At 42.4% G+C, this 280,404-nt stretch overlaps 4 protein-coding genes and 1 long non-coding RNA gene across 9 annotated transcripts; 2 read left to right on the top strand and 3 right to left on the bottom strand.

Annotated features, from left to right (window-relative positions):
• Positions 1–79,745: 79,745 nt before the first annotated feature.
• Positions 79,746–86,870, bottom strand: LOC100018303 (cytochrome c oxidase assembly factor 7). Its single transcript, XM_056815122.1, has 3 exons — positions 86,677–86,870; positions 83,459–83,599; positions 79,746–81,277 (listed from the first exon to the last, which is right to left on the bottom strand). Exons 1-3 carry the CDS (start codon positions 86,780–86,782, stop codon positions 80,829–80,831), a joined length of 696 nt encoding a protein of 231 aa, XP_056671100.1. The 5' UTR covers positions 86,783–86,870; the 3' UTR covers positions 79,746–80,828.
• Positions 86,871–145,385: 58,515 nt separating this feature from the next.
• On the bottom strand, positions 145,386–146,693 carry LOC130457051 (uncharacterized). The gene is made up of 2 exons (XR_008916036.1): positions 146,556–146,693; positions 145,386–146,057 (listed from the first exon to the last, which is right to left on the bottom strand). It is a non-coding gene; the product is annotated as an uncharacterized LOC130457051 (long non-coding RNA).
• On the top strand, positions 146,453–204,771 carry LOC100018195 (protein zyg-11 homolog B). Of its 2 annotated transcripts, XM_007480165.3 has the most exons (14): positions 146,453–146,896; positions 167,836–168,001; positions 172,555–173,309; positions 186,422–186,562; positions 187,032–187,208; positions 190,015–190,079; positions 190,937–191,036; positions 192,157–192,207; positions 193,762–193,923; positions 194,069–194,116; positions 196,493–196,690; positions 196,817–196,869; positions 198,156–198,253; positions 199,912–204,771. In XM_007480165.3, exons 1-14 carry the CDS (start codon positions 146,894–146,896, stop codon positions 200,100–200,102), a joined length of 2,208 nt encoding a protein of 735 aa, XP_007480227.1. In that variant the 5' UTR covers positions 146,453–146,893; the 3' UTR covers positions 200,103–204,771. The 2 variants fall into 2 exon arrangements, with proteins under 2 accessions (XP_007480227.1, XP_016285254.1); XM_016429768.2 differs by lacking the exon at positions 198,156–198,253 and having other exon boundaries at positions 146,683–146,896.
• A 15,192-nt stretch (positions 204,772–219,963) lies between these two features.
• ZYG11A (zyg-11 family member A, cell cycle regulator) lies at positions 219,964–251,775 on the top strand. 2 transcript variants are annotated; one of them, XM_001371362.4, is made up of 14 exons: positions 219,964–220,358; positions 222,932–223,097; positions 229,053–229,807; positions 231,477–231,617; positions 235,439–235,615; positions 236,968–237,032; positions 237,292–237,391; positions 237,483–237,536; positions 238,865–239,026; positions 239,110–239,157; positions 243,880–244,077; positions 244,169–244,230; positions 244,665–244,762; positions 247,763–251,775. In XM_001371362.4, exons 1-14 carry the CDS (start codon positions 220,269–220,271, stop codon positions 247,942–247,944), a joined length of 2,298 nt encoding a protein of 765 aa, XP_001371399.2. In that variant the 5' UTR covers positions 219,964–220,268; the 3' UTR covers positions 247,945–251,775. The 2 variants fall into 2 exon arrangements, with proteins under 2 accessions (XP_001371399.2, XP_056671096.1); XM_056815118.1 differs by lacking the exon at positions 219,964–220,358 and adding an exon at positions 220,806–220,825.
• ECHDC2 (enoyl-CoA hydratase domain containing 2) lies at positions 249,192–275,930 on the bottom strand. 3 transcript variants are annotated; one of them, XM_056815119.1, is made up of 10 exons: positions 275,617–275,922; positions 263,738–263,805; positions 262,077–262,164; positions 261,025–261,111; positions 260,319–260,411; positions 258,351–258,407; positions 257,862–258,049; positions 257,073–257,123; positions 255,619–255,666; positions 249,192–255,082 (listed from the first exon to the last, which is right to left on the bottom strand). In XM_056815119.1, the coding sequence occupies exons 1-10, from the start codon at positions 275,747–275,749 to the stop codon at positions 255,005–255,007; spliced, it is 891 nt and encodes a 296-aa protein (XP_056671097.1). In that variant the 5' UTR covers positions 275,750–275,922; the 3' UTR covers positions 249,192–255,004. The 3 variants fall into 3 exon arrangements, with proteins under 3 accessions (XP_056671097.1, XP_056671099.1, XP_056671098.1); XM_056815121.1 differs by lacking the exon at positions 275,617–275,922 and adding an exon at positions 274,919–275,184; XM_056815120.1 differs by lacking the exons at positions 249,192–255,082; positions 255,619–255,666 and adding an exon at positions 255,964–256,900 and having other exon boundaries at positions 275,617–275,930.
• Between the last annotated feature and the right edge of the window lie 4,474 nt (positions 275,931–280,404).

The following is a 280,404-nucleotide window of genomic DNA, read 5'->3' as shown; positions in this document are numbered from 1 at the left end:
TCTCCTGGCTTCCATGAGTGACCTTGTCAAGACATCATGGCCTGATGACTCCCAGCATTGCCCTACATAAGAGACTTTCCTGCCCAATCCCAAGGCAAAATTATACTGCCCCATGCCACAGAGTTGTGATCAATGAGTTGTAAAGGACCTCATCAGTCCCCATTTAGTCCTAACCCATACCCAAAAAAGAATTCCTCCAATAACACCTCCCCCAGCAAGTGGTTTCCTAGTCACCCCCACTCCCACCCTGGCCCTGGCTAATAATCAATAATAATAACAACAATACTGATACCATTATAGTATGTTATGACTTACAGAGATCTTTGCTTCCATTTGAACCTTATATCAACCTGGTGAGATGGGTACTCCAGAACAATATTATCCCCATTTTTCAGATATGGAGACTAAGGATCAGAGAAGTTAAATAATAATTTGCCCAAAGGCACACAGTTTCAGGGGCAAGATCTATACCTAGATCTTCCTAACTCTGAATCTAGCACTCCAGACACAAGTCACATTGCCTAGAGCCCTGTCCACCAGGCACCAGTCCCAGGAGCCCCACAGAATCCCAAATCCTTAGAACCTTGAATTCTTAGAGTCACAGGGTTCAGTTCAGAGCCTTAGAAAGTATCAACCCAAAGCATCCTTCCCATTTTACAGATAAGGGAACTGAAACCCAGAGAGGGAAAGTCATTTTACCAAATTGCACAGGGAGTTAGTGGTGGAGCCAGTACTAACACATATGTCACTCATGCCTTCCCCTTGGAAATTGTCTTCCACTTATTCTGTCTGCAATGTATGTGCCTAAGCCAGGTATGCATGTTTCCATGGGTTGTCTAAATATAGATGGGTGGATCACAGGAGATGATAAATAGATATCTGTGTTCTCTGGCCTACCCTTCTCCCAAGGGGACTATGGTTTTCCAACTTGAGAAGAACAGAAGAAGAGACACAGCTGGACCTGTCTCCCAGAGGAATATGAGGACATCCTCAGATCCTTGTACTAATCCTCCTATGGCATGCTCTCCAGGCCTCTCACCACCCTAGTTCCAACACCTTCCTCTGAACACTCTCTAGGTTATCAGTGTTCTTCCTGAACTTTTGGATTCAGTCTACCAGATTTGACGTGACCAAAGCTGAAGACAGCAGAACCACCAACGGCTTCCTTCATCCTGGACATAAAGCTTCATTTAATGTAGCTTTGGGGGTTCTAATGCCCCATGATAGTTTGATCATATCTGTAGCCCACAAAAATGCAGAGATCTTCTTCATGGAAATTGTGTGACTGAAAAAGAGACACCTGCTAGACATTGGGACATTGTCTTTTTGGACCCTAATATACACATTTACCATTATTCAATTTCATCTTATTTCATCCTTTATTTTTAAATTTTTATTTAATTAATTAATTTAGAATATTTTTCCATGGTTATAAGATTCATGTTCTTTCCCTGCCACTCCTAAGCCCCCTCCCAAAGCCGACATGCAATTCCTCTGGGTTTTACATGTGTCATTGATCAAGCCCCATTTCCATACCATTAATATTTTCACCAAGATGATCATTTAGAGTCTATATCCCCAATCATATTCCCATCCAGCCTTGTGATTGAGCAGTTTTTTTCTTCCGTATTTCTACTCCCACAGTTCTTCCTCTGAATATGGATAGAGTTCTTTTTCATAAGTCCATCAAAATTGTCCTGGATTTGCTGCTAGTAGAGAAGTCCATTACAATTGATTGTGCCACAGTGTATCCGTCTCTGTGTACAATGTTCTCCTGGTTCTGTTCCTTTCGCTGTGCATCACTTCCTGGAGGTTGTTCCAGTCTCCATGGAATTCCTCCACTTTATTATTCCTTTTAGCACAATAATATTCCATCATCATACACCACAATTTGTTCAGCCATTCCCCAATTGAAGGGCATCCCCTCATTTTCCAATTTTTGGCCACCACAAAGAGCGCAGCTATAAATATTCTTGTACAAGTCTTTTTCCTTATGATCTCTTTGGGGTACAAACCCAGCAGTGCTATGGCTAGATCAAAAGGAAGACAGTCTGTTAGTGTCCTTTGGACATAGTTCCAAATTGCCATCCAGAATGGCTGGATCAATTCGCAACTCCACCAGCAATGTATCAATGTCCCAATTTTGCCACATCCCCTCCAACTATGTCATCCTTTAAGTGCCTTTTGATTCTCTCATTCATTCCTTACAAATTGCTTCTCTCACACAGCAACCTTATAAGACAGGTAGTGTTCCCATCATTCAGATAGACAGTATGATACAATGAGTGGGACACTGGCTATAGAGTCTCAGAACCAGGATCCCAGACTGCCCAAGACACATCCAGGCAGCATAACTGCTGAGATGGGAGTCATCAACTCTATTCTTCCCAATGAGATGGTGGACTGCCATATTTACCTCATATCTGAACCCTCCAAACCTGACACTGTCATCTGACCTAATGATACAAAGCAACGACCACTGGGCCTTGCCATTCTCCCCCTAGTTGTGCCCTTAGAACTTCCTGATCTTTCCATTTTCCCTAGAGCTGAATTTCCTTTTATGTTATCTCTCCAATTAGAGTGGGCACCTTCAGAGCAGGAATTGTCTCATTTTTTCCATTTGTACCCCTAGGGCTTAGCACAGCATTTGGCACATAGCCTGCATTAAAAAAAAAAAAATTAGGGGGCAGCTGGGTAGCTCAGTGGATTGAGAGCCAGTCCTAGAGATGGGAGGTCCTAGGTTCAAATCTGGCCTCAAACACTTCCCAGCTGTGTGACCCTGGGCAAGTCACTTGACCCCCATTGCCTAGCCCTTACCTCTCTTCTGCCTTGGAGCCAATACACAGTATTGACTCCAAGATGGAAGGTAAGGGTTTAAAAAAAATTTTTTTTTTTAACATCCTACCTTCTGTCTTAGAATCAATACCAAGTATTGGCTTCAAGGCAGAAGAGCTAAGCAATTGGGATCAAATGACTTGCCCAGGGTCACATAGCTAGGAAGTGTCTGAGGTCATATTTGAACCCAGGACTTCCTGTCTCCAGGCCTGGTGCTCTGTCCACTGAGCCACCTAGCTGTTCTATAGTAACCATTTCATAATATGAATAATAAAAGTCATCCATTCTTATTAGCCATGTGATCTTGAGCAAGTCACAACTTCCCTGGGATTAATTTGTGAAATGGAAGGGCGAGACAAGATGACTTTAAGGTCTTTCTAACTCTATGTCTATCATTCTAGAAAGAAACTAAAACTGATTACTACTTTTCCAAGTAAATCACAGCTATGAAAAGCAGAACTAGAATTCAAACCCAGGTCTTCTCTTCAGTGCTCTTCGCCCTACATAGAATGCCAACCTGAGAATTGGGGAGACCTGAATTCAAATCTGGCTTCAGATACTTACTAGATGGACAAATCACTTCACCTCTGTCTGCCTCGGTTTCCTCATCCATCAAATGGGGATGTTAAGAGGAATTACCTCTCAAAGTTGTGAGGCTTAAACAAGATAATATTCATAAAATGTTTCACAAACCTTTTCATGGTGTAAAATACTCTGTGATTGTTGCTGTTATGGATACTTCTACCAGGTTACTCTTTTTCACAGACTCTTCCTCCCTTTTACATCTCTTGAGGACAGCAATTGAACTTTTTTTTTCCTAAGGAAAAGGACAAAAATAGGAAGCAGTTGCTCTCCCCCGTCCTCCCTCCAGGTCTAGTCCAGTGGGGCCCCAGTTGAAAGGAACTTGTCTCATTCTCCAGTTCAATTCCATTCCATTCATGCCCCCAGAGTAAAATATTCTTCCCTCCTAGTATCCCAAAGGGTGCCAAGGAGTCACCTCTGCTCACCCATTCTCACGGACAACCCTGAGCGATCATTATTTCTGGCTGAATCTCACCAGCCCTCAGCAATCTGGTGAATGTCCCAACTGAGCCCAGGGCTCCCTGGCTGGAGACTGCTCCAAGTTCCCTGGCAGAAAACCATGAAATTTTAGAACTGTGGATTCTCGGAAATCAAAGTAAGACTTCACAGGATTTCACAGTTATGGCATCTTAAAGGTTAAAAGAGCTTGAGGGATCATCTAGTCTACAATAATTTACAAATTGGAAACTAAAGCCTGGTACAGTGGACAGATCATGGACTTTGGATATGGAAGTCCTGGGTTCAAATCCAATCTCTGATATCTATTGTCTATGTTACCTTGGACAAGCTGTAGGATCACAGATTTAGAGTTGGGAGTGACTTTAGAGATCATCTAATTCAAACTGTTCGTTTTACAAAAGAAGAAACAACAGCCCAGAGAGGAGAACAAACTTGTCCAAAGTCACATAGATAGGAAGTGACAGTAGGGTTTTGAACCCAGGGCTTCCAAATCCCAAGTCCTTGGTCTGTCCATTGTACCAGGATACCCTAGACCTCAGTGTCCTCACCTGTACAGTGAAAGAATTTGACTTGTTGACCTCCAAGGTCTCTTTTTTCTTTAAAATCTATGAACCCCCCTTCCCTGTACTGCACTACAGAAATCCCATCCTACCAGGCAATCATCCAAGACTTTCCTGTCTTCTCTGGTATTGAGAGTCTCTACAGACAGACCATCCCACTGTCTGATGGCTCGGTAATTAGTCATCATTTCTTCTTCACAGCAAGTGAACATTTGCCTCCCAGTAACTTCTCCTATTAGTCAGAGAATCCCACACCTTCAATTTACTCTGTGCATGACTTTAAACAAGTCCCTTCAACTCTCTGAGCCTCAGTTTCCTCATCTGTAAAATAAGATGACTAGATGATTTCTAGGCTTTCTGCCTAGGTTTCTGTGATCCTATGACATTGGACAAGTCATTTAATCTTCTCTGGGCCTTGGTTCACCTAGATGATTTCCTCTCCTATGATCCCAGCTTGACTCTCTAGAGCTAGAGATTCCAAGTCTTACAGAAGCTGATAGGCAGCAGTCAGGTTCCCCCTAGAATGAGGTAGGGCTCATGGCAGCATCTCTGGCCATTAGTCCTGACAGTCTCTGTCAGAGGAAGCAGACCCTAGCCCTCCTAAGGGAAAAACAGTGCTTTCTCTGTCCCTCGTGTCCAGAATTGATTGGCTCGATGGTTAGAGTAGAATGCTGATGCTGCCTTCCAAAATCAGCCTGGGAGAGCAGGCTTTACCACAGTTCCACAATCGGAATCCACCACCTCTCTGATAAGAGCGGTGTTTTATCTTTGGAACAAAGCTTGGTTATTTCAATTACTCAACATTTAAATATATATATTTTTAAACCCTTACCTTCTGCCTTAGAAGTAAGGGTTAGGCAATGGAAGTTAAGTGATGTGCCCAGGGTCACCCAGCTAGGAAGTATCCAAGGCCAGATTTGAACCCAGGACCTCCTGTCTCTAGGCCTGGCTCTCAATCCACTGAGCCACCTAGCTGCTCATCCCTCCCCCCCATTCCAAAAGCATTTAACTTAAAGAATTTAACTTAGAATCACAGAATTTAAGAGAAAAGAGCAGAGAATGACCAAAATCAGATTAAATTAGGAAATATTTAATTGTTTAAAATACAATAAAATATAGATAATGTTAATATGTAGTTTTCAAAGTCAATATCCAACTCACAAAGGTCCTTATATGGTTTAGTGGTCCCCACCACTATTCATTCTATATCCAACCTGACCTGAAAGGAAATCTTTACCATAACATACCTGACAAGTGACCATCCAGCCTCAGCTTTAAGCCTTCCAGTAAAGGGACCCCACAGATGTATTTCCCAATGACAGTCAGACTGCTGACTTTTTCAAAAGGTATTTTGTGTGCTTTACACGATTGCTCGTGTAAAATCTCTATCAGTCTGTTTACTGTCTCAGGGAGTGGGGAGAGCAGGGATGGAGGGAAGAAGGGTCAGAAGAATGAAAAGTATTTGGAATTTAAAACAAAAAAAAGAATGTTCAAATAATTTTTACATGTAATGGGGGGAAATATTACTTTTAAAGAAGTTATTTTTAAAAAGGGGCAGCTAGATAGCAGAGCAGAGAGAATGCTAGGGCATTGAGTTGGGAGGACCTGGGTTCAAATTTGGTCTTAGACACTCATCGCTGTATGATCCTGAGCAAGTCACTTAACCTCAATTGCCTACCCCTTATTACTCTTCTTTTTTTCCTTTTTTCTTTTTTTTTTTGGTTCATATTTTGGTAGAATATTTTCCCATGGTAACATGATTCATGTTCTTTCCCTCCCCTCCTCCTACCCCGATCCTGTAGCCAACAAGCAGTTCCACTGGATTTTACATGTGTCATTGGTCAAGACCTATTTCCCTATTATTGATATTTGCACTAGGGTGATCCCTTAGAGTCAACATCCCCAATCATATCCCCATCAACCCATGTGATCAAGCAGTTGTTTTTCTTCTATGTTTCCGCTCCCACAGTTCTTTCTCTGGATGTGCATAGTGTTCTTACTCGTAAGTCCCTCAGAATTGTCCTGGATCATTGCATCACTTCTAGTTCTTACTACTCTTCTATTTTTGGAATCAATTCTAAGACAGAAGGAAACTTTTTTTTAAGATATTTTTTGAGAAGGTATATCAGGAACAATAGTTACCCTAAAATAGTACATTAGTGTGGTAGAAATACCCTCTCCCCTTGCATACTCAAGGTCCCTGGGAAGATTGGACTCAGATTTTGAAAAGGAATTAAGTTGCACAATGCAAATGTGACAAGGGTCTGTAAACCTTAAAATTTCACAGACATATGAATGTTAAAAATTTTACTCCACATTGAGGAATCCCCCAATTCCCTACTTGAAATAATTCCCTACCAGATAGTGAGAACTCTACTTGAATGTGAAAACTCCTTGCTATGGGAGGATCTCTATCCCAGCCCTACTTGGGACTGCTTTAGGGGAGAAAACTCCTTGCTATGGGAGGACCTCTATTCCACCCTTACTTAAGAATGCTTTAGGGCAGAAAACTCCTTGCTAAACAATGAAAGTACTTGAAAACCATACTTATAAAGGAAAGGAGTTCTTTGAGCCATACCTATTTTTGGAATTGATACAATGGGATGCTAAGTGCCTATAAAGGTGGGGCAACTTGTAAACTACTTAGACCTAAAAGGTGAAAACTTACTCAGAGGTTTTCTTTTAATGAAATTAGTGGACACAGCAGCATTTTTTTTCTGACTTACTAAAGAGATTAATCTACTCAGCTGTGAATTCAAAATGGGCTGTCTTTTGGAAAACATCTACAGTGATTGGTAGATGGAAGAACTTAGGGGAGGTGACATAGGAGATTTTGCCCTTAAAAATAACAGCTCAGAGAAGAGCTGAAAGTCATTCTGAAACATTCAGATTGAGGAGGTCATTCTGAAACATTCAGAATGAGGAAGGACTGATTCTGAAACATTCAGATGGAGGAGGGAGCTGGTGAAAGCAGCTGAGATGATGCTGGCCTGGTGTCACTAGAATCCTTGCTTAGGCAGACCTTGTGGTGAGTGTTAAAAGACTGACTGACTGATCTCTCTCTCTCTCTTAAGACTCAGGTCTAGGCCATGTTGGCTTAAGGCCCTTCATACTTATTTCCTTTTTCTCTCTTTTCTTTAATTCCACATTTGTATTAATTAAATCTCTATAAAACCCAGTTGACTTGGGTATTTGAATAATTGGGAATATTTTCCTGGCAACCACCTTATATTTGATTTAAAAACCAAGACACTGTAGTGAAACATATTTTCTGTGGTCACAATTTACTCACCCTCTCTTATATCTATCACAATTTATATCTTCCACCATTTTAATCACTACAGTTTAAGACCTTCACCATTTTAAATCTCACAGGTCACAGCTCTTGCCTAATAGAAGTCCTTTCTCCTTTCATAAATTGCTCATTGAAGTTACCCTTAGGTGTAGCTCACTGCTGGGCTCCAAGGGCAAATGCCCTTATAGAATGCAGACATTTCTCTTAACTTTGCAGGGTCATGCTCCCTGATGCTGCTTCTCCAGGATCTAGTCTGTCCTTGGTCTCTATTGCTCCTTACACAGCCACTGCTGCTGTGGTGGTCACTGTTACCAGGACCTTCAGATCCTGATTTTTTGAAGTCAATTCCCTCTCTGGACCCTGGTGCCTAAGATGAGGAATTAACAAACACAGTAGAGAGAAGCCATGTGCTTACAACTTTATCCTTAGCCCTTCCCCTTCATCTCCCGTCACCTTCCAGACAGGAGGGAAAACAGAGGTGTAGGTTCTCCTTTTCCCAAAGATACTTTCTAGGTACTCTCATTATGACTCTCTGCTTTCACTTGGATGAGTTGTCTCTTACTGGTCCAGTCTCTCTGATAACATGCTCAATATGATGGGCGGTTATGGGAGAAGAGAAAAGGAAGAACTCTCTTCTCTCACCAAAAGTGCCTCTCTCAGCCCCTGAATTTAGAGCTTTTCACCACTGATTATTCAATGCTCAACTTTTTGTACATATCCCAAGAGATGGAATTGATTTCTTTTTTTTAATAATTTTTATTTGATCATTTCCAAGCATTATTCATTGGAGACAAAGATCATTTTCTTCTCCCCCCCCCCATAGCCGATGCGTGATTCCACTGGGTTTCACATGTGTTCTTGATTCAAATCCATTTCCATGTTGTTGGTATCTGCATTAGAGTGTTCATTTAGAGTCTCCCCTCAGTCATATCCCCTCAACCCCTGTAGTCAAGCAGTTGCTTTTCATCGGTGTTTTTACTCCCGCGCTTGTAGATAGTGTTTTTTAGATCCCTGCAAGTTGTTCTGGGACATTGAATTGACCCTAATGGAGAAGTCCATTACATTTGATTGTACCACCATGTATCAGTCTATGTGTACAATGTTCTCCTGGTTCTGCTCTTTTCACTGTGCATCACTTCCTGGAGGTCATTCCAGTCTCCATGGGATTCCTCCACTTTATTATTCCTTTTAGCACAATAATATTCCATCATCATACACCACAATTTGTTCAGCCATTCCCCAATTGAAGGGCATCCCCTCATTTTCCAATTTTTGGCCACCACAAAGAGCGCAGCTATGAATATTCTTGTACAAGTCTTTTTCCTTATTATCTCTTTGGGGTACAAACCCAGCAGTGCTATAGCTGGATCAAAGGGCAGACAGTCTTTTAGCGCCCTTTGGGCATAGTTCCAAATTGCCCTCCAGAATGGTTGGATCAATTCACAACTGATGGAATTGATTTCTTAACCAATAACAAGATGTTTCCCATGTGGGTCGTCTGTCTTTCATCCAGTAGCACCAAGTCTAATGGCCCTTTCAAACTGGTTAAAGACTTGTCCAAATAGCATGCTGAAATTATGGAAAAATTCCTTAATACTTAGATTACAGGTCAATCAATTCAGTTAAGGCATTTCCCCTCTGTGATTACATTAATTGGAATGGAGGTTACAATCCAAACTTTACTTTGCTTTTACGTGTGCCTCCTAGCTCAGAGATTCTCTGTTCCAATATTCCATCTTCCAAAGTCATTTACGATGACAATATTTTGTGTTTAAGGCCTTTCCATCTGTTCTAAGGTTCATCTGAGCTCTGACATTCCATATTCTAAGCTCCCTCCCAGCTCTGTCATCACACTACCCTCTCATGAACTGTCTATGAATATAATTTTCTGTTGTTTTTCTCAGATCTGTGATCTCACTGGTATAGGGAGCTCACATTGTGAAAACCACTTCTACCAATGCAAATGAATAAATGGTCCCTAACTAGTATTAGTTGCCTATGGTCCCCAAAAGGTAAGTGACTTCCAGGATTACTTCCCCAATTCCCATTAATAGGGCAGGTTGTGTCCTCTAAGAGCAGATGCTCTTTTTCCCTTTAGGATTCTTGGAATAATCCTGAGGAGCTGGAGTTTTCTAATCCTGTTACTAATAAGCCCCCATCTGATGCACTTCCTAATAATTATCAGTCAATAGCTTCAACTAACTTTTAGGGAAGGATCTTTACTGAAATGGCAAACAATTGCCAGACAATCTCCCAAAAGTCTCCTGCAAACATTCACTGGGATGGACCATGGGGAGAGTGGGTACAAACTTAATGTACAAGTGATAATGAGGGACATGGAGAGAGAACATACATGAAAAGGGTATAAATCCTAGATCTTGCTTCCTGGAAATGCTTTCCTTTTTTCATGGAGTTCTCACAATATTCCTCTTACATGTAGCTGTCTGTTGAATCCCTAGGCTGTAGAAGAGTCCTGAAGCTATTTTTACTCTGGCTAATTTGTTCTCAGTGTATCTTTTTGTTTCTAATATAGATGCTGCCACCAGCCATCACTACACCTAGGAGACTGCTACTGTATCCAGTTGCCAGTTTCTAATGGCAAGGCAAGACAGAGCTAGAAGAATATATTAAGTGCTAACTGTGTAACAGTGATACAAATATAAGCAAAAAAGGAAGACAATCTTAGGATGGCTCTCCTGAACTCACACAGTTTTCTTGATGGAGCAAAGAGAAAGTAACAAAGATTCTTTTCCTCCTCCACACAACTCCCTCCAGAAGCTTAGTGGTTTAGATGTTTCTTTTCTAATGTTATTCGCTTGAGCTTCCAATCCAGTGTGGTCTCTCTAGAGTTAATAAATACCACTAACTCCTTGTTAGTTCTGACAAACAGGTATTTACTCTGAATATATAGCAAGAACAGAAATATTAATATTTCCCCCCTGGGAATACCTGGGAGCAGGGATTACCATCCCCAGGGATATCCCCTTTCTGGGAAGAATAGGCTCTAAGTCTGTATAACAATGATCCCACTATGTTCATGTCAGATGCTGCTTAGCTTATGGTTCTGTCCTTATCTCAGCTCTCAAAGGGCTTAAGTCCCAAAGGTCACTGCTTGATCTTCAAGGCAGCAGTGCTGTACTGTCAGTTTTAAAACTCAGCTGGGCCTTCACTCCCAGACCTCTTCCCTTATTCCCTTTCACTGAAAAGAAAATAACCCAAGAGCAGTTACAGAATGTCTGCACATCCTCCAAAATCCATGGAGGATTGCGTCAGCTGAGTGCTTTATGCGTGTTCACAAGGACTGGGCTTATTAGCCTGGCCCCTGTTATATACATAGGAGGGAAATGGAGCCCAGAGAGTAATTTGCCCAGAGTCACACAGCTAATAAGTGGCAAAGTCAAGGTTCAAACCTGTCTTGTTATACCCCATTCAATACGCTTTTTTTTTTTTTGCTCCACACTATCCTGATAGACAGTAACAATAACAAATAAAATCAGGAATAAAATCATATGTAAAACCCTAAATTCCTAATTATCTATAGCTTTTCAAGAAAAAATATAAAAATGCACTCTAGAAAAATAACAACCGGTGGATGCAAGGGATGGAACCTGGACTTGGAATCAGGAAGATTTGAGTTCAAATCTGACCACAGACACTTACTAGCTGCATGACCCTGGCAAGTCACTCAGCTGTTCTCAGGCTCAGTGCCTTCATCTTTCCAATGGAGATAATAATAGTGCCTACCTTCCAGGGTATTCATAAGGATAAAATTAGAGAATATTTGCAAAGTACTTTGCAAACCTTAGAGTGCTATATAAATGCTACCTATTATTATTATTTTGTTCTGTTCTCATTGCACCTTTCCCCCTTTAATGCACTTTTTAGATTATGTCTTTATTATTATGTTTTTTAGCTTGTTATCACAGGTGTTAACATCTAGACTCTCCAGGCTATATAGACCATGGAGCCCTGCGAATGCAGAAGAATGCAAATTGTTGACAATTCATAGGATCACACACACACACACACACACACACACACACACAGAGGTGTGGGAAGGGTTCTGTCACCTCTCTCTCAGGATGACTTTCAAACATGAGGCAACAAAAGAAATCATCAACATGATTGGAAAAGGGCTGGTCACAAAGCGGGAGTGAGAGATGACAACTGGCCATACAAACTGGACCAATGATGATGGAGACTCCTACAAGAGGAATTATACTATAAATATCCATTGATAAGAAACTGATTGATGACAAAAGCCTCCTTTGAACTCAGTAGTAAACATTTACTAAGTGCCTACTGTGTGCCAGGCACTTTAAAAAACTGAGTAGCAACTTCTGTGTGTCATTTTCAAGTCCTTTAGCACTTGCCTCCAAGCTACCTTTCCAAGCTTATTACAGAGCTCTGTCCTTCACTCACTCTAGGTTCAGTCATATTGGCCTTCTCACCATCCTTCTCACACAACATTCCATCTCCTGCCTCTTTATCTTTGCCCAAGCTGTACTTTTTTTTTTTATTTAAAACCCTCACCTTCCAACTTGGAATCAATACTGTGTATTGGCTCCAAGGCAGAAGAATGGTAAGGGCTAGGCAATGGGGGTCAAGTGACTTGCCCAGGGTCACATAGCTGGGAAGGGTCTGAGGCCAGATTTGAACCCAGGACCTCCCATCTCTAGGCCTGGCTCTCAAGCCACTGAGCTACCCCCACACAAGCTGTACTTTATAACTAGAATGCACCATTTTCTTAGAGCTGCCTCATAGAGCCCCTACATTCCTTCAGGACTCAGTTCTAGAGTCACTTTTAATCTGATATCACAGCTTCTAGTGCCTTTCTTACCCTCTCCTCTCAATTGTTCCATATTCATTTTTTTTGGATCCTCATGGCTGTCTGCCTGGTAGACTGTAACCACCCTGAGGGCAGACTGTTTCACCTTTGCCTTTACATCAGCAGCACATTGCACAGTACCTGACACAGAATAAACATTAATTAGATACTTGGTACTTGTGTATGCTACACTGTGGCCATTCTCCAAATAGTCTTTCCAGGGTTTTCACACTTCTTGTCTCATTGATTCCTCTGGAGGTGAGGAGCAGAGACAGGACAAAAAATTGAAATCTATTATAGGAGCCACCATAGATCTAGAACTGAAACAGACGTCAGAGGTCATCTAGCCCAAAGCTCTTGTTTTATAGAAGACAAAACAGAGGCCAAGGAGGCTAGATGACACAAAGCCACACAGAGAGTATTTGAACGGACAGGAAAAGATTCATTGTTGATGTGAGCGTTATAATACACTTGCACTGAGAGTGACAATTCAACTAAATTCACCAAGCCTCTATTATTGGGTTACTATGTGCCAGGCCTTTAGGATACAAATACAGAAAGGAAAAATGTCCGTGCCCTTGAGCAGCTTGTCTACTGAGTCTACTGAAGGAAAACAACATGCATTGGTATGTCAGTGTAAAGTATACATGAAATGAATGAGGGCCCAGGCCTTTGAGTACATGCATTATGCCCAGGCTGATTCCATTGCAAGTCGAAGCTTGGTTGGCCTGTTTTTGAACTTGCAAAATGTATGCTGGTGGGGTGCTGGTAAAAGTTTAACAACCAGCTCTTTGAGAGGAAAGAACACACTTTTAAATTTAATTGATATTGTTTCCATTTTCTTTTTTTCCAATTTTATCTTATTTTGAAATTTCCAAATTCTTTCCCCTCCCTTACCCATTGAGAAGGCAAGAAAACCAAAGCTCCTTTCATTTATGTATAATCAGGCAAAACAAATTCTCACTTTAGCCGTGTCCAAAAATAGAAAGAAAGAAAAGGAAATGGACTTCAGTCTGCATCAGTTCTCTGTCTGGAGAGGCAGCATGTTTCATCCTGAGGCCTTTGGAATTGTGGTTGATTCCTGTGTTGGTCACAATTGCTCGGTTGTTAATATTAATCTCCTTCACGTTCTTAAGTTTGACAATCTAATGGACTTCTCCATTAGTGGCAATGCAGTGATCCAAATAACTTGGAGGAATCTACAAGAAAAACCACTATCCACCTTCAGAGGAAAAACTGTGGGAGCGGAAACACAGAAGAAAAACAACTGCTTGAATACATGGGTCGAGGGAATATGGCTGAGGATGTAGACCCTAAATGAACGTCCTAATGCAAAAATCAACAACATGGAAATAGGTTCTGATCAAGGATACATGTAATACCCACTAGAATTGTGTGTTGGCTGTGGGAAGGGTGGGGGAAGGGGAAGGAGGGAAATAATATGATTTTGTAACCAAGGAATAATGTTCTAAATTGACTAAATAAATTAACTTAAATTAAAATAAAATAAAAAGTCTGACAATCAACAAACACATAAATCAAGCTCTTATTTGTGGTGTTTGCTGATTTCGGAGGTATAAATTTTCTGTATTCCAGACAGATTTTTTTTTTTAAGAGAAAAGGATCTACTTGTACAAAAATATTTCTAGCAACTTTTTGTGGTGGCAAAGAATTGGAAATTGAGAGGATGTTCATCCATTGGGAGAGGGCTAAACAGGTTATATACTATTGTGCTGCCAAAAATGACAAGCAGGATGATTTTGGAAAAATCTAGAAAGATTTTCATTAACTAATACAAAGTGGAGGGGGCAGAACCAGAAGAACATTGTACAATATTTTTCAACGAACAACTATGAATAGCCTAGTTATTCTCAGCACTGCAGTGATCCAAGACAATCCCAGAGACTCGTGATGAAAAATGCCATCTGCCCTCTGAGGAAAAGCTGCTGGAATCTGAATGCATACATACTAGATTTCTCTTTCTTTGTTTGAGATCTCTTCCACAAAAAGACACATATAGAAAAGTGTTTTACGTGATTACACCTGTCAAATCTTTATCATTACCTACTGACTCAGGGAGGGGAGAAGAGTAGGAGAAAATGAAGGAGGGAAGATGAGAAGGAGGGAGAGAATTTGAAATTCAAAATAAGAATGTAAAAACATTGTTTTTACATGTAATTGGGGTATAATAAATGTATTTTTTAAAAGAATCTTTTTTTGGACATGTGGGGTTTTTTTTTTCCCCCTCTGAAAAACATTCTTAGAATACAAGATCTTAGAGTCCGAGGAGATTGGGAGATAGAAGGTTACCTAATAAAATACTTATTTTACAAATAAGGAAACTGAGTGACCTGTTCAAAATCACAGGCAATAAGAAGTTGAGCCTAGATTCAAAACCAGGTCCTTAGGTGAGAGATGGAGGGTTATTTTCACTTTACTTCAACCCTGGGACCCTGCTGGATCCTCTGGCTCCCTCCCCAGACCCTGTGTGACCTGGTCTAATACTGATACTCAAGCCAGGAGAGTGACAAGACACTGGTATCTTTCTGGTGGAGCTTGGCCTTCTGGTGACTCCAGAGTCAGGACACCTAAGCAGGAGGCCTCGCTCTGAACACTGACTAGCATTGTGACCTAGAGACTCAGTTTCCTCCACTGAAAAATAGAGGAGAAAAAGAAATAACAATAGGAAAAAGAATACTTGGACTCTGCCTCCCATTGCTGGGCAGCAGATTAAGCAAAGTAAAGGATATAAAAGCCCTTTGTAATCATAACATTCTGAAGAAACAGGAAGGATATTCGCTGTGGGTGAAGAAACCACAACAGTCCAACATATCCTGTTCCTGGGAGCCCAGGATGCCCATCTCTTGTGCCTCAGGAGGCCCATTATCCATATTTATCTCCCGTTTTCCTCCATTATGCCCAATTTAGCTGCTACATTTTGCCATAAGTAATTTAGAAGAGCCAAAAACATGACCCCTGCCCCCACTGCCAATCTTGGCAGCTTTTCCATGCCAACAGCAGCAGCCTGGTCTGAGCAAAGAGAGGTATAATTCAAGAGTGAGGAATTTATCAAGGAATCGGTGTTCAGGTTCTATGAAAAGGCCCAAACTATAGGCACAGAGTCTAGGGCTGAATCAAGGGACCTGGGTCTGTCCCTTAGGTGCTGTGAGACATTGAGCAAATCTGTATCCTTGTAGAGAATGTAGATAATTAATCATCATTGATCTACAAGCAGACCAGTAAATAACAGTGGCCGAAAAGTGCTTCACCTTCATTTTTGCATGTGAGCCAAAATCATTTTGCTTGTCATTTCTCATGACATAATAGTATTCCATAATAATCATATACCACAACTTGTTCAGCCATTCCCCAATTGATGGACAACCCTTCACTGTTCAATTCTTTTGTTACCACAAAAAGAGCTTCAATAATTTTTTTTTTACAAATTGATCCTTTTCCCTTTAAAAAAAAATCTCCTTGGGATACAGACCTAGTCATGGTACTAATTGCAGTTTTTCTGGGGTGATCTTTGTGCAAATACACACAAAAGCACTGTACCTTGAAATAACCAGATGTCCCTCAAAATGGAGTTTCTTGTTGCCTTTGGGTGTGCAATAAAACCAACTCCGTCAACTCCTTTATTTCTGTCTCCAAGGGATATCTGGGAGCCATCCTTCCATTGAGCTACAATTTATTTCTTCTGGCTTTAGTTATAGCAAGAATGTCAAGACGGATTTGACTCAATACTTCTAGTACTTATCACTTGATCGTTGGACAAGAACTGATGAAGTGAGCAGAGTCAGGACAGCATTGCCCAAAGTAATAGCAATATTTGTACAACGATCAACTGTAAATGATTTAGCTGTTCTCAAGCAATCCAACGATATGAGACAATTCCAAAGGACTCATGATGGAAAATGCTATTCTTCTCCAGGAAAAGAACTGCTGGAGTTTGACTACAGCTTGCAGCATGCTTTTTTTTTTTAACTTTATTTTTCTAGATTTTTTTTCTTTTGGGGGGTCTGTGTTCTCTTTTGCACTGTGGCTAATATGGAAATATGTTTTTCCTGATTGTATATGTATAATCTATACCAAGGTGCTTGCCTTCCCAAGAAGTGAGGATTGAAGGAAAAGAATTTGGAACTCAAAAATGACAAATGAATGTTAAATTACATGTAATTGAGGAAATTTTTAAATAAAAACATTCTTAAAAAAAAAAAAGGAAGAAGTCACCCCCAAGTGGCCAGTCTACTATTGCTGATCTCTTCCAGTAGAAGAGGAATCATCAGGAAATAGAGAAAGGCAATTCTATCAACTCTACCCAATTGATCCCTTCACCTGAACTGTCTTAACACCCTGCTCTCTCCACTCTAAGAACAAACCCTAGCCATGTAGAATCCCACCTGAACTCAGTGGATAATGATTAACAAACTCCCACCCGATTATGCCCTCTCTTTCCCAGAAACTCTGAGCCCCAGGATATCATTATTCAAATCCCATTCTGCATCCTCTTCCCAATTCTCATCCCCATTCCCTTCAGCCCAACCCCCAGTCCAATATCCCACTAACACCCATCCCTTCTGCTATGCCTTCTAGAATGCCTGTTCTCTAAGTTAAAAACTAGATTTTTATCTTAACCCTTTTCCTTTCTCATTCCTTTTACCTCCTATCTCTCTCTGAGATCTGGATCCCTCTTGACAATCCAGCATCCTTAACTGATCTCCCTTTCCATCCCTGACGGCACTTTTACTCACTCCTCTCAACTCACTGGTTGAGATGGGAGACTTGGAATACTCTATCTTCAGCACTGCCACTTCCCAGATCTCCCTTTACCTCCCTCACTCATATTGTGTCCTCCTTAATGGTTTGCTCAATCTATATCTACCACTCAATCAAGATTCTAGTAGCTGTTGTTTATGGACATCCAAGACATTTTCTTTCTTTCCTCAATGAGTTCAGTGTGTGTCCCACGCCTCTCTCCTTCCCAACTCCTGCCCTTATCCTAGGAGACTTCAACATTGTATTTAATACTCCCTCAAACATCCTCCCAGTTCCTCATGTGGCCTGCTCCTCGTCCCCATCTCAGATGATCATATCCTTGATCTTGCTGCCATTTTACCTCTCCCTCTGCCATCCAATCCCAAATCCTGTTCTTTATTCTCACAGTGACTTTCAGTCTCTTGTCTCCTTAGTGCTTCTCCAGGCCATCACTCCCAGGTTTGACCATACTCTGCTACCTTCCCATTTTGACTACTTAATGAACCAATTCAACTCTCCATTGTCCTCTTCTCTTGAATCCCTGGCCTCCTCATCTTATCACCAATTTTGCTCTGATAAACCTCAGTTTTGGATTATTCCCACCAGCCTTTGCTCCCTGCTCTTGTGTCACTAAATGAAGCTGGAGACAATGACAAAACCACACCTACTGGATCAACTACAGATTTATATGATCTCCAACTGGACCCTCACTTCAGAAGGCAATCCTTCTATACTTCTCTAGCTAATTTGATAGCCTACTCACCACAGCAATTCTTTCAAACCTTTTTGTTCCTCCTCAAATGTCTAATACCTTCCCCTCCTCCACAACTCAGCTAAAAATTTTGCCTCATATTTCATGGAGAAATAAAATAAAAGCCATTTTCCAGATTTTCCTCTTCCCCTCAATTTAAACTATTCAAATGTCTTCTATCATATTTCTTTCTTCACCATCTCACATAAAGAGGTGGCCTTTATCTCTGCCAAGTTACACACCTCTACCTGAAGAAGTGATGCCATTTGATCTCATCTCCTCCAGGAAATTGGGCTCTCCTTCATTCCTGCTCTCTCAAATATCTTCAGCCTCTCCTCTCCTTGTCTCTTGGCTTCTTTCCTACCACTTACAAGTGTGTCCATGCTTATCTCATCCATCAAACAATAAACAACTCTCATTTGATGGTCCATAGCTGCTAGCTATCATCTCATATTTCTTCTCCTATGTGGGGCTAAACTTGTAGAGAAGGCCATTTAACAGCAATATTGTGCAATGTTAGCTGTAAATGACTACCTATTTTCAGCAACACAGTGATACAAGACAGTTTCAAAGGAATTATGATGAAAAATGCTATCTACCTCCAGGTGTAAGATTTAAAATGGTTGAGGTCTTAAACTATTGTGAGTTAAAATGGTGGAAGATATAAATTGTGATAGATATAAGAGAGGGTGAGTAAATTTGACCGCAGAAAATATGTTTCTCTACAGTGTCTTGTTTTAAATCAAATATAAGGTGGTCGCCAGGGAATATATTCCCAATTATTAATATGCCCAAGTCAACTGGGTTTTATAGAGATTTTAATTAATACAAATGTGGAATTAAAGAAAAGAGAGAAAGAGAGAAAAAGGAAATAAGTATGACGGGCCTTAAGCCAACATGGCCTAGACCTGAGTCTTAAGAGAGAGAGAGAGATCAGTCAGTCAGTCTTTTAACACTCACCACAAGGTCTGCCTAAGCAAGGATTCTAGTGACACCAGGCCAGCATCATCTCAGCTGCTTTCACCAGCTCCCTCCTCCATCTGAATGTTTCAGAATCAGTCCTTCCTCAATCTGAATGTTTCAGAATGACCTCCTCAATCTGAATGTTTCAGAATGACTCCAGCTCTTCTCTGAGCTGTTATTTTTAAGGGCAAAATCTCCTATGTCACCTCCCCTAAGTTCTTCCATCTACCAATCACTGTAGATGTTTTCCAAAAGACAGCCCATTTTGAATTCACAGCTGAGTAGATTAATCTCTTTAGTAAGTCAGAAAAAAAATGCTGCTGTGTCCACTAATTTCATTAAGAGAAAACCTCTGAGTAAGTTTTCACCTTTGGGGTCTAAGTAGTTTACAAGTTGCCCCACCTTTATAGGCACTTAGCATCCCATTGTATCAATTCCAAAAATAGGCATGGCTCAAAGAACTCCTTTCCTTTATAAGTATGGTTTTCAAGTACTTTCATTGTTTAGCAAGGAGTTTTCTGCCCTAAAGCATTCTTAAGTAAGGCTGGAATAGAGGTCCTCCCACAGCAAGGAGTTTTCTTACCTAAAGCAGTCCCAAGCAGGGCTGGGATAGAGATCCTCCCATAGCAAGGAGTTTTCACATTCAAGTAGAGTTCTCACTATCTGGTAGAGAATTATTTCAAGTAGGGAATTGGAGGATTCCTCAATGTAGAGTATAATTTTTAACATTCATAAGTCTGTGAAATTTTAAGGTTTACACAGGGAAAGAACTGATGGAGTCTGAATGCAGATTTTCTTGATTCTCAAATCTATTTATCCCCAAGCAGTCTTACATCTCCAACCACCTATTAGATATCTCAAACTGGATGTCCTATAAAATATAATACACTCAGCATATCCCAAACCAAACTCATTATTTCCCCCCCCAAACCACCTCTTCTTCCTGACTTCCCTATTTCTCTCCAGTATACCACCATCTTTGCAACAGTAGGCCAGCCACTTCGTGATGATTTTTAAAAATAATTTTTAAATTTTATTTTCTTCTTGATTACAAGGAAAAATAATTTTAACAATTATTTTTATAATTTTGAATTCCAAATTCTCTCACTCCCTCCAGTTTCTTTCTTATCACTCACTTCTTAATTCTCTGGAATCTGATTTCTAACTTCATCATTCAATGGAAACTTTTCTCTACAAAACTAATCTCTTAACTGCCAAATGTAATGGTCTCTTCTCAATCTTCATCCTTCCTGACTTCTCTGTAGCCTTTGACACTAGAAATCACCTTCTCATTAATACTCTTTTCTAGGTTTTGGTGAGACTGCCCTCTCCTTAGTTCTCCTATTACCTATCTGATCACTCTTTCTTAGTCCTAACTTTACTGAATCTTCATCTGGGTCAAGCTGGCTAATTATGAACATCTCATGGGACTCTGTCCTGGACTCTCTTTTCTCCTGGTTTTTTTTTTAATTTGGTGATTTCATTGGCTCCTATGATTTCAATAATCCTCTCAATATTGATGATTTTTAAAACTACTTATCCAGCCCCAAGCAATCTTACATCTCCAACCACCTGTATTAGTGAAAATCTGTTACCCTAAAAAAAGAACTACATTTCCCAGGAGCCCACTGACTTCCTGTCTTTATATATTTCCTGTAGACAGAGGATATTAGTGAGTGGGTGGTCCTCTTGGGCCTCTTTGGCATGATGACCTCAAGCTTGGTGGGGTGGTATTTTAAATGGGTTGATCAGCCATGGGCACGTGGTCTTTATTTTGTATCTTCTTTATTCCTTGATTTCTAATAAATTAATAAATCCATTAAAATATAAATATTTTATTTATTGACATTAATTTTAATTTTTACACACCTATTAACTATCTCAAAGTGAATTCCCTATAAATATATTAAACTCAATATGTCCCTACCAAACTCATTATTTCTGCCCCTCAAAACTATCTCCTCTTCTCAATTTCCCAATTGCTAACTAGAATACTACCATGTTTCCAGATACCTAGGCTTGCAAACAAGGAGTCATCGTTGAGCTCTCACTCCCCAAATCCAGTCTGTTGCCAAGCTTGTTGATTTTACATTCATAATCTCTCTCATGTACTTCTCTCCTCTGATAGTACCACCACCCTGGTACAGGCCCTCTCCACCTCATGCCTGGACTATTACAATAGCGTACTGGTTATTCCCCTTGCCATAAACATCACCAACTCCAGCCCATACTCCCCTCCACATCAGCCAAAGTAATCTTCCTCAAGTACAGGTCTAACCATGTCATCCGTACTACAGAAAGCCTTTTCCAGTCCCCCTTAATTCTAGTACCTTCCCTCCACTGATTATCTCCAATTTATCCTGTATATAGCTCATTTGTACAGAATTCTTCAGAGGTCATCTCCACAGTTAGACAATTAGTACCTTTAGAGCAGGAATCCTCTTTTATCTTTTTACCTTTCTTTGCCTGGCACAGAGTGATGTTGTTTAATCATTTTTCAGTTGTATCTGACTCTTCATGACTCCATTTGAAGTTTTCTTGGCAAAGACACTGCAGTGGTTTGTCATTTCCTTCTCCAGCTCATTTTAGGAATTTTAGGTATATTTATAAGGTGTAAGAGTAATAATCTCTCTTTCCTCTTTTCTATCTTTCTATCTATACTACTTTCTATAATCAAACAAAGTTTCTATTAAATGGCTCTCCTCACTTTGTCAAATTCCTTAATTTAACCCTTACACTATGTACCAGGTACTGTGCAAAGGGCTAGGGATACCCAAAAAGAAGAAGTAGTAGTCTCCATCCTCAAGGAGCTCACATTCTAACAGGGGGAGCCAACATGCAGACAACTATGTACAAACCAGAAACACACAGGGTAAATTGTAGATTACCTCAGGCAGATGGCATGAAGATAGAGTGTACTAGGAAGGCTTATTGTAGAAAGTGGAACTTTAATTGAAACTTAAAGGAATCCAGGAAAGTCAAGAGGCAGAGAAGAAGAAAGAAAGAGTTCCAGGAAGAAGGACAGTCAGGCTGAACAAATTGTGGTGTCTGTTTGTGAAGGAATTCTATTGTACTGAAAGGAATAATGAACTGGAGGAATTTCATGTGAACTGGAACAACCTCCAGGAAATGATGAAGAGTGAAAGGAGCGGAACCAGGAGAACTTTATACACAGAGACGATACATTGTAGCTTAAGCAAATGTAACTGAATTTTCTAAAGGCAGCAAAGCAATGGCCCAGGACAATCCTGAGAGACTTATGAGAAAGAATGTATCCACATTTAGAAAAAGAACTGTGGGAGCAGAAACACAGGAGAAAAACATATGATCAATCACATAGTTCAATGGGGATATGATTGGGGTTTTGATGTGAGAAGATCTCTCTACTGCAAATATGAATAACATGGAAATAGATTTTGAACAATGATACATGTATAACCTAGTGGAATTGCTTGTCAGCTCTGGGAGGGGGTGGGTGGGAAGAGGAATGGGAAAAATCATGAATCATGTAACTATGGAAAATATTCTAAATTTAAAAAAAATTTTAAAGGACAGTCAGTGAAACACTGAGGAAAAAATATGTCTTATTCAAGGAAGAGCAAAGAAGATACTCCTGACCCATTGCCAGTAGGTCAAGGTCTGGCACTTCCCTTAGTGCCTATGCCTTGACCATCATCCCCCTCCAATCAAACTCCACTGGTTCTTCAAGACCTGGTCAAGGCCTCAGATACTTTCTAGCTGTGTGACCCTAGGCAAGTCACTTAATAGTGATTGTGTGAATTTAAAAATCTCCATCTTGGTATAGCACCCAAAAATTGTGCACACCCACACTAGACGGGCATGTGCTAGTCAATGACAAATCAGAAATAACTAACTGCCCACCTGGGCTGTCCTAAGCCAAGCTAGAGCCAACCATTGGCACTTGTGAGACACAGGAAGTGAGGTAGAGAACAGCCTCTGGAATTCTCTCACTTCCTGTGGAGAGAGCGAGAGGCCAGTTGGTGTTAGGAGCTTGGACAGGGAGGACGCCCGCAGACAGCTTTCCTTCAGATCACTCACGTGAGTTAAGGACTGATTCTTTCCACCTTGGCCCTTTGGGCCTAAAACTCCCTCTGCCTTGGTCAGAGGTTGAGTAGCCCCTTTCCCTTTTCTCTTCTCTCCTTCTCTCCCTCTCCTTTTCCTACTCCCATTGTGATTAAACCTCCATAAACTCCATTCTGACTTGAGTGTTTCATTTTAGGAATTTCATAAGTAAATTCCTTGGCGGCCATTGTTCAATATTACAACAATCTTAAAAAGGTGAAATTTCCTCCATTACAATTGCCTAGCCCTTACCATTCTTCTGTCTTTTAGAACTGACACTAAGCCAGAAAGAAAGCCAGAAGGAAAGGAAATTTATTAGAAAAATAACCAGACCAAGTCTCACCTCTTCTGTGAAGCTTGCCTTGATCCTCTAAGCACTCATAAAACACTTATTTGGCACTTTGCACATATTGCTAAGAGAATCACATAATCTCATATTTGGAAGGAACCTCAAAAGTCATCAAGACCAACTCATATCTGAACAAACATCCTCACTGTAACATGCAACAAGGGGTTATTCAGCCTTGACTTGGTGTCCTCCAATGAGAACTATCATCCCTCAAGGCAGCCCCCTCCACCCTGAGGCAGCTCTAATTGCTAGTAGGCCTCTTTGTCATTTCTATCCACAGCTCTGGTTCTTCCTTCTGGGCCAAAGAGAACAAGTCCTTCCACAACTCAATCCTTCAAAGTCTTGAAGTAGTTCTCTATATCCCCTCTGAGCCTTCTCATCTCCAGGCCATATATTACCACTTCCTTCAGGAAGTCCTGATTTGGCATGAACTGAAGACCTTTCACTATCCTAATTGTGCTCTTTAGGATGCCCTCTAACTTATTAGTGTCCAATCTGGTCTTTAAAAAGTCTGTGAGCTTGTGATATAGTCTACCAATGCAGAATGACACCATCCCTGTAACTAGTTTTAGAGAGATGCCTCAGACACTAATAATATTAATATATATGTGTATGTTAAGGTTTGCTAATTGCTTCACAAATATGTATATGTACATATTTTTGTATAAAATCTCATTTTATCCATATAATAAGCATGGGGACTTTTTATAGATGAAAAAACTGAGGTAGGCAGAAGTTAAGGTGACTTGCCAAAAGTCACACAGCTAATGAGATTCTGAAGTACGTTTTGAATTCAGCTTCTCCTGATTCCAGGTCCAGACTCTCTATCCACTGTGCCCTTTACTTGCTCTACAATGCTTCTTATTATCATTAACCAAGTCCCCCAAGCCTGGATCATTTTGAGTATTACTGAATTTTGTTAAATTTAAACTAATATCTAATAACTCCAAGTATTATATTTTATAAAGTTTATTAATAGTCACTTGAAGTAGAAAGAAAATAAACTAAAAGAAATAAAAGTTCAAATCGAATTATCTAACAAAAAGTAAACCCATGTGTATATATCCTCCTACCTGGCATAAAGCCCAGCTTCATCAGGGGGGGAAAAAGAGAGTGAGGGAGTGAAGCTATGCAAAACTTATATCCTCCCTATGTTAGCACGTAATGTGAGAAGGAACATGGAATGCTGGGAGTTTCTGGGGAGAAAAAGGACTAGATTTTGAAGCAGAAGGGAAATATCATTCCCTGGTCTGATTTTTACCTTCATTTACAGGAATAGGGGAGCCAAAATGGCAGCCAAACTGAGGTACTTTGTCTGAATCTGGCACAGGGAAATCCTGCATCTGATGTTGTCAAACAACTACTTTCTCCAACCTAAAAACAAGTCCTCTGTCTTGATGTAGATTCTCATCAATCCCACTGAGATTAGTTGGTTTCCTTGACCTTGTGCGTCTTGGCACTGTATAATGGCTCTTTGTGATCCCTTCTTCTGAAATCAGAAACAATTATTAGTCAAAGTCCCATAATATTTAACAATCAATGGCAGGTTTCCACAGTCTAAAGCTTTTAGGTATGCATTAATATTAGGACTAATGGATATTATAAAGTTATATTAGTGCAAAATAAAAAAAAATAATTAATACTGGTTGTTTGTACTACAAGTACAAAAATAAGAGAGGAAAGAAAATTCAAGTATCATATTGTACATAAAAGGAAAAGCAACAATAAAATTTTTTAAAAATCAAAAATTCATAGTACACATTCCATGAGACACTGTGTTAGCCAAGCAGAGGTACAATACAAAAGTTTCTCACTCAAAAATGAGATTTATTTCCTTCTTAACTTGGCCATGTCCACAGGGTGAGTGTATATGATTTTTTTTAAACCCTTTACCTTCTGTCTTGGAGTCAATATTGTGTATTTGCTCCAAGGCAGAAGAATGGTAAGGGCTAGGCAATGGGGGTTAAGTGACTTGCCCAGGGTCACACAGCTGGAAAGTGTCTGAGGCCATATTTGAACCTAGGACCTCCTGTCTCTAGGCCTGACTCTCAGTCCACTGAGTCACCCCGCTGCCCCCTGTATATAATTTTTTACCAGGTAACAGCTTTATAAAAAAACTAGTATAGCAGCTAATGCCCATTCTAAGTACCAAAATCCCCAAAACCATAAGAGCTCATAAAATTCTTCAAAGGTTACAGATACAGGTTGTAACCAATTTGGTGGAGTACATTCATTATCTATGTGACAACTAAAGGCAAAAAGGCACAAAAAGGCTGTATAGGCAATATGTGACCTTGATGGATCTGGTGACAAATCCTGTATCCCTAAGGACTTATGGCCAAGCCATGAAAGGGTTTGCCCAACTTGACTATGGGCTTTTACAATGGTATTATCTCCAGTCCAGGTATAGGACAATACAAATAAAGATAGTAGGATGGTGCAAATAAAAACAGTATAACAGAACATATAGCTAATAGCCAAAACACAGTAACTTAAAGTGACATCGTGTAACAGAATATATTAGATTAGATCAATATGTGAACTTAAAAACAAAATTAAATTTTAAAACAAACAATTGGCAAATACAATATATGTGACAGGATACAAGCACTGAATTCAGGATCCCTTTTGTCAAATTCTTATAGCTGCATTACAGAGACTTCTTCACTCTTTGGAGGAGAACAAACTGAAACAGTTAACATCAATAAAACAATGGAGTCTGAAAAGGCTTAAAAATTCACTGCCAAACTCATTGAAATTCCATCCCCTCTCCAGTATCATCATCCATCTAGATTCCTTTGGCCACACTTCTGGGGTTCTCCATACCCATACTGGGCATAGTGTGGACAAACCCTATATTGGATATGTTGCAGAGACTGGGCAGACCAAAATGGCAAAGGGGTGTAGGGAGATGAGTCTCCCCTCTCAATCTCGAGATTACTCAAGCTAACACTAAGGACAAGTGCACCCAGGAACAACAGCAAGAAAAGACATTCTAAAACTTTGGTAATGCACTGTTCTTTCATAGAGTAGGCCATACTTGCAATTCTACTTATTAAATTGGTTGCAAATCTACTTCCTGTCTGTAGGTGGCACTATCCTAGTACGTACTAGCTAGGAGTAAAAGCCTCACAAGGAATGTTTGGGATAAGAGTTCCATCCCTTCTCCCCAGGGGTAAAGCCAGTGACCCACGTGACATCTCAGTCCTCACTCCCACAGCCAGGAGCATGGAAGTTCCCCTGGGTTAGTTTAAAATCTGTTTGGGAGCTTAATGGGGATGGGAGTAACTTGGGGTAGGCAATGTGGAAGTGGCCCAGGATCTCTTGCTCGCCACGTGTCCACACTGTTCTGTTAGGTTTCTGCTAGTCTAAAAAGCCATTTCAGCTCCAAGCTACCACATGCTTGAGACCCATGGGAAGGGTAGCTGGGCCAGCAAGGGGTCAACTATTTAGCTTCTCACTTTCCACACAGGGGGAATCTTCAGTGCTCAGGCACCTGCAGATAGGTGCAGGCAGATGCAGTGGGAAGCAAAACAGACAGGAGGGGAAAGGCAAAAAAGCTGTGGCAGGAGAATCATGGTTTTAATCTATTCACTTATAGAGAAGTAAGGGTTCTAAACTCCAGACTTTTGGTTGCAACAATGATAAATTTAATTTAATATCTAATAACTCCAAGTATTATATTTATAAAGTTTATTAATAATCACTTGAAGTAGAAAGAAAATAAACTAAAAGAATAGAAGTTCAAACCTAATTATCAAACAAAAAGTAAACCCATGTGTGTAGATTCTCCTGCCTGGCATAAAGCCCACTTTCCCAGCTTGATCAGGGGTTTTAAAAAAGTGAGTGAGGGGGCGGAGCTATGTAAAACTTATATCCTCCCTATATTAGCATGTAACATGAGAAGGAACATGGAATTCTGGGAGGGTTTCTGAGGAGCAGATCCTAATTACAAGGTTTGTAGAGGGAGACATGACTCCTGATTGGTGAAGAGAAAGCAGAACACAGCAGATGTACTGCATTTTTGCCAGGTACTCTGGAGGAAAAGACACATGGTTCCAGAATCTTGTCAGGAGAAAGGTATAGCGAAATTCACCTAAGTTCATTCACTCCTACATTTTTGTTTTGGTGTATTCTAAGCTGTATAAATCCTTTGAGTTCCATTTTCTATTCGCTTAGATAAATGGATTTACTTTCTGCTATTTAGGATGGTCTTTTGTGTACCTATCTTTTGATGGAAGAGCTAAGTTTAAGACCACCCTCCCCCTAGTGAATGACCAAGGAAAAGGCTTTCCTTTTGGACTGTATTTCTACACCTAGACTACCTATATTTGAGGAGGTAAATAGATCTAGATGTAATGAGGACTGTCCCCTACATAGAGCATGGGAGTGTCATTGAGTGGCTTAAAGGGAGGCAGAACAGACATCTCTAACCACTTCTCTTCCATCTCTAAAACCCTTTTCTAGGAGAGGCTTTATTTCCTGCCTAGAGGGGAAGCAAGTGATTGGAGTCAGAAGTTAGCCACTCTGCTCCCTTCAGAGAGAGGGAGGATTGAGACAGAATTATATCTATCTTCTCCCTTAAGTATTATTAGTCTAGAACAGCATTGGAGAACCTTTTCTAGATCATGTGCCCAAACTGCAACTTCAAGCTGCCTGTGAGGCCCCTGCATTATCCAAGACAGTGGAGAGAGGAAGTACATGCATTGGTTGGCTGGACAGAGGGGCAGGGCATGCAAAAAATGTTCTCAGGAGCCCCTCCCCCATGCCACCTATGTCTTTGCCAACACAAGTCTAGAGGATGTGGTTTTAGGCTCAAGCTAAACTTTTTTCTTCAAACTAAACTTCTGATTGATGTTCATTATTGGAGAAAGAAAGACTCCAAGCTTTACATATAAGACAACTTCCTTCCCACCCAATACCAGTTTCAAAATGAACACATGTAGCAATTAGCAAAGAAACCTACTTACCTAAGGTGGTAGTAAAACAGAAATCTGAGAAGATGTACATTGGAAAATACATATGAAACAATACAAAATAAAAGAGTCCTCCCTTTGGACCATGTTCAACCATGAGTAAAAATCTTGAATTTCACCCATGGAAAAGTCCTCCAAAAGCTCTAGACAAAGTCAAGCTGGGAAGAGGGACATGACAGAGACTCATGTTGGAATCTTCATCTCTTTCCAAACTGGGAGCCAGAAGTACCTGAAGCAACTGAAAAGCTCCCAAAAAACTTGGAGAAACTTGAAGAAAGTCCAGAGTGCCTAAAGAGAATAGAGCTAAAGGATCTGAAACTGTGCTCATCCTTTGATCCAGCAATGCCACTACTTAGATCCCAAAGAGATTTTTTTAAAAAGGCAAAAGATGTTCTATGTACAAAAAATACATATAGTGGCTCCTTTTTGTGGTAAAAAAGAATTGGAAATGGAGGGAATGTCCATCAATTGGGGAATGGCTGAGTAATTTGTGGTATACGGTTGTAATGGAATAGTATTGTACCATAAGAAATAATGAGTAGGATGATTTCAGAAAAGAAAGACTTACGTGAACTGATGCAAAACGAAGTGAGCAGAACCAGGAGAACATTATACAGAGTAACAGCAATACTGTATGACAAACAACTATGTATGACTTAACTATTCTCAGCAATACAAAGGTCCAAGACAATTCTGAAGGAATTATAATGAAAAATGCTCTATATTCCCAGAGAAAGAACTGACAGTAGGAATGCAGATTGAAGCAGACTTTTACTGACTTTCTTTTTCTTGGGTTCATTTGGGGAGGGGCAGGTCTATGTTCTTTTATATAACATGACTTATATGGAAATATGTTTTGCATGACAGCATAAGCTATATTGAACTGCTTGCTTTCTCAATGAGGTAGGGAGGAAAGGGAGAGAATTTGGAATTTAAAAAAATGTTTTAAACAAATGTTAAAAATTGTTTTTACATGTAATTGGGGGAAATAAAATGTGTTGGGTTTTTTTTAATGAAAAGGCTGGACTCTATCTCACTATCTGTCTCTCTGTGTCATTCTTTATCTCTGTTTTTCTTTATGCAGGCACAGGGCATTGATTTTTATTTTGGTAGCAGAGTGGAGAATATACTGAAGTGAAGAGAGACTTGAAACCAGGAAACCAATAAGTAGGCTTTTGTGATGATCTAGGCTACAAGTTATGGGTGCCAGAACCAAGTTGATGGCTATATGAGTAGAGAGAAGGGGTCAGATAGTAGAGAGGTTGTGAAGGTAGAAATGGCAAGGTTTGGCAAATAACTATATATGTTGGGTGAGGAAGAATCCAGAATAAAGCACTAGTGATACCTTCAACAGAAATAGGCAGATTTGGAAGTGGGAAGAATTTGGGGCAGTGATGGCAAGCCTTTTAGAGACTGAATGCTGTGTCCTGCCCTCGGAACCCCAGACTGTGTGTAGTGTCCCCATACACACACATTGAGCTGCTGGTCAGAGGGGCATGGAGACATGGGGGAGAAGGGGAAGGTAGAGACTCTGCCCAAGTCCCTTTGCCTTTTGTATTAAAAAAAATTAAGATTTTCAGTATTAAGAGTGGAAAATAGTGGAGAACTCCCTTTTCAAAGCAGAGTTCAGGGAAGACAGCTGATGTTTAGGGTTGGCTCAGAAAGAGGAGAGGGGGTTTGAAGATTTCCCCCCTTCTGCCTTCCCTCCTTAACTAAAGCTGCTCTCCCCAATTTGCTCTTGTCCCTCTTGTCCCCCCTCCACTACTCCCTTTGATCTGTTCACTCCCAGTCAGCTTGGGGAACAGATAACTTTTCATGTCAACTCAATCAGGTAATACAAAAGGAATAATGGGCAGGGAAGAAATGGGAAAAGGAAAGTGGGGAAAGGGGGTCCCTGTCTCTCTCTAAACCCTTTTCCTTCCCTCATTAAATTTGGGGGGGAACTGAGGCCTTGGCAGCCTGAGCCCCCTGAGAGAAAGTCAGGTTGACTCACCCTGAGCAACAGGAGCTGAGGTAAAGTCTGCTCAGGTTTCTCTTCAGAAAGTCACTTTAATTGGGAAGTGTTGGGGGAAAGATTTCCAGTCACCAGCAGGAAAAGAGGGTAACCCTCAGGAGAAAGTCTTTTCCCAACTTCCTTTGACTAAGAGACCAACTGCTCTCTCCCAGCCAGAGTCTTCTCCTCCTCTGAGATTCCAAACTCCTCAGACCCCTCCCCCACCGATGTAATCAATTTCACACCCTCTTCAGCCTGGCAATTTTCTTTAGTGCCAGCCTCTGTCACAAATCCTCCATTTCCTGTTGTTTGAGTGGTGCCACCCTTGCCCACACAGTTACTTACCTTCTATGTCTATACTAATCTATCTATGTTACTTATTGTTCCCATCTAACCTCCCCCCTCCCAAAATAATAAATCTTATCCTAATCTGTCTATTTGCTAATTTAGTTCCTATCTTATTCTAAGACTGAGTTGTGGGAAGAGGGTTAGGATTAATGAACTCTAGCAGATGACAGCACACATGAAAGGCCATCTTTGGCACACATGCCAGGTTTGCCATCACAGATTTAGGCGAAGGTAATGAGTTGGACATTTGTTGAGTCAAGATGTTTCTGAGATGTCTAGCTTGAAGTGCCCATTAGATAATTAGTGGTCCAGGACTTGTAATAAAGGATTATTTCAGTGATAACTGATAACTAAAGATCAGACCTGCCAATCTCCTCCCTTCCTCCCTTTACCCTCCATGGTTTTTCTCCCTCCTTGTCCCTCCTCCCTTTTTCCCTGCCCTTCAGTTGATTCTTCTATTGGTCTCTCTAAATCAACTCAGGGTGAGTTTTATGATGTCTCAAATAAAATACTATTTCTCTTCTTTAATATTAAGTAAGGGGTTTATTGGGAAAGAAGGGAAAGATGAGGAAATAGAGGAAAGAGGGTTTGGGGTTTCCCTAACTCTAGAATAATTTCTAGGTTGGAGGATGGTGGAATATAGTTCAGATTGGGAAATTCATTAACAGGTCTGGATATTCAGTCACTGTAGCACAGCAGAGAAATCAGAGAGAGCTAGACTTTGTCCTTCTTTCTTTCTGTCCCCAAGCCAAGAGACCCCTTCTCCTTTCTGTCTCAAAGGCAAAGAGACCAAAAATTTCAGTTTGACTCCTTCTTAACTGCCTTTTCCAATCCTCATTCCAAATAGAATGTTCTCCTTGATTGACAGTTCTGGAGTATTTGCTTTTCCAGCCTTATTGCAGGCTTTTCAAATTCTCTCCTCCACAGACTGAAGCTCTGGGTGAGAAAATGGCACTGGATACATAAGTCTGGGAGCTATGGGCTCAAATTTGACAGACAAATCCACTGGAGTTAATACAGCTATTTAGTTTAGAGGGATAAGAGAAGGAGACAGAATCCTGGGAAAGACCTACAATTAGAGGGTGGGATGTGGATGAAATGCTGGCAAAGGCACCTGAGAAGGAGTGATCAGACTTGTAGTAGGGGAACCAGGTGATAACAACGAAAGAAAGAAAGAAAGAAAGAAAGAAAGAAAGAAAGAAAGAAAGAAAGAAAGAAAGAAAGAAAGAAAGAAAGAAAGAAAGAAAGAAAGAAAGAAAGAAAGAAAGAAAGAAAGAAAGAAAGAAAGAAAGAAAGAAAGAAAGAAAGAAAGAAAGAAAGAAAGAAAGAAAGAAAGAAAGAAAGAAAGAAAGAAAGAAAGAAAGGAAGAAAGGAAGGAAGAAAGAAAGAAAGAAAGAAAGAAAGAAAGAAAGAAAGAAAGAAAGAAAGAGAAAGGATTCAGGTAGAGAAGATGGTCAACAACGCCAAATGTAACAAACAGGCTAACAAGGAATCGATCTGACCAAAGACATCCAACTTAGCCATTAAAGATAATTTCTTCCTTCCTACCTGAGTGCTATGGGCCAGTACTTCCATGGCCTCTATTTCCTTATCCATAAACAAGATAGTTAAACTAAACAGCCTTTAAGCTATTTGAAACTGAGGCCATAATCATTCTCAGAGTCAGTTCAGCCCCCCAGGTCTTAGGCTGCATATCCCAGTGGGAGCGATGAGATGGAGAATGATTTCAATAGACAGTGCTTCAGGGGAGTGGGAGGGCCCACTTAATCCACTACTGGGCTTCCCTTCCCTCTTTCCCTTCCCCCAGATCTACCAGGAAAATATCTCCCTGCTCTCAGAGCCAATTATCCCCTCTAGTTGGAATTGATTGAAATGGGCTTAAATTGGCTGGTAATTGGAAGAGCCCAGTAGAGTGTCTGAGGGCAATCAGACTGTTACCCATCAAACAGGAGGAACCCCAGTGCTCAACAGCCTGTGCTCATTAGCACAATAACTCGAGGTCTAGGACCTACAGAAAAACATGCACTCACCCCATGCCCATCATCAAGGGAGGCAGAAGCTGGGCAAGGTCTCTGTTCCTGATAAATGGCATCCTTCCAGCTCAGGAGACACTTCCTCCATGAATGTCCTCCCCAGAATGAAAAAGATCTCCCCTTCCTTTTAATTTCCTACTTAGGGGAACCTAGTTGGTGTTTTCCTGTTAGCACCTACCTCCCAGGGTTGTTATAAGGATAAGATAAGATAACAATATAAAGCACTTTGTAAACCTTAACATGCCATAGAAATGCTGACATTGTTATTATTAGATCAAATGGGATAATATTTGTAAAGCACTTAGCACAGTGCCTGGTATGCAGTTGGGCAAGAATAGAGAAGTCATTACATTTTAGAACGGCTCATTCCTTTACTGGACAAGTATTTTTAGGAAACTTCTTATATTGAATCGAAATCTGTTTCCCTCTAATTCTCACCCATTTTGATCCATATTTTACCTTCTGCAGACAAGCAGAAAAGATTTTTTAAAAATACTTTATTACATGGTAATTCTTAAAATATTAGAAAACAGCTATCCTTTTCCTCTGATCCTCGTGGTTTCTGGTACCTTCCCAGTTTGGGTCAGTCTCCTCTTGACAAACGTGGAGGAGTCAGATAAATACTAGGACCACAAGGAGTCCCTTTCTTGGCTTTAAATGACTCAGTGGATGTGCCAAAGGATAGGACCCATTCTACCTCTTCTCCTCTCTTCCTTTTCTGGCTATAAATCATGAGAGTACTGTTTTGAGCTACAGCTCTTGAGCTGGGGAAAGGAAGGGGCTAGCTCATTTTTCCAACCTAGGCTCAGAACAGCCTGGAGTTCCTGGCAACTAAACAACGTTAGCAAACCATATCTTACTCTTTCTTGTGTTTGTTATAGTCTATCTTTAGGAAAATGATACCCTATACCAGAATGGACATTGGACATGTCCAGGATTGTAGGTAGCCTTATGAGTTCAAAGGATCCAGAGTTCCTAGATCCACTAACAAGCTGTAGCAGCCATCTGGACTGGTGTCAAAGAAGGCTTCTGGATTGTATGGGATGACTATTAATAAGAGGATCAGCCAAAGCCTGGGTATTTCACCAGCACATATGTAGCAGTAATTGTTCAGATAGTACCTGGCCAAAATTGACATTAAAATGGCCTAATTAGAAGTCCTGCAAAGTATATTTGGAAGAAATATGTTAGCTTCCTAGAAGATTATAATAATAGATGAAATTAGTTTTCCTGATGTCTCCAGTGTGCACTTTGTGAATAATAGTGTGAAGATAGAATTAACTCTTTCCTTGTCTATTTTTAACTAATCAAATCAAGAACTTAAAGTACCCCTACTTACCATTAAGAATGAGAGTTCACAAATCACTTACTTGTAACTGACAACTCCAAAGGTCACTGCCCACCCCCCTTGGGCAGTGCTAAGCAAATTGAAAGACTGCCACTGGTTTCTGTGAAGAAGGGGGGATGACAGGGAGTGATAGGGAGTGGCAGGAAGTGACAGGAAGTGACTTGGAAAAAAAGAGGATAAAAGAGGAAACCAGCATGGTCTAGACTCATTTCTTTCCTGGCTTCTGGAGAGATTCGTTCCAGAGATTCATTCTCTTTCTGATGTTTGGAGAGATTGGTTCCAAAGATTCCTTTCCTGGCTTGAAGGAGATTTTTCCCCTGGATCCTATGTTGGCTTGCTAGGTGAGTGACTGAGATTCCTGCCTTGGCTTTGGAAGAGGCTGCATTGGTAGAACCCTAGCTGAAGACATCACTGGGACTTCTGGCTGAGTATTACTGGGAAATCCCTTGGAGACAGAGTCTTGGGGAAACCCTGCTGGGGCTGAGCCTGGCTTCTCAGGAAAAGGGATGGTAGGCTTATTAAAATCTGTCTCTTTATCTACATTTTTCCAATTTCACTCTTTCCACCTCTTTGTAAATAAAGTTGCTAAAAGTCATTTTGAATTAAGCTATAATATTTTAAAATCAGCAACCACAATATTTCTTTAGAATTCTCATATTTAGTATAAAACCTAAATTTAAACTCTTACAATAGGAAAGGCAACAAGAATTTATGCTCAGCTTTTCTTATGTGTATAGGAATAAATTACCTGTCCCATACCTAACTTTTACTCAGAGTACCTTTATATTCTCTATTTTGGGGAGGATGTGCACCCTAATAAAAGCAAAAGTAAACTCATCCACAGGGTGCCAGAGTGGGGAATTTAACAAGCCAATGAATAGGAGACAAGGAAAACCTTTCTCATAGGAGGCCAAGCTCCCCAGGACAGAATCTGATCAAAAATGCAGACCTGAGTCAAGAGAAACAATCACTGAGCTAGCACTTATTAAGCATTAGTACTATGTGGCAGACACTATGTTAAATGCCTTGCCCTTATTGCTCTTCTGCTTAGAACTAATACACAGTATTGATTCCAAGATGGAAGGTAAGAGTTTAAAAAAAATAATTTGATGTTGTTGTTTCCATCATGTCCAACTCTTCATGACCCATTTGACTTCATGAAACATCAAGAAACAATACAACAAAATCAAAATAATGGGGGGAAAAAAACAGAAGAAAACATTAAATATCTCGTTGAAAAAACAACTGACCTGGAAAATAGATCCAGGAGAGATAATTTAAGAATTATTGGACTACCTGAAAGCCATGATCAAAAAAAAAAAAATCCTGGACATCATAATATAAGAAATGTAGGCAAATAGGGTGAAATGATTTGCCTAGGGTAACAAGCTAGTAAGTATCTGAGGCCAAACAACTTATGAAAAGAGATCCTCCTGATTCCTAGCCCAGTGATCTATTTACTTTGCCACCAAGCTACCCCTAGAGAATATTCTTCAAAAATTTCATTAAGATATATAAGATTTTTGTATTGGTTGTCTTTAAAATTTTAGTTGGGCCACTGTTTTCATACACATGCATCCCACTCAGAAGATGAGCTACTGCCAAAATAGCTGGATTGTGATGGCTGTAACCTACTGAACTCCAGGACACTCCTTTCTTTCCTCAGTAAGTTCTGAACTAGGTTTGGTCAGTCAATAAATATTTATTAAACATGTATATTATGTGCCAAGCTCTGAGGGGAAAAAAAAAAGACAGAACCAATACCTGCTCTTAAAAAGTTCACAGTTGGGGGCAGCTGGGTGGCTCATTGGATTGAGAGCCAGGCCTAGAGATGGGAGGTCCTAGGTTCATATCTGGCCTCAGATATTTCCTAGCTGTGTGACCCTGGGCAACCCACTCTTCTGTCTTAGAACCAATTGATTCCAAGATGGAAGGTAAGAGTTTAAAAAAAAGTTCTCAGTCCACATGTAAAAATCTGTACTAACAAGTTATATTTAGGATAAATGTAAACTAATCAACAGAGGAAATGCAGGAGAATTAAGAGGATGAAGAAAAGGTGTTTATATATATTTGTATACATGCATATTTATATATATTTTATATGGTTTATATACATACATTTATATATGTTTATATGGTATGCATATATATTTTATATACATTTCTATATAATACACATATATATTTCATATATACAAATATAACTATATAGACATATAAGGTATATGTGTATACATATATATATACACACATATCTGTGTGTGTTTGTGTTTACTTTGTTTATTTCACCCTACCTCAGTTACACAGAGGTGGCATAGTCTTGATACAGTCATCACCAACTAATAAGATGCTACCATGTTCATGAACCCTGAAATTCTTTTTCTCTATCTGATTATAACCTGTTGTCATGGTACCTCTCACTCAGTCTTACAATGCTGAATCCTGTTAATATACTGGGGGAGGGAGAGAAGAAAAAGGAAAATTAGAAAAAATCAATCTCACATAATGGGGGTACACACGAAGACCATCTAAACTTACCAAAGTAGGAAAGAATACACACAGAAAGAGATCTGGGTACAGAAATACATCTTCCTTAAAGGGAAACAAGGAGAAAGGAAGAAGGAGGAATTAGGAGAATAGATGGAGGGAGAAATTCGGTCTAAGCAACTCTAAGATGCACAAAAATATTTATAGCTATTCTTGAGATGGCAAAGAATAGGAATCTGCCCATAAATTAGGAAATGATTCAATAAGTTACATAAATATAATGGACTTTGCTGTAATGGAATTTGCTGTAAGAAATTATGAATTCAGATAGTTTCAGAAAGACCTGGGAAGACTTATATGAAGTGCCACAGAGGGAAGTGATCAGAACCAGAACAATTTCTTTGAAAGACTGAGGAATTCTGATCAGTATCATCACCAACTACAACTCCAGAGGACTAATAATAAAAGATGTAACTCACTTCCTGCTAGAGAGATAAAAGTCTTTGAGTACAAAATGGGACAGACATTTTTTGGACATAACCCACATGGAAATTTGCTTTGCTTGACTACATATGTTTGTAATAAGGAGTTTCTGGCTCTTTTGTTCCCATCTCAGGGAAGTTTGGGAGGGAAGCCAGATTCTTGCTAATTTAAACATATATATTAAATATATATATTATACATATACATACATATATGTACATGTGTGTGTATATATATATATATGTTTGTTTTTTTTTTAGGAAAAAGTACATTCTAGAATTTTGCCAGGAATCCAACTTCATTCCCTTATTTTTTTAATTTGGACAATATTCACCTTTCTCTGATTCCAGTACTTCTCCCATCCTGTATGAACTTTCAGATATCCATTACAGTGGCCCAGCAATTAGAGTAGCCAAGGCTTTCCATTTCCTTTGAATTTAATTCATTTGGATGTAGTGAGAAGGAAAATTTTACCTAGGCAGTCATCAATTCTGAATCATAGGGATTCCAAAAGAGGAGAATGAGTTTGCTAATTTTAGTACCATTTGACTAGCTTTTTTGCCCTCAAGGGTCCTATGTTGATGGAAGGTAACATCGGTTTGTTCCTGCTCATTCTCCAAAGTAAAAAGGACATTGGTTTTGGCAACTGAGTCAGAAAATAGCTGGTGAGTCAGTAAATACCTAGTGACGCAGTAAATGCCTGGTAACTGAGGAGACAAATGCTCTCAAAAAAATTAAATGGTGATAACAGAAAAAGAAAAAAGAAGAAAGAAGTCTTTGCAAAGGAAAACCTCAAACAAAAAACAGAGAGAACAAAAATATGAGAAGGAAAAAAAAAGAGTGGGGCACAATTACCCTAAACAATTTGGGATAAAATGAAGGATTGGAAAGCAAGACTCTAACAGCAACAACTATACTCCTATAAGAGGAAATCGATATAATTCCAGAACTTCCCCAAAGGTTAGAATCCTATTGCAAAGCTCTGGACTTGCACTCCTAAAATGAGGCTGATTACATTTCTTCCCACCTTAAGATTCCTCCCTGGGGCAATGGGGCTCTTCTCTAATGCCACCATCTTACATCTGCATTCCATTGTGTTCTCCCCAGCTTCAATGACCAGTTATGGTTAATATTTCCCTTATGTGGGAAGTTCATCAATTGGGGGATGACTGAATAAACTGTGGTAGCTGATGGTGATGAAATACTATTGTGCTATAAGGAATGATGAACAGTCTGATTTCAGAAAGAGCTGGAAAGACCTGCATGAACTGATGCAGAGTGAAATGAGCAGAACCAGGAGAGCATCAGACACCGTAACTGCAACGTTGTGGAATGATCAACTGTGATAGACGTCACTATTATTGGTGATACAACGATCCAGGACAATTCTGAGAGACTTATGACAAAGAATCCCATCCACATCCAGAGAAAGAACTGTTGAAGTAGGAATATAGATCAAAGCATGCAATTTTTCGCTTTAGTTTACTTGGATTTTTGGTTTTATATGATTATTCTCTTACAAAAATGATCAATATGGGAATATGTTTTGCATGATAATAATATATGTATAACCCAGATTGAATTGCTTGCCAGATCCAGAAGTGGATGGGGGGGGGGGGGGGATGGGAGGGAGACAATTTGAATCATATAACTTCAGAAAACTTATGTGGAAATTTGTTATTACATATAATTGGTAAAAATAAAATATCTTTATAATTTAAAAAATGTATTTCCCTTATGTAATCAATACTCTCCAGTGATTACCAATCTAGTTTCATTTAACTGATTAATATAAATTAGTTTTTACAAAGGGTTTGCTGAGAAGAAAGAGCCAGGACAGAAGTCGATACCATTCCCTCAAGCCAGGGGCACACTGCCTTAGGTCACCTCAGTCCCTGGGGAGACTAGTTGCTACAAAGCCCAGCAAGTTCCCTTCAGAATGCAGCATAGTTATTCCAAAAGGCAACTGAGTCCAATTCAGTACCATACTGGATCCTACAGATCACTTCTCAGGGACTCACTGGTAGCAAACTCTGGCATAGACTACCTGCATCTATTGAGATCTTACAAAGTCTTGGCTATTCCATCTCCAATACTCCCTGACCTAAGGCAAGGTAGAATAAATGTAGCAGGAACAGAAGTTTTGGGCTTTGTGTCAAGCTGAGTGGGAAAAGGTGGCTGCTAATTCTTTTTTTCTCTCTCTCTTCTTCTTCTTCTTCTTTCTTCTTCTTCTTCCTTCTTCTTCTTCCTTCTTCTTCTTCTTCTTCTTCCTTCTTCTTCTTCCTTCTTCTTCCTTCTTCTTCTTCCTTCTTCTTCCTTCTTCTTCTTCTTCTTCTTCTTCTTCTTCTTCTTCTTCTTCTTCTTCTTCTTCTTCTTCTTCTTCTTCTTCTTCTTCTTCTTCTTCTTCTTCTTCTTCTTCTTCTTCTTCTTCTTCTTCTTCTTCTTCTTCTTCTTCTTCTTCTTCTTCTTCTTCTTCTTCTTCTTCTTCTTCTTCTTCTTCTTCTTCTTCTTCTTCTTCTTCTTCTTCTCCTCACTGTCTCTCTCTGTCTCTGCCTCTCTCTGACTCTCTGTCTCTTTTTCTCCCCCCCCCCCCCCCAGAGACTTAAAGAAGTCCTTGTCTCCTCACTTGCATACAGTCAGGAGAAAAAGGGCAAGTTGCTTTCAAAGGGAGGAGATAAAGAGAATACACCCATTTATATAGTACCTACTATACACCAGGCACTCTTCTAACAACTTTTACAAATATTCTCTCATTTGATCCTCACAACAATCCTGTTAGGTAGGTGCCCTTATGATCCCTATTTTGCAGTTGAAGAAATTGAGGCAGACAGAAATATAGTGACTTGCCCAAGGTTGCGCAGCTAAAAAAGTGTCTGAAACAGGATTTGAATTTAGGTCTTCCTGACTCCAGGTACAGGGCTCTAGCCACCTTGTTACCTTGCTCCTAAATGTCTTTCATCTGCCTCTCAATTTTGGTTCAGCAGCCAACCAAAAAAGATCTTTTCTTCGTCACACTGTAAGCAGACCAGAAATGTAATACTTATACGTCCTCTGAATTTGGGGGTCAGCCCTTTTCATTCTTCATGCCCCCAACCACATTTACCCAGTCTCCAAGTGGGCATGCTGTGGCAGAAAGCTATGCATACTTAAAGGATAAGACTTCCATTCATCATTCCCTCAGTCCAGTCACAAGAGATATAAAGGAGTATCAGGGATAGATAAGATTGAAATCAAGATAAATAAGGGAAGAATAAAAAACAAAGGGGAGAATAGACAATGTAGAAAAGGTGGCATGAAGTGTTAATGAAGCAACTGAAATTCTGAGAATCAAAGTAACTCAGGCAGAACAAAAAAAGTGTCATTGCAGGAACAAACAGAACAAAATTAGAAATGGCAAAAATGGAAGATTTCAGATCTCTACAAACCAAAGTACAGATGAAGGAGAGGCTGGCGTTTGTTGGTGAGGCAATCTGAGAAAAATACTGAGAAACAAAGAGTTGGAATACCATATTCCAGGAAATCAGACAAGAAAAATTGCCTAACGGTATTAGAAACAGTGTTGTTCAGCTGTGTCCCACCCCGTTGGGGATTTTTTTTGGCAAAGCTACTGGAGCGGTTTGCTATTCCTTTGCCAGCTCATTTTATAGATAAGGAAACTGAGGCCAACAGAGTTAAATAACTTGCCCAGGGCCATACAGCTAGCCAGATTTGAACTTGGATCTGCCTGACTCTAAGCCTAGTGCTCTCTCCAGTGTGTGACCTCGCTGTCCATTAGAAACAGAAGGCAATTGGATAGAATCCTAAAAGTAATGATAAAGAGGAGCCCTAAGTTGAATTTGGCCACGTTTCTGTCAAAGAATGAATCTTGCAAGCAGCCAAGAGGAAGCAATATAAATATTAACAACACCATCAGCTTCCACAAAACTGTTCTCAAGATGTGATAAGATTAGGAAATGACAAAGATGACCGGAATTGGTAAATGATGGAGAGGCTGTGGGAAGACAGAGAGCAATGTGCTGTTGGTAAAGCTGTGAATCGTTGCAACCATTCTAGAAAATAATTTGGAATTATACTAGAAAGAAAGCTAAACTGAAAGTACCCCCTTGACCCAGCAATGGTTACATACCTCAAGGAGAGAAAGAAAGATCCCGTAGAAACAAAGACATTTATTGTGGCACTTTTTGTAGCAACAAAAAATTAGAAACGCAGAGTGCTCATTGGGTACCTAATGTAATGGTTTTATTGTACTCTTAGAAACAACAAAAAATGAAACATTCTTGGGAAGAAATGTAAGAACTGATGCTAAGGAAATAACCAAGAAAAATTTTTTATATGATGACCACAATGAAAGCCCTATTAAAAGACATCAGGATATCAATGCAGTGGCCAGTCTTGACCTCAGAGGACAGACAGTGAACGCTACAGCGCCCCCTCTTGGCAGGGTGTGGAAAAGGTGTGAAATGAGCATCTGTTATCAGATTGGACCAATGGGCCTTTGACATTCAAAATGAGGAAGCCAAGAAACTGAACTAGGCAATCTAGGCCTGAATGCAAGTAATAGACCAAAAGAATGACTCAGTGTTTACCTGCTCTGAGGAGAGAAGAGGCCACTGGAGCTCTTCCACGTCTCAGACTGCAGACAAAAGCATTGAAAATGCAAAGAGATATTTTCAGGGGAAAAAGGAAGCAGGAGAGAGAAAGGGGCCTGAAATCAAGTCATTTTTCTTAAAATGGAGCACCTGAGGTGAAGCTTAATCAAACAAAGGGATGAGGAAAAGAGCCAGTAATTCTTAAATCCCACTCTTTATCTGAGTTGTTTTTGAGTTGCATCAGACTCTTTGTGACCCCTTTTAGAGTTTTTTCAGCAAAGATGCTCAAGTGGTTTGCTATTTCCTTCCAACTCATTTTATTTTATTTTATTTTTTTAACCCTTACCTTCCATCGTGGAGTCAATACTGTGTATTGGCTCCAAGGCAGAAGAGCGGTAAGGGCTAGGCAATGGGGGTTAAATAACTTCCAACTCATTTTAAAGATGAACAAACTGAAGTAAACTGAGTTAAGTGACTTACTTAAGGTCACATGACTTGTAAATGTCTGAGGATGAATTTGAACTCAGGTCTCCCTGACTCCTACCACTGGGCCACCTAGTTCAGTAGGGAAAAATAAATTCTATCAACCTTAAGTTCCACCTTTAGTGTGGATAGGAGAAGAAGGAAGATGGGTGATCAAGATGGCTGTTACAAAGTAGGATAAACTTTATTTAACACTTCAGCTCGGTGACCATGGATAAATCACTTCATCTTTCTGAGGTGCAGTTTCCTCATCTATTAAATGGGGACAATAATAAATGTAGTACTTAATTTGCTGGATTGTTGTGTGGTTCAAATGAGGTCATATGCAAGGTGTCCCCAAAATCGTTCATGGCTTAAAACTAAACAAAGACATAAAGGACGCCCCATATATATAAAGCACTTTTAAAATTGTAAAGTCCTAAATAAGTGCCAGTCTTTGTTCTCCTTCTTATCATCCGTCTTTTCAGGTTTTTCTTTATTAAGGTTCAGGTGCTCTGAGACTATCCCCCCAACCCTGACTCTCTCTGGCAGGTTAAGTCCTCAGAGGGCAGCTGCTACTCCTCCCCTCATTTTCTAGGTTGGTGGATCCTGAGTGGTAGATCCTGTAATATTATGCATTTGTATTATATAGTTATTCATGTCGTTTGCATATTCGCTTCCACATTGGGCTTGTGAGTTTCTTGGAAGCAGGGACTCTTTTCTGCCTTTCTCTGTAGCCAGTGCTTAGCACATTACCTGACACATAGTAAGTATTTCATAAGTATTGATTGCTGGGGGCAGCTGGGTGGCTCAGTGGATTGAGAGCCAGGCCTAGAGAAAGGAGGTCCTGGGTTCAAATCTGACCTGACATTTCCTAACTGTGTGTCCTTGGGCAAGTCACTTAATCCCCATTGCCTGCTAGCCCCTACCACTCCTCTGCCTTGGAACCAATACACAGTATTGATTCTAAGGTGGAAGCAAAGGGTTTCAAATAAATGAATGAATGAATGAATGAATGAATGAATGAATGAATGAATGAATGAATGAATGAATATTGATTGCCTTGACTGGGGGTGGGGGTGGGGATGGTTCTAGTAATATAGCTTACAAACCCCTACCAGTAGATTTCTCTCAATGATTATCACTTAATATCAATTAGCCAGCCAGCCAGTTTTTAGAAATAAGTATTTACTAAATGCTATATTAAAGGGGGCAGCTGGGTGACTCAGTGGATTGAGAGTCAGGTCTAGAGATGGGAGGTCCTGGGTTCAAATGTGGCCTCAGACACTTCCCAGCTGTGTGACCCTGGGCAAGTCACTTCACCCCCATTGACTAGTCCTTACCACTCTTCTGCCTTGGAGCCAATACACAGCATTGAAGAACTGCCTTTCCTCAGTGTGTCTAGGTTATCCTTGGCTCCTACAGCAAACACTGTCACCAGCTGCTGCTGGCCCAAGGAGGTTTGGCAAGGAAAAGGTGCCAATCAATATGAAGTTCAAACCTTCCAGACTTCCAGGTTCACAACTGTGGTCATCTTCTGCGCAAGGATTGGGATGGGAAAAGAACACGAAGGCTCTTGTCCTCCTCCCTCCAAGGGATTCATTCATCAGGATTTGACTGGAACTGCTCTCTCCTCTAAGCTGACAGACACTCAAATGCTTGGGTCCCAAACTAGCTTGCTCTTTTATGGAAGACCCAAAGGAAGTGGCTCAGATATGTCAACCAGTACCAATATACTCCCTGTCCAGCATCACTTCATGTTACCTCAGCCTTCATACCTTCCAAATTGATCAGTTAGATTGCTCAAAGTCTAGTGCCTCAGGTTAATTGATCAATTGCTTAATAGGCACATTACCAACTGATTAAGGTAGTTACTATAAGTGGAGTATGATTCTTGATTGATTGATTGATTCAATTTATTCCTACACTTATATTTCTATTTTCCATTTCCATTTTTTTAACCCTCACCTTCTGCCTTAGAATTAACACCCTGTAGTGGTTCTAAGGCAGAAGAGTGGTAAGGACTAGGCAATGGAGGTTAAGTGACTTGCCCAGGGTCACACAGCTAGGAAGTGTCTGAGGCCAGATTTGAACCCAGGACCTCCTGTCTCTAGGCCTTGCTCTCAGTCCACTGAGTCACCCAGTTGCCCCACCACCCCCCATTTCCATTTTATGTTACAATGAATATTGTCCAAAATAATAAAAGGGGCTGCTTCTTTATCTACCATTTCTTATCTTTCTACTCAACAGAAGCTGTTGTACCTACCAACCAGAACTCTCACTCTGTAGCCATCTTGTGATCATTGGTGTAAGCCACCCCCACGCTACTCAGCCCCAAACAGAATCATTTTGCTTCTTCTTCCTTACTATTTTTCTACCCTGCAACCATATATGTATCCCCCTCCCTCCACTTTCCATTTCCTGCTTTAGAAATCAAACCAGTACTCCATTGCTTCTAGAAAGGAGTATGTGAATTAACAACCCACCATCCTTGTGACTTCCCAAAGCATAACTCCCATACCTACCGTCACTGTTCTCTCTCCCATTAGAATATAAATTCCTTGAGGGTAAGGAATGTCTTATTCTCAATACTTAATGCAGCACCTAAGATAAATAATTTTTCATTCATTCACATAAGGTCATCTCGTCTAGACTTCCCTGAAAGTATCTTCAGAACAATTCCAGGAAGCAATCAACATGATATCTATCGATGGCATAAATCTCCTCCTGCTCCTATATGGTTTTCATTTCTTTCACTAGGATTTATTTATCTATATTTCTAAATATATGTATACTTATCTAAGTGTCTAAATTTATATATCTATATTTCAATTTTTTTTCATTCCATTTGGTTTGCATATTATAAATATTTAGTATGGTGAAATCTTTTTAAACGTTGTTCCTACAGTTCCAAAAGACTCATGTTGAAAAGGCTTTCCACCTCAGGGAAAGAACTGATGGAGTTTGAAGGCAGTTAGAAGATTACTTTTTTAAACTTTTAAAATTTTTATTGTTTGTCTGTTTTGGTCTGTGTTTTCCTTCCCAATGCAACCAAGATGGAAATATGTTTTACATGACTACACATGTATAGCCTATATCAAATTGCTCACCTTCTCAATGAAGGAGGAAGAGAAGGAGAAAGGAAGAGAATTTGGAACTCAATTTTTTTAAAATGAGTATTAAAACAATTTTACATGTACTTGGAAAAAATATTTGAAAAAATGATTTTTCTATGCTGATGTTATGTCCAGGCAATTACTGATGACAATTCTGTTCATAATAATGCTCTAGTCCTGGGACATTTTATTCACTGAATTGTCAAAGATATTTAGGGGAGGAAGATATTTATAGTACAGAAATTGTCATCTGTCAAGTTTATCAAAGATAAGAGCTGCTGGTATATAATTCTAGCCACTTGTGCCTTTCCAATCGATGCTAAATTTTTGTAGCCTGCCATAATTTACTACATAGTTTTCACCAGTTCATTGTATAATCTACAAATTGGCACTGATCAATAAGTCTGGGTTCTTGGTGCCAATGTCTGATACAGATTTGTTATGTAACTGCCCTCCTCTCCCATTTCTATCAAGAAATCTGCATGACTTTGCCATTTATTTGACACCTCTTTGCTGGTGTAGTATTGTGTAAAATTTTTAAATTTAACCTCTAATAATAAAAATATTATAGTTTAGGAGGTTTATTAAATGATCATTAGAAATCAAGGTATAACAAGGATACAAAATAAAAACCACATGCCCATGGCTGGTTAGCCATTTTAAAAATCCCCACTTACCACCATCACTGCTGATTGCTGAGTCATCCCCCAAAAAAAGATTGTGGGAGGCCTTACCACCAGTTAAATACCAATAATGTGATCCCACCAACATGGAGACCGAAGAAGAGATTATGGGGAATTTAGGGAAATACTAAGGACTTCTGGGAAATGAAGTCAAAGGTTCAAAATCTCCATTTATACAATTGGTTGAGTTTATTATGGATGTCATCCATGGACCATTGTTTGGATGATTTTTCTCTTTGTATTTCATAAGCTTGACTGTGAAAAATACTACTTTCAGCTATGTTCAGCAAATCAGGAGCTATACACCTGTGGTCAGCCCTTACTACTGGTTTAGAAAGTGAGATCTCTTTGTTCCTGCAGAATTTCCGCACATTTTTAACCCATTTTCCTGTGCCCTGAGATCTATAAACTCTCTACTTACTTTTTCTCTTAAACTCTTACCTTCTCTTTTAGAATCAATACTAATATTGGTTCTAAAGCAGATGATCAGTGAGATCTGGGCAATTGGAGTTGTGGCTTCTTGCACAGGATCACGTAGCTAGGAAGAATCTGAGGTCAGATCTGAATTCAGGATTTCCAGTCTTCAGACCTAGTTTTTTCCACTGAGCCATCTAGCTGCCCCACCTTTCCTTATTTTTTGAAGAGGAAATTTTGATCTTGCTATAGTGCCTTCTGCCAATAGCTCCTTTTCCAACACTTTCTCACATGAAGCAGCAGCCTTACTCCCTATCAAGGCAAACTTGGTCAAGAGATTCCATTCCATCCTGTCTCCTCTGGCATCCCCACTCTATCACTTTTTTCCTACCTCTCCCCCTCTACTGGCTCATTCCTTTCTGCCTACAAACATGCCCTTGTCTCTCCTTTCCTGAAAAAAAACCCTCATTTGATCCATCTCTGCTAACTATCGTCCTATCCCTTTTCTGCTCTGTTGCTAAAATTCCTTGAAAAGACCTTCTGCTGTGTCCAAAGGGCTATAAAACTGTGTATGCCCTTTGATCCAGTAATACCACTACTGTAGTAAAAAAAAAAGGAGGGAGGGTGGGAAGGACCTACATGTATAAAAATATTTATAGTTGCTCTTTTCAAAGTGGCAAAGAATTGGAAATTGAGGGGACATCCATCCACTGAGGAATGGTTGAACAGATTGTGGTACATGCTGGTGGTGGAATATTATTGTGCTGTAAGAAATGATAAGCAGAATGATTTCAGAAAAATCTTGAAAGATCTGCAGGCTGATGCAGAGTGAAATAAGCAGAACTGGGAGTACACTGTACACAGTAACAGCAATATTAGACGATAATTATCTGTGAAAACTTAAAGCCTGGCTGCTCTCAACAATGCAATGATCTGAGATAATCCTTAAAGACTTATGACAGGGAAGGCTCTCCACCTCCAGAGAGAACTGTTAGAGTCATGTTTCACATCATTGTATTTTATGGTTGTATTTGGGGGTTTTGGTTATGTATAACCTTACTTACAACGACCAGTATAGAAGTGTGTTTTGCATGACAATAAATTTTTTTTAAATTTTTTTTTTAACCCTTCCCTTCCGTCTTGGAGTCAATACTGTGTATTGGCTCCAAGGCAGAAGAGTGGTAAGGGCTAGGCAATGGGGGTCAAGTGACTTGCCCAGGGTCACACAGCTGGGAAGTGTCTGAGGCCAGATTTGAACTTAGGACCTCCCGTCTCTAGGCCTGGCTCTCAATCCACTGAGCCACCCAGCTGCCCCCCTTTTTTTTAATTTTAAAGGAAGAAAGAAAAGACTTTTTATAATAGGTGCCTCCAGTCTGTTCTCACTTTCTTCTCCCTCCTTTATAATCCAGCTTCCAACCTCATCATTCCACCCAAACTGCTCTCTCCAAATTTACCAGTGATCTCGTAATTGCCAAATCCAATGGCCTTTTCTAGATCTTCATTCTCCTAGCCCCCTCTACAACTTTTTCCTCTGTTGATTATATGCTCTCTTCTATCTATATCTTTAAAACACCGTTATCTCCTGGCCCTCCTCTTATCTCTCTGACCACTCCTTCTCAGTCTTTGCTAGATCCTCATTCAAGACACATGCTCTAACCATAGGTGTCCCACAGAGCTCTTTCCTGGGTGTCTTCTCTTCTCCCTCTAGACTACTTCACTTGGTGATCTCATCACCTCTCATGGATTACATTACAATCTCTATGCTGATGATTCTCAAATCTACCAATCTCCTACCCCAGCCTGTCTGCTGACCTCTAATCTGACATCTCCAACTATGTATAAACAAATTATAAACAGAATAATAGGAAACAATTAAGGCACTAAAATTAAGAGATTAGAAAACGCTTCCTTTAGAACACAGGATTTTAGGTGGGACTTCATGGAAGCTAGGAAAGGCAGTAAGCAGAAATGAGGGAGGAGAGCATTTCCAGGATAGAGGATGGCCAGAATCCCTGGAGTCTAGAGATGGGATGTCTTGTTCTTGGAACCACAAGGGAGTCAGTATCACTGGATCCAAGAGTTTGGGATGAGGAGGAAGGTGTAAGAAGACTGGAAACAGGAGTGGTAAATTGGGGTAGAAGGGTAGAGTAGGTTGTGAAGGGATTAATTAGTAGGGTATGTGTGATATACTTGGACCTGCAATCGAGGAAAATCACTTTAGTGGTTGAATGAAGAATGGATTGGAAGGGGGAGAGGGGAGAGGCAGGCAGATCCCACCCCAGTAGCTACTGCAATGGTCCAAGTGTGAGGGTTAGGATGGGGAGGCAGTGTCAGAGGTGAGTAGGGGGTATATTCTCAAGATGTTGTAGAGGTGAAATCAATAGGTCTTGGCAACAAATTGAATATGAGGGGTGAGAGGATGATCAAGAATCCAGTTATCTCTTATTTCCTATATATCCTGTATGTAGCTAGTCTGTACACATTCCTTTGCTCATTATCTCCCGTAATAGATTCTCAGTGTTTCAAGGGCAATGACTGTCATTTGCCTCTTTTTTTATCCTCATTGCTTAGAATAGTACCTAGCACATATCAGGCACTTGAAAGTATTTATGATCTGCCTGACTGATTGTAGGATCTTTGTTGGTCCACCATTCAGTCTTGTCCAACTCTTCGTGACCTCATGGAGTCTTTCTCTCCTCCAGCTCTCAGTCTGCCAAGTTCACGTTCATTGGTTAGGGGCTCCTCTTCCAATGTTGTCTCTTTTATCACTTTAATACTGTCCATGGGGTTTTCTTGGCAAAGAGACTAGAGTGCTTTGCCATTTCCTTTTCCAGAGGATCACCTTTTGGAAGGACTCTCTACTATGCTCGGTTTGTATTAAGTAACCCTACATGGCCCAGCTCATAGCTTCACTGAGCTACGAAAGCCCCTCCACCATGACAAGGCAGTGACCCAAGCAAGGGACCGTAGGGTCGGGTTTCCCTAACATCATAAAGATTTTTGTCTCAACACCTTCTAAATAAGCTGTTGTCCCTCTACTGTGCCTATAATATATATCAAGACTGGTATTGCATAGCTAGCTGCTAACTGTTCTAATTGCATTCTTCCCATTGTGGTTTGGCTTCTGGAAGTCGGTCAGTCTCTCGACATCGACAGCTTTAGCTTCCTCCTTAAATGCTTCATGCTAACTTCCTGCTCAATGTGTCTTGCCTGGAGAAAACCATAGTTATCCATTCAATTTGCTTTTTCCAGCTAAAAACTTTCTGTCTCTTCTTTGGTTTACATGAAGAATTTCACACCTGTGGACCAACAATGACTTTGATATTATTGGAGAAGTTTCCATGAGATAAGACATAGTTATTTTATTTTTCTGGATGGGCTTCCCCCCTTAATTGATTTTTTTTCAGTTACATGTAAAAAAACTTTTGGAGGGACTTCCAGGCTAAGATGGCCACAGAGTAGAAGCAAGGGTCTCCTTCCCCTCACCACCGACCAATATAAAGCGCCTCAAAAGGACAAAAATCAAAATCACATGAGCAAAGGGGCTCTACCATAGGATGTCATACAGGGTTTGGGTATTTCCATGCTATAACGGGGTAAAATTACTCCTACCAAAGCACAAGCTGATCACTCCTCCCCCATTCCACCTATGGTGCCAGAGTCAGAGTGAGCAGAGTGAGCACAGGGCAATCTCTAGGTTCCTGGGGGAGCGAGCTGAGGACACCACACACTTACCCCTGAAAGCAGCAAGACTCTGGACCCCAGGAGGCTGAGGAATGTGGAGCTTGGGCCCAGAGATAGGGCAGAGACCAGGAAGACCAAAAACAGAGAAAGAAAACTACAGACCAATCTCCTTAATGAACATAGATGCAAAAATATTAAATACGATACTAGCAAAAAGACTCCAACAAGTGATCATGAGGGTTATTCACTATGATCAGATGTGATCTATACCAGGAATGTGTAAGATTAAATTTAATATTCAATAACTCCAAGTATTATATTTTATAAGATTTATTAATAACTACTTGAAGTAGAGGAAATAGAAAGAACCTGAGTAAAGAGAAGTTTTCCCAACCATGATAGCAGGAAAAGCGAGAAAGGAGGCGGGGTTTCAGAAACTTTATCTCCAAAATGTAAGGACATAATGTGAAGATGAAAGTGGAATTCTGCAAGGATGGTTCAATATTAGGAAAACCATCCACATAATTGACCGTATCAACAAGAAAACTGAAAAAAAACCCACATGATTATCTCAATAGATGCAGAAAAAGCCTTTGACAAAATACAACCCTCATTCCTAATGAAAACACTAGAAAGCAAAGGAATAGAAGGGCTTTTCCTAAAAATAATAAACAGTATATATCTAAAACCATAGCAAACATCATCTGCAATGGGGACAAACTAGAAGCTTTTCCAATAAGAACAGGAGTGAAACAAGGATGCCCATTATCACCTCTATTATTTAACATTGTACTAGAAACACTAGCAGTAGCAACTAGAGAAGAAAAAGAAATTGAAGGTATTAAAGTAGGCAATAAGGAGATGAAACTATCACTCTTGTCAGATGATATGATGGTCTACTTAAAGAATCCTAGAGAATCAACTAAAAAGCTAGTGGAAATAATCAAGAACTTTAGCGAAGTCGCAGAATACAAAATAAACCCACATAAGTCATCAGCATTTCTATATATTTCCAATACATCGGTAGCAAAGTTAGGAAGAGAAATTTCATTTAAAATCACTCTAGATAATATAAAATATTTAGGAATCTATTTGCCTAGACAAACACAGGAATTATAAAACACTTTCCACACAATTAAAACTAAATCTAAAAAATTGGGGAAAAGATCAATTACTCATGGGTAGGATGAGCTAACATAATAAAAATGACCGTCCTACCCAAATTAATTTACTTATTCAGTACCATACCTATCAAACTACCAAGAAACTTTTTTACTGAATTAGAAAAAATTATAACAAAGTTCATGTGGAAGAAAAAAGATCAAGAATATCAAGGGAACTAATGAAAAAATGTGAAGGAAGGAGGCCTTGCAGTCCCAGATCTCAAACTATACTATAAAACAGTGATCATCAAAACAATTTGATACTGGCTAAGAGACAGAAGGGAGGACCAGTGGAATAGACTTGGGGTAGGTGACCTCAGCAAGACAGTCCATGATAAACCCAAAGATCCCAGCTTTTGGGACAAAACCCACTATTTGACAAAAACTGTTGGGAAAATTGGAAAACAGTATGGGAGAGATTAGGTTTAGATCAACATCTCACACCCTACACCATGATAAACTCAGAATGGGTGAATGACTTAAATATAAAGAAAGAAACTATAAGTAAATTAGGTGAACATAGAATAATTTACCTGTCAGATCTATGGGAAAGGAAAGATTTTAAGACCAAGCAAGAGATAGAGAATATTACAAAATGTAAAATGAATAATTTTGATTACATTAAATTAAAAAGGTTTTGTACAAACAAAACCAGCACAACCAAAATTAGAAGGGAAGCAACAAATTGGGGAAAAAATCTTTATAACTGTAAAAATTAAATTATATCTCTAATAATAAAAATATAATATTTATGAGGTTTATTAAGGATCAATAGAAATCAAGGAATAAAGAGGATACAAAATAAAAAACACATGCCCATGGCTAATTAGCCCATTTAAAATCCCTGCTCTTAGTTACTATCATACTTGTTGCATCATCATGCAAGAAGAGAGGACTTGGGAGGTGTTACTGCCAGTTAAATACCAATAACATGATCTCGAAAATGTGGAGACACAGGAGAGATTATAGGGAATTCTTGGAAATACCAAGGACTTCTGGGGAATGAAGTCTAGGGTTCAAAATCTCCATTTATACCTAACAAAAATCTCTGACAGAGGTCTAATCACTCATATTTATAAAGAGCTAAATCAATTGTACAAAAAAGCAAGCCATTTCCCAATTGATAAATGGGCAAGGGACATGAATAGGCAATTTTCAGTTAAAGAAATAAAAACTATTAATAAGCACATGAAAAAGTGCTCTAAATCTCTTATAATCAGAGAAATGCAAATCAAAACAACTCTGAGGTATCACCTCACACCTAGCAGATTGGCTAACATGACAGCAAAGGAAAGTAATGAAGGTTGGAGGGGATGTGGCAAAATTGGGACATTAATGCATTGCTGTGGAGTTGTGAATTAATCCAACCATTCTGAAAAGCACTTTGGAACTATGCTGTAAAAATAGACTCGAATCCAGGACTTCAATCCCCAGAAGCCCTTGCTCCACTTCCCCAAAATGCTTTGTAATCTCACTGAGTTCTCACGTGGGCTGCGATCGAGAAGGTATTTAACCTGATTGGAAAGGCCCTTTTGCTCTCTTTTCTTCCCCGTTTTCTGCTTACAAGCAGACGTGGCTCTTTTCATAATGTAGGTGAGGTTGTATCTAGGCCTCTCTCTCTGGCCTAGTCACGTGCTTTCTTATCCTGTATTTTCTTTAATCCTTAATCTTTAATAAACCTCATAAAAATATAATACTCCTTGCAGAGAAAAACTAATTTCTATCTTGCCTCAGTCTCTCCCCTAAATTTTAATCTTTACAATGCCCAGAGGGCTTTAAAAAGACTGTCTACCCTTTGATCCAAAGCACTGCTGGGTTTGTACCCCAAAGAGATAATAAGGGAAAAGACTTGTACAAAAATATTTATAGCTACACCCTTTGTGGTGACCAAAAACTGGAAAATGAGGGGATGCCCTTCAATAGGGGAATGGCTGAACAAATTGTGGCATATGTTGGTGATGGAATACTATTGTGCTCAAAGGAATAATAAAGTGGAGGAATTCCATGGGAACTGGAACAACCTCCAGGAAGTGATGCAGAGTGAAAGGAGTAGAACCAGGAGAACATTGTACACAGAGACTGATACATTGTGGCACAATTGAATGTAATGGATTTCTCTATTAGTAGCAATGCAATGATCCAGGACATTTCTGAGGGACTTATGAGAAAGAACTGTGGGAGCAGAAACACAGAAGAAAAGCAGCTGCTTGATCACATGGTTTGGTGGGGATAGGATTGGGGATATAGACTCTAAAAGATCACCCTAGTGCAAATATTAAGAATATGAAAATAGGTCTGGATCAATGACACATGTAAAACCCAGGGGAATTGCGCATCATCTATGGGAGGGGGGTGGGAAGAGGGAAAGGAAAGAACATAAATCATGTAGCCATGGGAAAATATTCTTAATTAATTAATTACACCTTAAAAAAATTAAAACTTAAAAGAGAAAAAGAAAAGGAAAAATTTTTGGCAATTGTTTTTTGACATTTTAAAATTTAGATTTTTTTGCCTCCGTACCTGAGGCAGTGAAGAGTATGATATAGGTTGCAGCTGTACTTGCAAAGACAGCTATTTAATGAGTTGATATTCAGTAGAGTTTCATAATTTGATGTGTCATTTATGTACATCAAGCGATTGATATGATGCTTTGGTATCCCTCATTAACTAGAAAAGGATACTCAGTTCTATCAGAAATGAAAGATAATAGATTTAAGGGTAGGAAGATCCATGGCAGTTTTAAACCACCTCTCTGGAAGATACTCTGTTTTATATCAATTGTTTTTGATATTTATGATGTTGGTGACATATTGTAAATAGGGAACAGGTTCCCACATGAAAATCACATATCCTGGTGTTCTTACCATACTTGGATCTATACTTTCATTTCACGACTATGTCATGAGTGCAGAACTGAGTTTAAGACTTTTCAGTAATCAATAAAAGCAGTGTAAATGTTATAGTGCTTACTAGTGCCTTGTTCAATAATCACCAAATTAATAATGATTGGCTTTTTATGACTTTGAAACTTTTTAACATGACCTTTTTTTTGCTTTTCAGTCAACATATTATGTGATATTATTTTAAAAAACAGATTCCTGCTTTTTAAAATTATATTTCTGGAGAAAGAAATCAGAGTCACATATAAACATAATGTGAGTGAAAAATCCCTTACTCCCTTATTTGAGTATTATATTTTAATGTTAGCAGTTTTGAGTTAATCATAATTGTAATTCTAGGATAGTTAAATAATGTTAGCATAAGTAATGATTTTAGAAGGTCTTTTGTGATTATTTTAGTATACATATTAAGGGTTAGGGTTAAGTAAATAACTGCTTTAGCATAAATAATCTTTGTTAGCATAGGCCTCAGTTTGGGGCCTTAGCCTTCAAAATTGCTATATCATGCACCCTCAGCAATAATTATGGTTTTGAACTTGTGATCCAGTATATGACACTAGGCTTGGCCTATGTTCAAAGACTGGTACCACCCAACACCACCCACTCTTATCATTTACGTCACTAGTCCAGGCTCCCCTGCTCCCCCCTTGTCTATCAAGTGATTTTCAAACCATCATCAAGAGACTTCTTCTACCAATGAGAAGTATGTCCTACTCTATTTTTAACATGGTTTTGGATTATTTTTAATTTGGTATGTAAGTTATGATATTCTTTGGGGGGATATAGGAAGGTCCCTAACAGTGCTCTGGGTCTTTTGGTCTTGACCAGAAGTCTGGCTTTATTGTGAGACCAGCCCTCTTGCAATAAACCTATTTCTTTTTGGCTTGGAGACTCAGTTTCTCTAATTTGCATTCCTGTGCTTAGAAATTATGCAACAGTGTGGAAAATGCTTTAAATCACTAATAATTTGAGAAATGCAAATCAAAACAATTCTGAGATATCATCTCATACCTTTCAGAATGGCTAAAATGATGTGGGAAAATGGGGATGCTAATATACTGTTGGAACTGCAAACTGATCCAACCATATTGGAGAACAATTTGGAATTATGCCCAAAGAGTGATAAAACTGTGTATACCCTTAGATCCAGCAATAGGGAAAAAAGGAAAAGAACCTATATGTTCCAAAATATTTATAGGAGTTCTCTTTGTGATAGTAAAGAACTGGAAATCAAGGAGATATCCTTCAATTGGGGAATGGCTAAACAAGCTATAATAGATTGTGATGGAATACTACTATGCCATAAGAAATAATGAACAGGTTTACTTTTTTTTTTAAACTTGGAAAGGCCTACATAAAATCATGAAGAAAAATTGAGTAGAACAAAGAAAACATTATATACAGCTACAGAATTAATTTTGAAGAATAACTTAGGAATGTCCACCTCCAGAGAAAAATTGATAAATAGAAATGCTAAGGACATAATTTATATGTGAATTTGTTGTTGTTGTTGTTGGGTGATGCTTTCTATGTTGCAGGGAAGGGAGGGAGGGAATAAGATACCTAGGAATTTTAATCTAAAAATAAAAACAAACTATTTTTTAATGAACCTTTAAAAATAAATAAAATTACCTTGCTTCGGAATGGTTATTCTATTAATTGGATTCATTCCATCAAACTCAAAAAGGGCTCTTCAAAATTCCATTCTAAGAGTAGCAGTGTGAAAAATACAGTGAAGTGATCTGGGTTGTTCAACCATTCCTGTTTGCCCCTCACTTTTCTACCAACTCGTTACCCAGGCAGGTTTTTCTGGTGCAGATGTTCCTGCTTTACTGTAGGAAGTAGTATTGAAGGATCTGTAATTCTCTCTATCCTTTTATTAGCTCTGAGCCCCCAGTCAGAGATAACATTTCTGAAAAACACTCTCACTATCAGATCTATCTCTGTCTCTTTTCTAGGAATATTTCCCCTCCTTTCTCCCAACTATATTTCCAATAAGTACAATATAGAGTAATAATTGCTACTGGTTACAATAATTTAGAAAGACAAAGAAAGCATTCAAAATAACAACAAAAAGGCAAACTTCTTCCTCATCTCCATGCTCAAAGTAAAAGGCTTTAGGATCCCATGAAGGATCTGAAATTGGGGTGGGAGGGCAGGGAGGAGATAAATATAGGATTACTGCTTTGAGATTTGTACCCTGGAGGGAGTTGGGTGGAAGAGTGTGGTTTCAGCATCTCTCCAGATACACCTCTTGTCCAGTTGGCCCAAACAACCTTGTTCCTAGAATCCTGATCCCTTTATTTTGGACATTTGCCTCTGCTTATGATTTCACTCTGCAACAAATGACATCTTAAATATTTCCTTTCACCTCATCCTACTTCTCTTTGTCCCATCAAGAGCTGGATTCCCCTTTGACTCAGTGAACATAATTTTAAAGGTCACCCTTGAGGTGTGTCTTGTCACTCTTCATCTTATACCTATTATTTTCTTTCTGATCCATTCAAAGAACTAATTTGTATGCCATAAAAAAGATCACCTGGTGGTACCATATTTTACAGTTATTTTAACACTTCACTGTCTACCCTTTTTGAGGGATTAGATTTTGACTTTTTTTTTAAACCCTTACCTTCCATCTTGGAGTCAATACTGTGTATTGGTTCCAAGGCAGAAGAGCAGTAAGGGCTAGGCAATGGGAGCTAAGTGACTTGCCCAGAGACACACAGCTGGGAAGTGTCTGAGGCCAGATTTGAACCTAGGACCTCCCTTCTCTAGGCCTGGCTCTCAATCCACTGAGCTACATAGCTGCTCCCTAGATGTTGACTTTTAAAAGATCACTACTTTACATAATTATGCCCATCTCCTTTTCAGAGCCATTCAAGACATGGTATAAAAGTGTTCTTTTAAAACTTTAAAGGTCTTTTCCTGCTTTGATTGTGGGCTCCTGAGCAAAGTATCATGATTTTGAGCCAATTATCAACTAAGACATTCTAAGGAGCAACTAGATGGCTCAATGGATAGAGTAGTGGGTGTAGAGTCCAAAAGGTCTGAGTTCCAATCCAACCCCAGATACTAGCTGTGTAGCCCTGAGCAAATCACTTAACCCCATTTGCCTCAGTTTCCTCATCTGTCAAATTAGCTAGAGAAGGAAATGGCAAACCACTCCAGGATCTTTGCCAAGAAATTCCCAAATGGGATCACAACTGAAAAATGACTAAGCAACATGACATTCTAAACAGTTTTATAGAATCAGAGAACATCAGAGCTGGAAAGGACCCAGAATATCAGAAAAGAAACAGAAATGAAGTAGATGCCTGTCACTTGGGGAATAACTAAACAAATTGTGGTACATGAATGCAATGGAACATTTCTGTTCTATAAGAAATTATGTATGTGATGAATTCAGGAAGCATGGAGTGATCCACAGGAACTGATAAAGAGTGGAAGAGTGAAGTAAAGTGAAGAGTGAAGAGAGAAGAGCCAAAGAAACAATATAGCCAGTATTTTTGTTGTTGTTCAGTCATTTCAGTTGTGTCCAACTCTTTGTGACCCCTTTTGGGCTTTTCTTGGCAAAGATACTGCAGTGGTTTGCCATTTCCTTCTCCAACTTATTTAACAGATGAAGAAATTAGGGCAGAGTTAAATGACTTGCCCAGGGTCACACAGTCAGTCGGATAGCTAGGTCTCACAACTAGTCTAGACTTTAATTCAGGAATATGAGTCTTCCTGACTCCAGGCCTGGTGGTCAATGCATTGTGCCAACTAGCTGCTCTTTAGAATGTCTTAGTTACAGATAATTAGCTTGAAATCATGATACTTTGCTCAGGAACCCATAGTCAAAATATCTATGACAATGTAAATGGAAGGAACAATGGCACACCCCAAAATCAAAAGCAAATATAATAAAATTACAAAGATATGAGAAGACCATCCAAACCCACTCCTTTGTGAAAGGGGAAGGTTCAAAATTGTGATCTATTGGGGAGATTTTGGGATTTTTTAAAATTAATTTATTTTATCAATTTAGAACATTATTCCTTGGTTACAAGAATCACATTATTTCCCTCCCTCCCCTCTCCCCACCATTCCAGCAGCCGACGCATAATTTCACTGAGTATTACATGTGTCCTTGATCAGAACCCATTTCCATGTGGTTGGTGTTTGCATTAGGATGTTCATTTAGAGTCCACATCCCCAACCATATCCCCTTGACCCATGCATTCAAGCAGTTGTTTTTCTTCTGTGTTTCTACTCCCACAGTTTTTCCTCTGAATGTGGATAGTGTTCTTTCTCATAGATCCCTCTGAGTTATTCAGGATCACTGCATTGCCACTAATGGAGAAGTCCATTACATTTGATTGTACCACAATGTATCAGTCTCTGTGTACAATGTTGTCCTGGTTCTGCTCCTTTCACTCTGCATCAATTCCTGGAGGTCGTTCCAGTTTACATGGAATTCCTCCAGTTCATTATTCCTTTGAGCATAATAGTATTCCATCATCAACATATACCATAATTTGTTCAGCCATTCCCCAACTGGAGGGCATCCCCTCATTTTCCAATTTTTTGCCACCACAAAGAGAGCAGCTATGAATATTTTTGTACATGTCTTTTTCCTTATTATCTCTTTGGGGTACAAACCCAGCAGAGCTATGGCTGGATCAAAGGGCAGATAATCTTTTACCGCCCTTTGGGCATAGTTACAAATTGCCCTCCAGAATGGTTGGATCAATTCACAACTCCACCAGCAATGCATTAATGTCCCGACTTTGCCACATCCCCTCCAGCATTCATTACTTTCCTTTGCTGTCATGTTAGCCAATCCGCTGGGTGTGAAGTGATACCTCAGAGTTGTTTTGATTTGCTTCTCTGATTATTAGAGATTTAGAACACTTTTTCATGTGCTTATTAATAGTTTTGATTTCTTTAACTGAAAATTGCCTATTCATGTCCCTTGTCCATTTATCAACTGGAGAATGGCTTGATTTTTTTCTACAATTGGTTTAGCTCTTTATAAATTTGAGTAATTAGACTTTTGTCAGAGGTTTTTGTTATGAAGATTGTTTCCCAATTTGTTGCTTCACTTCTAATTTTGGTTGCATTGGTTTTGTTTGTACAAAACCTTTTTAATTTGATGTAATCAAAATTATTGATTTTACATTTTGTGATTTTTTTCCCTAGCTCTTGCTTGGTTTTAAAGTTTTTCCTTTCCCAAATATCTGACATGTATACTATTCTGTGTTCACCTAATTTGCTTATAGTTTCCTTCTTTATATTCAAGTCATTCACCCATTCTGAGTTTATCTAGGTGTAGGGTGTGAGATGTTGATCCAAAACTAATCTCTCCCATATTGTCTTCCAATTTTCCCAGCAGTTGCTTGTTTTTTTCAAATAGTGGGTTTTGGTCCCAAAAGCTGGGATCTTTGGGCTTGTCATAGGCTGTCTTGCTGAGGTCACTTTCCCCAAGTCTATTCCACTGATCCTCCTTTCTGTCTCTTAGCCAGTACCAAATTATTTTGATGACTGGCCACTGCTTTATAGTATAGTTTGAGATCTGGGACTGCAAGGCCTCCTTCCTTTGCATTTCCACCCTCCCTCCCCACCCCCCCGATTTCCCTGGATATCCTTGATCTTTTGTTCTTCCAAATAAACTTTGTTATGGTTTTTTCTAATTCAGTAAAAAAAAGTTTTTTGGTAGTTCAATGGGTATGACACTAAATAGGTAAATTAATTTGGATAGGATTGTCATTTTTCTTATGTTAGTTCGTCCTACCCATGAGCAGTTAATGTTTTTCCAATTTCTCAGATCTAGTTTTAGTTGTGTGGAGAGTGTTTTGTAGTTGTGTTCATATAGCTCCTGTGTTTGTCTCAGCAGATAGATTCCTAAGTATTTTATATTGTCTAGGATGATTCCAAATGGAATTTCTCTTTCTAATTCTTGCTGCTGAGATGTGTTGGAGATATATAGAAATGCTGATGACTTTTGTGGGTTTATTTTGTATCCTGAAACTTTGCTAAAGTTCTTGATTATTTTGACTAATTTTTTGGTTGATTCTCTGGGATTCTTTAAGTAGACCATCATATCATCTGCAAAGAATAATAGCTTGGTCTCCTCATTGCCTATTTTAATACCTTCAATTTCGTTTTCTTCTCTCATTGCTACAGCTAGTGTTTCTAGTACAATGTTAAATAATAGAGGTGATAATGGGCATCCTTGTTTCACTCCTGATCTTATTGGAAAAGCTTCTAGTTTGTCCCCATTGCAGATGATGTTTGCTATGGTTTTAGATATATACTGTTTATTATTTTTAGGAAAAGCCCTTCTATTCCTTTGCTTTCTAGTGTTTTCATTAGGAATGAGTGTTGTATTTTGTCAAAGGCTTTTTCTGCATCTATTGAGATAGTCATGTGGGTTTTTTTTTTCAGTTTTCTTGTTGATATGGTCAATTATGTGGATGGTTTTCCTAATATTGAACCATCCTTGCATTCCTGGTATGAATCCTACCTGGTCATAGTGAATAACCCTCATGGTCACTTACTGGATTCTTTTTGCTAGTATCCTATTTAAGATTTTTGCATCTATATTCATTAAGTAGATTGGGCTATAGTTTTCTTTCTCTATTTTTGACCTGCCTAGCTTTGGAATCAGTACCATATTTGTGTCGTAAAAGGAATTTGGTAGAACTCCTTCTTTGATTATTCTGTCAAACAGTTTGTACAATATTGGGATTAGTTGTTCTTTGAATGTTTGATAGAATTCATTTGTGAATCCATCTGGACCTGGGGGTTTTTTCTTAGAGAGTTCTTTGATGGCTTGTTCAATTTCTTTTTCTGATATGGGGTTGTTTAGGTAGTCTATTTCTTCCTCTGTTAGTCTAGACAATTTATATTTTTGTAAATATTCATCCATATCACCTAGATTGCCATATTTATTGCCATATAATTGGGCATAATAATTTTTAATGATTGTCTTAATTTCCTCTTCATTAGAGGTGAGGTCTCCCTTTTCATCTTGGATACTGTCAATTTGGTTTTCTTCTTTCCTTTTTTTAATTAGATTGACCAGTACTTTGTCTATTTTACTTGTCTTTTCAAAGTATCAGCTTCTAGATTTATTTATTAAATCAATAGTTCTTTGACTTTCAATTTTATTAATTTCTCCTTTGATTTTTAGAATCTCTAATTAAGTCTTCATCTAAGGATTTTTAATTTGTTCACTTTCTAGTTTTTTAATTTGCATGCCCAATTCAGTCTGCCCTCTCTAATTTGTTAATATATGAACTCAAGGACATGAATTTCCCCCTGAGTACTTCTTTGGCTGCATCCCATAGATTTTGAAATGATGTCTCATCATTGTCATTTTCTTCTATGAAGTTAGTGTTTCTATGATTTGTTCTTTAACTAACCGATTTTGGAGAATCGTATTATTTAATTTCCAATTAATTTTTGATTTGTCTCTCTATGTGCCCTTACTAATTATTATTTTCTTTGCATTGTGATCTGAGAAGGTTGCATTTATTATTTCTGCTCTTTTGCACTTGTTTGCAATGTTTTTATACCCTAATACATGGTCAATCTTTGTGAATATAACATGTGCTGTTGAAAAGAAGGTATATTCCTTTTTGTCCCTATTTATTTTCCTCCACATATCTACTAACTCTAATTTTTCTAAGATTTCATTAACTTCTCTTACCTCTTTCTTATTTACTTATTGGTTTGATTTATCTAGTTCGGATAGAGGAAGGTTCAGGTCTCCCACTAGTATAGTTTTTCTATCTACTTCATCCTTGAGCTCCACTAGTTTCTCCTTTAGAAATCTGGATGCTATGCTATTTGGTGCAAATATGTTGAGTACTGATATTTCCTCATTGTCTATACTGCCTTTTATCAGGGTGTAATTACCTTCCCTATCTCTTTTGACTAGATCTAGTTCTACTTTGACTTTGTCAGATATCATGATTTCAACGCCTGCCTTCTTTTTATCAGATGATCCCCAATAAATTTGGCTCCATCCCCTTACTTTTATCTTCCTCATGTGTGTTTCTTATAGACAGCATATGGTAGGGTTTTGGATTCTAATACACTCTGCTATTTGCTTGTGTTTTATGGGTGAGTTCATTCCATTCACATTCAGAGTTATGATTACCAGCTGTGTATTTCCCAGCATTTTGATTTCTACTCCTAGTCCTGCCTTTTCTTCTTTCACTATTTCCTTCTACACCAATGTTTTGTTTTTAATCAGTCCCCCTAATTCCCAACCTTATTTTACTTCCCTTTCTACCCCCCTCCCTTCTTATTCCCCTCCTTATTTTCTTTACAGTCTTTTTATAAACTATCCCCCTCTCTCCCTTGTACTGCTTCCCCCCCACCAGTATGTTTGTTACCCTTCTACTTTGTTAGATTTAAAATAGTTTTGAGTGTTAAATGGTTGTAGATAAGAGAGTGGGAGCCATAAACTGTGATAATTAAAATGTTTGGGAGCAAGAGAAATATATAACAATTATGACCGCTGAAATATGTTTTCTACTGTGTCTTGGTTTTATATAAATATAAGATGGTCGCCAGGGAATATATTCCCAATTTTATGAATATGCTCAAGCCGACTGGGTTTTATAGAGAAATTTAATTTGTAATACACTGATTAATCAATAGAAAAAGAGAGAAAGTAAGAAAGGAATAAGAATGAAAGGTCTCAAGCCAATAAGGCCTAGACCTCAGTCCTAAGAGATAAATCAGTCAGTTGGTTTTATCACTCACCCAAGATCTCTCTAGGTAAGGCTTCTCATGCCAACCTCAGGCTCCACCTTCAAGAGAGCCTCCTTTCAAGAAATGTTTCCAGAGAATTCTCCTCCTGACTCCTCCTGAGTTCTCCTTCCACACAGTCTCCTTCAAGACCTCTCCAGGAGCTCTCCCTCCAGGACCTCTCCTCACAGACCTCCTCCAGAGCATCCTCTAGTCCTCAGACCCCGCTATCTTTAAGCAAACAATCTAAGTTCCCTCCCCTCAGTTCTCACATCTACCAATCACTGTCGATGTCTCCCCTGTGCCAATGGTGGCTCTAGCTTAACCCAGGACCGCCCAGAGGTCTGTCTCCTTTGCACATGTCTGTTGAAGGTCATATTCTCAAATAATTAAATCTTGATCTTTGATGCAGCCCTTCCTAAATCCTGTTACTCTGAGTAGGGTGGAGATTGTAGTTTCCAAGACCTGGTTCTGTCATTCCAAGTATCTCTATTGCATCAATTCTAAAATCAATCATGACTCAAAGAACTTCCTGTTCTATGCTTAAGCATAGGTCAAAGCCCTTTCCATTGTTTAGCAAAAGGTTTCTGTCCTAAAGTAGTCTTAAGTAGGGAGGAGAAAGATCCTCCCATGCCAAGGAGTTTCACATTCCAATAGAGTTCTTACTATTAGTAGGAAATTTTCTCAAGTATGAAATTTCCCAATGGTGAAATTTCCAACATTCATAAGTCTAAGAAATTTTAAGGTTTACAACTTCCCTATAGGGTGCAAATCAATTCTCTGCCCCAATGAATTTGATTGTTCTTCCCTCTTTGAGTCAATTTCAATGCATATAAGAGTTGAGTATTTCTTATCTCCAACTCTTTACCCTTCCAGTGTATTGATGTTCTCCCCCCTCCCACCATGAGCTTCTTTGTGACATATAAATTTACCCCCTTTTGTTTCTTTTCCCATTTCTTTTAGTATTAACCTCTTTTTTTAGCTCTAGTTGTATATATATATATATATATATATATATGTATACACATATATGTGTATTTATGCATACATATATCTGTATTCATATTTATGTCTTGGCATTTCATTCCACATAGTTTGTCATTGTTCCCTCTAAGTGTAATTCTTCTAGCTGCCCAGGTGATAATAACAATTTTTAAGAGTTATCAATGACCTCTTTTGTTATAGGAATACATATTATTTTAAATTATTGGGTCTCTTAAAAAAAGGTGGGGTTTCTTGGTCTTGTTTTTCTTTTTTCTCTCTTTCTTATTACCTTTTGATGATTCTCTTGAGTTCTGTGCTTGGGCATCAAATTTTCTGTTCGGGTCTGGTCTTTTCTTTACAAATGCTTGGAATTCTACTATTTTCTTAAATGACCATACTTTCCCCTGTAAGAATATAGTCAGTTTTGCTGGGTAATTGATTCTTGGTTGTAGACCTAGTTCTCTTGCTTTCTGGAATATGCCTTTTGGTCCTTCAGTGTAGATGCAGCCAGATCCTGTATTATCCTCACTGTGGTTCCATGGTATCTGAATGATTTCTTCTTAGCAGTTTATAATATTTTTTCCTTGGTCTGATAGTTCTTGAATTTGGCTATAACATTCTTGGGTGTTGTCATTTGGGGATTAAGTACAGGAGGTGATCTGTGGATTCTCTCAATCTCCACTTTTCCCTCTTGTTCTAGAATATTGGGGGCAGTTTTCTCAGATAATTTCCTGTAGCATGATGTCCAGGCTTTTTCGTTTGTCTTCTGGTAGACCAATGATTCTTAAGTTGTCTCTCCTGGAACAATTTTCTAAATCTTCTGTTTTGTGAATGAGGTCCTTCATATTTTCCTCAATTTTTTCATTCTTTTGATTTTGTTTTATAGTATCCTGCTGCTTTGTGAAGTTGCTTGTTTCTAATTGTTGTATTCTGGTTTGTAAAGACTGGATTTCATCCCTGGGTTTTTGGTCATCCTTCTCCTTCTGGTCTGATTTTCTTTGGAGGTCATCTTTCATCTTCTTTGCCTCATCTTTCATCTCCTTTGTCTCATTTTCAACCTGGTTGATTTTGGCTTTCAAGACACTATTTTCTTGTTTTAGTTCAAGGGCCTCTGTTTCCAAATGACTTATCTTAGTTTTTAAGTTCTTTTCCCAGTTGCCTTCAGCCTCTCTTAATTGTGTTCTGAATTGTATTTTGAGTTCTTCCATTGCCTGTATCCAATTCACTGGGGTTTCTGGTTTTTTGCTTGAAGTTCCCTCATCCTTCTCTGTTCTGTTTGCTCTTTGTTCATTGCCTGTATAGAAGCTGTTGATTATAATTTCTTTTTTCTTTTTCTGTTGTTTGTTCATATTTACCCCTTCTTTACTCTCTGCTGTTGTCTGAGCTCTTGCTCCTCTCGTTTTTTTTTTTTTGTGGTTTGGTGTTTTTCTTTCTGCCTTCACTCTTGGAGCTTTGTTAGTAAATCTCTCAGTGCAGTTTGTGGGGGAGGGGTGTTGGAGCTAGAGCTTCCCTACCCTCTAAAGGCTTTGATGGAATTAAGTCCAGCTGGGTTGCTGAATGTGCCCTGAGGCCAAAACCTGGGGGGGGGGAATATGGAGTATCTCCACTGCTACAACTACGCCTCCCTCCCTGCACTCTGCGTTTCTTTTCTAACTGCTTCCCCACTGCCTGCATCCGAGCCTGGCACAACTTTGCCCGCAAGGTACTCCCTCCATACCAACACTTTTGCCTGTCCAGAGGTTCCAGCTGCCTCTGGAGGCTTAGCACTCTAGGTGGGGGGAGGGGTCCCAGGACCTTCCTTCTTCCTTCCCCTTAAACCGGAGTGTTCTCGAATACCGGCTTTTGGGGTGTACCTTTTAAGATGAATCTAGCAGGGGGGGGTTCCTTTGCTCTTTCTTGTTGTTAGGTTTGATTTTCAGTCCCCTAGGAGCATTTAGTTTGTAATAAGTAAGGAAAGGTTTTCAGAGGTCTGAACTTTTGCGGCCTCTATGCCACCATCTTAACTCCGCCCCCTTCCTGGATTTTTTTAATGTATTAAGCAGTCGTGTTGACTTTTTTTCTCTTTTAAAAAATACTACTCTCAGACACTTCCCAGCTGTGTGACCCTGGGCAAGTCACTTGACCCCCATTGCCTAGCCCTTACCACTCTTCTGCCTTGGAGCCAATACACAGTATTGACTCCAAAATGGAAGGTGAGGGTTTAAAAAAATAATAATAATACTTGTTAGATGGTATAGTTGACTGGAAGGAGGTGGAAGGACACTGGGATTAACCAGGATAATGTTAACAGAAGACATCAATAAAAATGTATTTTATGAAAACAGAATGTCAGAGACACAAAACTTTTTAATGGGGGTGGGGATGGGGGTTTCTGTCACTGTGTTGGGAGCAAAAAGAATCAAAGATGGGATAAAACATTGCTTGGAGTAACTGGGACTATGATACCAGAAGACAAAGTAAGATCCCTCCAAACTCTGAAATTCTATATTCTAAGGTCCCTCTCAGGGCTAATATGTTGTTCTCCTCTGCCTAGCTCTTCCTGACATCCTTAGTCTTCGTACAACAGCTACCAGGCCTGGGGAGAAGAACATCTTCCCTCCCTGCCTTAGCTCCCTGGACTTATTCCCAAAGTTTCCTTTCAGCCCTTTCCAAACTCTTACTCCCTCATTCAATGGCCTTGGCTGACAAGCTGGAAACAAAAATAGAACTTCATTAAGTTACTGTCCAGATTCCTGTGCTCTTCTCTCACTGTCACCTCCAACACTTGGCTATCCCAGACACAGTCACCATGGCCTTCTTTCTTTCCCAAATGTCGAACTCGAGGAAGACTATCTGACTTCCTCTGCTTGGTCCCCTTGGGACAAATTTAGGACCAGTATGTAGAAGTTGAGGATGGACAAATTTCACCTGGATATTTGAAAAAATGGTGGGGGGTTCCCAGACTTAAACTGGTCCAAGAGAGGAATGGGTCACTGTGGAAGATAATGACAACTCCCATTTATATAAAGATCTAAGGTTTGCAGAGTTCTAACCTCCTATGGCTCCTGTGAGTTTAGGAGGGTAAACATTATTTTCTCCATTTAACAGATGAGAAAACGGAGTCAGTGGATTAGGGGACTGGCACTGTATTCCCCTCAATCAGTTTCCCATGGAAGTCAGAAGAGGTTGGATGAATGCTTGTCAGGATTCATAATGACATCATAAACCCAAATCTTCCCAACTTGAGGGAAGGTTGCACTAGACAAATTCGGAGGCTTCATCCAACATTGGGATGCTGGAATTTTGTGATTCATTTCCCTCCTCGTCCGTCTCCAAGAACTGGCATGAAAATCAGAGCCCATCTGGGTGATTTCAATTGCCCTGGTTAAGGAGTCCAAACCTCAACTCCTCCATCTGCAGATTGCTGGCTCAAATCTATCTTGCTTGGGGGTTGAAGCATTGGATCCCTTCTCTTTATAGTGTGCTCAGGACAGTGAATTCTTTTTTATTTTATTGATTATGAAAATTATTCCATGGTTACAAGATTCATGTTTTTTCCCTTCTCTCTTCCCACCCCCCTCCCATAGCTAATGAACAATTCCACTGGGTTTTACACGTGTCATTGTTCAAGACCTATTTCCACATTATTAATATTTGCACTAGGGTGATCTTTTAGAGTCTACTTCCCCAGTCATATCCCCATCGACCCATGTGATCAAGCAGTTGTTTTTCTTCTGTGTTTCCGCTCCCACAGTTCTTTCTCTGGATGTGGATAGTGTTCTTTCTCATAAGTCCATCAGGACAGTGATTTCTTGACAGACTCAGATGTAAAGGACAATATTTTGACAATAACTGACTATGTGACCCTGGACAAGTCACCTCCCCACTGGGCTCAACTTTAGGGGCCCTCTTGTTTGAAGAGGTAATCCTTCCATCACAATAGACTGCAATCCACCCACATCTCCTCATCTTGTGCTTTTATGAATTTCATATATCTCTTTATATATATGCATGGATGTATTGCTTCCACTATTAGAATGTAGACTCCTTAAGGGCAGGCACTATTTTTGCTTTTAGGCCCAATGCCTTGATTGATGATCGATTGCTTTTGATTTGTCAATATCTTCTCATAAACTCTCCATAAAGGATCTGCCCAACTAAGCAGAGGCTTTCTTTGAGGTCTTGTAACACTATCTTCTATGCAGTACAACCCTCAGGCTGCCCATTTATATTACATTTGCTAGGTAGATATAAGAGTTTATGTGACTTTCTAAGACCATGATCTGCATTTAATGGAGGAAGTTTCCACACCAGGAGTCCTTCATCCCAATAATATCACAAGGAACAAAATAATTTAACCTGTTATCTGCATCCTATTGAATTAGGGGCCCAGATCATTGCCAGTCTTTGAGCTGGATCCAAAGGTCTTGATGGTTTGCCTAACACAATGGAATGCCACTACAATACATCACAGTTTGGATCACAGATATGCTTCATCCATGTATCTCTTTGTGTGGAACTGTTACGTCCAACTCTTGAGTTTGATATGGTCAGCATGAATGTAAATGCAACAGAGTCATCCCCATCACCCACTGGCCATCGAGGATCCTGGAGAACACCTGGGTGGGCACATACACACAAATGGGCTTGTTCTCTGCTTCCCCAAATACTGATCATCAGAAGGTCACTGAACGAAGTGGGCTCTGCTGTTCATTCATCGAGGGATTATATACAATCTAAATGTGTGCCTTAGAGTGGGGAGGGCGCCTCATTGGAAGACAGCCTGGACAGCTACAGTTTGCTGGACCAATTTAGCACAGCCATCAAGGAACTCCTTGCATGTGGTGGCTCTCAAGGAATATGAGCAATTCGACAGATCTCTCTCCATCCCTCCATCTGATCCAAAGAACAGTTATTATTAGGAAATGGGAGAGTACACTATATCCTGGTATGGTCCTAAGGGAAAGGATACAACACAGTGGGAGAGAAAGTGCAGAAGTGGTGCATGAACTAGGAGCCAGACTCTGATCCCATTTTTGGTCACTAACTCTTTGTGACCTTGGGCAACTCACTCCCCACCCCACCCCCCAAAATTAGGTAGCTAAGTGGCTCAGTGGATAGAATGTAGACCTAGAGTCAGGAAGACTTGAGTTCAAATACAGCCTCAGATACTTACTAGCTATGTGACCCTGGGCAAGTCACTTAACCCCAATTGCCTAGCCCTTACCACTCCTCTGCCTTGGAACCAATACTAGTATATACTAAGTATATACTAAGTAATACTAAGACAGAAGGTAAGGGAAGGAAGGAAGGAAGGAAGGAAGGAAGGAAGGAAGGAAGGAAGGAAGGAAGGAAGGAAGGAAGGAAGGAAGGAAGGAAGGAAGGAAGGAAGGAAGGAAGGAAGGAAGGAAGGAAGGAAGGAAGGAAGGAAGGAAGGAAGGAAGGAAAGGAGGAAGGGAGGAAGGGAGGAAGGAAGGAAGAAAGGAAGGAAGGAAGGAAGGGAGGAAGGAAGGAAGGAAGGAAGGAAGGAAGGAAGGAAGGAAGGAAGGAAGGAAGGAAGGAAGGAAGGAAGGAAGGAAGGAAGGAAGGAAGGAAGGAAGGGAGGGAGGGAGGAAGGAAGGAAGAAATGACAAATGACAGTAGGGGTCTATCAAGTCCAACTCCCTAAGTTGTGCCACACTGACCCTTTTCAAATCCTACTTCTGACAGGAGCTATGAGCAAATCATTTAGCACCCTAAAACCTCAGTTTCTTTGTCTAGAAAATAGGTTATTGTGAGGCCCTAAAGTGAAATGTTATTAGTACGTGGCTTTGTCAGCCCTAAAGCAAGGGGCCATCTATAACCAACATCACCCTTTCAAGGACAGCCTCAAAGTCAAATTCCAGGATTGCTCTTGGGGCCCTGCAACCCCCAGTGGAAACTGATCTGAGGCAGTTAAAAGGCAGGGCAGAGTCAGATGCTATTATGGGAGCTGATCAAACTCAGCAAGGTTTCCAATTTCTGAAGGAAATATTCATCCAGGCAACTTACCCCAACTCCTCCCTTATGGGCAGCATCAGGTTAACCTCTGGCTTTCTGCCCTGAGCTTGGGGTAGCTCAGAAGTCTTGCTGCGGCCCAGCCCAATGGCCACTCTAGGCTGCCAGAAGGCTTGTTTTCAGGGTCAGCTGTTTGTCCAGAATCAACAAGCAACCTTCCTAGGATGCTGTCCCCATGTCAGCTGCCAGGAGAAAATTAGGGAAATTCTTTAACCAGCACCACAGTATCTCTCATCTCAATCTACTCTCCCCATTACCACCCATCCTAGGGTAACATGTGTGCTTTAGCTCCACTTTCTAAGGGTCAAAAGGGCTACATCATTCCTTGGGGTTCTAGGGTACCCTGAGGTCAGCACCTCATCTCTTCTCTAATGCCATGGCTGGAGGCCTCCACTGGCTGTGTTGCCCCATTTATCCTGGGCCAGTTCCTTAATCACGTCACATTAATTAAAAGCAATATTTGCATCAAAGATAAAGCAATAACAAAAGCAAACATATTTCCTTCAATATCTCTGGACCAGCCTCTTTTCTATACCAATTCAACATCTGGAGGAATAGATTCAAAACTTAGCTCAGTTCCTATGTAGTATTGGTCCTATTGAGTTTAGTCAGTCAATCGATGATGATTAAGAGCCTGCTAAGTGCCAGTTGTAATAGGAATGCCAAAGTCTCAATTAATTGATAAGCCTTCTTTAAGGGTCCACTCCAAGTCAGGCATTATCTGAATGCTGAGAGTGTGAAGACAAAAACTACTGCCCCCAAGAGTTTACATTCTATTGAGGGAGACAATATGTACATTTATAAATGGATATGGAAAATATTATTCTCCAGTTCATAGTCACTGTCATGTTCTATAAAGTTAGCTTAGCTTTCTTGAATTTGGTGGCTACAAAGTACTTTCCAAGCACAGATTATAAATATTATTCATACGGGCTATTTGTGCCTGACTGGTGGTAGAGCCTTCCCTAGTTCATATTAGTCTGATTAGCCACAATCAGAAACATTGCACATTGACCCCAACATAGAGATGTCATTTTGAACCTCTTCAACAACAACCATAAATATGGTTATTCTCATTTTATAAATGAGAAAATCTTTTGGCACTGAGACCCAAGAAGTCTTAAGTGTCTTGCCAATGATCACTACATATGAAAATGAAAACACCACAGAAAAGCCCCAATATTCAGGATAAATGTCATGATCAATACTGAATCCAAGAGAGGATGTCTGGGAGGCTCAATGGATAGAGAGCCAGGCCTGGGGATGGGAGGTCCTGGGTTCAAATCTGGCCTTAGATACTTCCTAGTTGTGTGTCCCTGGGCAAGTCATTTAACCCCCATTGCCTAGCCCTTATTGTTCTTTTGCCTTAGTACCAATACTTCATATTGATTCTCAGATGGAAGTTAAGGGTTTAAAAAAATATATTGATTCTAGGAGTCAGATGACAATGAATGTTCAATGTGGCAGGCATAGATAGATACTGTTGCTCTCTTGCTGTATTGGTGATTTTCCTTGACTGTTATTTCTCTGTTATGAAGGAGGATGGGTAATTGGGAGTGGGACATTTGACGGGAAATAATTGTAATGGAAAAAACACAGATATCAAAAAAAATGTTTCAAAAGAACAGAGGTAACTGTTTTCCTTCATTATAAGAGGGCTAGGGGAGTGTGGAGAGTTTCCAGAAATGACTATGATGTAAAGACAAAAGGCATCAATAAAAGGCACTTTTCTATTTTAAGAAAGGAGGGGAAAAAGAACAGAAGGTTCTAAGAGTCTGTCATTAACTCATCCATAATCATCCATGTAACCTGTGGGTCCTTTAAACATGGGATCTCTGTCCACTGAGGGGCAACACAGAAAACAGACCACCAGATGCCTGCTGTGTATCATGACAAACTTCTCTGAGAACCTTAGTTTCCTTATCTGCAAAATGGAGATGATAACACTGGCACTGCTCACCTCACAGGGTTATTGTAAAGAAAATGTTTTTGCAAATTCTAAAGTGCTATATAAATGTCACTTATCAGTCTTATGACCACATACAACCTCCAGGCAGCATGAAGGAGTGAGTGGGGAGAGAGGGAGCTACTGTCAGTCAGGAAACACTGAGTTCAAGTTTCACCTCTGCCACATACTGGCTAAGTGAACCTGGGTACATCATTTAACCTCTTTGTGCCCTAGAAAATTCTCAAAATTCTCTAGAAAAGTTTCAGAGAAGGTGCTGACCTCAATACATAACAGGAGTTTCTTCCCCAGTTCGCTATAGCAATGCAAACATAGGTTCAATCTCCTTCCCTATCCCCTATGATCTCCATAAAGAACCCCACCATGACTGGATTCTTGCTGGTTATGCCAGCTATGGACGAGATCTTGTAGGTTCTACTTTGCTTCAGAAATTTCAAGTTCAGCCCCAACAACATACTGAGCCTTCCTTCCAAGGACTGGGGAGGTTCATCACCAGTAAGCTCATCCCCAGCCCCTTGGACATGAGTTCTTTGGTTATGGTGCACTTAGTGTCCCATGACCAAAGAAAAATACAAAATGGCCCTAGGCCACGTGTGCCCCAGGATCCTAACTTCCACCTTTTCTTTTTCTTTTTCTTTTTTTAATCCTTACCTTCTGTCTTAGAATCAATACTAAGTATCAATTCCAAGGCAGAAGAGTGGTTAAGGCTAGGCAAATGGGGTTGTTACTTGCCCAGGGTCACTCAACTAGGAAGTATCTGAGGCCAGTTCCACTTTTTGCTTCTTTTTTTTTTTTTAAACCCTTACCTTCCGTCTTGGAGTCAATACTGTGTATTGGCTCCAAGGCAGAAGAGTGGTAAGGGCTAGGCAATGGGGATCAAGTGACTTGCCCAGGGTCACACAGCCAGGAAGTGTCTGAGGCCAGATTTGAACCTAGGACCTCCCGTCTCTAGGGCTAGCTCTCAATTCACTGAGCTACCCAGCTGCCCCCCTCCACTTTTTGCTTCTACAGTGATGGTGGCAATGGGAGCAGAAATTGCAAGGAACCACAGTTTTTAGATCACCCATAAACACTAATTTAGCAAGTGCTAAGCTTAAGCTACAAATACAAGAGATACAGTCTCTGTCCTCAGGTCTAAAAGGAAAGAGACAGCGTATAAGGGAGTGGTAGCCAGATAAGAGAGTTTTGATTTGCAAAGTCATAGGCAGCCAATTGGACAGTCTACAAATACATCCTTGCCAGAAGCCATGATAGTATTATTTTGACTATTGTTAGAGAACAGGGGTTTTGAGAGATGGGAAAGTCTACACATTCCAGGAAAACTGGGGAGAGAGGGGGAAGAACAAGTTCAGCTGGAGAGCAGGAAATCCAAAGTTGAATGGCCAAGCATTTACAGGTAAATCACTGAGTCAGTCAGTGAACATTAAGTACTTCCTAAGTGCCAGGCACGGTGCTAAGTGCTAAATAGGTCACCAGTTCTCTGTGAAAAAGCAAAGAAAGGGGTTGGCCAGTGGAGTTTGTGGAGTTGGTTTTATCATGAGTACAAGGGCATCAAATAACATCACTTCATGGGACATCTAGTCTTCAAATGGCAACGCTTATGATAAGGTTTTGCCCAAAGAAGTGGACTTGAACCCCATAAAACCAATCTCACAGCTTATGGTCAACAGCTTTTTCAGAGGATGAGAAGACAAAGTCCATGAGGATCTTCTAAATTAAATCAGTCTGTTCTTTAATACCTTTCAATGCAAAAATAGGCATGGAGATGATGGAGAGAGACTATCAAATGAGATAACATGTACAGCAATTGCAAACCATAAAATACTAAATTATGCTAGTTATTTTCATTTTGGAACACAGCTCAGGAGTAATGAACAAGAGAAGCAAAAGGTTTATAGACTTCCACAGAAGCCTCACAAATCTATACTGTACTACTTTTTCAGAGGAGAATTAGGAGGCACTTCTGGGACCGTAAATCTAATAGTCTATAGAACATCCATTGTGGAAATTCCCTCCAGTCATGCAGCTCAACAATTCATCTCTTATTTTTAATCTTGGAGCATTTTCTTGGACACCAAGAGGTTAAATAACTTGCCTGTGGTCACACAAAGAGATATACTTGCTGGCCAAAGCTATTTGCCAGCATCAAGGAAGATGTCCAGAGAGAAATGTAAATGGAGGAGTTCCCTATAAGGCAGTGAGGACCTATGGTTACTTGTTTGTGAATTGCAGTGTATCAATTGCATCAAGTTCCAAAATACTATAGAACTTCCTGGATGACATTCAAAATCATTCAAAAGAATTAAGTCTAACTATCCACACAAGAAAAACCAAATGGAAGAAAAATGTCTATTGTCCAGACTACAACATGCAGTTGGATGGACAAACCATAGAGCTGGTTTACCAGGACACACACCTAAGACAGACATTGTGCAGAGTCAGACACCTGACCCAGAGAACTGAAAAGGAGGAAGAGTGTAGATTGGATTGCCTTGGGTAGATTATTCAGACTTTCTGATGAAACATGCTACCTCTCCAAGTCCAGAAAGTGAACTGTTTGGAGAAGGCACCATGAAGATGCCTCCACAGACCACAAGTTGCACCAGAAGATTCAGAGTGAACTTTAGGATGTGGTGATTTGAACGGTGTGGGGTTTGAATGCATTTGTTTTGTATGTAGACTCTTATGCCAAAGGGGACTGCCTCCTAAGTGGCTTTTTGTCAATGCACCTAGCAATCATTGGTTTTGTTCTCTTTTCCTTTTATCCCCAAATTATTGTAATTTAAAAGTTGGTTATGTTTACCAGATCCATTGGAGAGACCAGTCTTCCACAGATTTCGGTGAGGAATGTATAATTGAAAATCTGTTACCCTAAAAAAGAACTACTTTTCCCTGGAGCCCACTGACTTCCTGTCATTACATACTTCCTGTAGACAGAGGATATTAGCAAGTGGGTGGTCCTCTTGGACCTCTTTCTTGGGCTTGCAGCCAGCATGGTGGCAGTGGTAAACTAAGAGTGGGGATTTTGAAATGACTAATCAGCCATGGGCACATGGTCTTTATTTTGTATTCTCTTTATTCCTTGATTTCTAATGATCATTAATAAATCTCCTAAAATATAATCTTTTATTATTGAGATTTAGTTTTAATTTTTATACATTTAAAGGGCAACAGAAAGGTGACAGTGGGTCTAGGAAGACCAAAACACATTACCAACAAGTAACTATGCTGGAAGAGCAGCATAAATGATAGTATTGGAGAAATGTTGTTTAGTCATGTCTGACTCTTCATGGCCCCATTTGGGGTTTTCCTAGCAAAGACACCAGAGTGGTTTGCCATTTCCTTCTCCAACTCATTTTACAGAAAAGAAAACTGAGACAGAGTTAAATGACTTGCCCAAAGACACATAATTAGTATGTGTCTGAGGACAGTAAAAGTTAAATTTAATCCCAATAATAAAAATAATATATTTTATGAGATTTATTAAAGATCATTAGAAATAAAGGAATAAAAGGGATACAAAATAAAAACCATGTGCCCATGGCTAATTAGCCTATTCAAAACTCCATGCTTACCACCACCATGCTCAAGACAGGAAGTAAAGAGGCCGGGACCTTCCATGATATTGCCCAATATCGCCTGTCTACAGGAAGTCCATAACAGGAAGTCAGTGGGCTCCCAGGAAATGTAGTTCTTTTTTAGGGTAACAGATTTTCAATTATACAGGTCAGAATGAACTCAGGAAAGCAAGCCTTTCTGACTCCAGGCCCAGCCTCTATCCATTGCACCACTGAGCTGATATTAGAGAAATATGTGAGTGGAAAAAGATGGTAATTTGGAGGCAACATCAACATATAATTGATGGACAGCCCATGCACTCCATTAGTATCCTTGCAAGGCCAAGAGAGCTAGAAGAAGTCTCTGGTACTTTGGTTGTACTCTCTACAGTAGACCTAAAGGAGGACGTGAATCAGTGTCTCACAGCATGGGCAGACATGAATGAACATCTTCATTGTCAGAAGGAGCTGCCTACATTAGTGAAATCAAAGATCCATCCAAGAAACATCCAAATGTTATGGAAATATTATTAGAAGAATTGGAGTATGTCAGGATCAATATTGTCAATAGAAAGACATCGAAATATGGAATGAAATTACAGTTCAGTGAAAGGGTGACTCTTGGAGAGGCAAATTAGAAAGCTGACAGATTTGCTTTCATGTGTTCTAAGCCAGTAAGAAATATATTATGGGACGCTTGACTGTCTCGTCTTGTTGGGGGGTTTTTTAACCCTTACTTTCTGTCTTAGAATTGATATTAAGTATTGGTTCTAAGTCAGAAAGGCAAGGACTAGGCAAACAAGTCTAAATGACTTGCCCAGGATCACATAGCTAAAAGTGTCTGAGGCCATAGTTTGAACCCAAGTCCTCTTGACACCAGGCCTGGCTTTCTATCCACTGAACCACTTAGCTGCTCCTCTCATCTTGCTCTTAATGGGCAAAAAGACCAAATAGAACAATGGTTTGTGCTCCAGCATTTGTGGCAGAGGATGAAAAGGCAGAAGAATTTTAAGAACTTACCAAGATATTCCAATTTAAGTCACATGAACCTAGACAGATCATGGCTTCGGGGTGAAGGAAGACACAAAGGACATGTTAGTTTTAAGGAATTAATAAGGGAAAGGCTTATGCTGATGAGATCCTTGTTGAAGAGGTTACTGGACTTCCACGTAGAGATCAGAACTTTGTTGGGGGGCAAGCTGAATTTCTTCAGATAGGAGCTCTAGGGTGGTAGGCTAGGAAGTATTTTCTACTTCCCTCACACATTTCCCTCCTTGTACTTTATTTATATTAAATTAAATTATTAAGAGCTACTAACAACATTTTGACTTGAAGAAGTTAATTTTCTATGGGGTGACCACAATTCTTTTTTTTAAACATTATTTTTGTCAAACCAAATTTTTAACTATTCCATTTGGCAACCCATTTTACTTATTACAACAGTCAGAAGGTACTGAAGAGGACAATACAAAGAAATTTACTTTTATCTTCTAGACCAGAAACAATCAATAATTCAATTGGGAAGCGTTTCAGTCAGATGTCTGGGGATAGTGCTTCCTGTTTGCCCCCCACCAAATAGCCTTGTGTTTATTTAATATATATGTGCATATATATTATATGCATATATTTGTAATTGTTGATTTTTTAAATGTATTTATTAACAATTTATTCACGTGTCCCTGAATGACAGAAAGTATCGTCCATATTCATACAAACGAAGTCTTTCCTATTTCCACCTTTCAGTTCCCCCTCTGGAGGTAATATGCATGATTTGTTCTTCCAGGATCCGTCCCGTATGATGTTCTCTTGGTTCTCCTCTTGTCACTGTTCATTACCATGTAGTTCTTCCCAAGCTTTGTTTTTTATTATTAGCCTGCTCAGCACTTCTTATGGCTCAGTGGTATTCCATCACGATCATATGCTACAACCTGTTCAGCCATTCCCCAATTAATGGACATCTCCTTGATTTCCACCCCACAAAGATTGCTGCTATAGATATCTTGGAACATATGGCTTTTTTTCTTTTTGCTCTTTGAGAAACAGACGCTGGGTCTAAAGGCATACACAGCTTCATAATTCTGGGTGCAATTCCAAATTGCTCACCAAAATTGTTGATCAGATCACAGCTCCTTTGACAGTGTATTTTTGTCACTGTTTATTAGAATTGATGTTGCTCTCTCCCTGTAGAATATAAGCCCCATCGATGGCTTTTTACACTCCAATAGATACATGACCTCATCGATTTGAGTGTTCCCTCTAGGGATGTGGATGTCTTGCCTATCTGCTGAAACTGTTTGCCCCAGTGTGCAAGACTTCTTCAGGTTCTCTAGATAGAAATAGAGCCCATGGTCCGATTGTCCACCCTTTCTCCCTCACTCTTGTGGAGCGACTGGCCTCCTTTTTATCCAAACATCCATTTTTATGATAAGGTAAGTATCAGAAACTGTCTAGGCAGCAAGGAACAGCAAGAACTCAAATTCTCTGTATCTTTCAACCAATTGTATGACTGTAGGTATGTTGAAGACAACCTGCCTATCCTCAATTTTCATGTCAGATGTCTATGATTCATCATAGATGGCATGTTTTTAGAAAGGGAGTCACTAGAACTTTCAAAGATAAAAGAATGATGGTTTTTTTGCAGGTTGAAGCTCAGGGTCCTTGAAAACACTGCCTAATTTTCTAAATGCACCCCAGCCCACTCTCTTCTGGGCCCAGCTAGCTCACTGTCCCTCTGAGATGCACATGATGAGAACCAGCTCTCAGGGCTGTCTCTCCAATGATCTGTCTATCACATTTTGGATCCAGACCTGTGATTTCAGTAGTATAGAACTCCTGTGAGGAAAAGTCCTTCTCCCAATGCAGATCAACAACCATTTTGCAATTTAGCCTTAGAGAATCATCTGGGGCACTTTGAGGTTAAGTGTCAGAGGACTCAAACCCAAGGCTTCCCAACACCAAAGCTAGATCTTGATGCACTGAGGTTTTTCTCTATGGAGAGTACTTATCTCTCCTCCAAAACCTACCCCTCTTCAAGCTTATCCCTGGTTTCCTTTGAAGCTCAACCTAAATGCTGCCTTCTACATGAATCCTTCGCCCCACCCAGATAGCATTGTATTAATTCTGAACGCCTCCCTCTCTAGAAGGTAAACTCCAGGAGAGGAGGGATCTTTATACTTTTTCATTTGTATCCCCAAAATCTAGAGCCTGATGCATGGCAAGTAGGGTGGAAGGGACTCAGTGACCAAGCATGTTGCACAAAAGAAAAATATACTCCCAGGAATTAGATAGGAGAGCAGAAGCAGGGAACTAATTATTTTTTAAAGCTAGAAGCCATCAAGAAATAATCTACTTGTAAGCTAATTAGAATTGTTTGAATCTCAGAATCTGAGAGAGAAGGGATCTCAAGGATCATCTGTTCCAGTCTCCCTTCCAAGGGAAGAATCATCTCCGAAGTGACCCACTCAGCTTCTACTTGAACACATCCAAGAGAACTTACTACCTTCTGAAGAGGCAAATTCCACAGTCATTGTTAAATAGTTCTACATATTGAAGTTGAAATTGAAATCCTATTCACTTCCACCTAAAACTCCCTGTTCTGCCTTCTTGGATCACATGAAATAAATCTGGCAGATTATAAAATTGAATATAAACAAATTTGAAATAATTTATTACAATCTATCACCAGAGGTTAGCTAGGTGGCTCTGCTAGAAGAGCCAGGCCTAGAGACAGGAGGTTCTGGATTCAAATCTGACCTCAGACTCTTTCTAGCTGTGACACTAGGCAAGTCACTTAACACCTATTGCCTAGTCCTTACCACTCTTCTGCTTTGAACCAATAGTGATGATTCTAAAACAGAGGGTTAAGAGTTTAAAAATAAAAAAATATAGAGAAAAAGAAATGACACCTTTTTTTCATTGCTAAATAAAAAACTAGATAGCATCAGATAAGTTCAAAATACCAGAGGACAAGGGAAAAGACTCTTTCCTGTTGGCTGAATGTTATCCTCTGCCCACTCCACCACAAAAAGCAAGTTTTTGTCCAAACTACCTCCTTATAACCTCTATACCAAATTAGGGTGATGGGGTATTAAATAGTCTTGACTAGGAAAATCCTTATTTCATTATGGTTTTAACTGTTCACATTATGTGATTTAGGAGTTTACAAATTCCATAAAGGTGCTCTGCTTTGTTGGAGTCATCACGAAAGGATTCTGACAATGAATGCTCTGGACATGAGAATGTGGTAGTTTCACTGGAAGAAATTAGCAAATAGGATCTACTCAAGAAGAGAAACGTCTGAGTTGGAATAAATCTCTTTCCCAAAGATTTTAAAAACAACTTTGAATTAAAAAATATTTTTATTCTGAACTTTATTTCTGAATTAACTTTCACCACCCAAAAGCTTTTAATATGTATTTCTTTGTTTTTAATTACAGACTTAAGCTTCTCTCTGCTCCTAGAACAGAACCTCCTTGTATGGCATTGCAAGGCAGATGGGAAGAAAAGCTTCCAGAACCACTGTGTTCCACTGCCCCCTAGCGCTAAACCAAAGGTTTACTAGAAAAACAGGAATCTTAAAAAAGTAATTTTTTAAAATGCCGCTCCCCTTAACTCCTCATGCACAACCTAATTAAACAATAAATCACTAATAACTTAAATTCATCCATTCACAAAGCAATTTCAAAGGCTCAGTTCACACATTACAATGTTTTGCTTTAGAAAGTTTTCCTAGATTTCTCTATACATCCAATAATCCAGGGTGTGGACATTTAAGGCAAATGAGCGATTTGGAACATGCGTCACTTAATGTCAGCCAATGTGACCTCTCCAGGAAGGTGTGGACCAGGACATCTTTTGTCTTTCTTCTCAAACCTGCGTGACATTGATATACTACATATGACTTCAGAACATCATTGATAATTTCTACAAAAATCAATCGAGGAGGTGGAAACAATTACAACTGCAGTGATTGGTATCAAAAGATGGATGGGCACAAAGAAGGCTCACTTGTCAGTTAACAGTGAGGCCCTTATGATTTTCAAGTTCCCTCAAAGAAAATTTTCCCCAAATGAAATCACAGACAGACACACAAACAAAACACTCATGCATACATTTTGTGGGGTGCCTCGGTGATTCACTGGGCCCTTCTTCTGGTTATGGCTTTCTCTAACCTCTCCATTGCTCTCCAGTCCCCCCTCTTTAAGGGAGCTGGTTAAAGCCCAGCACACAGGGTATACATACTGATTTAGAAATGTAAAGAGTATAAATATCTTACAGGCCACACAGATTACAGCACCTGATACAAATAACACCAGCAGCCAACAGAGCACAGGTTTTTTCTGCCCCCACGTGTCATCTCCAAAGGCGTCTCCTAGTGAAAGAGTCTGTCTCTTTCCAAGGGGAAGAAGATAGGCTGATCACCTCACACTCCAAATGTCACAGGATGGACACTTTTCTGCTGCTCTTTGTGTAACTGTTGGGCCCTGTTCTTGAGGGCCTCAGCCTTAGTATCATCCTTATTGACACCATCTCCCAGTTTATACATTCGGCTGGCATTGGCGCAGGCCCAAATGTGACCCAAGTCACAGGCTTTCAGAGAGTATTTCAAAGCCAGTCCCATGTCCCTGGGGACACTTGGGGATCCCTGGAGGTACATGGCACTAAGATTGAAGCAGCTAGGAGCATAGCTGCCCTCACAAGCCTTTGTATAGTAGTCTCGGGCTCGGGCTAAGTCAGGCTCATTGTCACTGATGCGCCCATCTTGGATCAGCAGTCCCACATTGTGACAAGCATTTATCGACTTCTTCCCAGGTTTCTCACAAGCCTTTAAAAAACAGTCATAGGCAGTTTTCAAGTTTGGGGTTAATCCTCCTATAGGCAAATAAAGGAAAAAAGAAATTCATGTCAGACCAAAACATGTGGAGCAAAAACATTCTGGGAAAACCCCTAAAAGAAAAGTCAAATAATTAGTTTGGTTTTTAGCTGATGAAGCTTCCTTCTCTTAATGTGGCTGGGCCACAATATCAACTTGAGATGAGGAATGGAAAAACAAATTCTTCTGTTTTGCTTCTAGTTTTAGGTGAGTAACACAGGCCTAGCTGTGGGAGTGGGAGGGGACCTGTAAGAAGGGCTCACTGAGAATTCAGAGAACTGTGGGAAGCTGTGTATGAACTGACACAGTAAAATAGGAACCAGAAGTCCACAAGAAGATCAAGGCAAACATCAACGCAAGCTCAGAATTCTGATCAAACCCCTGACCTCTCCTAACTTCAGAGGGTGGAGTGATTGTGATGCAAAATGCCAACCTCTCGGCAAAGACATGGACTCCATGCAGCCATGAGGCGACAGGGACATTTGCACTCAGCTGGCTTGTTTTGTTTAACTATATTTTTTGTTACAATGGAGGGTTCTATGGAGGGAGGACAGATCACTGGGAATGAAAGGAATATAAAAAAAGAACATCCATAAAATGTTTTCTTTAAGAGATTTTAGACCTCCCTCGTCTCCAAAGCATCCCCAAGGGAAAGGAGCCTACCAACTACTAAGAACCTAACATAAACACAAAGAAATCCTGATACCTAATGCCAATAATGGTGACTGGACACTCTCACATAAGTCATAAAGTTCAAAACTATAGTTAGACTGGTTTTTAAAAACACAAAATGATGTAACAACCAAAAGTCAATCTGAGAGCCTAGCAGCACTGACCAAGAGAGCTGAAAGGGCCTTCTGAGGTCAGCAAGTCTGCTCACTTCATCTGAAAGATGAAAGCAGAGGAACCCAGGCAGGTGAGGTCACACAGACTAAGGGTTAGAGCCAGGACCACATTCTAAGGACGTTACTTAAAAGGTAAAATAAACAAACAACTAATAACTACACTATGTCAAATAGCCAAAACACTAGAAAGGACCCATAAGAGAATGGCTGAATGAGCGGTGTTATATTAATAGAGTATTGCTAAGACATAAAAGTAATTAAGTATGAAGGATATAAAGAAATATAAGTGATTTCTGATGATGCAGATTAGATGCAAAGAACAGACATGCTCAGATAAATGGTTATTATGTACCTACTATACACAATGGGGACATAAAAAGAGGCAGAAAATAGTCCCTGCCCTCTGGAGCTCACAATCTAACAGGAAAAACAAGAGGCCAACAAACATAGACCAACGGGCTATGTATGGAACAGAGAGAAGCTAGAAAGGCTTCCTGTGGAAGATCAGATTGAAGCTGGGACTTGAAGAAAGCCAGGGAGGTCTGTAGGTGGAGATGAGGAGAGCACATTCCAGGCATGGGGGATGCCCAGAGCTAAGAGATGGAGGCCTATGTCACTAGGTCACATAGTACATGGAGGGAGACAGAAGACAGTAGAAGGGGTCCAGGTTACAAAAGGCTTTAAATGCCAAACAGAGAATTCTGTATTGGATCTAGGAGGCAATAAGGAGCCGGGGGGTGGGGGGGTATGAAGATGCCATGGTCAGGCCTGAGTTTTCATAAAAATCACTTCAGCAGCTAAGGGGAGGATGGGCTGGAGTCAGGAGAGACCTGAAGCCAAAATCTACAAGCAGCTACTACAATAATCCACAGGTGATGTGATGACAGTCTGCACTTGATTGATAGCAGTGTCAGAGAAGAAAAAGAGCTCTATTCGAGAGATGGTAAAAAAAGAAATCAATAGGCCTTGGCAACAGCTTGGATTTGGGGAGGTAAGAGATAGTGGAGAGTAAAAGATGAGATGATGTCTACATTTCAAACCTGGGGGTCTGGGAAGATGCCCTCAATGACAATAACAGGGAAGTTTGGAATGGGGAGGGCTGGGGGCAAAGACACTAAGTTCAGTTTTGGACATGTTGAGTTTAGGATAGTTATCAACACCTATGTAGAGGGCACCAGGCTAGGCACTGTGGAAGCTACAGAGAAGACCAAGACCACTTCAGCCACTTCAGAACTTATAGCCCAGGTTAGAGATAAGCCATGCATTTTAGAGAGAGAAGCCACTGAAGGGGCTGCATAGTCTGGGCTGACTGTGAGAGGGCCCCTGCTTTTTTACCTTTCCCTGTTGCATAATATGCGCCAAGTTTGTAGCAGCTGTCACTGTGCTGATAGTCTTCGCAATTGAACTTCAATACCTTGGCTGCCTCATCAAAGTTCTTCTGGATCCCTTCTAGAAAATCGACGAGCCTGAAGCAACCTAGAGCAAAAACCAAAAGAAGTGAATCAGTCTTCACTGCCTGGGCAGGCTTTAAGGGAGGCAGTAGTGGTGGCAGCCTAGGTAGGTGACACAAGAAAGCCCAGGCCCTAACTTATTCCCAGCCAGGCCTTAGATTTTTAAGTTAACAAAGGAAATAGCTAAATAACTAGCCCTGATACAGCCCTTCAAGTCTGCTGAACTAAGCAATTTCCGTGTTATTTCCTTTGATCCTCACAACAACCTAGTGAGATAGGAGCTGTTATTTATTCCCATCTTATAGATAAGGAAACTGAAACTAAGAGAGGTTGTCTTGCCCAAGGTCACATAATTTGTCATCATCATCTGCAACAGAAATCTAACTCTGGCGTTCTAGATTCCATGGCTCCCACTGCACCACCCAGAAAACAGTTATAACTTCTGACACCAGGTTCTTAAACTGGTTTATAGAGACATTAGATTTTAAAGGCAAAAGGACTCTTAGGGAATGTCTGTGATCACTCCGCTAATTTTACAAACAAGGACACTAGGGTCCTGAGATGGCAGATGACTTGCCCAGGGTCATGCTGAGCTTACCAAAGCCCTTGGACTCAAATCTAGGTCTCTTGGCTCTCAGATCAATTTTCTTCCAGCATACCACATATCTGAAACTGTGAGGACTCAAAGTCCCACCTCAATGCCTTTAGAGATCTCTTTTTTCTCTTATAGTTTGGCCCAACTGGATGGAAAGTCAGAGGGACAAGAGAGTGACTATAGTATACCTGTATCCTATGCCCCTACATAACTTTCCACTAATATAGTGCTGATCTCAACCAGCAGAAGTCATATTTAGGAAAATTATTTCATAAAATGACATTTTTAAAATAAGAAAAATACAGAAAGAAGGAAACAAAAGATTCTCATTCCACAGGGGTTCAGGATCCAACCCACTACTCATTCTCAGGAAGAGCCAAAGCGGTGTAACAGAAAGAACGTAAGTTTCAAGAGATAAGAATTCAGGCAAGCTGGAATCCTGGCTCCAAACTCCAAAATCTTCATTCACCTCTTGGAGTTTCTGTTTATCTGTGAACTGGAGGGGAGCCTATTTGACCTATTTTACAGAGTGGTTGCAGGGGAAAAAAACAAATTTAACAGAGTAAAGAAAAGTGAGCTATTGTGACGATGAAACCCAAAATTGGTTGAGTTTCATTAGAAGACTTCCTTACTACTAAGAAAATGAGGCTGTGTAAGCCTCCCAACTGTGAGGATTATCTAGGACAAATCTTCCACCTGAATTACAATTCCAAGTAACCAAACTAAGAAACACATTTTCTTGGTTCAAATATACTGCTGAGAGGGAGAAGTTGGGTAGCACAGTGGATTGAGAGTGAGGTGTAGAGACTGGAGGTCCTAGGTTCAAATCTGGTCTCAGACTCTTCCTAGCTGTGTGACCCTGGGCATGTCACTTAACCCCCATTGCCTAGACCTTACCACTCTTCTACCTTGGAACCAATACATAGTATTGATTCTAGGGTGGAAGGTAAGGGTTTAAAAAAAATACACTGAGAAATGACAACACTTTCTAGAGTAGAAGTAGGGAGAGTCCAAGGATCACCTCCCCAAATGGCCCCAGTCCTCAAGAAGCTTACAGTGTACTGGGGTGAGACAACATCTACACAGAGAAGCATATCTGTGAGAAGAAAGGAATGAGCACTAACAATTAAGGGAACTGACAAGCACACAAAGGTTGGGCTTTGGGAGTAAGTAGAGATTTGAAGAGGCTATGGTCTAGAGAGGAGAAGGACAAAGAGAGAGGAAGTATGGGGGTGGGGGGGTGGGAACAGGGAAGGCCCTTGACACAGGGGGATGGGGAAAAGTCTCCTGGAGAAAGTGAGATTTGAGCTTATTCTCATTAGGAACAGAGAAGAAGGATTTCTTTTCAGTATCTTGTTCATTTGTTCAACTTTTAAAGTACTACAGTGAACTCAATACTAGAGATAAAGACAAAAATAAAACATGGGTTCCTTTGGGCTGGAATATGTATAAAGAGAAGCAAATTCAAAACATCAACAAGGGAGAAGCAGTTCCTTCTGAGCTGACCTAGATTTAGAGAAACCTGGATTGAATTCCACCTCTGACATGTACTGGCTATGATTTTCTCCATACCATTATAAATGCAGGTGCCTCCTTTTCACCTGCGGGATCAAATGTAAAACCCTTTGTCTCTCATTCAAAATCCTTCACAGTCTGCCATACAGTCCCTCCTACACCTTTCCTAGATGTTTGTGCCTAGCTTCCCATCCACCTGTTCTGATCCAGTAGCTTCCTAGCTGTTCCTCACATGGGCCCCTCATCTCCAGCCTCTGGGCATTTTCCCTGGCAGTGCCCTAGATCTGGAAAGCTCTCCCTCCCCATCTCTGCCCCCTGGCTTCCTTCAAGAGCCAACTAAAACCCCAACTTCTACAGGAAATCTTAATTGTGATGCCCTCCCCTGTCTTCATTATTCCCTTATTTATCCTGTCAATAGCGTTTGTGCAGTTATTTATGTGTTCCGTCTTACTAGGAGAGCTCCCACTGAAAGGGAATGCCTTTGGCCTTTGTAGTCCCAGAGCCTGGAATACAACAGGCGCTTAATAAATGTACCTCCTTTGAGGGACCCCAATGTCCTGGGCAAATGCTAAATACGCTCGTCTTTATTCTTGTATTTTGGACAAGGAGCGGCTGGAATTGACGGAGGAGGGATGTGACAAGCCCGGACCCAGCTTCAGGGAGATCAAGGGCACAGTGGAGTGGGAATGGGATAGAGAGGAGGGGGAGAGGTTGGAGGCAGGCCCCCCCCCCCAAGAGGCGGTGCTCTGAGGGCGGAATCTATGAAAAGTCGGAGGGGGGGTTAATGGAACGGGACTGACAGGGAGGACCAGAGAAAGGGAGACGACAGAGAAGTGCTGGAGGAGAGGGTTCCAGGCAGGGGGGACCTGGGGAAGAGGCCAGAGGAGGGGGGCGGGGGGGGGGGGGGCGAAGTCCGACCTCTCCTGCTCTCTTCTCGCTTACCCTCCAGAGACCCCGGTTGAGGGTCCCGGGTCAAGCCCCGCCCCGCTCACCTTCCGGGTCCTTCTCCTTGTAGCACTGGTAGTGACATTCGACCTTCATATTTTCAAGGAAAGAAGCCACTTGCTCTTCATCCTCAAAATCCACCAGACCCGCCATGACCGCCGCCGATCTACTGCGCACGCGCCGCGCCGCTGGCCAGTCTGCGTGCCTTCCGCTGGGGTCATGTGATCCGGACCGAAGACTTGGGTCTACTGAGGCTGCGTGCGGAAAAGAGAGTGGGGAGGGGATAGGAGGGACCAAGCACGCAGGAAGTTCCTCCTCTGGCCCAGACCCTAAGCTTTAACTCTAAACCACCCGTTATAGCCTGAGGTGGCCAGAGAGGACTGTGGCATTAGCTAGTGTTTTTATGGCAGGCAAAGCACTTTGCTTGTGCGTTGCCCCGTTTCATACTATGTGGAGTGAGAAATTAGTGTGTTATTCTCAAATTATTAAGAGTTATTAAAATCTAAATGCTGGGTCCCCCCAACCCCCATCCATTTCTCTTACAAGGTTACCCTAGTACCCCCTCCTTCAAACGGGACAGCTTTGGATTGGGTCTTTTGGAGTTTGTTTGGAGATTTGCCTTGGGGCAGGTGTCCGGGACTGATCTCATCAAATCTTAAATCCCCTTTTTGTCTTAGAAGTCTTATTGTATCTGAAGCGTCTTCCTGGAGGTCAAGCCCAACCGCTGGAATATCCTCTGGTCAGCCCCTCCCAGATAATCCTCCTCTCTTTGTATAATATTCCTGCTCTTTGTCTCCAACCCTTGACCATTTCCTTAAAATATTAATTTACTTGAATGTGTCCCTTGTAAAGCCATCGTAAAGCTGTTCTATGTTCTGTTTCCTATCTCTTGGTTCATTCTAGTTGGGAGTGTGAAAAAACCGGAGGACATTTTGTGCTAGATAGACTTTATCAAGCTCTAGTCAGTCTGTCCCCTAGTGCATTTGAGTCAGACGCAGCCAGATCTCTTTCTCTCTCTGTAACTCTTTGGGGACGTCTGTCTTGAGTCAATGACTTGAGGAAGTGCCCTCATATTTCTTTCTCTCTTAATAAAGCATTACATTTTAAGGGATGGTTTACCTGGTCATATTTTAGTCCCCTCAATTTCCACTTCACACAATACTCACACCAGCCCTGTGCTCTTGTTATCCTCATTTTCTAGATCAGGAAACCGAGGCACAGGGAAGTTAAGTGACTTGCTCAGGGTCCTGTTAGAACTCAGCCCCTCTGACTTTAAGCCCAGCCCTCTTATCCACTACTATTTAGAATCAGAAGGGGCTGCAAGTGTTGCCTAGTTCAACTCCTTGTTTTATAGTGTATGAAAGGACTTGGAAAAGGCAAATGTGTGATCCAGTTGGGATCCAAACCCAGATGCTGTGATTGATCTAATGGCCTTGGAGTGAAGGGAAGGCAGGGAGCAAGAAAGGAGGAGAAAGGAAACTGGGAAGGTCTTCAAAGGGACCCCAACTCATCAATTAATAAACATCTACAATGTACCAGTTACTGTTCTAGGCATTGGGGAACCAAAGAAAATAGTCTCTGCTCACCATCTAGTGGGGAAGAGAACATGCAAACTACTATGGACACACAAAATGTATACAGTATTCATTAGAGATAATCAATAGAGGGAAGACACTAGCAACAAGGGGAATCAGGAAAGGTTTCTCATAGAAGATGGGATTTTAGGTAGGACTTGAAGGAAGTCACAAGGTAGAGATGACAAGGCAGAGCATTCTGGGTATGGGGGACAGTCAGGGAAAATGCTCCAAGCCAGGAAATGAAACTTTGTGTGTAAGGAACAATAAAGAGACCATTGTCACTACATCATAAAATAAATGGGGAGAGTAAAATGCAAAAAGACTGTGTTTCCTGGGGACTAGTTCGTGAAGGACTTTGATTGTCAAATAGGGTTTTATATTTGGTCCTGGATGTGTTGAAAACATGTTCAATGTTCAAGGTGTTTTAGGAATATTAACCTTTTTTAATCCTTTTTCCCCCCTAGTCACAACTGTAAGACAGAATGGCAAGGACTAATCAAATGGGGTAAAGAGACTTATCCAGGGTCTCACAGATAGAAAGTATCTGAGGCCAGATAGGAACCAGGTCTTCTCAGCTCTAGACCTGACTCTCTCCATTGCACCACCTACCTACCCCTCTTTAGTAGTCTCCAAAACAGAGACTGGAACACTACTTACTGAATATGTCATATGGAGGATCCCTTTGGCTGTTGGATTGGGCAGCTCAGAGACTCTGGAACTCTCTCTTTCTCCTGACTTTGCCATTACTTCCATCTCTGACAATCTGTTTCTTCATTTCTCAAAGAAGGGTAATAATTCTTGCCATGGAGTCACCAAGAGAGCCAAGACACAAGTAGCCTCTCATTTTGGTGCTATCAGAATGAGAAGAGCTGAATGTATTTCGGTATGTATCTACTCTGTATGTATCTAGTACTCTGAAGTCTGCAATGTGCTTTACCAGTGTTATCTCATTGGAACAAACCAATGAGGTCCAGATTAATCAATTAATCCATCAATCAGTAAATGTTTGTTAACACTTATTGGTACTATGCCTTGTTCTAAGCATTTGGGAATAAATTCAGGCACAGCTAGGGATAGAACAGCTACACAACTGGAGAGAGTCAGGCCTGGAGATGGGAGGATCTGGGATCAAATCTGACCTCAGATACTTCTAGCTGTGTGATCCTGAGCATGTCACTTAACCCTGATTGCCTAGCCCTTACTACTCTTCTGACTTAAAGTTGAAAGATAGAAAGTAAGGGTTTTAGAAAATAAAAAAAGCTTAACAGCGAAGTTAAAATACTAGAAGAAGCCACTGGAATTTATCCTCTCTTTTACAGAAGAAATTGAGAAGCAGAAAAAGTCAGTGAAATAAGGAGAACTGTTTTTCATGATTGCACATGTAAAATTTTGATTGGATCACTTGTCATCTTAGGGAAGGGGAAGAGGAAATTAGAGAATTTGGCTCATAATTTACAAAAAAAAAGATTACAATTTATTTTTACATGTTATTGAAGGAAAAAAGAAAATATTTTTTAAAAAGAAAAATTAAGTGACATATCCAGTCATACTCTATCTGAGGAGGGATTCGAACCCAGGTTCTTTTGCATTCCCCTCCTCCACTGTTCCTGATTCTCTGGGGCTAAGCAGATCAAGGCTGATCCTTCTTGCACACACCAGCGGAAGTGCCCCCCCCCCAATTCCAAGACCAGCTTTTCAGCCACTGCTTGCAACTGATGGGGAGTCTACCCCATTGGGAGTCTGTTCTTCCTTATACTCAGTCTTGCCCCTAACAAGCTGTGTGTCTTTTGCAAAATTGTTCAACTTCCCTGGACTTCCGTTTCTTTACCTGCCAAATGAGAGGGTTGGTATGGTAGAAGTCTTTAGTTTAAACAGAACTTTGGCAGAACGCTGATAGGGAAATTCTCTAAAATATTTTAATGTCAATCAACAAACAACATGAGGGAGGTTCATTAAAAAAGAAGAAGAAGAAGAAGAAGAAGAAGATTGGGAGCGGGGGAGGAGGGCGGGGGGGCGGGGGGGTGGGAGGGGGGTTGCCTTACTGCACAATTTGAGAACTTCAGGCTGGATCCAAGGGTCCTTACAGCTTTAACAATAAAGTGAATTCCACCTATGAGAGATGCAATGTGACCACCAGAGGGCGCTAGTGAGTTATGAACGTGGTGTTTGGAAGGGTTGATTGCCTTCTAAATAGTTTTAATATCATAAAGTCTTTATCAGAAACAATAAAATTAAGGTGAAAGAATTGGAGATGGTTGGCCTGGAAAGAGGAAAAATAAAAGTTTCTTAAATTACATAAATCAAATTAAATGGGCATAATAATTAGGGAGGCAATTCACTTCACTTCTCTGAGCCTCAGTTTCCCCTTAAAAAAAAAACAAGATGGTTAGATTAGATGCCCTGTGGTGTCCTTTCTAGCTCTGAAGCTATGACCCTGCTATGGTTTTCTTCAAATACCCAAAGGCCTGTCATGTAGAAGAGGGAGAGATTTCTTCTGCTTAGTCCAGAAGATAAACTAGGACCAATGGGTAAATGCCACAGGAAGGCAGATTTGAGCTCAATGTCTTAATATGGACTTTCTTTTTTTAAAAAACCCTTAAATTCTGGAATATATATCAATATATGTTGGAATCAATAATGTGTATTAGTTCCAAGGAAGAAGAGATATAAGGTCTAGGCAATGGGGGTTAAGTGACTTGCCCAGGGTCACCCAGCTAGGAAGAATCTGAAGCCACATTTGAACCCAGGATCTCCTGTCAAGCCTTGAAGCTTGACTCTCAATCTATTGAGCCACTTAGCTGCCCCCAAGAAGGTCTTTCTAATGATGAAAACTGTATGACGATGGGACAGGCTTCCTATTGTAGCTAGTGAGTTCCCTAGCATTAGAAGTATTCAAGCAGAGGCCACATAACAACTAGTCAAGTGTTAAATAGATGAGATTTCTGCATCAGGCGAGAGGTCAGACTAGATGCCCTCTGAGGTCCCTTCTTCTCTTTCTCCTCTCCCAGATGTGCTTCTGCCTCTCCAAAGTTTGCTGCCATGACTCTGCCATGACTCATTGAGGAAAATCCCTCAATACCGAGAATCTTCTCACTAATGAACGTCTTTCTACCATGCTAGGTCCCTTCTCCCATTATTGAGTTCATGGGGAAAGGAGAGATGTGGGGCTCCACTTTGCAGAGCCCTGGCTGGCCAGGCTTCATTCCATTCGAGACTGCTTCTGACTCTCCTCATCTTCACCCCAAAGGTGGACCTTCTCATCCTCCCCCTTCTCAACTCCATTGTATATATTGTCTGCTCCCCTCGAAATGGAAGCTTCTTGAGGGCAGGGATCGCCTTCTTTGTTTGTAGTAATGACCTCAGCATTTAGTAGAGCACCCGGTACACTGTCAGCATTTAATAAATACGGGTAGCCTTTCAGATCAGAGTCTTAGAGTCTAAGAAATAAGATAAAAGACCGAAGATAAATCCTAAGGATATCAGATGAGGGCTATTACCCCTGGTTCTTCCATCTTCCATCTGGGGCCAGGCAGGACACGGTTAACCACTCCTTTTACTAGGAAGTCCTTAAAATAGTTTAAAACAGCTATGATGCCCCATTGCAACTCATCCTTCTATTCTCCTTGTCTGACTCTTTGCAACCCCACTTGGGGTTTTCTTCTTGTTTTTTCTTTAAACCCTCACCTTCCATCTTATAATCAATACTCTGTATTGGTTCTAAGGCAGAAGAGTGGTAAGGGCGAGGCAATGGGGGTCAAGTGACTTGTCCAGGGTCACACAGTTGGACAGTGTCTGAGGCTAGATTTGAACCTAGGACCTCCCAACTCTAAGTCTGGCTCTCAATCCACTAAGCCACCTAGCTGCCCCCTGGGGTTTTCTTGGCAAAGGTCCTACAGTGGTTTGCCATTTCTGCAGCTCATTTTACAGATGAAGAAACTGAGGCAAACAGGAATAAGTTACTATTTTTGGAATCAGGACATAGATTTCTGATTCTATGCACTTGGCTTCCCGGGGTGTGAGCCATCTAAGCCATCTAAGCAGATAGGAAGCCAGGTCTTCTGACTTAGAAGCCAGTGTTCTTTCCTTAGTTTCCTCTTTCCCTTTACCTTAATAACCAAACCCTTCACTACCTGGCCCTTTCCACCCTCTCCAGTCTTTTCCCCACCATATACCCCTTCCTCCTGTCATGCTGACAATCTTGGTCCTGGCATGTGATTCTCCCTCTCCCATTTCAATATCTTTGCATTAACCATTACTCAGTCTGGAATGCTCTTCCTCTTTCATATGCCCACATGTCTCTCAATTCTCTTTATCTTTTCTCCCCCCCTTCCTCCTCCTCCTCCTATCCCTATCCTTCTCTTTCTTCTTCCTCCTCCTTCTTTTCCCCCTCCTTTTCCTTCTACTCCTCCATCCTTACCCTTCTGTTTTAATATCCATAGGCAACTGAGTTAAGTGACTTCCCCTGGGTCATACAGCTAGGAAGTGTGTAAGACCAGATTTGAACCCAAGACTTCTGAACTCTAGCCCTGGCGCTCTATCTATTGTGCTACCTTGCTGCCCCTTCTTGCTTTTCTTTAACCTCAATTCAAAAACAACCCTCCAAAGTAAAGGTGTCCCCTGGTCTGTGCCACCATAACATCAAAGGTTATTTTAGACCTACTATGTATAATCTCATGCATATCCATTAATTTATATGCAGTCTCCCCTTTTAGAATATTAGCTCTTGAAGGCAGAAATTGTATTTTTTTTTTCTGTAGGAAGCAGCCTTATTCTCCCAATCCAGAGAAGCTGATTGACTAATTCTTCTTCCAGGTTTCTAGGAGCAACCCTGATGGTCTGGTAGTTTTCTAGAGCTATTGATCTTCGGGTCCCTTCATCACCTCCATTGATTATCAATGTAGTCAGCCAGAGTTAACTAGTTAAGAAATGGATATTTATTGAACTGGTACAGTAAATACAGTTAGTAAAAAAAAAAAATCTGGGACATGTTCTCTCACTAGTATATGCAAAGTCTGGGGGAAAGTGGGTTCAAGCTCAGAGAGTACATGTGGTCAAAGGGTAATTCATAACTCTCAGATTCTGGAAGTTCTCTTCTCCCTTCTTAGAGTCTTCATGAAGTTCTCCTTTGTGCAGCTCTCTATTGGGCTCCTACAATCCTGGAACTTCCTTTTCTCTGCATAACTTACTCTGTCCACAGCTCCTGATGCAACCACCAACCAAGGGTGTTCTGAAAATACGGCTCCTGGAACCCATGGCTAGTCCAAATCATCTGTCACAAGGTCATCTTCTGGTCAAGTGATCACTTCCAAGTGACTGGAGCTGCTCCACCACTAAGTTCTCCAGAGACTAGAACATCAATTTCTGAACCCAGACGTTGTCTTGCATAAGCTATAAAATGAGGTGGATTGGACTAGACTCATATCTAAGGTTCCTTCCAGCTCTAAAGCTGTGATCTATAAGCCTCTCAACCCCTCTTCATTCCAGTCCCTTCCCTCTTTAATTATTTCCCATTTATTCTGTATGAAGCTTGATTTGTATATATCTGTTTGAATGTTGTCTCTCCCTCATTAGACTATAAACTCCTTGAGGTTGTAAGTGTTCAAATTAATGGTTTGGCTAAATATATGAAAATTATAAATCTTTCATTTACAAAAGAGGTGGAAAGAGTGAAAATAGAGAAATGCAAAGGGTAGAGAAGACCTTAACCTTTCTAATTAAATATTGTTCCAGTGCTTGGCTCAGTCAGGACTTATTAACCTTCAACTGGAATTAAACTCTCTCCAGAAGACAGGAAGGGAAAGCCACTCACCCACATTCCCTCCAAGAGTCAAGTCAAGACCATGTCTGGTGCTGAAGGTGACTCCTGAGGCAAACTTTCTTCTTTAAGCCAAACTTCTTCTTGAAGCCAACTTCCTTCTTGGAGTCATCTCTCTTCTTGGAATCCACTCCTCTAGTCTCAGAAATTCAGGGCCTTTTATAGTGGCTTCTTGTCTCCTCCCCTCTTCACAGGGGCCAATCACAGCTTCCAAATTGTCTAGCACTGACCATGGGGCAGTGTTTGTGGGAACCAGTTCCCACTTTCTGGAGGGGTGAATACTCATCAAAAGGGTTCACAAGATTAGGGACTATCTTTGGTGTCTTTTTGTTTTCTGGACTTTAGCACAGTGCCTGGGATTTAGTAGGCATTTAATAAATGTTTATTGACTTTGATCTTAAAATTTTTATCTTAGTGAAGGGGCATTATTCCCTGTGCAATGAAGCAACTGGGCATGTTTAGCCTAGAGGGGCTTAACTATTTCCCTTTGACCAATTGGAGACTTTCTCTGAGGCATCATCTGCTTTCACTCAATTCAGACCTGATTTATACCTTTGATTAAAGGACTGATTGATTCAACTGAGGTGTCTGAGGTTGTTCACACCTCATCGCATGCCTTATTGATTCTGCCCCTCAATCAAAGAGGCTTTCACACCTGACAAAGGTATGGGGCCTAGAGCATCTTGTTCTTTCCATTGAAACTGAGGACTGTGGGATAGCACTCTTACCTTTGTGTCCTCAGTAAGCACTTAATAAATGCTTATTGAGGCAGCTAGGTGGCACAGTGGATAGCCTGGAGACAAGAGCACCGGGTGCAAATCTGGCCTCAGACACTTCCTACCTGTGCCACCCTGGGCTTGTCACAACTCCAATAGCCTTAGCCCTTACCTCTCTTCTGCCATGGAACTGACATTTAGTATCACTTCTAAATCAGAAGGTAAGTGTCTAAATAAATCAAAACAAATGCTTGGTGGCGACTCCTAATTCCACATTCTTTCTCATCCTGGACCACATTGCCTTTGCTCTATCTCATCTGGAAGGCAACAGATAGGGTTAAGGTTCAGGGGAAATAAGAGGGGCATCCTGACCTGTGTTCAAGAAGGGAAGCCAGGGAGCCTTGAGCACACCAGACTTCTGCCTGGGGCAAAAGGACTCTGTCCTTCCTGGGCAGAGAACCAGTATAAACTGCAAAGCCAGGCTGGGTTTGCACTAGAATACCACAAATCAAGGGGTTGAGAATGCCAAGGAAAACCAGTCCTGGCACATGTTTGGGACAGAGTCAGTGCTAAATCAGGAGAGCAGAGGGGAATGCCAAGGAAATGACAGTTGGTCTGGCTCAACCTGTCTCTTCTCTGGCTTCTTATGGCAGCTGCTAGCATTGACTGCCACCTCCCTTCAACCCAATTCCTTTGGAACGGATGAGCTAGCAAAGATAGCCCTACCCCAATGCCCACGGTCTCTGGAAAAGGTTGGGCGAGAGGGAAGGCAGACCAGTTCTGGGACAAGGAAGATTTCTGGTCCTGGTCCCTTAAAGGTGTCAAAAATTCACTCTAAGTCTCCACCAGCCTCCCCAGGCTTCCCAGGGGTTGCCCCCACCCCAGGAAGAAAGCATTCAAAGTTTCTCCTTCCTGCCCAGACCATGCCACCTCCATTCCTGCCTTCAACCCCACTGGAAACTTGGACAGCATCCTTAGAACCGTCTTGGGTTCTGATAAATGGGCTTCCTCTTCACTTCAACTCCCTGGCTGCTTCTAGCCAGCCATAGATGTGACTCGATTCTGAAGGATCTCTTACATTTTTTTTTTAATTCTTACTTTCTTAGTAACAACTCTAAGATGGAAGCGTAAGAGCTAAGCAACTAGGGTTAAGTGACTTGCCCAAGGTCATGCAACCAGTAGGTGTTTGAGATCAGAGTTTCTTCTCAACTCCAGACCTGTAGCTCTATCCCCTGTACCACCTAGCTGCCCTGACTTCTTGCATTTTGAGAAAACATTCTCCTATTGGCCTCTGGCTCAGTGGACCTTTACAAAAGGAGTGACTCCATCCCTGGATCTCCCTCCTCTTCTCTTTCTGGCTTCAGATCATTCCGGGACTTTTCAAGCTATTTGCTACACCTAGATTGTTCTTCCTCCTCCATTTGCCTCTCAGTCTCCTTGGTTTTCTTCTGACCTCAGTTCAAACACAACCTTTTGAAGCAAGCAAGAGATGTGGCTATAAGCACATGGCAGCTAAAGCCTGTATCCAGCTTGGACAAGCCTGACGCAGGTTCCTGGGATGTTTCTTCAGTGTTATTCTTCCCAGCCAGGCAGACATAACTGAGTCCCTTTCCTGGATAGGGAGAAAGAGGGTCCTGTACCCCCAGAGCCCAGCAATAGTTCTTAATATCAGATAAGTATATACAGAAAAACCCCAACAACAGAGTAAGTTGGGATGAGGAATGGGAGGGGAGCAGGGGATCAAGTTTTGAGGAATACAAGGGATTCTAAGAAGTAGGGTGAGAGCACCCTAGGCATGGAGTACAGCCAAGGCAAAGGCACAGAGATGGGAAATATGGCATATTCCAAATGTAGAACAGCAAGAGGGCCAGTCTGGGTGGACTCTTGGATAAGGGGAAAAAACAATAAACAAGGTAGGAAAAAGAAAATTAGGATGGAGCTAAGTTGTAAAAGACTTTAAAAACCAAACCAGATGCTTAAATTGATCAATAGGGAGCTATTGCACTTTAATAAGTAAGGGGTGAGGAAAAGAAAGCAAGAGAGAGTGAGAGTGAGAGAGAGAGAGAGAGAGAGAGAGAGAGAGAGAGAGAGTGAGAATGAGAGAGAGAGAGAGAGGGAGGGAGGGAGAGAGAGAGAGAGAGAGGGAGGGAGGGAGGGAGGGAGGGAGGGAGGGAGAGAGAGAGAGAGGGAGGGAGGGAGGGAGGGAGAGAGAGAGAGAGAGAGAGAGAGAGAGAGAGAGAGAGAGAGAGAGAGAGAGAGAGAGAGAGAGAGAGGGAGGGAGGGAAAGAGGGAGGGAGAGAGAGAGAGAGAGAGAGAGAGAGAGAGAGAGAGAGAGAGAGAGAGAGAGAGAGAGAGAGAGAGAGAGAGAGAGAGAGCACATTTAAGTCTTGTATGCCAGGCATTGTGCTAAGCTCAAAGACAACTTTTTTTTTCCTACTGCATAATTCTTATTCATATTCTTTTCATCTCTCCTCCATGGCTGTTAGACCTAACAAAGACCTCCACATTCACCCTGTTCAGCCCCTTTTCTATATAGCTGAGGAAATTGAGGCCCAGAGACATTAAGTAAACTTGCCCAGGGCTACACAACTAGTAAGTGCTAAAACTGAACCTTGATCCCAAGGCTTGAGACTTCTAAGCCAGGAAGCTACAGATTTCTGGAAAGAGAAAAGCTGTGAGCTCTTGAGGTTTCTCGCTGGCATCAGCTGACTAACCAATGGCACCATTGAGCACATCCTGACTTGTCTAGTCATCAATTTCCCTGCTCCTTCGCCCACAGAAGGCCAATGTGGTCTAGTAGAAAGACTTCAGAATGTGGACTAAGCAGACCAGGGTTCAAATTCTGACTCTGTCACATAAATCACTTCCTTCCTCAGAGACTTGGGTTCCTCGTCTATGATAGAGAGGATAATCGTCCCTCTGTTCATCTTTCTTGTGAGGAGAATGCTCTGTAAGTATTGAGATACCATGGAAGTGGGAACTGTGTTTATTCCTTTAGGATTCTCCATCATGCCCCCAGGAGCCTCATCATCCTGCAAGATGGAATCAGCCCTGGTACCCATGGCTCATCAGCACCCCCTGTACACTCTGCCCCTCTGGCAGAAGGTGGAGGCATGAGCTCTGCCCAGAACTTCCATTATGCTGTCTCCTTCCTGGCTGTATTCTCTTTGGATTTCTTGATTTCTTCATGTTCTCCTTCAGAGTACCTCCCTCCCTCCCTCCCTTTTCATCTTCCTTTGGTGTGATGTCATCCCCCATTAAATGATACGTTCTTTTAAAAAACAATTTTTTAAAACCTTCAGTTTCTGTCTTGGAATCAATACTATGTATTGGTTCCAAGGCAGAAGATCAGTAAGGACTAGGCAATGGGGGTTAAGTGACTTGTCCAGGGTCACACAGTTAGGAAGCATCTGATGCCACATTTGAACCTCCCAACTCTAGGCCTGGTTCTCAATCTGCTAAGTCATCTAGCTACCCCCAATAATAAGGTCTTTGAAGGAAAAGAGAGTCTTCTTTTTCCCATCCATATCTCCAGCACAGTGTCTGGCACAGAGTAAGCACTTAGTAAATATTTGTTGACTGATTATTAGAAAACAGGATTATTTTTATGTTTTTGTAGATTTATGAGCTATGACTCTTTTATATATTATTATTTATAGACGTTGTCCAAATATCTGTCATCCTAGTTGATCTGATGGGTGAAAGGTGTAACCTGAGTTATTTTTTTTTCATTATTTCCCTGGATATCCTTGATCTTTTGTTCTTCCAAATGAACTTTGTTATGGTTTTTTCTAAATCAGTGAAGAAGTATTTTGGTAGTTCAATGGGTATGGCACTAAATAGATAAATAAGTTTGGGTAGGATGGTCATTTTTATTATATTGGCTCGTCCTATCCATGAGCAGTTAATGTTTTTCCATTTGTTCAAGTCTAGTTTTAGTTGTGTGGCGAGTGTTTTGTAGTTGTGTTCATATAGTTCCTGTGTTTGTCTTGGGAGGTAGATTCCTAGGTATTTTATTTTGTCTAAGGTGATTTTGAATGGGATTTCTCTTTCTAGTTCTTGCTGCTGAGCTGTGTTGGAGATATATAGAAAAGCTGATGATTTATGTGGGTTTATTTTGTATCCTGCAACTTTGCTAAAGTTGTTGATTATTTCAATTAGCTTTTTGGTTGAATCTCTAGGATTCTTTAAGTAGACCATCATGTCATCCGCAAAGAGTGATAACTTGGTCTCCTCCTTGCCTATTTTGATGCCTTCAATTCCTTTATCTTCTCTAATTGCTACTGCTAGTGTTTCTAGTACAATGTCAAATAGTAGAGGTGATAATGGGCATCCTTGTTTCACTCCTGATCTTATTGGGAATGCATCTAGTTTATCCCCATTGCAGATGATATTAGCTGTTGGTTTTAGATATATACTGTTTATTATTTTTAGGAATGACCCTTCTATTCCTATGCTTTCTAGTGTTTTTAATAGGAATGGGTGTTGTATTTTATCAAAGGCTTTTTCTGCATCTATTGAAATAATCATGTGATTCTTGCTAGTTTGCTTGTTGATGTGGTCAATTATGTGGATGGTTTTCCTAATGTTGAACCAGCCCTGCATCCCTGGTATGAATCCTACTTGATCATGGTGAATGATCCTTCTGATCACTTGCTGGAGTCTTTTTGCTAGTATCCTATTTAAGATTTTTGCATCTATATTCATTAGGGAGATTGGCCTATAGTTTTCTTTCTCTGTTTTTGACCTGCCTGGTTTTGGAATCAGTACCATGTTTGTGTCGTAAAAGGAGTTTGGTAGAACTCCCTCTTTGCTTATTATGTCAAATAGTTTGTATAGTATTGGGATTAACTGTTCTCTGAATGTTTGATAGAATTCACAGGTGAATCCATCAGGCCCTGGGGACTTTTTCTTAGGAAGTTCTTTGATGGCTTGTTGGATTTCAATTTCTGATATGGGATTATTTAGGAATTCTATTTCCTCTTCTGTTAGTCTAGGCAGTTTGTATTTTTGTATATATTCATCCATTTCTCCTAAATTTAACCTGAGTTATTTTAATTTGCATTTCTTTAATTACTGGTGTTACAGCATTTTCCCCCCTTATGACTATTGATAGCTTTCATTTCTTCTCTGAAAACTGCCTATCATATCCTTTGACTATTTACCAATTAGAAAATGACACTCATTCTTATAAATTTGATTCTGTTTCCTTAATATTTAAGAAATGAAACCATTATCAAAGAAATTTGCTGCAAAGATTTTTTCCCAGTTTCTCACTTTCCTTCTAATTTTGGCTGAGTTAGTTTTGTTTCTGCAAAACCTTTTAAATTTCATGTTATCAAAATGATTGATTTTATATCTCATGAACCTCTCTATTTCTTGTTTGGTCACGAACTCTTCCCCTCTCTGTAGATCTGACAAACACCCGCTTCTCTATACCACTGATTGGCTTGTGATATTCTCCTTTAGACCTTTATGTCTAAATCATGTATCCACTGTGAGCTTCTTTTGGCATACGGTGTGAGATGTTAGTCTAGACCCAGATTTTGCCAGAGCACTTTCCAGTTTTTCCAAATGCTTTTGTCAAATAGTGAGTCCTTGCCCAATAGCTGAGATCTCTGGTTTAATCAAACACCAGGCTACTGTACTCATTTGCTTCTATCCATTAAGTACCTAATCCATTCCATTGATCAACCACTCAATTTTTTTATCCTATACCAGCTTTGTAGTATTCACTTTATATTAATGCTGTATTCATTTACTTATCTACTAAGCGTGTCTCAGAGGGCCTACTTAAATCAAGATCAGAGAATCATAGATTTAGCGATAACAGGAACCTAGGAGATCAACTAGTACAACCCTCTCAATTTACAAAAAAAGGAAACTGAGGCCCACAAAGGTTAAGCGACTTGGCCACCATCATACAAGCAGGATGTATGGTGGTGGTGCAGGTGATCCTTCCTTTTCAAAAAGGACCAATGATCTCATGAGGGTGATGTCTTGACTTATGAGTGAATTGGATCTAAGCGAGACAGAGGTACACAGAGCCTTCAGTCTGACTCTTCTACAGCCATCAAAGTCCAGTGGCAAGACAAAAATCAGCATGACTGGTGATGGTCCGGGATGCAATGGATGACCTTAGCATCTCTGATGTCTAACCAAGTTCTGAGCATTACATGGCACTGCTTCAGCAGCCTTCATGGTCATTGGAACAAATTGTTCTCATCTGTGCATTCCACCAGGGGATGTCTTCACATGCTTGGGGTAGACATTCCCATCACCCACCAATGGATTTGACACCCGTCAATTACCCTTAATCTGATTTAGCCCATCAGCCCAGACTGTTTTACCTGGGTGTAGCTGCTGCACTTGCTTCAACCACAGAGAAGAGTTGAGTACCAGGTGGACACCAAAGGTAGATAAGCACCCTGAAAAGCCCTCACACCAGAGGTTCTTCCAGAATGTCCCATACACCCTTCATTCGCATGAACTTACCTAATGGGACCAGGATTGAAACCTAGGTGTTCCAAGTTGTCCAAGAACTCCTTCTACATATTTGGTGATTATTGAAGTATTTATTGAAAATATTTGTTGAATATTTATTGAAAACAAAGTAGTTTTATATTATGAATCTAGAGAACCTAGTATGGCTTCATAATAACAGCTAATACTGATATCACCCTGTAAGGTTTGCAAAGCACTTGACATATATGATCTCATTTGATCTTTCTAAGCACTCTCAGAGGGAAGTACAATTATTTTCCCCATTTTATAGATGAGGAAACTGGGACTAATAAATTCAGTGACTTGCCCAGGGTCCATCAGTTGCCCTGGCTGATAGCAGAGTTACACAACTAGTAGGTATCTCAGACAGTATCTGAGGTCAGGTCTTTTCCTCCTTGGATCCAAGGCTCAATTCACTAAGCCACCAAGACCTGGGAGTCAGGAAGATCTGGTTTCAAACCCCTCTTCTGACACCTAGCAGTGTGACTCTGGGCAATCCACTTAACTTCTCTCATCCTGAATTTGTTCATCTGTAAGATGGAGGAGCCTCATTCAGCTTTCTAAAACATATCTCCTCAGTTATAGATGGATTAAAATCAGTTTAGCTTGACATCACAGATGTGTGACATATTGACCCCCTTTCCCAGTCAGTGGACAGAATGCTGACTGCAGAGAACGAATTCAGTTTCTTCTGTGGTCATGTTAGGGACAGGAGATGCCAATTGCCTTCAAGAAAGCATTTTGGAGTTATGCCCAAAGGGTTTGATCCAGCAATACCACTACTAGGTCTGTATCCCAAAGAGATAAAAAAAATGGGGATGGAACTGTTTGTACAAAAATATTTAGAGCTGCATTTTTAGAGATGTCTCTCAATTGGGGAATGGTTGAACAAATTGTGGTAATGGAATACTATTGTGCTATAAGGAATGATGAAACAGTTGATTTCCTAAAGAACTGGAAAGACAATATGAACTGATGAGGAGTGAAATAAGCAGAACCAGGAGAACATTGTACACAGTAATTGAAACATTGTGGAACGATCAAATGTGATTGACTATGCTGCTAATAGCAATACAATGATCCAAGACAATTCTGAGGAACTTATGAAAGGAATGCTATCCACCTCCAGAGAAAGAACTGTCAGAGTAGAAATACAGAAGAAAACATATGAGCTATTATCTATTTATTTGGATTATGATTTGGGGATTTATGTCAGGTGATGAATGATCCTCAGTGGACCTAATTTGTCCTAGGTTCCTCCATAGTTTGGGTTTTTAAATATTATTACAAAAATGAAAAATATGGAAATAGATTTTGAGTGATAATACATGTAAAACCCATTGGAATTGCTTGTCAATTTTGGGAGGGGGGAGGGAAGAGAGGAGGGAGACAACATGAACCATGTAACCTTGGAAAATCTATGTATAAATTTGTTACTGGAATAAAATAAAGAAAAAAAATTAATTGCCTTCAAGAGATTTGCCTTTTACAGAAGTAGCAACAATAACAGCAGCAACAGAAATAACTGAGGGCTGAACAGAGCAATCCAAGACAGCAGCACCTGAAATGAGTGCCTTGGATGCTTTACAGAAGTTCAAAGATGGGAAGATCCTTGGAAATCATTTAGTCCAATGCAGACCTGCACCCTTGAAAAAAAACTCTTCCAGATTCTGACTGAGGCCCTCCAGGGAGGTAGAAGCTATGGTTACCTAAGACAGTTCATTCCAAAGTGATTCTGCAATAAGAATATGTAGTTCCCTTCATGCCTTCTACTGTCAGCAGTCAGTGTGGAAACAAGTAGAAGCAAGCCTGCTCACACTTTCTAGGTAAGAAAATCCCAATTAATGTAGACTCACAAACTGTAGAAAGGGCTGGGCCAAATGTTCCTTAGAATAGGCAATGTCAAGACTGAGAGAGGCCTTAGAAATCAGCCAGAACCTTCATTTCACAGAGAAGGAAATGTAAAAGCAAATGGGCATTTATTTTGTTTTTAATTTTATTTAATTAGTTAATTTAGTATATTTTTCTATGGTTACATGATTCATGTTCTTTCTCTCCCCGCCACCAAACCCCCTCCCATAGTTGACGCACAATTCCAATGGGTTTTATGTGTATCATTGATCAATATCTGTTTCTGTATTATTGATATTTGCACTAGGGTGATGAAGCAGTTGTTTTTCTTCTGTGTTTCTACTCCCACAGTTCTCCCTGGATGTGGAGAGCATCTTTCTCACAAGTCCCTCAGAATTGTCCTGGATCATTGCATTGCTTCTACTAGAGAGTCCATCACATTCGATTGTACCACAGTGTATCAGTCTCTGTATACAATGTTCTCCTGGTTCTGCTCTTTTCACTCTGCATCATAAATGGGCTTTTTGCATGAGTTCTTCAGAAGAAAACATGGAGGCCCTAACAAGGAGCTCAGATTCCTCCAGTTTCATCAGAAGGGATTCCAAACTCATATACATTCTGGGGTACCTGCTGTCTGTACCTCTGTGCCAAAGAAATATGGTGAGATTGGAAAGGCTCTGTCCTAGGCATGTGGAGAACTAAATTCTAATTCTGACTCTCACTAATTTGCTGTGTGACCTTGGTTGCAATCCTTCACCTCTCTGGCCTGGTTTTCCTCATGTATAGAATGAAAGGATTCAACCAGATGTTATCTAAAGCCCTTCCAACTCTAACATTCTATGGTTATAGCAACAGATAGATGACACAAAAGATAGAGCTCTAGGCCTAAAATCAGGAAGCCCTCATTGAGCCTCAGATGCTTTTTTTTTTTTAAACCCTTACCTTCTGTCTTGGAGTCAATACTGTGTTTTGGCTCCAAGGCAGAAGAGTGGTAAGGGCTAGGCAATGGGGGTCAAGTGACTTGCCCAGGGTCACATAGCTGGGAAGTGTCTGAGGCCAGATTTGAACCCAGGACCTCCCATCTCTAGGGCTAGCTCTCAATCCACTGAGCTACCCAGCTGCCCCCCATCACTTTTTTTTTTTAAACCCTTACCTTTCGTCTTGGAGTCAATACTGTGTGTTGGTTCTAAGGCAGAAGAATGGTAAGGGCTAGGCAATGGGAGTCAAGTGACTTGTCTAGGGTTATAAAGCTAGGAAGTGTCTGAGGCCAGATTTGAACCTAGGACCTCCCGTCTCTAGGGCTAGCTCTCAATCCACTGAGCTACCCAGCTGCCCCCTTGAGCCTCAGATTCTTACTAGCTGTGTGACCCTGGGTAAGTCATTTTACCCTGTTTGCCTCAGTTTCCTCATCTATAAAATAAGAATAAGAATAGCACCCACATCCCAGGTACTGCTGTGAGGATCAAATGAGGTACTATTTGTAAAACACTTCACAAACTTTGAAGCACCCCATAAATACCGACTGTTCACTAGCCTGTTTAGAACCTGTAGACTCCCTAAGGTCAGAAGCTATGCCTTCTCTCTGTTTTTTTATACCCTCCTAACTGTCCTGCCCTGAGGATCCTTCCCATGCTGCAGTCAGTGCATCCTGACCGACTTTGTGGCAGAGTCTGAACGTCCATTCCCATCACCTCTACATACCCTGACTAGGGGTCAGCTCAGCACAAACAGGGAATCCAGAGGACCCAGCCAAGCTCTAAGGTCAGGGACAGACACAGGGCTCATGTTTCTTGCTAAATGATCTCAGTCTGGGCAAAGACTCGGTGGCTGCTGAGGCTGCATCCAGAGTAGAGATCAAGGCAGGGGATGGTCCTGTGGTCTCCACCCCTGACAGCCCACAGGTCACGATCCGGGCACTATAGTTTAGCATAAGGGAGCTCAAAGAAGGGCTTTGCTGCTGCCTATACCTGACAAAGGCAGGAATGTGCCTGGTGGGGAGGGACAGGAAGACACCCTGTTACCCCCTGCCTATACCCTACCTGCCCTGTCACTTCTTCTGGATGGGAAAGCAAAAGGGGTTTGGAATTGAGAAACTGGGGGATCCCAGAGCCCAAGATGATTTCTGGCAGTTTGTGGTACTGGGAGGTCAGCCTCCAGCACAGAGGCTTCCTCAAACTCCAATAGAAAGAGGACCACTAGGCACCTAAGGATACCTACACGCCTCATACTGACCTAGAAAACCACGTAGGATTTCTTGCATTTTGCTTTCTTTTGTTGGCTGGTCCCCAGTTATATTTTAATCTGGTTTGGCTACAACTGGGAATACTGTGGGCTCCCTGCTGCCATGTGTTTGAAGCCTCTGCTCTGCTTACACAAAGTGAAGTGGGCAGCGCCAGGAGAACACTGTCTACACTAACAGAAATATTATATAATGATCAACTGCCACGTATTGTACCATTATCAATCTCCAGGATAATCGCAGGGGACTCATGCCGAAAATGTTATCCATAGCCGAAGATGGAATTGTGGGTGTCGGAGTGTAGATCGAAGCAGGCCATCTTTCTTCCACGTTATTTCCCTCAGAAGATTTTTATTGAGTGTGTCATATGTGTCTTCTAACCTGACATGAGTAATATGGAAATATGTCATTGTGTGGTATAATTGGTATAAGCTATATCAGACCATTTACTATATGGAGAGGGGTAAGAGAGAAGAGGAAGGAAACGAATCTGAATCATAAAATGTCAGAAAACAATTGTCATATTCTACATTAATTAATTAAATGAAATTTTTCAGTTAAGAAAACTAAACTCTTTCTATGTGTAATTTAAAAAATCGAAAAGTAAACAAATAAAGAAACTTCTGGTCCAGCTATTAGACCTACTCCACTAGCTATTAGACTAAAGAGGCAAAGGGAATTAAGCTAGAGTGAAGTCTTTTGGGATAAACCCTTCACTTATCCAAAAAGACTTGAACTGTGATGACCAGGAAATGGAGTTCAAAGAGAGACTGACGAATCTCTAAAAGCACTCTGGGAAATGACTATATCTGAACGTGCTTGGCTCCTTGGACAAGGAATCCTCTGATAAAGGGAATTAAAAAGTCTATTCTAGCCAAGAATCTGAAAGGGAAAAATGGTTGGCTGCTCCAAGGAACCCAAGTGGTGGGATTTCCCCCCTAGATACAGAGTGGGTCGCATGGCAATGTGTTAAAGACTGTTGTTCTGGAATAAACATGGAAAGCCTCCAGACCTTAAAAGAGCGTGACAGAGCCCACTCTTCCCACAAGGAGCAGCCAGTGCTCCAGCTAAGACCCCTAGCTAAAGCTAGAAAGTGCAAACAGAAAGATTTGACAACCACGTGCCCATTGGAATGGTTCCTACCAGTGTTTGGTAGATTGGAAATACTCAGTGGAGGATGTCTGGCAAAACCCATTCAGTTTTCAGTGGGGCAAAGTCCAGAAGAAACTACCTGTTCGGTAGAACAGTGCCAGTACAGATAATCCTAACGGTACTAAAAGAAACAATAAAAACGATAAGATCAGAGAATCCCGAGACGACTTCTTTAAATTGATGCAGAGTGAAGTAAGCAAAGCCTGGAAAACAGTGCAAGTGTGGTAGAGGCTGAATGGAAACTGGATTTCAGAAATTGTGGGCTGCAGCTCCCTTGGAAGCCTCCAGGACCTCTGGGGACGTGTGTGACTCAACAAAGAAGGGCTGGAGCTTTGAGATAAAACAAAGCCATTCTCTTTTTATCCTCTGAGCCAGAAGAGCCAATTTGGGGTGTCTTTAATAGGAAGTGACTATTCCCCAGCAGTTTCCTTTTCTTCCAGCTTCAGCTCATATCAGGATTCTCCTTTCCTCTCTAATGATGGGGCAGAAGTAGAGGAAGGAGAGCACAGTAGCTGCTGGCCATGTGGCAGCTAGAGCTAGGGCTTAGCAAGGTGAGTCTGGCTGCTGCCTCTTCTTTGTGTTTCTTTGTCTGATCCTACATTAGTCAATCAGTTAGTCAATCAGCAGAAGTTATTACTATTATTATCTATGACATAATAGCATTCTTTTTTTATAAACCCTCACCTTCCATCTTAGAATCAATACTAAGTATTGGTTCCAAGGCAGAAGAGTGGTAAGGGCTAGGCAATGGGGGTTAAGTGACTTGCCCAAGGTCACACAGCTGGGAAGTGTCCGAGTCTGTATTTGAACCCAGGACCTCCCATCTCCAGACCTGGCTCTCAATCCACTAAACCACACAGTTGCCCCCCATAATAGCAGTCTTAAGATGGACTTGGAAGCAATCTTTTGTGAGTCTGAGAAGTCCAAAGGTTCTGGGTCTTCAGTCAATGAAGGCTATACTTTAGAAGGAATATCCAGGAACCTTCTAGTGAAGCCAGTCACTCAGCAGTGAAGGGCTCGTGCTTTGTGTTGATTATACAAATCTCAATTGACCACTGGGTGTAAAGAGCCAGTAGGTCTTTAAAGGGTAATTTCTTCCTCATGGTACAATACTGGCCCATCATCACAGAAGTCTCTGGGGCCCCCTGAGCACTCCCAGGAGACCACATGGTCCCTGGTGGAAGCTCCAATTCAATCCCCATAAATACAAAATGATTACAACAATGTGCATGGAGAGACCAGACACAACACAAATGAAACTGATAGTAATAACTCCCACTATATAGCACCTACTAAGTGCCAGGTACTGTGCAAAGTGCTTTACTATTATCCCACTTGATCCTTATGACAACTAGGAAGCAAATTCTATTATTACATCTATTTTATAGTTGAGGAAACTGAGGCAAACTGAAGCGATCTACCCATAATCACACAGATAATTAAATGTCTGAACTAGGATTTGAACTCAGGTCTTGCTGCTATTCAATTCACCTAGCTACTTGGTTCTTGAACAAGAGATGAGAAAACGTGCTTCCCTTCCTCTTTGTAGGGGGGAGATGTCAAATTTTGTACATGTTATCAGGCTACAATCATGTGGTAATTAAGTTTGTTGACCTTTTTTTCTTTTTTCCTTTATATTCTTTGTTATAAGGGATGGGCAGGAAAAGGAGGAAGTAGATACATGTATGTGTGGGTACATAAATAGTATATATGTGTGTGTGTGTGTGTGTGTGTGTATACACATCTAAATATATATAAACACATATTCAGAACCAAAAGTGGTTTTAAATAAAAATATATCAATATATTTTTAAAAGGTTAGTTTCACAATGTGCTATTATTTTTTAATTACTATTTTTTAATAAACCCTCACCTTCCACCTTAGAATTAATATTGGGTATTGGCTCCAAGGAAGAAGAATGGGAAAAAGCTAGTCAAGGGAGGTTAAGTGACTTGCCCAGGGTCACACAGCTGGGAAGTGTCTGAGGCCAGATTTGAACCTAGGATCTCCCATCTCTAGGCCTGGATCTCAATCCACTAAGCCCCCCAGCTGCCCTTTCACAATACACTTTTATTCTTTGTATGTCAAAATGTTTGCATGTATTGATGGTTGTTCATTTTATCATTTAAAAGTATTCAAAATGTGGGGTTGGAAAGGAGGAAGGAAGACAACTCAGAACTCAAAATGTAACAAAAAATAAACAAAATAGTTATTGTTGTAAAAAGTAATCCAAAAAATGGGGAGTAGCTAGGTGGCTCAGTGGATGGAGAGCCAGACGTAGCAGAGACAGGTGTAAAATCTAAAATTATATCTCAAATAATAAAAATATTATAGTTTATGAGGTTTATTAAATGATCATTAGAAATCAAGGAATAAAGAGTATACAGAATAAAAACCACGTGCCCATGGCTGATCAGAACATTTAAAGTTCCCGTGCTGAGTTTACCACCATACTTGCTGCATCATCCCAAAGAAAGAGGACATGGGAGGAATTACAGCCAATTCAATACCAAGAACATGATCCCACCAACATGGAGAAGCAGGAGAGATTATAGAGAATTTTAGGAAATACTAAGGACTTTTGGGGAAATGAAGTCAAAGGTTCAAATCTCCATTTATATACAGGGAGGGGTTGAGATTCTACTCTGGCCTTAGACACTTTTCTTACAGTGTGACCCTGGGCATGTCACTTCCGCCCATTGACTAGCCCAGACCGCGCTTCTGCTTTGGAACCATTGCACACTAATGATTCTAAGACAGAAGGTAAGAGTTTAAAAAAAAGGAATAAAAAATGGAAGTGGATACATCATTCAAAAGGAACAGAATGATCAAGAGAGGAGGCAACATCGCCTGATACAATTTCGTATCTTTCTAGATTCCTCCGGCACCCTGTGCCATAGCCCAACCAACCTTCTCTTTGGTACTTGTAGACAACCTCCCATCTCTCTCTCTATCTCCTGCCTTTGTACCAGTTGTCCCCTGAGGACAGCTCCGAGCATCTTCATTTATGGGGAAACTCTTGAACATTTTGGCTTGATGTTGAGGGTAACAAGTTGGAAACAGTGTAGAGTCCCTCTCTTCTTTCCATCACTATCTCTCCATGAAGACATTGCTGATCCCCACAGCCTAACTCCCTTGTATTTAGCCACTTTGTATTTATGGGTATTTTTTTTTCACTTTGAAACCTAATTAATAGTTACCCTACAATGATATGTGCCTTACTCTCTCCCCCTCTCCGCATGCTAGAGAAGGGATAAAGAGATACATAGAGGGGGCAGCTGGGTAGCTCAGTGGATTGAGAGCCAGCCCTAGAGACAGGAGGTCCTAGGTTCAAATCTAGCCTCAGACACTTCCCAGCTGTGTGACCCTGGGCAAGTCACTTGACCCCCATTGCCTAGCCCTTACCACTCTTCTGCCTTGACTCCAACATGGAAGGTAAGGATTAAAAAAAAAAAGAGAAAGAGATACATAGATATAAAAAACTTGCCCATTTCTTTTTATCAGTTCTTTCTCTGGAGTATATATGCTACATATATTTGTATAGAGAGAGATGGGCAGCTAGGTGGTGCAGTGGATAGAGTGGTGGGCCTAGAGTCAGGGCCTTCCTGAATTTAAATCCAGCCTCCAGACACTTCCTAGCTATGTGACCCTGGCTAAATCATTTAACCCTTGTTCGTTTGTTCATTTGTTCATTCATTTTTCTCAGTTTCTTCATTTTAAAAAACCCTGATCTTCTGTCTTAGAATCAATACTAAGTATCAGTTCTAAGGCAGAAATGAGGTAAGGGCTAAGCAACTAGGGTTAAATGACTTGCTCAAGGTCACACAGCTAGGAAGTCCTGTTTTTTTATATCTTTTGTTTTATTTTTTCTGTTACATGTAGAAACAATTTTTGACATGTTAAAATTCAGATTTCCTCTCTCTCTTTCTTCCCCCCACTCTTGAGGCAGTGAATAATCTGATATAGGTTATACACATATTTTTATGTAATATATATTTCTATATTTCTCATGTCACGATAGAAGACATATCACACATACAACAGAGAACTCATGAAGGAAATATAGTGGAAGATGACACGCTTAATCAGCATTCACATTCCAACAGTTCCTTCTGTTATAAGTGAAAATTAATATATCTACCCAGTTATTAAATGTTATAAAGTTTATTAGAAAGGGTAGACAATCATAGTTTAAAATCTCATCATCACTCTAAGTTACCTGACCACGTGTGTCCTATTCTCCATTAACTTCTTTCTTTCCCTCCTTACCTGCCTGCTCCCTTAGTCCAAAAAGCCCTGGTCAGTCCCCGCCCTCTCTTTTATGGATGTTCACAGAGCTGCATTTGAATTTGAGGAATCTTGACAGGCAGGTCTACCCTCCAGGAGGGGGAGGGAATGAGCTTCCCTGACACTTCTTTGATGGTGGATAGCATTTTCATCATGAGTCCCTTGTGGATATCTTGGAGATTTGCTTTGCTGATGATAATTTCGTCCTTCACAATTGATCATTGTACAATATTTCTATTTCCTTATACACTTCCCCTGGTTCTACTCACTTCACTTTGCATCAGTTCATATAAGTCTTCCCAGGTTTGTTTGTTTTTTTTTTAAACCCTTACCTTCCATCTTGGAGCAAGGCAGAAGAGTGGTAAGGGCTAGGCAATGGGGGTCAAGTGACTTGTCCAGGGTCACACAGCTAGGAAGTGGCTGAGGCCAGATTTGAACCTAGGACCTCCCGTCTCTAGGGCTGACTCTTAATCCACTGAGCTACCCAGCTGCCCCCCCCCCAGGTTTGTTTTTTTAAATCATTCCATTCATTGTTCCTTATAGCACAATAGTATTCCATTACAACCATATACCATATCTTATTCATCCATTCTCCAAGTGATGGACAACCCCTCAGTTTCTCATTCTTTTCCACTACAAAAAAAAAAAAGCTGCCAAAATGTTTTGGTACAGGCAAGTTCTTTTCCCTTATCTCTGATCTCTTTAAAATACATCCCCAGAAGTGATAGTGCATAGTTTTGTGGCCCTTTGAGTCTGGTCCCATATTTTTCTCCAAAATGGTTGTATCAATTCATAGTTCCACCAATAGTGACTGTGTCCCAATTTTCCCACATCCCCTCCAACATTTATCATTTTCCTTTTTGGTCATGTTAGCCAATCGGTAGTTGTAAGACAGTATCTCAGAGTTGTTTTAATTTGCATTTCTCTAATTAATAGTGATTTGGAGCACTTTTCTTAAAGATATTTTGTTGGGGGCAGCTGGGTAGCTCAGTGGATTGAGAGTCAGGCCTAGAGATGGGAGGTCCTAGGTTCAAATCTGGCCTCAGACACTTCCCAGCTGTGTGACCCTGGGCAAGTCACTTGACCCCCATTGCCTAGCCCTTACCACTGTTCTGCCTTGGAGCCAATAGACAGTATTGACTCCAAGATGGAAGGTAAGGGTTTAAAAAAAAAAGATATTTTGTTTTCCCAATTACACATAATGACAATTTTCAACATGCATTTTCTGAAATTATAAGATCCAAATGGTCTCCTCCCTCCTTTCCTTCTCCCCTCCTCAAAGATGGTGAGCAATTTGATCAGGGTTATACATTTATAATCTTGCAACACATACTTCCATATTGGTCATTGTTATATAAAACCAAAACCCCCAAATAAAAACACAGATAAACTAATATGAAAAATAGTATGCATTCTGACTCCAATAATTCTTTCTCTGGTGGTGGATGATATTCTTTGTCATGAGTCCTTCAGAATTTTCCTGGACCATTATAATACTGAGTAGCTAAGTCTTTCACAGTTGATCATTGTACAATATTGCTGTTTTTGTGTATAATGTTCTCCTGGTTCTATGTATTTCATTCTGTATCAGTTCATGTAGATCTCTCCAGCTTTTTCTGAAATCATCCTGCTCATCATTTCTTACAGCACAACAGTATTCCATCACCATCATATACTATAATTGGTTCAGTCATTCCCCAGTTGATGGACATCCCCTCAAAGTCCAGTTCTTTGCCACCATGAAAAGAGCAGCTATAAATATTTTTGTGGAGCATTTTTATGACTAAGGAGAGTTTTAATTTCCTTCTCTGAGAACTGACTATTTATATCCCTTTGACCATTTTTCACTGGGGAAATGCTTTGTATTCTTACAGATTTCACTCAGTTCTCTATATATCTGAGAAATGAAGCCTTTGTCAGTGATACTTCCCATAAGATTTCTCCCAAAATTTGTTGTTTCCCTTCTGATCTTGGCTGCATTGGTTTTATTTCTACAAAAGATTTTAATTGAATGTAATCAAAATTATTTATTTCACTTTTTGTAAAGTTGTCTATATCTTGCTTAGTCATAAATTCTTCCCTTATTCCCTACCCAAAAGATAGACTTGTCCATTATTCCTCTGATTTGTTTATGGTGTAACCATTTATTTCTGGATCAAATATCCACTTTGACTTTATCCTGGAGTATGGTGTGAGATGTTGGTCCATGCCTAATCTCAGCAATACTGCTTTCCAGTTTCCCCAGAAATTTTTATTCTTTCCCCATGTATAATTAGAATTTTGCTCCCCAAAACTCTCTTTCCCAGCTTCCCATTGTGAATTTTAAAACTATTCCACCATAATCAGACCATTCTTTAGAAGATCTGATTTAGCTATTTCCTGATCAGTAACAATAGAGATACTTGGAATAACAGAATCAGGTCTTGAAAACTCTACATTTCTCCTCCCTTCTTAGTTTAACAACATTTGGAAGGTCTGCATCAAACTCAAGATTTATTTATCTGAGGAAAAGGCCTTCAACAGACATGTACAGAAAAAAGGACAGCCCCCTGGGCTGTCCCAAATCAAGCTAAGCCATCATTGGTACTGATGAGATGAAGCAAAGTGATGTAAAACTGTCTATATAAGGCATGTCACTTCTTCTCTCCTCCTCTTTCCCTAGAGAGACGACTCTGGCTGGCAGCGTGCTAAGTATTCCAACATCTTGGTGTGGTGGCAGCTATTGTCTGGGTTTGGTGGTGAGTTTTGCCCTGGAACTGATTTCAGGTTCGGGCATCTTGGCTTAGCCCTTTCCCTTTTGGAGTTCAAGCTTGACTCCTTCCTCCTTCAAACTCCAAAACCTTATCTCCTAATCTCCCAGCTCAGTACCAGCCGGGGGAGGGGGGGAGGGGGAACCTACTCCTTTCCTTCTTCCTTCTCCTTAATCTCCTCCACTATCAATTAAATCAACATAAAATTTCCAGCTGACTTGGGTATTCATTAGGATTTTATAAATAAAATCCTTGGCGACAAAAAAATATTATTACATTCAGTCTCAGCCATAATTTTAACCCTTACACTATGTCCCTTTTCACTTTATGTGCTAATGTAGGAAGGATATAAGTTTTGTATGGCTCCACCTTTGCTCCCTCCTCCTGGAAACACAGCTGGTGGAGGTTGAGTGAGTGCCAGGCAGAAGAATTTTACACAGGTGTTTTTTGATTCAGGCTTTTACTTTTGTTCTTTTTATTTCTTCTGCTTCAAGGGATTAGCTTGGATCTTTGGGTTAATCAAACACTAAATTGCTATGGATAATAGCTGCCATGTGTTGATTACCTAATCTAGTCTATTAATCCACCACTCTATTTCTTTAGCCAGTACCAGATTGTTTTATAGTATAGTTTTATATTTTGTCATACAAGCCTCCTTCCTTCATATTTTTTTTCATTAATTCATTTAATATTCTTGGTCTTTTGTTCTTCCAGATGAACTTTGTTGTCATTTATTCAAATTCTATGAAATAATTTTCGGGTAGTTTTATTGGTATGGCACTGAATAGGTAAATTAATTTAGGTAGGATTGCCATTTTCACTATATTGGCTTGACCTATCCATGAGCAAATAATGTTTTTCTAATTGTTTAGATCTGATTTTATTTGTGTGAAAAATGTTTTATAATTATGTTCATATAGTTCCTGGGTTTGTTTTATATTATCTAGAGTTATTTTAAATGAAATTTTCTTTTCTATCTCTTGCTGTTGGATTTTGGTGGTGGTGAATAGAAATGCTGATAATTTATATAGATTTATTTTGTATCCTGCAACTTTGCTGATGTTTCTTTCCATTCATTTTATGGGTGATTCTCTAGACTTCTCTAGATATATTAGATCTAGATCTAGATCTAGATATTATCTGCAAAAGTGATAATTTTGTTTCTTTGTTGCCTATTTTCATTATTCAATTTCTTTTTCTACTCTTATTGTTGTAGTAAGAATTTCTAGTACAAGTTTAAATAAGAGTGGCATCCTTACTTTACCTCTGATTTTATTGGGAAGGGTTTTAGTTTATCCTCATTACAGATGATACTTGCTGATGGTTTTATTTCATTTTCTTTTTTATTTTCTTTATTTTATTTTAATAATAAATTTCCACGAGTTTTCCAAAGCTATATGATCCCACTTGTCTCTCTCCTTTCTTCCCTCTCACTCCCAACTAGCAAGCAATTCAGTCTGAATTATACAAGTATTATCACATAAAACATTTTCCCATATTATTCATTTTTTGTAAGTGAATAATCTTATAAAATCAAAACCCCAAAACATATATCCAAATAAATAAGTGAATAATTATATCTGCATTCTTACTCCAACAGTTTTTTTCTCCAGAGGTGGATTTGCTGATGGTTTTAGGTAGATAGCATATATCTCTGTGAGGAAGGTTCCCTTGATTCCAATGTTTTTGAATGTTTTTATAAGGAATGGGTATTGTATTTTGTCAAATGCTTTTTTCTGCATCTATTGAAATAACCCTGTGGTTTCTGTTGATTCTGTTATTGATATGGTCGGTTATGCTGATGTTTTGTAGATATGAAGTTCCTTCTTAACTACCACTTTACTGCAACCTATACATTTTGATATGTTGTCTCCTTATTTTCATTTTCTTTAATGAAATTGTTTATTCTTTCTATGATTTGTTCTTTGACTTAATAATTCTTCAGGATAAGATTATTTAGTTTCCAAATTATTTTTAGTCTTTCTGTTGCTCTTTGTTGAGTGTAATTGTTATTGCATTGTGATCTGAGAAGTATGCAATTAATATTTCTGTTTTTCTGCATTTGAGTGTAAGGCTTTTATGCCATATTCTGTGGTCAATTTTTGTGAAGGTGCCTTGCACTGCTGAGAAAATGAGTTATTCCTTTCTATTCACATTCAAAGGTCTATCATATCCAATTTTCCTAAAGTTCTACTTCCCTGCTTAATTTCTTTCTTTCTTATTTTTTGGTTGGGATAATGTTTCTAAAGGGAAAGGTTAAGGTCCCCCACTAGTACTATGTTTTACTATCTATTTCCTCCTATAACTCATGTAACTTTTACTTTAGCAATCTGGATGCTATGCCACTTGGTGCATATATGTTTTATATTGATATTGTTTCATTCATTGTCTATGGCATTAAGATTAAAAATCTCTGGAGACTGTATATTAATTTATACTTATTTAGTAAACAGGAAAAAGCAGATCAGAGAAAGAAAAGGCACATTGTCACATGGCCAGTTGCACACCTTCTTTCCCTGGCTGTCCCAAGTTTGCTGGTCACTTTGCTTCTACACTAACTCCTGCTAATTTGGCCAGAACAGACACATAAATTTCCTTGACCCATCACTTATACTCCCCCATGACATCACTTTTTCTTGGTCTCCCTGATTGAACAGATTTAATCTCAGTCTGGGTCAGAGGCCAGCCTTCTGGGACACCGTAAGTGTGGCATTTAAAAATAGTTTATGCCATAAACTGTAAGAGTTAAAATGGTTGAGGTTGTAAACTGTAGTGATTAAAATAGCGGAAGACTTAAATTGTAATAGATATAAGAGTGGGTGAGTAAATTCGACTGCAGGAAATATGTTTTCACTACCGTGTCTTGTTTTTAAATCAAATATAAGGTGGTCACCAGGGAAATATTCCCAATTATGAATATACCCAAGTCAACTGAGTTTTATAGAGATTTTAATTAATAATACAATGAGGAATTAAAGAAAGAGAGAAGGAGAGAGAAAAGGAATTAATGAGAAAAGAATAGGCTGGCCCAGGGCAGCTCTGGCCAACCCAGGCCTAATCCTTAAGAGAAAAGATCAGTCAGTCCTTAATCACTCACCACAAGACCTGTCCAAGCAAGGATTCTAGTGACACCAGGCCAGCTCAATCTCAGCTGACTTCACCAGCTCAATCCTGAATCTGAAATGTTCCCAAGAGAGTCTTGAGAGAGACCCTTCAAGGCAGCCTTTCCCAGCTGACTGTTTGTAGAGAGAGTTTTTTGTCTCCTTTTAAAGGGCAATTTCTCCTTTGTCACCTTCCCTAAGTCCTTACATCTACCAATCACAGTAGAGGTTTTCCAAAGGACTGGCCATTCTTAATTCACATTTTGTTATCACCTTCTTAATTCACATCTTGCTCTCACCTTTTCTGGGTAGACTAAAACTTCTGAGTAATTCACATCAGGAAAGTTAAGTTTTCGCCTCTTTGCTCCTTGTAAGTTCACAAGTTGCCTGACCTTTATAGGTACTTAGCACCCCTTTCTAAAAATAGGCATGGCTTAAGTATGGGTTTAAGTACTTTTCATTGTTCAGCAAGGAGTTTTTTCCCCCCTAAAGCAGTCTTAAGTACGGGTGGAGTAGAGGTCTTCACATTTCTGATCTAAGTAGAGTTCTCACTTTCCAAATGGGGAGTGGTCCCAGAAGGGAATTGTCCCAATGGAGAATTCCCCAATGGGGAATTTTTTTAACATTCACAAGTCTGAGAAATTTCAAGATTCACATAAGTCATGTGGGACAAGAAGCAAGCTTCTTCTAGGACACCAGGATGCTATGAGGTTTCTGGCTTCCTACAAGAGTGTAAATATGTCCCACTTATCCAGATAATCTTCAGACTGTTTTTAATACAATAAAAGGGCAGGAGTGAGAATGAAATAAATTTTCAAATTCAAAATGAATTTTTCCTTTTAAAAAAAGAAAGAGGGGTACAGATTTATGTTAAATTCTCACAATAGTATCTTTAATCATGATATAATTTCTTTCCTTATCCTTTTGGATTAGATAAATTTTTACATTTGCTTTGTCTGAGATCATGATTGCTACCCTTGATTTTTTTGCTTTAGCTGAGGCATAGTAGATTCTGCCCCAACCTTTTAGTTTTATTCTGTGTGTGTCTCCCTGTTTTAAATGTGTTTCTTATGGACAATATATTGTGAGGTTCTGATCTTTATTCCATTCTGCTATCCTTTTCCATTTTATGGATGAGTTCATCCCATTTACATTCACAGTTATGATTTCTAAATTCTGCATTTCCCTCCATCTTATTTTCTTTCTGTTTATTCTTCTCTCTTTCCTTTCAGCCTTTCTCTGTTCATGGATGTTTTGTTTCGACATCTATCTCCCCAAATTCACCCTCCTTTTTGACCATTCCCCCTCACTTATTCTCTCTACACTCTTACTTCCCTGTAGGATAAGGTAGGTTTCTATAGACAGCTGAGTGTGGATGTTATTCCCAGTTTGAGCTAATTCTGATGAGAGTAAGATTCAATCATAGACATTCCCCCCCCCTATGTATTCCCCCACTGTTTGCCACTTATGTGCCTCTTAATGAAAAGTGGTTTACTTCATTCTATCTTTCCTTTCATCTTCTCCCCATTTGTTCCTCTTTTCCATCCCTGTTTTTATACTATCCCCTCTTATTTAGTTTCCTCACTTCTTTCTATGTATACTTCTTTTCATTGCTCTAATAGAGATAAAAGAGATAAAATTCTAGTACATTAGGTTTCTTGCATACTTTAAGTGTCTTACCTTTTTAAAGTATTTCATAGATATCTTAATTATTTCAATTATTACCTTCCCAGAAGAAGCCCCTGTTGGTAGTGAGCTTAAATCCATCAAATGGCATATAGGATAGTAAGCTAATCAACTGTACCTTTTTCCTACATTTCCCCCTCTTTACTATCACTACTTTGATGTAATAGTTACTAAAGCAACTAGCAGCCTCATAATTTAATTTTAACTATTTAAATATTTTAAATTAAAATTTTAGTATTAACTAAATTAACACCAGGTATGAATGTTCTAAATTCAACTTTATCAAAACCCTTAAGTTTTCACTTTACTTTTTTATATTTCTTTTGAGTGTTGGATTTGTTCACTGTATTTTCTTTTCAGTTCTGGTTCTTTGGTCAGAAAAGTCTGAAATTCCCCTAGTAAATTAAATGCCATTTTTTCCCCTGGAGGGTTATGCTCAGTTTTGTTGAGTATGTAATTTCTAGAACCATGATGGCAAACCCATGACATGTGTGTCATCACTGACACACATAGCCATTTTCAATGACATGTAGCCACATGCAGGCTCAGTGTGCCTTGGGGCTGGGGGGGTCTGGCCCAGGGGGGAGGGCTATCCTATATGCTGGCTGTGGGGGTGGGGGGTGTGCAGTGGGTGGCAAGTGGCAGGTGGCATGCTTCAAGTGCCTGGGGTGTGTAGGGCTCCTGTGGGGGCGGGGAGGAAGAATGGAGTGTGTGCAGGCAGGCAGACTGGAGGGTGGCAGCTGCTGCTCTCATGGTACTCCCAGGCCAGCAGGCTGGGGAGGGGCAGAGAGGGGCTGGCGGAAGAATAGGGGGGGCTCTGGCCCACATGGAACTGAGAAGTGCCTAGAACCCATTACCAGACACTTTTAGCAGCCTGAAAAATATAGCAATGGCTTTACTCACAATTTTTCCCCTCCACGTACTTTTGTGAGACCTTATTCTCAGCTTTAAATAATAACAAAACCAACAAAAGAAACAGATTGACAGATGAAGGTAGTGGCACTTGCTTGGACTTGAAGTATACAAAATACCAACCTTCAAATGAAGATTTAGTCAATGAAATTCAGCAACAAAAAAAGTCACTAATAGGCAGGTGAGTTAAAGAATTTCCCCTCCCCCTCACTTATCTTAGTTTACGGCACCCCACACAAGTTAAATAATATCAAGACCAACAAAAGCAACCAAATGACAGATGAACAAAAAAGTCACTAAGCAAGTAAATTAAATAATTAGGTTTTGGTTTATTAGATACAGTTATATATTACAATTATACATTTTTGTTATTTAAACTATAAATATCATGAAATTATGGTGTTTTTTTCTTTAAGTGACACATCACCCAAGTTATGTTGGATTTTTTGGCAAATTTTGACACACCAAGTTCAAAAGATTGCCCAACAATGTTCTATATTGTAGTCCTAGATCCTTTGCCTTTTGGAATATATTCCATGACTTCTGGTCCTTTAATATAGAAGCTACTGGGTTCTATATAATCCTGACTGTGATTTCTTGATATTTGAATTGTTTCTTTCTGGCAGCTTTAGCAGTACTTTTCTATAGTTCTTTTCCCTGGGCTGGGGAATTCTAGAATTTGACTATAATAGTCCTGAAGTATTTTATTTTGGGGTTTCTTGTGTAAACCTTAAAATTTCTTAGACTTATGAATGTTGGAAATTTCACCATTGGGAAATTTCATACTGAAAAAATTTCCTACTGATAGTAAGAACTCTATTGGAATGTGAAACCCCTTGGCATGGGAGGATCCTTCTCCTCCCTACTTAAGACTACTTTAGGACAGAAACCTTTTGCTAAACAATGGAAAGGGTTTTGACCTATGCTTAAGCATAGAACAGGAAGTTCTTTGAGTCATGATTGATTTTAGAATTGATATAATAGAGATACTTGGAATGACAGAACCAGGTCTTGGAAAATACAATCTCCACCCTACTTAGAGTAACAGGATTTAGGAAGGGCTGCAGCAAAGATCAAGATTTAATTATTTGAGAATATGACCTTCAACAGACATGTGCAAAGCCACAGACCTCTGGGCGTCCTGGGTTAAACTAGAGCCACCATTGGCACGGGGGAGACATCAACAGTGATTGGTAGATGTGAGAACTGAGGGGAGGGAACTTAGATGGTTTCCTTAAAAATAGTGGGGTCTGAGGACAGAGGGGAGAGGAGGTTTTGCTCTGAATGAGGTGGCTCTGAAGGAGGACTGAGGAGGTTGCTCTGTGGGAGGACCAGGAGAGAAGGCTGGCTCTGAAGGAGGAGAATTCTCTGGAAACATTTCTTGAAAGGAGGCTCTCTTGAAGGTGGAGCCTGAGGTTGGCATGAGAAGCCTTACCTAGAGAGATCTTGGGTGAGTGATAAAACCAACTGACTGATTTATTCACTCTTATTCCTTTCTTACTTTCTCTCTTTTTCTATTGATTAATCAGTGTATTATAAATTAAATTTCTCTATAAAACCCAGTTGGCTTGGGCATATTCATAAATTGGGAATATATTCCCTGGCGACCATCTTATATTTATATAAAACCAAGACACAGTAGAAAACATATTTCAGCGGTCATAATTGATATATATATTTCCCTTGCTCCCAAACATTTTAATTATCACACTTGTAAGGAATGACCCATGAATTCTCTCAATTTCTATTTTTCCCTCTTGTTCAAGGATATCAGGACAGTTCCCCTGATGATTTCTTATGATGTGGTGTCCAGACCCTTTTTTTGATCATGGCTTTCAGATATTCCAGTGATTCTGGCACTCTATACCCACTGAGCCACCTGGCTGCTGTTAAAATAGGAAATAACATTTAGGACACGAGTGACTGACAGGGCATGGGATTAGAATTTTCCCTGGAGCTGGTGGAATAGAATCCCACAGAAACAGTTAAGCAACTGACAATCTCTTTGGACCTGGATGAAGGAGGAGGAGTATTTTCCTGGAGCAACTTGAGAAACCATCATTCAAATTACAAGCCTGGGAATATCATAGGCTGTGGAAAAGAAGGCAGTCTTCATTCTTCTGCTGGACAGATAGAACAGACCACCTTTGGATATTTCTCTTGGGCTTTTTGGACTTTGCCCACCAAAAGACTCTGCTGTAAGATTACTAATCCCTAAAGTCTTTGCCTTTAATATACTTAGAAATAAGATAGTTGTAGTCAGATAGTTTATAATTTAGAGGGTAAAATAATTAAGATCACTCCCTTTCCCTTCTTTCCCTTCTTACCTTCCCTTTCCTTGTTTAATAAAAATCAAAATATTTATATGTTCCTTCTGTTTCTTCCCTAAAACCCCTTCAATCCTATTGTAATATTTCACTGCCCCTGCATAGCACTTTTTAAATAGAGCTATATATATATATAACAGTGACTGGTCCAAATAAGCACTTAATAAATGGGTTTTACTCATCCGTGCATTGATGTTTATTGTATTGATATTGTCTTTCATTTATGCTGCTGCTGCTGCTGCTGCTGCTGCTGCTGCTGGCCACTGAGGTCTGATGCAGGAGTGTGGTTAGTTCCAGAGAGGTTTCTCCTCTCCAGTTTATACTAATACTAGCCCTGAGGACTTCTCCAATCCATTTTGCATTTGAGCCTTTGCCCTTCTGACACGCAAGATGACAAAAGACACAGCTGTTCCATGCACCAACATTCAGGACCTTTTGTGGTTAGCGATGGAAAATCTTCTCCCATCTCCCCCTGCCCCCATGGATTGTGAGGAGCTCCCCCAAGATGGACTCTTGTAGCCCACAAGCTCAAAGCCACGGAGCAACAATAAAATCCACTTTATTACCACTTAAAATCCAAGCCAGTAAAAGGCTTCATTCTGTACCACGCCAAAGCCAAGCAAAGCTTCAGCTGGAACTTAGGGAAGTGTGGCTCTCCAGGGCAAATAGATATCTGAATATGAGCCATTTCCCATTGGTATTTATAGAATACGGAAAACACATGGTCACGGTGAGTTGACAAATGGTAAGGCACTGGCCATGGGGCAGTTTGCTGTGTTGCCCGGGAGGGAAAAGAGACTTTTGATCTATTCATCTGTTATTGGCCTCAGAGGTCCAAGGGGGGCGGGAGGGGGGGGGAACCCCTATTTGTCTTTGGATTGTCCTTGCACAAGAATTGGAGTAAAAGAGGACAAAATATAAGCATGACTGGCTGACGTGTAGTTATTGACTATTCTCAAAATGAAAGCTCATTCTAAAATGGCATTCCTAATGTCAAGAAGAGGTAGATAGGTGGCACAGTACATAGACTGCTGGGCCTGAGTCAGGAAGAGCCTTCTTCCTGAGTTCAAATCTGGCCTCAGACACTGACCAGCTATGTGATCCTGGATAAGTCACTTAACCCTGTCAGCCTTGTTTCTTCTTCTGTAAAATGAGCCGGAGAAGGAAATGGCAAACCATGTCAGTGTCTTTGCCAAGAAAACCCTAAATGGGTTCACAAAAAGTTAAATATGACTGAAAAACAATTGAACAAGAATGTCAAGAAAGGAAAAACATAAGCACCCCCCCCCCCTTCTACAGGTAGCTAAAGGTAATACTTTCGTTTGCTTTTTGTCCTATGCATTTGTTAATTACTGCTTTCTGGTTAGGTTCATGCTGAGGAAATCATAAATAAATCATTCTTAGTCTCACTTCAATATGAGGTCACTTGTTAGATTCTGGCATATCTAAAGAGGAGGGCTAAGGACATGGTGAGTAATTTGTACCTTAAGCCAGGTAGTTTCCAATGGCAACAGTCAAGAGACCTCTGACACTCATTTTATAGAGGAGAAAACTAAGATTAAAGGACTGAATTTTTCAGAGTCATTCAAGAAGCAGGATTCATCCACACCCAAGAGGAAGAACCGTGGGAGCAGAAACACAGAAGGAAAACAACTGCTTGATCACATGGGTCGGTGGGGATGTGATTGGGGATACAGACTCTAAGTGATCAGCCTGGTGCAAATATCAATAATATGGAAATGGGTTTTGAACAATGATATGTATAAAACCCAGTGGAATTGCTCATTGGCTATGGGAGGGGAGGGAAAGAACACGAATCTTATAACCATGGAAAATATTCTAAATTAGTTAAATAAATACATTTTTAAAAATTAAAATTAAAAAATATTTAAAAATCCGGATTCAAACTCAAGTTTCTCGATTTCAAGTCCAGTGCTCTACTGACTCCACCGTGCTGACCCTGACATGACATGGTTCCTGGTTCCTGGTAATTCTCCACAGGGTGCACATGCACACCAGTTTGTGCCTAGGAATATGTGACTCCCAGGACTGAGCTGAATGGTTCATACCAAGCCTGAACTCAGCAGAGAGGGGTAGGACTATCCATTGGCTCATTGAAGACATGAGATTTGTACTGATGAAGTCTAAGATCCCATTAGAGGCTTCAGCAGCCACCGAGTCTTTGCCCAGACTGAGATCATTTAACAAGAAACATGAGCCCTGTGTCTGTCCCTGACCTTAGAGCTTGGCTGGGTCCTCTGGATTCCCTGTTTGTGCTGAGATGACCCCTAGTCAGGGTATGTAGAGATGAGAATAATGGATAGAAGTGCACAGAGAATACATTGGTTCAGGGCCTCTTGTGTGCAGAGACCTAGAATAAGGCATTCTGGGGGATCAAGGATACAGGGATAAGGCCAGGTCTCTTGCCCTTGAGGAGGTTTCAGTCTAGTTGGAGAATGTAATACAAAGACACGCAATAAAATGGGAACAATTACAAAGGAATGATCTTTTTTCCAGGCTGGATTTTCAAAATCTTACCTGCACTTCCCGGTACTTACTCCTCCAGGAAGCCTCCTTGATCACCTCAGGCTGGTAACCATGTTTCCTTTCATCTATGTCCCTCAGAGAGCACTCTCTGATACGCATATCATATAATACTATGTACTATAATTCTCTGTGTTTGTGTCTCAGCCTCCTCTTATAATGGGAGCTCCATGGAGGGCAGGGATTACATTTTTGTTTTTTTAAAACCCTCACCTTTGGTCTTGGAATCAATACTGTGTACCAGTTCCAAGGCAGAAGAGTGGTAAGGGCTAGGCAGTGGGGGTCAAGTGACTTGCCCAGGGTCATACAGCTGGAAAGTGTCAGGGATTACATATTATCCAGACTTTGACTAAGGGTATGTCCCTTTCAGATTCTGGAAAATGTACAGAATTTAAAGAAGTAACAAAGAGTGAATCCTTTTCACGTGTGAATGGATCATTCTACTAGCCACGTAGACTATATCTGTACCTAGTTAAGGTGAGGAGGTCCTCTCAGGTATGAGTAAAAGTTGTGTTGGTAAAGATTTAAAAGCTAGTTCTCAAAAAAAAATCACACTTTTAGGTTTACTCTGTACTATTACTATTTTCTCCATCACTTTCTTATTTCTAGACAATCAACAAAACAATAAATCAAGTCCAGATTTGTAGCATTTGCTGTTTTTTGAAGGTGTAAATTGTCATAATGAAAATTCGCCAACCTATTCTCTGTGTCTGAATCCACCCCAGCATGCTTCTGGGTGTGATCTTATCTTTCTACCCCTAGTAAAGCTCTGGAGGAAAGAGAAAGATGAAATAAAGATTCAAGTTTCTGAACATACTGATTTATTAAGCAATGCATGCTAATTGCCTAACAAATCCAGACCAGGCCTTCTCAGCTTGGCACTGCTCCCTGAATACAGGGGGAAACCATTTTTATATATTAAAAACAACCAAATAAGACCAATTAAAGAAAAGAAAATAAATAACGAGGATACAAAATTCGGCAATCTGATTTCTAATTAGAGATTTTCCACGTTGAGATGGGCGGGGGGAACAGGTACAATTCTGAAATAAAAAAAAAAGGGTGTTCCACTTGCCCCAAAGTGTCTGCATTCAATGAAAGCAACAAGGAAATCATAATGGATTGACCAGTTGGGGCCATTCAATTGTTTCAGTCTTGTCTGACTTTTCATGGCCCTATTTGGGGTTTTCTTGGCAAAGAAACGAGATTTGCCATTTCCTTCTCCAGATCCTTTACTCCAAATGAAGAAACTAAGGCAAATAGGGTTAGTGATCAGCCCAGGATCACACAGCTAGTGAGTGTCTGAAGTCAGATTTGAACTTAGGAAGATGTCTTCCTGACTCCAGACCCTGATGCTCTATCCACTGAGCCCCTAACTGCCCTAAACATTTATTAGGTACCTACTACTAGCCAGGCATTGGAGATACAATTAAGAAAAAAGGAAGAGAATCCTCACCCTCAAGAAGCTTGCAGTCTAATGAGAGAAGACAACACAGAAAAGGAAGAGGTTCCTGGTTTTCCTCTTTACCTGACTCTCTCCTCAGGCTTCTTTACTGATCCTCTTCCATATTCTGTCTTGGGATCTCTTCTCTTCTTCCATCCTCCTTCACTTGGTATATGGAGTTTATGGGGCATTCAGGAAGGACTTGAACTTCTGGTGTGAAGTCTTGCAGAATGCTTTTCAGGGCAGCATTCCTCCTTTGGCGTCTCTCTTTCATCCAACTCTCACCTGTGGCTCCAAGAAGCTGAAGAATGTACAATGCTCACATCCTGGTAAAACCACTTTAACAGATGGGCTAAAGAGATTGAGGATAACTGACATGTTTCAAATCCATCAGTGACTTAGGGGGATGTTTACCCCAAGCATGTGAAAATTTCTTCCAGAGAAATGGGCAGATGAGAACAATTTGTTCCAGTGGCCATGGAGGCAGCTTAAGCAGGCACTGTGGAGAGCCTCGAGCTTGGTCAGACATCAAAGACACCAAGGTCATTGATTGCATCCTGGGCCATTGCCAGTCATCCAGACTTTTTTCTTGCCATTGGACTTTGATGACTCTACAAGAGAGAATGAGATATATGACTTTGTGCAACTCTGCCTCATTTAATCTAATTCATTTGCAAGTCAAGATATCATCCCATTAAATCATCTATTGGTTTCTAAAATAGAAGATGAACAACCCAGTGATCTCAGAGCTCCTGTGGATTCCATTAGCATCTCTATCCTGATAATTCTTAAATCTACTTTTCCTGTCTCAATCTCTCTGCTGACCCCAAATCTCCAACTGCCTTTCAGAATATCTCAAACTGGATGTCCAGTACACATCTTAAACTCAACATGTCCACAACAGAACTCATTATCTTTCCCCTTAAACTTCCCCCTGCTTCTACCTTCCCTATTATTGTAGAAGGCAACATCAGCCTCCTAATCCCTAAGGTTCACAATCAAGGAGTCATCCTGGATGCTTCACTATCTTCTCTCACTCTCATATCCAAGCCATTGCCAACATCTGCCAATTTGACCTTTGAAATCTCTCTGGAATATACCCCCTTTTCTTGTCTAATAATGCCACTGCTCTAGTGTATCACTTCCTACCTGGACCATCGAAATAGCCTTCTAGTGGGTCTGCCTGTTTCAAGTCACTCTACTCCTGTTCATCTTCCACTCAATCATCAGTAATTTCCCTAAAGATCAGGTCTGATCACGTTGCCCCTGTATATGATGAATTCCAGAGGCTCCCTATTGCCTCCAGGAACAAATGAAAAATGCTTTTTTGGCATTCAAATCCTTTGTAACCTAGCCCTCTTCTACTTTTCCTGTCTTCTTATACTTCACCCCCAAAAATGTACTCTACTCCAGTAACAGCATTCCCCTAATAATAATTCCACAAATAAGAAACTCCATCTCTTAATTCTGGACATTTTCTCTGGCTGTCCCTTATTTGTGGAATATTCTCCCTCAAGCCTTCTGACTAATGACTTCTCTGACTTCCTTTAAGTCTCAACTAAAATCATCTTCCCCATAACCCTAACCCTAACCCTAACCCCTCTTAATTCCAGTGTCTTCTATCTCTTCTTTCCCATTTATCCTGTAAATAGCTTGCCCTGAATATACTTGTTTGCATGTTGTCTCCTCCATTAGAGCATAAGCTTCCTGAGGTCAAGGACTGTCTTTTGCCTCTTTTTATATCTGCAGCAGTTAGCCCAGTGCCCAGCACATAGTAGATACTTAGTAAATGTTGATTGCTTGATGAATGAAATTGATGACTTGGAGAAGACTCCAAGATTACAAACCTGGTTGACTAGAATAGTGATGACTGACACAAATGGAGACATTAGAAGGCTTTAGGGAAAAGAAGCTACTGTTACAGCCTGGAAATCATCTGCATTGAGATGATAATTGAACTCATGGGAATTAATGAGATCCCCAAGAGAAAGAGCAGGGAAACAGAAGCAAAGTGCTTGCATACACCCACATGCCAGGAAAGGGACAATGGGATGGGGTTAGTGAACCTGCAAACAAAACTGAAGAGGGGAAGTCAGACAAGTAGAAGAAGCCAGGACCAGCCATCACAAAATCCAAGCAGATCCAGACAGAGGGAATATCATGCTTATCTGTGTACACAGAACACATTTCCTTCTCTCCTCCCATTAGATTAATTGTAAGCTCCTCCAAGGCAAGACTACTTCATTTTTCATTCAATTTAATTCTACATTTAATAGGCATTTACTATGAGTCATTACTAAATAATTTATTAAGTATTTATTGTCATTATTGAGTAATTTATCAATTTATTTATTTATTAATTCTACATTTATTAAGTGCCTCCCAGAGGCCAAGCACTCTATACGGTGCCAGGAATAGAAAGAAAAACAAAGCTTTACCTTCCGTTGAGGAGCTTACATTCAACTAGGGTGAGGTCATACAAGGTAGAATCATTTAGAGGATCATCCCCAACAGCAACAATTGCTGACTAAATGCCACCAACAAGAATATAGGTACAGGAACCCTTTGTGGGGAGAAGAGCCCCCCAGACCACTGATCCTGCCTTCGGCCCAGCCCACACCACCAACATCTGTGGAGGCAGCCTCTGTAGAGAAGGAAACAGTCATCCCTACCAACTATCACATTTGGGGCCTAGTTGAAGTTACCCTGAAAGAGGTGAGAGGCAGCATGTACCAGGAAAGTCAAACAGGGTTCCTCTCTCCACTACCCTGACCATCATTTCCCCTGAGCAGGCCTGATGGAGACAACAGAGGACCCTGAACCCAACCAAGAGCCTTGGGAATAGCATTGCTTCCAGCCCAGTGCCCTCTACCATCATCTAGGGAATCAGTCCCTGTAGAGATGCCGCCTGACCACAGCTGATAAAAGGGTTGCAGCCACAGGACCTAAAGACCCAGAAAGGAAAGTTCTTGCCATCAAAATCTTTGACATAGTCAATTGGTTCAGCAGCAGAAATTGATATCATTGTTTTTTATGAATAGAAAAGATATCAAAGAAGAAGTATTAAAGACTGCATTGACCCTTCCCCCAAAGGCCTATGGGACCTTCCCATCTGTCTTGCAGCTGAAGTCTTCCATAGGTTTGACCTCCCCCATTAGAATGGGAGCAAGGGCTGTCTGATTTAGATGTGTCTTCTCAGCACTTGGCACAGTGCTTTCAACACACAAAATAAATAATACATGCTTTAGTCATTCATTCAAATAAGTACCAAAGTCCAGCACAGTATGTTTGCTGTCCTTCATACTCAAAGAGGACCAGAATGACGTCCTTGTATGTTGGGTCCCATGTACAGAGTGTCCCCTGGGGCTGATCAGAGCCACATGAGTTTGGAAGACTCTACCACAGGTTGGGCGCAAATAGAACGGGTGAGCATTCGGGAGGGAGACACTTCTAAATTTGCACAGCTCATGTTCCCTTTGAACCATTACAAGCCTGCTTTGCTTAGAGAGTAGGGTACCTTCTTTGATGAGGACACACCAAAGTCTTTCAGGTGGCATAGTGGGTAGAGCACTGACTTGGAGTCAAGAAGAGATGTACACACACCATATATATGTATGTCTATATAAATCTTTTAGGTTTACAAAATGCTTTATGAATAGGATCGAATTTGTCCTCCCAACAACCCTGGGACTTAGATCTCTCTCCTTATCTCTTTTGGGTATCAGTTTCCTGTTGATCAATACTATTCTGCCATCTGTAGAATAAAGGTCTTTCTCTCATGCAGAGAAAATAGAAACAAAGAAGTAGTGGCTCTTCCTGGTCTTTCTACTCTGTTATCATTTTCTCAATAAAAGCCCCTTTCCTCCTTTGATCCTCTTTTTGTTCCACAATACACACACACACACACACACACACACACACAGAGGATTGTTCTTCCCTTCCCTGTCAGCGTCAGCTCCTGCTCCTGCCATTTTTCCAGGACTGGTTCCACTCTTCCACGCCTCTGTTGCTGGGCTTGTTCCTGTCTTCTGCATGTTTCCTTTTCAATCAAGTTGCTTAGGGATTACCCTTCCTTCTGTCTCTGCTGTGGGGTGCCTGAGCCAGAGAGGAAGGGGATGGGCCTCCCCTGCCTTCTATCTCCTGTTCTTTATCCATATTGAGGTGTGGATTTGTTTAAACACAAATCAAATTCAGCAATTCTCCCTCCACCCACTTAGCCACTCCTGTTCATTAAATCCTGGGTGGATTCACCTCTGCCAAAGTAATTAATATATAAAGTTTTTAATCAGATTAGATGGAGATAATAAGAGTAATACATGTAACATAGATCCAGGCTGTCAATTCAGTCCATGTCTGGACACAAGCCTTCCTGAAGGCAGAGATCTCTTCCTAGTGTTGATCAATGCCACCTCTCTGGTGTCTGCCACAGCAAAGAAAGGGAAAGTGTTCTCATTCACCCAAAGCACTGGCTGGATGTTAGGCCTCTTGGTCATCTCTCTAAGGGCAACAGGGACCTCAGTTCTGCACTGAAGTCTTTTCATTGGCTTCCCTCCCAGCATTCCCCGCCTGCCACCACCAATTTCACAACCTGGGTGGAGATGGGGGGAAGGAAACAGGGAAGCTTTTCAGTTCACTGATCAGATCTGCCTTCCTCCTCTACTGCAGAGAGGAAGAAGGATTGATTCTGAACAGGAAAACTAGTGAGACACCCCTATTTTGGGGATTTTAAAATTTTAGCTGCTAGCAGGCAGCAGCAGCCACACCCCAGGCAATGGCTTCAACAGGCCGGCTAAACCTTGTGAGGGTAGCCATGGGGTCGTCAACCCCTGGTGAACCAGGGCTTTGCTCACCCAGCATGTGAAGACTGCTTCGGTGGAACAGGCAGAAGAAACCAACAAGAAGGTTCAACGGCTGAGAGGGCAACACAGCAAAGCACTGTGGAGTGCTTAGGGCGAGTTGGAGCACAAAGGACAACACGGCCACCCAATGCAGCTAAGGAAGTCTCCAGGCGTAATGATTTTTCATGCCACTGGACCCAGGCTTCCAATGCCGAGAGAGTGGGACTGTCTCTGGGCACCGACTTTTCCACTTAAATCTCCTTCACGCACAAGTATTTTTGTGCACACTCATCTACCTCACAGATGAAAGTGCACAAAGACAATCTACTACTACAGAGACTACTACTACTACTTGTAGAACTATGCTCCAACTCCCAAGAGTACCTGGAGCAAAGTAGGTGCTTAATAAATGCATGTTGATCAATTGTTTACTAGGATCACTTGATTCGGGACATGCCAGAATTGAACTAGAGTGCTAATCAATATTCCCCATACTCTGAGCCCACACGCACAATTTACTAATCATAAATTTAATACTGGCAGTCAGTCAACAAGCATTGATGAAATACTTACTGTGGGGGCATCTAGATGGCTCAGTGAATAGAGTGCCAAGTCTGGAGTCAGCTGTATGACCCTGGGCAAGTCATTTAACCCCCATTGCCTTGTTCTTGCCTTCTGCCTTAAAGTTGTTACTGAGTCAGAAAGTAAGGGTTTAAAAACAAACACACACATTGTATCCCAGGCATTGTGCTAAGTGCTGGGGATAAAAAGAAAGGCAAAAATACAGTGGCTACCCTGAAAAGAGAGGAAGTAGGCTTGGGCACCATTCAGTCCTTCCAGGATCTATTCTCTTCCCTCCCTAAATTTATCATCACCACAACCTCTGGAAAAGTGGGCTCCTATGCATACCTATCAGATTTGTGGTGATAGAGAAATCTATATATATATAGCTTCTCTCTTCCCTTTCTAAATTACAGATGTGAGTGCATGTATACATGTACATATAAATATCTCTATGTTTCGAGGGAAGTCACAGCACTCTCCGTGCCTCAGTTTCCCCATCTATAAGATGAGCTGGAGAAGTCAACCATGTCAGTATCTTAGCTGGGTGACCCTGGGCAAGTTACTTGAGCTAGTTTGCCTCAGTATCCTCATCTATAAAATGAACTGGAGAAAGAAATGGCAAACCATTCTAGTAATTCTGCCAAGAAAATTCGAAATGGGATCATGGAGAGTCAGACTGAATAATAGCAACAACAAAATACACACACACATATATGTATATGTACATACATATACATGTATATCTACATACACACACAAATATATATATATATATATATATATATATATATATAGAGAGAGAGAGAGAGAGAGAGAGAGAGAGAGAGAGAGAGAGAGAGAGAGAGAGAGAGAGAGAGAGAAAGGGGGAGGGAGAAAGAGAGAGAGATGTGATTGTATTAGTGGAAGGTGGGCCAACTGATGGATTCATGAATCCCCTGAAATAGCAGCCTGTTTCCTTTGTCCTTCTGAAAGGTAAACCCCTGTGGGCCAAAATTTATCTCTGATTCACCTTTGCAAGGGTGTACTGGCAAAAGTTTAACAACCAGCTTTCTTGGAGGGGGAATGCTTATGCAACACATTTTTTAATTTAGTCTATATTATTAACATTTTCTCTCATCACTTTCCTAAGTCTACACAATCAACAAAACAATAAATCAAACTCTGATTTGTAATATTTGCCAGTTTCTGAGGTAGGTGGCCCTGAAATCTCAGGAAGACCTGAGTTCAAATCTAATCTCTAACACTTAATATGACTCTGGGTCAGTCACTTAACCTCTCTTTTCTTTAAACCATGGGAGACAGAAATGGTAAAACACTCCAGTATCTTTGCCAAGAGAACCCAATGGACAGTACTGGAGTGCAATGGTCCACAGGGTCACAAATAGAATCCTATGAGCCATCTTCCATGCCCAGAATGTCATCATCTCTACCTTTCAGAATCTATATCTTCTTTTGAGCTCAACTCCTCTGTGACCTATTCCCTAATGCCCCAAATTGTTCTTGCTCTCTCTCTTCCTCCTCAAATTGCTCTGTTTTATTCATGTTATGTGCCCCCTCCTCCATTCATTTACTCATTCATCAACAAACTTTTATTAAGTATCTCCTTTGCATTCGAGCATTAAAATAATTTTCCTTCAAGCAGTTACATTCTATCAAGGGAGAGAAAATGTTTATAAACATATACAAAATATAGATAGCATAAATCTATACTCTATAAGTTCCACTTTTTCAGTCGGGGTGTTGAGAAAAACTAACCTTTTGCCCCAGAATACCCTTCAAAGATTTTAATGAAACAATGAGATCTCCCCAAAGTCCCATCTTTTCCCAGAAAAATAAAACAAAGGTATACAGACTCTCTAGTTCTTTGAAATGATCTTTATATGTGTTGTGTGATGGTGCCTGAAAGAAAAATCTAGAGACAGTCTCTAGTCAACAGATTTTTTTTTTTACTTGAATTGTAAAGGAGGGGCAAGTAGGTTGGTCAGTGGATAGAAAGCTAGGCTTGGAAGCAGGAGGTCCTGGATTCAGATTTGGCCTTAGATACTGCCTCACTGTATGACCTTGGACAAGTCACTTTACCCCCATTATCAAGCTTTTACTACTATTGGTTCTAAGGTGGAAGATAGGTGGAAGAAAGAAAGAAAGAAAGAAAGAAAGAAAGAAAGAAAGAAAGAAAGAAAGAAAGAAAGAAAGAAAGAAAGAAAGAAAGAAAGAAAGAAAGAAAGAAAGAAAGAAAGAAAGAAAGAAAGAAAGAAAGAAAGAAAGAAAGAAAGAAAGAAAGAAAGAAAGAAAGAAAGAAAGAAAGAAAGAAAGAAAAAGGAAGGAAGGAAGGAAGGAAGGAAGGAAGGAAGGAAGGAAGGAAGGAAGGAAGGAAGGAAGGAAAGAGAGAGAAAGGAGATGCAGAGAGGCATAATTACAGAGAGATTCAAGCAAGCAAGAAAGGAAGGAGGGAAAGAAAGAAGGAAGGAAGGAAGAAATGGAAAGGAGATGCAGACAATTATAGAGAAATTCAAATACAAATGCTGAGAGAGACAGAGATCTGAGTATAAACTCAGATTTTACTATTGTTGTTTTCTTGGCAAAGATAGACATTTCCTTCTCTTACTCATTTTACAGATGAGGAAACTGAGGCAAGCAGGGTTAAGTTCCTTGACCAGAGTCACTCAGCTATGTGACAGATAATCCACTAATATAGATAGAAAGGAAAGAGTTAATATACTAACCATTAGCAGACAGGGACAGAGTAGTGTAGGGTGGAAAAGGGAATGTTTTAACTAGAGAGGTAACATAGGGACAGAATAAATCAGATTTCATTTAAATACAAGTGTCAACATGGAAATCTAGAAATCCCCAGTTTATTTAGTTTGAGGGTAGAAACCCCAGGTTTTGACCTTGTCACAGGAGAGGTTTCCCCCTGAGGGAGGGTCCTACTTCACCAGACAATGGACATCCTGGTAGTTTGGGTGGGAGCAGCTAATCCCTGTGGCCCCAATGGTTCCTCCCCCTAGGCTAAGATCCATTACCAAGGCAGCCCAGCCCTGGGCTGAGTCTTTCCCTTTTGTGTCCATTGTAGGGTGTCAGCCCCTTTACTGTTATCCCTGTCTGGAACTCCTCATTTTCCTTTCTTACCATTGTAAAGTCAATCAACTGTCCCTCTCACCCTCAGCCCCTAGGTCATCTAGAGTGGTATAAAGGTTCCCCAAATTCTTTTGTTCCTCAGAGTCCTCATCTAGCATTGTGGCACTCCCTAGGGAGTCCGGGGTTTGCTCCCTGAAAAGTTGTGGCACAGAACTCTGAGTAAAAGTCCAAATTGGACTTATCCCTATCCTGATTAAAGACTTGGTTTTTTTCTGACTATTTAATAGTTCTGTGTTATTCCAAATTAACACAAGTTAATATATAAATATACGTATAATTGTTATGAATTGTTACATTGAAATTAGCATTACATAAGGCATAGGATAGTTCAATTTTACTTAAGAGATAAATTTTATGTTGATTGCAATATGAATGACTTTTATATTAAGAAATTGTTATATTATAAAACTTTGTTGGCACATAATCCTAATCCTCTTCTCACAACTCAATCAGCATAAAATAGGAATTTAGATTAGCAAATAGACAGATTAGGATAAGATTTATTATTTTGGGAGGGGGGAAGTTATATGGGAACAATAAGTAACATAGATAGATTAGAATAGACATAGAAAGTAAGTAACTGGCATGGGCCAGGGTGGCACCATGCAAACAACAAGAAATGGAGGATTTGTGACAGAGGCTGGCATATAAGAAAAGTGCCAGGCTGAAAAGTATGTGGAATTGATCATGTCAATGGTGGAGGGGCCCGAGGAGTTTGGAATCTGGAGGAGGAAAAGACTGGCTGGTAGAGGAGTTGGTCTCTCAGTCTAGAGAAGCCAAAGAGAGAAGGTTGAATAAGACTTTCTCCTGAGGTTTACCCACTTTTCCTACTTGTGGCTGGAAATCTCCCCCCCCCCCCCAACATTTCCCAATTGAAAAGACAATTGAAGAGGAAATCTGAGAAAGACAGTTTATATCTCTATCTGACTTTACTTCAGCTCCTGTTGCCCTGAGTCTGAACTGTGATTGAGGGGACAAACCCAGGGTGAGTCAACCTGACTTTCTCTCAGGGGGCTCAGGCTGCCAAGGCCTGAGTTCCCTCCAAACTTGAAGAGGGAGAGGAAAGGGTTTAGATAGAGACAGGGACCCCCTTTTCCCCACCTTCCTTTCCCATTCTTTCCCTGTCAGATTTTCCTTTGTATTATCCTGATTGAGTTAAGTTGACATTAAAATAGTTTTATGTTTTCCCCAACTGTGTGTGAGTGAACAGATCAAGGGGAGGCCCTTTGGTCTCAAGTAGTGGAGGGGAGACAAGAGGGACAAGAGCAAATCTGGGAGAGCAGCCTTAGTTAAGGAGGAAAGGCAGAAGGGGGAAAATCTTCAAACCCCTTCTCTCTCTGAGCCAACCTTAAACATCAGCTGTCTCCCCTGAACCCCGATTTGAGAAGGGGGGTCTCCACTCTTCTCTCTCTATATACTGAAAGACTGAACTCCTCGGTTCCAACTAAACAACCCCTCAAATACAGCTAGGAAATGTCAGATGCCACATTTGAACTTGGGTCTTCCTGACTCCAGGCCCAGTACTCTATTCACTGCATCTCCTAGCTGCCTATAAGGTTTCTTTTACAAGGAAAAACAATAAAATCAAAAGAAATGCTTACTGTATACTACAAATGTAGCAAGACACAGAAGTCTGTGACAGTATAGAAAAACCAACTCACAATATTAATAAGCATTTCCCTTGATAAGACAGAGGTGATTATGGTAAAGACAGTTAACTCTAGAAAGAAACATTTATTCAAACAGAATACAGGATCTAAAGAGTTTTTCAACAGCAGGTAGGTGCCAGGCCTGGAGTCTGAAGGACTTGAATTCAAATCTAGCCTCACACTTTTTAGCTGTGTGACCCTGGGCAAGTCACCTAACCCCCATTGCCTAGTCATTACCATTACCATTTTTCTGTCTTAGAATTGATACTAAGACCTAAGGTAAGGGTTTTGTTTTGTTTTTTTTTTCCCATTTGAATAAGTTTATTTAGTCAATTCAGAACATTATTCCTTGGTTACAATAATCACATTATTTCCCTCCCTCCCTCCACCCACCCTTCCCCCAGCCAACATGCAATTTCATTGGGTATTACTTGTGTCCTTGATCAGAACCCATTTCCATGTTGTTGTTTACACTAGGATGTTTATTTAGAGTCTCCATCCCCAGCCATATCCCCTTGACCCATGTATTCAGAAGGTAAGGGTTTTAAAGAAAAATAATAATAAAGAGTTTTTCCCAGTTTTTTGTTGGGGTTTGTGTGTTTTTTCTTTTTCACCTTACTTTGGCAGTCCTGTAATTGCTTCAAACCAAGATGGGAGTTACTTCAGCTCAATGTCAGTTGAATCGCATTTCATATGAAACCTTTTAGAGTTCCTCTCCAGCCATGTTCCCCTCCTCTGAGTACATCCCAATTTGTTAACATTTTGTCCTAGAATTTATTATTTGGAAAACCACATTCCAGATGAGCTCTAACCAGGGTAGGGCAGGGTAGGCCTAGCTAGCATCTCCTTCTTTACTCTCCCCACTCACTCCCCCAGCAAAGTTTGCATAATTAGGTCCAAGATCATATTTGCGTTTTTGCCTTTCATATCACATTGCTTAATCAAATGGAACTTGTGGTCCACTAAAACCTCTAGGTCATCTTTCAGAAACTGCAGGCTAGTTATGCTCCTTTCCCCCACCTGCCATTCCAATAGATATAAACTTCTGGAGGAAAAGCGTTTTTATTTTGTTTTGGTCTCGCCAGCACATAGCAAGGGCCATGATGTGGGTCAACAAATGAAGTTCTTGGGTTCCCCGTCTCGTGGAGCTCTGGGCTATAACAGGTTTTTGAACTGGCCCAGAATCAGGCCTCATCAATCATTAACCATCATCAGAGTGATGTCAAAGGATAAACAAGTCTCCAAGCAGGGCATGGGGCAGATGAATGCCTGGATACCCAGTTAGAGAAAATTCACTCTGAACTGTATAAATTCATTTCAGTGGGTCAGGAGGCTTTCATTTCTCACCTTCCCCCCCACCCCAACCCCTAAACACACAGGGATGTTTGACTCGGGGTCACAGAACCTCAGGGATGGGAAGGGGCATCTTCAGAGTGGACATCTGAGGATGAACACCCCTTCCCTTCCAAATCCTTCCAAAGGAGCCATCCTGTTTCTGCTTAAAGATCCTCAATGAGTGTGTATGGGGAGAACCCATCACCTCTGGAGGCAACCCAGGCCCTTCTGGAACATTTCTAACTGTTAGGAAGTATTTCCTGATATCAAGTCTCAAGCTGGCCTCTTTGTAGCTTCCCTCCATCTTGCCTGGTTCTGCTCTTTGGGGTCAAGCGGAGCAAAGCTAATCCCTCTCTCAGGAGAGAGTCCTTCAGAGGTACTTACAGACAGCTAGTATGTCCTCCTGAGTCTTCTCCAGGCTAAACATTCTTCGTTCTTTCCCCTCGTTCTCATATGAAAATAACCTCCTTGATTGGCCTCTTCTGGACAAACCCTCCAACTTCTAATAATAGCTAGCATTCATATAGCAATTAAGTGCTGTAAAATGCTTTTAATTACATTATTTCATTTGATTCTCACAACAACCCTGAGAAGTAGGTGCTATTATCATCCCCATTTTACAGATGAGGAAACTGGCAGACAGAGGGGAAGTGACTTGCCCAGGGGCCACACAGCTTAGTAAGCATCTGAGGTAGGATTCGAACCCAGATGTTCCTGACTTGAAGTCCTCCACTCTATCCACTAAACCAACTACCTGCCCCAAAATTGTCACCATCCTTCCTAATATTTGGCAAAAGTGAAAGTCCTGTTCTAAGTGTTAGATCAGAACCATCTCTGCCCTCATCCTGGGCACTCTATGTCTCCAAACAGTCTGTGGTCAAATGAGATAATATTTGTAAAGTACTTAGCATAGTAATACATACTAGGTATTCAATAAATGCGTATCCCCTTCCTTCGCCCTCTTTTCCCTGTGACTGAGTGAGCTTGCTTAGTTGCCACAGCCTCATGTTGATTTGTGTCAAGCTTAAAGTCCACTCAAAGCCTCAGCTTGATTTCTGACAAACAGCTATCCAACAGAAAGGAGCATACTTCCATTTCTTTCTTTTCTTTAAAAAATATTCATATATTTTTTAAATTTAGTATAAAACACACACTCTTCAGCTTGGCATTTTCTATCTCTTCACTGTCTGTTACGGTCCTTTGTGTATTTTATATTCCAGTGAGACTCACCTACTTGCTACTCCATGATTTTCATACCTCTATGTCTTTGTCCTCCATGCCTGAAATACCCTGTCTCCTTATCTCTACTTCTTAGAATCCTTTCTTTTTTCAAAAGTCACCTCGGTTATCTCCTTCTATTAGAAATCCTTTCCATTTGGTCCCAGAGGGCCAGGATCACCAGATAGAAGTCACAAAAAGGCCAAATTTAGGGCTTGGGTCAAGAAAAAATTTCTAACAATTAGAATTGCCCCCAAATAGAATTGGTTGCCTCAAGAGAAGGAAGGTTCTGGGACAGCTAGATGGGATAATGGATAGAGCACCAGACCTAGAGTTAGAAGGACCTGGATTCAAATTTGACCTCAGACACTTCCTATCTTTGTGACCTTGGGCAAATCACATAATTCCATTTGCCTAATCCTTACCCTTCTGTCTTGGAGTTGTTAGGAAGATAGAAAATGGCAGAGTCAAGATGTCGGCCTAGAAAGAGCAGAAGTTCAGACCTCTGAATACCCTTCCTTACCGATCACAAACTGAATGCTCCCAGGGGACTGAAAATCAAACTTAACAACAAGACAGAGTCAAGGAACCCTCTGCTGGACTCAATTCAAAAGGTATGCCCTCCAAAAAGCCAGAATCTGAGAACACTCGGGTTTAAGGGGAAGGCAGAAGGAAGGTCCCAGGACCCCTCCCCCCGTCCACCAAGAGCGCTGAGACTCCAGTGGCAGTGAGAACTTCTGGGTGGGCAAAGGTGCTGGTCTGGAGGGAGTATCTTGTGGGCAGGGCTGTGCCAAGTACAGCGCGTCCAACACAGACGGCGGGGAAGGAGCTAGAGAGGGAGCATAGGCCTGGCAGCCAGGCCAGAGCTGTGAAGATTCTCCTTATTGGTTCCAACCTTCCAGGAGGTTTTGGACTCAGACCACACCCAGCCCAACCAAGCTGAACTTAATCCCATTAAAAGTCTTCAGAACTCAGGGAAGCCCAGGCTCCACACCTCTCCTAAATGAACTTTAAGCCAATCAAAAGCCTTCAGAGGACAGGGAAGCTCAAACCCCCAACTAACCTCCCCCAGAGACTGCACCGAGAGATCTTCTGTCAAAGCTCCAAGAGGGGAGACTGACAGAAGCCCCCAAAACCAAAAAAACGAGAGGAGCAAGAGCACAGACAAATACGGGGAGCAAAGAAGGGGTGAATGTGAGCAAACAACAGAAAAAGAAGAAAGAAATTACAACAAACAGCTTCTATACAGCGAATGGATCAGAGGGGGAGGGATCAGCAAACAATAAATCAGAATTCCCAGAGAATTGGATACAGACTATGGAAGAACTCAAAATGAAATTCAAAACACAATTAAGAGAGGCTGAAGACAATTGGGAAAGGAACTTAAAAACTAAGATAAGTCATCTGGAAACAGAGGCACTTGAACTAAAATGAGAAAATAGTGTCTTGAAAGCCAAAATAAACCAGCTGGGAAATGAGGCAAAGGAGATGAAAGATGAGGCAAAGATGAAAAATGAGACAAAGGAGATGAAAGACGAGGTAAAGAGGATGAAAGATGACCTTCAAAGAAAATCAGACAAGAAGGAAAAGGATGACCAAAAAGCCAGGGATGAAATCCAGTCTTTCAGAACCAGAATACAACAATTGGAATTAAGTGACCTCACAAGGCATCAATACACTATAAAACAAAACCAAAAGAATGAAAAAATTGAGGAAAATATGAAGCATCTCATTCACAAAACAGAGGATTTAGAAAATCGTTCGAGGAGAGACAATTTAAGAATCATTGGTCTACCAGAAGACCATGACAAAAGGAAAATCCTGGACACAATACTACAGGAAATTATTCAAGAAAACTGCTCCAATATCCTAGAACAAGAGGGAAAAGTGGAGATTGAAAGAATCCACAGATCACCTCCTGTACTTAATCCCCAACTGACAACACCCAGGAATGTTATAGCCAAATTCAAGAACTATCAGACCAAAGAAAAGATATTACAAGCTGCCAAGAAGTTATTCAGATACCACGGAACCACAGTGAGGATAATGCAGGATCTGGCTGCACCCATACAGAAGGACCAAAAGGCATGGAATATGATATTCTGGAATGCAAAGGACCTAGGTCTACAACCAAGAATCAACTACCCAGCAAAACTGACTATATTCTTACAGGGGAAAGTATGGTCATTCAACAAAATAGAAGAATTCCAAGAATTTGTAAAGAAAAGACCAGACCTGAACAGAAAATTTGATGTTCAAGCACAGAACTCAAGAGCATCATCAAAAGGTAATTAAAAAGGGGGAAAAAGAAAAATAAAACAAAACAACAAAAAAAATTTTTAAGAGACTCAATAAGTTAAAATGATATGTATCCCTATAAGAAAAGAGGTCATTGGTAACTCTTAAAAACTGTTGCTATCACCTGGGCAACTAGAAGAATTACACTTAGAGGGAACAGTGACAAACTGTATAGGATAAAAGGACAAGACATAAATAGGTATATAGATATATGCATGCATAAATACATATACATGTGTATATATATATATATATATATATATATATATATATATATATATATATATATATATATATATATATATATATATATATATATACATACAACTAGCAAACCAGAGGTGCTGTTCCAACCCGCACCAAGGAGGCCAACTAACCAGCCGTGCATTACAATCGACGGCACGCAGCTTTCTAATGTCAACACTTTCAAGTACCTGGGCAGCACCATCGCCAAAGACAGGTCCCTAGACCACGAGATCAATGCCAGGATCCAAAAGGCCAGCCAGGCACTTGGGCGGCTGCGCTGCAAAGTCCTCCAACACAGTGGTGTAAGCACTGCGATGAAGCTCAAAGTGTACAACGCAGCAGTCCTCAGCTCGCTCCTGTATGGTTGCGAGACATGGACACTGTACCGGAAACACATGAAACAGCTGGAGCAATTCCACCAACGCTCCCTCCGGTCAATCATGAGGATCTGATGGCAGGACCGAATCACCAACCAGGAAGTCCTCAACAGAGCCAACTCCACCAGCATCGAAGTCCTGGTCCTCCAAACCCAGCTACGATGGTCTGGACACGTCTTCCGCATGGATCCACAATGAATACCAAGACAGGTATTCTATGGGGAACTGTCAGCTGGACTCAGGAAACAAGGCAGACCAAAGAAAAGATTCAAGGATCAGCTAAAGTCCAACTTGAAGTGGGCTGGCATGACACCAAAGCAACTAGAACTTGCTGCCTCTGACAGAAGCAGCTGGCGAGCCCACATTCACCATGCTGCCACCGCCTTTGAAGATGAGTGACATCGACGTCTTGCCGCTGCACGTGAACGCGGACACCAGGCCACACCCGCACCTCCCGTCACAACTGGCGTCCCAGGCTCCATGTGCCACAAACTCTGCACCTCAGCCTTTGGACTTCAAAGCCATATGAGGGTACACCGTAGATGAAAACGCACAAAGACAATTGTCATTCTCCAACACCGAGAGACTACTACCATACAACTAGAGCTAAAAAAAAAAGAGGTTAATACTAAAAGAAATGGGAAAAGAAGCAAATGGGGGTAAATTTATATGTCACAATCATGGTGGGAGGGGGGAGAACATCAATACACTGGAAGGGAAAAGAGGTTGGAGATAGGGAATACTCAACTCTTATGTGCTTTGAAATTGACCCAAAGAGGGAAGAACAATCCAATCCATTGGGGCAGAGAATAGATTTGCGCTCTATAGGGGAGTAGAAGGGTAACAAATGAACTGGTGGGGAGGGAAGCAGTCAGTATTACGAAAGCCATCCACATAATTGACTATATTAACAAGAAAACTGACAAAAATAACATCATTATCTCAATAGATGCAGAAAAAGCCTTTGAAAAAATACAACACTCATTCCTATTGAAAACACTAGAAAGTATAGGAATAGAAGGGCCTTTCCTAAAAATAATAAACAGTATATATATAAAATCATCAGCCAATTATGGAGATAAACTAGAAGCCTTCCCAATACGATCGGGAGTGAAACAAGGATGCCCATTATCACCTCTATTATTTAACATTGTACTAGAAACACTAGCAGTAGCAATTAGAGAAGAAAAAGAAATTGAAGGTATTAAAATTGGCAATGAGGAGACCAAGCTGTCACTCTTTGCGGATGACATGATGGTCTACTTAAAGAATCCTAGAGAATCAACCAAAAAGTTACTCGAAATAATCAACAACTTTAGCAAAGTTGCAGGATACAAAATAAGCCCACATAAGTCATCAGGATTTTTATATATCTCCAATCCATCTCAGCAGCAATTTTAGAAAGAGAAATTCCATTTAAAATCACCCTAGACAATATGAAATACTTAGGAATCTATCTGCTGAGACAAACACAGGAGCTATATGAACACAACTACAAAACACTCTCCACACAATTAAAACCAGATCTAAACAATTGGGAAAACATTGATTGCTCATGGGTGGGACGAGCTAACATAATAAAAATGACAATCCTACCCAAATGAATTCACTTATTTAGTGCCATACCCATTGAACTACCAAAAAACTTCTTTACGGAATTAGAAAAAAAACATAACAAAGTTCATTTGGAAGAACAAAAGGTCAAGGATATCCAGGGAAACCATGAAAAAAAATGCAAAGGAAGGAGCACTTGCAGTCCCAGATCTCAAACTATACTATAAAGCAGTGGTTATCAAAACAATTTGGTACTGGCTAAGAGACAGAAAGGAGGATCACTGGAATAGACTTGAGGTAAATTACTTCAGCAGGACAGTCTATGATAAACCCAAAGATCCCAGTTTTGGGGACCAAAACCCACTTTTTGATAAAAACTGCTGGGAAAATTGGAAGACAGTATGGGATAGATTAGGTTTGGATCAACATCTCATATTGTACACCAAGATAAACTCAGAATGCATGAATGACCTGAATATAAAGAAGGAAACTATAAGCAAATTAGGCGACCACAGAATAGTATACTTGTCAGATCTTTGGGAAAGGAAAGACTTTAAAACCAAGCAAGAGCTAGGAAAAATCACAAAATGTAAAATCAATAATTTTGATTACATCAAATTAAAAAGGTTTTGTATAAACAAAACCAATGCAACCAAAATTAGAAGGGAAGTAACAGGATTGGGAAACAATCTTCATAACAAAAACCTCTGACAAAGGTCTAATTACTCAAATTTATAAAGAGCTAAATCAATTCTACAAAAAATCAAGCCATTCTCCAATTGAAAAATGGGCAAGGGACATGAATAGGCAATTTCAGTTAAAAAAATCAAAACTATTAATAAGCACATAAAAAATGTTCTAAATCTCTTATAATCAGAGAGATGCAAATCAAAACAACTCTGAGGTGTCACCTCACACCTAGCAGATTGGCTAACATGACAGCAAAGGAAAGTAATGAGTGCTGGAGGGGATGTGGCAAAGTTGGGACATTAATTCATTGCAGGTGGAGCTGTGAACTGATCCAACCATTCTGGAGGGCAATTTGGAACTATGCCCAAAGGGTGCTAAAACCCTTTGATCCAGTCACAGCACTGCTGGGTTTGTACCCCAAAGAGATAATAAGGAAAAAGATGTGTACAAGAATATTCATAGCTGCACTCTTTGTGGTGGCCAAACATTGGAAAATGAGGGGATGCCCTTCAATTGGGGAATGGCTGAACAAATTGTGGTGTATGTTGGTGATGGAATACTATTGTGCTCAAAGGAATAATAAAGTGGAGGAATTCCATGGGAACTGGAACAACCTCCAGGAATTGATGCCAAGTGAAAGGAGCAGAACCAGGAAAACATTATACAATGACTAATACACTGTGCTACAATTGAATGTAATGGACTTCTCCATTAGTGGCAATGCAGTGATCCTGAACAACTTGGAGAAACCCAAGAGAAAAACCGCTATCCACATCCAGAGGAAACACAGTGGGAGTAAAAACAGGGAAGAAAAACAACTGCTTGAACATATGGGTGGAAGGGATATGGTTGGGGATGTAGATTCTAAATGAGCAATCTAGTATAAACAACATGGAGATTGGTTCTGATCAAGGACACAAGTAATAGAAGAGTGGGTGGAGGGGAGGGTGGGAAATAATGTGATTATTGTAACCAAGGAATAATGTTCTAAATTGACTAAATAAACTTATTCAAATGGGGAAAAAAACAAACAAACAAGGAAGACAGAAAGTAAGAGGTTTGGGTTTGTTTTTTTTTTAAAGCTGAACAATAGCTTTATTTTTTAAAAATATTTTTCCATGTTTCCATGATTCATTTTCTTTCTCTCCCCTCTTCCCTCCCCCCACCTGGAGCCAACAAGCAATTCCAGTGGGTTGTACAAGTTATCACTTGATACCTATTTCCACATTATTCATTTTTTATTATAGAGTAATCAATCTTTTAAAGCCCAAACCACATATCATTTGCCCATATATACAAATGATAAGTGATAAATCATATGGTTTTCTTTTTCGTTTCTACTCCCACAGTTCTTTCTTTCAATGTGGATGTTTTTTCTCATAAGGCCTTCAGGAGTGTCCTGGATTACTGTATTGATACTGGTAGTAAAGTCCATTACATAGGATAGTTCCACAATGTTTCACGGAAAGTAAGAGTTTAAAATAAGTGGTAGTTTCTTTGTTCCTAGAGGACTTCAAACAGAAACAGGAATGATCATGTCACAGTGAGTGGAGTAGCACTGGGTCTAAAGTCAGCAAAGCCTGAGTTCAAATCAAACCTCCGACACTCACTAGCTGTGTGATTTTTGAGCAACTCACTTAATCTGTTTGCCTTAGTTTCCAAATCTGTAAAATGGGGATAATAGTACCTACCTCCCAGGGATTTTGTGAAGATCACTTGAGATAATAATTGAAAAGTGCTTACCACAATAGTAGCATGTAGCATATAGTAGGTACTATATAAATGTTAGCTATTATTATTATCATCTGCTGGGCATGTCACAATGACACTTCCTTTGGACTTGATGGTCACTGAAGTCCCTCCAAACTCTAAAATTCTATTAGTTGGTTTTTCTGATTCATTGACTTGAACCTTGGAGAGTTGTAATAGTTATTACCCATATCTTTAAGGCCAAAGGTTATATTAAAGAACAAATTGGTAAGTACAGTGGGAGCTACTATTTTCCATTTGGGGGCCACTATTATTATTGGATATTAGAGGACCAGGAAGGAGAGTTGAACATCAAAGAGAAGGAGCCTGACTGAATCTCTCCCTTTCCTCCTACTGGATGGAATCCCAGAATTGAATAATACACCAGTTATGGCATAACCGGGGCAGTTTGATTTTTGAGTCCTTTCAGTCAGGTCTGAACTTTCATGATGACATTTAGGGTTTTCTTGGTAAAGAAAGAGTGCTTTGCCATTTCCTTCTCCAGCTCATCTTCCATTAAAGAACTATGCCAGTCCCAGTTCTGGGCATTATTTGGTCACCTCGGGGTCTCTCCATGGGAAAAAGAGCTCAGTAATGGCACAGTAAAGTTAGCCGGTATGTATGAAGTACCTACTTTGGAGGATTCCTTTTGATTATGAGTTCAACTGGGTGCTAATGTTCATTCTAACTGGAAAATTCCAAGTCTCCTCTTTAGATACTCGTGTTCTGTTCCTCTTACAATTGGTCCAAGTTAAAGCCTGGAATGTGGCTAGGCAGGAGGAAGATTAGGAACTTGGCCTCTGGGCTTAGCTTCTTTGGCTTGAGCAGATTTATTTGCATGACAGAATCAAAGCATTCTGGGGACTCTAAGGAGAGAAAAAAACTAACTTTTATTTCTTTGGCCAATCTTCCTCGAAATGGTCTCGGGGGGCAGGATCCCCTTAAAGAAATCAAGCAGGGAATGACTAGGACTCTCTAAGTCTGAAAGAGGTTTCTGATTGATTCAGCCCTTAGTGACCCGGAAGACAAGATTGACATTATTAAATAGGCATAACAGTGGGCCATAGCAGATATGGGAGGGGGCTCAGGAGTAGGGTTAACGGATCAGATAGGTCAAAGAGAGAGGGAAAAGGAGGGAGTCAGCTACCAGATAAAACACAGAGATGGGGTGAAACAGTTGGAAGACAGGAAGATGGCTGGGTTTGGGAGGGCGTGTGGAGAGATTTGGGGTTCCTGCGAACTTGGGGTGCTGCAGCAGGAAGGGTAGTGGGAGTTGTGGTGGAGGGGCTACGGGGCGTGTGTGACTACTGTGGATGGAGGCTGGGGTCCTGCCCCTGTTGACAGTAAGCTACCAGAGGACAGACCTGTTTCCTTTGCCCTGACTCAAGTTCTGCTAGGGCGGTGTCCAAGCCTGGGTGGCCGGTTGATTGACAGCGCAGGCTGGGGGTGCGGCACCTTTAAGGGCAGTGTTGAGGGCGGAGAATCCGACAGAGTCTGCGCAGTGGCGGCGCCAGCGGCAGCTGCGGCGGCTGCGGCTGTGGGTTCACTTCCAGGTTCCGCCAAAGCTGAAGCAGAGGAGGCTGGGCCGGGTCCGGGGCCGCCTCCTCGCGGAGCAGCCGCCGCCTCCGGGAGCCTCCTGAGGGACCGCCACCAGCGTGGGACGTAGGGCCGAGGACAGGACCCAAGCGAGCCCGGCGCAGCCATGGTGAGGAGCCACGACCGAAGCGGGGGGGGCGGCTGGGGCGGAGCGGCGGGGGCCCGGCGGGGGGACCCGGCTGGGCCAACCGACCCCGAGGCCCCCGCGGGGCCGACCCTTGCCCTGCCCCCCCTGCTCCCGCAGGACCCCGCGGCCCCTCCCCGCGGGTGTCCCACCCTTCCCTCCATTCTTCCCCTCCCCCCACTCCTCTTTGCGCCCTCCCCTGCCGGGGCCCCCTCTCCCCTTGATCTTTCTCGCTCCTTCTCCTCCCTTCCTTCTGCATGCCCCGGCTCCCAGCCCTCTGGGCTGTCCGGCCGATCTCTGCATCTTCCAGGGGCTGGGCAGGAGCCAGGCAGTCCGGCGCAAGGACAAAAAGAGGAGCTTCAGGTGTCCTGGGAGATTCTGCAGGAGGCAAGGAAGGGGCCTGGGTTCCAATCCCGACTCTGCCCCTTCGCTTCCCAGCTCGGTGACCTTGGACAAAGCTAGCACCCGCCCGGGCCTCGCTCCCCTCGTCTCTAATTGGCTGGGGGGCGGCTCCTTCCAGTTCTGGGGCTGTGGACCTAGAAGTGGTATCTTCTTTTGGGAGGTAGATCTGAGCTGGGGGCGACTCTGGAAGAGCCTGTGGAGAAAAGGGGGGACTCTAGGACGGGAAGGTGAGGAGGGGCTGCATGCCAGGAGGAGACATCCTGTCGCAGAGGCAAGAAGGGGGCCCAGAGATGTCCTGGCTGCGGACCATCAAGCCACTTTCACTCCCTCTCTCCCCCCTTTATCCATTTCCTTTTTTTTCCTTTTGGGCTCTCAGCTCTCTGTTCCAACCCCCGCCCCCATCTCAATTTCATAGGATCTCAGAGGCCATCTTAGACCAACTCCCTGGTGCCAGTTTACAAATGAGGAAACTAAGGGGGGTCACCTAGGTAGTGGTCACATGGATAATAAGTGGTGTGGCTGCATGCCAGCTTGGTAGAACCTCCAAAGGGGACCCCAAGCTTTAGAGTAGTTGCACCTTGTCTGCAACAGAAAATACCTTTTTCGTTTACCTGATAGGGTGCTCAGTGACATGAGTAGAGAACACCTTTGCCTGGTGCAAAGCAAGGGAATGGCATAGCCCATGAAGGAGGTTTGGAACATGGAGTTGAACTTGAACCACAGAAACCTGGATTCAAGTTCCACCCTTCAGGCCCTTCTCACATGAGTTTTTTAGACTGCCTTCAATTGCCTAGAGAAGCTATTCTCAGGACAAGAAAATGATTTCCTTTTAAGTGGAGATAGTCTGCTTTGGGACCTTAAAAAAGTCTGTTTACAGGAAAAGGTCAGCTTTACCATTAATCCAGAATTAATTGTTTGCTTTTAGGACACAGCTTTGGCTTATTTAGGTCAGCCATCACTTGGACATCTCTAGTGGGCAGAACATTGGGCTGGACAACTGTCAACTGATGAATATGGGAGCTCTCTGGAGGGCTAAGCCAGCATAAAATATGGAAAGACCTGTTTTGGGACCTCTGGTTCCGGAGAGGCAGTGCAGAGACAGGACAAGTACACTAGAAATCCTAGTACAAAATAATAGGGAATAAGTTCGATAAAAGAGAATCAAGATGTTCATGCTAGAGTCCAGGGTGGGAATGTTGAGGAAGGAAAGTCTGTTGTAGGTATATTTGTGAAGCTCTCCAAAGCCTATTTATCCTAGAAACTTGCTCATGGATTAATTATTTTGCATACTCCCATGCATATTTTGCATGTAGTTTTGAGGTTACTTGACATTTGTTATGTGCCTGGCCCTATTTCAGAATGCATTGTCATGTTAGTCAGGGAACCACTCTAAATGGTTCTTTGCATAGCTGGACTGCCACCCCTAGGCTGTTTGGAACCCCTGAATTTTAGTCCAGAGCAAGCCAAAATCCTTGCGCCATTTGGACATAGAAATCTTAGGCAAAACGACTTGTTAATCATGTTCTTGTGGAATTCCAATCTTGTCCCCAATGTAACCGGGTAGAAAGAGCCAGACTACCCAGGCTTTGCCACTAACTTCCGACTTGGGCTCATACCTCTCTGAGGTCAGGCTCCTTCACTATAAAATGGGGTGGGAAGGTTGGACTTGAGGCTTCCTAAAGCCCCTTCCAGTTCAGTGCTCTGGCTTTAGGAGGCTAGAGAATGTCATACATAGTTAACTGTTTTTTGACTATGGTTAATGAGATTCGTTTCTTTTATAAGCCCTCTGAGTTGAATGATCTTTGTAATCAATCAGTTGGTCAGCAGGTATTTATGTGCCAGGCCTGTGAAGAGGAAAATAAAGTTTTTTTCCTCAAGGAATTGACATTTCTGTAAAAAGTCTCAGGGTTTGAGGGCAGGTATAAATAAACAAATACACACACACAAAATAAAGCTAAGAAGACACTCTTTGTTAGAATGGAAATTAGAATTGAAATGTCAACTTATCAAAGAATAGAACTATAAGAAAATTAACGCCACTAAGTAATTGAATTTTTTCCTAAAGATGTTCTTTGATGTTCTGTTGAAAAAGAGTAAAGCTTTTGTACCTAGGATTTACGTTAACAAACAGAATGAAATATTTAGGGGCTAAACTCAAGGGAACAGTGACCAGTTCTGCAGTCTAGTGTAAGGAACACTGAACTCAACTAGTCAGGAGACAGAACTTCTGCTCCTGAGCCTGGCCCTGCCTGTATGTGGGACTCTGGTCAAGTCCCCTAATTTCTGCAGACTGTCCCTCAGCTGAAAAAAAAAAATCGAGAGCACACTACAAGACTCCTAAATTCTCTTTCAACCTAGAGAGCCAATGTTCTTAGCTTTAGCTTCTCATCAGCTCCATTCATTACCTTAAAATGGATTATTTGGGTGTCCATGAAACCTACATTCCTATTAGCCAGAAATTGGAAGTTGTCAGATTGCCAAATAGCAGATCCTTATGACCTGGAGGTGGCTTAGCTATCACTGCCAGTCCCAGCAGGAACAGTTTTTGATTAATTGCTACCTAATTTGTGAGAGCCTTTGAGAATCTCACCCAAACTCTAACCTATTTGCTTCTAGTCATCTGGGAATTGAAATAATGTAATTGAAAAGAACCCCCACATACATACATACACACACACACACACACACACACACACACACACACACACACACACATTTGTATCCTTTGACCTCCATAGCTTCTAAACTACTTTCAATGATGGGTTGAGGGCTGTATATTTGGAGTCTTTTAGGAAATTCTTGTAGCAGCTGAAAGGCCTGTTGTCATTCATTTCATGCTGACCAGGAGATGTAGACATCATCAGCTCTTTATTTTTCAGGGGGCCCGTTATGGTCTCTAGATTGGGTGGAAAAGTCAGAACTAAAAATCTTCCTATTTAGGAGAGTTTGGCCATTGAGCACTCTTTATCATGGAGTGGGCAGAGAAGATGAAATGCAATTGATTTATTGATTTGGTTTTTCTTAAAATCAGATAATGTGTTTTGCTTTGTAAACCTCAAAGTGCTCTCTAGAAATGTCAGCTAATATTAATTTTCTTTTGAAGATTAAGCACTTGGTCAAGAGCTTGATGGAGCAAATTGAGTGTGGGACTTGAGCTCAAGATCTGAATTCAAGTTCCATTTGTGACATTCAGATCTTTAAACTTGGGTAATGCCTTTTCTAAGCCTGAGTGTTCAAATGGGTTGCAAGCAAGCCACATTGGTAGAGGAAGCTCCCACGCAGACAGAGTACTGGGTCCTTCATCCATTGGCTTAGTCATGGTCTAAAGGGAGATAAAGTTGAAGCTATTAGCCTAAAATGAATAGTTTTGTTTCTTTATTTGTAGATTTTACATCTCATGCTGCCTCAAAACCCATAAATAAAAGGTACTTGAAAGCACTGGGCCAAATGCCAGAAGGCTTAGGAGTGAATCATTGCTGCTAATTAGCTGTTTGTACTTAGGCAAGTCACTTTGCTCCTGTCTGTCTCAACTTTCTCATCTCTAAAATAAGTTGAGACTAGATAACCACCAAGGTCCCTTTCTGCTCTAAAATCTTAGAGAAGTTTATCTATTGCCTAGGATTACTATGAGACCCAAGGAGAGAATGCAGGCAGAAGAGCTTTAGAAACTGGGTGGCACAGTGGATAGAGTGACAGGACTGGAATTGGGAGGACCTAGGTTTGAATCTAACCTCAGACTTTTCCTTGTGACCATGAGCAAGTCACTTAACCCCAGTTGCTTAGCATTTGCCCCCTCTTCTGTCTTGTATCTGAATTGATACTAAGGCAGAAGGTGTAAAGGTTTAAAAGAAAAGAAAAAAAACTGGGTGGCACAAAAATATCAGGTAATATTAATATTACTTACATGTGCCTATGGAATTAATAAATAATTACTATCCTTTACCATTTTATGCAGCACTTTTCAAACCCGTCATTATTGTATTAGCTCATAGATAATTGAAATCTGGTAGTAGCAAGAAATCACCTTTACCCCAATGCCTTAGCCTGGGCAGAGCCTGCTATTTCTCAATAAATGTTTATTCTCGCTGAAACTTAAATATTAAAGGACTCCAGTCTAGATGAGGACAACTCAGCTTAACAAAAAAATGCCAGCTCATTTTGCTTTTCTTTGCTAAGTGGTGATGGATGACAGCTTGATTTTTGTACCTTTTTACTGACTCCAGGCCCAGCACTCTATCTACCCTGCCATCTAGCTGCCCAGAAAGGACCTTGGAGATCATCTAATTGAACCCTTTGGGGTCTAGAGGGAAGTAGAGTGAAGCTACCCAAATTTGGTGAAGATGACTTAGGGCAAATATTTGTCCCTTTTGAAAAGGCTGAGAATTCTGGAGTTATCTTGGGCTTAATGGGCTGTTCTTTTTTTTTTTTTAATAGTATTTTATTTGATCATTTCCATGCATTTTTCATTAAAGACAAAGATCATTTTCTTTTCCTCCCTCCCACCCCCCATGGCCGACGTGTGATTCCACTGGTATCATATGTGTTCTTGACTTGAACCCATTGCCATGTTGTTAGTATTTGCATCAGAGTGTTCGCTCCGAGTCTTTCCTCTGTCATGTCCCCTCAGCCTTAATGGGCTGTTCTGTGGAAATTGAATAATATCAATGTACATTTCTGTAGTTTTACATAATCTTCTTTGGCCCTCTGGGTACCACTTTGAGGTAGGTGGGACTGGTCATCTTTTTATAAGTGATGTAATTGACCCTGGGATAATAGGATTTGCCCTATGTTGAGCCTCTGCCTGTTAACTTTCAAGCAAATGTTTGATGGGATTCAGAGTCTATAAGTCCTGGTTGCATCTCTTCCTCCCCCTGCCTCCATCTCTCTTTTTTTATTCCCATCTATACCCCACCCCCAGCTGATTCTCAGGCTTGTTGCAGCTTAGTTCTTTAGGCCTTATTCTGGGTGGTGCTTTGGCCATTTGAACAAGAAAAACACAATAAGCAAAAGGCGCAGGCTGAAAGTGGAAACATTCCATGTGAGCCTCTGTTGTTTGCTCCAGATGGTTTGGGGAACACTCTGCCCAGATTGCTGGGTCCCTGCTCTCTTTTTCTCCTTTCAGTATTTGATCGGGGCAGGCTGTTTAGCATTTTGTGTGCTAGTCACTCCATGAAGAGTGCACGACTAGCAAGCAAACTTTCTCAGTCATGATGGGTGGCGGGTAGCAAAATGCCCATGCAAATAATAAAATCATCTAGGTGGCTGATGGAGTATATATTTAAGTCACTCGCAGAATAGAAGCGCACGCATTTCTTTCATCTATAATACGAGTAGCAATCAAAAGATGCTTTATCATTACTTTCATCTTGACTGCATTTATGAAACAATTGAAATTTTCTAATGGCTGTGAAGGCTGGGGTCACCCCCCAAAGAGCCATAAAAGCAGGCTATAATATGCAGTCAGATGCCTCCAGTATTTTAACTATTATTATGTAGCAAATCTGTGTTTATGGTATAGATGTTTCTTGAAGTTAAGAGTATGATTGAAAGATTCCCCATGTGGCCCACTAATTGTGTGACTTCAGATAAATCATTTCCCATTCCTGGACTTCAGCTTATTCATCTGCAAAAGAGTCCATGTCAGAAAAGCTTCTATAAGATCACTTAACTTAGTTGTCAGTAATTTGGGGTAGCTACCTGTAAATCCAAAGTGCTTAAACTGGGGCTGTGAATTTTTTTTTTAATATTTTGATAATTATATGTCAATATTACTGGCTTCTTAGTCATCTTAGTAATTTTATGCATTTAAAAACATGTTTTTGAGAAAGTCTCCTTAAGCGTCTTTGGGTATCCATGTCACAGACACAGTTTTAAGAACTCTTGGTATAGAGACTCTTTAGTGGGTCAGATGTCTAACAAAATCCTCACTCTGAAAGCAATAAAAGACATTCACAAATTCCTTAATTTATACTGTTAGTTGGTTGATAGAAAAGGGTAGCCACGTGGCAGAGAGGATAGAGGGCTAGACCCGGAATCTGAAAGAGCAGAATTCAAATTCTACTTTAGATACTTGCTCTTGCACTGGGCAGGTCACTTAAACTCCCTCAACTAGTTTCCCTATGTGTGAAGTAGGTATAATAATACTTCCATTGATGGGTTGTGAGGAGCCAATGAAATAATCAATGAACAGTGCTTTTTCAAACCTTAAATGGCTAAATAAATACCAGCTATTATTATTGATTGGTCCCTTTTGAAGAGTGTGAACCTTCTGTGATCAATTGGGGTTTGTCCATTTTTGCCCCATGGGAGATCCAGGAATATTTTTTAGTCGGGGAGCTCAAAAACTCATCATTTATTTTTGTGTTCAGATGACACGAGGACACAACTTCATGCCCCTCATTTTACAGAGAAGTAAACTAGGACCCTGAGAATGATTTGCCTATGGTCTCTCAAAAAGCGAGATCTTGGCCATGAACCCAGGTTTCCAGACAACACATGTTCCTTCTTTTCACTCCACCAAACTGCCTCATAGTGGTTGGATTAAGAGAGGTAATTTTTTTCTACTTGACCTGAAATAGAGAATAAAAGTTCAAAGGTCTAGTAGGCTTCAAAGCTTGTGTGTAGAGCAAGCTCTTGACAAATATTAAGCTACCTTCTCCTTTTATAAGTAGAGATAAATTAGGGCAATAGAAGAAGTGGCTTGATTATCATAATATTGTTCATAAGCAACTTCTTTTTCTAAATAATAAACGTTGGGTTATCCTCAAACCAGTTTTTTCTTTAAAATTAATACAAGTACCCCTTATTTTCTGACAGTGGTATATCTGATGCCTGCAGAGCCTGCCTGTCTTTGAGAGTTCAGGCACTATAAATATACACAGATCATAAAGTAGCTTTATAAACAAGATCTTCGGCAGGTTTTAAAAAGTGCAATACCCATGAGGATCAATGGCTTTAGAACTGCAAAGGACCTTAGAAATCTTCTCAATGCTCTCATTTTATACCAGGGGAAGCAAAAGCCCTCCTTTGCTATGTTTTGGAAGATACTTGTCCCTAAGAAAGTCTTTTTTTTTTCCTGACTTTGTCAGTCACTTTGTCCAGTGGCATCTCCTTGAACACTGTAGTCAGTCAGCCTCTAGATCAATAACCCTGGAGTATAGGATCTAACCCCCTTATGGTGTGACATGGATGTTATCTCATCTGACTCAACTTTTCCTTCCTTCTTTCCTCCTTCCCTCCCTCCCTCCCCCTTTGCCCCCCTTACCCCTCCCCTCATCTGTGGTTTTGTTGGGGTGGGATTTACCCAGAATCACATTGGCAAAAAATTTGTCAGATACCAAGTATTCCTGTCTCTAAGGCTGCCTCTATTAATATAGTAGTAGGCTAGTCTTAATGCCATTATAATAGCTTTCTTTTCAATAGCATCAGAAAGTTTGCAAATCATTTTCTTCACAACCACCCTGCGAGTTAGTGTGACTATTATCTTCCTTTTACAGATGAAGAATTTTTTGAATCTGAGATTTAGTGATAAGTGATTAAGACGTAGAGTTACTAAGTATCATACCTAGCAAGGAGGAGAAGCTAGAATTGCTGACTCCAGCACCAGTGTTCTCCCACACACATATCAAGTTACTGTCTCTCAGATGCTGGGATACATCTTGTCCTCTGCCGCTCTTCACAGGGGGCCTTCCTGCAATATAGTTTGAGTGTTCCAGTCTCGGAGTTGTCCGAGTTGCTTCTAAAACATCCTTTTCCCCTGGATTGTGCTGGAGGCAAGAGCACACCTGGCTAACTTGGTGGCGATCTGGCTAGTGCTGCACAGCTGCCTTGAATCACGTAACGTCCCAGTGCCCTGTGGCAACTTGCCTTCCCCACAGGGTCAGAAATAGCAATGTCTTGGCATGAAGCACTGAAATGCCCTTTGAGTCATGGTACTCATGTGAAAAAAGTAATAAGTAGCCAGCAAGCATTATTTTAAAAACACCTACTATGCGCTATCCACTGTGCCAAGCACTGGATGATACAGAGAAAAATGAAACAGTGCCTGCTCTCAAGTTGCCCCAGGCTAATGGGTCTAAATATACATTAGCTTCATGTAGCAAATGCTTAATATGTTAAATGCTACCTGGGAAGTGTGCCTGAGGGAAGTCTTAAAAACCTTTGAGTTATGGTGAGGGTGAGTGCAATGGAAAGGACAATTTAGACTCAAGAAAAAGTTCAAGTGAAGCTGTGTGACTTTGGACGAATCATTTCCCTTCTGGTCCTCAGTTCCCTTATCTATAAAATGAAGAGGTTGAATTAGATGGACTTTTAAGGTTTGTTTACAAACCTCAGCAGTTCCAGTGATTGAGATGGTCAGGCTTTTTAAATACGATGAAAAATGATGTTTTAAAGAAAAGGTCAGTGGAGTATAATAAAAAGGACACTCGGTTTGAAATCAGAGGACTTGGGCAGAATGGATTGAGAGGGCTGAGGCTGCACTGAGGATCCTACTCCAGCTGACCCTGAGTAGGTCAGCTCTAAATTCATATTCTCATCTGTAAAATGGAGATAATATCGCTCACTTCAGGATTATTGCCACGATCACCTGAAAGAATGTGTGCACTCTATAAGCATTATGGGAATGTTAGCTATTACTGCTGTCACTACTACTTACTATGAGCAGTAGTTGCTTTCTTTTACTACCACTACTTACCAGTGAGTTGTGACTCAGTGATTAAGAGCCCTGGACTTGGAATGAGGAGGAGCCGAGTTCAAACCCAGTCTCAGACTCTTCTAGCTGAATAACTTTGGGCATGCATTTAATGTCTATATGCCCAAGAGGCAGCTAGGTGGTTCAACAGATAGAGTGCTACACCTGGAGTCAGGAATACCTGAATTCAGATCCAGCCTCCAACACTTCCAAGAAATCACTCTGGGCAAGTCACCTCACTTCTGATCCACTGGAGGAAGAAATGGCAGACCACTGCAGTATCTTGCCAAGAAAACCCTGTCCGGGGTCATGAAGAGTTGGATGCAACCAAACAACATTACTTCTACTGCCACCACCTCTTCTGGGAATCCTTGTCTCCTCCAGGCCTATTTCCTTTTAAAATATAAAAAGTTTGAAATCGTTATTACATTACCAGAGAAAACTCTTAGGTAGAGCCTTAGTAAGGAAAACTTGTCATGACTCAGCAACATCCAGTTAGAGATCTTCATCTTCCAGATTCCCATTGAGAGGACCAACTCATTTATTAATGCTTGATTTTCTAAAATATTTACATTATTAAGCTCATTTGGTCAGTCCCTTCCTTATCTGAAGTGTAAGTTGCCTCTGCCTGAGGTTTTCCCCCCCAATTTCTTTCCCTGGAAAAGTGATCCAGAACTCAATACATAGTCAGTTATCTCTAAAAAAAAAAATACAAAGAGTGTGAACAAAGCCCAGAGGAAGAGAAAGGTGAAGCCATTGAAAGAACTGCAGATGGGGGCAGCTGGGTGGCTCAGTGTATTGAGAGCCAGACCTGGAGATGGGAGGACAAATCTGGCCTCAGACACTTCCTAGCTGTGTGATCCTGGGCAAGTCTCTTGATCCCCATTGCCTAGTCCTTACCACTCTTCTACCTTGGAACTAATTATACAGTATTGATTCCAAATGGAAGATAAGGGTTTAAAAAAGAAAGAACTGCAGGTGGCCTGAGAGATACAAATCTATGGCCTTTGTCTTGAAGTTAGAGTGAAAACTTTTCGCCCCCCCCTCCCCAAATCACAACATTTAGACATTTATTATTTATTGAACACTTCCCCTATACAAGAACCTGTGCTGGGCAAAGATGAATGATATGATTGCTACTTTCAATTTTAAAAAATGGACTTTGAGTTTTGGAACGGACCTCAGTGGCCATCTAGACTGTCATGTACCAAAGGAATCCCCAGTAGAACATACTTGGCAGACAGTGGTTTGAAGGACACAAATGAGAGGGCAGACAGCCTGCCCAACACTTGCAGGACACTCCTTCATTAGGAGGTTTTTCCTGATTTCTGGTCTCAATCTGACTCTACAATCCCTACTTTCCCACCCTTCTCCTCGCTTTCCAGGTTCTGTCCCCTCAACCATACAGAACAAGTCTAGTGCTTTTCCACATGTGAGCCTTGAAGATAGCGCTCCTACCTCTCCCTCCACCCCCTTCTCCAGGGTTACATCACTTAAATGTAAACAGTTCCTTTGATTGCTCTTCACCAGACACAAATTCAAAGCTCTTTACCAGCTGGATTACTGTCCTAATGGACATTTCCAGTCTTTGTGAAAATGTGACTGCCCCATAACACAGTAATTCATACAAGGTCTGGTTAGGAGGACTGTCACTACCTTATTCCTGGAAATTATGTCCTTAATACAGCCCAAGAATCCATTACCACATTACCCTGCTGATTCAGGTTGAACTTGTCTACTAATACCCCTTAGATCATCTTCAGGCCGATTGCTATCTGATCATGCCTCACCCATTGTTTTCTTGTAAAGTTGGTATTTTTTTTCCTATATCCAAGCATCACACATTTATATTCTCTTAGGGGGAATGAAAGTTTAGCAGACATGAGAACTCACATTTTTCTGATAATCTCAGTTTAACAAAATGATTTGAGGTAGTAGTATAAAGTGGTGTTTTGCCCTTTTCACAGATAAGAAAATTGAGTCTCAAGGTGTGATTTACCAGTGGTCACAGAAGCCTAGAATTTGAGTTTTGACCCTTTTGATGCCCAAATCCAGCCCTTTTCTAGGACACGATCATGGTAATTTATTATAAGGTAACACAATGATATATAATCACATTGGTGTAGTACTTTAAACTTGACAGAACCCTTTTCCCACATCAACTTTGTGAAATGGAAAGTGTCAGTGTTATTTATTATCCCCATTTTACAGATGAGGACACTGAGTTTCTGAGAGCTCAGGTGACTTCTTTGTCTTACTGATAGTAAACTAGATCTCCTAATTCCCCTCTTCTAATAATATTCAGAGTCTGCCCTTAGGCTAACTGCCCTGTAAACTCTACTTTTGGCCTTAGCCCTCATCTTCTGGGTACTGTAATAATTAAAATTAGGTAGCCAAAATATAATAGTTAAAAATTTGATTTGGCAAAGATAAAATGTTTTTAAAAAGAATTTTTGGTTGCCATTTATAAAAGTTAAAGTTAAAATGAGTCAATAGACTCATTTTATTTTTATTATTTATTAAATATTATTTTATTCATATTTTATTTAGAGCAAGGTAGAGATATTAAAGTGGGAAATATAGGAAGGAGGTGGGAAATAGCATCTAGCTAAAAATACCCTAAATCTTAATCCTTGTGCCTCCAGACTGCGATTCTCACCAGATTCCAAAGTTCTGATCAGGAAGCTAAAATCCAAAGAGTCAAGGTGCTGAAAAAACCTCTGAGCACCGAGACCTCCTACACATGAGGCCAAGAGCACCAAGAATCCCACCAGAGCTCACGCTCCCTAGGCTAAATGCCACCAAGAATGAAGAGCCCAAAATCAAAAGCCAAGCATCAAGAGCTCACAAAAATGAAAAGAATCTCTCAGGCTCCCGCTTATATATCGTTTTCTCCATCCATCAGCTCTCCTCAATCTCAGGAATCAATCACAGCCTTTCAATTTTCCTAGCACTGCCCAGGGAGGGTCAGTGCTTGTGGTCTGTTAGGGCATGAACTTTCTTTGTTAGTGACTTAAGTAGGGATACTTTAAGCTCTTGATTGATTAACTTAAAATAGACAAAGGGAATAAAAAATACTCTTTCACAGTGCCTGAAACTCCAAGTGGTGCAGATTTGCCATTCCTAGGTCCCCTGAGGTTCAGCCTCATCTTACCTCCCATCAACTTTTATCTGGAAAGCTAAGAACAGAACTGTTATGGGGTTTTCTTTTTCTTTTTTTTTTAATTAATGTAGAATATTTTTCAATATTTTACATGATTCATGTTCTTTCCCTCCCCTCCCAGAGACAACTAGCAATACCACTGAGTTTTACATATATCATTGTTCAAAACCTATTTCCATGGTATTAATGGTTGCAATAGAGTGATCATTTAAAGTTAACATCCTCAAACATATTCCCATTGAACCATGTGATCAATCGTATGTTTTTCTTCTGCATTTCTACTCCCATAGTTCTTTCTCTGGATGTGGATAAAGTTCTTTCTCATAAGTTGTTGGGGGGTTTTCTTGACTCATTCTGTACCATAATGTATTCAACTCAAATGGAAAAAGGACCACTAAACTGTACATAAGGATCTCTTACAGGTACATACTGACTTAGAAAATCGCATTGTAATATCTGTGTTTTATTGTATTTTTACTTATTAATTATTTCCCAATTCTGTTTTGTAAGATTTAAATTAATATCCAATAACTCCAAGTATTATGTTTTATAAAGTTTATTAATAATCACTTGAAGTAGAAAGAAAATAAACTAAAAGAAATAGCAATTCAAACCTAATTATCTAACAAAGTGTAGATTCTCCTGCTGGCATAAAGCCCGATTTCCCAGCCACAGAGGAGAAGAGAGAGAGGGTCAAAGCTATGCAAAACTTTTATCCTCCCTATGTTAGCCATAATGTGAGAGGGAACATGGGAAGCTAAGTTCTAGGAAGCAAATTCTAATTACACAATGCCCCCCCCCCCCCCATGATTCCATTGGAAAACAAGCATGTGGAAATCTCCCACATTTACATGCCTAGTTTCCCCAATGAATCTGTATGCAAAACTAACATCTCTAAAAGATATTGAACTAGAGGTACATACAATATTGCACTTTCTAAAGGGAAATTATAATAATTTGGGGGATAAGAGGGAAAGAAAAGAGAAAGAGAACAAAACCAATGATAGCTAAGTGCATTGACAAAAAGCCAATTGGGAGCAATCCCCTTTGGCGTAAGTGTACATTCAAAATAAATGTGTTCAACCCCCCCCCCACCACCACCACCCCCCAGTTCAATTTTACTACATCCCAAAATTGGTTCGGCAGCATTTTCTTACTCTTGCTACCTTGTCCTTTGGTTTCTGGGGCACCAATTTCTTTGTTTTTTCCTCCCGTTTGATTCATAGTTTGTTTTTTGTTTTGTTTGTTTTTCACTGTGCAAGAAAGCCCCTACTAAAGAAACGTATGTTCTGCCAGGGAGATCCCATGTAAGTAAACACAGGGTCTACAAAATAAAGATACCCAATATTTTGGAGGGTCACTGACAACTGGGGGAATTAGGAAGGGGAAAAGCTTTTAAGTTTAGACTTTTAGTGTGAGGAGAGGGAGAGCATCCCAGATGTTATGGTGTGAAAGCTTGTGGAAAAGCACAGATGGGAGAAGTCGAGTTTTATGTAGAACAGTAAACCAGCCAGTTTGGAGATGTGGGGAGGGAATAGCATTATAAAGAACCTGCTATGGGTTAGGCATTGTGCTAAATGCTTTACAAATAATTATTTGATTCCCATAATGCTGGGGGGGATGTCACTGTTATTGCCCCTGTTTGATAGTTGAAGCAAATTGTAGCAAACATACGTGAGCTGCCCATGATCACATAGCTAGTTAAGTGTCTGAGATCAGATTGGGACTCAGATCTTTCTGATTCTAGGCCCCAGCTAAAAGAATGTGTACTTAGCCTTGTTGTAAATAGCAACTCCAATGTTTGGTTTGTCTTCACAATTGCTATTTTACCCTCATCTGAAAATTTGCAACAACCTCCTAATGGGTCTCCCCACCTTAAGTCTCCTCTCAAATTCATCTTCCATATTGTTGCCAAAATGATTTTCCTTAAGTGTAGATCTGACCAAGTATAGGCCTCAGTCAAGTAGCTTCAGTGATTCCCTCCTGCCCAGCTTAGGGTAAAATTTGTTTTTAGACTTTCAGATAAGATGATGAGGGCCTGAAGTAGAATGTTTGTGGTGTGTATGTGTTTGTGTGGAGAGAAAGTAGGTAGGAAAGGTATTGAGGAGGTAAAATTGACAAATCTTGACAACTGATTGGTTATGAACTATCCTCTGCTGGTTCTCATCATTTTGTTTTCTGCTAAGCTTTGGATCTCCCAGGCTCAATCTTTGATCCCCTCTGTTTAGTTTATTTATTCCCCTGGGTTCACTGATCATCTTTATGCCAATAACTTCCAGATCTGTATGTCTGGCCTCTCTCTCTCCCCTGCGCCTTAGCAAGCCACTTTGTGAATGCCTCCTGCTAGATGTCCTAGCCCCTCAAACTCAGTAGATCCAAAATGGAATTTGTCATGCTTATCTCAGTTTTCCCTTTCTCCCAGCTTCCTGGTGCCAGAGCCAGTTAGGCAGGATTTGGGCCTCCAAGTCATCTTGGAGTGGGCCTGCTTTCTTACTTAAATCCCCTCTCTTCTTCCAGGCAGTCTTGTTGATTGGCCCACCCCAATTCTTGCTCATTTACACAATCACCCTTCTATTTTAGGCACTTAGCTGTTCTGGTTTATGTATCTGTGACTGGAGGAGACAGACCATAAGATGATCTAGTCTAGTCCCTCACATAGCAAGAGGTTTAGGAACCACTTGCCCAAGATCACAAGGAGAATGTGTAGCAGTGCCAAGATTTAAAGTCTGGACTTCCAACTTTACATCCAGTGGTCTAAGCTACCTCTAACTGTTCTTTTTGCTTCCATACTCTCCAGTCCTTCTCTTGCTGGAAAAATAAGCTTCCTGATGTACATATAACTTCCTTTTTCAGAAACTTTTAGCGGTTTCCCTATTTCTTAGGTTAAAAGATAGATGCCTTTGCTTGACACTTAAGGCCATCCATAATCGGATCTAGCCTCACTTTTTTTCTTTTCCATTTCTCACCTCTCACAACTAAGTTTGGCCAAATTGAATTGCTTCTTTTCTTCCTTGTCCTAGTATTCCAAAGTCACTGTAAATATCCCTTCCTTATCTGTCTGTTCTATTTCTTCTCCCTATCCCTCCAGAATTGAAGTCCCTTGAAGAAGGTCTCATTTTTGTCTTGGTGTCCCAGTATAACACATCAAACCTTGAGTAAAAGTAGACTCCCTTACTAATGAATGCTTATGGAACTGAATCTTATCCTGCTTTCTTCTTCCATAGGCCATCTGCCTGTGAAAAGATAGAATCTTGTGAAGGTTTGGGAAATGATTAAGATGTGAAAAAGGAGAAGCTAGAGTCTAAGAATGCTTAAGTGTGCTCAAACTTAAGGGTGAAACCATAGAAAACAGTGATTCTAAAACTGTTGGTTCTCAAGATACCTTTAAACTCTCAAAAATTATTGAAGACTCCCCAACAGCTTTTGTTTATATGAGTTATATTTCAATATTTACTATATTTTAAATTAAAACATTCTAGTATTGCCATGAAAAGATGTTGCTGAGGTTCCCTAATCCCACTTTGAGATCATGAATCTTGAATAGTGTGAAGTTAGAGCAGTAGAAGTAATTAGGGAGCTGTGTTTTGGAAAAGTTGAACTTGAAGTCCCAGAGGCCATGTGTTTAGAGGTATTCTTTGGCAATGTTAGTTAGTGATGTCAAAAGCCTAGAAGACTAAAGAAAACAAGGTTCCATAGGAAGTCTGGATCCACAGGAAATACATTCCATGCTGTGGACGGCCAAAACTTTGTCTATAAGGACACATTTGCTGTTAACCAAAGGTAGCTAAATCCACAGATTACCAAATCAGTGGATATAGTGGCATACTAACTATACTATCAGCAACAACGTGCTTGTACTTTGGGGCCATTATTACAGTAATTGGGAAATATTTAACAAAGTAAATAAAAATACAGTAAAACATCAATCATTTTCCAAGTCAGTATATAGCTGACAGGGAGCCTTGTGGACACCCCTGGTTTTAGAATGTTGTTAGGGGTTGAAAGTGAATTGGGATTGGTGGGAAGAATGAGAAGAGTGAAGTAGAGGCAAATGTGGCCTGTGGACAGTGTAGGGTACTGAGAAGAATATTTGAACTTGGAGTCACAAGACCCAAGTTTGAATCCTATTCTTGTTTACTAGCATAACTTTTCTGTACTTGTTTGTGTTCTTGTTTATATATTTGCTTTCACTGTAAAATGAGGAGAGTTGGATCAGATGATGCTAGTGGTCCTGTCCGTTTTTAAGTCCCATGCTTGTATGATTAATCCAGTTAGACTGAATTATCTTTCAATTTAGCAGGCATTTATGAAGCATATTCTAGATGCAAAACACCATTCTGGATGCTGGCCATACAAAGATAAAATAACAATTCCATGCTGAGCGTATACCTCAAGGAGTGTTATTGATTTAAAAAAAAAGAAAAGAAAGCCCAAAATATTCAGCCTATTTTGTAGTCATTAGGAACTGAAAAGAATGCAGATGCCCATCCCCTAGGGAATGACTAAACAAGGTATAATGGGAATTAAGATGGTACCAAAAGAAAAAAAGATGAATGAATGAATGTATAAACAATTCAGGAAAGCATAGGAAGATTTCTATGAATTGATGCAAAAGGAAAGCACCTTTTTATAGTAAATATTTTTGAAATATGATAGTTATAATTTCAATGTACAATAGGACATTTTTATGTGAACTCAGCACATGAGAATTCAGGTATATGCACTTGGCAATGAAAAAAATAAAGGCGGAAAAATATATAAAATAAATTAAATAAAGAATTTTAATTATACTCTAAATCTGCACCATTTTCCCCAACTGTATAAAGTCTCACAGCAGTTCACCCAGTCATGCTCATTCTCACTATACAAAGTGTTGGTCTGAGTCATTACATTATTTTGCACCAAATAGCTCCCACATTGTCTATGTCCAGATTTCTCCCTTATAAGTCTTGTTTTCATCAGAGTAGGCTTCTCTCTGTTTCATGAATGCTTTTTAGTTATCGATAACGGCTCCAAAGTACAAGAATAATAATGCTGGTAGCTCTGATAAGCCTAAGAAAAGTAGTAAAGTACTTAGCTATGTTGATATAAGGATTATTAAATAACACTATTATGTGTGATTTTTTTTTCAACTTACATGAAGGATCTTAGGATCTATTGGTCACATAAAATGGGATCCTACTGTGTGTGTGTAGATAGATAGATGGGTATCATAAGATAGCAGTGTGTTGGGAATAACTTCTACTCGGGCCTCTACAATACTCATATGATCAGTTTACAACTTTCCTGAGATAATGTGCAAAACAAATTGCATTTTAAGGTGCACACCTCCAGAAAAAATATTTAATTACTTTGTCTAGAGGGTGAAAAACACCCAAATATTAGACTAGTTGAAGTGTAGTAATTGAAGAAAAACTTTTCTTTATTCATCCTAGAAATCATTTAGCCTTTCAACTTTGTAAAGGACAAGACAAGGGAAGCCTTCTGGGCTTTTATTCTTCAATGGGTGCCTTGTTTTTGACTGGCAGTAACTAAACACATTCAGTTCTCAACCTAACCCTAACCCTAAACCTCACAAATTTTAAATCTTCCCCTCTGCCTTTCTTTATAAATATCTTAAGGTACCCTTTTGGGGAGATCCTTAGCCATGGGAAATGTTACCTGGCTGCCTCTGTGAATGACCCTCTTCCTGGGGTACCTTATACAGAGGTGCATTTGTTGAATGAATGAGTGACTAAACAAAAAACCAGAGTAAAAGAAAAGGAAAAAACTACAGAGTGTACAAAGTACAAGAAAAAAGAATGCCCAGGGCCAAAAGGGGTTGGGGGATAGTGTAACCTAAATAATTGAAATATGAGAGTGAAGGAATTCCAACATCCATATGCCCCTACCTGCTCCTTGACCAGTTCTGATTATCAGGAAGCTGCTCTTCTCCCATCCACATCTCTGTTTTGACCTCTGAGACCAAGCAGAACCAGTCTAATTTCCTTTCCCATGGAGGTCAGATATTATACCCCAAATAGAAAAGACCAGATTCTATTCTGTAGAGGCTCTTTTATGTATTGAAGGCTCTTGAACACACGGGGCAGCGTGACTTACTTGGCTTTTAAAAGCTTTATTGATACTGTTTGTTTGATTTTTTTCTTTTAATAGTCATTTTCCCATATACTAGTCCTATCATTTGTAAGAAAGGCAAATGATCGAGCAGAACCCAAACATCTTTTGGCAATATGTATAAACATTCTAAACCCAGAGGTACCCATTTCTTCACCCAGAGGAATAAGTGTGTCTTCTAGGACTAAGACTGGCCAGGCAATGCTATGGAGGGAAAATTCAATTCCCCAAACATTTGTGAAGTGGTTGTTGTGTGCCAAGTGCTAGAAATAAAAAGACAAAGCCATGTCTGCTCTCAAAGTGTTATTGCAACTCAGGGAATTCAACACCAGTAGAGACAGAGAAGTAAATGCAAAGTACATGCAAAGTTCCACAGTGTGATATCAAGAGGAAAATACCCTGATGAGAATCAGACAGAGAATCAGATATTTTAGGAAATTTTAGAAAGTTTTAAAGTCAGATCTAATCAATACTTTTTGAATGCCTACTCCTGCCAGGTGCTGTTCTAGGCACTATGGGAGAATACAAAGATAGTTGCTACCCTGAAGAAATGTATAGTATAGTTGGGAAGAAAGAAGAAAGAACTAATATCTATGGAAGTGTACTGATCAGATGGGTTTAGGAAGGTATTTGATCATAATTACAAGTCATGTTTGTAAGTGCTTTTCAGTTTTCAAAGCATTTCTTTATGCATTCTATTAGGAGATGGACATGGGCATGATGAAGTATATAAATGGGCATTTGAGGAGGGAAGGAGAGCCCTGACAGTTGGTTAAAGCTCGTCAAGATGAGATCTCTTGGGTTCAAAGATTTGAGGAAAACTGTTTTCACATGTAGGGTCATTTAAATCAAAATCTACTCACTAGTGAACAATACTAGGGTTGGTAGTGTGCTGTTATTTTCTACAGCCTTATTATGGGCCCCATCTGACAAGCAGGTGTCCTCAGGGTCTAGTAGGGGAAAAAAATGGACTGAGGGGTCCCAAGACCTGGTTCCAAGTACAAATCTGTTGCTTCCTAGATGTCCTTACCTTTTTCTGAGCCTGTTTCCTCATTTATTCTTTTTGCTTCCATATCTCAAGGGCCAGTGACTTCAGATAGCTCTTTTGCTGTACTTCTTGAGTTGGTGTGGTGTGAAATGTCTCTATATTCTGTGGTTAACCTAGTGAGGAATATTGGCAGACTTAGCCCCGGCCTTGGGTATCTGAGGTAGTCCATCATCAAGCCTTTCCTGATTGGGTGGGATAGACCAGAGCTGGTGGGCATCATAGGCGTGACCTATGAGAATCTAGGGTTCTTTCCATTCCAGAAAGAGTTATCATAGCAGGTCTCTAGTGGCTCTTCTTACCCTGAAATAAAAAGCAGGTGACAATGCTGGTGCTATCCCTCTTCACAGGAAAAACTTTGTTAAACCTGAAGGTGCTACAGAAATGGAAACTATTAGAATCTCAAGTAAAACGGGGTGAGTGTGTGGCCCAGTCTTTACCTGCCTTTTTGAACCATGAGGAGACAACCCAAAAGGCATGTGTGAAGTTGGGTCAGTAGCCCAGAGTTGTTATTTTAATTGATGGCAGCTTCCAAGCCAAGCATTGAAGAAAGCTTTGGTAGATGTTGTGTGAAGAGCATAAGACTGAGATGTTTTCCCTAGCCTTGTCCCCTGTTTGGCTGTTTGACCATAGGCAAGGTGTTTGTCCTCCCAGGATAATCCACAAGGTCTGTGAGGGGATTGGACATGGTCAGTATCCTTTAGTTGAATTTGGCCATGAAACATTTAGGGTAATAATTAGTGTAGAAGGTTAGAAAGCATGGAATAAAAACATAGAGGAAAGACGGATCAGGAAAATTGTGAAGCAGAATAGGAAACATGTAAATCTATTTTCATGTCAAGGAATTTTTGATCTTACCATCATTTCATGGTGGATATTTTAGGAGGGAAATTTTGCTGTCATTGAGCATCAGGGTTTGCTGAAAACAGTTTTTGAAATGGGGATGGTAGCAGCCAAGGTGAATAGAGTGCTAGGCCTGAGGTCAGGAGGACCTGGATTCAAATGTGGCCTCAGAGACATATTAACTGTGTGACCTTGGGCAAGTCACTTGCCCCATATGTTCTATCCCTTTCCACTCTTCTGCCTTAATAGACAGAAGAGTTACCAAGACAGAAATTAAAGGGGGGGGGGGAGGAGGGAGAGAGAGAGAGAGAGAGAGAGAGAGAGAGAGAGAGAGAGAGAGGGAGGGAGGGAAGGAGGGAGGGAGGGAGGGAGGGAGGGAGGGAGGGGGGGGGAAGGGAGAGAGAGAGACACCCCTTCTCACTTTGGATTCTAGCTGTGATTTCTAAGACCCCTTTCTAGCTCTTCCAACTTAAGATTCTCTTGAACTGAAATTTCAAACTACTCCCACTTGTGTTATGAATGGACCACTGTTCAGTCTTGATTATTTTAATTGGATTCCATCATCCCTCAGCTGCCCAGTATGTAGGTGGATTGGGTATGCATGCATACAAACACTGATTTGTGCAATTTTGTGTTCTTTTTTTTATTTTCCATGGACTATACAGGAGGAAGCATCTCCCTTTTCCTTATTGGATATTTGCTTGAATTTCCTGACCACTCACTTGGAGAAATTCTGTTCAGAAAGACAAGATGGAACGCTGTGCCTGCAGGAACCAGGCATGTTCCCCCAAGAAGTGGCTGATAGACTTCTCCAGACAATGGCCTTACATGGTAAGAGCAAAGAGTGAAATGTATCCAGGCAACTTCTGTTTGATGCTGCTACACAGGCAACTTTGCTGTAGAATCATTGGAAACTATTGCAGCATGTTTGATTGGAATATTAGAGAAGGCAGCAAGCCTGAGGGAGTAGAGGGAGCACTGAATTTGAGATCAGGAAACTCCTATTGACTCTTAGTTCTGACTGATGATTACTAATTGTAGCTTTGGGCAAGTCAGCCTCTGTAAGTCTGTTTCCTTAGTGATCTTCAAAAGGGAATACGAGTCAGATACAGTGTAGAAGAATTCCTATTGTACCAGATGATCTTTAAGAATCAAAATCCCCTTTCCATCTCAGATTTTGTGATTTGAGGACCTCATAAATTGGCTAGGGCTCTTGCTCATATTGTTTTGAAAATCTAGGCCCTTGACACTAATAACTTCCCTCTGCACATGAAGTCTTTTACAAAATACCATGTTTTCAGTGAAGAGTAGGAGCAAGATGAACATATATGAGAAAATGAACTCCTGCTTTTTTTGATCCTTAAATCTGTATAAGCAGGGGCAGGTAGGTGGCTCTTTGGATAGAGAGCCAGGCCTAAAGATGGGAGGTCTGAGTTCATATCCATCCTAGACATTTCCTAGCTGGGCAAGTCACTTAACCCCCATTGCCTAGCCCTCACCGTTCTTCTGCCTTGGAACCAATACTTATCAATTGACAATACAATATCAGAAGACAGAAGATAAGAGTTTAACACATTTTTAAAAAACTGTATAGGCAAACCTTTAAGTTTACTTCCAAACATCACTTGTAAGGGCAAGGGGGAAATCCTAACTACTTAATCTGGGGTGATAAAAACAAGCACTTGAAAGTCAGGAGACCTAGCAATAATGCTGGCTGGAACACCAGCGTCCAGCGTGACCCTGTGTAGATGACTCCCCTGAGCTTCCATTTCCTCTGCTATAAAATGAGACGCTTGGATTAGTGTCCTAGATCGCATCCAGCTTTTCAGTGGTTCAGGGAATTTGTCCCAGGGTGTGTGTTGACTATTTTGACTCGTGGTATTCCATGAACTTTGAATGATCTCTAGGCCAGGAAGGGTAGAACAGAAATGGTTAGCAGGGAATAGAAATAGCCAAAGTAAGCGAGGAGATGGTAAGCTAGTGTCTAACCGCTCTCAGTGAAGTGGTCCCCAGGCCTAGGCACAACATGTGCTCACAGTTCAATGAACTGCTGAGTGGCATTGCTGAGCCCCTGTCAGTGATCTTGAGGAAATACACCGCATTGGAAGTGCACTAGGAAAAGCCAAATGCTCCATTTTGTAATGAAAGGGAAGAATCTTCAACTCTGGCCCAGTGAGCTTGATTTCTCTGTCTGCGTGGTGAACCCAGTGATGTGCAAGGCCGGGCCCTGCCCCAGGCAGCTCTTACTCTCGTGTTTTCCTGGAGCTACCCAGTAGACTTGGATCTTCCTTGGGGTACAAGCCTGGATCCTGCCAGAGTCTGCCCTTGGCAGGTGTTGCCCTTGGGATTCCACAATCACCTCCTCATAAGAGTTGTGGCATTAGAAGGGAAACATTTGCAGAAGAGTAAAATTATAGAATTTAGTAAATTATAGAAGACTAAAAAGGATTACTTGTGAGCCCTCACAAGGGAAGCAGTGATCAAGAAAAGTCATTATGGCTTCATCAAGAATGGATCATAGGGGGCAACTGGCTGACTCAGTCAGGCCTAGAGACGGGAGGTCCTGGCTTCAAATCTGGCCTCAGACACTTCCCAGCTGGGTGACCCTGGGCAAGTCACTTGACCCCCATGGCCTGGCCCTTACCACTCTTCTGCCTTGGAGCCAATACACAGTATTGATTCCAAGACGGAAGGTGAGGGTTTTTTTTGGGGGGGGGGGGGGGGTTGGGTCATGTCAGACTAATCTCATTTATTTTTTGACAATCACTAGATTGGTAGATCATAGAAATGCAGTAGACATAGTCATAGATTTTTTTTTTAATTTTAATATTATTTTATTTGGTCGTTTTCATACATTATTCACTGGAAACAAAGATCGTTTTCTTTTCCTCCCCTCCCCTCCCCCCCCCCCGCCTTTCCCTCTCCCATAGCCGACGCATGATTCCACTGGTTATCACATGTGTTCTTGCATAGTCATAGATTTTAACCAAGCATTTGCCCAAATCTCCTGTATCTTTCACCAACCTAGTTGGAAGAACTCATTGAATGTCTGCACTCCCAGAGTGATTATGGACTGCTTGAGGTCTTTATTTAAATACCCCGAGGATTGGGCCTCGTTCTTGATATGGCAGAGGTAGCTTGATTTTCACTTCTGCTGATGATGGAAAAACAGCTAACGTTCTAAATGACAGGATTTGAAAATTCAATTCAGTGATCATTTATCGTACATTTGGTACTCCTAGGTGCAAGGGGCTATGCTGGGAATATAAAAACAAAGACAATCCCTTTTCAAGGAGCTTCCATTGGGTTGGAGGAGACAGTGTGCAAATAGACAAGAAAATACAAGATCATTTGGGAGAGAGGGAGGGAGTCTTGAGAGCCAGGAGGTAAGTTAGCCACGGTGTCAGAGGTGGAGGCGAGGAAGAAGGGGCATCACTGGCATGGGGGTTATGCCACGCTGGGTGAACTGACGTGCTGAACCCGGGGCCAAATGCAAAGTGAACTTCAGCAGACGACTACAAAGTTTTCCCTATTTTATAAAGGGTTCATGGGCACATCAAAATGTATCATCACTGTCAGGAGTCATAATGGGGTAGTAAATAGTTAGGAAGAGTCAGATTCTAATCCTGCCTCTGCTTTTAACTAGCACCTGACCTTGGGCAAGTTAATTAGCCTCTCTGGGCCTTCGTTTTCATCATCTGTAAAAGGAGGAACTTAAACTAGATGGACTTTAAGAGAGTCCTTACAGCTCTTGAGAGTATTCTGTGATCCTGGGGTTGCTTCCCATCCTAGAGAACCAATTGTCCTTGTTTGGGCATTGGGAGCCTTCACTATAGCATTGACTTGTTTTTCTAATGTGCAAAAAACCTCTTTGTTGAACTATACCTATGAATGGAATTTGTTGCTTTGGCTGCCACAAGCCACTTACACGGGTCCAGAGTATTAACTATGTGTATATGTATTATACAAGATATACATATACACACAAATCTGGAGGTTCTAGGCAACTAGATAGTTCTACAATGGAGAGAGATGGGCCTGGAGTCAGGAAGACCCAAGTTCAAATCTGTTCCAAGACACTTAGTAGCTGTGTGACCTTGTACAAGTCACTTCACTGCTCAGTTGTAAAATGGAGGTGATGATAATAGCATCTACCTCCCAGGATTGCTGGGAAGATAAAAATGAGAAAATTTATAAAAAGCTTAGCACTCTGCCTGGCTTATAGTAGGTGCTATATAAATGTCAACTATTATCATTATTTACATGTACGCATTTTTATGGTACATTACAGTTTATAATGCACTGAGTAATTGAGTAAGATGGGTAGTAGAAATATTATGCCCGTTTAATAGATGGGGAAATTGAGCTTCAGAGAGAGAAACTGATTGCCCAGGGTCATGTAGCTAAGAAGTGGAAGAACTGGGTCTTGAAGGCAGAGTACAGTTTTATCAGGTGGAGATTGGGCGGCAAGGAAAGGAATAGTAGGCATAGTCGCAATATGTTTATTTACCCGTCTTCCTTCTTGATATCTCTTAGTATTGGTAATGTCTGATCATCATCCTTTTTCCTAGTGAATGTTTCTTTTTATCCATAAATATATCAAATTGTTGCACATTTGGCCTCAGATCATAATTTAATTCTGAGAATATTAATTTATCAGTTTCCAGTCAACTTCAGAGCGATCTTTTGCATGATTCCTGAGTAATTCCAGTTTCTATTCATGTGCCTCCCAAGTCCTATTTTTAACCTGTGACTCATTTAAGCTTGTTCTCTGGACTCCTCCACCTCCAGAGAAAGAACTGTTAGAAGTAGAAATGCAGATGAAAACATATGATTTATCACTTATTTATTTGGGCATATGTTTGTTTGTTTGTTTTTTTAACCCTGACCTTCCATCTTGGAATCAATACTGTGTATTGGTTCCAAGGCAGAAGAGTGGTAAGAGCTAGGCAATGGAGATTAAGTGACTTGCCCAGGGTCACCCAGCTGGGAAGTGTCTGAGGCCAGATTTGAACCTAGGACCTCCCATCTCTAGGCCTGGCTCTCAATCCACTGAGCTACCCAGCTGCCCCCGTTTGGGGGTTTTGGTTTTATAAGATTATTTGATTACAAAAGTGAATAATAAGGAAATATGTTTTGCATGATAATACATAAATAACACAGATTGAATTGCTTGTCAGCTTAAAGAGGGGGTAGGAAAGAAAGGAGGGAGACAATGTGGATTATATAACATTGGAAAACTTATGTGGAAATTTATTTAAAAAATTTTTTAAAGTAAAAACAAATAAATAAACTTGTTCTCAGTTCTGATTAGTGACTGAACAATATGGCAGAAGAGTTTGTCTCTTAAGACAGGAGTTCTGACTGCTCTTCTTTTCTCCTAGGCCTGCTAAATGATGGCACTGTGGGAATTTTCCGAGGCAACCAAATGCGCTTGAAGCGAGCATGTATCCGCAAAGCAAAGATCTCTGCTGTAGCTTTCCGGAAAGCCTTTTGCCACCATAAGTTGGTGGAACTTGATGCCACTGGTGTGAATGCCGACATCACCATCACAGATATCATTAGTGGGCTTGGCAGTAACAAATGGATTCAGCAGAATCTGCAGTGCCTGGTGCTGAACTCGCTCACCCTTTCCCTGGAAGATCCATATGAAAGGTGCTTCAGCCAGCTGTCTGGGCTTCGGGCTTTGAGCATTACCAACGTCCTCTTCTACAATGAAGACTTGGCTGATGTGGCTTCATTGCCAAGGCTGGAGAGTCTGGACATCTCCAACACGTCAGTGACAGACATCACAGCACTGCTCGCTTGTAAGGACCGTCTCAAGTCCCTGACCGTACACCACCTGAAGTGCTTGAAGATGACCACCACCCAGATCTTGGACGTGATCAGAGAGCTCAAGCACCTGAACCACCTGGACATTTCCGACGATAAGCAGTTCACCTCTGACATAGCTCTTCGTCTCCTGGAGCAGAAGGACATTCTGCCAAATCTCATATCTCTGGACATTTCTGGGAGGAAGCACGTCACTGACAAAGCTGTGGAAGCCTTTATCCAGCAGCGGCCTACTATGCAGTTTGTCGGCTTGTTGGCCACAGATGCCGGCTATTCGGAATTCCTCACTGGCGAAGGCCATTTGAAGGTTAGCCCATTTGACACACTATTTTAACTGGGGGAACCTAAATACAGGAGTGGCAAAAGTGAAGGCTCAAAAAAAATAGGAACTAACCCTAGGAATAATATTATAGATGCATTATTGTCTCCATTTGACATATAAGGAAACTGAGGCCCTGAGATGCTTACTATGTGTTGGCCCTCTGTATTAAGTGCTAGGAACGTATCAGTGCAAAAGTAGAGGCGTTTGTGTCCTTTGAGGAACTCATAGGGGAAGTGATCGCATTGAGAGGAAGAGTGGCCAAAGAGGAATTGTTTGGTTTGGAAAGGTAGCAGGAAGACAGATTCCATAAGGAGCGAGCATGTGGCTTGTGTGGTCTCTGTGAACAGATGCAGCCAGTCACAGGGTACAGTGGAGAGAACCCTGGCTTCAGGCCTGTGCATTCATGTTTTCCTGCTACTATACGTGCCAGCCCCCAAGCCCCCAGAAAAAAGGCTTAGAGTTCCCTTTGTTCCCAGCATCTCTTCTCTTCCATTGGATGGAAGTTTCAGGATGTAGCAGAAAAAGCACCCACTTTCTATCAGAAACCCTGCATTTCATGCCTGGCTCCTCTGTCGGACTTGTGACCTCAAAAGCCACTTTGACACTTAGAAGTTCACTTTCTGAGGGTCGGCCTACATGACCTATGAAACCTTGTCAGAATTGAGTCCTGTGATGCCAGGAAGAGGCAGAGCTAAATTTGAACCAGCTTGACTTCAAATCTAGCATTCCTTCCACTAGTCTTGGTAGCCATGGCCATCGTTTCTACAGCCAACTATTTATAAATCCCATTTCTTCCTGAAGGAACCTAGAAAATACCTTTTATTTCATTGGACACCTGCGAGGATCCAAGAGAAGTAAATGAATATTCTTTGACATTTATGCAGAGTTTTAACATTTGCAAAACACTTCAAAGACTGCTCTTCACTTGATCTTCCTCATACCTCACTGATGTAGGGAATACAAGAGGGCAGCATATCCATTTTATAGAGGGAAGAAAGCAGGGGGTGTATAGCAGGGTCAAAGAATTGGCTTATGGTCACAGACCTAGTAAGCTTTAGAATCAGAATTTGAACCCAATTCCCTCCTGGCTTTAAAGTCAGAGTTCTTTGGAGATAGATAGATAGATAGATAGATAGATAGATAGATAGATAGATAGATAGATAGATAGATAGATGGATGTAAATGTAGATGATGTAGATGTAGATGTAGTCCATGCTTTTAAAGTGATGATCTCATGGGAAAATAAGATATAACTCCCTCATGCTTAGCATACTACTTTATGTAATCTTGTAAATATGGACAGATAGATTCCACACATCAGTCAAGAGGTGTATAAATCATTCCAAGGCTCTGAGCATACTGATGTTGGATGATGAGTTCTACTTTTGGTGATGTTGGGCAATTGATTTGGACCTCATCTATCAAATGGGGAGGCTGGACTTATCTTGAATGTTCTTTTGAGCTTTCCATATGGTGGGACCTATTCAATCCAGAGGAGGGCCTACCTGCTGCAGTTGGAGGTGGTCAGGAAATATCTGTTTCCACGGAGGAAGTAGGGCTGGAGTTAGTCTAGAGAGAGTGATTAAAGGGAAGGAAGGACATGGGAGAGGGAGGAGATTCTTGGGGATGGCTTATCATCAGGTTAGGCCTTACCTCAGTACTAAAATTATGAGGAAAACTATTTATTAAAACTTTACAAAAGAAAGACAAAAGCATAGTCCCTACCCTTTAAGGAATTTACTTTTTTTTTTTAAACCCTTTTAACTTCAATACTAAGTAATGAATCCAAGGCAGAAAAGCAATAAGGGGTAGGAAATTGGGGTTAAGTGACTTGCCTGGGGTTATACAGCTAGGAAGTGTCTGTGGCCAGATTGGAACCCAGGATCTCCTGTCTCCAGATCTGGTTCTCTATCCACCAAGTCACCTAACTGCCCCAGAATTCACATTCTTGAAGGGAAAACAAACCTTAAAATAACCAGGTGCATTAACGATATATACAGAATAGATAGAAAGTGATCTTAAAGGAAAGGTACCAATAGCAAGGGTAGCAGGAAAATCTTCCTGCAGAAGGTAGAAATCAGTGCCATCTCAGAGGAGGCCAGGAAGCTAAGAGACAGATGTGAGGAAGGAGAGCATTCCTGACATGAGGGACAAGCCAGTACAGGGGAATAAGAATGGCACATGGATCATTCCATGTGGGAGGAAGAGGAAGTAGGCCTGTTCAGCATGATAGTGAGTACCTGGAGAGGAGTAAAGCCTCAGAAGACTGAAAAGGTAGAAAGGAACCAAATTATAAAGGACTTTAAAATGCTAAATAGAAGATTTTATATTTGATTCTGGAGATAATGGAGAGCCCCTGGAATTTATTGGGGCAGGAGAGTGACATAGTTAGAGCTACAAATGAGGAAGACCTAATTTGACAGCTAAGTGAAGGATGCATTAAAGTGAAGTGAACCGTGAGTTAGACATCAATCAAATTGAATTGCATGTAATGGACTTCTCTACTAGCAGCAATGTAGTGATCCAGGACAATTCTGAAGGACTTATGAGAGAGATGCTCTCCACATCCAGAGAAAGAACTGTGGGAGCAGAAACATAGGAGAAAAACAGCTGATTGATCACATGGGTTGATGGGGATAGGATTGGGGAATATAGACTCTAAATGATCATGCTAGTGCAAATATCAATAATATGGAAATCGATCTTGATCAATGACTCATGTAAAACCCAGTGGAATTGCTTGTCGGCTACAGGAGAGGGTTGAGGGGAGGAGAAGGAAAGAACATGAATGTAACTACAGGAAAATATTCTGAAGTAATTAATTAAATAAAAATTTTCAATTGGAAAAAAATGAATTGTAGTAGTCTAGGAAGATCTGAACTAGTTGGTAGCTGTGTGAATGTAGAGAAGCAGATGTATGCAAGAGATGATGTTTATGGAGGTGGAAATGACAAGCTCTGGTACCCGATTAGAAGTTTAGGGGGAATAGGAATGAAGAATCGAGGGTGATGCCAAGGAAGGCTGGTGGTGGTGCTCTCAATAGAGAGTTGAGAAGGAAAGACAGTAAATTCTATTTTGAATATCCATTTTGAGATGTCCAAAGGGCAGATGGAGATTCAGTACTTTAGCTCAGAGGAGAATTTAGAGCTTGTTACAGATATCTGGGAATCATTGGCATAAAGATAAAAATTGATTACCAAGTGAAATAACAATGGGGAAGAAGAAAGCCAGAGACGGAACTTTGGAGACCCCCCACAATCATTAGGTGTGATCTTGTTGAAGATCCAGCAGAAACCACCCAGAAAAGGTGATCATATAGCTAAGAGGGATTCAAGAGAGGTGGATCACAGCACCTTGAAAAGACAGATTTTTTGGGAGGAGGTGATCAACTATGTCAAATGTAGTAATGGATATAAGGATATTGGCTAATGCAAGGAGCCAGGAATTTAGGTGAGTTGAGGAGCATCAATATGTATGTAGGAGACAGAGAAGAAAGATTGAGCTGGCCACTGATTCTGTAATTGCTTAAGTGGGTGGATCACCAATCCAATGATACCTTCTCAGGGCAAAGATTCCAGAAAGTGTTGTTGTCCACAAGTTTTGATACTTAGACCTTGAGTGAACCCACAGAACTCAGTAGGATTTAAAAGCGGCCTGATAAAGCAGAAATCTCAGCATGTTTTCTGTTGTACCCCTGTGAAAGGCATTGTTTTCACAGAACATTGGTTTAAAATTGTTTGCATTTGAAAACAAAGAATAAAGGGAAAAGAAATGGAAACAGATGCCAACAAAACTAGCCAGAACAGGCCTGACACATGCAATACTCCATGCCCATAGTCCCTACTTTTGCAAAGAGGGGGAGGAAGATGTGATTTCCTATCTCCATGTTTGGCTTAATTTTGATCTTTATAATTTTGCAGCATTCCATTCAATTTTGTTTTTATCAAACATCAATTAAGCATCTATTCTGTATAATGCATATTGAGGGTTGTATAGAAATAAACAAGATCTTTTACTTCAATTTATGTCCCATGATTTGAATTCTCCTAGGTTTGAGAATATATTAACTCAAATTTATTTTTTTATCAGTTTCTTAGGCCATGTATTTGAACAGTTTTAACAACAGATAGTGACAGTTTAAAATGCTTTTACTTCCTTGGTTTTTGTTACATTTCGGTTTATAGAGTGCTTTGTGCTAGAGAGAATTGGAACTTTTAATTTCCCTTTTCCCACCAGTTTCTTTTCCTAGCACAACTGAGGAACCCCATGGACTCCCTAATCATATTACCCCTGGCTTCACTCATCTAGGTTTCCATTTTGTCAAGCCCAGCTGTCCTAGTGTTCACCTGATGTAGTTTTTTTTCCTAGTCCCCAGTGAGTCCCTACTCTAGCAACCAAGATGGTGAGGGGCACTTGAAAGCAAGTCAAATGAAGGTGGGTTAAAAGAATAGGGGATATTGAGCCTGCCACAGAGAAGTAAGAAGAACATGATAGTTCTCTTCAGATAGCTAAAGGACCTTCATGTTAAGATGAGTTTAAATATATTCTGTTTGACTCTGGACTGGATTCAGGTGGAGAGTTATAGGAAGGCAGATTTCATCTCAGTATAAGGAAGTATTTCCTTATAATAAAGCTTCCCCAAAATGGAATGGGCTACTTAATAAGTGGAAGACTCTCCATCCCTGAATTCCTGTAGGGTCTTTAAGCCAAAGATTACATGACTACTTGGGGGTGTCATTGAGGTTGTTCAGACTTCAGGCAGGGATTGAACCTGAATGATCTGGAAGGTCTTTTCCAACTCTTAGCATTCCTGATGCTTTTGGGATGGGATTTCCCTACCCAGGCTCTGTTTAGACACCATTCCAGAGTGCCTAAGCAGTGATCGTGTAAGCCAAATAAAAGAAAATCTCAGTAATGCTATGGTCCAGCAGAAGGATTCAAAAAGGAAACTGGCAAAGAGAAGAAATAGTAGGCATTTACAAATTTTCTTTTACAGATATTTACATTATGTTTTTCTAAGATTGTAAGCTCACTGAGCATACATGGACAACATGTCTTTTAGATTGTCTGCAAAACCAAATGCATTCAGCATTGTAATTTAGCTCAGTGAGGATTCAAATTGTTATTATGCTGAATGTGTGCTATGTATAGCTCAAAGACCTCCACTAAAGTTTAGCTCTTATGTCTCTGAGATGGGATAGAGGTGACCCTGAGAACCACAGGGCTGTGCCTTTGGAGCCCTGCCAAACAGAACAGGTGTGGGCTAGCGTGAGGAAGGGAAGATGGGGGGGTCAGCAAGGGATTGTCATCTAGAGGCAATGAAAGATTTTAGCTGCAGTAACTCATGACCCTTTGCCAGTAACTCATGACCCTTTGCCATGGGGAAAAGGGACTCTGACTGTGACAGTAGATAGTAATTGCACTAATGAAATCCTGGAACCTTGGGGTAATTTCAAGAATCACCAGAAAAGCATTTTATCAGTGTATAAAACACGTGGGCAATTTAATTGGCTGTGAATATTTGACCATGGGAATAATAGAATTCATTTTTGTATATGAGGATAGTTTGAATCTGAATTTTGTAGAGGAAATTCAACATCCCAGAACCAACAGAATATGGACAATGGTCTGTGTTTTCCTACACATGGTCTTTTACTTGTTTATTTCTTTGACTTAAGACCTTTGACATGGTATATATAATAGAGGTGAGATTATGTGTGTCAGATGAGAGGGAGATGGAACTCTGGGTCTTGAGATTGTAAGGGATAGAATGTAAGGGGTAGAAATAAAAGGGCTGGACTAAATTTGTGAGTGTGGTCACCAGGAATTAATCAATTCCAAATGATTTCGCAATTTATTTTTAAAATAGAGGGAAAGAGTGAAAGTAGGGAAATGAGAATGAGGGCAGGTTAAGAAATCTAGCTTAATGAGCTAGATTATTTGCTCAGGCCCTGGCTTTACTCTGGCCAGGCTCCAGAAGCCCCAGCCAGAGGGTCTAAGGGTCAGTTAACCAGGGTTTTAGTGGAGGCTAGTACCTCTAAGAACAAACCAGGGAAAGGAATCAGCCTTTCTCACTCACCCACGTTATAGTCCTAATACAAGTAGTCCTCAGCCAGAGCTCCTCCAAGGTCAAGGTGAAGACGAAAGACCTCGTCAAAGGAAGTTCTTGGCATTTTTAAAGACCATTCCTTTTCATCACTTCCTGTGCCTTCCCTCCATTTTACATGGACTAATTATAGCTAAAGCTTTGCTTAGGACTACCCAGGGGGCAGTCAGTGGGTTCTGATTCATCACTTTCACACACACTTGGGTCACAGACCTCCCCCATTTAAGGATAAGTGTGGTGTATATGCTTCTGGTGACTGAATCTAAAAAATGGGCAGGGGAGAGTCAATCCCATCTTCACAAGATAGAGTCATTGGAGGCTTTGGGTTGATGTGCCATTCCCATTTCTCATTTGGTAGCCAAATGAAAGAAAACAAACTAGGGAGCTGAGAATTATAGGAAGACCAAGATTAGCTTTAGAGATCAAATAGAAGTAAAGAGGATCAATGAGCTGTAGTGATGGAGCATTGGAGAAGGGGATGATAGAGAGAGCCCTGAGCCAAGCATCCCAAGACCATCTGCAGCCAGCACTAGCACTGATTTTGCTGCATAACCTTGGTAAGACAGTTGGCTTCTCTGGGCCTCAGCTTCTTATATAAAATGAGGGGATTCAAATAGCTTTTCTCTAGGACTCTAATGTTCTGGAATACTGGATTAGAATCAACTGAAGAAGTGTAGAGGTGACCTGAGGGAATTGCCTTTTAGACTTGATGGCTGTTAATAGAACAGTCATGGGGGGCCCATGGCAGATGGAAAGCATAGGCAAAAGAGAAAGAGAGGTTGAGACAGACAGCAAGCTTAGGAAAAGGGGTCAAAAGAACATAGAGTAGGAAGTGGTGGGGCTTCCTGTTTTAGAAAAACCTTTTGCACTTAAATACCTTCTATTTCTTCTCTTTACCAGAGAGTATACTTTTGAGTCTTTCTACTCAGTGTTGCAGGTTGGCCCTCATCTAACTGTCATAGCTTTCTTATGCTCCAAGTAGTTAAAAAAAGTTAATGCTGTTAGAAAAAAATAGAAAAGGGGTCTTTTTTATTTGAAAATTTTATTTACTTAATTTAGAATATTTTTCCATGGTTACGTGATTCATGTTCTTTCCCTCCCCTCTTCCAAACCCCCTCCCATAGCCAATGAGCAATTCCCCTGGGTTTTACATGTGTCATTGATCAAGACCTATTTCCATATTATTGATATTTGCACCAGGGTGATCGCTTAGAGTCTACATCCCTAATCCTATCCCCATCAAACCATATGATCAAGCAGTTATTTTTCTTCTGTGTTTCTACTTCCACGGTTCTTTCTCTGGATGTGAATAGCGTTCTTTCTCATAAGTCCATCCAAATCAGTATGATTGCATTGCTGCTAGTAGAGAAGTCCATTACATTCTACTGTACCACAGTGTATCAGTCTCTGTGTACAGTGTTCTTCTGGTTCTGCTCCTCTCGCTCTGCATCACTTCCTGGAGGTTGTTCCAGTCCCCATGGAATTCCTTTATTATTCCTTTGAGCACAATAGTATTCCATCACCAACATATACCACAATTTGTTCAGCCATTCTCCAATTGATGGGCATCCCCTCATTTTCCAATTTTTGGCCACTACAAAGTGCGCAGCTATGAATATTCTTGTTCAAGTCTTTTTCCTTATTATCTCTTTGGGGTACAGACCCAGCAGTGCTATGGCTGGCTCAAAGGGCAGACAGTCTAGAAAAAGGGTCTTTGAAAAAGTGAGTTTGAGGTATAAACTGTGTAGGAGTATATTTTAATGGGAGAAGAAACTGCAAATACTTGTGGCAAAGGATAAATTTTAAATAAAGTGTGTGGGGGTGGGGTGGGTGTTGGTAGGTAGTTAGGTGGACATTGTGGTAAAAATCCATTGCTGGTACAGAGGATTGTATCAGTAAGGTCTATAAAAGGTATTGGTAATAGTATTTTAGTCCTATTCCAAACAGTATTGCCACATGTACTTTCTTCTTGCTTTCAAGATGAACAAGATCCCTTTGCAAGGCCTGGCTGGGTTAGTGCAGCTTTTTGAGCACAGAGGATGATTTGATAACTTTCTGTAATCTTTGTATGGGGAATGATTTTAAGATTTCAGTCTTGACAGAATGGGGTGTGCATCTGAAACTAGTGAGGAATTTGTTCTTGAGGGGATTCTGATCTTCACAGAGCAGCCCCTCTGGAATATCCCGGAAAGAAGAAAACATCCCTACGAATAACAAAATAGCTTAATAATTCTCCAGCACAGTTCTGCCACTGGATTCTTGTAGCCAGGAGGATTCCTGAAGTCTTCTTTGGTAGCTGTCCTCTGCCAAGCTGGAAAGGCTTCAAACCTTAGCCCTCCCCACTTAAACCATAATCATCTGACTGATCCAGACCTCAGAAGTCACAGTCAGCCTCCTACACATAACAGGCTTCCCTCCTTAATCACCCCTCCACCACCACGGGAGGCATTGTCTTCCCCTATTAGAATGGAAAGCTCTGGAGGCAGGGTCTGTTGCTTTTTAAAATATGTGCACAGTGCCTAGCACAGTGAGACAAGATTGCTACTAGTAATCACTCAATAATGAATGCTTTTTCAAACATGCACACATATTTATTTAGACCAGGACACTCAGGATTAGGTAGATCTAGTAACTGCCCATGGTCACACACATAGAGACAAATCAAATTTGGCACCAGGCCTCAGGTATATTATTCTCAAGTCTAAGCCCAGTATTCTTCCCACTACCTCTGCTTGTTGAACAAAATGAGTAAAGGAGTTCTGTATGGAATCTTCAGAGGAACAGGGATTTCCTGAATTTGGATTTTTCCTCTTCCAGAATAGATCACAACCTTCTTACCTTTTAGGAGATAATTTTATGAGTTGTGATGGCCAAAAAATTCACCTTTTCTGGAGCTCAATCTCTCCAAACTTTGTGGGCCCTGGAACAGTCACCAGTCACTGGGTCCTATGCTTGGAGCCTTGCCAGTTTGGCAGAGATTACCAGAGATCCTACTCCATGTGTGTAGCCTGCCAAACCACAGCTTACTTCTATGCCATGAGGAGGTATGGGATAGAATGGACACTTTTGAAGGGAGAGACAACTCTCTGAAATCTATCAAAGGAGAGTGACCAAGGAAAATGTCCTTCTTAAATGGAAAGCTATTAATTATAGTGATAGAGTTCCTCAGCTCACAGTATACTGCAAGAACTCCAGGGATACATTAAAAACTCCCAGCTTCCCCCAGCCTCTCCAGCATAATCAGCAGAACTGTCCCCAAATAGAATAGGTGGTACTGGAGAGGTGCTGGCCAGTAGTTCTTCATTGGAGCTCAGGTTGAACAAGCACATGGCTGAGTTATTGGAGTGAGGTTTCTCTTTCAGGTCTAGGTTGTTCTAGGTCCATGGTGGAAAACCTATGACACATGTGCCCCAAAAGGGCACACATAGCCCTCTCTGTGGGCATGCCAGCAGTCACCCCCTTACTAGAAAGCCAGAGGGACTCAAGGCGGAGCTGTTTCCTTCCCCCTCTCCATTTGCCTGAGGACATTCCTCCCTTCCCCTGCCTCTTCCCAGCAGCCAATGGGAGTGCTTCCTCCCTTCCCCATCTGGGGTGAGGAGTTGGGGGACCTCACATACTATGTGAGGGTGTGATGAAATAACAGCCTGTTTAGTCTGTGGTCAAGGTGATTTCTGTGGTGGGGTTGGAGAGGAGCTAGGTTTGAGGAGAGCAGAGCTCACTGTGTGGCACATAGCTGGAGGGGAGAGGAGCACTGGAGCCATTCTCTTTCCCATCTCCACACGCTTCTCTCATTACCTGCCCCTCTCTGCCCAGCAGCCCATTAGGAATCCTTCCCTCCCCTACTTGGGGTAAGGGGGGACAAAATGGGGGAAAGGATTTGGTATTAGGTCTAAGGGGTGGGGAGGGGGCAGGGCCCAGCATTCAGTCTCTGAAAGGTTTGCCATCACTGCTCTAGGTGCTGCTAAATTCTCTTCTGGGTTCCAGATCTCGTGCTTCCTTTATAACCCACTGTCACGTCATTTTCCTGATTAACTGTCACACTAAGAATAGTATTAGAATTAGCAGCTCCCAGTGTTATCAGTGTAGCTAATGGTATTTTATGGAACCCATAGATGACAATAATGAAACAAATGAACAGAGCCTTAAAGATAATATCTCCTCTTCTGTAACATGAAAGTTAATGAGATAATCTCTTAGGTCCTTTGGTGCTCTAAATCTATGCCCTTAACAAAGCATTTTCCTTAAAACAGCCCTGTCATATAGCTAGTCCAAATATCCATTTTACAGAAGAGAAAACTGAGATCCAGAGAAGTGAAGCAACATGTCTAGTGTCATACAATTAGCAAGTATCAGCTAGGATTTGAATCCAGCTCTGCCAACTAGCGTTTGCCATATTTCGGGTACTACCATTAAAAGGATTGGAGAGAGATGCCTCTACAGGTGATGTAAGGGGAAAGCACCATGCATTTCATGTTTCTTCCCCTCAGCTCCACATCCCTTGTCCTTGGTTTTTCAGTGGCCCTTTGATGGGTTCTGGGCACCTCCTGCTGTCCATCACAGTCAGACCTGGGTGAAACGCCTGCCTCTCCCTCTGAGCTTTTTTCCTGCTGGTTGGTCCTTCTGGAGGCCTGGCTAACTTTGTCCTTTGATCCTAGAACCTTTTTATGGTATTCTGGATTTCTTGTTGCCTCTTGCTGCAGGTGCCTGGACTAACATCTGTCTGCAGTTTTTCTCACCTCCATCTCTTTCCCTCACATTCTGTCGTTATTATCCAAATTCAGGCCTCTCTCCCCAGTGCCATAGATTTTCTTACTATTTCCTATAGACTTCACAGTTGGTTCTTTCTGGTGCCGACACAGTTGTCAGCCTCATCTCTTCACCAGGGTCATCCTCTGCACAGGACTGTAGCCAGGCTTCCAAGCATTAATGTTGCCAGAGGTGCTCCCTTTTCATCTGCCTCCCCTAGTTCCTTTACTCTGCCTCAACCACACCAGAGTTGTTCTTCCCTTAACAGAAGCTCTGACCCCAACTTCCTCTCATGTCTCTTCTTCGTGCACTTCACCCTACTTCACCTCTTCTTTGCCTTCATCAAGACCCACAACCTCAACCCCAATAGTTGGCCATGCATTCCCTCCTCCACTTTTGAATCTTGTGCCTCCCCCCCACACCAAATGGGTACATTACAGTTTGTTATCCAGCTGCAACTGGACCCTCCCCACAGCAAAGCAGACCCTGATTGATTCCCTTTCTCACCTCCCACAGAAGCCTTCCCAAACCTTGGTTCCCCTGATGCTCCCCATGCCTGTTCTCTCTAACCTGCATACCTTGCCTTTGACCTTACTGAGAAAGCTGGGCCATTCCATGTGAGTTCTCTTCATCTCAAAACCCCATGGCATCATCTGCCACTCCTCCCTGCCCCCATTCTCTGACAAAGGTGGGGGGCCTTCTTGCCAAGACTAGTCCCTCTATATGTGCATTTGATCCCCAGGAAATTGCTTCGTTGGTCATTCATCCCTAATGCTTAAAATGTACTTCCTCCTTACCTCTCTCTCATAGAGTCCCTTTTATAAAGTTGAACTCATTCCCAGCTAAGAGATTGATTTCCTATGTAGGCAAATAATATGTGTAAGACCAAAAGCCATTACTTGTAATAGAAAGGTGGTCAAAAGAGAGAAACAAACAGTTCTCAAAAGAACGGCAAACTACTAACAACAATACAAACCAATGTTCCAAATCACCTAGAATAACAGAAATGCAAAGTTGCAACAACAGACTAGACGATGACAGAAGACAGGGATAGTGTTGGAAGAGCTGTGGGAAGATAGCAACCTAAATCATTGTTGTAGAGCTATATGACCGTTTTGGAAAACGATATGGAACTATGTAGATAAAGCGATTACAATGGCTGGATGTCTGTCCCCTTTGGCCTAGAGATCCCGTATGCCCCAGGAAGGTCTGATATGTCAGGTAAAGAGAAAGGCCCCAAATGCCTAAAATATTTATGGTGGCAGCACTTTCTGTGGTAGGAGAAAACTGGGAACAAAAATGGATGCCTCGGTTACAGAAAGGATGAACAGAATCTGCTGCCTGCATACTGGAGAATCACTGAGCTGAAAGTCAAGGAATCTAAGAACAGGAAAGGCTTACACGGACTGATAAAATGTGAAGGGAGCTGCGCTCAGGAAACAGAAACAGTGACACGGATACAGTGGGATGGAGAGAGCAACAGCCTTAAAACAAGCCCAAGCCAGCATTGCATACACACTTCTTCAGAGAGAGGGGAGGCCCACAGTTGTGTGACCAGTCAGACATTTTCAATCTATTTAACAGTTTTTACTTTTTGTTTTTCTTTTCCTTCAATCTTCTTTGTTACATGGAGTGATTCTCTGGGATAGGAGAAGAGGGAGGAGGGTACAGGTGGAGATTTTAGGTGATGCAGAAATGAAAGATACAGGAGGCAGCTGGGTGGCTCAGTGGATTGAGAACCAGGTCTAGAGAAAGGAGGTCCTAGGTTCAAATCTACCCTCAGACACTTTCCTGCTGTGTGAACCTGTTGACAATGGAAACATTTAACAGTGTCCTTTTGAAATCCCAGCAGATTCCTGCCTTCACTGCAGTTCTGAAGTTGTCTTTCGGGATTGTTCCTTTCCATCATCATAGTTATGAAAATTGTCCTCCTCGTTCTTGCTCTATATGTATTCATAGACACATTCTTAGATGGGACTAATTCAAGCAATTATTATTAGAGTTAGAAAACCTTTTGGTCATATGTCATGTGTCATGTGCTGGAAACATGAGAGTGTGGAGCAGCTTCCAGACACAGGGCTAGAATAGGAAAAGGGATTCCTGATGGGAGGCTGGATGTTGAGTGAGTTTGGGTTGGGGAATACCCAGAATAGTATATTTCAAAATTTGAGAAACAAATTCTGGAGTTGAGAGTGTAATGTTCTAATGTGTTTTATTTTATTTTATTTTTATGACTGTTTTAAAGGTATCAGGAGAAGCTAATGAGACTCAGATTTCAGAAGCATTGAAGCGATACAGTGAGAGGGCCTTCTTTGTCCGGGAAGCCCTCTTTCATCTCTTCAGCCTGACTCATGTCATGGAAAAAACAAAGCCTGAGATATTGAAGGTAAAGTTGGTGTGCTGAGGAGAGGAATGGCTTCCTCTGATGCCTGTTTTATAGATGAGAAGGCCAAGGCCAAGGCATGACCGTGGCCTTCTGCCTCCATGTCCAGTGATGGTCTACCATGTTATATCACTTGAGACAGGTTCTGGAAACAAGTGGGAAAATGGTCTTGGGGGATATTCTTGCTTAGTGTTGCTAGGATGGGGATCCAACTAGAAGGAACTGCTAGATTAAAACCCCTTAGCCTTAAGACTCTGAGGCTGATCTTTTAAGCAGCAACAACAACAGCTTCCCTAAATGGACAGTGGGAGTGTGAAAAGGGCTTTCCAGAGTCAAACATTAGCATTAGCCCCAGAGATCTGATTGGGGTGGTCGTTGCTGAGGCTTCCTCTGATGTTCTAGGGGCACTGCTCCCAACAGAAGGAGGCTATGGATGTGGCCTGAATTCCAGGGAGGGCTTCTCTCATTTCAGCTGGTGGTTATTGGCATGAGGAACCACCCCATGAACTTGCCAGTCCAGCTAGCAGCGAGCGCATGTGTGTTTAACTTGACCAAACAGGACTTAGCCGTGGGAATGCCTGTGCGGCTCCTGGCAGACGTGACCCACCTGCTGCTCAAAGCCATGGAGCACTTTCCCAATCACCAGCAGGTAACTGAGTGCAGCCCCCATGCACGGGCTTTGGGGTAAGGGGAGGTTGGTGACTGGCTGTGGGTTTCTGAAGAAGCCAGAGAGACAGGTTTGAGTCCTACCTCTGATGCCCACTGACTGTGTGACTCAGGGCAAGTCACTAAACAACTCTTTGTTCTTGAAGCTCTCTAAGATGAAAAGTGGCAGAGAAGGCGCTAGCTTGCCTTGGTTTTCCTCTCTTGGGAGGTTTCAGTGCCCATGAAATCACAAGTCTAGTCCCTGACCTCTATTTCCAGTACATGACACATAATAGGCACTGAATCCTTATCTTGAATTTTTTAGTAGATTAAACCTAAATGTAATCCTTTTCTCTTCTCCCTATTACATTGTCTTTCACTCTCTGTCTCTCCCTTCTTCCCTCCCTCTCTCTCTCTCTCTCTCTCTCTCTCATGAATCATACCTTTTGGAGACAAATGCCAGCTATCAGTCCCATCCTTCCATGTCCATCTTTCCATCAGGATCTCTAGGTCTCTTTGTCCACTTGCCACCCTTTGGCCATTTGTGTAGAGGTGTGAGCATAGGTTATATTGCCTCTTCTGAATCACTGGGCCTCTTATCCTCTTCTGTTGTACCTACTACTCTGGATATCAGTACTATGCTCAGAGCTGACTCATGTTTAGTAGTTTGAGATATTTATATTATCTCATGTGATTTTTTTTTTAATGAGGAAATAGGTTAAGTCTCAGGTTAAGGTACTTGCCTTTGATCACACAGCTCAGAAATCTCAGATACAAGATTTGACCCATAGATCTCTCTAGATCTCAAGTGCCCTGTTTTTCCTTTGTGCTGTATGGCCCTCTTCAGGCAGTTTTTCTTTTCTCCCTATCGTTTCCATATAAAATATCCTTAATTAGATTTGCAAGAACCCAAGGCAGTAGATTTTTACCACAAGCTTTTGTTAGGTGGTGTTATTTCTCCCTTTTGAAGACCCTGTGTGTCAATCCTTTATTTTAGCTGTGATCCACGTTAATTCAGGCCTTCTCAGTGGTCTGTTCATTCCCCAAAGCTGCATTTCTCCTTTAGCTCTCCCTTATCTACATTCAGCAATGGGAGTCAAACATCACTGTGTCCCCATGACTTTCAGCTTGGTACCTAAAACTTCTTCCTCCTCCCAGGGCTTCTAGATTTCTTCTGGTGGTGACAGTCTGTATGCTCAGACTGCCTGACTCTCCTCAGCTTTTAGACAGGTGCAGAAACTCCAGGGAATTGAATTCCCCAAAGGAGTATGTGTTCTCTTGAGCAATGTTGGCTCCCAGGATCCTACGGCCACAGGTGGGACATTCCAGGCCATCGCTTCTAGCCCATCCCCCCCCACACTTTCCAGGGAAGAAAACCCAAGCAGGACAAGTGACTCCTTTGAGTTTAGTCAGCTGACTGGTGCCCCAGGCACTGTGCCAAGCAAGGTCACCCGTGTCATGAGTAGCAAAGTTGGGGGTTTTAGCATATCTTTGAGTATTCTCACAGGCCCTTGGCTTCCTCAGCTGCCCTTTTTCTGCACCCACCTGTATCTCTTCTTGTGGGTGTTCCTTAAGACTGGGTGGCCCATTCCTTGAGCTCAGGCTTCTTTTTAGTTTCTCCTTTGAGCAAGGAAATCTTCCACCCCCTCTAGGAAGTTACTGAAACCAGTAACTACCATTTTGTTAACTTGCTGAGCTCACCCAGCCCATAGATGGTCATATCTAGGTCTCAGAGGCATGGCCAACTCACTCAGTACTCTACCATGAGAGTGTCTCTTGCTTTGTCTATGAATTATTCACCTTCTCTTCTTGTTAGTCCCACTTGTCTGAACTCTCAGGTGAGGGAGAGAATGGAAGTTAGAGGGGGAGGCACAAAACTGCTCTGTGGACCACATCAGAGTCTGTCTCTGAGAGTACTTTCAGGCACCTTTAGTCAGTCAAACTACCTTGCATACCTTTGGGACCAGAAATGATGCTGCACCCTTCCCTCCCTTTGGCTCCTTTCTACCTTGCTGACCTCCATTCTGAACCTTCTAATTCTCCATTCTCCCTACATTCCATTGAAACTGGCCTCTTTGCTCTTCTCCATCCATGACACTCTATCTTCATTCCTTCCTTCTTGGATCTATCTCCCCTTCCCTCTCCCTCTTAGACTCAGCTCAAATGCTTCTTTCCCCAGGAAGCCTTCCATGGTTTGTGCCTCTCCCATCAAATTCTTGTTTATTTTGCCCATATTCTATCCATGCTTACATGTGTTGTACATTGTTTCTCCAGGCAGATCTTAAAATGCTCCCTGAGACCTAGGACTTTTGTTTCTCTAACCTGAAGACTGGACTTGTTACCATAGTGGAGCTTAATTTTGGTTGATTAATGTACATTAGTCAACTCCTCCATTGAGATCATTAAACAGAATATGGATTCCATAGGTCAGATCCCACAGGGCAGTTCTGGACCTTTTGTATGCAAATAGATGGGAAGAAAGAAGGTTTTGGGAAAGGCATAAAAACAGGTTGGAAAGACTTGGCCTCTTCTTGAAGAGAGGTAACCTGTTGAGGCTTTATTTGTTGTACATCATTTTAAAAGGTTATTTTGGGGCAACTAGAGAGCACAGTAGATAAAGGGACAGGGTTCAAAGCTGGCCTGAGACACTTCCTAGCTGTGTTACCTGGAGCGAGTCACTTAACCCCGACTACATAGTCCTTGCCACTCTTCTGTCTTAGAATTGATCCTAAGACAAAAGGTAAGGGTTTAAGAAAAAAAATTTTTTAAGGTTATTTTATCTAGGTTTTTTTCCCCCTTTGGCTTGACAGCTACAGAAAAACTGCCTTCTTTCACTGTGCAGTGACCGGATCCTTCAAGACGTTCCATTTGACAGGCAAGTGAGGTCCTAATAGTAAGCATTTTCCCTGGGGCCTGTGGTATCACCTGGTTGTCCTTCCTGTAGAATCAGTTATGCCAAGAGTCATTCATCAGTTTGGTTTGTCAGTATTTATTGGGTTCCTCTTCTGCAGTATGGTGAGCTTTGGAGGTATCCTTGACTGAGAACAAGTTTGGTACCTCCTCATCTTACAGAAAACAGAATCCTTTTGGGGGTAATCTAATGGCTCTGCCCTCAGATAGGATGCAGTCCAGTCCTCAGTCATAGGTTAGTAGGAAAGCATGAGCATGAATGGCTACAGATTATAGCAGATAAAAGTGTTTATGGGTTTGATAGAAAACTGGGATTCTTTTTTAGATCAATTTAAGGACTACAGCAATCCTGTGAGGTAAGTAATGCAAGGAATATCCTGATTTTGCAAATGAGTAAACTTAAGATTCAGAGGGATTAAGAAGTGTATCCAGAGTCACCCGGAGAGTTAGTGTATCAACCAAAGCTCTTCCCTTAGCATTCTCTGCTACCTTCCCTTCTCTGCCATGAAGGGATACAGAAAGTCTTTCTTTTCACCTGCCTCCAAGTTACCCCCTTTGGTTTTCATAATCAGAGTTAACATAATGTGAGAAAGGCAGACAGTAGGGCTGGTCTTCTTGTCTCATTTTCCAGCTGAGAAAATCGAGGCCTTGAGGAGTGAAGTGACTTACCCACAGTCCCATATCCAGTAGGTAGTAGAGACAGAATCTGAATCCAGGCCCTCTGATTCCCAGGAAATAGCCTGGAACTATTTTTGCCCTATCTTGTCAGCCCCAGATTTCATGCCTTCAGGAGTCATCTTGGAAACCACTGTCTCCTTCCAGGTTCGAAGCTGCCAAACTTGTCATGCAGTGGCTCTGTAATCATGAAGACCAGAACATGCAGAGGATGGCCGTAGCAATCATCTCCATCCTCGCTGCAAAGGTATCTCTTATGCCACGTTGTTATCTGTCTAGCGGGCTCAGTCTGTCCACAAAAAATATTATTTCAACAAACCAGATTGCTAGAAAACAAAAATGATGGATGTTGGAGGGGATGTGGGAAAAGTGGGAAACTAATGCATTGTTTGTGGAATTGTGAGCTGATCCAACTATTCTGGAGAGCAATCTGAAAATAGACCTAAAGGGCTCTAAAACTGTGCATACCCTTTGATCCAGCAATACCACTATTAAGTCTATATCCCAAAGAAAAAGGAAAAGGATTTAAATGTACAAAAATATTGATAGCAGCTCCTTTTGTGGTAGCAAGGAAATGGAGGGGATGCCCATCAATTGGGGAATGGCTGGACAAGTTGTGGTATATGATTGTAATGGAATGCTGTGGTGCTATAAGAAATGATGACGGATTTCAGAAAAGCCTGGAAAGACTTACATGAACTGATGCAGAATGAAGTGAGCAGAACCAGGAGAACATTGTACACGGGAACAGCAATATCGTACGAGGAACAACTGTGAATGACTTAGCTATTCTCAGCAACACAATGATCCAAGACAATCCCAAAGGACTCACGATGAAAAATGCTATCCACCTCCAGAGCAAGAACTGATGGAGTCTGAATGCAGATCGAAGCATACCATTTTCCACTTTATTTTCTTCATGCTTTTTTTTTTAATTTGTGTCTTTTCCCACAACATGATGAATATGGAAATATGTTTTGTATGCTAGCACATGTATAATCAGTATCAAATTGCTTACCATCTGTGGGAGGGGTGAGGGAGGGAGGGAGGAAGGGAGAGAATTGGGAATTCAAAATGTTAGTAAATGTATGCCAAAAATTGTTTTTACATGTAATTGGGGGGGGGGATATAAAATATTACTGGGGGGGGAATTAAAAATAAAAAAGTGGAAAAAAAAACCCCAGGTTGCTGAGCCCTGACTGATGGGATGTCTTCCTTGCTGGAGCAGTTCTCAGAATGACAAATGTAATTCCACTACAACAAAATTCCATTACAGCCAAAGAATTTGGGTGGTGTCTTAAGTGGGCTAACAATATATGACTCCATCAATAATTTCTTGGAATTTACCTGGAATTATTTGTTTGCAGCTTTCTACGGAACAGACTGCCCAGTTGGGAGCTGAGCTCTTCATCGTCAGGGTAGGTTGGTGGTACCTCTATGGGATCAGTTTCCTTTTCCAGATACTTTTCAAACAGTAACATGCTCACTTTAGCAAAATGGTCAGTTCTTTGTGCCCTCTCACTTAGACCATCAGTGTCCTCCCTTCTGGTATGCCCTTCACTCTGCTGCTAGAAGAGTAGCCTCTTACCCAGATCTGACGAGATCTATCCTAGGCTGCTGTGGAAGGCTGGCCATCAGCCTGTGGTAGGGCTGCCCCCTCCCCCCGCCCCCGCCTCCCTGCATCTTAATTTATTCCACTGCCCCTTTTCACTCTTTACCTGAGCACTTTTTTTTAATCTTTTCCTTTCCCATGTCACTGTCTATATTGTAGTAATTTCTGCTCATGTTTCATTTCTCCAGTGTTGTTTTATAATCTCCTTGAGGACTGGTACCACCAAGCTTCATTTTTACGTGCCCTGTCCCCCTCCCTAAGTCAGCATTGGTTGAATTAGAGCAAATCATTTTGTTCCTTGTGGATATCTGGAGAGAAGCTTCTCCAAGCTAAGAAAGTGTTAATTCTCTAGGAATTGGAGCCCTGGGTTCTGTATCTGCCTCCAGGTGACCTTGGACAAATCCCTTTGGGTCTGTCCTGAGAAATTCCCCATTTGTGAAAGAGAGGATTGGAGGGACCTTCTAGCTTTAAAACTCCCCGAATCTGTAAGTCTGGGTCACTTAGTACAACCCCTCTGTGCAAGTAGGGCCAGGAATTCTACCTGTATTACATGTTGTTTGGGTAGGAATTCTCCAGGTAAGTTAGTATTGTTGTGGATGAGAAATCAAAAACTTTTTACACAAACTTGAATTTCAACTCTAGAAATGACGTGGTTCTTGAACCCTATACATTTTTAAGTAGAGAATGACTTGGATCAGAAAACTTTTCAAAAGCAGAATGGGTTGCGGTTCCTTTGAATTTTTCTCCATAAGCAGAAATGCTTAGAATTTAATTAATCATTTTATTTCTGATAGATTTCTGCTACTTTCAAAAATGCAGAGTATAGAGTTTTTCTTCCATTCTGCTAAGGCAACCCATTTTTCTTTTGAGGAGCCCTTCCATCAATCCTAAGGCTGCCATCCTGCATTTAAACCCATTGTTACCCATTCTGCCTTTAAAGGCCAAGAATTACAAGTATAGTCTGCCACATGAATGCCCCTCAGAACCACCAAGAAAGCCATCATGTTCCCCCAAGTCTCTTTGTGCCTCAGGGAGCACAATCTGGGGTGCCATGGCCATCCCAAACACTGAATTTTCTACTTCCGGGTGCTTTCCAGCTAACTGGTTTATTTCCTGGAATAGGGAGATGAGCATGAATTGCTTAAAACAGATTTGAAGTCTAAAACTAAATGGTTGAGCCATGCCTAGCTGTTTGCTGAGGTTCAGGTTTTCCTGACTGAATCTAGGACACTCTTTGCCAGGATGTCCAGCTGCTGGGGAAGTACTTAGTGCTCAATACTATGTCTGGGAGGGCTCATGAATTTTCAGGTGTTACTGAGCAGACACGAGTTTAGATTTCACCCTTTTTCTTTTCTTCTAGCAACTTCTCCAGATAGTGAAGCAAAAAACCAGCCAGAACTCCGTGGACACAACCCTCAAGTTCACCCTGAGCGCCCTTTGGAATCTCACGGATGAGTCCCCAACAACCTGCAAACACTTTATAGAAAACCAGGGTCTTGAGCTCTTCATGAGGGTGCTGGAGGTGAGCACAGCTGGGCAACTTTGGCTTTGCTCCATCCTCCTGGTGAAGTAATGACCAAACCTGCTTTCTCTCTCTCTCTCTTTCTCTCTTTCTCTCTCTTTCTCTCTCTCTACTTTCTCTCTCTATTTCTCTCTTCTCTCCACAGTCCTTCCCAACAGAGTCCTCCATTCAGCAGAAAGTCCTTGGCCTTTTGGTAAGATGTGATGCATGTTGTGCTCCCCCTTTTTGTCACCTGGTACATGTGAAGGAAAGTCCCTAATTATCCACTTTGTTGTTTTTAAAATAACAATTAGAGACCTTTTGTCTTTATAGCACCCAGGTACATCTCCCTCCCTGTTCTCAAAGAGCCATTCCTTATAAAATCCTGATCCTAGGTCTAAAACACTACCTGTAATCACACACACACACACTCACACCTCACACTCACACTCACCAACACCCACCCAGGAAGTAGGAGAATGTGCTTTCCTCTTTGGGGAAAGCGTGATCATTTCATCATTTAGCTGGAGATGGGGGTGGGGACAGGAACAGGGGTGGGATCTTGCCACTTACATTTTGTAGCAAATGGAAGCCAGGGCATGTAGTTAAGCCATGAACTTCAGCCTGGATTAATAATGTAAAAAGAGGAGGGCAGTGGGTAGCTCAGTGGACTGAGAGCCAGGCCTAGAGACAGGAGGTCCTAGGTTCAGATCTGGCCTCAGACACTTCCTAGCTGTGTGACTAGAACATAGTGGGTGGCCCCAGAACTTGCCTTCAGTGAGTGTCCTGTTGGCGCAATGGTGACTGGTTAGGAAGGCAGCTGGGGATGGGGCTTGTTACTTTTTTTTTTTTTTGCAAATTGTACAGAAATCAAGAAATAGAAACATTTCTTTATGTAAAGAATATTATTTTCAAGTATCTTTAAAGGTTTTAGACTCATTTGTTACTAAACATGACTATTCTACTTTTTCAGGCTTCTACATTTGAAACCTTGGTAATATCCCCTGGCCTTTTCTTTCCTTCCCCTGCTTGCTTCACTTAGGCCCTTTGGATTATCTCAACCTACCCTCCCTGGATCCTTCTTTGCCCCAATGTCCAGCACCAGACCTAGCTCAGCTGGGATTAGAGACATTGCAGCAATAGCAATAGCTCCCTGATCTGCTTGGTGGACCATCTCCCCCACTTTCTGCTTCCAGGTCTTTTCTCTACCTTCCATATGCCAGAGCTGGTCATTCAGGTGGCTCCGCCTGCTCCAGAATTGGGGAGCTAAAGCAGTTTGCCCCCTTTCCCTGGTATTTAGGGTTCTCCACTCACTGGGCTTAAATCACAATGAGCAAACGTGACATGTCACTTTGTTTTTTTCTGTTCAGCTCATGGCCTGTTGTATATTTTGGCTGCCATTTTTGATGGTGCCTTATGGGTCTGCTAGACTAGGAACACCTTTAAGTTAAGGACTGTCTTAAATGGGCCTCACGCCTCCAGCAGTGCTTGTCATAGAGCTCTTTGTATAGTGGGCACTTAATGATTATAGAATTAAATTTCAAATTGTCATAGGGACCGAATCAAGTGGGCATGTGCAACCCAGCCATACTGTTGTCAGAGTTCATTCAGCATTCTGTCAGTGAGGACAAGACCTTAAGACAGAAAAGCAGGCTTCAATGCCCTCATCTTGCCAGGCAAGAGTTTTTCTCTCTTCACAGTGGTTAGCAGCTGCTTGGATACTAGTCTTCCCGTTATTCTCCCAACTGAAAGGGGTCAGTACCTGTCCCCTCCAGCTGCCAAAGCCCTCAGAGGATCCTGGCTTGTTTAGCTCTTACCTGAGTCTGTCACTTTGGGCATGGGTCTTCCTTTTCGACTCCCCTCTGAGCTTTTGCACAGCCTCTTGTCTCACTATATGCTGCTTCTAACAGGCAGACCAGCTCAATCTGGTATATGTGGCCAGGGGCAGATACCTGTACAATGATAGCCTAATGATGGACTCGCTGCCTCCATCACAGGGACTCTCCGGAATGTTGTTGATTTACAAAGAGCTGCCTTCATTATGTAGTCATCCAGGAACATAGGGTTGTTTGGGCAAGAAGGTGAACATTTAGAAGGGCTGTTTTGGCTCAAACCAGGGAATAAGATGTAGTGGCATGATTTAGTTGAGAATCCAAGAACGAACACCGAGAAGGGAGTGTTTAGTCAAATAGGTGGCCTGGAGAGAGCACTGGTCCAGGAGTCACTCAAGATCTGAGTTCCAATCTGTCCTCGATACCCACTAGCTGTGTGAACCTGGGCAAATCACTTAACCTTTGCTTACCTTAATCCACTGGAAAAGAGAATGGCAAACTCCAGTATCTTTGCCAAGAAAACCCCATGGCCAGTATGGTCCACGGAGTCGAGACAAGTCAGATGCAATAACAGCTGCCCTAAATAGAGGAGGAAGTGTGCTACCAATGTGTCCGATGTTGCAGAGGGGTCAGTAGATACTTACTGTTTGAATGAATTTGTCCCAGGTGTTACGTCCTCTAGCTACCGAACTAAAGCACAGTAGATCAGTAAGAGGCCATCCTAATGCAGAGTTTTAATGTGCTTTATTTCTTTCCAGAACAACATAGCTGAAGTCAAAGAATTACATTCTGAGCTGATGTGGAAGGACTTTATAGACCATATCAGTAAACTCCTGCACAGCGTTGAGGTTGAAGTCAGTTACTTCGCAGCAGGAATTATTGCCCATTTGATATCCAGAGGTGAACAGGCCTGGACATTGAGCCGCACCCAAAGAAATGCTCTCCTCGATGATCTGGTACAGTCCTAGCCATACTGCACTGTTGGCCTGTTGGCCTGTGGCCGCATTGTCAGAGATTTGAGTCTGTCCACACCAGGGCAGCCAGTGTAACGTTTGATTGTGTTGTGTCTTTGTGTCTTACAGCATTCGGCCATTTTGAAATGGCCAACACCGGACTGTGAGATGGTGGCATACAGGTAATTAGCACATCCATCTGTTTCACGAATACCTGTTAAGTATTTACTGGGTGCCAGCTACATCGTAAGCTCCAGCACCAGGGGAAGCAAAAGTGCCCTGGGAAATGTGGCCCAAGGGCCAGGTCAGATCTGAAGGGGAAAGGGAGGGAGAGGGGAGACATTTCAATTGCAGAGAATGTGGTGAGCCAAGACAAAGAAGAGTGTGACTGTGGGAGCTGGCTAGTCTCTCCTTACCTGAGATTAGGGTCTTTTATCTTCATAGCCCCAGCAGTGTGAGCAGGTACTGCTGTAGAGAGTAGGAACTCCATTTACAGGTGGATGGGGAAACTGAGGCCCAAAGGGGTGAATGGATTTTGCTGTGGTCAAGTAGAGCATTTATTAAGCACCTACTCTGTGCCAAGCACTGTGCTAAGTGAGTTTCAGAGGCAGAAATCACATCAAGTTCTGAGTCCAGTTCCAATACTATTCAAGGGAACAGAGACTTCTAAAAAGTGTGGCTGGAATGTAGAGTCCTTGGAGCGGAGAATAGTAATAAGATGGCTGGAGAGGTATTTGGGCACCAGATTGTGGAGTGCCTTGAATGTCTGGCAAGTGCTCTCACTTCTTCCCTGCATGCCTCCCCAATCCATTGAAAAGGCAAGAGATATGATACCTATTTGACATATGATGTCATGCAAAACATATTTCCTCATTAGCTTTAGGTCATTCCCCACTCAGTGGACATCTACTTTGGTTCCATGAAACATAGAAACTTTTTTTTCCTACTGCAAAAAATGTTGCTCTCTTTTGGTATGAATCAGGACTTTGGTTTTGACACTGAACTCCTCAGAGTAGATAAGCAGTAGGATTACTGGTTCAGAGGATATGGATTTTTCAAAGGGTATAGCTTGTTGACATACCACTCCACACTAACCTTTTAATATCACTAGTATCATTGTCATCATCTTTAATGGATGTTGTATCAAGATTCCTTATTTTACATTTTCATCTCAAAAGGCAGCTGTATACAAAAGAAAGCCCTTTGTAAAGCTTGGCATGCTCAAGAAACATGAAGGAAAGCAGGGTTAAAAACTGCTGCTGGCATTCACTTTATGCCTTCTCTTCCCTCTCACTAGAATTTGACTTCTCCTTCACTTAACATTTGTTTCTTTTCCCTTTATTTTTGTCTTTTTTCCCCTTCTGTCTGTTTCTGGGGTTTTTTCTCTCTCACTCAGTTTAATATAAGATGAAAACATTTAAAAGGCCCATTCTGGAAAATGGTGACCCATCTTCTCATTAACTTTCAGGTCTTTTAATCCGTTTTTCCCATTGCTCGGCTGTTTTACGACCCCTGGTGTGCAGTTGTGGGCGGTATGGGCCATGCAGCACGTCTGCAGCAAGAACCGTATGTACTAGGGAGGGCATGATGGCGGTGGGTGGCCAAGTTGGTCTTCTGTTGGATCACCAACCCATTTCTGTGTTGTCAGCATGTAAAAGACCAACCAACACTCCCTTGATGTGTGTTTGCCTTAGTGAGTGCAGTTGAAATGCCCTAAGGAATTGCCCATATTGACTTATAAACTTCTTCCTCTTTTGTGGCTCCTTGACTTATTAGAAAGGGTTAAAGAACAACACTGGCCAAAAGGCTACTTCCACTTTCAAAATGTAACTATGCTTCTGGCTCACTTGGGTCATTTCTAGAATAAAAACCCTGGATGCATAGCCTTGCAGAATGGGAAGAGTCCTCAGTGATCATCTAGTAGTCTGGCTATTACCTACAAAAGAATAAACAAAGAGTGGTCCATCCAGCCTTTGGCAAAGGACCTCCAGACAGCCCACAGCTCTCATTGTTAAGAATCTTTTCTTTATTTTAAGCCAGAATTGCCCTTTTGCACCTCCCACTCATTTTCCTGCTTCTCCCTGACTCAGAATCAGGAGGAAAAAAAATACGATCCATCTTATATCACAGCCCATCAAAGTTTTAACTACCCAGTATACCACCTTGAAACATCTGTCTCTTGTGCCTTTGGGTGTTAAACAGGACCTGTTTAGGTATCTGTTCTCCCATATGATAGTCAATTGTGTATATGAGTACTGTGCCAAGTACTGTGAGGCACAAAGATGAACAGATCAGTCACCAGACCATCTTCAGGCCAGCACGTACACTAAGATCTTGTCTCATTTTTACTCGTGTACAGTTGGGTCTGCTGAGTAGAGAACAAGCACTTCTCTGCTTTGTCTTTTCTAACTCGACCCCTGGCCCAGGGCCTAGCACAGAAGAGTCGCTTAATAAATGCCTTTTGGATTGAGGTGAATTCGAAAAGGTCGGGATTCCATCTGACTACAAGTTGGTCAGGGAAAGGTTTCATGATCAGAAGGTGGTGTAAGAGCTGGAGCTGGAAGGGGATGTGGGATGTCATCAAGGCAGAGAGAAGAGTAAACCTTCATCCACTCTGGATGGAGCTTGTGGGTACCTACTTATATATGTGCTTTTTTCTCCCCCACCCCATCCCCGGGAGTGTGCGCTTCTCCAGGGCAAGGGGCTGGTTTTGTCTTTCTGTGGGTCTCCAGCACTTGGCACAGCACCTGGTACCTAGTAGATATTGACTGGAACAGTCTGTGAGAGGACATCATGCCAGGAGCACTGGGAGGCCCACCTTTGAGCCCTCCCTTGGATGCCCACCTCATTGAGCTAAGAATCCTTCCTCCCAGGTCTACAAACACTATGATCTGCTATCCTAGGAGGCCTAATAGAGAGAATGCTGCAATTAGAGCAAAGTAGACCTGAGTTCAAATACTACTCCAGAGCTTAGCAAGCCACTGGACCTCTCTGAACCTGTTCGTTATCTCATTTGTAAAATGGGGCTAATATAGCATGGCCCGCATAGGGACTCTCTGAGACTCGCAAGAGGTGATTTTGTCCAGAGCTTTGCTCATCTGAAAGCCTTGTATGATGCTGATGAGCTAGGGTCCATTGGGGAGGCCAGCCCCCCAGAGCTGACGTGACTGGGCCACAGCTCCAGTGTGGAAGGCAGTCAGGCATGTTTTTCTGCTTTCTTCCAGCGGCTCGGTACTGCAGCATGCTCATTGAAGAAGGTGGGCTGCAGCATCTCTACAACATCAAGGAGCAGGACCAGACTGACCCCCACGTTCAGCAGATCGCCATCGCCATCCTGGACAGCTTGGAAAAACACATTGTCCGCCATGGGCGACCGCCTCCGGGGAAGAAGCAGCCCCAGGCCAAGCTCCATTGAGAGCCAAAGGTCAAGGGCCCATGGAAGGCCTGGCACTGTGGTTGTGTTCCCTCCTCTGCACGTTAGTCAGGAGGCCTACTGCAGTGAGGAGCCTTGGCACCTTATTGCTGCAGGATTATTTATTAGTGGACGTGGACAGTGATGCCCATTCAAGCAATTCTTTAATTCCTCTTGTGATTTTTTTAATTTAAGGCAAAAAGAGAGAAGGACCCCGTGCAACCTTCTCTGATGCCATTTAGAGACCTTTCCACATAATTCCTTTGGTGTGTGAATATACCTGTGCTTGTGAGATTGTGCATCATTAGGACAAACTTCAGTGCACGAGCCCACTGCAAAGATGGGTCTACATTGAGGAGATCTGCAAAATTTTCCCAAGCCAGTTGGTGCTTGATGGGATAGGTGGTCTGCTTTCTCTGCCTGGCACAGCTCCTGCCTTTGATGCTCTGGCCCCTCCATACTCCCAAGCCATCCCTTGAGAAGGAGCACGTGAGTGGCAGCATAGCACTTGGATTCTGTGTCTCACCTGGTGGAGGCCCTCTGCCAGGCTATAAAGCTGGTGGGGAACGACAAGGCGAAGAGCTTCAGGCTATTGATGGAAGAGAGGTCTTGGGCAAGTGGCCTCTGTCCTGAAGCCTTCACTTGCATGACCTCTCTTTCTGAGACTTTCCTGATGCAGCAACCAAGCATGTGTGTTCTCTCTTTATCCTGGGAAGGCTGCTCAGCTGTTTTTCTTGTAAAAGTTTTTGATACCTGACCCCCTTCCCTCCTTAAGAATCTTTCGGACTTTTTTTTGTGAAATATCCTAAGATCCCCTTTTTTTGAAAATCACAGTTGTTGTGGAGGTTCCCTGTATACATCACCACCACCATCCCCATGACCCCCAGCCATTTCTTTTCTATTTCATGTCTTTCTGTGTCCAGGGAACTCAAGGTTGCACCACACATTCCCCTGCCCCGTTGGGAGTAATGCTGGCAGTGATGGGCCCTGGGGTCCTGAAGTGCAAGGCCCTTGGTTGCCTCTGTTTTTGTTCTGATGTCTTGTCCCTGTCTTACTGCCAGAGGAGGAAAAGACAGCCAAGGAAGGAAAATTTGGCAATTGCTTGGCATCTAGTACCATCATCAGTGTATTCAGGAAAATCTCTCTTGATTGGCAACCAATCACCTAAAAAGTCACTTGTTCTAGGATTTTGCACTACACACAAGTGTCATTATGTTCCCAGTGGGGCCTTCTTAGAGCACTGGGGGACCAGCACTTGTCAGACTCCCCAAGGAGGAGATGCTGTGTTGTTTTATTACAGATCCAGGTCTGTGGGAAAGACAGAATCCATCTTTCCTTTACAGCATGGCTCTTGTTTCCCTGGAACAGCCAGAGTTTTAAAGTGAGATCTGAGTTGGTGTGTTGAAGGTAGCTAGGGCCTAGGGGTGTTTGTAAGACTGCTCATTTCCTAAAGAAATGTCTCTTTTTTTAATGCAATTATCTTACTGGCATGCGGTTAACATCTTGGTTTGGTCTCATTTCAAATGACCGTAAGAATAATTCAACTTTAATTTCGAAGTCTGCTTGGTTAGAATGAAAATTGAATCCAGCTAAAGGAAGAAAATGAGTAAATTCATGGTGGTTAGAGTTTATTTTGTTTGAGCTCTGGACTTCTGACCCCGTAGGCTGAGAAATCTTGTAGACTTGGCCCATCGTCACAAGTCAAATCTACTTCAGAGGGATATAGCAGACTTTTTTTTAAGGGGAAGAAAACCTGATGTCATGTTCATATAAAATTGAATTTAATTTCAATTTTTCCTTTTGGATTATTTTAACTTGTTTTTAAAACGTCACTAACTGTACAATGTGACATGTTGGCAGGATAATGCATATACTTGGCCAATCAGAGCTGAACTGAAGACCAGGGACAATTGTCACCAGCCTCAAAGCTCCATCTGTGCATCTGCTACTTCCAGCCTGAGCACCCAAGGGGATGGGCAAAGAGATCTGTGAGGAATTGGCATTCCCCTTCTGTTCTACCCCATACAGGATGAAAGCACATGTGCTGATCACATGGAGAGGTCATGAAGTCACTGAAAATGTCTAGAAGATGGAAAGTTTCCATTACGGTACAGGCCAGATGAGCTGCCCAGTGGAAACCAAGCAGCTGCTCTCTTAGCTTGATTATTTAAAGTTTGATTTAACCTTAATCCCCACCCCACCCCTCCTCAGCAATGGGCAGAACCATTGGAGGAGGAGCCCCACAGCAGTTGGCACTTGCCCCATTTGTGTTTACAAATGCTAGTGCCTTTCTTTCCCAGATGCTTCTTAGTGGGGTGCTAGAGCACATGGAGGTACCAGACTGTGTGGGTTAGACTCTAGATCCAGCTGGGCTGTGATTGATATAGGGAAACAGTGTCTATGGAGCCACATGGGGAATGCCCTGGCCCTCCCTGTGGCAAAGCTTTGTACTTTCCAATAATAGAGCACTGGAATGGTTTCGACATTTGTTGCCTTCCACAGTTCCCCCTCCTATGGCTAGGAGTACTGGGTCAAGCACAAAGTGGATGACAGTGGAACCACTCCCAGCATCAGTGCACTCAAAAGAATACATCACTCGGGATAGCAATGCTATGAAAACTGTGCTAAGGGAAAGGGGTAAACCTTCTGAGAGCCCAGCAGGCACCAGGACTGCAGAGCTTCCCTTCGGAGCCATACTTGCTTGTCAGGCCCGAGGATGGCCAGAATTAGTAGCTACCTTTCCCTATCCCTACGTAGGTTGAGCTGTGATTTTGACACTACATAAAAGCACCCTTGGTTTGTGCAATGAACAAGACTAAGAAGTATTGGGTAGGCCTCTTGGCTTCTCCAGCCAAGTCGTCAGTGATTCTGACCTGTAGGAGTTGAAGGCTTGCTCAGTCTCCTGGTTGTGTTTCTGAATTTAAGAATGTCGGCCCCATCACTCCAAGGCTGTGCTCTAGGACATGGAAGCTGTTGTGGTTCGGAATGACTGTCTGGGATACAGGGGTGCGGATGGCCCAAGAGTGGTGGGCCGTGATCGCAGGAGAAGGTTGTTTATAGGGGTCCCTTCTTTGTGAAATTTACTGAGAGGCCCTGATAAGGTAGGGTGAGTTTTAGGGAAATTGCTGCTGTTGATGGAAAATCTGGGGCCGGCCAGTCTGTGACCTAAGCTAACCCATCTCCATTGGAAGCTGTTCCGGGATTCAGTTAGGAGCAAGCCCTTCAGGTCACGTGCTGAGGTGAGAGGGCCAAGAACGGGCCAGCCGGGTACCAGCACTGGTCCGCCAGTCTCCAGAGTCTGGGAGAGGAGATGACTTCCCATGTCGGCCTTCCTCTTCCCTTCCTGCTACTGGCGATCACCACCTCGGACAAGGACAGGCATACTACAGTTTGGTCTTCGGATGCTCTCGTTTCTCAGCAGCCTGAAGCTGCCCAAAGGACTTGAGGTCCTGGTGGGATCTGCAGGAAATGCTGGCTCATTGCTTCTTGCCTCCTTTGGCTGGGATTCCCCACTTCTCTCTCCTCTTCCCACTCAATCTGAAGAGAACCCAGCAGAAAGCTAGAAAGTGTTTGCCTCTGGCTTTGGGGTTCTCGTGCCACATTGGAGTGGATGCCCTGCAACCTTTGACTTGAAGCTAATGGTCCTGGCCAAGCTGCAGCAGCTCGGCTTAAGCCCGGAGCAGACAGAACCAGAGCCATTTCGCCATCTGCTAGGAGCTGGCAGGGTGGGCTTGGGTCGCGATGAGGCTCTGCCTCCCACTCAGACTGGGGTGTGGGAGAACAGAGTGTATGTGCTGAATGTTGGACAAACCTCGACTGTAGGCCCCGCCTTCAAAGGATGATGTGTATGTTGAACCCACGAGGGAGAGTTCATCGAGTGGCCTTTACGTGAATCATTGATGTACTTTGTTTTTGTAATTGCACAGGAGCTGTGTGTTTGGAGATGTTCTAGGGTGGTTAGAGTTCTAAATGGGCCACTTTGCCCCACCCTTGCCCCAAGCCTGCTGGAAGGGAGCCGAGGGGCAAGTTGGACTTCTTTCTTTGCTGTGTGTTTGCTTGAAGTGGGTACTCGTGCTACCCCGGCTAGAAGTCTCAAAGTCACTTTATGGGAAATCATGGAGACCTTGAGGTTTGATCAGGTAGTTGCAGGTGTTCTCTTTGGGAATCGCTTGTGCAAAATTATACTTTGGCTCCTTTGGGGGTGCATTTAGATTAGCCAAGAAACCAATAAATGTGGGCTTTTGCAGGATTAAGAGTTTAGGAGCATTTTTTTTAAAAGAGGGAGATAAGCCCAGATCATCCAATTGGCCAGGATAAATTAAAGCTGCATCTGACATTTTCAGGAGTTCCCTGAGCTTTCTGATTTATGGTCTACTCTTGTTTTGGGTTTTTGCTCCACTCAGCTTCTTTTGTAACTTTTTCCAAATCCGTCGGAAAGCATAATGTTGGTCTTTTTTTTCCTCCCAAAGGTTCTCAATGATCTGGCCTCAATGCACTGTTACCACTGTGGCTGGATAAGTGGGGAGTAGACTGTATCTGGATTGTACCACATTTCTAACCAATCCATTTCTTGGCTGGTTAACATTGTGTGATCGGGGCAGGGTGGGGGGTGGGGGGTTGAGAATGGGGTGTTTGGGTTTTGGCCTAAAATAAATGTTATAAATTTTGTGTATAAGGTGTCTGTTGTCTTTGATGATTGAGATTTACTTAGAAATCTGGTTAAACACTTGATTATGAGACTGTAGATTTCAAACTGAAAGCTTCTTAGAAATCCTCTCCATTATCCTTGTTTTACAATCTGTTTGCCTTTGTTTTCCCACCTATAAAGTGGGGATAATAACAATACCTACCTCTCAGGATTGTGAGGATCAAATGAGATCATTCTTGTCCCATGCTTAGCACAATGTCTGGCCACATAGCCGATCTTAATAAATATTTATTGACTGACAATTGTTTTTTCTAAATCCCTGTTTTCCCCCCATCTCAGCAGGTGGGTCACTCCTGCTGGCTCTTTTTTATTCCCTTGTACTACCTTCACTCAGGTTTTCATACTCATCATCCACCTTCTTCGCTATTTCCTTCAGCAGCTCAGGCAGTGAAATCAACCCCAAATCCATGCTGTCATTTCCACTGTCTTCCCCTCAATCAAGCCCCAACAGGATCCTCTCATACATCTCTCAGCCAATGACCCCACTGAGAAAAGTGCAGACACGTATCTCTCTTCTTCTATTCCACAGCTTCACCTTTCCCCATCACCAGTCTTTTCTTTGGTTCCATCCTTTAGGATGAAGTAGGTCGTGACCTTGTTAAAAGAAGACTTCTTTTACCCTTGGCCTCAAAGACAGAACCTTGGAGTTGGATAGGACCCCAGAGGCAATCTAGCCCATTTTGAACCCAAACAAGAACATATCCAAGAAATGGCCCCTTTAGTAAAGAAAACAGTGGAGACTTTCCTTGGATCCATTTCATTTTTGGATAACTTTGTAGGAAATTTTCCCTACATCAAGGCTAAATTCAGGGAAGGCCAGGTGGCTCAGTTGATTAGAGCCGGGCCTGGAGACAGGGTTCCTGGGTTCAATTCTGGCCTCAGACATTTCCTAGCTGTGTGACTGGGCAAGTCACAACTGCCATTGCCCAGCCCTTACTACTCTTCTGCCTTAGAATGATTCTAAGGCAGAAGGGTAAGGGTTAAAAAAAAATGTGTGTGTGTGTGTATACATTTCTCTGGTTGCGCCTGATTCTTCCCTCTGAGGTCAGGCTGGACCCTCTTTGAGGTGACAGCCCTTCAGATGCCTGAATCCAGCTCTCGTGTTCCTTCTGAGTCTTTTCTGGGGTCACTATCTCTAGGTCTTTTCATTGGTCCATTTCTGGGATGAACTCACACTTTCAACTCTCCTCTGGACTCTCCAGCATGTCCATTTTCTTGTGTATGTGCTGCTACCACTAAACTCTCTTCTTACAGTCTGGCTATGTATGGTTGTCACAATAAACTTTGAAGGCAGCATCTGTCCTGTCTTTGCCAGAACACAGAACCTGGCACATGGATGCCCGATAAAATGCTTGTTCGTTCACAAGTGGGATGATTGTCCTTCTAGTCTTGTAGCCCCCATGGTTCCCTCAACAGGGCCTACAATTCAGTTAGCTTTTTTGGCTGCCCACATCTCATTTTGAGTCTGCTGTTCACTAAACCCCCACCCATCTCTCTTAGATAACCATGCCTTTCTCATCTTGTACTTAGGAAATTAATTTTTGAAACCACATAAAACGTTTTTCTTTTATCCTAGTTAAATTTTATTAGATTTGGCCTTTAGTTTCAGCCTGTCAGGAATTTTTTGGAGTCTAGACCCTGCTACTCAGTGTTAGTTATCGCCAAGTTCTCTGTATCATCCACAAATTTAATAAGCTTTCTTGCTGCCCCAAGGGCCATGGGAATGACAGGGTCCCCAGACCACTGGCCCTGCTTCCAGCCATCCTCTCGGGAAGCAACTCCTAAGCACATGAGACCTGGGAATCATTGCTGCAGCAGCTATGGCCCCCACTCCATGTCCTCAGGAGCACCATATACTGAGGACCTGGGAAAAAAGTTCTCCCCACCAAAGTTCATTGTTCAGTGGTGCATGCAACTTCAGGTTTTTGTCAGTGGAAAGATTATCTGCTTTACCACTGACTTTTTTTTTTAACCCTTAGCTTCTGTCTTAGAAATGATAAGTATCCCCCCCCCCAAAAAAAAAAGAGTGGTATGGACTAGGCAATTGGGGTTAAGTGACTTGCCCAGGGTCATACAGCTAGGGAATGTCTGAGGCCAAATTGAACCCAGGACCCCTCATCTCCAGGTCTGGCACTCTATATACTTGAGCCACCCAGCTGCCTTATATCACTGACCTTTTAAAGACCATCTGACTTGCAACTGAAAACTAATGATGTGTTGTTTTCCCCCATTAGAATGTGAACTCAAGAGCAGAGACTCTTGAGTGTTCTCTTTGTATCTACACAGTATTGACGGAAGGTAAAGGTTTAAAAAAAAAACCAGTCACTTCCCAGCTGTGTGACCCTGGGTAAGTCACTTGACCCCCATTGCCTAGCCCTTACTGCTCTTCTGCCTTGGAACCAATACACAGTACTGACAGATGGAAGGTGAGGGTTTGTACACAGTAAGCACTAAATAAATGCGGTTGTTCATTCAGATGCTTTCATCTGTGTTTGCAGACTAGATTCCAATAGTGTGCCACATTGGATAAGTCACTTCCCCTTATCTGGGCTTCGGTCAGTAGCTGGGGTTGGACTGCCTGACCTCCAAGGTCCCTTCCAGCTCTAACGTCGGCCTTTGTAGCCCTCCCCTGACCTGAGGGTCCAGGTGCGCTTGGGGGGGTTCTCAGGCTCTTTGGTCCTGCCCAGAGAAGCTGGGAAGGGCAGTATGGAATTTCTTCCCAGGTCACGGTAGGATCAGCTGCGCCGGGTCCCCAAAGCTCAAATCAAGTTGTATTTGAAATAAAGAGAAAGAGGTGGAATTCCTGGGAGGACCCAGTGAGAAACCTTGATCCGGCACCCAGGAAGCTGTTGTCTGCCCACCTTGTTGCCTCCATAGCTCCATCTGCTCTGCTGCTGCTTCCTGCCCACGGATGGCGCCTGCGTTTCTCTCAAGCCATCAGCAGATGGCGGAGGCTGCCTGCCTTAAGTCAGTCATTTCACATTAGAATGGGTGGAGAAAATAGTGGAGGCACCAGGCTCAGACTGGCTGCTTTGCCAGGGAGATTATCATTGGAAGGAGACAGTTTGTGAGGGGCTTTAAGCACCAAACCGTAATCGGGAGTCTGGGTGGCAGGGGTTAGTGGTGTGGTCAGATTTGTGCTGGCTTCTGTTCTTGTTCATCCTCCATTTTCTTTTTCTTTTAAACTCTCACCTTCCATCAACCATTTTCATTATAACACATCTTAGATTCAGTACTGTGTATTGGCTCCAAGGCAGAAGAGTGGTCAGGGCTGGGCCACTGGGATTGAGTGACTTGCCCAGGGTCACCCAGCTGGGCAGTGTCTGAGGCTCACCTTCCTGAAGTTAAAGCCAGCCTCCACCACTGACCAGCTGTGTGATCCTGGGCAAGTCACTTAATCTTGTGTGCCTCGGTTTCCTCATCTGTAAAATGAGCCAAAGAAGGAAGTGCCAAACCCCTGCAGTATCTTTGCCAAGAAAACCCCAAATGGGGTCCCAAAGATTGGACACAATAAAATGACTGGACCATAACTAGTTGTAGTCGTAATATCCTCCGTAGTAGAAGGAAAGTTCAGAAGAGGGGAGAGGACGGTGGGATGATGAGTTGTGTTTTGGATTGTTGAGTTAAGATCCTGTTTGAGAGGCCCCAAAAGCATTCTATGATTCGGTACTGGAGGTCAGGAGAGAGGTTAGGGCTAGATTTCTAGATTTGGAAATGCTAGTTGAACCCATGGGAGCTGATAAGATCTCCAAGGGAAACTATAGACTAAAAAGAGAAGCGGGTCCATGACAGAACCTTGGGGGACAGTCCCAGCAAGTGCAAATACGAAGTAGATGAAGATCCAGCAGTATTGATCAGATAAATGGGAGGCAGTAACCAGCCTTTTATTCATCACCTACTATGCACATGCCAGGCATGGTGCTCACAAGCACTTTACAAGTCCCTGGGGATATAAAGAAAAACAAAACAACAAAAACCAGCCCCTCTTCTCCAGGAGCTCCCAGGCTAATGGGGGAAACAACACACTAAGGTCTACTACCAACAAGATATAGATTGGATGGATTGGAGTTGATTAATCAGGAAAAGGCCTTATTGTTCAATGAAACTGGGAAAAGTTCCCTGTAAGAGGAGGGATTTCAGCACCGTCCTCTTCAGGGAAGCCAGGAAGCAGAGACCAGTGAAAACATTCCATGCATAGAGGACAGCCTGTGACAATGCTAAAGACTTAAGAGTTGAGTGCCGGCCAGAAACCTTTGTAAGAAAGAGATGGCAAGATCAAGGGTGGGAGCCAAGAGGGGGCACAAGAGAAGGTTCTGGGGAGCTGGAACATTTGAGGGAGCATCACCATTCACGTCCAAGTCCTCCCAGTATTAAGTGCTGCGTTCACCGAGGGCTAAAGGAGAACGTTCTGGGGAAGCCCATGGATGGGGTCTGCTGTGAGTAGCATGAACTTGGGAGAGGCAAAGATATGAGGGGAGGTTGCAGGTGCTGGGACTTCCCCACCGTAGCAGGATAGGAGGGAAGGATCACTAGACCACCCGAGTGTGGCTTAGGGACAGGGCGATGAAACCAAAACAGCAGCATAGCCTGCCTTCCGAATTGTGGGAAGCCACATCACTGCTTGACTTTTTTAGCCCAGAGAAGCCCTGGCACCCTTCGATGGTAGAAAGGCTATACTGGTCAGGAGAGGTGACTAACAGGCCCTCAATGTTCTGTAGGAAACAGGAAATTGGATGAATGCAGAGAAGTATGAGAAGTCATGAATGGACGCAAAGAGAAAGAGTCGAGGGAACGAGCTGTGATGCTGGTAAACTGTGCGTGTGTGTGTCCAAGATCCCCATGTACCCCCTTAAATGGAGTGCTACAGAGGGTCTACACACACATAGGAGGATAAACACCCCTGTTTCTCCTCCAAACTGCGGGTCTGACACCTTGGAGATCTGCCTCCCTTATAGAGTTAAGTGTAACCCTGTGGCAGGGTAACACTTCCCCGATTCACCTCTCTAGCTTAAGCCCCCACCTAATATAGTTTCTGTCCATACAACCAGTCACAATAATAACACTTTTCGATCTTCAATATAACCATCTAGTTAATCGGGCAAAGAACGTAAAATTATAGATAAATGCATAAAAAATAAAATATATGTCAAATCAACTGTGAACCCTGAGTCACTCTCCCAGTAATGCATTCAATAGATATGGTGAAGTGGACAAACCCAAATGGGAACCTGAAATGAGAAGATTTGGGGGAGGAAAACTGCTTGGGATAACTCACCTCTGCATGGCAGGCTGCGATGTTATGGGTCAATTCAGGAATATTTGGACCACACGAAAGCACATCTCTGCCCCCTCCATCCGTCTGTTGGGGAAATTCTCTTCTCTCTACTCAAATACAGCATCACAAGCCCTTTCAATCTGCCAGTGCTCTCAATAGGGCTTTTAGAAAGCGTTTCCCTTTAATGTGAATAACAGTTCTCTTTAAGTCAGAAACTCCACAACTCAACCAGTTGGCCATCACTGGGCTGTAAGGACTAGACAGGTTCACAATTTAAGGCAGCTGACCGAGGCCCTCTCTGGCTTTCCTTCTCAAATCAGAGGTGCCAACTGGGTGGAACCAATCCTCATGTAAGGCTCTACCTTCCTCTGAAGAGCCCCAGGGAAAGCTGGTGCCCAGTCATCACCACCCCCCATGATCAGTCCATCTTCTGCTTTCTCTTGGCTTTGGCCTGCCTCTTTCTCCGTCTCTGGAGCAGTAGTTGTTAAATGAAAGCTTTTCTGACAGAAACTTACATTTTACCTTTTTTAACAAGATTTCCCACACTTTTCCTTTTTCTATCATACTTCAGTCTTTAAAAGTCTTTAAAATCTCTCATTTTCTTAGTTTTTACCCTCTTTAGTCATCAAACAATCAATAATAAATGACTTGGCCTACTGTCACACTTCAAAGGCTCTCTGAAATGCTCAACATGTTGCCCTTGAAACTGTTTTTTCCCCACTTAACATTTCTTTAGTTTTTAATTAGCAAAAATATCTTTCTTTTCCTCTTAAAACACTAACACGTTCCTGCACAATCACGGCCTCAGTCCACATTGTTGACAACGAATTCAAAGTTTTCAAATCCACATCACAGATCCTTTTCTCTCCAAAAATATCCAGATCGAATCTAATAGTACTTTCTTCATACTCATTTTAGCAGTTTATCATAAAATGGTTTCCCACTCTTTTAGGTATCAAAATGTTCATCCATAACATGCAGCAATATCTTACATTCTTTGACAATAAATATAAATCTTTTCTTTTGAACAAAAACTACATTTTCTTCCTCTTTATCATTAACAGCTCCATGTGAAAAAAGTCCTTAAAGATTCATCTTATCTTACAAATAAAATAACTAATGATGGAAATGGAAAGAACTATGAAACAATTGAAAATTAATATTACTAAACAACAGAGAAAAAACTTGGCCACAAAGAAGAGAGATGAGAAAATGATGCCACTCTCCCCGTACCTCTGTGGAGTTGTGTCTTTTTTTTTCTTCAATACATTGAGTGGTTTGGGGGATTTTTTCCCCTCTTCTTTTTTTTCCCCTTTTTTTCCTCCTTTAAATTAGGGATAGGAGGGGAAGGAAGAAGTACACAGGGAGACATTTTAATCTAAAACCAAAAGAATCATTTTTTACAAAGAACTCAATTTTTTGAAGTTTTCTCTTCCCACTAGAATATAGAAGTTCCCACTAGCCCTAGATTCTCAAACAAGATCACTCAGTAGTTTAAGGAACAACCTCCCTTGGTAGCTTATCAAGTCCCCTCAATTCCATGTTAGCACAGACTTCTCTAGTGATGATATTCTGTTTCCTGTTACCAGACAGCTAGTATTTACATACCAATTTAAGGTTTGCAAAGCACCTTATAAATACTGTCATTTTATCTTTAAAATAACTTTTCCCCCTATAGTAATACCTTCCATGCATCTAAAAGATCAAGAGACTACCCCAGGCCCTCCCCAATTCTCAACCCAGTCCAGTTCCTCCTGGGGTTTACAGTTAGGGCTATTCAGGTTACCCAGAGGGGACAACTGGATGTTTCAGTGACTAGAGATCCAGATCTGGAAACAGAAGTCTTGAATTCAAATAGGACTTCAGACACTTTCTAGCTGTGTGACCCTGGGCAAGTCACTAGTTTCTTAGCCTTACCACTCTTCTGCCTTGGAACCAGAACAGATATACAGTCTCCTTTCTAAGATGGAAAGTAGGAGTTTTAAAGCAATCACCTCGGGCTATTTTAAGAGCCAAGGAGGGGAAAGTACAAATCCACTTACAGCCTCTGGCCAGAAGACATCAGAAGTTCCTCCTATCTGTCAGAATGAACTTTGGCATTTAATTCTCCAAAGGTAGAAGTTGAGAGGTCAAAGTTGAAAGGTTGCCATCTTGAGTGGTGAGAGCCAATGGAAAAGATTTCCAACTTGGCTCCTCACTCCTGTGGCCCAAGGCAGATCCCATCATCCCTGAGCCTCAGTCTTGTCTGTAAAAGAGAGAGGCTGGGTTTCGTGACCTCCTGGGTTTCTTTCAGTTCTAAAACAGAATGGGAGGGCATGGCTCCACATAAACAAGACCAAGATGCCTGGCCAAACACAAAGAGACCCTGGACCTTGTCCTGAGCTCAGCTCTTTGAAATAGGGTCTCTGACCCGTGCTCAGGACCTCCCTCAAATGAGATCCTGGCTAGAAAAGCCATCCCAACTCAATCTAGATTAATTATTGTGACCAGACATTTCACGTCTTCCAAGGATAGGAAAGTCACCATCTACTGCAGGTACTATATTATAAACTCAAAGAGGACAAAGTCTGTGCTCTCTGAGCAGACTAGCTGTTAGTCTGATCCTGGCATTTCCCCTCAAGCCTACTCCAGCTCCCCTATCAATCTGCATCCAGGTCATGCCTTCTCCCCAAATCTAGCATGTGCTATGAGACTTGCAGCCCATAACTATGGGTTTGTTTGTTTTTTCCAGTAGGAGTCCACTAATTTTTTTTTTTACTCTCAAAGTGACCTCATCTTAGACCAGCAAATAGGAATCATAGGATTTTAAACTGAAAGAGATCTCAGAGACCATCTAGACTAACTTCATTTTACAGATGAGAAGACTGAGGCCCAGAGAGTAAAAGTAAAATGACACATAGCCATTCAACCAGCAAATGATAGAGCTAGGATTTGAATCCAGGTCCTTTGATGTGAACTATCATGTGGTCTGAAATAACCCTCTTCTCCCCTCAAAACCATCATAGAATTGTAAATTAATTTGTGGAATAAGGGAATGAGATCACAAGAAAGGAGTCCTTCTGGGTCAATTGGGGGGGGTGGTCTGGCGTGCTCAGATCTTTGGATATTTGCTGGGAAAGATGGCAGCAAATGGGGAGTAATGCTTCAATCATACTTTAATAAAGCATGGTGAAAAGGGAAGAGGAAATGGGCTGACAGGAAGTTAGGTATCACAGGGAAGAAATTAGGGAGGGGAAGAATCACTTACATAACTGGATCAGAGTTGGGAGCACTCAACATGGACCTGAAGGAGAGGGAGGGATGCTGAGGGAGAGCCCAGTCTAGAGATCTTATTTTTGTAGGGTTTTGGTAGGGGATTTGATTGATGAAGTATTTTCTTCTAAGGGCCCAACCTTCCTTCCACTGACTATCAAGCTAGGAGGATAGAAGAATCTTAAACATGGTGCCTTAGGGTCAGTTCATTAACATATCCATGTTATCTCCAATTTTCTGCACCACCTCTCTGGAATGTCTCCTCTTTCCCTCCCAGAGAGCTATCCCTAATTTAAAGGGGAGGAGAGGAGGAAAAGAGGATAAAGGAAAAAAATTCACAAAACTGATCAATGTATTGAAAAAAAATATGATTCCATGGAGAGAGCAGCTGCATTTTTTTCCTATCTCTTCTTTGGAGCCAAGCTCGGTCCATGTAACTTATTTATTTTTGATTGTTTTCCTAGTTCTTTCCACTATTTTGAGTTCTATCCACAAGGCCAAGGTGTCTCCTTTCAGATACTTAGACACAGCTAGAAGGATCCCTGTTCTCTCCGCTTTATCATAACAGTAGCCAGTCCATTCCTTCATTAGTCTGTGGTGCTCATCCAAAGAGCAGGATTTTATTAACCAAATTAAGAGATGATGCTCTCTTGGCTCACACTTGTCCAACTGAAAGAGAGGAGTTCCTTTTCATAAGTGTGTGCAATCATTAATACCCACTTCTTTGTTTAGTATTTATTTGAGGGGGAAAAAAGGAAGATGTGAATTTAGGTCTTCTCTGAGTCAGCAGGAGAAACTCTGAGAGTTACAATTTTTCTTCAAGGAGGATGTACATCCCTTGGCCGGAGCGCGGCCCTGATTGGTGAGTGGTAGAAACTGGACTAGCTCACTCTGTGATTGTGTTAAAATTGTATCTTGTTCTGGTCCTCCTGTCCACCCGCCCCCTTCAAGTTAGTGTCCAAAGTACATTTTAAAGTAGCTGGTAGCAAGGAAGACTGCAAAGGGGAACCCTGAGAGATTGTTCCACAGATTACGGGAACGTGACGATTCCTGGCAAGCTCTCCCAGAAATGAACAAAAAGCTACATCCTGAGACTATAGAGGCAAGGGAAGCCAGCCAGGCCTCTCTGTAAGAGCCTCAAAGGATCCACGAGCCACTGGAGTAAGTCACAGGCCCACTGGAGGGACTAGGAAGTACTTGTGGGTGGATGTGGAAAGACAGTCCCACGGAGGAAGGCAAAGGCTCCCGGAATCATGACCCTTCCCTGTTGACTCTAGAAAAATAGTCATTCTTGGGTGTTGGCAAAGAGCTCAACCCAAGAGGAACCTCACTAAATCCCTTTCTAAAAGCTAGTATCAATAGTTCTCACTTTACTGACACGAGTGGACCATTCCACAGACTTCTAGCCAAAGCCATTTGTATGGAATGCAAATTTGCCTGCAGATGTTGGAAAAGGAAGAGAGCCAGAGACAGAAGCAAGAGAAGGAGGAGTATGTAGGGGCCAGAACCAAGAGGACCAGCACACGGGGACAGGCACGTGGGGTCAGACAAGGGCACAGAGAAGAGGGGACAGACGTGCCACCTGAGTGTGGACAGGCAGAGGACAAACATGGGGGACTGGATCTATGCATAGGTGGGCAGAGTGGGGCAAAGGCCTTCTAGTGCTGAAGGCCTCAAGCCATGCTTGCAATCCAGCCATACCAGTGGCCGGGCTGGACTCTGCACACCTGTTGTTCTGCCTTGGCTAGGAGGAATTTTTTTAGTGTGCTGCTGTTGTTGGGGGAGGGGGTTGGAAGGCATGAAGGGCTGAGCCAAGGGGCAGGAGCAGAGAGAACACACAGTACTGTGCAATAAATTTAACAGAGACGTTTTCTTGGAATGTGGATTTCTTTCTGGATTTTTTAGCTAAAGTCAATTTCGCATAAAGTGAGAATGTCTTCAGATTCATGAGAAGCCCTGGATGGGGGCTCATGAGCTCATGAGTATTAGAAACTCCAGTCCGGCGGGTTTAGCCCTGCTTGGAGAATAAGACTCAACTGCCCCAGTGGAAGCTGGGAAAGTGACCCTAAAGTGAGGTTGGGTGGTGGCAGTACCATACTACCATTGCTTCTGAAAAGAGCATGTCAGGGTTCTCCCTCTCTGAGCCACTGCCACCAAGCTCCACGTGAGCCCTTTCATGCATGTCCGCCAGACGTACATGCTCCCTATGTGTCCTCCAGTCAAACATATTCCCTGGGTCTATTCTCTCCCCACTGGTGGTATAATATATAGCTGCCTTTTGCTGGTCCAGTGGGGGTTCATTTTAGTGACTTTTGACCCACCATGTAACTCGAAACAGATTTTTTTTTAGGAATCGCATATAATGGGGGATTTGGGTAGATTTTTTAGATTTGTCCCCAGTTCTGCCCTCTGCGGTATAGCTGTCTGCACTGATTAAGCACCTCCTATGTGCCAGGTCCTATGCCAAGCACTATAGATACAAGGACAAAGAGTGGAACAAACAATCCCTATTTGCAAAGAGCTGACATTTAGCAGGAGACAAACAGGTACATATATAAATATTTCTAGACTAACTATCCATCTTCCATGTGGCAGCCCCTTGGGCCTTTGAAAACAAAGGTGGGAGCTATTCCCTCACAGAGCCAGTCTGGCCCAATAGTATAAATTAATAAAAGGCATTTATTAAATACTTACCCTGTGCCAAATGCTGGGCTAAGAGCTGAAAATATGCATGACAAAGACAAGATAATCCATGTAAATTATATTTTAAGAGGGAAAGATATAAATATATGAGCAGTGGTAGCCAAGAAGTGTGTTTTGGCCTGAGAAGGCACAGGGATGGTGAATGGAGTCATAGAATAATAATAAAAGCTAACATTCACATAGAACTTACTATGTGCCAGGCACTATGCTAAATGCTTTACAATTATTATCTTATTTGATCATCATAACAACCCTGGGAAGTAGGTAAATAGAAGTTAAGTGACTTACTGTCAGATCTATGGTCAAGGAAAGAATTTATGACCAAAGATAGCATTACAGAATTAAAATACGTCATTTTAATTGATTGCATTAAATTTAAAAGGTTTTGCACAAACAAAATCAGTGTAACGAAGATTTGAAGGAAAATGAAAATTGGGGGGGAAAGTGTTTTTTTTTTTTTTACAAAAGTCCTCATTTCTCAAATAGAGAACTGAGTCAAAGTTATAAGATCACAAGTCATTCTCCAACTGAGAATGGTAAAAAGATATGAACAGGTAGTTTTCAGATAAAGAAATCAAAGCTATTTATAGTCATATAAAAAAATGCTCCAAATCACTATTGATTGGAGAAATGCAAGTTAAAACAATTCTGAGGTGCTACCTTACACCTAGCAGATTAAATAATATGATAGAAAAAGAAAATGATAAGTGTTGGAGGGCATGTGGGAAAATTGGGACACTAATGCACTGTTGGTAGAGTTGTAAATTGACTCTCCATTCTGGAGAGCAATTTGGAACCATATCCAAAGGGCTATAGAATTGTGCAAGTCTTTGGATCCACCTATGACACTACTAAGGTTGTATCCCAAAGAGGTTCATTTATCTATCTATTTATTTATTCATTCATTCATTCATTTATTTCTTTATTTTTATTGTCATGCAAAATACACTTCCATATTGGTCATTGTAAGAGCAAACTCATGCATAACCCAGATCCCAAAATAAAACCATAAATATACTGATATGAAAGACAGTTCTAACAGTTCTTTCTCTGGAGGTAGAGAGCATTCTGCATCTTAGGTCCTTTACCATTGTCCTAGATCATTGCATTGCTGAGAATAGCCAAATTTTTCAGAGATAATCATCCAAAGATATTGTTCTCCCAGTTCTGTTTATTTCATTCTGTGTTAGTTCCTGAAGATCTTTCTGGCTTTTTCTGAAATCATCTTGTTTTTCTGAAATCATTTCTTATCAGAGAGTTTTTTTTTTTAAGGGTAAAAAGGCTTCTTATTCAAAAATGTTTATAGCAGCTCTTTTTGTTGTGGCAAAGAATTTGAAGTTGAGGTATACCCATCAACTGCAGAATGACTGGACAAGTTGTGGTATATAATTGTAATGGAATACTACTCTACTGTAAGAAATGAAGAACAGAACAATTTCAGGAAAACCTAGAAAAATTTACGTGAACTGATACAGAATGACGTGAATAGAAACAGGAAAACATTAGACAAAAACATAAATATTGTCTGATGATCAACTCTGAAGGACTTAGACTTAGCTATTATCAGCAATACAATGATCTATCCCAAAGGGTTCATGATAAAAAATGCTATCTACCACCAGAGAAAGAACTGATGGAGTTTCAATGCAGATTTGAAGTATGCCATTTTTCACTTTGTTTTCTTAAAAAAAATTTTAAGTGATAAGTGTCTTCTTCCACTACAGGATGGATATGGAAATATGTATTACGTGGTAGCACATGTATAACCTACATAAAATTGCTTACCTTCTCAGGGAAGGGAGAGAAAGAATTTAGAATTCAAAATGAGAGAAAACTAATATTTAAAATGTAATTGAGGGGAAAAGAAATTAAGTAACTTGCCTAGAGTCACCCAACTAGCAAATGAGGCCAGATCTGAACTATGGTCGTCCTGACTTCAGACCCAGCAATCTATCCACTGAGCTACCTAATATGAAGTTTGTAGATACTCCTGCAAGCAATAGAAGTGTTAGTTTGACTACAGTGGAGATTAGGAATATCCACTTTTGCTTCAATCTGCCAGTTTGGTATCCTTTTCAAAAGAGGGAATACATTTTTGTGGTAAAGAAAGTCCAATGTGTAGCCTGGATATTTTGAGTTCAGCTTTTCAGCTAGAATTTATTAAGCCCCTATTATATGCCAGGCACTGTACATAGCTTCTGGCAAAAGGAAGTCCTTGCCTTCCTGAAGCTCAGGATTTAATGGAGAAAGAACATGTAAATAACTGAGTGCAAACAAGATAGAGAAGAATAAACTAGAGATAATCCACTGCAACAAGGGATTTGTGTTTAGGGGGTTGGAGAAAGGCTCCTAGAAGAAGCCAGGATTTAAGCTGAGACATGAAGGAAGCCAAGAGGGGGAGATAAAGGGAGAGAGCTCTCCCTCTGTTCATGGGGGACACTTACAAAGATAAGGGCGATAGAAGGTCATATATGAGGAACAATGGAAAGACTGGTATCCCTGGATAGAAAAGAATGGGGAGGGAAAGTGAAGTGTGTGTGTTTGGAGGGGGGGTTGGTTAGTGCCTAGGTTATGGAGGGCTTTTGAAGGCTAAATACAGGAGTTTGTGCTTTGAGAGAGCCACTGATGTTTTTAAGAATTCAGATCCAGCCCACCTTGCACTGAACCACTCCTTTTTTGTGGTGGCAAGTGGCTGAGAGCCCTAGATTTGGAGAGCCTTTGAGTTTAAATCCCAATTCAATCAATTACAAGCATTGATTTACCTCCTATTGTATACCAGGCACTGTGCTAATCACTGGAAATATACAGCCAAGGAACTCAGGGTTTAGATATAAGACATTTGGAAAGGTAGGAGGCGTCCCTAAGATTTCCTATTGGATTCTGGAGGTGATAGGGAGTCTATTGAGGAAAGTGTGGACGATTGTCAGACTGGGGTTCCCCCCCCCCTTTTTTTTCCTTTAGAATATTTTTCCATGGCTACATGATTCATCTTCTCTTCCTCTCCTCTTCCCCCCCCCCAGCTGATAAGCAATTCCACTGGGTTATACATGTATTACTGCTCAAAACCTATTTCCATATTATTCCTATTTGCAATAGTGATCTTTTAAAACCCAAACTCCCAATCATATACCCATCGAACCACGTGATCAATCATGTGTTTTTCTTCTATGTTTCCGCTCCCACAGTTCTTTCTCTGGATGTGGATAGTGTCCTTTCTCATAAGTCCCTCAGGATTGCCCTGGATCATTGTATTGCTGCTAGTAGCAGAGTCTTACATTCACTTGTGCCACGTTTCAACTCCTGTGCACAATCTTGTCCTGGTTCTGCTATTTCACCTTGCATCAGTTCATGGAGGTCTTTCCAGACAGGGGCTTTTTGGAGGAGCATTTAGACAGCTGGGTGCAGGACAAACTGGAGCAGAGAGTCGTGGGGGATCCATCGGTTGAGGGGAGAGGAAGGGCCCCAATGAGAAAGTTTCATTAGTTCTGGCCACTTATTGGCAAGTCATTCAATATTCCGGGGCCTCCGTTTTCTCCCGGGTAGAGAAGGAATAATAAAAAGACCTCACTTAGAGATCACCTGAGGAAGGTGCTTTACCCGGATCACTCTGGGAGGAGCTTCGTGAACTCCGCCGGGACAGCTTCACAGGCTCTGCCTATGACAAGAGGGCTTAGCTGGCTCCGCCAGTGAGGAGAGGAACTTCGTGGGCTCTGCCTCTAGAAGGAGGGGCTTCACGGACTCTCCCTATGAAAGTCAGGGCTTCCTGGGCTCTGCCTCTGGAAGGAGGAACTTCGCGGGCTCTGCCTCTTGAGTAGAAGGGCCAGAGCTCGGCCTAGGGTGGGCGTGGCTTCCCGGTTCTGCCTCGGAGGAGGAACTTTTCGGTCTCTGCCTCCCTGAGGGGCGGAGCTTCGCGAACTCTGCCTATGAAAGGAGGGGCGGGGCGCTGCTCCTTGGGGCTCTGGCTCCTGTCTTCTCGTGCGGCCCCAGCGTCTCCACCTTCCTGGACTGCCGGAGGAGAGGCAGCCGCCCCGCCCCCGCCCCGCCCCGCCCACTCGCCCCGCCCCGCCGGATTTCCTGTTTCTCCTCAGCGGTGGCTTTGGCAGCTGTGGCTGCGGCGGCCGTTAGTCCCGCTGGGGCGGCCCCGGCCTAGCACGCGCCCCAGCGGCCACAGCTTCGTCCGGACCTAGGCTCCGGTGTCTCCGGGAGGTCCCCCGGGCCTGGCCCCGGCCCCATGGTGCACTTCCTGCACCCGGGGCTGCGGCCCCGCACCATCGTCACCCCGAACGCCCTGGAGGACCCCCCAGGCTGCTACGTGGTCCAGGTTGGGGGAGCAGCCGCCGCGCCTGGGGGTGGGGGCGGGGGCAGGGAGAAGCGTGCCCGTGGGAGGGGGGCTCTGAGGCCGGCAGAACCGGGCGGGGGTGGGGGAAGACGGCGAGCCCCGGGAGTGACGTTTGTAGGCTCCCGCGCCGGGGGTGGGGGTGGGGGTGATGATGGTGGTACAAAGTAGGCGCCTAATTAATGCCCGCTGGCCTCATTGTTCCGGGCCTGCTCAGAGCCTGAGAACGTTACCAGCGCCTTCTGGCTGCTGCCCTCGGGGAGCGGCCAGGCTGAGCGGGCTAGTCCGGGGAGGCCCACAACGGAGGCCGCGCTGACGGAGTTGTTTTTCTGTATCAGCATCCAGGGCTTGAGAATTGCGTTTCCTTCCTAGTTTAGCATCTCTCCCTGTTGGAAACCGATGCATGCTTGGCTTCGTGACCCGCCAAAAAAAAAAAAATTGGGGCATGAATGGTACTTACTAAACTTATTTACCTTTATAGGGAAAATTAACATTTTAAACAATTTACCCAAAGGGCCAGGAGTCGAGTTAAAAAACTGAGGCCCAGAGTGTGCCTCCCACTCAGACCGAAAAGTCTTGGTGGTAAGACATGACAATGAGGGCTTTGGTCTCCCTGAATGATTAAATGGGCCTTTGGTTATTCAGAAAGCCGGGAGGAAAATAAAAGTGTTTTCCCCAACAATTTCATTGAAACTTGAATTTCTTTTCTCTGTTAAAAAAGCCACCTGATTGGGCCCCCAGCCAATTCATTCATTTTTTTGTAGGTTGCTGAAGGAGGAAGGCTACTTTAGAATTAATACCAGAGCCCAGAAAGAAGCTGTATTTCCTACCTTGGTAATATAACTTGCTTCTTCTGGTGCATAAAATGAAAGCCACTATTTAAAAAAACAAACAAACATCATTCCTTCTCAGCCTTGGGACAAACAGCACTTGAATCCATCACTCCTTAGTTCTGACATTAAATGTTCCTGAATGAATAGGTGTGAGGTACCTTTCCAGTCTTAGCTACTTCATCTTGTGTCAAAAAGAGGAGGGGAAATAGTTATGTGGCCTGCAAAATCATTTGATTTGGAGCCTTCTGATGAAAATTTTTTATTTTTATTTTTTTTATTTTTGAGATCCTGTGCTTTGTGTTGGGAGATACCAAATTGAGATGAGTTCCTACTGTGATATAAGTAGAAAGAGACCTTCGGAAATGAATATAATGCCTAGCACACAATTGAGATGCAAGTAAAGTTAAATGTGAGGCCTGTGGGTATGGGTAAAAGTCCTTCACCCTTAGGGGAAGATCTGGGAAGTTTTCTCCCTGTGGCTTTGGTAGACTTGGATTTTAAAAGATTAAGATAGCTGACCACCTTACATAAATGTGGGAAACAGTGAATACCCCAGTTAGAAGGCACTATCCTTTAAACTGGAGAAGAGGGCAAGGACCCTAGAACAGATGGAAAACCAGATGAATGTGGTGTGTCTGAAATCGTAAGATTCAATGATCCTGTGGGAAGGACAGGTCATATGGAGGTAATGGATAATGGAGGGTGGGGAGAGCCATTGAATTTGATTTCTAATCACCGATTTGAGAAAGTAGCTTTTGTAGAAAACTCTTATTACTAACACACACACACATATACATGTACATACATGATACTACTCTTTATATGTTGTACCCTAGTAGAATGGAAGCTCCTTTCAGGGCAGGACTGATTTTTGGCAGGAAACCAGGTTTTAGTTGGTGTGGAGGTATTCTGCAGTAAAAGCTTTTTTTCAAGAAAGTTGTTTATAAAGGGGAGAAAAGAAGAAATGATGATAGCTGGTCCAAAGGTCTAGAGAAATATTTATTTGCAGAATTTGGGAGGCTTGAATATTCTTGCAGATAAGAATGTGCTATTGGAGAGGGGGAGGGTTAGTTGGAGCAAACTGGATAGAAGGGGGAGGTGCTGGTGACTATGGCCTTGGGGGTTGTATCTGCTGGGCCCACTGAGTAGGGACTTTGAAGGAGGAGGAGATTCCATTGGATGAAGAATTAGGTCATCTGCCTTCAGAATATGAGAGAGGAGAAAGAAAAGGTTTGCTTCAGTTGGAAAAGAATGAGCTGAATCTTTTAGGTTTAAACCAGAAGCATAAATTTATAGTAGATGAAATTGGCTAGTCATAATCTGGAGAACATACTTATACAGAATACATTGATGCTGACCTAGTTTGTGTTGTAAGAGGTAAATAAGATTATTTAGTTGTGATCATGGATGAAATTGCACAGGGTGTGGAATGGTGTATGTGAAGTACTTTTTGATTATTAAGTATTAATTATGAAGTATGAATTCTTTGCCCCACCACATTTTACCTTTTATTATGTTTATTTGTGTACATGCCATATCTCCAGGCCTGAGCACAGTAGCCTGCACATAGTAAGTGCTTACTAAATGTTTGTTGAATTTAATTGTCACAAATGTCAAAAGTCACTCATTTTAATGATTTGGTTGGTCTTGTCAGTTTGATAATATTTAGTAATTTTAGGTTTCTTTGTTTTAATAAAGTGAATTTGCTTCGGGTTTGTTTAATAGGAGGAAGCATCTCCCTATTCCTTGGTTGACATCTGCCTGATTGTCTTGGCTACTGACTTGGAGAGATTCTGTTCAGAAAGACAAGATGGGACCTTGTGCCTGCATGAACTGGGAAGTTTCCCCCAGGAAGTAGCTGATCGACTGTTGCAGATGATGACAGTTCATGGTAATGTAGTTTATCTGGTATTAGTAGTCAAAATTTCTTTGGAATGTCAACCTGGGAAAAACACAGAACTACTAAAGTAGTCAAAAGAACCAAGTCTTTAATCAGAAAAGAGATAGGTCCATTAAAGGATTGCTAGCACAGAGCCTGTCACTGAGAAACTTCACTGGGCCTACACCCTGGGGCTCTGGGGACTCATCCACCTCCCTAGATGAGTTCTCTAGAAGAACAATAGAATTTGGGGAACTAAGGCCAAGGAAGTATGATTGATTAACATTACTATGGCTACAAGGAAATGAGAAGTCCCAGACAGGATTATCAGGGAGAGGCTGATGTTTTACAGTGCACACCAAAGGGAAAGATCCAGCTACCTGGGAGAGGACTTTTGATACAATGGGAGAAACTATTAGGACAAAAGGGTACATAACGCTTGATTTAGATCTACTGGTTCTACCCAACCATCAAATACCTTAATATCTATTATTCAGTCTGAAATGTCTAAGTCTGGGACTTCCCTCAGGTTTAGTTCTCAAGGGACAGGGGCAGAATTGCCCCTGTCTCCAGATTTCAAATTGACAGGTAAATGTTTAGAATTTATGACTTTGTTGCAAAAAATAATTATAAAATGGTCCTCTCTTTTAAATATATTTTGTGATATCCTGCAGAAGAATAAATTAGAAACTGAATAGAATCATAGAAATCTTGAACAAGAAGGAAATTTTAGAGCTCTTCTAGAACCAACCCTCATATTTTTCAGATGAGGAACTTGAGGGCCAGAAAGGGGAAGTCATTTGACATTTGTCATGTAGCTTTTTAGTGGCCGAGCAAGTCTCTTACTTTAAGCCCTATACTATATGCTTATTGTTTCTGAGCTTCAGTTTTAGAGCTCTAAGGGATCTTGGTAGGTCTTCTAGTCCCCTCCCTACTCTTATCCCCTTTTTACAGATTAAACCGAGTTCATTTTTACTGCCTGCAAGGAACTAGCAAAACTGCCATTTGGTATTAGAATTTATCCTTTTGTTATGAACCTGCCAGCTACCACCCACTTAGTGTATGAGGAAACACTGCTTTTTTCATTTTTGTCTTTGTATCCCCAGTACTAGATAGTTCCTTGTGCATCTTGGTTATTTAGTAAATGTTAAAGTGGGCTTAAGCTGAAGGGGCAGGTGGTGGGCATTTAATTTTTAAAAAAATATTTTATTTTCCCGATTACATGCAATAACAATTTTCAACATACATTTTTCAAAAATATAAGATCCAAATTGTCTCCTCCCCTCCTGCAGGTGGTAAGCAATTTGATCTGGATTTTACATGTATTATTATGCAAAACATTTCCATATTGGTCATTATTATAAGAGAATACTCAGATAAAACCAAAATCCCAATATAAAACCACAAATAAGTTAATGTGGAAGTTGGTATGCTTTGATCTGCTTTCCAACTTCAACCATTCTTTTCTCTGGAGGTGGATAATAATATAATAACAATGTTGTTGTTACCTTGTACAATGTTCTCCCAGTTCTGTTTATTTCACTCTGCATCAGTTCATATAGGTTTTTCCAGCTTTTCCCGAAATCATCCTGTTCATCATTACTTGTAGCACAATAATATTCCATCACCCTCCTATACCATAATTTGTTCAGCCATTCCCCAATTAATGGGTATCCTTTTAGTTTCTAATTCTTTGCCACCACAAAAAAAAAAAACTATAAATATTTTTGTGCAAGTAGATCCTTTCTCCTTTTAAAAATATATCTTTGGGATACAGATCTAGTAGTGATATTACAGGATCAAAGAGTATGCACACATTTGTAGCCCTATGGGCATAGTTGCCCTCCAGAGTGGTAGGATCGATTCACATTGCAGCCAACCATGCAGCATTAGTGTCTGTTCCTTCCAACATTAATAATCATTTCCCTTTGTTGTCATATTGGTATGGGATGGTACCTCAGTTGTTTTCTTTTGAATTTCCCTAATCAAGAGTGAATAGAGGCATTTTAGAACTTGGAAAGGACCTTAGAAAAAGGAGAAAACATTATTTATATCCTTTACCTCACGACACTATTAGTAGGTAGGCTCAAGAAAAAAAGTATCTGAAAATATTAGCGGCAATACTTTGTTATAGCAAAAAATTGCAGGTAAACTGCCCAATGATTGGGAAGTTACAAATTATGATTTTAAGCGATAACCATTAAAAAGTAAAGAGTTGATGGAGTACTGTGACCACTGATCCAGAAAGACTTGTGTAAATACAAATCCTAACTGACACATTTTGTATGTACATTGATTCATTTCTCAGTGCTCCTGGAAAACTCTCTAGGACCATTAGCTCCAGAGAAGTTATACCCAGGAGGGAAGTTCCACATGGGGAGGCCCCCACACCAATTCATTAACAGGCTTCTATTTCCCAGGCATCTATCTACAAGGTACATATGATGTAATTTCATGAGGTAGGCAGAGGAAAGCAGTGAGAGATACTAGTAGGAAGCAGCATCTTAAGGGTTCTAGTAAGTGGAGGTGAAGTGGGGTATGGGCTAGCTGTGGCTGCCCACCTGAGCAGTGGGCATACCTTTCTCTTATAAGCTCTGGGAGGGGTAGTTGCAGCACTCTTGTGTAATGGGCAAGTAAAGAAGTGTGAGATGTTGGGTATGAAAGGAGACAGAACTGGCAGAGAAGAACCAAAGGAACGGTGTAGGTCATCACTACAACTCTGGAAATGAAGAGCATTCTAAATGGCAGAAGAAATCAGGAACATTGGGTACGCTTCTCCCCCATATTTATCCCCCCCCCAAAAAAAGAAAACCCTCTCATGTGTCTTAGAATTGATACTAAATATTAGTTCCAAAGCAACAGCATTAAGGGCTAGGCAATTGGGGTCAAGTGACTTGCCCAGTTACACAGCTAAGAGGTGTTTGAGACCAATTTTGAACCCAGGACCTCCTGTCTCCAGTCCTGGTGCTCCATCCATTGAGCCACCTAGGTTACTCTTCACACTTCTCCCCCCCCTTTTTTTTTTTAAGCCGAAAAACCATAAAAATGTAAAATTGCATGTACTCATTTCGGCAGGGAGGGGATACAATTGGGTGTGTACAAGGGTTCATATGATGTCATAACAAAATCTATTTAAAAATACAAAGAGTGAATTCCCTGTTAGCATGGTGCTATACTAAAGGCTAGATGACAGTTTATCAAGGACACTATAAGGGGATTCCTGTTTTTATGTGGAATCTGGGCCAGAAAATGTACATTAAAATGTTAACATTCTAGTCTTCTTTTCCCCCGAAAATAGCAACACCAGCATTTTGGAATTTTCTCTTTCTTCCTTCTCCAGTATTGTATCACTTAGTACTGTTCCCTCCACCCTGCCCATAAAAGCCCTTCCTTGTAACAAATAAACAGTATGAGGCATAACACACTGGTTTTGGATTGGTTCTGTTAGAAAATGCATCTTTGTTTTGTACCTCTGGTCTTCCACTTTCCCCAAATTGATACAAAAGCATGTTTCATACCTGGCTTCTGGATCTGTCACTGCTTGTTGTATTGGTTATAGTTCTTGGCTTTTCTTCTTTCTATTCAAGTGCCATGGTCATCATAGAATGAGACTCTTGGTTCTGTGCCTTTGACTCGGCCATCAGTCCAGTCCTAAATTTGCTAGGGTCCTCTGCTCTGTCCTATTGTTTGGAAGATAGCTCTAGTGGTAGTCTTGCCCAAAGGTTATATAACGCTTTGGGTATTCCAGATTGCTTTTCTGAATGTCTAAACTAGTTTACAACTCCAGCAGGAGTATATTAGAGGGACAGCTAGGGAGCACAGTGGATAGAGCCTCGGGCTTGGAGTTGGGAGCACCTGGATTCAAATCTAGCCTCAGACACTCTGGGCAAGTCATTTAACCCTGATTGCCTAGCCCTTACCATTCTTCTGCCTTAAAATTGATACTTAGAAATTAAAGATTTTTGTTTTTTTAAGTGCATTCTAGTCTGTAGGTGCTATCACAATCCCATGATTTTTTTTAACCTTTACTTTATGTCTGACAATCAATACTAAGTATTTGTTCTAAGAGAAGTGTGGTAAAGCCTAGGCAGTAAGTAACTTGCCCAGGATCACACAGCAGGGAAGTGTCTACCTAGATGCCCTTTCAGAATATATATTTTTTTAAACCCTCACCTTCCATCTTGGAGTCAATACTGTGTATTGACTCTAAGGCAGAAGAGCAGTAAGGGCTAGGCAATGGGGGTCAAGTGACTTGCCCAGGGTCACATAGCTGGGAAGTGTCTGAGGACAGATTTGAACCTAGGACCTCCCATCTCTAGGCCTGACTTTCAATCCACTGAGCCACTCAGCTGTCCCCCTTTTAGAGTATTTTTAAAATATTCTGATATCTAGTGATAAATTGGGAGGCACCCTTGAGTTTCATTACACTAGAGCTCCCATGGGGCATACGTGTTTATGTAGGTGTGATAGTTTTCTCTGCCTCATGCCATCTTTATAAATGATTTTCATTCCTACTGGCTTCAGAGGTGTCATAGAAATAGGTAAGGTTAGGATAGAGAAATTGGAGCCCCCAAATCTAGAATTTTAGAACCTGCCACATGATCATGAGCACATCCCTTGGCTTTTTCTGGGCTAGGCCTTAGTTTCTTCTCAAAGACACATGAACATGGCTATGCCTGACCAAAGTCATTGTGAATCCCAAAGTAGATGGCTTTAAGAGGCCCAATAAGCAGAGCTTGCACCCCTGTTGTGTTGCCAGTTTATACTGTCCATTCTTGGGTAAATGATGGAATGGTGGCTCACAGGAGAGTTGCTCAGGGTCTTTAGAATTGTCATCTGTGATTTGAACCTGGGACTTCTGTATCTAAGCTGGGGGCTCCTTCCTTCCATAAAAGAACTGAAGTATCTGATTCGTCTTCATATTTTTAAAAGTTGTATCTTATTTCTAATGAATGAAAGAAAAAAAAAACAGTACTTCTTATATGTAGCCCAAAGCCCTTTGGTAAGTGCTGGGAGGAAGGGTTCAAAGGGGACTACTAAGATTGCTTAGGAAGGAGATGATACTTTGAGGGTGGGAGTGGGGGGTGGGGTCTGGCCTGTTCCCTGGCCATGGTAAGAGGAGCAATAAGATCTGAAGATAGTTTCCTTAGAGAACTTAAAAGAAATGGTGGGGACCGATGTGTCTGACAGGATCTGCTGTTCCTCACTGCCACAGTGAAGGAGGGAGATGGTTAAGATAATGCAACAGCCTCCCTGTAACATGAAGTGCTTTATTCATCATAGTTATTGATAAGTGATTTAAATCTAGACCGGAAGTAGATGCTATTTTAACTTTTTAAAAATTTTATTCTAAGGTATTTTTATTTTCTCAATTATATGTAATAACAATTCTCAGGATGTTTTCCAAAATCATAAGATCCAGTTGTCTCCCTTCTTTCCCTCCACCCTTTTGGAGATGGTAAGCAATTTGATCTGGGTTACACATGTATCATGAATAACATACTTCCATATTGGTCATTGTTGTAAGAGAATACACATCTGAAACCAAAAGCCTAAATAAAACCATAAACAAACTAATGTGGAAGAAGGCTTTGATCTGCATTTGACTCCAAAAGTTTTCTCTGGAGGTGTGGATGGCATTCTTTGTCAGAAGTCCTTCAGAATTGTCTTGGATCATTGCATTGCTGATAATAGAGAAATCTATCACAGTTGATCATTCCGTAGTATAGCTGTTACTGTGTCCAGTGTCCTGGCTCTGCTTATTTCACTCTGCATCAGTTCATGTAGGTCTTTCCAGCTCTTTCTGAAATCATCATTCCTTACAGCACAATAGTATAAGTAGGTCCTTTCCCTTTTTTATGATCTCTTTGGGATACAGACCCAGTAGTGGTATTATAGGGTCAAAGAGTATGCACAGTTTTATAAGTTGCTATTTAACTTAACATCTGGATTATAATTCTCTTGTAGGAAAGCTGAATGATCGAACTGTGGGCATTTTCCAAGGCACCCAAATGCAGCTGAAACAAGTGTGCATCCGGAAGGCCAATATTTCCGCAGCTGCTTTCCAGAAAGCCTTTTGCCATCACCGAATCATAGAGCTGGATGCTACTGGGGTGGGTGTGACCCTCACCATCCCAGACATCTTAAATAGCCTTGGCAGCAGCCCATGGACCCGGCAGCACCTCCAATGCCTCGTGCTGAACTCAGGAAATCTGCTTCTCGAAGAGGCTGTGTTGCCACGTTTCAGTCAGTTAATAGGCCTGCGTGTTTTAAGTGTTTCCAATATCCCCTTTCAGAACAGGGACCTGGCAGATGTGGCTTTGTTGCCAAGGTTAGAAAGCCTGGACATTTCTAACACCTCTGTCTCTGACCTCTCTGCTCTCCTGGCCTGCAAAGATCGGCTCAAGTCCCTCACCATGCACTACCTTAAGTGCCTGACAATGCCAACACCACAGGTCTTGGAGATCATCAGAGAACTCAAAGGCCTGGTACATCTGGACATCTCAGATGATCAGCAGTTCACCTCGGACCTTGCCTTTCATCTGCTGCAACAGACAGACATCCTGCCCAATATTTTGTCGCTCGATATCTCAGGCGGTAAACAAATCACCGATGAAGCTGTTGAGGCCTTCATCCGGCAGCGGCCAGCCATGCAGTTTGTGGGCTTGTTGGCTACTGATGCGGGCTACTCCGACTTCTTTACCTCCGACCCCAGCCTCATGGTGTGTTATAGTCTAATGTACATAGGTCCGCTCTCCAAACTAGTGATGTCCTGCTTTGTCAGAACATTTTGTCAAAACCCTTTGTCAGAAATACTGCCTCTGTCATTTACTAACCACTTCTAGGACTCCGTTCATTCATCTGTAAATTGGGGAGATAGGACCAGATGACCTCCTAGAGCTGTGATCCCATGAACTAATCCCTGCCTTCTGGGAGTTTACCTCATACCTCTAGTTTCCTTGTGGGTTTTTCTGATGCCTCTGAAGATAGACTGTTTAGGCAGTTTAAGAAATGGAGCTCTGAGATTGTGCCATTTTTGAAAAAGGGAACATGGAAGTTTGGGAATGTAGATGAATCATTTACTTTGCAGCCATATGCTTTGTTTTGTTTTTAAACCCTTAGTCAATACTGTGTATTGGCTCCAAGGCAGAAGAATGGTAAGAGCTAGGCAATGGGGGTCAAGTGACTTGCCCAGGGTCACACAGCTGGGAAGTATCTGAGGTCATATTTGAAGCAAGACCTCCCATCTCTTAGACTGGCTCTCAATCCACTGAGCCACCCAGCTGCCCCCAGCCATATATTTTGTATGAGTTATCTTCTTCCCAATTCAGTCAGCCAGCAACCGTTTATTAAGCACTTCTTGTGTGCCAGGCCCTGTGCTGAGTGCTGGAGATAAAAAGACAGTCTATAAACAATGGTAATAACTAGCATTTATCTTAAAATGCTTTAAAGTTTGCAAAACATTGTTTCATATTATCTCATTTGGTTCTCACTACTCTGAGGGGTAGGTTGCTGCTATTCTCATTTTACAGATGAGACTGAGGCAGGCTGCTCAAATGACTTGCTCAGGATCACACAACAGCAAGTAATTATCCAAGACTGGATTTGAATTCAGGTATTCCTGACTCTAAGCTCAGTCCGCTGTACCACCTTGCTGCCAATTAAGTTTTTGAAAGGCCTTTTAAACTTACCATGCAAATAGTTACTCTTTATTAAACATCCTTAGAAACTTCCTTGTGGTATGGAGATGATCAGGTTCTACTGAGCCTAAGTTTGAACAGGGCCCACTAAGCCTTGGGATGCTCATGTTTTCCCATAGCCAGCTTTTGATTCATGACCTTGTGTGATAAATGTTCTTAGCCATGGCAGCAAATGAAGGAACTGTGAATCTTTATTGGTAGAATACCAAATCACATAGCTTTTCAAAATATGTTTGTGGTTCCCATTGGAATCTATTTCCCTGTCACAGACAGGAGGGGCTATTCAGCGAAATCTCAGAGCAATTCAGGTAGACCAGAAAGTTCACATCTTGTTTTCTAACCACAGTCATTTTGTTGTGCCCCTTTGGTGACTGATGTATGTATGATGTCCTTATGTCATTCTTTACCACTTGCCAATTCAAAAAAATTTACAATTACAGGCTATTGAATAGTATTCAATTGAAATCTTTATTAAAGTTTTTGTTTTCTTAACTTTAAGAAGATTGAATGAGACTATACAAGTATCAGTACCTCCACATCATTTGATTCTCATATTTGTTAGGTCTCTTTTTGACTGTTAACATTCTGAGTTTAGTAGTCATCTCTGCAGTAATGTCATAGTTAAAGTCTGTTTTGAAAAGCCCAGAGGGAAGAAAAACTTAAGTCTTCTGGACTTTTTGTTGTTTTTAAGGTTGCTGGAGGGGCAAATGTCAGTCAGATTTCCGAAGCTCTGAGGAGATACAGTGAAAGAGTGTGCTTTATGAAAGAAGCCCTGATCCGGCTCTTCACCCAGACATTTTACATGCAAATAACCAAGCCAGCTGTTTTAAAGGTAACATTGCATCTAAGTGGAAGACAGCATGTGTAGGAAAGGAGTAATCTTTAGACTTAACTAATATCTGACATGGATTGGTAAACCTGGAATTGGTTGCGGTGTGGAGTTGGAGAAAAGTCATATGCTTCCTTCTAGGCTGCATTGTTGATCACATTGTGATCACAATATGCTGCATAGGGGGAGAATGACAGGTCTTCTCATTAGATACCTTTGGGGTTTTTAAGGAGTTAATTATGGTATATAGCATCAGCCTGAAGGGAAACTTTCCTCTCACCTAGGGAGGTAGGGGAGGTGGGCAGGGAGGGAGGAAGGAAGAGAAGGAAGGGTGGGGTGGGGCAGGGCGGGACAGGGTGGGGCATGGCTGCTGACCATTGCATTATTGGTTTCAAACTTTGCATCTGGGGTATAGGGAGCACAGCCCTGGCTGGATTCAACTTCAGAAATCCTGAACTTAGTGTGATTTTTGCCTAAGTAATTTCATTCCCCAGGCCTTAGTTTCTATAAAATGGGGAGATACATGAAAGGCATTAGGACAACTTGCTTGACATCTTTTGTTTCTGGGACAATCCTAGGAGATAGAACACTTTGTAAACTAGAAAGTGCTTGCTAAATGGGAGCTGGTGTTTTGAACTTTCAGCTCTGGGCCATTTGGTTGACCCTATTCCATTTCATACACAAATCGTTCTTCAGTCAAGCTGATTATGGCTCTTAACTCATGTCTTCTTTTCTGGCTATCAGGAGTCTCTGTGTATGTGTTCAAAAATCTCTCCTTAGTTTGGGTGTAATTGTAGTGTGTGTGAGAATAGAATGGAGGGACATAAATTTAGCAGTGTAGGGAAAAGTGAAAGGGAAGGCGGATGGGTGTGTGGGTCTGTAAATAGTTATGTTATCTTATACAGAGAATAACATGGAAATATTTGATATAAAAACTAAACTGAACTTGATTATTACTGGTACGTTCTTCCTCAAGCCCAGTTCTTAAACTCTACCTTGCATTATTGCTGTAGTTCTGTAGGAGCTCCTTAAATTGTTGGCAATGATGATGTTGGGATGATTAATATATTTTCTATAAATGCATATCCTTCACACTTTTTCAGTAGCTATATTTGTTAGATCCCTATGTTATTATTCAAGTACTTTGTTTCACTAGACATTATGTATGAGACCTTCTACTAGTGTTGTCCAGGATACAAAGATGAGTAAGTCATGATTCTTGACTTCCAAGTGCTTTTAAATTGAACAGTGAAATATTGAACAGGGGAAGGGGCAATTCTTAGCCAAAATTTCTTCTTTTTAAAATGAGACGGCTCTCCCTCTCACCTCATTTTGGTTCAGCAACTTTTAAAGAGCCTACTCTCATGCATTCCCTAATGGCATAGAGGTCGTCATGGAAAGTAATCATTTAAGCTAATAGCTTTATCTTGGATTTGTATAACTCCAGAATGCAGGTTAGGATCTAAACTCCATGGGCAGTATAAAATGTTAAAGCAACACCTTTATAGATGCTGCTGGCAGCAGAGATTTGTAACACCAAAACTTGTTTCATTCTGAATCTTAACACCAAAGAAGGCAAGCAGGGTGCACACAGAACCAGGACTCTCAGCAAAGAAAGAAAGAGGATTTGGTACACAGGCTCCCCAGCACACATCAGAGGATTTCTCAATGATAATGAGTTATTTATATGAAAGAATAATGAGAAATACCTGTATTAATAAGGGAGAAAAGAAATGAAATTACATCTTGGATAAGGCATATATCAACAACAACCATCAACAGCAAAAAACACTTAAGTAAAAAAATTACGTGCAAAACTACCATACAAGATTGTGTAATGTCCCTGTTTGTATGTTGAGTTTGACACCCGCGCTCTAAATAAATCCTGAATGGTGCAGGTGTGTTCTCTTATTTGTAAGGATGAAGAAACTGAAGCCAAGAGAGGTTAAGTGACTTGCTCAAAATCATACATCTACTTTCTGTCAAGGGAGATAGATTGGATGGGATGGGAATAGGGATAGGACTTATTTGAAATAGAGGAATACTTGTGAGTGGAAGGAATAATCAGTATTCAGAGATGGGCCAGAGCAATAGAATAAAAATGGCAGCTCTCCAGATTCACATATGTGTGTAAAGCCAGTCAAAATACTATGAGGTTTCATTTTAGAATTATAGGAGTAATGACAAAATACACATTAAAAAAAAAAAGCAGAAATAAGGGGCATGTTAGGGGAAATAAACCTAGTCTTGCAATCACAGGCTTTAAACCATTGTTAATTTTAGCTGGTATCTGGGGGGAAAAAATGGAGAACCAGATCCATGTGACAAATTTGATATCCATCTAGATCTAGCTTAAAAAAGGAGTGTTTTTGTTAATTTTATAAGAAACAAATTGGGGAAAGGGTTCATTAAAAATGCACCATGGGGAACTCAGTGGATAGATAGAAAGCCAGGACTAGAGACCGGAGGTCCTGGTTTCAAATCTGTTCTCAGACATTTCCTAGCTGTATGACCCTAGGCAAGTCACTTAATTCCAGTTTTCTAGCCCATATTCCTTTTCTGTCTTAGATCTGATACCTAGAATTGATAAGACAGAAGGTCAGGAGTTTTGTTTGTTTTTTTTTTTCAGTGTACCTAGGACATTTGAGAGGGACAGCTAAGTAGTACAGTGGATAGAGTCAGGAGGACTTGGGTTCAAAACATGGCCTTGGACACTATATACACATACTTATAAATTTAGACATGTTTTATGCCCAATGACTTCATGAATTATAGTTTGATGATAGTATTAATCATTAAAAAAATTCTTTAAAAATTTTTTCTATAGAATTTGGGTATAAGCAGTTATACATTTTGTTAAAGTAAATATATATACAAAAAGAAATAATAGATTGGGAAAAATAAGAAAAGTAAAAGTGTAAAGAAATGTTAGATATTTACAGAAATAATTCCCATTTTACATAAATGGTCAAAGAGTATGACTAGATCATTTTCAAAAGAAAAGACAAATTTGATATCTATTTGAAAATGGTTTATTTGCATACAGAGTACACATTAAAACAACCCTGACTGAGGTGCCACCTCAGACTGGTAAAAAATTGTTATATAAACTTAATCCTGAGAGGGTTGTAAAGAAACAGATGAATTCATTAATGGGAGGATAGAGTTGCAGATTGGTCAAGTCCTTTTAGAAAATACTCTGGTCAACAGATGTTCTTGCTCTAAAGAGATGAGCAAAGATTCAACCTAGAATAACCAGTCTAGATTAGACTAAATGGAAATGACTAATCTCTGCAAGGAGCTCACAGATAGGCATATCCTTACAAAAACCTTGGAGGGTGAATATTATGGGTGATGCTGTTCCTCTTTTGTAGATGGGAAGTGAGGCAAGGTGATTAAGAGACTTAGTCCAGGTTGTACAACCAGAACTGACAGGGGCATCAGTGGGAGGGACTTGATAGCCAGCCCATTAATTTAGCAGCAGAGCCAGGATACAATTTTTGAATTTGTGGTACTTTCATAAGTACATATTCAGGGTACTTTAAAGTGCTTTCACAAAACAAGAAAATCCTTTTATGTACTTATGTACTTTTATGTTCAGTTGTCTCTGACTCTTCATGACCCCATTTGAGGTTTTCTTGGCAAAGATACTGAAGTGGTTTACCATTTCCTTCTCCAGCTTATTTAACAGATGAGGAAACCAAGGCAAACGGGGTAGAGGGGAGTTGTTCAGGGTTACACAACTTAACGTCTAAGGCCAGATTTGAACTCGTAAAGATGAGTATTGTCTTGTAGTAACTTTTCTTTTTTTCATTCATCTTTAGCTTGTGGCTGTAGGAATGAGGAATCACCCTCTGGATTTGCCTGTACAGTTCACAGCCAGTGCATGTACTCTCAATTTAACCCGCCAGGGTCTGGCCTTGGGTATGCCTGTTCGTTTGTTGTCAGAGGTCATCCATTTACTTCTCAAGGCCCTAAAAAATTTCCCTAATAACCAGCAGGTAATTTCATTCCAGTTCTCTGCTACTATAATTATTTGGGAGTATATGGAGCCATTCTTTCTGTCATTGACTTCTTTGGGGTATGTCTAGATTTGAGGTCTCTGGATCAAGGGGCAGGAACATTTTAGTCACTTTCTTTTGTGTAATTCAAAATGGATTTCCAGAGCGGTTGAACCAATTCTGTTCTACCAGCAGCATATTATTGTCCAGTAGTTTGAAATAAAGTGTTTGACCTAACTCTTAGAACAGGGAAAAAGGAAGAGTGCAAGAAACTGTTATCTTCTCTGGTGAGTTTCTCATTCTACTTCATTTATGCACCAAGAGAAACCTTGTAAATTAAAGGAAAAAGCACATTTGGAGAGTATCTGTTTGCATAATACCCAACATTTGCATAGTGCCTATTATTTTTCCCAAACCTTGCTGATAAAATGGACCCCACTGATGTGCAGAAAGACAGGATGGTTCAGGTGTATCTGTGCTCTGTGCATTCCCATGACCCTTACGTTGTTCTCCTTTTCATCTGGGCTCAGTCATCTTTTTCTCCGTCTAAACACTTGCCAGGCTTTGAGGTCCAGTTTATAGCCTTTCCTGACTACCACAGTCCATACTCCTTTGACCTCTCATAGTACTTTCTTCCTTTGCCATTTATTCTTAACTATGTTCTTTATGTTAATGTTGATGCCTATATGTTTTATCTCCCCAATTTCTTTCTAAGTTCTTTGAGGGCTGGGACTAGGCCTTAAGTTTTCTGTCCCTTTCCAGAACTGAAGTGCAATGTCCTGCAGAAAGTAGGTCCTCAGTGTGAAATACATAGTGGCTACTGGGAAGGGATGGTCCAGAGGAACAATACCCAACCTTGCCTGGGCCAGATCATTCTTCACTCCTTAATTGAACTCGTTTATGTTCAGAGCTTCTGATCCATGATGAGATCAGAATAGGTAGATGAGAGGGAGAGATGGTGTAGCCATCAGGGCTAGAATTTTTATTTGTAAAACTGCCTTTGATTTAGGCCCAGAGTCCAACCCTTTGGAGTTCTTTGGTTATCATCATTATAACCTTGGGCAGCTCAGGAAATCCATCAGAACTGGATGTAGGATAATGGTAAGGGCGGGGCTGCTGACTGAAGTGGAATCTTCCAAGACTGATTGGTTGCAGAGCTATCCATCTTGGATCCCTCAAAGGAATTTAGTTCCTAAAGTACCCAGCGGACTTGCTCATCATAGACCTCAGGTATCATGATGTACAAGTCTATTCTCATAGTTGAGGAATAGAAACAAAATTTAATGATTAAGACTTTGTATAGTTTGAAGTGACTTCTCTTTCTAAAATTACTTTTCTTGATTCCTAAAAAGCTACAGAAGAATTGTCTTCTTTCCTTGACCAATGCCAGAATTCTTCAAGATGTCCCATTTAACAGGCAAGTGGCAAGTTTGGTAAGCCTGTTGGGGATACTTAGTCTCATTGATTCGTGGACATTAAATTGTCCATTGCCTTTGAAGGCTTCAGAGAGAGTGTTTCCTCATGAACCTTAACCCTACACTTGTTTTCAGAGCTAAGAAATTCCAGAATTTGTATTTGATCATGGGGTAGTAGTCATGTCTGTACCCCTTCTTCCCTTCCCCCAACAATGGTCATTTGATTTAGGGGATTAGAAAAGTCAGAACTTATTTTTTCAGGTTTGATGCTGCCAAGTTTGTTATGAAATGGCTCTGTAAGCATGAAAACCCGAACATGCAGACAATGGCAGTGAGCGTCATCTCCATTCTAGCCCTCCAGGTATGAAATTTGGCTGTATTGGGCCAGGTCTCAATCTTTCCCAAATTTTGATGGAATGAAGCTAATCAGTTACCCCTGTTTATGTTTACAGCTCTCTCCTGAACAGACAGCACAGCTGAAGGCAGAACTTTTCATTGTTGTCAGGGTGAGTTGACATGCATGTTTTCTTTCCTATTTTGAGTTTTCTTGCTATGGCTGGTACACTTATCCTAAAGACTAGGCTACTAAATTTGTGGTCAAATATCCACTACTGCCTTTCTCTAGTGCCTCAGCACAGCATACATGACTCTAGTTCTCATCAACTTGCCAGTAGCTGCAGTTAATGGGGAAATTTGGGGGGACAAGCCTGGCTCACACCAGAGAGCCTCTCACCAGGGGAAGGCATGGAGTGTCTTTGGCCATAGTGTCCTCTTCAGCTCTGGATAAGTTGTAAGCTGACTCTGTACATATATAGATTTCCTCATAACCTTAATGAAAGATACCCTCTCTTAGCCCTAGCCCCCATAGCAAGCACTCGGTCAGAATTAATTGATCAGTCAAACCTAGAACAGGACAGCTTCAGATATATCTAAGGATAAAAAGTCCAAGATTTGTTGATTTAAAAAAAAAATTTTTTTTTTGGTACAGGCTTTATCCTGAATTAATGAGGATTTATGAGATGTAATTCTCTTTCCATCTCTGAATTCTAGTGGCACTTAATCCCAAATTAGTCTTCAGTTAGATTACTTACATAATTACATATTACTTAACATAAATCTGATTTTCTCAAGTAGAGGTCCCTAAAGGCTGTGGATTAGGCCAATGTGGGTGATCTTTTCTGACCTAGAGTGCTATGATAGAATGTGGTATATAATGATGGGCATCATCTTCTTAGTGTAGATGAAGTGATACGTTTTTCTCTACATGTCACCAGATTGAATTGGGAACTGACACAGCTTCAGATAAGATCTGTAGTTGGCATTAATTGCTTCCAGAAATGGTCTAATCCAGTGATGGCAAACTATGGCATATGTGCCAAAAAGGGCATGTAGATCCCTCTGGATATGTCTGTAGTTGCCCACCAAAGTTCATTACTAGAAAGCCAGGACTCGGGGTGGAGCTCTTCCCCTCTTTCTCTCCATGCACATTCCTCACTTCACCTACCCCCTCTGCCCAACAGCCCAATGGGAGTACTTCCTCTCCTGTCTGGGTAAGGGGAGGAGGGGTGAGTATGCCACTTAGTGGGGTTGTGGGGGAAGGCGTATAAATGGAATTTTGGGAAATACTAAGGGATTTCATCCCCTAGAAGTTCCTTAGTATTTCCCAAAATTCCATTTATACAGAGGGGGCATGGCACTCCATCTCTAAAAGGTTTGCTATGCTAATCTAATGAAGCATTTGGGACCAAATGATATCTCTGAGCCAGGAAGTCAGATTTTTGGGACAATTTGAGTGAAGGCAGGACATGTCATTCTTCCTCTTCTTTCCTTTTAGGAACTTTTAGCAATAGTAAAGCAGAAGACCTCTGAGAATTTGGAAGATATTACCCTTACGTTTACCCTGAGAGCACTGTGGAACCTCACTGATGAGTCCCCAGCCACCTGTATGCACTTTGTTGAGAATCAAGGGTTGGCCATCTTTGTACAAGTATTGGAGGTACCAGACAGAAAGGGTGGGCTTTACACGGAGCTCCAGTCTTCTCCATGAAGTTACTGATCACAAGGTGTTTCTTTTGACAGACTTTCCCATCAGAATCAACAATACAAACCAGAGTTCTTGGCCTTTTGGTAAGATACGTAGGAATTCCATGCAATTAATTATGGCAGAGTCTTCCAACTAATATGAACTGCATTCAAGAAATTGTTTAAATTAAAATTATGAAAGCAAAATGTAACAAACTATATCTGGGGGGGAGGGGGGTGGGGGACATGATCTCCATGAGTGGGTTGCTGAAAATTCTAATTGTGACATTTCTTGGCTAACCTTGGACAAGCCTTTGAGTCTTAGTCTCCTCTAAAAAATGGAAATCGTCATATTTGCTTGATCTGCCTCACAAAATGGGTATTGTATAGAAAGAGGTTTAGAAACCTTGAACTATAGAAGGGACATTCTAGGAGAATTGATTAAAATCTAAAACTAGGCTAATAATCCTCAGCATCCTTCCCTGCCAGGACATAGTTTTTAGAACAGTATAGCTACTTGATTTCCTTCATCTCCCTCAGATCCTCCACCAAAGCCTTCTTCCAATCATAGGCTCATGGTGACCTTCGGTTCTTCAAGGTTAAACCAGGGAAGCAAAGTGATAAGCCCTTGAAGTAGAATTAGGGATGAACTATACAATTGGTGAAAGGAAGACCCCACCCTGAAGTCCAGTTCCAGAACTGAAAGACTTTGCAGTGGGCACGAAGAGAGCTGTAGAGCTAAATGAGATTGTCTTTGCCCCCACTGAGCTTATGGTCTTATAATGTTACATTGATTAAAACTGGAATATGTTTGAACAAAAATAGAAAGCATTTAATCACTTGCTATACTGCTAGTTCATTCCATTTTAGTTAGGGCAGACAATACCTAGAGGATGTTTTTGCTTTGGGGCAGATGGTAAGACCCGGGAGCAATAGCAGGTCAGATGACAGCACTACAAGATTGGGAGAGCACCAAGAAGGGGCAGATGGCAGAACTCAGCAACTCAGCAGCTCAGCAGTCCACCATCTTATCAGATTGTGTATAATTGGTCATCAGTGTGAAAGCAGTCATGTTGGCTATCAATGTCTAAGGAAAATGCAAGAAAAATCTGATGAGAGCAGAGGAGAGAAAGCCTTTGGTTTACTTATTAATCCTTTGTATTATGTTTGATGCACTTAAAAACCTTATTTGAGAAATCCATGGGCTTCAACAAAATTTCCAAAGAGTTCCTGATGTCATAAAGGTTGAGAACTCCTATCCTTTAAAAGTTTTCTCTAAATAAGGGGATGGTGGGGTAGTAACTTCTGTTCAGATGCAAATTAGTCTTGACAGACTGAGGGCTTTTCCAGCATCATATTCTAAAAAAAGAGGAATAACCTAGAGTCAGGAGACTTGGGTTTGAGAACTTACCTTCTTTTTTATATCTGTAAAATGGAAATAATAATATTTGTGCTGTCTCCACAAAGGGCTTTTTAAATTTATAAAAGCTATAGAATTATGAGCTGGGTATGGCATTTTTCATGTTAGCACCATATGGTTGGAGTAATTGGATCATCTTTGGAGGTAAGAAGCTCTTTAATTGCTATTTCCTAGGCATTTATCACCTGTATCCATGGTTTGCTATCTGAACAAGGGTTTTCTTTACCAGTGAGGGGCCCTGAAATTGCCCTACAAAATAAGGCCATGTTCATGGATGTGATAATACTATATAGAGTAGGTGTGATACAAAATATAGTGGCAAGCACCTTAAACTGGGAGTCACAAGACCCAAGTTATATATACTCCTGGTTCTAGTATTAACTTAGTGACCAAGGTCAAGTCACTTCTGAAACCATGCTGGTTGGGAAGGAGACTTAAAGCACCCACTTCACTATTCTAAATGATCTCTGGAAAGAATGGAGTATGTGGCAAAAAGGAGCGCAGAGCAGGAGTTGGGCCACTAACCTATTCTCTTCCATCTCTGGGCCCTTCAGTAGGGGATTGGATGAGATGGAGAAGCGCCTCTGAAACTTTGGTTTTCTGTGCTCTGAGATCCCTCCTGACTCACAGTTCTCTTTTAAGGCCTGCTCTCTGCTTTGCTGCTAGACATTCTGAACTCAGCCTTTCAGGTGTATTCCAAATGCCTAGATAGTTAGAAACTTTCCTTCCTCAAACCCAATTTAGCCTTTTCCCTCCTCTCTTGTTTGATATTGGCAATTTCTAATTCAGTGCTATAGGAAAAGTGGTATTAATTTTGTTTTCAGTATTCAGTAGATACTTGTCAAGTTATTCAGAGGAGGAGTAGGTTGTTTAATAATTTTCTAACACTGTAGATTCTTTCTCACTTGTCAGGTGAAAGGGGTGACCATTAGTCACCAGGACTAGTCTTTAATCATTTCATTTTTACCTGATCCTTTGGACCCTTTAACCCTGTTCTTTGTCCTCACCACCATCTCTAGGCCTTCTGGCTCTTGGTTCATTCCTAGGATGTCACCGTGGCACTGGCTACATCCCATACACTCTTCTCCCTTTTCAATCTTGACATCTTGGTGAACCAGTTCAGTTCTCCACTTAACTCTCCAATCAATCCTCTTTTCTCTTCTTCTTCAGTCGTGCCTTGAGAAATCTCAAACCTGGATTCCTTCCACCATGTGCCTCTTGCTCCTAGTTATATGTGGTGCTGAGTAGAGCTGGTGGAGGTCACAAAATTCCAGCTGATGGACTGATGTTCTCCAATTTCAACTGGGCCTATATCCCTTGGGTCATTTTCAGCTCTTTCATGCCCCCACATGACCATTCATCATTTCTGCCTTTATTAAGCACATTTCTTAGGTCCCTTTCCTTCCCCTTAGACTGGTGATCTTCCACTTGTCTTCAGTCTTTTCTCCCCAGTTCATTCTCTCTAAAGTGATTCTCCCCAAGTATAAGCCTGGCCATGCTACTTTTAGCAAACTCCTCCTGGTGCTTGCTGTTGATTCTCAACCTAAACATAAACTACTGGTTAGCATTTCAAACCCTTCTAATCTTATTAGCCTTGCTCTTTGATCCTGTAACACTGACCTCTGCTGTCCTATCCCTGAACCTGTCATTCCTCCTCCTCTCTTGTGCATTGCACATTCTCCTCATCTGTGCCCTTTCCTATTTCTATTTCCTTTAAAACTCATTTTAAATGACAACTTTCTACAGAAGCCCTTTGGTTGTCATGCTCTTTGCCAGTGTTTACATGTTGCAGCACACTAGCAAGAGAGCTAGGCCTGGAATCAAGAAGATGTGAGATCAAAACCAAGTTCACACTTCACTTGTCATGTGACCTCTTCTACCTCATGTTCCTCAACTATAAATGGGGTTCATAATTGCTGTGAGGACCAAGAGATATTTATAAAGTTCTTAGTGCAGTGCCTGGCACATAATAGGTGCTTAATCATTGTTGGTTTCCTTCCAGTTTATTTACATGTCATTTCCTGTGAACTCCTTGTGGGGTAGGTGCCATGTTCTTGTCTTTCTTTGTGTCTCTGACATTTACTAGAGTGCCAATCATGTAGTGAGTGCTTCCTGAATGCTTATTGACTGACTTACTGATGCTTTGGATGTTTTGAGCCTTCTTTTTTGTGAAGAAAAATCGTGGCCTCTTGCCTTGCAGGAATTTTCCTAACAATGTGTATATCCCTTCGACTTAATGAGTAGCTCTTTGCCCTTTCCTATAATGGCAAGTATTCATGATAATCATGAAAGGGAAAATCAAGCCTCTAACATTCTTTTTTCTTTTAGATAATCTCAGGCTGGGTTCATCACAGAGGAGCCTTTTTGAGTTCTTTGGGGTCCATGCCTTCAGATTAAAATCAGAGAATTCCAGGATTTTAGAGAGGGAAAGAACTTTAGTGGATTTGTGGCCAAAAAGAAACCTCTTTTTATTATAATGAAACCCAATAAGTAGTTATCCACCTTTTGCTTGAAGACCTGATGAAGCAGAACCCACTATATTCGTATTGAGCCTAAATGTTCCTCATGGCAACCTCTCCTATTGCTTCTAATGATTTCCTATAGGACCAAATTGTCCCTGAAGATGCTGTTGGGAGAGAGGGTACCAAATTGGCATGATCCACAAGGAGCTTTCAAATGATTATTTGTATTCAAGCTTTAAGAAGCATCAAGAACTTGAGAGACCTTAGATAAATTACTTTTTGAGGGCTTCAAAGGAGGACCAGAGCTACTTAGCCACACCATCCTTTCTAGGGCCTAGGTTCTCTAGTAAACTATACATTGGAAGAAATCAAGGCCAGGAAGTGAACATTAGTCTGTGAACTACATATTTAGTAAAAGCACAATAAATCACTGGGAGTGTGGATTAAGGAACCAGGTGGGTACTCCTGGGTTCTAATCCCAGATCTGACACTTAGTGCTTAGGCTCTTTTGAATCAGTTTTCTACCTCTGTGTCTCAGTTTCTTCATCTGTAAAATTAGAGGGTTAGAATAGATGGTCTCTAGGACCCCTTCCTGCTATAGGTGACCCCAAAATGCCATTAACAGCCCAGGAAAAAGTTCTGAAGAAATTATATCTGTCTAGAAAGGAATTGATTGGCTGTCACAGGAAGTGAAATTTCCAAACAATGATTAGTCATTTGGTGATGTTCATCCTTTGAGGTCCCCTCCTACTCTGAAATTCTAGGGACTTGGAGAATTTGATTATTGGAAAGGATCTGAGTGGCCATTTACTCCATACCATTTGGCGATGCCTAATTTGATGAAATAGTAAATGTCTAGTCAGTAGAAGGAGGAAAAGTGAGATGTTGATAATCGTTCTTGCTCCTTTCCCATCTCCAAGTCTTGTGGGTCTGTCTTGTCTGTAGAACAATGTTGCTGAAGTAAAAGAATTGTCCTCCGAGCTTATGATGAGCAGCCTGATGACCCATGTGAGCCGGCTACTTCACAGTGTGGAGATGGAAGTGAGCTACTTTGCAGCTGGAATCATTTCCCATCTTATCCCTCTGGGGGAGGAGGCGTGGACCCTGAGTGGCTTCCAGAGGAGCACTATTTTAGATGATCTGGTAGGGGAACACCCCTTCTGACCTATCCTGACTCCGCAGCCTGGCCTGCTAGGCCCATGTACTGATAGTCTCTTGTTCTTATCTTTTGCAGTATATGACAGTGCTGAAGTGGCCCAGTCCAAGTTGTAAGATGGTGGCACTGGTGACTTACAGGTGATGGTGGGGTTGACACATCACTCAAAATATTAGCCTCCCTTTTCCATAGTAACTAAGCTTCCATTGGATGCTTGGCATTGTGTTGTGGTGGACCTTTGGAGCCAGGGCTTTTGCATTGACCTCATGACTTGGAGATTGTTCCATCACTTGGTACTTTTTGCTTTCTCGTGTATGTATGCTGTAATGGTAATCCAAAGCCATCAAGCTCATGTATATGAAACACTTTATAGTAGTCAAACATTAGAAGCGAGTAAATGATTGTTAAATCTCCAAAGGGAGGGAGGGACAGAATTTGAGACTTAATGTTTAAAAAATAACAAATGTTAAAATTTGTTTTTAATTGGAGGAAAATATTCATCATATTCCCCACCACATTCCCAAATCACCAGATGTTGGCCTAATTTCTAAATGTCTTTCTTTGGAACCCATAGGTCCTTCAAGTCGTTTTTCCCATTACTTAGCAACTTCGCAGTTTTTGAGATTCAGCTCTGGGCACTGTGGGCCATGCATCACGTCTGCAGCAAGAATCGTATGTACTGGGTGGGAGGAGGGGGCAGAGCTTTAAGCCATGGAACCAGGTTAACCCTTTCAGCCACTGCCCCATTCTAGACTTTGGAGAGTCAGTGATTTGAGAGAGAAGCTGCCAAGGCCTGCCTCTATCTTCCCTGATCTGTGGCTAGTGGTCTCCATTGGAGAATTTCTTTAGGATTTTTTTTTTTAAGTTCAGCTTATTAAGGAGAAGCAGGCCCAAATAGACTATATGTTAGGGAACTCAACAGCTTAGGTAATATGCTGGCTACGTTGATTATTTTCTGTTTTTTTTTCCCCCCAGTTTATGAAAGGCCTGTGCCAAACTCAGGTTCAAAGACAAAAATAAAATGAGCTGTGTCTGTAGGGAGCTTGTATTCTTCTGGGGGTGACCTCCTCAGGGTGCACCCTTTATTTGTTCACCAAAAGGAAAAAATGTCTAGCAAGTTGGGGTGGGTGGATGGAATGGTGTCAGGGCTCAGAAAAGACTACATTCTAGGTAGAAGGGATGGAGAGCCTCTGCAAAGAAAGACACAGGCATGGGAGAGGGAAGGCCAAGTGCAAGGAACAGACTAGCAACTCAGGCCAGGCTCTGAATAATTTTGTACAGTAAGCTTGGGAACAAGAGATGGCAGCATGGCGGGGGCAGGGGGCACTGGGCACCACATTGAAGAGGCAGTGTTTGAATTGAGACAGTAAGGTACAATTGAAATTTTTGAACAGAAGAGCAGAATGCAGTCCAGCCTGTATTTGAGGAGCATTAATTTAGCAGCCCATGCAGGAGAGGTGGAATAATTGGCAGTAGTCAGAGTGAGAGGTGATGAGGTCTTGAATTATATGTTTAAAAGCCGTAAGTGAACACAAGTTACAGAACTTGTTATAGTGGTTTCTGGGTGAACAGAGGAAGGGACTGTAAGGGAGAGATTTAGGAGTTAGAAATGGTGCAATTTGGCAGTTGGTCTGGATATGTTGGAGGAGAATGACCTCAAGCTTGGGGACCTGACAGTGCCTTAGGAGATTTGGAGGAGGCAGGCTTGGTGAGAAAGATCGTAAGTTTAGTTTTTGATGTGTTGAATGGTCTGAGATACACATCATCTACAAAGATGAATGTAAAAAGTATTCTAGAGTAATGTCAGCAGTGCTAAAGCTCTGGATGAGCTTAGGCTGCTGTCTGACAAAGTGAGATTGTAGGAGTGATGGGATCCCGATGAGAAGAATCTATAGACTTCAGGCCAGCAGGCTTGACCAGTTCCTGGCAGATTTCTGCTTAAATTTCTTTGAGAGAGGAGTAGTGAACAACAAGAAAGGGAAGCATTAATGGCGGCCAGCCAGCATGGCAGCATCCCAAGGGGACAGTCAGTGTGCAGTCAGTATTGAGCACTTACTATGGGTCAGGTATTGGAAGGACATGTGTTAGGGGTGGGGGGGAAGAAGGGATAGTTTGAACCTGGCACCTGTAGTTCTCTGAGGGAGGCTTATCCAGATGCCCCAGTGAGTGACAAGGAGATCAGAAGAGCAGGCACATGGATGGAAAGTAAACCAGGAGGACACCATGTCACAGTTGGGGGGGGGGGGGTTCAGGTGTGGGACAGTTGCTGATGTCAGAAAGCTAAAGGGGGAGGACCAAGGAAAAAGTAGTTCATTTAAGGGTTGGGAAATTGGTGTTTCTCTCAGAGCACTGTGATTAGATGTTAGATAGCCCAGGCTGGACAGCTGTGCCAGTAAAGACCAGTTGGCTACAGGCAACTTCCATGCTTCATTGGGCCAATGGAGGTTGTTAAAGAATACTGGAAAAGGGGATTTTGTATTGAGTCAAATCTTGCCCAGTTTTTCTCTGAACTGGCCGATCTTTCCGCTTACATTTTCGCTTTGACTTGTTGCTGCTGATTCCACAAATTGTCATTAGAGACCAATGTGAAGTCTTATAATCGGGTTCCAAAGAGAAATTGTATTCAGTACTGAATGATTGGGAAGAAGCATTTAGAAAGACATAGTAGAAAACAAGATGGGAGAATGGTAGTCAGCAATGTATGTGACACCCAGAGAAACAAATATAGTCTTGAGCTCCCTCCAAGGACCTCTTGCCTGCCTGTTGAATACTGTATGCTTGGAATAGTATTCCCAAACTGGAGCTCATCTAGAAGAGGAGGATCAGAATGAGAGAGGAAATTTAGACTAAGCCACCCAAGCAGCAGCTATGGGAACCTGCCATTTTGGTTGGAGACGAGGAAACTGAGAGTGTTTTGGGGGAGTGAAGCTCTTCAAGGGTTCAGGCTGTGGGGCAGCCACTTTTGCCAGCTGCCATAGAGAGGACACTGAGGTGTCCAAGGAAGAGTTGATCTCAGAATGTTTGACCCCTTCCCCCTTGTTGAAAATGCTAGGTAGTTAATTCTGTTCTGGAAATTCCAAGACTGGCCCTTTATGTAGGAATGGAAGAATCTGGCAGTAGGCTCGTTATGCCCCACTATCATTGATTGGTTCTACAGAAGCACAACATTAGATGAGACAAAGAAGCCTTCTCCTTCCCCAGAAAGATGTCTTCAGGTTCTGGCTAGGACTGACTTCAGAAAGGCATTCTTGAATGGCACAGGAACACCATTGTCAAATATTTACTGACTCAGGCCCTTCTCTAACATTTGAGAGACCCTAAAAATAGTGTGAAAAGTGATAGAGGAAAGATTTTGGGGGCTAATGTTCAGATTACCTAAATATAGGAGAAGAGGAGAGGGCCTTGGAGACTTAGTCCTTTTCAGTGGGGATAGGGGTTGGAGGGGTAGGGTGGCCTAGATCCCCAGGAATAGATCCTGGAGTATTGTCAGCAGAGCTGGTCCTCACTGCTATTACTCGTGATGGAGTCTTGGTTTGAAGCTCAGCCATCCTGAGCATAACCATGTTCACGGGGCCCAGAATGATAAGAGGCTGGAGAGAGGGAGTATACTCTTGTGTCCAAGGGCTCTCAGGGACCTCGTTGCCTGACTCATTTTTCTATTTGTTCTTTTAGCCACCAAATACTGCCGGATGCTCATGGAAGAGGGTGGACTGCAGCTCTTGGAAGATATCCGAGACCATGCCCAGGCAGAGCCCCATGTACACCAGATCGCTGTGTCCATCCTTGTAGACTTTCACATGCATTTTATGAGCTACAGGAAGTCCTCTGGATCTAAAGTGCCTCTCCAGACATAAGGAGGCGCCCAAGGAGCTCTCACCCTCTGCCTTCTCACCTGCCGGCCTTTGATTGAATGTCTAATGGCTGCTGCTGCCTTTGACTTTGTGAGTTGTTCAGTTGATCTTGATCCATCGATTGTCCTGGGCTTACAAAGGTGGAGGTTACTTTGGCTTGGGCACAGCCAAAAATCACCGGCAGATGACTCCATGGGCAGGGAAAGTGGTTCTGACTCTAGTGGCTGTTTGGGGGAAAGAGAGCCACGGGCTTTTGCTGTTGACAAACTCCTGAGCTGGAGCCAAAATAATATTTAAAATGTTTTTGTTTACTCTTGGCAAGGCCATGGTGGAAAGTGCCTGTTAAAAGGCGGTTTGTTTCCAATCCATGTGGAGACTTGAGAATTGTTCTCCATCTTGGGCTTGTTTGCTTGGCTGTCAGGGGGTGGGGGAGCCCTAGGTGGCACTGAGCACTTGGGCAGGGACGCTGAGGGACCCCACATTTCACCTCAAGAGCCTGGCTCCTAGGTCACTCCAGCACTGGTCCTGGAGTGCAGGGCCTTGGGGTAGTCACCTGATAAATGTGTCATTTTAGAAATAGAACCTTTATTTGGCTTTCATTTTTTTAATAAAAGTTTTTTTAAAAAATAATATAATGTCGGTTTTGAAAAATTTAGAAAGGCCATCAAAGTCAACAAACTCCTTTCTTTTTAAGATTTGATGGTATTTAATTTGTATTGCCTTTGCCCTCAACCTCAAAGGCTATGTTGAGAGAAGGACTCTGGAGGGGAGTCTGGGTGAAAGGACTTTTGGCAACTTAGATATTTGGATTGGGCCCACAGTTTTAGTGGAGTCTGAGCCCCAGCTCTAGTTCTCCTAACTGAAGCTCTAGGCAAGTCCCTTAATCTCCCAGGGTCTTAGTTTTTTTATTTGCAAAATGGGAACAATCCTCACAGTGCCTACCTCACAAGGTTCACTGGGTAAACCTCAAAGTCACAGAAACCGGAGCTGTCTTCAGTCCTGTCATTATCCACAGAGATGGGAAAGAGAGCCTCTCATGGTTTCCCAGGCCACCACTTACTAGGAAAAGCTGAGGTTTCCCCTTTTAGTTCAGTAGTGAGCTCTCTTGTACTACTCACTGGTCAGGATTTAAGGCCAAAACCCCTTCTTTTGCCCTGGAGAGCAGAGGTGGGAACTCTACTCCCCCCCCCCCCCCCCCCCAGCCAACAAGCACCAGTTCTGCTGACCCTTCCCCTCATAGACCCCAATAGTCTCTTTGTGTAAACTGAGGTCTGTTTAATAATGGTAATGATGTTGACCCTGAGGTCCCTTCAGACTTGGTTCTGTGAACCACTGAATTGTCCATCTGGCTCAGCCACCATTCCCCTTCCAGTCACCCAGCTGTGCAACTTGATAAGCATCTTCCTTCTCATTCACCCAGTTATCTGCCAGGTGACTTTCATTCCTCTTCTTCAAGTCTCTTCATCCTGTCCTTTTTATGACCCCAGCCACCATTTTGGAAGGCAGTTTGGAATTATGAAATAAAAGCAACTAAATTGTCCATAACCTTTGACCCAGAGATTCCATTACTAGATTTCCCAATCAAGTAGGTTCTTGCAAAGTCCCCCAAATTTTTTTGTGACATCAAAGGACTGGAAACAAAAATTGTTTTCCTATTTTCCATTGGGGAAACTCGGAACAGGTTTGGTAACTTGCTCAGGGTCACCCAGCTAGTAACAGGCTGGATTTGAACCTAGCTGGCTGTCCATTTTACTGTGGCTTGAGAAATGTCAAATGTGCTGATATAGAGAAGTGTGGACAGATCTACAGAACTGATGCAGTTTAAAGCCCCCAACTATATAGGGACTACAGTGTAAATAGGAAGAGCAAATACAATCAAAAGGGAATGTTAAAAAATCACAAAGAAAAGGACATCAGGAGACACTTCTACCTCATCCCTTGCAGAAGTGGGAGGGAGGCCCACACATGGGGCATATGGCATGCATTCTCATATTTAGTTGATGCAGTGATCTTATTCTTTTGCTCTTTTTTTGTCTTAAAAAGTACTATTGTGGGATGGCTCCCTAAGAGGAAAAGGGGAAGGATACTGAGGGTGGGGAACAATTATGATATTTAAAAAAGACCTAATTTTAAAAAAGATTCCTACAGAATAAATGGGGAGTAATCTCTGAGGGAAAGTCCTAGAGGGTTTAGAGGAGAGCCCGGGGAAATGGAAAAGACCTGCAGGAGAGAGTATTCGAACTGAATCTTGAAGGCAGACAGGAGATAGGGTAAGGAAGAAAGTTTCCCAGGGGTGTGGGAAATCAGGGAGAAAGCCCAAAGGATGGCAAATAAGAGTGATGGGTTTGAGGCACTCCATCACCAGATTGTAGAGTCCATGGAGGGAAGAAAGTGTCTGAAGACTGCTAAGTAGGAAGGGGCCAGGTTGCACAGGGCTTTAAAAGCCAAACAGGACTTCATTTTGATCCTGGAGAGAGTAAGTAACCACTGCAGGTGATGAGGGTTGGCATACTTGGCTGTATTTCAGGATGACCATTTTGGCAGCTGAGTAGAACATGGATTGGAGCAGGGAGAGATTCAAAGTGGGCAGACCCTCCCCAGCAGTTACTGCAGTAATCAGATAGGAGGTGATGAGGGCCAGCACCAAAGTGGGGGCTAGTGGCAGAGGAGAGAAGCCTTTCTATTGGTAACCATCTCTAATGTTAGCTGTTATTATTTTGGACATGGTTTTAATATTTCCAGTTTAAGATTTAATAGATAATAGGTGATGTGAGGCTGAGAGGAGACTCTGGTTAGGCTTAACAAATAGGACAGAGAATCCTGAGCAGATTACAAGGAAGATAATGTGGTTGGCATAGAAAATGTGGCCTGGGATGGAATTTTGGGAGACACTCACATGGTGTGACCTAGTTGAAGATCCAGCCAAGAAGACTAATAAAAAGAGGTTAGACTGGTAGAACTAGGAGAGAATCCAAGAAGAGTGATCCACTCTGTCAAAGGCTGCAGAAGGGTCTAAGTGGATGGGCTGGGAAGAAGCCTGGCAATTTGACTCCTGCTAGCTGCTGATGCCAGGTTTCCCCAGGAATGATCTGCTAACCAAGAAATAGCAAGATTTAATTTGTTGGGGGCAATTGACTAGACATCAGTCTATATTCAAAATGGATCTCACCCAGGAGGAAGATGGGAAACATTTCTATTTCTATTTTATCCTTGAGAAATAATCCAAAGCTGTTTGTTTTCCCTTCCATTACCAATGACAATTTCATTGCCAAATCTAATACTTATCTCTTGGAGCTCTCTGTGCAATCTTTGATTTCTTTCTCATCCTGGATATTGTCCTCTCCTTCCTGGAGGTCATGCCCCTCATCTTGGGTGTCTCCCAAGAGGTCCATGGCCTTCCTCTGCTAGTCTTATATTATCTCAGTCAGTGACCTCATCAGCTCTCCTGCATTGACTATGTGGATATTAAATTTAACTCTACAATGAAATTAATTAACTCTCCCCTGACTATGAAGATTAAATTGTAACCCGTGCCTATTTTTAGATTTAATCACCAAAGGTGTAAACACCCCATTTCCACATTAAGTGGGAAGTCTGTGACCCATGTGTGAAATAGTGGGTGACGAATCAAAATCAACTGACTGCCCCACAGCAGTCCTAAAAGCAAAAGTGTAAACTGTGATTGGTAGATGTAAAAGGGAGGTGGGGGTGGGGCAAAAGTAAATTACTTAGTGCTTAGGCTAGATATCTTACCTTATCCCCTCTCTCTGATTTCCTTCATTCTTCTCTATGTTTTGTAAATAAATTGTAAAATAAATCTCTTTTGGAATTAAATTCCTGTCGACCATTCTTAAATAATCAAGTCCAACCCTTTTAAAAATATCCCCCCCTTACAACTATAGATGATTCTCAGGTCAAGCCTTGCCTCTCCAAATATTTCCATAGGCCATCTCAAGCTGAACTTAGGATTTTTCTTCCCAAATCTCTTCCCAATTATTGCTAAGGCACCATCATTTTTCAGTCACTCAGGATTCCAATCTTGGTATCCCCTTAGAATTTTTACTCATACCCCATGTGTCTATTGTCAGACCTTGTCATTCTGTCTTTATAAGTTCCCTCCTTTTCCATGTGCAGGGCCTTCTCTACTCACACAACCCCAATCCTAGGTCCTATCTCATCGAACTGGCATTGACTATGCTCCTATTGTGTGCCTGGCACTGTACTAAGCACTGAAGGTACAAAGAGAAAAAAATAGCCCCTGCCCAGGAGCTCCCAGTCCAAGAGGGGAGGAAAACATGTCAACAACTGTGTACAAAGAAGATAGGATAAATTGGAAATAATCTCAAGAATTCAGGCCTTTTATCACCTTTTTCCTGGACCACTCCTATTGCCTCATTGGTCTCCTTGTCTCCATTTAGCTGCCAAAGCACTTTTTCCTAAAGCATGGGTCTGTCCTGCTCCACAAACCTGAGAAACATCTAGCGGGCACCAGAATCAAACAAAGTCTTGTTTGGCATTGAAATCTCATCAGCCCAGTTCCTTCCCATCTTGCCTGCCTTTTCACCTTTAACTTCCTTCCATGCAGCTCTCTCCAGAGAATTTGACTGCCGTGCTTAGCATTTAGCGGCAACTTTTTTTGGACTATTGAATTTGTTCAGTCAAGTGTACATTTATAAAGTGCCTCTTGTGTGTCAGGCACTGGATTAAGCTCAGGGAATCAAAGAAATGGCAAAAGCCATGGTCCCTGCCTAGACTTAACTCAAGAATGTCTAAGGCAGACAGAAAAGCTCCCTATGTGTGCCATGATGTCATAGCATTTTTTAATGATGGCAAAAAAACCAACAAAATCAGCCGCCCATTGGGAAATGGCTGAGTAAATGATAGTATCTAAGTATGGTGAATATTACTACATGAGGAATTCAGAGAAGCATAGGCCGCCTTATGTAAACTGATACAGGACAAAGGAAGCATTACTGGTACCAAAAACCACACCATTTGAACTCCAATTCATTGGGGTCAGTCAGTTCTGAAAAACAGATAGAAAACACCTCCCTTCCCTTTCCTTCCTTCCTTCCTTCTTTCCTTCCTTCCTTCCCTCCCTCCCTCCCTCCCTCCTTCCTTCCTTCCTTCCTTCCTTGTCTCTTTTTCTTGCCCTCTTACCTTCCATCTTAGAATCTGAGAAAAGGAAGGCAACATCAAACAACTAGCTACAAACAAGATTTGGAGAGAATCTCAGTGGAAGGATCGAAGATTGAGGAGGACTGAGAAGGGACTTTAGCTGGGACTTCCTTGAAGGAAGCCAGAAACTGGAGACTTGGTAGATGACCGAGGCGAAGGCACAGTCAGTCAGGCAAGGTCAGATCACTGGCTGAGAGAATACTTGGGGAGCCAGGATGTAAGAAGGCTGGGAGGGAAGGAGGTGTAAAGGGCTGCATAAGCTGGAGTGCTGTCTTAGAATCAATAGGAAGTATCCATTCCAAGGCAGAAGAGCGGTAAGGACTAGGCAATAAGTGACTTGCCCAAGGTCACAAAGCTAGGAAGTGTCTGAGGCTAGGTTTGAACCCAGGACTTCCCGGCTGCAGACATGGCTCTCTCTCAGGCAGTGGGGTTCTCCAAGGGGGATGACTGTTAGAGAAGGGGGTGTGACAGGTAGAGCAGGCCTTGAAGGATGGAGCAAAGGGCTTTGTCTACGTGGCAGCAGGGAGAGACTGATGTCAAGTAAGAATGGGGATGACGAGGCCGCCAATCCACCAGAGAAGATGGAATCACCGGCCTCAGCCAGAAGGGAGGGCACCACTTGAGGAAGACATTATTCGCCTATACTATATAGTAACATAGTGATGAATTAAGGTGTGATTCTAAGCTCTCTTCTCGCCCTCTTCCTCCCTGGAGGCCTGTCTGTCCTTTTTCTTGGTTTTCTGAGTTGATCCTGGAGATGGCAGTTCTGGAGGCTGGTTCTGGGAAAGTGGCTGCCTCAGTGCCGGAAGCTGTGCTTTCTCATAGAGCGCTCTGGAGCTGCAGCTAAGGGGATGGGGGTCAGGGGGAGCTTAGCTGCCATCTCTGGAGGATGCTGGGCTCCTCACTAGGTAGCCGTGCTGAGACTCGGGAGAGGAGGGTGTCTGGTTCTGCCTCTGCCATTCTTGCGCCTCCCCAGGGCTCTCGGTAATGAGGGGGCTGCACTGCCTGGTCCACAAGGCCCCCTCCCCCCCCGGGGGGTGCAGGGGGAGAAGTAGATGCCTTTGTAGATGGACAGCTGTAGATGTCCAGCCACAAGGAGGGCGGCACTGCCTGCCAGGCCGCTCTCCCTCGGCCCAATTGTCTTATTTCCTGCTGGGCCAGACTTGGTCCCCAGGCGGTCCGGCAGCCAGAACTTCTAAGGGATGGGGGTGGAGGGACTGGGAATAGGCTTCACGTGCCAGGCCATTTCTGGGGGTCCTGGCCAAGAGCCAGGCCTTTCGCTTTTCCCCAACGGCAGGGAGATCGGGTTAGAAAATACTGGGCCTTCAAATCTGGCCTCCGACACGTGCTAGCTGGGTGACCCTGGGCAAGTCACTTCACCCCCACTGGCTAGCCCTGACCGCTCTTCTGCCTTGGAACCAATACGTGCTATTGATTCTAAGGTGGAAGGCGAGCTGTCTTTTTTCAAAGAAAGTACCAGAGCTTGCATGTGTGTCTGTCCAAGCAGGAGGCTGCAGTGTCTGAATCTTACTTCTGATACTTGTTAGCTGTGTGACCCGGGCATGTCCCTTAGCCTCTCTGGGCCTCAGTTTCTTCATCAGTTAAATGGGAATAATAATAGCATCGCGCTCCCAGGATGATTGTGGAGATCAAATGAAGGTGCGATCGAAATGCTACTTATTACTGCTGAAACCCAGAGAGGGGTCCGAGTCTCCTGAGCTCTTCCACCCCCGTAAGATGCAAAGCAGTGATCCGGAGGGAAGGTGAACCACAGCCGTTACTGACCAGGGGGAAGGATTTTATGGGGAAACAAAGCACATGCTCTCAAGAGCCGACTTTTCTAAGTGCGTCCCCCCAGGGGCCAAGGCTGCAGGGAATACGCTTGTCACTCGCCAACAAAACGGGGCGGCCGCTTCTCCCGGAAGGCCGCCATGCCTTCTAGCCGGTCCCGAGTTGGGATGTTCTGCAAAGAAAAGGCAAGATTGTAATTCTCGGCACGGAGCCGGTCTAGGGCTGGATCCTTACAGGCCTGTCTCGAGGACTGTGGGGAGAGGCAGCGACGGAGACCCTCTGGGGCTCTACCTGACCTTGTAGCCACTCGGGGAAACGAGAGGCCGTCGGCCGGGGATCGGCTTAGCTTCGCCCTTTTGAGATCTAACGAGCACCGAGTAAGTCCTGCTGATGCTCTGAGGAGCCGCTGCCAACTCGGCCAAGCCTCCTCGACGCCCAGGAGAGCTGCCCTCCCTCTCCTGACCTCTTCACGACACGACTCCCAGCCAGAAAGGAATCCCGCTGCACCGTGGCTGGGATCCCTCTGGCCTGCTGAGTGGCGAGGAGCTCACTCCTTCCTTTCCCAAGGGGAGGCAGAAAGAGGCCCAGTGACTTCCTGGAATTACAGAGCTATGTCCTGAGGGAAAGGGGACGACTCGAACCCAGCCCTGGGGTTCCTCCTCTCCAACTTGGGCTAGTCAGGTAGATGACCCCACATAACTTGGATACCTGGGCATAACACATTCCTTCGATGGCCATTCCGGAAGAGATGTCCACCTGCAGGGAGGGAGAACACAAGGAGAATCCAGAGACTATTCTAGGAGGCGGGGGGGGGGGGGATCTCTCTTGCTCAGCCAGAGGGAACTTCCCATCTGGACTCGCTCTCAGCGGAGAACATCGACGCTTAGACATCATCCAGGCCAAAGGCTCATGCCCGGGAGTCCATGAGCTTTTTTTTTTTTTAAACCCTCACCTTCCGTCTTGGAGTCAATACTGTGTATTGGCTCCAAGGCAGAAGAGTGGTTAGGGCTAGGCCATGGGGGTCAAGTGACTTGCCCAGGGTCACACAGCTGGGAAGTGTCTGAGGCCAGATTTGAAGCTAGGACCTCCCGTCTCTAGGCCTGGCTCTCAATCCACTGAGCTACCCAGCTGCCCCCTCCATGAGCTTTTTAAGGAAATGTTTGCTAACGATTCTAATGGAACTGGTTTCCTCCTTCATCTTCGGTAGTTTATTTGATGCTTTTAAGAGCACAGCTGGGAAGCAGTTTGTAAATCTGGCTGCCAGGGTTCTGGGACCCCCGAGGGGTGAAGAAGGCAGCGTCATAGCTGGGCTCTAAGACTTCAAGCTGAGTTTCCATCAAAGGGAGACCCTCCAAAGCAGCCCTCCGATCCCGCGGCCTTGCTCGGCAGGCCGGACTTTGGCCGGTGGCCTGACCACTCCACTCCCTGATCTGGGCGGAGGTTTCAGAGGGTTCCTGGGGGAGTTCAGGTACCACTAATTCAGTTAAATAATGCAGTTGCCTGGGCCAGCCCTGGGCTGTGGGCACTTGGGGCTGAGCCTGGCACCGATGTGGGCCTGGGGAACGGCGAATGCCCCTAGCAGGTCTGGCACGGATCCTGTATCAACATGTAGGCTCCAGACCAGGAACAGTCTCTTGGTGGAAGGGGCTTGGCACAGTCTCTGCTCCTGGCCTGGGCCAGTTGGTCCCCATCCATTCGTAGTCATAGGGTTCAAGCATAGTGTCATGGACCACCGCCGCCTCCTATGGGGTAACCTATTTTTTCTAGCTCTAGGCTATCCCTGCTTATCCTCTAGTTTGGGAGTTCTTAACTTGGAGGACCAGCAATGGATTTGTTTTTGCATTTAGACAACTTGATTTCCATAAAATGCTTGCTCAATATTTTACTTTATACATTTGCAAACATTGCTCTGAGACGGGGCCCTCGGCTTCACCGCACCAAGAGCACAGGACACAAAAAAGATGAGGAAACCTCGATCCAGTTAAACTTCCTGGTAGAGAAAACCGAAGCCCAGGAAACCGACTTACCCACGGCAGTAAGTAGGCGAGCCAGCATTTAAGGAGGGCTCTTTTCCCCACCGCACGCCATCTCTCAGTAGGTCCTAGAAGCCCGTGCTTGAACCCTCGGGTCCCACCCTGCTCGTTCCCAGCCCCCTTTCTCACCTCCATTCCTCTGTCAATGGCCACTTTTCCCATTCTCACTGCGATGGGGGCCTACATGGGGAAAGAGACGGGTCTGAGACGCCAAATAGGCCAGCTTCGTGACCCAGAAAGCTCCGTGCTCTACTCAGACTCGTGACCATTGTTACCCGTCCTCCTCTTGGGGACCAATGTGGGCAAGTCCTCTAATGTCAAAGCCGGAAGGGACCCGAGGGAGGAGACTCATTTTACACGTGAGCCAACAGACAAAAGAGGTTGCTTTCATTCAACAAGTATCTTCCACGCGTTTGGCACAAAGACATAAGGAAAAAGTTCCTGCCCTCCGGGAGCTTGGGTTCTCCTAAGATGGAGAAGGAACAGCCCCACCATCCCTCTCCACTAGCACCCCAAAGCCCACAGAGGGCAGCTGCTCTCACTGGGCAGCCTTCCCCCACCCAGATCCCACTGAGGGAGAGCGAGGCTCGTCCTGTCTAGGCCCCCTTCCTAGTTACACCCCCCCCATCGCCACAGAGCACCCACAAGTCTGGCCTCCCACTCCCCAATTCCGTGTGCTACTTGGACAAGCTGGAAGGCACCAACTACAAGGCCTCCAGTGAATGGAGGACTCGGGTTTCATCATCCACTCTGCCAGCCTGGGTTCTGGGGGCTTTAGACCGTCCTCTCTCTCTGGACTAAATGTCTCCTTCCCGGAGCCAGAGCGGATGTGTGTGCATGCGTGGGCAAGTCCTAGGTGCTGGCGGGAATGGGTGGGAGGGTCCCGCGCCCTCGCCCCCTCGCCCCCAGCTCCATCACCTGTGGCACGATCTCCCTGGCAAGCTCCAGGGACCTGCGGTAGGCTGCGGTGCCCTCCTGGTCCTGAGGCACCGCATGGTTCACCAGCCCGATGGCCTTCGCTTCTTCTCCGCTGATGCGGCGCCCGGTGAAGATGAGCTCCTTGGCCAGGCCCACCCCCACACACCGAGGCAGGCGCTGGGTTCCCCCTACAAGAAGATGCGAGTGTGGGCCCAGGAAGAGAGGGGGAAGGCCTTTGTGGGCGTCCACCAGCGCCAGAATGCACAGCCAGGTGGCCCTCAGAGATGGGGTTTGGCATAGGCTTTCTGGAGGAAGCCAATTCTACGCTCTCCCTCCCAGTTGATGTTTCATCCTTCCTCCCATGGCTGAACACCTGGCCAAGGACTGCTCCACTCGGGATGGGGGAAGGACAGAAACACAGGGAGGATGTGGGCACCTCCTGGAGCTGGGGGGCTGGGGCAGGGCCGGGGAGGCTTGGGGCTGCAGTACCTGCCCCTGGAAGGAGTCCTCGCGTCGTCTCTATCAGTCCCATGACGGCGGAGGAAGCTATTTAAGCAGGAGACATTGTGAAAGTCCCTTCCCATCCTCTCCAGGCCTTCCGCCCCAAGCCCCTTGTCCATCCAAGACCCAGGCCTCCCCGTACCCTTGGGACAGTGAAGAGAGGAAGGCCTTTGGCGAGGATGCAAACTATGGCAACCCCTCCCCCATGCACACAACACTGCTTCCTGTCCCCTCAGCCATCCGCATCCTCAATCCTTCAACTCCCCAAACCCCACTGTCCATGCAAAAGCCAAGCTTTCGGCCTGGCATTCAGGGGTCTCTGCGGTGAGAACAGTCCACTTTTCTGGAATGGTTTAGAGTTTACGGAGCCATTCCCTTGGGGACCCCATCAGGCAAGGCTTGCTCTAAGAATTGGTCTCCACTTTACAGATCCAGAAACCAAGACTCGGACAGCGCCAGCAACTCATCCAGGGTCATTCAGTTCAAAAGCAGAACGACAATTTGAACCCAGGTCTCTTGACTCCATGTCCAACATTTGGTCTCACATTGGGAAATGAGCCCTGGATTTGTAGTCCTAAGTCCTGAGCTCGAGTCCAGATTCTGTCCCTCACTGCTTGTGTGATCTGGGACAAGCCTTCCCCTTCCAGGGCCTCAGTTTCTCCATCTATAAAATGAGAGGCTTGGATTAAACAGCCTCCAACATCCCTTCCTGCTCTGGATCTAGGAATGGATGCCCCTAGTCATTCCCAAGAAATGCTTTAGACCAGGGGCTCTTCATCCCTTTGGTGTCCTGGGGCCTGGGGGCGGTCAGTCACAGGGGAAGCCAACATGGGCTTATACAGGAGGCAAATTAGACTGACCTACAGGACCAAAACAGGAAGAGGAAAGTTAATGGATGCCAGGTTAAGAGTCTTCATCTTAGTGTTTGCATCCACAGGGCTCAGGTCAGTGCCGAGCACAAAGTAAGTGCTTAATAAAGGTTTTTTCATTCCTCCATCCATCCATCCCTCCCTCCCTCCCTCCCTCCCTCCCTCCCTCCCTCCCTCCCTCCCTCCCTCACACTGCCTATCCACAGCCTGTCCTCTTCCATCTTCCCCCCTCACGTTAGCACCAAGGACAGCACCCAGCGCATAGCTACTATCCCTTCCATAGGGTGACTTGGGGGGCACTGGCATTAGAATAAAAGAGAAAAAAGGCAGGTGAGCAAAACTAACCCCGTGACTTCACTGCTGACTGCCTCAGTTTCCTCTTCTGACAAAGGTTCATGAGAGCACGTATCCCTGAGATTTTGAGGCAAAGGCCAGCAGGGGACACAAAATGAGGGGGCTGCAAGCACCCCATAAAAGAGGAAGACCATAGGCAGCCTTCTCTGGTCCAAAGGGGGGGCCACAGAGTTTGGTGTGGATTCTCGAGGTCATGGGGTGCTCCTCACCGCCACAACCAACGCGGAAGGGATACCTGAATTTCTTCATGGCTCTGGCCCTCTGCTATGACCTCGCGCTCTGGCTAGGCTGGCCTCCTCTGGCCTGCCTCCCCCGCTCCCCCCAAGGTGGGCTGATATCCTGAAAAGAGCCTGGTCCAATCTTAAGGGTTGCCTCCACTGGCCAGGTGACCCCGGGCCAGTGACTTCCTCGGGTCTCTGTTCCCCAGGAGGGGGCTGAGAGGAGCATCTTGCACCATGGCCCCGTCCAGCGCCTCCCCGGTCTTACTTGACTGGTCATTTAAAAAATCCGTTGATCGTAAACCTCAAAGCTCTGTAGAAACGGGCCCTCCCTGCCGCCGTGCTGGGAAGGGGCGCGACCGGGGGCGGGACCCTCCCTCCGCAAGCCTCCATCTGCTCCGGCGGGCCTCGGAGGGCCCTTGAGCCGCAAAGCTCTCCTTCCTTCCAAGTCTGCTGCTCAGGGGAGGCGATCCCGGCTCCCCAGGGGTCCCCCGCCCGCTCTCTGGCCAACGTACCTGCCACTCGGAGATCACAGGCCAAGGCCAGCTCGAGCCCCCCGCCCAGGGCGAATCCATCCAGGGCCGCGATGGTGGGCGCAGGGAACGTGGCTGCGGGGACACAAGGCCGTGCAGGAGCCTCCCGAGCCCCAGGCTGGCCCCGCCCTGACCAGATTCAGCCCGGGGAGGTCCTGCTGGGGTGGAATCCTCCCCCCGTCGCCCCGCCCACATTTCCCAATCCATTTTTAATAGGTTTTATAGGTTTTAGGAGCATCTTAGCCACCCCCGAGGCAGAGGAGAAGAGAAAAAAGGCAGGAGGGCTTCTGCCTCAGTGTCCCCTGCTGACAAAGAGGTTCCTGAGAGTTGTGAGGATGGAGAGACCCCAAGAGACGCCGCCGGTCAGTCCGATCCGGCCCTGGGCCGAGCAGAGGGGCGGACGGAGGCCCCACGTCTGCCCAGGCCGGAGGGCCCCAGACGCCCCGGGCAGCGGGCAGGCCCCAAGGAGTGCCCGGTGCTGGGGGGGGCTGGGAGTCACCGGGCGGGAGAAGGCGGCACGCTGGCTCTCCGGGGGGTGCCGGCCTCGCTCTGGCGGGCCCTAGATGGCGGCACCAGCACAGGCAGGGTTTAGAGCTTCCTGCCCAGCAAAGCTGGGCCAGGGCGGAGGCTGGGCCCCTAGTGGGGGTGGGGCGGGAGGCCGGCCTCTTCGGGGGGCCTCTGCACTTACCGATCTGGTTCATCAGAGCCCGCAGCTTGTGCACGAAGGCGGCCACCTCGGGCTCGCTCATCTGCTCCCTCTCCTTCAGGTCCGCACCTGGGGAGGTCAGGAGCCCTCAGGGCAGGGAGTCGGGCCTGGCCAAGTGGCTCGCCCCCCCCCCCCCCTCCCGCCTGGGAGCCGCTGCTCAGTGGCGGATCAGAGACGGAAAGGAAGGAATCAGACGCTAAAAAGAGGTCGGAATCCCGGAGGGTCCGAGGCTGGTTCGTATTTTATTCCAAACGCACAACCCTCTGTGGTAGTCTGAAGTCTGAGCCTCAAGGGCCGGCCATGGGGTTCAATGACTTGCCCAGGGTCACACGGCCAGAAAGGGTCCACGGCCAGGGCCGGGCCACCGAGCTGCCCGGCTCTAGGAAGTAGTAAAGGATTTGGCAGAGCTGCCTGCTCCCCCCCCCCCCCCCCCCCCCCCCCCGCCCCTTTGGTGGCGCAGAGCCTGGATTCCAATTCTCCCTTTACAACTTACGGTGTGTCCTTACAGCAATCCCTTCCCTGCTCTGTGAAGTGAGGCAGCCTCGGAGGCCCCTTTAGCCCCCTCTTGGATCCTCAGACCGCCCCCCCCCAGGCGCCTTTGTCCAGCAGACACTGGCGAGGGGAGCCCTGCCAGGCCCCTTCCCCAGCGCAGAGAAAGTTCCTGCCCCAGAGCAGGAGGCCCTCGCCTAGGCCAAGCCCTGCCTCCTCGTGGGCACCCTGGCCGTTTGACCAAGAGGAAAGGGTACATTTACCCAGACAACAAGGAGGGGAAGGAGGAGAATGGAGGCCCAGGATGGGGCTTGGGAGGCCTTTGCCGTCGATCCTGGCTGCACTGACTGAGGGGAATGGCAGGGGCCTGCCTTGGGCTTGTACCCAGCACACAGTAAGCGTTTAATAAGTGCTCCCAAGGCTCTGGGGCAGTCCCGGGCGGCTGGGCACCCCAGATTAGGAAGGGTGCAGGCAGCCAAGAGGCCAAAGGCGTGGAACCTCGGGGTCTCTGAGGTGTCCCCAGGGCAGACGGGGCAGCCGCCTACCTGCACAGAACACCCCCTGGACACAGCTCTTAAACACGACCACTCGGACGCTTCTGTCCAGGCGAAGCTCGTCCAGGGCATCCGACAACTACAAGAGAGAAGGATCCGGGTGGGCGAAGGGGCGAGAGGGCCCCGGGGAGAGGAGGAGCCACCGCCAGCCATGGGGGGGGTTTGAAGACGGGGTGCACGCGTTGCTGGATGAATCTGGGGTGCCCTGGTCTTCCTGTGGTCTCCCTCATTGGACACGAAGCCCCTGGAGGGCAGGGACTGGTTCTGCTTTGGCTCAGCTCCCAGTGAGCAACGCCTCGATAAAGAAGCATCTGCTGAGCAGAGCTGACCCCTTGCTTCGGGGACAGGCACACCAAGCCCCGGAAGGGTCTGCCCTCAATGAGTTTACAGGGGACAGAGGCACGTGCAAACACCCCAACCGGGGAATCCAGGGAGTTGCCAGGCCAGCCCCTCCTTTTACAGAGGAGGGAGGGAGCGGAGGCTCAGGGGGCTCCATAGCTTGACCCTGGTCCTACGCTTCAGGAGGGTCTCTTGGAAGGGGCGCCTCTTGCAGAATCCCCAAAGGGGGGCTGAAGGAGAGCACTGCAGGCCTGGGGAGACAGGACACCATTCGTGTCCTGATGGGCGGCCACATGGAGGAACACTGCCAGGAGAAGGCAACTGGGGCGGCCCAGGGACTTGGCACAGGGATGCCTCTGACCCGAGCCGGGCGAGTCCTCGGATGAGACGCTGAGGCGGTCACCAGGGTCACAAACCTGGAGGCCTCTCCAGCTTGTCTCCCCCAGTAGGGCACCCAAGGAGGCACGTGAGAAGAGTGCCAGCGGAGCAGCTTCTCTTATCGGAGGGGCTGTCTCGGGAGGTTTTGTCCTTCCGCACACACAGGGGGTTCCAGCCTCCTCAGGACTGCCAGGCCTTAGCATTCCCTCTGCCTTGGCGCTCATCAGGCCTTCTCCCTCGCCCCACTCCTGCCTCCTCCCCTCCGCCTCTTCCATCTCTGCACTCTTCTCTAAGACCAAACGCTGCCTTTGACAGGGTCGCAGCTCTCCTTCCTTAAATCTTCTGCTTCCCTGTTTACCTTCCTAATAGAATGTAATAAGCTCCTCCTTGCCTTGGCTGCACCAGGGCCTAGAACAGGGCTCACTAAACTGAATCCAATTGGATACCTTCTTTGGAGGCTTCCCAATCACACAGCCCCAGGCTGGTCTGGTCCTGGCGGAGGACTCCCTCTCCCTGTTGAAGACCTCCAGAAGGGAACCCACTATCTTCCTGAGGAGCCACCCCTGCCCTTTGGGACAAAAGGGAAGGATGGCCGGATGGCCACTTTTCAGGTGGGTTACGACGGAGATTCCTTTCCAGTAGGAGTTAGGTTACATGGAGGCTGAGCCCCTGCTGGGTCTCCAGTTCTGGGATGCTAGAATTCGCAGGAAGTTTGAGCTTCCATCTGCTTCTTTATATCTCCCACCAAGGCTAACACTCCACCTTTCCCGTCTTCTCCCCAATGCCCCCTGTGCCGAGTGACCCTTGGGAACTCCTCGGTTCGGTGGCTTATTTGGTTCTGCCCATCCGACACCAGTCTGCAGAGTCCATTTCCTGCCCCATTCTTTTGCACAGGAAATTCACGGCTTGGCAGGGAGACCCCCGTGCTCGCTCACCTGGCTGACGAAGACTTTGCCCAGAGCATTTCGGGTGTGAGGTCTGTTCATCAGAATCTCAGTGATACCTAGAAAGCCCGAGGAAAAAGGAGTAAAACATTGGGTAGATCCTTTGGTAAAGTATGATGTCCACCGTGAAGTGGTTCACAAACAGCACAAACCTCCTTTACACTCATCTTGTAGTCTTGTTTCACTCCTGGAGGGTTTGTGTTGGCCGAATATTCGGTTCAGTCGTTTTTCAGTCATGTTTGACTCTTCGTGACCCCATTTTGGATTTTTTGGGCAAAGACTCTGGGGTGGTTTTCCATTTCTATCTCCAGCTCATTTTACAGATGAGGAAACAGAGGCCAACAGGGTGAAGTGACTTGCCCAGGGTCACCCAGCTAAGATACTGGGGTGGTTTTCCATTTCCTTCTCCAGCTCATTTTATAGATGAGGAAACGGAGGCCAACAGGGTAAAGTGACTTGCCCAGGGTCACCCAGCTAAGATACTGGAATGGTTGGCCATTTCCTTCTCCAGCTCATTTTACAGATGAGGAAACGGAGGCCAACAGGGTGAAGTGACTTGCCCAGGGTCACCCAGCTAAGATACTGGAATGGTTGGCCATTTCCTTCTCCAGCTCATTTTACAGATGAGGAAACGGAGGCCAACAGGGTAAAGTGACTTGCCCAGGGTCACCCAGCTAAGATACTGGAATGGTTGGCCATTTCCTTCTCCAGCTTTTTACAGATGAAGCAAATAGGTTAAGTGATATGTCCAGGGTCACGTAGCTAAGATACCTTGCCTTCATTTGTTAAATTTCTATTAAAAAAGAGCCGATGTGGGAACAGCATAAGAAGATTAGGGGCTTTCATTTCAGCAAGGCTATGGAATGCCCAACGCGCCCCAGTTTGCAAGGTCTTTGGGAAATCATAGTTTAGAAATCACCAAGCACATAATCTGCTCCCCAGCATGAGTAGAGCAAACTTTCCCCCCTCCCCAAATAGTAGATGTTCTGCCCAAGAAAAGTACTGCTGCAGGAGTTCTGTGAGAAGAACATACAGTACTGGGTCACACGCTGACATGTTGGATTGGCACGTTACCTGTGATTTATTATCCTGTAGAAAACACCGTGTAGAGCCTCTAAGGCCATCTACACCCATTGTTTCCATCTTGTAAATCATTACCAACCATTGTTCCTGCAAAAGGCTTCCCTAATCCCTCAGCTTATGTCATTTTCCCTATAAATTATGTGCCCCAAATCAATAAACTTGGTCCCCCCCCTCCCCGGCAAGAGGATGTCTGCGTGTCTGATCTGTCAGTCTCGCAGTTCAACCTTCCTGAAATCCCAGAACCATTTTTCTCATCCTGGTTCAAAGACCCACGAACAATTTATCATTAAGATTAGACAGTTTGCCATTTCCTTCTCCAGTTCATTTTACAGATGAGGAAACAGAGGCAAACAGGGTTAAGTGACTTGTCCAGGGTCACACAGCTAAGATACTGGGGTGGTTTGCATGAGGAACTAAGGCAAACAGGATTTGCCCAAGGTCACACAGCTGGTGTCTAAAGTCAAATATGTAGTACACATGAAGACACAGGGTCTTCTTGACTCCAGGCCTGGCGCTCTATCCACTGTGCCACCTTGCTGCCACCTGGAATATAGCAAGTTATGTTAATAAATGTTTCATCCCTTCCCCTATCTCCCCTATTAGGAGGAGACCTAATCAGGATTCTGGAAATACAAAGACTCCCTCAGAGTCAGAGAAGGGTCTTAAGAGAAAACAGAAGGAAGTCAGCTGAGTAATTTTATCACGGATGATTACCAGAGGGAATGTCCTTTTGTGGTCCCTTCCCTTATCAAAGTGAGTTATCCTTCAGGGAGGGGAGCTGGCTAGGACTGGCTATCAAGGTGCCTCCTTTAATTTTCAGTGTAAGCATTTACACAATGGGGAAAAGCTACACATCTGAGGGTCCCGAGAGGATGGGTGGCATCCAAGAAGGCCTAGAATTCTAGTTGGCACTGGAGGGATCAGGAAGTCCCTAGAATACAATTTAGAAGAAACAATTCTTATGGAGGAAGAGATGAATGGGCTCCCAAAGAGGCTGATGGGAATGAGCAGAGAACTGAGAGACCAGCTTAAATTTTTAAAAGTTCAAAAGATAGACTCAAGGGTACAAAGGTTAGGTTGAATTAAAAAATGTGGCCACCTACAGCAAAAATATTGTCCCAAATATGAACAGGCAGTTTTCAGATAAAGAAATCAAAACTATCAATAAATACCTAAAAATTGTTCTAAATATCTCATAATTAGAGAAATGTAAATCAAAATAACTCTCAGATACCATTTCACACCTAGCAGATTGGCTAATATGACAGCAAAGGAAAGTAATATGTGTTGGAGAGGCTATGGCAAAATGGAGACACTAATGCATTGCTGGTGGAATTGTGAACTGATCCAGCCATTCTGGAAGGCAATTTGGAATTATGCCCAAAGTGCTTTAAAGGCCTGCCCTTCGATCCAGCCATAGCACTGCTGGGTTTGTATCCCAAAGAGATAATAAGGAAAAAGACTTGTACAAGAATATTCATAGCTGTGTTCTTTCTGGTGGCAAAAAATTGGAAAATGAGGGGATGCCCCTCAATTGGGGAATGGCTGAACAAATTGTGGTATATGTTGGTGATGGAATACTATTGTGCTAAAAGGAATAATGAACTGGAGGGATTCCATGTGAATTGGAACAACCTCTAGGAAGTGATGCAGAGTGAAAGGAGCAGAACCAGGAAAACATTGTATACAGAGACTAATACACTGTGGCACAATTGAATGTAATGGACTTCTCTACTAGCAACAATGCAATGACCCAGGACAATTCTGAGGACTTATGAGAAAGAACATTATCCACATCCAGAGGAAGATCTGTGGGAGTAGAAATGCAGAAGAAAAACAACTGCTTGATCACATGGGTCGATGGGGATATGATTGGGGATGTAGACTCCAAGTGATCACTCTAGTGCAAATATCAATAATATGGAAATAGGGCTTGATCAATGGCACATGTAAAACCCAGTGGAGTTGTTCGTTGGCTATAGGAGGAGGGGAAGGAAAGAATGTGAATCATGCAACTATGGAAAAAGATTTTAAATTAATTAACTATGTTGAGAACAAGAGAAGGATGAAAGAAGAGAAACCAATGTGTGGGATGTATAGAATAATAACAGTGAGATCACCACGGGATACCAGAGGGTGGAGGCCACTGTTGACCAACCATTTTACTCTGAAGTCTGATGGGGCATCAGATAGGTGAGTCTTTCTTACTAGCTTCATTCCGGATCTCACCTAGTTTCCAACATAAGCTCTCTTTCCCAACAGTGTACCCTAAAGACTCCATGGGTTCTTGCCATCTGCCTTCCTTGAGGCTGCCTCCTACAACTTCTGAGTTGTTCTATCTACCCTGGAGCTGAAGTCTTAATGGGTATTGTCTTATCCATTGGAATCTGAGCTATTTAACAATAGACACTGTCTCATTCTTCTATTTCTGTCTCCAGAGCTTGGCACAGTGCTTGGCACCTGGGTAAGCACTTATTAAACATTTTCTGTTCCTTCCATTTCATTCGAGTTCCAGTGTGAAATCAACTTTAATTTTGTTTCTTTTTTTTTTTTTAGTTCCTGTCTTCCATCAGAGTCAACACTGTATTTGGTTCCAAGGCAGAAGAGCGGCAAAGGCTAGGCAGTGAGGATTAAGTGACTTGCCCAGGGTCAGACAGCTAGAACTTGTCTGAGACCAGATTTAAACTGTGGACCTCAGTACACTAAAAGGTATCCACCTGCCCCTTCTATTTTCTCTAATAAGAAGGGCAGAACCCAATACCCCATCACAGAGCTGAAATATCAGGAGCATGGAGCTGATAATAAAAGGCCACCTACCTAGCAGAAAAAAATAGCAGAGTGAATTAAATTTTCTTTGTCTATTAATCAGCAACTTTTAAGTTAATCAATCAACAACTTAAGTACCCCTATTTAGTACCTTACCAGTCACTAAGTATGAGAGTTCACAAGTCACTTGCTAGAGTGGTTGACAACTCCAAAGGTTAGTGCACCCCCTCCATTCCCCTCCTCCGCAGTGCTAGGCAAATTGAAAGACTACCATTGGTTCCCATAAAGTGGGGGAGCGACAGGAAGTGACATTGAGTGCCAGCTCGAGGATTCAATCATGGTATCTTTATCAGTGGGTGAATCAGACTGGAGGAGGGGACTCTTTCCTTGGATCCTGTGGTGGTGAGTGGAGTGATTCCTTCCTTGGTTCTTCAGTGAGGAGACCCTCTCTGCTTGTTGCCACTTTGGTGGGACACTCCCTTTAGCAGGAGTTCTGGTGAGATTCTTGGCGGTCTTAGCCTGGTATGCACTGAAGGTTCTTAGGTGGATTTTTCAGGGTCTCCTGACTCTTTGGATTTCAGCTTTCCTAATTAGGACTTTGGATTCTGGTGAGATTTGCTTTTGGATTTGCATTTGTGGTCTGGAGACATTAGGATTAAATTTAGGGTATTTGTAGCTAGGTGCACTTTCTGTTTCTTTATCTACATTTTTTCCACTTTTAGTCTTTCCACCTCTTTGTAAATAAAGCTGCTAAAAGTCATTTTGATTTAAGCTATAATATTTTATATCCTGCAACCACAAAATTACTTTAGAATTCTCATGATAGCATAAAAACCTAAATTTAAATTCGTACAATCTCCAGGACTGAGTATAAAGCCTAGCCTTGGAGATAATTAAGAGATGTTTGTTGAATGGCTAACCATCTATTTATAATCTCTGAAATAACAATGTTTCTACAGGGCCCTCAGGTTTGTACAAGTGCTTTCCAAATATTACCTCATTTTATCCTTTGAAGGGTCATAGAGGACTGGAGAGGTGCCAGGGGTCTGGAAGGTCCCAAATAGCTTGGTTTTCCCAAAAGGGAAGCAAATGGAGCCAGTGCCCTTGCCCTTGACACTTGGCAACATTAAGAATAAGGTCAAAGAGATAGATGGTGAATGAGCAGAAAAGGGAGTTGTGAGTGCCAAGAGTCAGCTTGGCATCCTCAAGGGCATGTCATGGCAGATCAAACCTTCCATCAGGCTATAGTCTAGTAGTTTCTGGGCATTTTCTGCAACCCAGACCCCTTGGACGGCTGTCTGGTGAAGCCAAGCTCCTTTAAGGCAGCTGGTGGCAAAAGTAGAACCAGAAATGGGCTCTTTGTTTTTTGGATCTCTATAGCTCACCCAAGGAAGGGCTCTCAGGGCCATCTTGTCTTGATCAAGGCACACTAGGGGGTACCATGCCTGGAGTCAGGAAGACCCAAGTTCAAATCCTGCCCCAGACACTTATTAACTGTGTAACCCTGGGCAAATTCACTTTAATCTGTTTGCCTCAGTTTCCTTCAAATATAAAATGAAGGGAATTACAGTTGCTCCCCTCCCAGGATTGTTGTAAGGATCAAGTGAGATGATATTTGTAAAAAGCACTTCTAGCATAGTGCCTGGCATACAGTAGGTGCTATATAAATGCTTATTCGTTTTTTTCCCCCTCTGTCCTCTCAGAATAATATTTACATATGGTAAAATATAGTTACCAAAATATTTTTAGAAATTTGGAAATCTATCTTTGTGTGTCCCTGGATTCCAACCTTTGCCGGAAGAAGCTTTACCTAGACTGTAGTACTAAGCACTGGGTTAGGTGACAGTACATATTCAGGCGGATCTAGGAACTGGCTCAATGACCAGCCCCAAAGAGTCCTCTCTTTAATAGGTCAATGGCCTTATCCACTCCTGGCTGCCTTCCTTTGGACACTCACCAATATCTTCCCTAAATGGTGAGATGATTCCTGAACTGAACACTGGTATAGATGAAGTCTGGCCAGTGTTACAGAAGAAATATCTCCTCGCTGAGTTCCCGTGGTGGATTGTTTTTATCCTTCGGGCCTCTCACTTGGGCCCAATTCTTTGTGACCCCATATGGGGTTTTCTTGGCATCTCTAGAATGGCCTGTCAGTTCCTTCTCCAGCCCATTTTACAGATGAGGAAACTGAGGCAGATAGGTTAAGTGACTGGCTTAGGGTCACACAGTTAAAGAGTATCTGAGGCTGGATTCAAACTCAGGAAGCTGAGTCTTCCTGTCTCTAGGTCCAGCGTTCTATCTACTGCACCACCTAGCTGTCTCCCACATTTTTGTGTGTGCCTGCAGGCCATCAGTGTCCATCCATCTTCATCAAGAAAACAGGCCTATTTTTTTCTTTTCAAACTCCTACCTTCTGTCTTAGAATCCATACTGTGTATTGGTTCCAAGGCAAAAGAGCAGCAAGGGCTAGGCAATGGGAGTTAAGTGACTTGCCCAGGGTCACACAACTGGGAAGTATCTAAGGCCAGACTTGAACCCAGAACCTCTTATCTCTAGGCCTGGCTCTCAATCCAGCTGTCCCCCACCCAGAAAACAGGCCTATTTCTTGACAAAAAGCACCTTTGACCACTCTTCACAGAAATCCATTGTTCATTTAGATTTTTATCACATTTTTGTAAGACTTTTGGGTCTCGTCTGTTCAGTCAACATTTCATTTTTTTTTTTGGTATGAGTTTTTGTAGAGTTTTTCCTCTTGGAAAAGGAAGCTTCTTACTGTTTCACCAAGTGCTACAATACTGGCTTGGATGTCACATTAAACAAACATACATTGTCTCTCTGTTCCCCTTGAGTGTTCTTTCAGACAGTTTTTTACAGAAGAGAACAAGTGGAGGAGTGTCAGTGAGGCAGTGACATAGAAGGTTCAGGAAAGCAACAAGCCATGTACATTCATGTCCCAGAGAAGGTTTTTTAGCTTATTTTGACCTCACACCTGATTAGCAAATAGCTCCTTTAGTGGGCTTTAGGTTGGTTTGAACCTTTTTCTTTTCCGTTTTTTTTACCTGTATCCCTGGGCTTTCCTGTGTCTTCTTCTCAATCATCTGAATTAGAATCTGATGTGGTGGCTGGGGATGCCTTGGATGACCTTGGCTTCCTCAGGGTGGGACCAAGCTCTAATCCCTCCCCAGAGTCCACTTCCACTGACTTTGTACCCTTCGGAACAAACTGTTCTCATCTGCCCTTTCTGCGAAGGGAAGTCTCATGCCTCTCAGCTACCCTCAACTTTGCTTAGCCCATTGATGAGATGGTTTTACTGAGGTGTGGCTGCTACAGCTACAGCTACAGCTTCTTGGAGTCACAGGTGGATGAACACCCTATGTACATCCTGGTGTTATTGTTCAGTCGTTTCAGTCATGACCAACTTATTGACTCATCATGATCCCATCTGGGATATTCTTGGCAAGGACTCTGGAGTAGTTTGCCATTTCCTTTGACAGATGAGGAAACAGAGGCAAAAAGGGTTAAGTGACTTGCCCAGGGTCACATAGCTGGTAAGTGTCTGGGATAAGATTTGAACTCAGGTCTTTCTGACTCAAAACCTGGTGCTCAATCTACTGTGGTGCCCAGAGGGGCCTCCTTGTTCAGTTGGGTCTAGGCTGCTGAGAGAAAGAAGAAAGGAGTTCATTTCTTGTTGTGAAGATTAAATGTAACTCTTCCCTGAGTGTGAAGATTAAATTGTAACTGCTTCCTATTTTTAGATTTAATCACTAAAAGTGTAAACACCCTACTTTAAAGTGGAGCTTGGAGATCTGCCCATTTTTAGATTTAATCACCAAAGTGTAAATACCTCATTCACACAAGTTGGGGAGGTCTGTGACCCACGTGTGCCCTAGTGGGCGACGAATCAGAATTAAACTGACTGCCCCTGGGCAGTCCTAAAGCAAAGCTTCAACTGTGATTGGTAGAGGTAAAATTAGGGGAAAGCACAGGAAGTGACTCCAAAGAAAGTGTCTTTAAAAGGGAGTTACAACTTCCTGAGTCTATTCTACTTGGAGAAGAGGCTGAAGAAGAATCTGCTGACTGGACCTGAGACCCTGTTCCTGGTGAGACTGTCCTTAAATCTCTTCCTCTGGACTGATGTGGTGAGTGAAAAGCTGACTCTTAACTGCTGGATTTTTCTGAAGAGACTAGCCTTAGGAGAGACCTTCCTCTTAAGAGAGGCTCTCTGTATCCCCAGGTCCTCGGCTACAAGGGCCAAGGCCAACTAAGGACTAACTGTCCCTGCCCGGGTTGAGCCAGGGGCTGGGAGTAAATTGCTTAGTGCTTAGTCTTGATATCTTACCCTAGCCTTTTTCTGGTTTCCTACTTCATTCTTTCTATATTTTATAAATAAATCTCTTTGGAATAAATTAAATTCCTGGTAACCCTATATTTAAATATAATCCAGTCCAACCTTTTTTATAAATTAACCCCTTTCCCCCCTAACTTTGTTCTTCCTTTTTCTAGCAGCTCAATTCTGAGCTGTAGTTTTATCAGCCAATACCACAATATGGAGCTGATAAGGATCTTGGGGGCTCCTAGGCTCATGGACCCTAGACATCATCTATCTCTCAGCCAGTCTGGCCCCCTGACATTTTATTTTATTATTATTTTTTAATTTGGAAAATTATATTAAATTAATTAATTTAGAATATTTTTACATGGATACAAGATTCATGTTCTTTCCTTCTCCTCCCCCTAACCCACTCCCATAGCCAACAAGTAATTTCACTGGGTTTTACATGTGTCATTGATCAAGCCCTATTTCCATATTATTGATATTTGCACCAGGGTGATCTTTTAGAGTCTATCTACATCCCCAGTCATACCCCATTGACCCATGTGATCAAGCAGTTGTTTTTCTTCTGTATTTCTGCTCCCACAGTTCTACCTCTGAATGTGGATAGTTTCTTTCTCATAAATCCCTCAGAATTGTCCTGGATCATTGTTGCTACTAGAGAAGTCCATTACATTCAATTGTGCCACAGTGTATCAGTCTCTGTGTACAATGTTCTCCTGGTTCTGCTCCTCTCACTCTGCATCACTTCCTGGAGGCCCTTCCAGTTCACATGGAATTCCTCCAGTTCATTATTCCTTTGAGCACAATAGTATTCCATCACCAACATATACCACAATGTGTTCAGCCATTCCCCAATTGATGGGCATCCCCTCGTTTTCCAATTTTTGGCCACCACAAAGAGTGCAGCTATGAATATTCTTGCACAAGTCTTTTCCCTTATTATCTCTTTGGGGTATAACGAGCCCCCCCCTCCCCCCGACATTTTAGAAGAAAAACTGAAGACTTGTCCAGTCAAGCAAGAAGTCTTGGGGATACAGATACAAAAAACATCCCTGCCTTCCACAAGGCTGGGCAAAGTGACCTGCCTGGGACACATAGCTGGTGGGTGGCACTGCCTTCAAGCATGACCAGGCATACTTTGCCCAGGCCCAGTTAGGAAATCAGGCTGAGCATTGGGTGCCCCTGGTGGTGTTCTCTGCTTCAGGTCAACTCTGTTCTATTAATCTTTCTCCAAGCAATTTTCACCAGTTCCATCCCCTCCTTTCCTTTTCAACATCCCCTGTCTGTCTCCTTTACCCCCTCCAAGGTTTCAGTCCTTAGGGGGTTCAGGGGCAGGGGAAATAAAGGAGAAACTCCAATAAGGGGAGAAAAGGAAGTGGTTGGGAAAGACACAAAGGTCCTCAGGTGGGTTTCTCCCTGGGTGAGAGTAGGAAGCCTTAGGGAAGGTGGGCCAGACCCAGAACTCTCTCTTTCCTCATCTCAACTTCCTGGTTCCCTTGAGCCTTTCAAATCCCAGCTATTGATGCAAAAATGTTAACTAGAATAATAGCAAGGAGATTACAGCAACAAATCCCAAGGATCATTCGGGAGGATCAGATGAGATTTGTACCAGGAATGCAAGGCTGGCTCACTGTTAGGAAAACTATCAAGCCAGAAGCCTTCCCAGTAAAATTGGGGTAAAGCAAGGACGTCCATTATCACCTCTGTCTGTGTTTGATATTGTACTGGAAACACTAGCTGTAGCAATAAGAGAAGAAAAAGAAACTGAAAGAATTTGAAGAGGCAATGAGGAAACCAGACTCTCACTCCGCAGGAGACGGGATGGTATACTTAGAGAATCTGAGAGAATCAACTAAAAAATGAATTGAAATAATAATCTTAGTAAAGTTGCAGGATATAAAATAAAACCAGAGAAATCATCAGCATTTCTACATAGTACCAACAAAGTCCAGCAGCAAAAGAAAAAAAAATCCATTTTAAAATAAGTGTAGACAATATAAAAAGCCTGGAGGTCTACACAAGACAAATCCACACACAATTTGAACACAATCACAGAACACTTTTTTCCCCACATAAATAAAGTCAACTGGAAAAGCATCCATTTCTCCAGGGTAGACTAATCAATATAGTAAAAATGACAATTCTACCTAAACTCATCTACCTAGTCCCTGTCATCCTAATCAAACTACCCAAAAAGTACTTCACAGGGCTAGAAAAAATAACAAGATTGGATTGACTGATGGAGAAATCATGTTTGTCGACTTACACAAGCCCCTACTTTAAGCTTGACCTAAATCCAAGCCAGGGATGGAAACCATAAATCTGGAACCCATTCTTGCCTTCCGGGCAAGGAGGAAAATCCATTTAGGTCAGAGAGGCTGGACCGTGCCATAAATCTGCTAGTAGGTGAGATGGTGAGATGCCAAGAAATCACTGGAGCAGGAGGCGCCTCAGGGCTTAGTCAGCCTCTGAGGAAGGGGGCGGCAGGCATTCTAGATCCCCATTTAAACAACTCCGGGGGCTCCCGATAGCCTCCAAGATCACTTGTTTGGCTTGGAAGACCTTCTCTGGCCACCCGCCCTTCTGCTAGCTCTCCCATCTTTTTACACCCCACCCCACCCCCTGCAATGAGCCACTTGCTATTCCTAGCCCCAAAGACTCCAACTTTAGACTGGGCATTTTCTCGGGCCAGCCCCCAGGCTGCTGTGCTCTGGCTCCTCCGGTCTACCTCCTGGCTTCCTTCAAGTCCCACCTAAAATCCCACCTTCTACAGGAAGTCTTCCCTGATTTTCCTCAATGGCGGATAGCCCCTTCCCTCCGGGATTATCCGCGTTCGTTCCTCTACATCCGTTCTGGCCCCTGGCCCTGCTCTTGACCTTCTGCACTCTGAAACCCTGCTCAGCCTGGGGAGTCCGACCCCTGGATCGTGTCACCCCCCTGGCAGCCGCATCACGGCGGCCTCTCTCTGCCTCCCCTCTAACCCACACCTGCAGAGGTCCAGGAGGAGCCTCCATTTTGTCCAAAGCGTCCTGGCATCCAGCCTTCGCTCCCCTGCAGGCCCTGCCCGTGGGGACTTCGAAATCAAGCTGCTTCGTCCCCGGCACTGCGCTTAGGGGAACGGGGGCTGGGCAGCTGGGAGAGGCGGAAGCCAGGCCCAGGGGGAGAACAATAGCCTCTCCTCAGTCCGGGAGCTCGGAGGGGTCTAGCCCTACCGCACACTGAGAGCAGGAGCCTGGCAGGGAGGCGGATACAGAACGGCGGGACACAATGTTCCATGCAGTGAAACCTTGTGGCAACCCCGTAACAGCCCGTGCACTCCGGCCCGGGAGGCCCCCGGCCAGCTGGGAATCCGCCGCTCTCACAGACCGGGGGGTGGGGGTGGGGGTGGGGGGTGGCCGCAGTCCTTGGCCAAGGTCACACGGGCGAGCCTCGGGCTCTCCTGGGCTCGGGCCCCTGAGGAAGTCCCAGGAGGGTCGGGCAGAGAGAGGGAATCTGGGCCATCTGGGAGCTGGTTAGTCCAAGCTCGTCCCTTCACAGAGCGGGAAACTGAGGCCCGGGAGGCCGCGTCAGAGGCGGGATGACTCCGAAGCCCAAGTTCCTAGCACGCTGCCTCCTCCTAGGCTGGCAGGAGGACCCGCCCCCTCCCGCGGAGTGGGAGTGGGAGTGAGGGTCGGGGCGCTCTCACCTGCATCCCGGTCCCCTCGCAGGGCGCGCACTTGGATCTCGGCGCTCTGAGCCGCGTCCCCCGAGGCCCAGCCGCGGGCCAGGGTCCAGCCGGGGGTCAGGGGGCGCAGGGCGCGGGGCAGCGTCCTCAGCATGGCCGCAGCAACCACGTGGGCCGGGGCAGTAGCTCCAGGCCTCCTCCTAGGGGCAGCTATGCACAGGCTGCAGCCCGAGAGCCCGGCAAGGGGCGAGGGAGGGAGCCTTGCGGAAGGGGGAACTGCTGGACCCACCCCTTTGGGTGCAGAAAAGGAAGCCAGGGGCCCAGGAGGGGAAGGGACTTTCTCCAAGGGCTGCCTAGACCTCAGATCCCGGAGGGCCTGGGCGCCCCGCGGGGTACAAAGTCTGGTGGCTGGCTTTGAGTCCGGCCTCTGCTTGTCCCCAATTTGAACCTTTCCAAGGGCTCCAGTGAGGGCCACCGGGGCCGCAAAGGTACTGAATGGCCCGGTCTTACCCCTCAGGGAGCCTCCCTCCTGAAGAGAAAGCTCCAAGTTTCTGTCTCTGTAAATGCCTCCAGAATACAGAGAAATTCTGAACATACTGACTTCCCTTGGCCCCGCCGCGTCCCTACTTTTATTATTCCACCTCTGTCCTCTACTGCCCGTGTGTGTGACCAGTCAGGGTTCGGGAACTGCCGTCCCCACCCCCCACCCCAGGAGTCAAACCCAGGGTCCCAGACTCCTAGGTAGGGGCCCTTAACCTTGTTTATATTTCCTTTTTTTGCTGTGTATTGCTTTCCAAGAAGAAGAGTGATAAGGACTAGGCTATGGGGTTAAGTGACTTACCCAGGATCACACAGCTAGAAAGTGTCTGAGGTCAAATTTGAACCCAGGACCTTCTGTGTCTTTTCCTGGCTCTCCAACCACTGAATCACCCAACTGCTTCTTGAAATAGGCTCCCCACCCTACCCAGGAGGGATTGGCAGGACCATGTCTAGACATGAAGCTCCCTTGGCTGGGCTCCCCTAACATGAGGACATTTTCACAAGCTGAGGAATCAGTCAAATATGCCTTTCTTGGGATCATAGATTAAAAGCTCTAAGGGACCCAAGTGACCATCAAGCACACCCCTCTCTTTTCATACATAAGGAAACTGAGGCACAGAAGCTACTTGCCTAGCCCAGGAGGGTTGGAGGGAGCATTTGAACACAAGCCTGCCTCACATCAGGTCCAGGAGCCCTGCTACCATGATGCATTTGGATTTTAACATAGGAAGGGAAATGCTTTAGAGAAACTGCTTTAAGTGTGAGTCCACTCTCCTCAGAGACCAAGGGGGTAGCTGGGAAAATGTGTCCTCAGGGGTTGGAAGGAAATGCTTGTACTTCTATTCTCATTGTTTCTTTCTGAAAAAGCTAATTGGAGGGGCAGCCAGGTGCCTCAGTGGATACAGTCAAGCCTGGAGTCAGGAGGACCTAGGTTCAAATCTAGCCTCAGATACTTCCTAGCTGTGTGACCCTGGGTAAGTCACTTGACTCCAGTTGCCTAGCTCTCTTCTGCCTTGGATCCAATACTTAATATTGATTCTAAGACAGAAGGTAAGGGTTTAAACAAACAAACTGATCAGTACTAATAATACAAGGGATGGAATCACTGGCAATCAATGTTGGGGACCACAGGGCAGCATGGAGGTGCCAGGTGATCAAATTAGAGAAGATATTACTCTGACCCTTCCATAGGCTTGGCTCTGACAGACCTGAGTCATCAATGGGATTGGAGTTGGGGTGAAGATTCCCAGCACTGTTAAAAGAGACTGATTTTGTGTGATTGCCATGAAAAAGGCAGGTCTGAAGGAATCTGTTTGCAATGAACTTGGCAGTTCTGGCATCCATCCTTCTCCACCCACCCTCAACCCCCCACAACAACTGAGCCAAAAATATTAACTATTTTAAGAGTTAATGTCTTATTATAGTTCATTTTACTCAAATAGCTAAGAAATTTAGTTGCTAGCTGTATGACCCTGGGTAAGTCACGTAACCCCCATTGCTTAGTCCTTACCACTCTCCTGCCTTAGAACCAATACACAGCATTTGTTCTATGATGGAAGATAAAGGTTAAAAAAAGAAGAAGAAGAAGTTCCCAGCCCCCTTTCAGCTTCAGGAGTGCATGGGGATTCAGGTATAAAGAAAATTCATGAAGTCCTTTGATGGCACAAGAGTTAGAATTTCCCTAAAGAGAACTTCATTTGTATAAAAAAAAAATCTGCCATGTTTCTGATAGGAGAGCAAGTCCCCTTCTGCCTTTCAATCAATTCTAATTGTTAGAGGATGACCCATCGCCTCTACATGGGGCAGCACACCTAGAGATGCTCTCCTCCAAATCTTCTCATGATGCTGTGTTTTCTGGGCTATGTTGCTATAGGGATTTTTTAAAAAACCCTCAAGGCAGAAGAACAGCAAGGACCAGGCAATTGGGGTGGTGGATGGGGGCTGGGACCCCTGAGTTAGGCACTAAATGACATTAGACTAGACCAGTAGACTAGACTGGGCAACCTTTTGAGACTGGTGTGTCAAAATTCATCAACAAACAGCATAACTCGGGTGGTGTGTCACTTCCAGAAAAAAACCCATAATTTTGTGATATTTATAGTTTAAATAACAAAATTGTATAATTGTAATATATAACTGTATTGAATGAACCCCAAACTAATTATTTAACTTACCTGCTTAGTGACTTCTTTGTTCATCTGTCAGTTGGTTTCTTTTGTTGGTTTTGATATTATTTAACGCTGAGAATAAGGTCTCACAAAAGTATGTAGAGGGAAAAATTGTGAATAAAGTCATTGCTATATTTTTCAGGGTGCTAAAAGTGTCTGGTAATGGGTTCCAGGCTCTCCTCTGTTGCATTGGACCAGAGCCTCACCCAGTCTTTCATGGCCTGACCCTGTGCCTCCCCAGCCAGCTGGCCCAGGGGTATTGGGAAAGAAAAGGCTGCCACCCGCCAGCCTGCCTGCCTGCCCTCTCAAGGCTCCTCCTCACCCCCACGAGCGCCCCACATACCCCAGCCGCCTGGTGCACACTGCCCACCACTTGCCCCCCATCCCCACAGCCAGCTGGGCTGGGGAATGGCCACTGGCCACAGCTACAGGCATATGGCTCCCCAGGCGACTCCAAGGCCCCGAGGCATGCTGAGCCTGCATGTGGCTGTGTGTCATTGAAAATGGCACTGACACACCTGTCCTAGGTTCATCATCACAGGACTAGACCCTAGTTCAGCCACCTGCACATATCCAAGGCCAAGGGTGCATATGGGAGCTAGAACCCCTGAGAACCAAATGACAGCCTGAGCCCTAATCCAGGGCTCAGGGTGCTTCTCAGGACACCTGACTCTCTCTAATGAACAGCCATTGGGAAATTCCACTGGTTTCTGTCTCTGTTGAGCTACACAGAGGCCCTTGTGGCATCTCCCTTAGCCTAGCCTAGTCGAGGGGGCAGAGGAACCTTGAGTTTTTCTCTATAAAAATCCTATTCCCACTCTTGGGGGAAGGTGGTTCTATTCCTGAGAAGCAGCAGCGGCTCCACTACCACCAGCCCAAACCACTTCTCAATAACCCCCCAAAAACTTTGCTTGAGACAAATAGAGCTTGAGTGACAATTTTTTTTAAAAGTGAGACCAAACCCTGAACATAACAAAGTGACTCACCCAGGGTCATAAAGCTAAGAAGTGTTTAGATTTGAACCCAGATCCTCCTGACTCCAGGGTTGGTGCTTTTTCCATTGTGCAAACTAGCTTCCCCTGTCACCAGGAATTTTATTTTATTTTTAAAAACCCTCATCTTCTGTCTTAGAATCAATACTATGTAATGGTTCCAAGGCAGAAAAGTGATAAGGGCTAGACAATGGAGATTAAGTGATTTACCCAGGATCACATGGCTAGGAAGTATCTGAGGCCAGATTTGAACCAGGACTTCTCATCTCTGGGTCTAACCCTCAATCCACTGAGCCACCCAGTTGCCCTTGCTACAGGGAACTGAGGCTCAGTTCCAACTTGTGGCCAGGGTCACACAACTAGGAAGTGTCTGAGGTCAGATTTGAACCTAGAACCTCCTGACTCTAAGTGTGGCTCTCAATCCACTGAGCTACCCAGCTGCCCCCAGCCCTGGTTTCTTCATAGCTCTCCTCCTACTGTAAAGCTGACCTTGCATCAGGATTATCAGTACATCGGGCTGGTGACTTCCTGTGTATCTTTGGGATCCGCCACCTGAAGCCATGGGTGGTATCACTGGCTGCTCCCTGGGATGTCCTTCTCCTGGGAACTGGTGGGTTTTGTTCTGGCTAGTGGACTCCAACACCCCCACCCCCCCCCTTGCCCCATATTACTTCATGAGCTGTAAGATACTGTCTCAGGCTCCAGATGGCACTCTGGCTCTTAGAAAGCAGCTTCCTCCCACCATTCTTGAGAACAATTGGACCTTTTTAGGGAATGAATGGGTGATTGAGCTGAGAGCCCAAGTTTGATGGATTTGATTTAAAAATTTTATCTTTATTTTATTTTAATAACAAATTTCCACATAAGTTTTCCAAAGTTATATGATCCAAAATGTCTCCCTCTCTTCTTCCCTCCCACCTCCCAGAGCTTCAAGCAATTCAATCTGATTATACAGGTTTTATTATGCAAAACATATTTCCATATTATTCACTTTTGTAAGGGTAGTCTTATAGAACCCAAACCCCAACACATATATCCAGATAAATAAGTGATGAATCGTATGTTTTCATCTGCATTCCTGTTCCAATAGTTCTTCCTCTGGAGGTGGA

This window comes from Monodelphis domestica, chromosome 2 (genome assembly GCF_027887165.1).
Source record: "Monodelphis domestica isolate mMonDom1 chromosome 2, mMonDom1.pri, whole genome shotgun sequence".
In the NCBI taxonomy this organism is placed as follows: domain Eukaryota; kingdom Metazoa; phylum Chordata; class Mammalia; order Didelphimorphia; family Didelphidae; genus Monodelphis; species Monodelphis domestica.
Note: the sequence above shows the minus strand (reverse complement) of the source record. Positions and strands in the feature narration are given on the sequence as shown.

Coding starts and splice junctions, on each gene's coding strand:
- LOC100018195 (XM_007480165.3), top strand. Junction 190,080..190,936: donor CAAGACGTTCCATTTGACAG/GCAAGTGAGGTC, acceptor GTCTCCTTCCAG/GTTCGAAGCTGCCAAACTTG. Junction 198,254..199,911: donor GCACGTCTGCAGCAAGAACC/GTATGTACTAGG, acceptor GCTTTCTTCCAG/CGGCTCGGTACTGCAGCATG.
- ECHDC2 (XM_056815119.1), bottom strand. CDS start 275,749: ATGCTGAGGACGCTGCCCCGCGCCCTGCGCCCCCTGACCCCCGGCTGG. Junction 258,408..260,318: donor CTGTGATCTCCGAGTGGCAG/GTACGTTGGCCA, acceptor CTGCTTAAATAG/CTTCCTCCGCCGTCATGGGA. Junction 255,083..255,618: donor AAGGAATGTGTTATGCCCAG/GTATCCAAGTTA, acceptor TTTTCTTTGCAG/AACATCCCAACTCGGGACCG.
- LOC100018303 (XM_056815122.1), bottom strand. CDS start 86,782: ATGGCGGGTCTGGTGGATTTTGAGGATGAAGAGCAAGTGGCTTCTTTC. Junction 83,600..86,676: donor CAAGGAGAAGGACCCGGAAG/GTGAGCGGGGCG, acceptor TTTTTGCTCTAG/GTTGCTTCAGGCTCGTCGAT. Junction 81,278..83,458: donor ATATTATGCAACAGGGAAAG/GTAAAAAAGCAG, acceptor ATTTGCCTATAG/GAGGATTAACCCCAAACTTG.
- ZYG11A (XM_001371362.4), top strand. CDS start 220,269: ATGGTGCACTTCCTGCACCCGGGGCTGCGGCCCCGCACCATCGTCACC. Junction 239,027..239,109: donor TCTTTGTACAAGTATTGGAG/GTACCAGACAGA, acceptor TTCTTTTGACAG/ACTTTCCCATCAGAATCAAC. Junction 239,158..243,879: donor CCAGAGTTCTTGGCCTTTTG/GTAAGATACGTA, acceptor TCTTGTCTGTAG/AACAATGTTGCTGAAGTAAA.